Source organism: Rhinopithecus roxellana, chromosome 12 (genome assembly GCF_007565055.1).
Source record: "Rhinopithecus roxellana isolate Shanxi Qingling chromosome 12, ASM756505v1, whole genome shotgun sequence".
NCBI lineage: Eukaryota > Metazoa > Chordata > Mammalia > Primates > Cercopithecidae > Rhinopithecus > Rhinopithecus roxellana.
In genome coordinates this window covers 66,035,784-66,281,435 of record NC_044560.1, presented here as the reverse complement: position 1 = coordinate 66,281,435, position 245,652 = coordinate 66,035,784, and the positions used below count along the sequence as shown (strand labels likewise).

General features: G+C 36.1%; 1 protein-coding gene, 1 non-coding gene and 2 pseudogenes across 5 annotated transcripts; 1 reads left to right on the top strand and 3 right to left on the bottom strand.

The window, feature by feature from the left end:
- Positions 1-15,794: 15,794 nt before the first annotated feature.
- On the bottom strand, positions 15,795-15,927 carry LOC115892559. Its single transcript, XR_004052428.1, has one exon. It is a non-coding gene; the product is annotated as a small nucleolar RNA SNORA2/SNORA34 family (small nucleolar RNA).
- Positions 15,928-55,080: 39,153 nt separating this feature from the next.
- PRKACB (protein kinase cAMP-activated catalytic subunit beta) lies at positions 55,081-223,758 on the bottom strand. 4 transcript variants are annotated; one of them, XM_010382525.2, is made up of 13 exons: positions 123,283-123,399; positions 114,940-114,963; positions 113,201-113,224; positions 112,444-112,452; positions 108,997-109,058; positions 105,958-106,086; positions 104,158-104,256; positions 103,092-103,174; positions 91,582-91,708; positions 90,502-90,597; positions 85,579-85,701; positions 73,595-73,759; positions 55,081-58,401 (listed from the first exon to the last, which is right to left on the bottom strand). In XM_010382525.2, exons 1-13 carry the CDS (start codon positions 123,287-123,289, stop codon positions 58,276-58,278), a joined length of 1,074 nt encoding a protein of 357 aa, XP_010380827.1. In that variant the 5' UTR covers positions 123,290-123,399; the 3' UTR covers positions 55,081-58,275. The 4 variants fall into 4 exon arrangements, with proteins under 4 accessions (XP_010380827.1, XP_010380828.1, XP_010380825.1 ...); XM_010382529.2 differs by lacking the exons at positions 55,081-58,401; positions 73,595-73,759 and adding an exon at positions 83,076-83,895 and having other exon boundaries at positions 123,283-123,602; XM_010382526.2 differs by lacking the exons at positions 112,444-112,452; positions 113,201-113,224; positions 114,940-114,963; positions 123,283-123,399 and adding an exon at positions 223,352-223,758.
- On the top strand, positions 154,567-156,103 carry LOC104677511 (annotated as a pseudogene).
- LOC104677510 lies at positions 215,465-215,965 on the bottom strand (annotated as a pseudogene).
- Positions 223,759-245,652: the final 21,894 nt, after the last annotated feature.

The window sequence follows — 245,652 nt, the reverse complement described above, 5'->3', positions numbered from 1 at the left end:
ATTGACAATGCACCTGTTCAGCCAAGAACTTTGATGGAGATGTACAAGAAGATGAATGTTGTTTTCATGCCAGCTAGTAAAACATCCTTTCTGCAGCCTATGGATCAAGCAGCAAATCTGACTCTCAATTCTTATTATTTAAGAAATCCTTTTTATAAGGCTGTGGCTGCCACAGATAGTGATTCCTCTGATAGAGCTGGGCATCATAATTGAAAGCCTTCTGGAAAGGATTCATCATTTTATATGCCATTAATAACATTCATGATTCATGAGAGGAGGTCAAAATATAATGTTAACATGAGTTTGGAAGAAGCTGATTCCAAGCCTCATGGGTAACTTTAAGGGGTTCAAGACTTCAATGGATGAAGTCACTGCAGATGTGATAGAAATAACAAGAGAAATAGAATTGGAAGTGGTGCATGAAGATATGACTGAATTGCTGCAATCTCGTGATCAAACTTGAATGGATGAGGAGGTGCTTCTTATGATTGAGCAAATAAAGTGGTTTCTTGAGATGGAAACTATTCCTGGTGAACATGCTATGAACATTGTTCAAATGACAACAAAGAATTTAGAATATTTCATAAACATAGCAGATAAAGCAGCATCAGAGTTTTAGAGGATTGACTCCAATTCTGAAAGAAGTTTTGCTGTGGTTAAAATGCTGTTCAATAGCATCACATGCTACAGGGAAATCTTTCATTAAGGGAAGAGTCAATTGATGTGGCAAACTTTATTGTTGTCTTAAGAAATTGCCACAGCCATGCCAACCATCAGCAACTGACTACCCTGATCAGTCACCAGCCATCAACAATGAAGCAAGACCCTCCACCAGCAAACAGATTACAGCTTGCTAAAGACTTTAAGATCATTAGCATTTTTAAGCAATAAAGTATTTTTAAATTAAGATTTGCACTTTTTAGAAGATCTAATGCTAATGCATACTGAATATACTACAATATAGTGTAAACATAGCATTTATATGCACTGGGAAACAAAAAAATGTGTGTGACTTACTTTATTGTGATATTTGTTTTATTGTGGTGGTCTGGAACTGAGCCCACAATGTTCCTGAGGGGCCTGCAGTTTGATTTTGGACATGCATAACTTAAGGATTCATCTGAGTGAATGACCAAGTGGAAGTCGGAAATGTGGATTTGGATTTTTCATGTAGAAATGGGACTTTGAGAGTCAATTACTTAGGAGAGAAAGTTGAAGAGCATGTGGAGAAGAAAAAGAAAGGACAGCAGGCGTGAGCATGGGGAGGTGAGAAGTCAGATATTAACAGCAGGCAGGAATTGGTTAAGGAGGAAAGGAAAGCTTCAGGGGTGTAGTGACGTGGGATGCAAGGGAGGATGGAGAGATGAGGAGTAGCTTCTCAACAGGTCAAACGCTCTAGAGAGGTAGCCAATGACAACAGAAAAGAGGCCTCTGGATTTACAGACCAAGAAACTATTGGGATTGAACTGCTTCCAGGGGTTCTTTTGGAAATTTACCAGAGTGATTTTGCTTGTCCCAGTGATTGGGGAGTGTATTAGTGTATTTTCACACTGCTATAAAGAAATACCCAAGGCTGAGTAATTTATAAAAAGATTTAATTGACTCACAGTTCCACATGGCTGGGGAGGCCTCAGGAAACTTACAATCATGGAGGTAGGGGAAGCAGGCACCTTCTTCACAAGGTTGCAGGAAAGAGAGAAGTGCTGTGAAGGAGGAACTTCCAGTTATAAAACCATCAGATCTGGTGAGAACTCACTCACTGTCATGAGAACAGTGTGGGGGAAACTGCCTGCATGATCCAATCACCTGCCTCCCTTGACACATGGAGATTATAATTTGAGATGAGATTTGGGTGGAGACACAGAGCCAAACCATATGAGAGAGCAGGGCACTACTGGAATATAGTTGGTGGGGTCAAAGATTCTAGACATCCTTCATTGACCAGGACAGTCACGCAGAGCAAAGAATTGTCCTGCATCTTGTGTGACTTAGTTGTCCCGCTGCTCAGCTCATTTATGTAGATGAAAAATCTGTTTATAATTATCTGAGCCTAGAATCTATTTTATATATAAACATAAACTGTTTTCCACACAGTTTTAAGTTATATCAAATTTTCCTGGAATGAAGTAAATTGAATGGCAATATCATTTATGGAATTTGTATCACCAATACAGTTCATTTTGTGGCTGTATCTTTCATGGTGATTGTGATTCTGCATGTGGAACAAGTATCTGACTACTTTTTTGTGTCTTTTAGCTTAGGGATGCTTGAGCAGTTGCATGTTGGATCATGCAGGGGTTTTTTTGTTTTGTTATGGTTTGGTTTGGTTTTTTTTGAGACGAAATCTTGCTCTTGTTGTCCAGGCTAGAGTGCAATAGTGCTATCTCAGCTCACTGCAACCTCTGCCTCCCGGGTACAAGCAGTTCTGCCCCAGCCTCCCGAGTAGCTGGATTACGGGTGTCTGCCACCACGCCCTCCTAATTTTTGTATTTTGAGTAGAGAGGGGTTTTACCATGTTGGCCAGGCTGGTCTTGAACTCCTGACCTCAGGCAAACCTCCTGCCTCAGCCTCCCAAAGTGCTGGGATTACAGGCATGAGCCATTGCACCAGGCGGATCATGCAGTATTTTATGGTAAATTACTTTATTTTGTACTTTATATTATAGTTAAGGTATTGCTTTAATTTTAGAAAATTGCATACGCAGGTAGCTTATGTCTTCTGCTTCACAATAGTAAAAAGCAGATTGTTTCATATTCGTTATGAAAAGGGATCGTTAAGATTGAAAAGATGGAGAACTATTTATTCCTTCAGTAAATAAATATCTCTGGAGTCCCTACTCATTCTGGGTACTTGAGATACATCAATATATGAAACAGAAAAAGTTTATTGCCCTTATGGAGTTAATATTGTAATGTAGGAGAGGCAGATGATAAATAATAGACATAAACAAAATGAGTAAATTCTCTACTATATTAGAAAGTGATAAATGCTGTGAAAAATAAAAGGAGGATAAAGGCAGTTGGGAGTGTAGGAGAGGGTGTGGGTGGAAATGTTAAATACTAGTGATCAGGGTAAACTTCATTGAGAAGGTGATAATCAAGGAAAGAGCTGGAGTTGGTAAGAGAATGTCCTTGTGGATTTCTGAGAAAAGAAACAGCAAGGATGCCAGTGTGGTTGGATATGGACAGGGGTTGAGTAGAAGGAGGACAGGAAAACCCCTGGGCTGAAAATAGATGATGTAGGGCTTGTGGGCATTGCAAGAAATTTCAGCTTTCACTCTGAATGAAATGGGCAGCTGTTGGAGAGTTTGGAGTGGAAGAGTGACATGGTCAGGCATAGATTTAAAGGATTATTCTGGCTGCTCTATCAAGGATAAATCTTAAGAGGCAACGGTGGAAGCAGACTAGGCAAGATGCTATTGTAGTAATCCAGGAAAGAAATACTAGTGGCTTGAGCTAGAGCAGTAGCAGTGAAAAGTGATGGTGTGGATGTGGAAAAGAAATCAAGAATTCTATAGTGCATGTTGGAAGAGTTTCAGTGGTTGGGGAGGGATGGGAGATGGAGATACATTAAAGTATGTTCAGGGCCTTATAGGAATGTGACTTGGGGGATGACCTAGTTAGTAGCCTGGGAATTCTTGTGGTGACTCACATAAACAGAGATAAAGGGTATAATGAAATCAGTCCAAGAGGAGGCAAGAAGTAAAATGGTGAAGAGGTTGTGAGTGTTGGGGATAGGGGGTATTGATGCATGTTTGAGTTCCCTGACTCTGTGGATGGAAGTGAAGAGGTCTGAGAATCAGGCGGACTCTTGATCCATGTTGATGGAATGTTGAAGGCCTGGGGAGAGGAAGACTCAGTCCCTAGGCCAATGCTTATTCATTACTCCTGCCAGGGAGGAGGCTGACTTGTTCAGAGTGTGCAGTCCTCTCTACCTCTGCTCTTGACCTTTTTGATGGACTTAGCCCTTTTGATGCAGTTGAGGATTGAGGCAAGCTGGTAATTACTCTAAGCACAAAGGCCCAGAAACAATGATGATTCAATAAAGTGTATTCTAGAACATAGACTCAGGTAGATTTAAAATTCTAGAAATGGAAAAATTTTGAGAAATTTGGCAAATGGGGAATTCTGGCAAAGAAGGACAGGAGAAAGTTTGGTCCTTAATGTGAAAGGATGCTCTAGGATTGGGGATAGGAAACAACTATATTTGTACAGCGAAGTGAAGAAGCCACTAGATGCAGAAATGTGAAAGTTCAGAACAGAGGGTGTAACTGATGTAATATTTTCCTAGAGAAGAAGGAACTATTGATTCTTGATCTTTGGAAGAAAAGTGGTACAGTTTCTTCCTATAAGTAAAGAAAGAGGCCAGGTGCGGTGGCTCATGCCTGTAATCTCAGCATTTTGGGAGACTGAGGCGGGCAGATCACTTGAGGCCAGAAGTTCGAGAACAACCTGGCCAACATACTGAAACCCTGTCTATACTAAAATACAAAAATTAGCTGGGCGTGGTGGTGGGCACCTGTATTCCTAGCTACTCAGGAGGCTGAGGCAGGAGAATCACTTGAACCAGGGAGGTGGAGGTTGCAGTGAGCCGAGATTGCACCATTACACTCCATCCTGGGTGAGAGAGTGAGACTCCATCTCAAAAAAATAAAAAAAGAAAAGAAAGAAAGCAAATGGAATGATTTAGTAATATTGAGGGAAATTCTAAGGAGAAAAGGGGGTATAACATTGTTTAAAGGTATTTTATTTATTGTGAAAACACATTGTATAATAAAAAAAATTGAAACAATCAGAAACTTAAAGTAGAAAGTGAAAATTCCCAATAAACCCATTCCTAAAATAATCCCTGTTAAATGGTATATATTGTCTAAATTTTTATCCTGTGCTTATGACTTCTTTTTGTAAATGTTACATGAGGTATTAATCCATTCTTTCATTGCTGTAAAGAAATACCTGAGACTGGGTAATTTATGAAGGAAAGAGTTGAATTGGTCCATGGTTCTGCAGGCTTTGTAGGAAGCAAAGCATGATGCTGGCATCTGCTTGGCTTCTGGGATTCCTCTGTAAGTAAAATCATAGTGGAAGACGAAGGGACAGCAGGCACCTCACGTGGCCAGAGCAGAAGAGAGTGGGTGCCACACTTTTAAACAGCCAGATCTCAACAGGACTCATTTGCTATTGTGAGGACAGTGGGATTATGTGAAACCATTAATGAGAAATCCACTCCTGTGATTCAATCACTTCTCACCAGGCCCCACCTCCAACACTGAGGATTACAATTCGACATGAGATTTGGGCAGGGAAACACATCCAAACTATATCACGTGAGTACCTAAAATATTAGTATTTTTTCTTTGCAGGCTCTCAGGTTAAAAAATAAAAATTTGTTGAGCATCTATTACATAATAGATATTATCGTATCAATCTTTTTGATAATTGTTATTCACATCTTCCATATAATATGTATTTTTCTTGATTGTTCAAGAATAAAAAGAAATTTGTTAAAGTCTCCTAACATTTATCTTGTTGTTTTCTCTTATTTCTTGAAGTTTTGATTTATGTATTTTAATGCTGTGTTGTTTGATACATAGGCATTTATACGAGTATTTTCTTCATTGTGAGCTGTGTCATTTGCCATTATAAGGTGACTTTCTTTGTTCCATGTAATGCTTTTTAATAGTTTCTTCTATCCCACTTGAAATTATTTGAATTAGATGTGTTTAACCTTATCTCGATCATGTGTTTATTTTTTGAATTCACATTGTTCTTTTTTTCTCCTTTTTTTTTTTTTTTTTTTGAGGCGGAGTCTTGCTCTGTCTCCCAGGCTGGAGTGCAGTGGCCGGATCTCAGCTCACTGCAAGCTCCGCCTCCTGGGTTCCCGCCATTCTCCTGCCTCAGCCTCCCAAGTAGCTGGGACTACAGGCGCCCGCCACCTCGCCCGGCTAGATTTTTGTATTTTTAGTAGAGACGGGGTTTCACTGTGTTCGCCAGGATGGTCTCGATCTCCTGACCTTGTGATCCGCCCGTCTCGGCCTCCCAAAGTGCTGGGATTACAGGCTTGAGCCACCGCGCCCGGCCTTTTTTTCTCCTTTACTTTACAATCTGTGCTTTCTTTGTTTTTGTTTTGTCTTGGTTTTATTTTTATCTTCTTCTACATTTTAGTGTCAAGGATTAACAAAGCTGAACTCTAAAGTGGTAAGGACAGACTTTAATCAGTAAGTAATAGAGACAATCTACAATAGAGTAATCAGAGAATAGAGATAAGCATCCAGCATGAACTGAACTCTGATTTATATAGAGATGACCAACTAAAATAGGAGTAGGACAGGGAGTGAGTGAGGGCTCAGGAGAGTCAGAGAAGTGAAACTTTACAAAGGGTTGCACATCACAAAGTGGTAAGGCCAGCTGTTTTTGGTAGGTGATAGTTACAAACATTAGGATTCTATCTTCCTACAGACTGGGAGACAGAGGCCCTATTCTTCTTGATGATTATATTTCAAATAAATGGCTTTTGGGTCAGTGAGAAAGACACTCCTGAGTTGTAGGAGATACATGTACATCTCAAAGAGACAGAGGAAGGAGTCACAATTGCAAGCCCTTTTTAGTAAATGGTCTGAGAAAGGGTGATCAGGGGTGTACTGCCAGGTGTCGGCTCAAACAAATAGTAAATTTTTTGGCATTCTTGAGCTTTCTCAGTGAGGCACTTTAAGAGGAGCTAATGTCAACCTAGGGATGTGGCCTTGAATTGTTAGAAAGTACGTTAGTTTTTGTAGAAGTCTTTATAGGCCAAGATTGATACCTTACCAACAAGAGGGCTTAGAGGAGAAGGGCTAGAGTCTGGTCAAGGAAAATATTTGTTATTAGTTATTTATTGCTGTGTAACAAACTACCCCAAAACTTAGCAGCTTATAACAACACACAGTTATTATCTCAGACTTCCTGTGGGTCAGGAGTCCTGGTGTGGCTTAGTTGAATCCTCTGCTTCAGGGTCTCTCACACGGCTGCAATCAAGGTAATGGACAGGGCTCTTCTCTCCTGAAGGCTAGATTTGGGGAGGATCTACTTTCAGGCTCACCTATATGGTTGGAGGCAGGATTTGGTTCCTTTTGAGCTGTTCACCTGAAGGCCTCAGTTTTTGCCACATGCGCTTCTCCACAGGGTAGCTCACAACATGGCAGCTGACTTTATCAAAGCAAGTGGTATGCGGGAAGAGTCAGAGTAAGAGTGTAAGCAAGACAGAAGTCCTGGCCTTCTATAGCCCAACTTCAGAAGGGAAATCCTATCACTTTTGCCACATTCTTTTTGGTAAGGGCAACACAAGGGCATGAATGCCAGAAGTGGGGCCAATTGGGAGCTATTTAAGAAGGCTACCTACCACACTCTGGCAACTGGGGAGTTGTAAAGTCTGTTTTAGATAATATGCTTACATTTTTATTTTTCAATTAACTTTAGAAATGCAATGAGGATAAAATGATGAAATCAGTCTACTTAAATTCTCTCTTTTCTCTTCCCACCTCTTAGTTTGGAGAGCAAATATGATTCTTGTTCCAGTCTATTGTCATCAAAATATTATGATTTATGTTATGTAATTTTCCTTTTAAGGAAGAGAATAAATTTCTGTTGTTTTAAACCACCCGGTTTGTGGTACTTTATTACAGCAGGCTTACGAAACTAATACAGATAAACTGCATTTCAGTCAACAATGTTTTATAAATGTTAGCTCTCTCAATCAAGATTTGGTATGTGTTGGACAGTAGAAAGTTTGATAAGTGACTGAAGTAGGTTTTATGTGCTGATATTGAGGATAGATCCATATGCTTTAAATTTTAAACCTGCAAATACTGGGGAGGTTGACATCCTTGAGAACATTGGGACACCTGAGGTTCACACTTGGGCTGTTAGTCATCACACTAGATGTGGGGAAGGGCCAAGTGTATATTTTAAAACAAGTCCAGGGTTATTGGTTCTTCTTCTGCTGCTGCTTCTGCTGCTTCTTCTCTTCTTCTCCTTCTTCTCCTTCCCGTCCTTCCCCTCTTTCCTCTCCTCCCCCTCCTCCCCCTCCTTCTTCTCCTTCTTCTTCTTCTTCCTCTTCTTCTTCTTCTTCTCCCTCTTCTTATTCTTCCTCTTCTTATTCTTCCTTTTCTTCTTCCACAGTGTGGGATTTGTTTTATCATATGTAGTAAATGAACATTACTGAGATGATTTAATCTAGAAAGTTTACACACGGGTGATACCTATACTTACTATAAGAATTGGAGTGACATATATTATTAGCTATAAATCAGTTAGAAATGCATGATAATTTTAGGTAGTTGATATGCCAAGACTTATAGCAGCGTATGGATAAGGAAACCAAATTTTCTGTGGAAACCACCTCTAGTCATTGAAAAGTCATTACTGGAATACGGGATCTCTGCCCCTCATGTCCTCTTAGTGGGAAGGATGCATTTACAGATTTTTCCAAAAATTGTCTTCATTTCTTCCTTCCTTTATTTTTCCTGTCTAGAGGTTTTTATTCCCAGGCAGATGGCATTAAGAGGCAAAAGTTTGTACAGCCTCATCCCTTTATCCAAAGGTCAAACTTTTGGACATTCTCCAAAACACAGTAGCAGTCTAGAAATATGGAAAGAGGGATAGGTCTCTAAGCATTAGAAAGAATCATAAACATTCTGAATTAAAATAATGAAGTTTTTTGTAGAAGGATGACCAATTGAAGACAAGCTCACTGACAAGAGAAATATATATTAAACAGCAAATATAAGGTGATGTTGGTTTACTTACAATAGTGAGTATTCTAAAGGGAACCAGTATCAGACATCTAGGGACAGGGAAGGACCCAGGGATATTTTCCTTATATCCCAAGTATAAACAATCTGAAATAATAAAAATACAAGTAAAAATATAGAGAGCAGACTTCTACTCTAAAGAACTTAACATGAGTAATAAAATATATAAATCTTTTAAATGCAAGGATAAATTTAAAACTAAAATATATAATGGAAATATAAATGCAAGGAAGAAGAGAAAGACCATAAAAATGTCTATCATATCTGAAAAATAACAAAATAGAACTTATATAAATAAAAACGTAAACAGATTGGAATTAAAAAGTCAGTGGAAGAATTAACAGTAGACAAGACCACAGCCAAAGAGAGAATTAATGAGTGGGAATTATAGACCCGAAGACCTTACACAGAATGCAGAGAGATGGGCTGGCAAATATGACTGAGAGGCTGAGGGACTTGGAGGACTGAGTGACACGCTTCAACGTCTGTAACCAGAGTTTTTAAGAGGCGATAACAGAGGAGAGGATGAGGCAATAACTGAAGAGACAATGAATGAGACATTTTTAGAATTGATGAAAGATAACCTCAGATTCCAAAACCCCGAAAGATCCCTAGTAAGACAGATAAATTGAGACACACACACACACACACACACACACACACACACACTCACACACCCCTAAACACATTGTTAGAAAACTTCAGAATGCCAAAGACAAAGAGATGACATTAAAATTAGATGAAGAGAAAATAAAATTACCAATAAAGGAATGGCAATTAGATAGCTGACTTCTCAGCAACAAAAACCATAAAACAGAAGATTGTGGGAAAATATTTTTAATGTACTGAGAGGGTAACTCTCAAATAGAATTATTTACCCATTAAAATTATTGGTCAGAATATGTTACATTATGCTTTGGTAAAAAATTAACTCTGAAACCTCTGTGGCCTCTCATGTTAGTCAAAAATTAACTCTGAAACCTCTCACGTTACACATCCAGTATGGGTTGTGTGGAGCTCTGCCTACACCATTAGTAGGGACAGGCTGAGAGAGTACTGCCCTCTGTAGCTGCAGCATCCAGTACTGTAGGGACATATGAGATCACTGCAGAAGGGAAAGGGGATGCGCAGGAGCACAGGTCCCAGCTGCCTTTGTCTAGTAGTCAAAAGTATCACTTCTAGTCATAGTTCATTGACCAGAATAAGTCACAAGGTCCCAAACTAACTGCAAGGGAGAGTGGGAAATATAGAGAGTCACATGGATATTCACTGACTTTCTCTGCCAGGACTATTTTTCAACATGGGGATGAAATAGAGGCTGTTTAGATAAACACTTAAAAAGTTTAACATCAAAAAGCTCTTAATAATGGAACTTCTTAGCATGTCTTCAAAAAGAAGGAAAGTGATCTGAAAAAGAAAGTCTGAGATACAAAAAACACAGTAAAGTAAAAGACAAACTGTTGGGTAAATCTGAACACATACTGCTGGTGAAAACCATACAAATAAATAACGAAGTGTAACTTGTGAAGTTCAAAAATAATAGCTGGTAAAGTGGAAGTGCTGATAGGCGTTAAAACATTCTTAGCTCTTTGCATATTTGGGAAGGTTATAAAGATAGTAAATGTAGAGTTTGTTAGGTTTAAGTATTCATGTTCTGATTTCAAAGGAACTACTCAACAGAAGAGAAGTAAAGCCTATACCTTCAGAACTAGAGAGGGGAAAGTTGGGACTTAAGAAATTTAATCTGCCAGGCAGGTTGGCTCACACCTGTAGTCCCAGCACTTTGGGAGGCCAAGGCGGGCGGATCACCTGAGGTCAAGAGTTCAAGAGCAGCCTGGCCAATATTGTGAAACCGCATCTCTACTAAAAATACAAAAAAGTTAGCTGGGTATGGTGGCGGGCATGCCTCTAGTCCCAGTTACTCAGGAGGCTGAAACAGTAGAATCGCTTGAACCTGGGAGGTGGAGGTTGCAGTGAGTTGAGATCATGCCATTGAACCCTAGCCTAGGTGATAAGAGGGAAACTCCATCTCAAAAAAAAAAAAAAAAAAAAAAAAAGGTAATTTAATCAATTGAAAAGAGAGAGGCAAGAAAGAGAAAAAAGAAACAGAAAAGCCAGAAAAAATAGAAAGTTAAAAAACTGATGACAGGAGTAAATTTAAATATATCAATGAAATAAACCCAGTTGAAAGGGAAGTTGTGAGACTGAATTTAAAAAACCAAAATCTACTGGATAAAAGAAACAAAATCTATGTTTGTGCTTTTTATAAGAGACATACCTAAGACATTAAGAAAGAATAGTTGAAAGTAAAAGAATAGAAAAATATATTTTAAGCAAATATTAAGCAAAAAGAGTTGGAATATCTCTCTATATAAAATGTAAAATAGATTTGAGGGCAAAAAAACCTTATGATAGACAAAAGAGATCATTTAATAATGATAAGAGGTTTAACTCCCCAGGTGGAAAAAATTCTAAAGTTTAAAACTTGATAACATAGCTTCAATAAGATAAAAGGGAATTTGACATACTTACAAAGAGATACTGTCGAATTCTCCACTATTGTGAGTCGTTAAATATATATATCTCAATAATTGATAGATAAAATGGACCAAAAGCATTAAAGATATGATTAATTTAAGCAAACAGAAAGCTGATCTACTGAACATATAGATTTCTACATTCCAAATTAAGGTATACAAATTAGTTTTGGTTATGCAAGAAACACTACAATAATTTATCATGAATTAGGCCATAAATCAAGTCTCAACCAATTTTAAGAAACTGATCTTAAACACATTATATATTTTTTTTTTTTTTTTTTTTTTTTTTTTTTTTTTTTTTTTTTTTTTTGAGACGGAGTCTTGCTCTGCCGCCCAGGCTGGAGTGCTGTGGCCAGATCTCAGCTCACTGCAAGCTCCGCCTCCCGGGTTCACGCCATTCTCCTGCCTCAGCCTCCCGAGTAGCTGGGACTACAGGCGACCGCCACCTCGCCCGGCTAATTTTTTTTTTTTTAATTTTTTTAGTAGAGACGGGGTTTCACCGTGTTAGCCAGGATGGTCTCGATCTCCTGACCTTGTGATCCGCCCGTCTCGGCCTCCCAAAGTGCTGGGATTACAGGCTTGAGCCACCGCGCCCGGCCAACACATTATATTTTTGACCACAATTCAATTAATAAAGATATCTTTAGCTAAAAGGTAATGTTTTAAAAATTTACAAAATCCAGAAACACTTTTGAATAACTCATCAATCAAGGTGAAAATCATAATGCAAAACAGAAAATGTTTAGGATCAAGCAATAATAAAATCCACTTTACCAACTTCACTAAAACAAACGGTTAAAAGAGGCTTAGAGGGAATTTGAAGTCATAAATGCTTAAATTAGAAACTGAGAAAGGCTGAATATTGCTGAGCTAAGCAATCATGAGAAATTATTTAAAAATAGAATTAATTTAAAGAGAGCAGAAGAAACAAAATAATAAGAATAAGCCTGGAAATTAATGTAATAGAAAACACAAATAAAATAAAAAAGATCAGCAACGCCAAAATTAAGATTTTCAAAGAAGTGAGTTAAAATTGATAAATTGATCTGGCCTGGTTGAACTAAAAGAAAGAAGAAAGAGGAAGGAGGATGAGGAAGAAGAAGAGAAAGATGACAACAAAAATGTTAAGAATTAAAAAAATTCAGAGATATAAAAAAATAGTAAACTAGTACAAAAAAGTTGGTGTCACATTTGAAGATTTAGACAAAATGGTCAAATTATTAGAAAAAAAAAGGAACTTACCAAAACAAACTGAGGAAGAAATAGAAATTCAGTCATTGTAAAGCCCTTAAAGAAATTAGTTCACCAACTTTAAAATCTTACACAAAGACCTGACCCAGGTGACTTTATAGGTGAATATTAATAAACACCTAAAAAACATAATTCCAGTGTAAGGCACACTTTCAAAAACTTGAAACAAAGAAAAACACACCCCCCAAAAAATTTGATGGCCTCATTCCATGGAAAAAATATGTATTTTATATAGCAAACTATATAAGGATGATACAAGAGATAAAAAATGAAAAAAAAAACTTCACTCATGAATGTAGAAGCAAAACTCTGCAAAAAAGTATAAAAATGTAATCCAGCAATGCACAGAATATAACATATTATGATTAAATACATTTAAATAATGTATTAAATAATGTATTATTTATTACTATTATTTATTTTATTATTAATTATTATTATTTATCATTATTTTATTATTTATAATAATAAATAAATAAATAATAATGTATTGCATTATTATTATTTGAATAATGTATTATTTAAACAAACTCAATTTGTTTAAATAATGTATTTTTTTTAAATAATGTATTATTTAAACAAATTGAGTTTACTCTCAGAACACAGGATGGTCTAACTTTAGAAAATCAAATGAATACAATTCACTAAATTACAGATTAATAGAGAGTAAACACACGCTAATATGAATGGTTGCAGATAAATTATTCTATACAACTTATTTTTTATACTTGTTAAAACAAGCAAACGAACAAAAATTCTTAGGCAACTATGCAAATTAAAGCAAAGGAACGATAACCACGTAATTTAGCAGGGTGGCTTGCCCAAGGAGGCAGGCTATACAGATTGGTGTGGGGCATACATAGGAAGCTTCTGTGCCACTGGCATTTGCTTACCACACAAGGCTCTTCATGTTCTGGCCCCTCACCATCCCTCTAGTGTCACATCCACCCAAACCTTTAAACCTATTCTTTATTTCCATCTATATGGATCTTCCAAAACCACACATAATGGCACTTCATGCCTCCATGCCTTAGTACACATTGCTTTCTCTTGGCCGGAAATGCTCTTCCTCCCTTCTCCATTTAGCCAACTCCTACTCATCCTTCAAATTCTGGCCCTATAATTATAATGGCAGCATTATACTCGCATCTGGTTCTATAATGTCTTATTGACTGTCTCTCCACCACCAGGCCCAGTGCCTGAGACTTTCCTGGTTAGATGGATGTGGATGGATGCATGGCCTGGGTTGAAATAAATCCTAGGTTAGAAGACAAAAAAAAAAAAGGGCCAAATTTGAAGTCAGGTTAAGAAGACTTGTGCTCAAGTTTTGCCTCTACCTCTAGCTGCTAGGATAGGAGAGTTTCCAAACAGCTGAGCATGTCCAGATGTGATTAGTATGGCAAGCGGGCTTCCTGGGTTGGGGACGACTTTGGCACTGCAGTCTGCAGATCAACAGAGAGGATGGAAAGACAGTCTGAACTCAGAGGCAAGGTGTCTGTTGGTAGAAGTTTTCTTTGCGGAAGAGCTATGTTGCCATGCAATATTTATCTTAGATCCTTAGATGGTAAGATAACGATTTGCTATCTGTGTGCAGCTGTTACCAGAGAGAGTGATGTGGGACTTGGTCTCAGTGCTGATTGCATACACATTGCCTGCCCTTTGGTTTGTATCCAAGGCTGCAGTTTTCTGAAAATAGTACCTGATTCTGCCTCTGACTCAGTCCGTTTCTCCTCATATTCTCTCTGGTACATTAGTTCTAAGAAAATCAACTGATCTCTGATTGTTTGCTACATGCCTTTTTTGTGTGTGAAATTTGTGAGTCATTACCAAGATATTTAAACTTTCTTTGATTAATTCCTGGAAGTTGGTGTCATGTGAATCAGTGGAAAGATACACACTTTCTTGTTGCCTCTCTAATGATTTACAAAGTCCTGGGGCATCCTTTACTCTGAATCTTTAAATAATGTAACAGAACGGAATTCATCAAAACCATCCCCTTGGAATCCATTGCATTGCCATTTGGGGTGGGCTTCTGCCTTTTTTTTTTTTTTTTTTTTGAGATGGAGTTTCACTCTTGTTGCCCAGGCTGGAGCGCAATGGCATGATTTCAGCTCACTGCAACCTCTGGCCCCTGGGTTCAAATGATTCTCCTGCCTCAGCCTCCCAAGTAGCTGAGATTACAAGCACCTGCCACCACACCCAGCTAATTTTTTGTATTTTTCGTAGAGATGGGGTTTCACCATGTTGGCCAGGCTGGTCTCAAACTCCAGACCTCAGGTGATCCACCCGCCTTGGCTTCCCAAAGTGCTGGGATTACAGGCGTGAGCCACTGTGCTTGGCCTGGATTAGGCTTCTTGACTTGTGTTAACTTGCTGACACCCTCTTTGCTCCCTCTCCAGGCACTCCTCTCCTTTAATATCTCCCTTTTAAGTGACTGTTTAATGGAGCTTTTCTGCAGCCCACATAACTAGAAATGGTGATGCTGCATGTTCTGAGCACCTGCTAAGCCTCCCTCTAAATTCTAGCCAGTTGATCCCAAGTCTCCATTCAGTACCTTGAGTAGGATTCTGCACTCCCTCCAGACCCCCGCCCCTAGACAGTGGGGATTCAGCATGAATGACTGCTCTTTTTTTTTTTTTTTAAACCCTTTTTGTATTTTTATTGACTGGTTAGACTCTGGCCATTTAATTCCCTGTGATGCAAACTCTCTCAGTTGTACATACTTAAGTCTGTTCATGTCTCACTGACTTACTGTCTCAGTCAATATAGTGTTGGCTGGCTTAACCATAGAACCTATTCTGTTTGCTACCTCTAACTTTATTTTCTCCCTAACAAGGACACCAGGAAGTTGGGGGCAGGCAAATATCAGTACATTCAGTGACTAACTTTCTTCTCTTTTCTTTTTTCAATTTAGTGTTTTATTATGAAAGTAATACATGCTCATCATCAGTAAACGGTTCAGAATTGGGGGATTTCCTAATCCCATCTCCTGCTAACAGTGTGTTAAGTATTCTTCCAGTTGTTCTGTAGTCATTTACTAAAAATGAAATAAGATGAAATAAAATAAGGTAACATAAAAATCACACAAAACACACTATATACACAAACAGAATACTACCAAAAAACAAGATTGTGTAATTTGACCTTTTTCATTTAATAATTATTGTGATTATTTTCTATGTCAGTATATTTGTCCATTGTTTTTTTTTTTTTCCAGATGTTTCTTTCTAATGAATTGGCCATTACATTTCCAAAGTTATAAGATGGCCAACAGACCATAGAAAGACAATTAGTCTCCTGCTTGAAACCAACAGCTTCAGCAAACTGCTGGCCTTGAATCAGGACCAACCATTCTTTTTAATACCTATGGAATACTTTTACTAGAACATTCCGCCTTCAAGGTATAGCAACCCAACTCATATACTACTTTAAGCAAAAAAGATAATTTATTGATTCACAAGAGTAGGAGGAAGAGATGTGGGGTTGGCCTTGGAAGGTATTAGTCCAGGGACCCAGTGGTGTCATGGGGACGCCCTTTCTTTCCATTTCCAGATCGGTACTAATGATTTGTTTGGTTTCCTTCTTTTCTACAGCAAACCATACTTATTTCATGCAGTAGGAACAGAGGGTCACTCCTGCAGGTATCTTCTTGTGCATCATCTCACATCTACCTACCTACTGGTTGGATGATCCCGAGCTAATTACCTCACTCCTCTAAACTGCAGCTGTCATGTAAGCAGGTATTGTTGGGCTCTCTCTTCAGCTCTTTCTTGTGGTCCAGCCAGAGTCATACCAGGTGTGGAAACTGGAAGTCTAGAAAGCAAAGTTTCCCACTGCTCTGATGCACGTCCTCCTCCTGGGTGAGGAAAACAACCACATCCTTGAACCTAGGGCAGCACCTTGGTGTCCATCTCCTCTTGCTTGTGCCTGGTCTTGGGATATTGGTGCTAGGCCTTCATTTTATTGTGTGCACCTTTGAGAGTAGATGAAGAGCTAACCAAACTATAAATCCCTGATTGGGTGTCTCTCTCAATAATGAACAGCTTAGGAACCATTCTACCTTGTTTCTGGGGCCAAGGTTACTCTTCTCAAAGGAGTTTCCAGAGTTATGTTTCATTCTTATAAAATTATGCTTCAGAAGCCATAATACATGGGTGCCCATTGGTGAGGATTTCTTAAGATAAAGATCCTGGGCTCTACCCCTTGAAACTGAATCAGTAGGTCTGGGGTAAGGCCCATAATTTACACTTTAAAAAAGTAACACACCAACTTCCAGTTCCAGTCTGGCCAGTAAGAAGCTTGGAAGTTGTCACTCAGCCCAAACAACAAGTAAAAAGCTGAATAAGCCAGGTGTGGTTGACTCTCATCTGTAGTCCCAGCACTTTGGGAGGTTGAGGCGGTTCCAATCACTTGAGCCCAGGAGTCCAAGACAAGCCTGGGAAACATGGTGAAACCCCATCTCTGCAAAAAATACAAAAATTAGCCGGATATGGTGGCACACACCTATAGTCACAGCATCTTGGGAGGCTGAAGTGGGAGGATCACTTGAGCCTAGGAGTTGGAAGTTACAGTGAGCCACGATAGTGCCACTGCACTCCAGTCTGGGTGAGAGGGTAAGACTCTGCAACAACTCTTTTTAGATCTCTAAGAGAGATTAGATTACAGGGCAAACTCCTGTCCCCAAATTAAAGAGACCAACAGGGGAATACAGAGAATCACAACTCTGTGAGCAGGAAACCATGAGTAGTAACCTCTGCAGCAACCGGTGCCCATGTAGGAAAACCTTAACTGTAATTGATGAATTGCTGGAGGCTGAGTGTGGACAAGTCAAAAACTCCAGCGAGACCCAGTCATTAGGAGATCCCCACATTTTTGTGTTTTACCTTTAGAAGCTCTACCACACCGCCACAGTGAATATTGGAGAAAAATCCCATCATGCTTCTGCCAGGGGAAGGGGAAAAGAACTATTTAAAAATACCCCAGAACACTCTGTTCTTCTCAACGTGGTCTGCCCTTTGGAGGAACTACTTAGCCAGAGCCTAACCTTCAGGGGTTTTACCAATGCCTAACTGACCTAGAAGAAGGGAAACACCCAACTCTAAGTAAACTAGGAATAGAAGGAAATTTCCTCGACTTGATAAAGAATATCTGGAAAAAAAAAAAAAAAAAAACCCAGACACCCTAGTTAACATCATACTTAATGATGAGAAACTTGACGCTTTCCCATAAGATCAGGAGCAAGGCAAAATGTTTCCTTTCTCCACTACTTCTGAACAGCAGATGAAAAATTCTAGATAATATAGCAAGAAACAAAAAGAAATAAAAGGCACAGATTGGGAGGGAAATAATAATGTCTTTGTTTGCATATGACGTGATTGTCTATGAAGAAAATCTGAAAAAAATAGGCAGAAAAGTCTCCTGGAACTAGTAAGTAATTATGGGAAGGTTGAGGAATACTAGGTTAATATACAAAAGTCAGTTGTTTTCCAGTATACAAGTGTGTTAGTCTGTTTCATGCTTCTACAACAGAATACCCAAGACTAGGTAATTTATAAAGAACAGAAATTTATTTCTTACAGTTCTGGAGGCTGAGAAGTCCAAGGTTGAGGGGCTTACATCTGGTGAGGTCCTTCCTGTTGTGTCATCCCATGGTTGAAGGCAAAGGGGCAAGCAAGACAGCATGTATATAGAAGGAAAAGGAAGGGAAGGTGAGGGGGGAGGGAAGGAGAAGAGAGGGGGAGGGAAAGGGAGAGGGGAAGGGGAGGGGAGGGGAGCCAAACTCATCCTTTTATTAGGAACCCTTTCCCACAATAAGCCTGAATCCATTCATTAGAACAGAGCCCCTCGTGACCTAATCCCCTCGTACAGGTCCCACCTCTCAGCACTGTTGCATTGGGGATTAAATTTCTCTCCATGATGTATTCAATCCATGACAACCAGCAATGAACAAATGAAATTCAAAATTTAAAAAAAAGTACTTCCCCAAAATAAAATAGGTATAAATCTACGAAAATATATACAAGATCCGTGTGAGAAACATTGAAAAACTTTAATGAAAGATATCAAAGAGGCACTAAACAAATGGAAAAATACTACATATTCCTGGATGGGAAGATTCAATATTGTCAAGATGTCAGCTCTTGCCAACTTGATCTATAGATTCAATGTAATCAAAATTAAAATCCCAGCAAGCCACTTTGTGGAGATTAACAGGTTGATTCTAAAGTTCATCTGCAGAGACAAAAGACCCAGAAGTGCCAGCAAAACATTGAAGAAGATTAAAGTTGGAGGACTGACACTATATGACTTCAAGACTTAATATAAAGCTACAGTCACCTAGACAGTGTAGTATTGGTAAAAGAATAGACAAATAGATCAGTGGAACAGAATAGAGAGCTCAGAGATAAACCCTGCAGATAGTGTATGTCAAAGGAGCAAAGGCAATATAATGGAACAAAGAGTCTTCAACAAATGATCCCAGAACAGCTGGATATCACATACAAAAAAAAAAAAAAAAAAAAAAAAATGAGTAAGACACAGCCCTTACTTTCTTCACAGAAATTAACTCCAAATGGATCACAGACCTAAATGTAAAATGTAAAACTGTAACACTCCTAGAATGTAATAACACAGGGGAAAATCTAGATGAGTATAGGTATAGTGATGACTCTTTAGATACAACACCAAAGACATATCCATGAAAGAAATAATTGATAAGCCAGACTTCCAGGCGTCACTAAAATTAAAAACTTCTGCTTTACAAAAGACAGTGTCAAGATAATGAGAAGATAATCCAAAGACTGGGAGAAAATATTTGCAAAAGACACTTCTGATAATGGATTGTTCAAAAAAAAAAAAAAAAAAAAAAAAAAAAAAAAAAAAAACTCTTAAAACTCAGCAATAAGAAAACAAACAACCCAAAATGGGCCAAAGACCTTCACAGACACCTTACCAAAGAAGATATGCAGGGGGCAAATAAGCATATGAAGAGATGTTCCATATCATATGTCATCAGGGAAATGCAAATTAAAGCAACAATGAAGTACCACTACATATATATTAGAGTGGTCCAAATCTGGAACAGTGACAACACCAAATGGTGGCGAGGATGTGGAGCAACAGGAACTCTCATTCATTGCTGGTGGGAATGCAAATTATACAGCCACTTTAGAAGACAATTTGGTAGTTTCTTACAAAATAAAACATTCTCTTACTATATAATCCAGCAGTCGTGCTCTTTTGGTATTTGTCCACACATAAACATGCATATGGATGTTTATGGCAGCTTTATTCAAAATTGCCAACGCTTGGAAGCAACTGAGATGTCCTTCGGTAGGTGAATGGATAAATAAACTGTGGAACATCCAGACAAGGGAATATTATTCAGCACTAAAAAGAAATGAGCTATCACATCATGAAAAGACATGGAGGAAACTTACATGTATATTATTAAGTGAAAGAAGCCAGTCTGAAAAGGCTACATACTGTAGGATTCCAACTATCTGAGATCCTGAGAAAGGTAGAACTACTGAGACAGTAAAATGATCAGGGGTTGCCAGGGCTTAAGAGGAAAAGGGAGATGAATAGGTGGAGCACAGAAGATTTTTAGAGCAGTAAAACTGTTCTATATGATACTATAATGGTGGATACAGGTCATTATGAATTTGTTCAAACTCAAAGAATGTACAACACAGAGTGAACCCTAATGCAAACTATGGACTTTGGATGATAATACTACGTCAATATAGTTTCGTCAGTTGTAACAAATGTACCACTATGGTGAAGATGTTAAAAATGGGGGATGTTGAAAATGCCTGTGTCAGCACTGGGAATATATGAGAAATCTCTACCTTCTGCTCAGTTTTGTTGCAAACCTAAAACTGCTCTAAAAAAATAAAATCTACTTTTTTAAAAAAAAGCAGCACACCTAATTTTATAACTAACCAGGTTGGGAAGGGCAAACATATAAATCTTCTGGATAATCCTCTTTGTTTAACTTCACCTTTCTAAAGAGCAGCAGCTGGGTAGGTGTTGGCTGCTTTTCCTGCTATGTAAATGACAGGCCCTGGCCAAGAATGCTTAACAGACAGGTGTGTCTCAGCCTCTCCCCTACTTTTACCCAAGTCAGTTTTTTCATTCCTAGGCTAAGTCTAAGGTGGAAAGCTTTTCCTAAGTAGGGGGTTGTGTTGGTCTTAAGGCTTATGTAACTTGGACATAGCCTCTTTAAGGAAAAAAAAAAATCAATGTATGAATATAAAACTAAGTACAAAGGCCCTCAGAAGAGGTCTGTAATTATGAAGAATTCTAAAGCTTAAACTTCGTTACCTTCACAGCAGATTTACCTTTGCACAACTTTCTCATTTTGGAGCAAATCAAAAGAACTCTGTTTTACAAATGTCTACGTTTTCAATATATATTAGTTAAATTGAATTTTTAGAAATACAAAGAAGAAAAAACTCCACAGAAATGGATCATTTTGGCTGAGAACTGCAAAAACTCTGGGCACAAACATGTTATTCACCCTCTCTTGAGAGACTTAGCCATTCCCAGGCTTTTAGCAGCCTGAGTCTTGTCTCTGGGAAGACTCAAACACCTTTTGAGTTCCTGTCTGGAAGAGTTCAGTCCCTAACCTCCCTTTCTTACAGCTTTTACTAAAAAGGGCTTGCAATTGTGAATCTTTCCTCTGTCCCTTCCAGATGTGTATGCATCTCCTGCAACTCAGGAGTGTCTTTCTCAAGGACTTGAAAGCCATTCCTTTGAAATGTAATCCTCAGGAAGGAAAGGGCCTCTGTCTCAGTCTCTGTGGGAGGATAGAAGCCTAACTTCAATAATTGCCAGCAAGCATTCACAGTTGGCTTAATTGCATTTGCATTGACCAACCTTTTGTAATTTTTCACTTCCCTGATTCCACTGAGCCTTCGCTCACGCCTCTCCTACTCTCTCATTCTCCTTTAAAAACACCCAGTCACCTCTGTGCAAGTCGGAATGGAGCTCAGCCCTTTCCCTTGTTGTCAGTAGCTACTGAACAAAATCAGTTTTCACTGTTTTGACTAACATCCGACTTTGTTTATCTTTTACACGCCCCGGAAGAGTCTGAGTGAGTTCTTAACCACAGCCCAGTGGTACAGGCTTCGTTGGTGGGTGAGTTTACTCATTATCCCCTGTATACTCTGAAATTGTAGAAAGAGCAACATAATCCCTTTATAAACACCTTCCCATCACCTTTCTGACCCTATCTCCTAACACCCCTCCTTGCTTTCTCCTCTGCAACTATGCTGGCTTCCTTGTCCGTCCTGGAACAGACCTGGCACGTTCTTGCCTCAGGGCTTCTGTACTTGGGAATCCTCTTCCTGAAACACTGTTGTCTGTATTTTGCAGGGAAGGACATTTGGGATCGGAAAATTTAAGTGTTGTGACTAAGTGATTAAAACTTGAGAAACGCTCCTTAATGTTTTTCCCACTGGCTTCATTCTCAACACCCCACTTCCTCTCATAATCTATTCCATCGGTCAGGAGACCCTGTTGGCTCCACCTTTGAAATGTGTTCTGGGTTCCGCCAGTTGTCCTACCTCCACTGTTGCCATGAAGGTGGGACGACTACCACTTCTTGCCTTCATGACTACTGGAGCCTCCCATCTTGTCTCCTTGATTCTTGCCTTGTCCCTGTAGTCTATCTCAACACAGCAACCAACGTGGTCCTTTTAAAATACAAGTTAGATCATGTTGCTCTTCTGCTCAAAACCCTCTGATTGCTTTGTATTTCCTGCAAGGTAAAAAACTTTGAAAGGCCTTACAAAAGCCTATCAAGCTCTACAGTAATGCTGTCCAAGGCAGTCACAACAGGCCACATGAGGCTATAGAGCACATGAGATGGGGCCAGTTAGAATTGAGATGCAAAATACACACTGGACTTTGAAAACTTAGTTTGAGGCCGGGCGCGGTGGCTCAAGCCTGTAATCTCAGCACTTTGGGAGGCCGAGACGGGCGGATCACGAGGTCAGGAGATCGAGACCTTCCTGGCTAACACGGTGAAACCCCGTCTCTACTAAAAATACAAAAAAAAAAAAAAAAAAAAACTAGCCGGGCGAGGTGGCGGGCGCCTGTAGTCCCAGCTACTCGGGAGACTGAGGCAGGAGAATGGCGTAAACCCGGGAGGCGGAGCTTGCAGTGAGCTGAGATCCGGCCACTGCACTCCAGCCTGGGCGACAGAGTGAGACTCCGCCTCAAAAAAAAAAAAAAAAGAAAAAAAGAAAACTTAGTTTGAAATAATGTAAAATAAGAATGTAAAATATCTCATTAATAATTTGCATAGTAATTATATATGAATATTATAACATTTTTGATATATTGGATAAATAAAATATATTATTAAAATCAATTTTACTTTTTTTTTTTTTTTTTTTTTTTTTTGAGACGAAGTCTCGCTCTGTCGCCCAGGTTGGAGTGCAGTGGCCGGATCTCAGCTCACTGCAAGCTCCGCCTCCCGGGTTTACGCCATTCTCCTGCCTCAGCCTCCGAGTAGCTGGGACTACAGGCGCCCGCCACGTCGCCCGGCTAGTTTTTTGTATTTTTTAGTAGAGACGGGGTTTCACTGTGTTAACCAGGATGGTCTCGATCTCCTGACCTCGTGATCCGCCCGTCTCGGCCTCCCAAAGTGCTGGGATTACAGGCTTGAGCCACCGCGCCCGGCCTAATTTTACTTATTTCTTTTTACTTTTTTACTATGGCTACTAGAAAATTAAAAATTACATATCTGGTTCATGTTTGTGGCTTGAATTATATTTCCATTGGACAGAGCTGGTCTATAGTAACTGATCCCTCCCGAAAACCTCTTCTGATCTTACCTCCTGCTCACTTCTGTTCTTGCCACATTGGCCTCCTTGCCATTCCTTGAGCATCCAAGCACACGAGACACGCTCTTACCTCAGGGCCCTCGCACTTGCTGTTTCCACTCCTAGAAAACCTTCCCCCTATCATCTGGATGTTTCTTCATCTTCCCTAGACTTGATTCAAACTTTACCTTCTCAATGATACCTTCCTGATAGCCTACTGAAAACTGAATTCCTCACCCACCTCCACTCTCATATCCACTATCCCTTTCCCTGTTTTACTTTTCTCCATAGCATTGTCACCATGTAACATACTGTACATCTTTCTTATTTATTTTATTTATTGTCTAACTTCCCGTGTAGAATCCCCCAGGCGGGGAGTTTTGTTTAAAGTCGTGCTCCCAAAATCTAGAACTGTACCCGGTATGTAGTAGATGTTCAATAACTTAGTGGAATGAAACACTGAATGAATCTTGATCAACCACTTCATTATACAGGTGAAGGAACTGAGTAGCTTTCCCAGGGTCTCGCAGCTTGTTTAGGGGCACAGTGGATGTACCCTCAGTAAGATCAGATGCCACCATCTAGAACCCAGCCCTTTACCTATATTTGAATTTCTTCACTGGACTCTGTGCACCTTTTTATGCCTCTTTTAAACTTTGCACTTAAGGAAGACTTACTCTAGAAATAATCTACTCAGTCACACCCAGGGGATGACCTCCAACTTTCTTTCTTGCTCCAAGGATATGCTTTTGATATTTTTTTTCCCTAGGCAGGAATTCTGGGTCTGTCTGGATCACAGGAAACTAATTATTTCACCGGGGAAAAAAATCTGCTTGAAGGAAGCCATTACATTTGATTGTATAATACATAAAATATTTAAACTATAGCCTGAGGATTTAAATAGTTCATTTATTTGACAAAAAGATACATTTTTATTGAGCACTTTGGCATATTGATATATGCCAGGCATTGTTTTAGGTGCTGGGAATAAACAGAGAGATGTGACAGTCTCCGAGGAATGAACAGTCTAGTGTGTATGTGTGGGGAAGGAGGGTAAGCAAACAATTGCAGGGTGCATTAGTTTCCTATTGTTGCTGTGACAGATTACCACAAGCTTAGTGGCTTAAAACAATGCATATTTATTCTCTTACAGTTCTGGAAGTTAGAAGTCCAAAATGGATCTTATTCAGCTAAAAATCAAGGTGTCAGGAGTCTGTCCCTTATGGAAGCATTATGGGAGCATCTGTTTCCTTGTCCTTTTCAGCTTCTAGAGGCCGCCTGTATTCTTGACTTGCAGCCCTTCCTCTATCATTAAAGGACATCTCTTCAATCTCTGCTTCCATCCTCACTGGCCTTCCCCTCTCACTCTGACTCCTCCTGGGTCACTCAAGATCTTTGACTTAAATATATATAGCTATATATATTTTACTATAGTTATTTATATTTAATATATTTTGATGATATATATTTTAATTGACAGATAATAATTGTCTATATTTCTGAGGTACAATGTGATATTTTGATATATTTATACATTGTGGAATGATTGTATCAAGCTAATTAACATATCCATCATTTCACACCTAATCATGCATTGCTTAAAAAGTGGGATACATTCTGCGAAATGGTATGGCCTATTGCTCCTGGGCTACAAAGCTGTTCAGCTGGTTACTGTACTGAATAGTGCAGGCAGTTGTAACACAAGCTAGGTATTTATATGTCTAAACATATTTAAACATAGAAAAGGTATAGTAAAAATACAGTATTCTAATCTTATGGGACCACAGTCATCCATCGTTGGCTGAAACATTGTGTGTGTGGATGACTGTGTAATGAGAACTTTAAAATCTATTCTTTTAGCAATTTTGAAATACACAATTTATGATGATTAACTATAGCCACATTGCTGTGCAATAAATTCAAGATCCTTAATCACATCTACAAATTCCCTTTTGTCACTTAAAGGAACTTACCATTCACAAGTGTGGGGATTAGGATGTGGACATTTCGATGGAGGGGTGGGTGGGTGGCATTACTCCATCATAGGACAATGTGACAAGCGCTACAGTTGAGGTGAATATTAGATGCTATGTAAACAAAAATGACAGCTCAGAGAGGACACTGAGGAGAAGCAAGGTAGTTTTATAGAGCAAGTGGCTGCTTAGCTGAGGCTTGCATGGTGCAGTGAATGGTACCATTCTTAAAGGAATACACAAGAAAAATGAAGTATAAATGAAGATGAGACTTGTATTCATTACCTATTGCTGGGTCACAAATTACCTCCCAAACTTAGCAGCTTAAAACAATAAATGTCTAAGAGTTCGTCATTTCTGAGGGTCATCAGTCTTAACCATCTGATCCTGCCCTATGGTCAATCATGAGATTGCAGCCAAGTTGTCTGAAGTCATGGGGCTGCAGTCATCTGAAGGGGCTGAAGAAGCAATATCTAAGCTCACTCATGTGACTGCTGCAGGAGGCTTCAGTGCCTCACCACATGGGCCTTTCCATAGAGTTGCTTATAGGACACAGCATGGCGTTTGGCTTCCCAGAGAGTGATTAATCGAAGAGAAAGAATCAAAGACAGAAGCCATAGTTATTTGTAACCTAATCTCAGAACTGACATATCCTCACTTCTCCCATGCTGTTGGTCATAGAGACCAACCCTGGTGCAATATGGACAGGGGAGAGGACCACAAAAAGGGTGAACTCCGGGAGCAGGGATCACTAGGGCCATCTTGGAGTCTGGCTACCACAGTATTGTTGGGATTACAAACAGTTTCCCATTGTTGACATGAAGGCAGTCTGGAAAGATTGGTGGGGGTGAGGTTGGTGGGGCTGAGGTTGACATGGGAAGGAAGGACTAGAGCATGTGGAGCCTATACACTTGCCCAAGAGTTTGTAGATAATTATTTTCTTGATAGGGAGGGATTGCAGGGGCTTAGTCATGGGAGTGACCAAGTTGCTTTTTAGAATGATCACTGCAGTAAGAGTGCATGGAAGGAGGTGGCGCAGAAGGCAAAGAGATTAGAGAGAAAGAACTGCGAAGAAGCTATTGCAATAGCACAGGAGAGAGAGGAAGAGGCCTGATATAAGGCAGTAGTGGTCAAGGAGTGGTGAGGATGATGGGTTCAGGGCACATTCAGGAGGTGGAATGGTTCATGGCTCGGGAGGGAGAGTTAGGGAAGCCATAGGGCCGCTCTTAAGTTGCTCATTTGCAGGAGGAATTGGTAACATTAAATGAATATAGAAAGAAGGGCAAGGTCCACATGAGGTGAACAAAAGTTAAGATGCCTCATATGGAATACATTGTGCCTATGGGGCATTCAGGTGTAGAGATAACTAACGAGTAGTTTGAGTGGAATAAATGTAGTTTAGACTAACTACAGCAAGAGCTTCTTAGCATTTGTCAAGAGATTCTGTGCACTTGGACCAGAGAAGAGTTCTTCTCACTGCGTTAGTGTGATGTCCAAACCTAAGCTGAACAGCATTTTCTAGACACCATCTTTATGTTTTCATCATCCTTGTAACTACCATTGATTAAGTGTCTGCTGCATAGCACACTCTGTGCTTCACACCTTGCATGCCCTTTCATTTCATTTCATCTTCCCACTAACCCAGTGAGTCATGTAATGTTATTTCTTTTTTATGGGGGAAGAAACTGAAGAAGGTTCTACTGCTAGCCACATTTTACAGATGAGGAAGCAGGCTTACTTCATGTCAATAACATTGCTCAGGGCTATACACGGAATCAGTATGCAGCTCTCAGGTCTAGATCTTCCTACTCTAGACCAAGCTTGTCCAACCTGCAGCCTGTGGGTCACATGCAACCCAGGACAGCTTTGAACGTGGCCCAACACACATTTGTAAACTTTCTTAAAATGTTATGAGATATTTTTTGCAATTTGTTTTCTTAGCTCATCAGCTATCATTAGTGTTAGTGTATTTTATGTGTGGCCCAAGACATTTCTTCCACTGTGGCCCAAGGAAGTCAAAAGACTGGACATCCCTGCCTAGACCCTATTCCTTTAATTGAACAGCCATCTATCGTACACTTTATAGAATTAGAGACACTTTCCAGCATGGTTTGGGTGGAGTGATGGTTTATGATCTGATGTGTGAGAGATAGCAAATAGAAAGCAGGAACAAGGTCATGAATCCACATATGCAATGGTGTGAAAAAAGGGTCAAATGCCCTCTTCCTGGTAAATACAGATGTCTACATATTGGCAATGTTTTCAATCTTTTTCCTAAAACTCTCTTCTTGTTTTTGCTATTTCTGAAAAAATGTGAGGCACTGCTTTCATTCACTTAAAAAAATAGCAAATTGTTCATTTTCTTGTCACAGAAAAATGCCAGCATCTTGCATTAGCAAGATGGCTTTTGAAGCTTAAGATTGATGCAAATGGAGTTTTACCACAGCAGCATTTTTCATTAGAAGGGAGAAAAGGGAGGGGAGAGATGAAAGATGTCAGACAGATCCTGTCTCTTTTTTTTAGGGAAGGTTTCCACAACAGCAGATAGACTGGTCTAGAAATAGCTACCCGTCATTACTATATATATATATATATATATATATATATATATATATATATGTATATATATCCCTCCATTTCTTTAAAAAGTTCCCATATCCGAGGTTATACTGTGGAATTTAAGAGGCGATAAAGGGAATAATAGTCATGCATGCTTCATGAATGGCTCCCAGATTATTCACTGTCCTAAAGAAGATGCAAGCTCTGGACTGCAGACTTCCTGTAGGTCAGAGTATGAAAGCACAGGGTCCTACTGAGGCAAGAGCAGCTTCACAGCTTCTCTGCAGTTGTCTAGAATTTCCCAGAGAAAGCAAAAGATGAGGCTAAATGTAGACTTTCACCTTGAAAAGCTGTAAAGGTAATAAAAACAGGGCATAGTGGGTTGGTTTGCAAGACTCCCACTTCACATTTTATGTGCGTTTCCAAGCAACAGAGCTTCCTAAAACTAGGGAAGTGGGGACGTGAGTGACGAGCACAGTAGGCTCAGCCACTGGCTGCACCAGATAACTTTGGACACAAGAGAACTGCTTGCTTCATCTCTGTCCATTGTGGAGTCAGCTCCATCCCTGACTCACTCCTCCTGCCCACCATCCTTCCTCCTCGTCCCCACCCCACTATCCTCAGAGCCTTGGGAATCCCTGCACATATTAGCTGTCTAATCAGTACTCATTTTCTTTCTTTCTTTTATTTTTTTTAGACAGTCTCACTCTGTCGCCCAGGCTGGAGTGCAGTGGCGTGACCTCGGCTCACTTGAATCCAGGTTCAAGCGATTCTCCTCCCAAGTAGCTGGGATTACAAGCACGCACCACCATGCCCAACTATTTTTGTATTTTTAGTAGAGGCAGAGTTTCACCATGTTGGCCAGGCTGGTCTCGAACTCCTGACCTCGAGTGATCCACCCACCTCAGTCTCCCAAACTGCTTTACAGGTGTGAGCCACCGCACCTGGCCCAATCAGTACTCATTTTCTGGCTTTCACTGATACAATCGTATCTTCTATATTGATTTATCTGCGAACCATCTAATGTTTCCTTAGATATTTACCGGTGAGGTAAATGAAGCAGCTCAGTACTGGGGGGAGTCCTAAGTTTGGGATGAGGCATTATTCAACTGTTGGGACACAACTCTTCCTATTGCATGTAGGCTTTGGGCCATAACAGAATTTCTGGTTCTGGCTTTGGGTTTCAAGGCATTAGCACTTCATCAAAGTTAACTTAAAAAATGCATCAACTGAGTTTTCTTTCTCAGCTAATTTTAACACATAATGTTTTTTATTTCTTTCACTTTTCCATTCAGTGAAATGCATATTAAATGAAAGAAAGAAAATTATGAAACTTCTGTAGTCTAGGCTCACAATTAATAAGATGCTTAGGTGCCTATCAATATACTTGTTGGTAGTAACATCACAAAAACATATTATACAACTTCCCGCAAATGGGCTAAGGATAGCAAAGACTGTGGAAAAACTGTCTAACTGGAAATTAATCTTCCTCCCAGGAGGCCCACAATAATAAAGTCAAATGCTGAATATATGCAGGTTTATGTGACATGCTAGCACATTATTACCACATATTCTATTAATTACTAGTCAGCCAGAGGAAATCAGCTCAGGGGTAGAAGGAAGTCAGTTCGTGGACAAATTCAGCCTTCAGTTTGAAATTCTTCCACTGCCATAATCACTGAAACCTTTCAGGTTCTGAATGGCCACATTCACAAATTCCGCCACTGCCACGATCACTGACACCTTTCAGGTTCACCTACTGAACATTGGGATTAGCTCCTTAGCAAATAGCGGTTTGACAAGACCTTCGGAATAATTTTCTAACTTGCGCAACTTGTCCAACTTTGCCATAGTTGTCTTTTTTAAGACAACTATTTTTAACTTTGCTTGTTAAGAAATCATTTTATGATATTAGTGAAATGGATATTGTCTGAGAGGTTTTCGGATAACTGAATTTCCTAAGTGTATTCCAGAGTGGAATCTGTGATGCGTCTGGAATTCTCCCCCTTCTTAGGGACATCTCTGGCCCAGGGAGAGGAAGCACCCCACACCCACAGATGGCAGGATACTCAGGCTGGTGCTCTGTGACTCTGAGGTCCACATAGAAACAGCCATAGGAACCCCAGCACCTCATTCAGACTCTACTTCCTCTAGGTTAACTCTTATCTTCTCCCTCCAATGTATCATTTCATTAGCTCTTCCCATTTAGTAACTCTATTCCAACTAGTAGACTTCCTCCTTCTTCCTTATCCTTTTACCTTCTTCCATATCCCCTGCCTGTTTGTCTCCTACTTTTTTATTTGATGCTTCTTTCAGACACCGTTCTTGGTAACTGACGTGTCCTGCTTAGTCCAAGTCCACTCCTGCAATATGCCCCTGGGAGCACTGCTGTGGTGGGTGGGCTCCTGGCCCTGTTGCTCTGAGGCCCACCCCTGTGTTTCAGGGAGATCTCAGCCCGTTCCTGGGTTTCTTGCTCTGGTTGGAGGAATTTCTGGCTCTCCAGGTGACCTGGGTCCCAAGTGAGACATAGCATATATGATAAGTGGAGTTCCACCTGAGCAGCAAGGCCCAAGCAAAGCACCCCCATGGAGGAGGATGTTCCCTGCTCAAAAAATATGAGGTCTCACCTGTCTATATCTATGTGCTATACCTGTGAGCCAGATGTTATGATGTACCACATGGATGCAAGGATATACAGTGTGGTCCAGATGTGCACCTGGCCAGTCACTAGTCCTCTGAGCCTTGGTGCGGAGCTCACACCCCCAGAAATAACACTGAAGTCTCAAGCTTTGTCGTGTGTATCCCTCTTTACTGCACAGGTCCTTTCTTTCTTTTCTTTTCTCTCTCTCTCTCTCTCTCTCTCTCTCTCTCTCTCTCTCTCTCTCTCTCTCTCTTTCTTTTGGCAGAATCTCACTCTGTCACCCAGGCTGGAGTGCAATGGCATGATCTCAGCTTACTGCAACCTCTGCCTCCCAGGTTCAAGCGATTCTCCTGCCTCAGCCTCTGGAGTAGCTGGGATTACAGGTGTGCACCACCACACCCAGCTAATTTTTGTATTTTAGTAGAGACGGGGTTCTCCATGTTGAACTCCTGAGCTCAGGCGATCCATCCACCTCGGCCTCCCAAAGTGCTGGGATTAAAGGCATGAGCCACTGTCCTTGGCCTGCACAGGTCCTTTTAATCCTTCTGGGATTTGACTGCTTGTGGACGGAATTGTAATCTATTCTTGGGTAACACAGTAATCTACTACTTAGATGTGGGCTCATGTGAGCCCTTGTTCAGATGCCTCCTTCGTTTTCATGGGCACAACATTGTCAAACCCAATGCCACTGCATAGTCCTATTCTATCTTTTTCAAGAAAAAAAGGAAATTCAATTATTTATTTATTATAAAATATACGTCACATAAAATTTACCATTTTCACCATTTTTAAGTATACGTTTCATATTATTGTGCAACCATCACCACCATCCACCTCCAGAACTTTTTCATCTTCCCAAACTGAAACTCCATGCCTACTAAACAATAACTCTTCATTCTCCCCTCCTGCCCCACGGCAAACACCATTCCACTTTCTGTCTCTATGATTTTCCCTTCATATAAGTGGAATCACATAAGATTTGCCTCTTATAATTGGCTCATTTCACTTGGTATAATGTCTTTAAGGTTCATCCATGTTGTAACATGTATCAGAATTTTCTTCTTTTTTAAGGCTGCATAATATTCCATTGGATGCATGTATCACATTTTGTCTATCCATTTATCTGTCAATGGACACTTGTGTTGCTTACATCTTTTGGCTATTATGAATAATGCTGCTATGAGCCTGCATGTATAAATACCTGTTTCATTTCCTGCTTTCAATTATTTTGAGTATATACTCAGAAGTGAAATTGTTGTTCCATATATAATTATATTTTAAATTTTTTTGATGGAAATATCATGCTGTTTTTCACAAGGGCTGTACCATTTTACATTCTCACCAGCAATGTACAAGGGTTCTAGTTTCTCCAGGTCCTCAGCAATACTTGTTATTTTCTGTTTGGTTTGTTTATTTTATATAGTAGCCATTTTCATGGGTGTAAAGTGGTATCTCATTGTGGTTTTGATTAATATTTCCCTAATGATTAGTGATGTTGAGCATCTTTTCATGTGCTTGTCGGCATATCTTCTTTGGAGAAATGTCTATTCATGTCCTTTGCCCATTTTTTAAATCAGGTTGTTGTTTTGTTTGTACGTTGGGTAGAAAATCTGTTTTTTTTAATGATCTTTCCCAGATGTTAAATATTGACATTAAGATTTTCAAGTGTTAAATGTTGGAAAAACAACAACAACAACAACAACAACTATGGAGATCAAACAAATCATATCAGCCGGATGACTCTGGCCTAAGGGCTGCTGGTTCACCACCTTTCTCAGAGAGGCACTGAGGAGTGTTGTCCAGAAAACAAAGTGTGGTGGGAAGGACTGAATGATGGGCACCTGCATTGTGGGCCTTCTGCTGAACACATTTAGTGCTTTCCAAAGTCCCATTTTCCCTCTTTTGTTGCAAAAGGCAAAATCCATATGCCTGACCTGTGTTTACCTCAGCAATGAAAGCAAATGACATATTGGCCTTACTTAAGGGAGGGCCTAACCTGGTGGTGGGGCGGTCAGAGAAAATTTCCCATCATCTGAATGAGAGACATTGAGCCATTTGCCCCACTCTACAACTTTTCACCAGCAAATATTCTTTTGTAAGGCATCTGTTGACTCACTCTGTTTACAGAGGGGAAAAATGGCACGTTGATATGGAAGTATATTCACTAGATAACTCAAGGAGACAGCACTGATCTCTCCAGTTCTGCTGGGAAATGTGCTTTGAGTGGGCTCAGTGATAATGTCCTGAACTGGGAGGTCCTAAGATTGATTTCTGTGCCTGCTACTATATTGCTGTGGAAACTTACTGCTCTGAGCTCAGTTTCTGCCCCCATAAAATAGGCTTAATAATACCTTTCCGGAGGGGCTTTTGCTAAGAGAAAATAAGATTTTTTAAAAGTATAAGTTGTTTTTCAATGTAATATTTTTCTCAACCCTGGTTAATTCTCATGTTTCCAGGTAGTCCTAGTCCTGGGGACAAGCAGAGGAGTGGGTGATGCTTGTAGTGGTGTTTGGTCTGAGCCTCTTGAGTGTTATACTGAAATTCTAAGACCTCTCAATCTTGCCTTTTGAGGGCCAATGATGGTTTTTTTTTTTTCTGCCGTAACCATGATTGTCCTTGACATTCTCCACTTGGCAGCCTGCGTGCTCCTCCTGGCTCCCCAGCCCGCCCCTGGCAACGGTAATGCTGCCATTAGTCAGGGTGGCCCCTGTCCTCTGTGATCCACACCACAGCAAGCTCAACACTCACGCCTGAAGCTCCTGTGCATACCTGCTCAGGGCTGAGTGTGGGCATCTCCCCAAAGGCGAACACTGTTCTCCAGGCTAAGGTCTCTGGAACTCAACTGCAGGCTCTTATTCTCACAAACCTTGAAGATGTTTTTGAGGACCTCCAGGAATATTTGGATTGCAATTTAGGGAACGCTGTTCATCCTAGAACACCGTTCTAGGATGTGCCAGTGATGGGAAACAGGAGGGCAAGTGACAGACAAAGGCCTGTCTTTACACACACCTCAGTCCCTCTCCTTGCTAGCTGTGTCACCTTGGGCAAGTTTATCAACATCGTGGACTTCAATGTCCTCTTCTGCAAAATTAGGCTAATAAGACCCATCTTATCAATGTGATGAGAGGGCTAAAAGAGAATGTCAAATTTAATGTGCTCTATATTCAGCAGGAGCATCACAAAAGACAGTTGACAGCTAGCAGGGAGAAAAGCACAAGGGACAGGGCCTTGAAGCATTTGCCAGTCGCCAGCCAAAGGTGCAGCTTGCACAATCGTCATCTCTAATGTGCCAGGGACCAGAATAGTCCCAGCACTGGGCACTGTGAGGCCACTCAGTGAGTTTCCTGTCTATATTGGGGGGTTTCCTGAGATGTGGTGGGTCATGTCACCTCAACCCTGTGTCACAGAGCTCACCTGCTGTTTCTCTTCATCCTTTCTCTTGGGAGGCTTGAGAGCCCTTGTACAAATATAACTCCTGTGGATCTGCCTGATAGCCTAATTGCTCCAGAATGGGTAGGAAGATTGGGCTCCTCGCTGTGCCCTTTCTACACAAATGGCCATAGCTATCAGCATTCAGGACTGAGCCTGTGGAGAAAATTGTACAATTGTGCAGATTAGAGCTATGACAAATTCATGGTTTTCAAAATCAGTTAACTCTTAACAGTCTTTTTGTCACTATCAGCTCCTTCGCCTATTCCCTCTGTGGCTCTTCTAAACCTTAACCCTTTCCCACCAGTCTCCCAACTGGCCTCCACTCCCACCCTCTCTGCACATGCACCGGCCTCCACTTCTGTAGGGAAACCCAGTGTGCTAGGGCTCATTGTCATGCCTGCATCTTCAAAGTTGTCTACTCCGGCACCAGCCCTTCCCTCCTCCCCTCCAGCCTGAGGAGATAAGAGGCACTTCTTTCAGTTCAAGAGCAATCCTTCTGTAGTAGACTCATATTCTTTCTGCCTCCCTGGTGTCCCTTGTCTGGCCAAGAAGCCCAAACTGCCTTTTGGAACCACCCTCTTCTGTTCTCAGCCCATGTGGTTGAGTTGGCATAGACCCCACTCCTCCTCCTGCCCCAGAGGTGGACGTGTGACCATTCAGGGCTAATCAAGACACTCTTTAGCCCTGGGCAGAGTTTTTGGATCAGAGGAGATGCCTACATAAGCCCGGGTCAACCAGAGTCCACCCAGTCTTGACAGAGCCATTGAAAGGCAGGCTACTTATTTTACTGAAACAGTGGGCCCTAAGGACCATATAATGATGGACATAGCACCATTTTTCTACTACATGGATGCAGACTGCCTGAGAATAAAGTCAATAGAGAGGAAAGTGAAGCCGCGAGAGAGGAAAGAAGCACGAAGAGGAGGGAGAGGATGTGAAGAGAGAGAGGGACGGGGAGACAGAGGGAGAGAGATAGTCCTGAAGACATTTTGCCGAGTCTTCAGAGGCAGCCCTTCCTGAATTTTTTCAGTTACATGGGTTGGTCAGTTCTCTTTTTCTCTTAAGTTGGTAGAGTTTCTTTTACTTGCAGCTAAAGAGGACTGGAAATATACTTTATCTGGACTATAAATGTCACTAGGAAAGGACTATGTCTGTCTGTGTTGTTTATGCCCAGACTTAGGACTGTGTCTGGCACACGGTAAGTGCTCAATAACTAGTTATTGACTAATCCCATGTGTGACTCATTTTGATCCCATCTCATCACCTTACCTTCATCTTTGTTGCTTTCATTTTATTTCCTATGTTTTAAGACTCTCCCTTCCTCAGATAATGTATTTGCTCAAGTCTCTAATCCTAAAAATAAAACTGAGTATTCAACCAAACAAACAAACAGAAATCTTCCTTCATTATGGCATTGCTTCCTAGCATGCTGACCTACTTTCCCATCTTGTCTGAGACTTTCTGAAGCATATTCTTAACTCACTGCCACCTGGTTTCTGTCCCGACTCTTCCACCGTTGTTACAGTTTTCTCTGACATCACTTAAATGAAAGTACGTAGCTCTCCCTTTCACCCACTCATTCAATCCACACAGTCGTTGAGACCCCCTTCCTCATAGAAGGCAGGATGTCCCTCATTCTTCCAGACTGTACCCTCTGGATCTCAGTTCATGGGGCTTCCTTTTGGTAAACGTGTGGCTTGGAATTCTAGCCTTCTATTCACAGACTATTTGGAATTCTTCTCTTGCAGTGGGACTGTGGCAGCACAGCACAGATTCTCCTTAGCCTTGGCAACTTGTCCCATGTGGCAAAGTAGATCAGGCTTTCATCATCCAGCATGTCCAGGGCCCGAATGATGCCATGTTTTAACCTTTATAAATATGCCAAGCCTCCAAGGAGGATGGCTATTGTGCCTCAGCCTTCTCCCCTTGATCACAAGACTGCTTCTTTTAGCTCAGCAAGTATCAGAGGCCAGTCTCTAAGGTTAGCTCTTTAAGTGTTGAACTGGGAATATGCTCTGCAACATCCAGGATTGGGATATAGATGGATTTCATTTTGTATGGGCTAGCGTATTATTATTAAAGCCCATTTCAGCAGTGGGACTGTGAAAGGAGGTGCTCTGTCACCTGGTCCAAGAGCTCCTCTGGGAATTAATCCTGGCTGGTTCTGATGAGCTGGTAAGGAGCAGAGGATTGCAGTCTTTAAGTAGAAAATTAGAACCCCACCCATATAACTAGTGAATGTGCATTAAATAACTTGAATTATTTAATTTATAGGAGCTTACGAGAGAAATGATCTCTGGTCATTCTGCTAGCTTTAGAAAACAATAGAGTTCTCGAATGGTTACATTCATTTATCTATTCAACAAATGTTTAACAAGCAGCTACAACCTGCAAGGAATTTATTATCTACATAAGGACAAAAAAAATTCAGATAAATGGCTTTAATAGAATGTGCTATTACATTTTAAATGGGTTTTCTTCTGTTAAAAGGCCACAAGGAGCCTTAACATTGGGCATTAAGTCAACAGTACGAAGTGCTCATTTAGCTAATAAAACACCAGCCCATCTCACTGGCTGTATATCAGAGTCTAGAGCAGCAGCCTGCAGGGAACCTGGGAATTGGTCTTTCTGACAATGTCCTTGGGTAATTCTGATGGCCCTTAGGTTTGATCTTGATACAGTTCATCATTTGCCTTCATAACTGGAATTGACATCTCAATGTCATTTGAAATATCTCATTCTTGAAAATGGACCATGTCTTGATTCTCTGACTGCATTCCTGGTTCTCTCCTCTCTCTCTGGTTTTTTGTCAATCTCTTTCCCTGGCTTCTCCTTTCCCACCAGTCATGTATTCGGTTGCTAAACTACCTCAAACTTAGTGGTTTGAAGTAACACAAAGTTGCTATCTTATAATTTGGTAGGTTAGAAGTTTCACCCAGGGCAGACTGGGCTGAAATCCAGGTGTTGACTGGCCTGCATTCCTTCTAGAACATCTGGGGGAGAATGTTTCCTTCCCTTTTCTGGCTTCTAGAAGCTGCCCACACTCCTCGGCTCATGGTAATGCCGAGTCTTCCATCTTCAAAACCCATAATGGCTGACCGAGTCTTTCTTGCATCGCACTGCTCTGACTGTGCCTCCATACTCACATCTCTTTCTTTACCTGCTCTTCTTCCTCCTTCTTTCATCTTTAAGGTTCTTCTATTGTTCCATCTTCAAAGCCATCAATACTGGGGCCAAGTCCTCCTTAAAAATTTTTGTGATAATATTAGGCCTACCTGGGGAAGCCAGAGTACTCTCCCTGTTTTCAGGTCAGCTGATGAGCAATCTCAATCTCATCTGCTGTCTTCTTCCCTTTGCCATATCACAGATTCTGAGGATTTGGCCGTGGACATTTTTGTGGGGGGCCTTCTGTTACTAAAGCCTCTTTATTATTGTTGTTCTCTAGCCCTCTCTTTGCAAATTTAGACCTACAGGGGCCAACAGGCAGTGTTAAGTGAGTGAAGCTGGATAGGGAAACACAAGCGTTGAACTGGATGCTCATTTTTGCTATGTGAGAATGTGGGCCCAGCATTGCCGGATCCGATTTTTTTTTGGAAAAGCTAAAACTTTGGATTCTCTTAAACATGTCCCCCAACTTTCAAAGGTTGACAATGAATTTAAATATTTCAAGGCATTATGCAAGCCAAACCAAACATGTCTGCTGCTTTGTATTTGGCCTTGGGTTGTCCATTTGTAACCTTTGCTCTTTATGTTCCCCTTGGAAATGATCACATTATGTCTAAGGATTATGTTGTCTGTACAATGACTTGTAAGCCTATTCAACTAGCCAGACCTCTATGATAAGCTGAGAACAACATCTCCAACTACATGCTGGACAGCCACACTGACTTATTATCTCCCTGTACAAACCAGCTGCTCAAGCCTAAAACCTGGGAGTCTCTTGCTTGCTAATCCAATGGTCTCCAAGTCCTGCAATCCATTCCCTCCTTTGCACTTTACCTAGGGCCTTGATTACCCCTTTACTGGGTTATAAAAACTCTCTTTTGATTCATCTGTTAGGATCCATTCTTCTTTCTGATTCCAGCCTGCCTTAGCCAGTCGGCTTCAGCTGCTATAATAAGACACTAGACTGGGTGGCTTATAAACAAGACATTTATTTCTCACAGTTCTAGAGGCTGGAAGTCTGAGATCAGAGTGTCCTCACTGTCAGATTCTAGTGAGGGGTCTCTTCCAGGTTACAGACTTGAAGACATGACTATTCTCACGTGGCAGAAGGAAAGCCAGTTAGCTCTCAGGCCCCTTATTATAAGGGCAGTGATCCCATTTATGAGGGCTCCACTCTCATGACCTAATCACCTCCCAAAGGTGATTCACCTCCAAATACCATCACTTTGGGGATTCAATTTCAACATATGAATTTCTCGGGAGAAATTCAGTTCACAGCACAGCCTAATCTCTAAAAGGCAGCTCAGATCACATCATGCCTCTCCTCTACTTAACATCCTTCAGTGGTTTCCAACAATGTGTAGGATGAAGTTCAAAGTCCTTAGTATGGCATTCCACGCCTCTTATCATATGACTCTGCATTACCCTCCAACCTAATTTCTTATTTCTCATTGCTATCTGGTGTTCCAGTATTACAGAACATTAGTTGCAGCTCCCTATCCACTCAAGTGTATAAGAGAACACTTGTTGTTCTCTCTGACTGGTATGCCCTTCCCCACCGATACACATGGAGACCTACTCATCCTTAAACCAAAGGCCAGGTCTTACTTTGTGAACCGTTCCCCGTCTCTTTCCTTGACGCAACTTCCACAGCCCTTTCTTCAGGCTAGCGTTGTGTTTTGATTATGCATTTTTGTTGCACCTATCTCATGTGACTTTAATTTTTTGTTCACATGCTTGTCTCCCAACTTTGTATTATGAGTACTCCCATCTTTGTGTCTCCCGTCTTTGTATTATGAGTACTTAGCACAAGGCCCTCACAATGGACATGCCTAGTAATGTTTCTGAATGAACAAGTGAATGAATGGAGTATACTAGACAGATGGCATCTGTCCAGTTTATGATCAAAATTACCCCCAAGGAGGTGTAATTCTTTGATGAGTTTCTCGTTCCTCTCTTTGAACAAGTTGCTATCTTCCACCAGCTGCAGAAGTGCTTTGAATGATTTCAAATGCAGAATTCAAAATTGGCTGCCAAGAAATGCCACTTCATTTCCTTTCTAGAATAACATGATTTTCCCCATAACCCAGACAAAATAACAATCCTTGGCTAATGTTTCATATAAAGGGATTTTTCAGAAAGGATAAAAGGGTTAACAGGAATGGAATTTGGCTTTGCTTTTTTCCTCCATGTTTCCTCGGTGTTCCCAGGTGTTCCTGTCCAGGTATGAAGCCTCCTGTTTAGAGTGCACAGGGAAGGCCACTCCAGGTCAGGCTTTTGATCCCATGGTGATGCCATCTCAGGAAGTGCCAGCACCCTGTGAACCTTGCAGGATTCTGCAATACAGTCATAGATCCGGGCAAGGACCACAATTTACACAGCATTGCTCTCAGACACAGAAAGGATTAGTCATCTGTCTAAAAATGGAAGGAATAGGCACAAAGGGGCACTTGTCTTCACAGGGAGCCCAGCCAGCAAAGCCTGTAGACTGACTAGAAGAACTGGGCTGAAGATCAGCCTCAAGGGTGCTCCCCTAGTCACTCAGTCTATCCAACTGTAGCGCAGATGCCAGGTGCAGAAAAGAAAAACCAGCTCCTGGACGTACATAGTTACTAGATGCCACCTTTTTGATGTTTGAAGTTTTATTTTCCCTGTGTCCCTGAGCATATTATCTACCTGTCCTCCTTGAGGGAAAGAGAAAAGAATGAACGTCCATTGGATACCTACTATGAACCAAGATGTGTTTTAGATGATTTTCCTTTCTAAATGTATTTTAATTGTATCAGCATTTTTAATCTCCATTTTACAAATAAAGAGAATGGGGATCAGAGAGGCTAAGTCACTAGCTCAATTTTACACAACCAGCAAATGATAGGGCCAAGATATGGTTCTAGGGAGATGCTATCTTAAAGTCCATGCTTGTTCCATTTTTGCCACTGCTGATATAGTTGTAAAAACCAAATTTTGGGGTTTGTGTACCAGAATCAACAGCTTATATTACCCACTCACTTATAATCTTATTGGGCCAACGGGTTCAGCACAACAGTTGGGCAATCAGTCAACATATATTATGTGAAGAAACTGCAGGTTGATCCAAAGAAGCCTAAGACCCAGCCCCTGCCCGCCAGGTTCACACTACCTGGTGTGATGCAGACAGTAAGGAAAAGGCAGTGTGATAATACAGGAGCTGTCTCAAAGAAGCATGTCAGCAATTCCACACATATCTACCATCACGCACACAATGATGGTGATTTCATGTGTGATGCACTCCCCTGGGTATTTGTGGGGCCATAGCTATCACTCTTTTTTTGCCCATGCAGGAAACTGTGTTATAATAGAATGCAAGTAACTAGGAAAATGCTGTTAAAGTGATTACTTAAATCTGTTCTAATGTTAAATCACAATAAATCAATGAGGATCTTCGGTGTTTTAGTTATTAGTAACCAAATACCAACTGCTATCTCACAGTAGATGACAGTACATTCATGTGTTCAGAGCCATTGTGCCTGAGAATCACCGCAGGGGTCAGCCAAATGTCTAGTGTGGACAAAACATGCTGTAAGCTGAGAGGAAGGGGAACTTAAGGGGCCTGAAGCAGACTGGGATAACTTACGGGAAAGAGTGATGACTTAGACCAGTGCCTAGCATAGTGCCTGGCATGTGGAGGAGCTTAACAAAGGGACTGAAAAACGCAGGGCATACATGGGCCTTATGCCAAAGAGCTGCAGATGCTGGCCAGTCATTTCCAAAGTCCAGCACAAGGCAAGGCCCCCTTTCCCCAATGCAATGAGAATACACAGATAAACCCTGCCCTCTCCCTACCTGCAAGCATGTCATCTCAGTTGAAGAGTCAGGTGGAAGAGGTGCTCTCTGAGAGAATATTTTCTAAGGAAATGCTTGATTTATCAGACTGGATTATGCTTGAAAATGAATAGTATAAACACTAATTATTTCCTCTCTTAGCCAGATGGTGGGGGCTTGGGAGAAAAGCCAGATTGATAAGGGATAAAGTAAAGGAGCTACATTTTCTCTGCCCTACATTTCTCTGAGTGAAATGTGAAATAAATTTTGTGGCTCAATTACATTTATATTGCTATTTGCTGATTTTTAAATTCTAGATATTATCTTATATCCCCATGTCCCCCTCTCCTTCTTCATCCTAATTATTTTTAATAGTTAACACCTATATCTTTATATCTTTTGTGGATACCTTTATGTAACTTCATACCTACTTAAATATCTCTTCTTGTTCTATTAATGTTCAGTGATGTCGCTGAGTTCTCATTTTGTAAGACAGAGGCACTCTTCCATCTGCTACCCCTTCCACCTTCTAATTTCTGTCATTTGGATCATTAATGTTTATCTTATGTTCTGTAACCATATTTTAGTCTTATTTTACATTACATGTAGGTTGAGTCTAAAAGGTTGAGAACCAAAAATAAATTTATGCAATTTGTGCAAATATTTTTTCACAGCAGGGCCACATGTCAATATCATGACTCCTGCTTCTCTCAGACTTCAGCTAGTACACAGCTGCTACTATAAGAACTACTACAGACTTAGTGGCCTAAAACAACACAGATCTACTACAGTTTTTAAAGTCATAAATCTGCCATGGGTCTCATTATGGGTCTCATTGGGCTAAAAGCAAGGTGTCAGTAGGACTGGTTCTTTTTGGAGGCTCTAGGGAGGAATTCGTTTATTTGCCCTTTCCAGCTATTAAAGGCCACCTGCACTCTTTGTTTTATGGTCCCCTTCCTCCTTCTTCAAAACCAACAAACACCGAATTTCTCTGTATCTTCTTCCAGCATCATATCTCTCTCTGACCATAGCCTGGAAAGGTTTTCTGTTATTAAGAACTCATAGGATTCAATTGGGCCTACCTGGAAAATCCAGGATAATCTCTCCATCTAAAATTTCATAATCAGGCTATTATCCTAAGTGAATTAAGACAGGAGAAGGACACCAAATATGGCATGTTCACACTTATAAGTGGGAGCTAAGCACTGGGTCAACATGACATAAATATGGGAACAATAGACACTGGGGACTACTAGAAGGAAGAGAAGAGAAGAGCAAGGGATGAAAAACTACCTATTGGGTACTGTGCTCACTACCTGAGTGATGGGATCATTCACACCCCAAACCTCAGCATTACACAATATAGCCATGTGAAAAACCTACATACATATTCCCTAATCCAAAATAAAAGTGGAAATTATAAAATAAAATTCCCTAACTTTAATCACATACGAAAATTCCTTTATGCCATGTAAAGCAATGTATTCACAGATTTCAAGGATTTAGGACATGGGCATATTTGAGGAACCATTATTCTGCTTATAATACAAAACAAAATGTTTCTAGTGTTGAGAAAAAAATGAATTCTCCTTCTTATATATCATCAATTCAACCCAAGGAAGAGTTCAGTAAGACATGTTATAATCAAACTATCAAAATTCAAAGACAAAGAATTCTGAATGCAGCAAGAGAAAAGAAACATATTACATACAAGGGATCCCTAGTACAACTGTCATAGGATTCTTCAGCAGAAATCTTGCAGGCCAGGAGAGAATAAGATGATGTATTCAAAATGTTGAGGTAAAAACCTTGCCAACCAAGAATTCTTTACCTGACAAACTGTTCTTCAGAAATGAGGGAAAAATAAAGGCTTTTGCAGATAAAAGCTAAAAGAATTCATCACCACTAGACCTGCCTTAAACCATAAATTTATAATTTATGAAGCAAAATGCTCCACCAACAAATTTTAAAAATAAATAATATTCTGGAAAAAATGTTGCAATATGTACTAAAAGAGTTAATCTCCAGTATACATAAAATAGCTCTTGCAAAAGATGACCCAAACACAAATTAGAACAAAGAACATCAACCATTAGTAGAAAAAATGTAAATGGCAAATAAAATCTTATTAGGAATCTGAATCAAGGAAAGGTGAGTGAATAGAAGGTGAAACAGTGTAAAAAATGAGAGAGGTAATTTTTCATACAGTTGCTTGGAGATTGGAGGAAAACAACCAATATAAATATGTGAAAGATGTAGAATGTAAGAAATAGTGGGTTTGAACCAGGAGTTCGAGGACAAGAAATTCAGGTGAAAACAACAGAAGGCCTAGAAAGTATTTTATCCTACAAGTCTCTTAAACTATTATGTTTTACACACATTTAATCTCTCTGTGCTGCATTTGAGTTGTTTATTCATTTCTTTCCAGTTTCCAAGGTCTGTCTTCATGTGTATAGGTAGCTATGCAAGTCTTCTATTTTACCTCCCAATAGTTATATGTTTTGTCTCTAGAATTTCCATTTGGCTCTTTTCCCAGTCTTTCCATCCTTTAAAAATTTAGTAAGATAAATTACTTTGTTTTTTTGTTTTATTACCTCAAATTGTTGGAGTGCTGATTTCCTGTTTTGTTATATTTGCCAGCTTTCCTTTATGAGAGTTGATTTCTTTATGTGATTTGCAATTTTTTTAACATCAGTTTTTAGGTTTATTTTTTCACTGGATTGTGAAAGCACGACCATCGTAAGAATTTGCATTTGTATCTGACAAAGGGGTTTAACTAGCCAGACAGGTGTCTATATCAATGGCTCTGCTTGAAGTCTCACATTGTACATTTGATTAAAAGAAGTGCGTGGAAATGATAAACACCAAATGCAGGGTAATGGTTACCTATAGGTGGAGAAAAGAAATGGATATACATTAATGCATATCCTTAAATATTATAGTAATAATAGTGTTATTTTATAAGAAATTAAACTTTATATAAACTGTATAATATTTAGAAAAATTTCTGCAATTAAATACATATATTTGTGTAAGTTCCAGACTTGGAGATGTGATTTCTCAAATTTTTTTTTTTCCCTACCTTTACCACCAAATGACAAACTTCTTTCCTGCCATTGGCCAAGGATACAGGTTGGATATTTCTAGTACCCTTTTCAGTGATACTGAGTGTTTAGACTACAAGTTTAATGCACAAGTATTCATTACCATTACTCTTTTTGTGTGTGCCTAATGTAACATCTTTTGACCCTAGTGGGCAATAAAACTCCAGTGGCCAGTTCCTAGAGCTTTTATTTTTTATATATATATTTTTATTTTTATTTTATTTTATTTTATTTTTTTGAGACGGAGTCTCGCTCTGTCGCCCAGGCTGGAGTGCAGTGGCCGGATCTCAGCTCACTGCAAGCTCCGCCTCCCAGGTTCACGCCATTCTCCTGCCTCAGCCTCCGAAGTAGCTGGGATTATAGGCGCCCGCCAGCCTCGCCCGGCTAGTTTTTTGTATTTTTTTAGTAGAGACAGGGTTTCATCGTGTTCGCCAGGATGGTCTCGATCTTCTGACCTCGTGATCCGCCCATCTCGGCTTCCCAAAGTGCTGGGATTACAGGCTTGAGCCACCGCGCCTGGCCGTTCCTAGAGCTTTTAGCTAGCCCACTCTTTCCATGAACCACAAGAGGATCAGCTTTGGCTTGCACCATGGCTTTGAGCACCCTTTTCACTTATAGCACCAGGGAATTTTCTTTTGAAAATTTCTGAGCATTTGAGCTATTGTTCTGTTTTGCCCAGCATTTCTATGTGTTTATTTATTGGTAGAAGCATTTCCACATTGTCTCAGTCCAGAAGTGTCATTTTTTAGATTTAATACATACATTTGGTTAAGATTTCCCCAGAAATCTCATAGTCCTTATTTTCACTAATTATTATGAAACATTTGAGACACACAGAAAATGTACACAAATACAATTAACATCCATATACATGTCATCTGGGTTAAGAAAGGAAGCACTAATAATACAATAAGATAGAATAATACACAGGATAATTCTTGCGCCCCCAGCTTCTGAGTTTCATCTCCATTTCTTTTCTCCACCCTATAGGTAACCACTACCCTGCATTGGGTGTTTATCATTTCCACGCACTTCTTTTAATTTTTCAATTTACAATATTAGCCAAAGGAGCACTTTAATGTTCCAGGCACTCTTGTAAGGGCTTTAAAAATGCTAAATTCTCATATCCTCTATGAGATAGGTATTATTATTATTCCTTTTTTTTTTTTTTTTGAGATGGAGTTCACTCTCGTCTCCCAGGCTGGAGTGCAATGGCACGATCTCAGCTTACTGCAACCTCCGCCTCCCGGGTTCAAGTGATTCTCCTCTCTCAGCCTCCTGAGTAGCTGGGATTACAGGAGTCCACCCCAGCTGATTTTTGTAGTTTTAGTAGAGATGGAGTTTCACCATGTTGGTCAGGCTGGGCCATTTTCCTGGTGAGAAGAGTCCATAGAGATTAAGTAGCTCTTCCACAGACACACAGTTGGTGTTTGTGTACAGTTTGAACCCAGCTAGTTTGGCTTCATAATCTTTGCAATTAATTAACCACTATGCTGCTACATATATGTTTATACTTAAATATTATAGTAAGTAATAATAGTCTTATTTTATAAGAAATTAAACTTTATATAAACTGTATAATATTTAGAAAATTTTTTGCAATTATCTTTTTTCTACTCAGCATTATACTTCTGAGGTTTATCCATGTTGATGTTTGTAGGTCTAATTCATTTGTTTTCTAACCTGTATAGAATTCAGTCATGTAAATTTACCTCTACTTATTTATTCATTTTCATTTTCATGGCTACTTAGATTGCTTCCAATTTTTTGCTACTACAAATAATTTTTCAAAGAACATTTTAAATACATATCTCCTAGTAGACAAATGAGTTTTCCTAGGCTATATTCCTATGAGTGAAACCTGAGGTCATGTGCTTAGGCAATGTTATTAATACTAGATTTTGCCAAGTTTTCCTTTTAAAATGGTTGACCAATTTACATTTCCAGTGCAGCGTATGAGAGCTTTTTTTTGATTGCTCCACATCTTTGTTATAGTTATATCATTAGGCTGTTCAGTTTTTGCCCAGCTGATGTCTACACAACAGAATTTTACTGTCATTTTACCCATTAAGTGCTTAACAGTTGGGTATATCTGTTCCATTTATCTATTGCTGCCTAGCAAATTACTCCAAAATTTGGCCTCTTAAAACAATCAATTTTTGATGTTTAGAAATTTAATGGATCACACATTTAAACAGGTAACAACAGAAATGGCTTATCTCTGCCCCAGGATGCCTGAGGTCTCAGCTGGGATCACTGACCACTGGGGGTGACTCAATGGATGGGGCTGGTATCATCTGGAGGAATCTTTACATATGCTGGCTATTGGTTCAGATTTCACATGAAGATACTGCTGTGAATACTATGTTTCTGTGTTTGGCCTGGGCTTTCTCACAGCATTGTACTTCATGAGAGTTGAACTTCTTCCAGTTTTAGTATATGTGCTGCTGACGTAAGCACGATAGTTGAACTTCTTATATAGTGACTCAGATCTCTGAATTAGAGTAGCTCAGTAAACAAGGTTGAAGCTGTATGGTTCTTTTATGACACAGCTTTAGAAGTCACACACTATTGCTTCTCCTGCACTATATGGGTTAGAAGTAAGTCAACAAGGTAAGGACACATTCAAAGGGAGGGAAAATAGGAGGAATGTCCCCACTTCTCAATAGGAGGAATGTCAAAGAATCTGCAAACAAGTTTAGAACTGCCATAATGTCCCACAAGTGTTTAGTCATTTTTCCCTAAAACAACATTCACTGAACAAACTATAGTTTGCTTTGAATAACATTTCACATTAATTACATGTTATTGTTAAATGTCTTATTGTTGAAGTCTTCAAAATTTTTGTTAAAAGATAAAAGTGGTGATGAATATAACAAAATTAATACTTTAACTCATAAAAATTTTAAAATCCTGAATTGTGAAGCTGATTCTATTGAGAATATTAATTTTGCATTTATGTATTAGGAGAAACAAATTGAGTTTCATGATTTCTCACAAGTGGCAGAAAAATAAAAGTGGGAGGAGGAGGAAAAAACCATAAATCTTTGAGAGCAAGATTTTGTAGGACTGGGCAATCATTTGCTTCTTATCCATGATGTTGTTTATTAGGATAATTTTTTAACAAGTGCTATGGTATCAGTGAAATGTTACATCTATCACTCTCATCAACCCATAAAGTTTTCCCAAAACAACAGGAAATAATTATTTTATGTTAAAGTAATTATTTTCTATACAAAATTGTTGGGTTTTATTTTTAAAGATGAAGAAGAGATTTTAGTGAACATCGGCTATTTTCTTGTCTGACCAGCATATCTTTCTTTGCAGGACTACCCCTCTCCCAGTGCACATAATTCTGATGAGGCTGTCAATCATGTATTTCTCCTTCTCCAGCCACAGAAGCAGGCTCTGACCCAGGCTGGACAATCAGAGTCCCTTTTGGGGCTTGATATTGTGCAGGAGACTTGCCTTCTCCTTTAACTGGGACCAAAACTCTTTTGAAAGTGTGAGTCTGGAGTGGCTGGTGGTTTCATTTTCTGCCCCATGGAGAGTGCTTATTGAGGATGAAGTCAGTTCTGAGGAAAGCATGGCCTAGAGGTGGAAAGAGAAAGGCAGAGTTCTGATTATTATCTTCTGATCTTTTAGATCTTATTGGACAGAAGTCCACCCTCAGCCTTCCTGGTTATGACAGTCAGCTGCTGTTCTGTTTTTGCAAAAATGACTTTTCATTGTGTGGTCTGCCACTTGCTAGGGAGAGGGTGTTGATCACTATCAATTCCAGAAGTACAAATGCAAGATTCAAAGTCGAACTCCTTAGCAAAAATTAGTACTGGACACACTATTATTAGGAAATCTGTAAAACCAGTCTCAAATAACTGACAAGTGATATCTACGGAGGGAAAGCAAAATTAGAAAAAACTTATCAGTGGCATATGATCTAGAGCAATGTATTTTTACCTTAAACCTGGGTAAGATGGCTGATGATTAGATTCTGAATTGGATTTTAGGAGTTGGTGATACATGAAGGAAAAACACTCAGCAGCTTTTTCTTTATCATATGGAAGAAAACTTCTGTTTGGTTAGTGATTATTTTCTGAACCACAATATAAACAGGAATAAGGTTATCAACAGATAAGTGACAAAGAAGGACACTGCTACTTGAATAAAAGAGGCTTTTTTTTGGATGTTCAATTAACCACATGATTTATTGACAGCAAACAGTCCAACTCAGTCATGTGCTTCCTGACTTTGACTCAGTATTTAAAAAATAGTAAAAACTTTAAAAACAAGTTGGTTGTGTTGATTATGTGTTTTTAGCATATTGCGGTGAAGAAATTGGCAGTGAAGATAAGAGGGTTTTTTTTCCCCCTCGCATGACAGTAGTCTGGCTGTTAAAAGAAAGGGTTCTCATGAGTTTGAGATATGAAGAATGAGAGGCAAGCTTTCTTCATGGCAATAATAATGCTAGAGAAGCCATTTTAGTGACATCTGGTGGCTTGCACAAAAGCATATTGATGATATCGTATCACATTTTCCATCTTGAAATTAAAGGATCACGCTGGGTGTGGTGGCTCACACTTGCAATCTTAGCATTTAGGGAGGCCGAGGAGGATGGATCACCTGAGGTCAGGAGTTTGAAACCAGCCTGGCCAATATGGTGAAACCCCACCTCTATTAAAAATACAAAAAAATTAGCCAGGCGTGGTGGCGGGTGCCTGTAATCCCAGCTACTTGGGAGGCTGAGGCAGGAGAATCACTTGATCCTGGGAGGACGACGTTGCAGCGAGCTGAGATTGTACCATTGCACTCCAGCCTGGGTGATAGAGCGAGACTCTGTCTCAAAAACAACAACAACAACAACAAACAAATTAAAGAATCAAGGTTTCTTAAAACTGAACTCTGGTGAAAATGGCTTAATTGTTAAGAGTAGGACTCTTGCAAGACTGAGGATTTTAAAAAAATGAATAAAGAAATCAATGCGCTGTATTGGGCATGTTTATTTTTATCTTTGATTAATTACTTTATCATTACAAAGAATGCAAACAATTCAACAAAGTATAAGGGAAAAATTAGGAAATAACCTCAAATCTCATACCATTGATAACATTATTACACTATTCTCTGTGCACATATTGAGACAGAAGGGTAGAGAGATAGAGAGGTACGTAACTAGATAGCACTAATTTTATAAAATTGTATTATACTGTTTTTTTTTTTTTTTTTTTGAGACAGAGTCTCACACTGTCACCCCAGCTGGAGTGCAGTGGTGTGATCTCAGCTCACTGCAACCTCCGCCTCCCAGGTTCAAGTGATTCTCCTGCCTCAGCCTCCCAAGTAGCTGGGACTACAGGTGCACACCACCACGCCCAGCTAATTTTTGCATTTTTAGTAGAGACGGGTTTCACAATGTTGACCAGGATGGTCTCGATTTCTTGGCCTTGTGATCCACCCGCCTCAGCCTCCCAAAGTGCTAGGATTACAGGCGTGAGCCACTGGCGCCTGACCTACACTTTTTAATATAAAGTATTCAGTTTAATTTTGTCTATATTACAAAATCTAATTCACTAGAAGAAACTGAAATGAAAGTAAATGTAATTACATTTCACACAAGAAAAAGAAATTGAAGGGAAAATGAAAACTGCTTATATATGTTCCTTCCTCACAAAAAATTTACAAAACCATAAAGAAAAAATTGAGAGGTTAGAATCATTATCTTGTTTAACCAACTTAATGTGCTAATTTTAGATTCCATTAATTGACATCCTGCTATAAAATGTATGGAAGTTAGAAGTTTCCTATCTTCTCTCACTTTTTTCTTTCTTTACCTTCCAACTTTGTTAGTTATATTATTCTAAGTTTGCCAAGGTTTAAAACATTCAGTTCTACGATTGTAATCATCGTATTTGCTTATAATTACAACTACATTAAGACAGATTCAGTGTTTACCACGAGCTTTACATCACTGCTTCTATATTACTAGGTTCTTCATTTGGTTTTCTATTATTTTTCTTTTTGATATTTAAAGGTGCCTGCTTTGCGCCTTTAAATTAAATGCCACTTGGCTGGGCATAATACACTTGGCTCATACTTTCTTTTCCCTAGAACTTTATAGCCATTATGTAATCATCTTTTGGCATGGAATATTATTGTGAAGACTTCTGAGGCCAGCCTGGTTCCCTCCCCACCTCACCCCCAGCCTTGGGGGTTGCTTGATTTTTATGCATAATATTTTAATTGTTAAAATTCAAAACCTTCACCAGAACATGGCTTGGTGTTGAAAGCTGTATTTCAATTTTTCCTGAAAAACAGGTGTTCTTTCAGCATGTAAGTTTAGTTCTTCCTTCATTTTGGAGATAAACTTTCTGTATATTTGAACAATTTTTCTATTTTATTTATTAGCTTCTTATACTAACTGTGGATCATCTTTGTTCTCAATATCCATTACCATCTGTGCATTTTCTTTAATCTCTTTATCTTTTTCTTTTGCATTTGCTATGATTATCTCACTATAACAAAAGCCTTTTCTGTATATTAGTGTCTGTGGCTTCAGCCACCACTTAACACCATTTCCATTCTGCGTCTGGTGTCTGGAGACATTTATCTTGTTCTGAGTGCAATGTATGTCATTAAAGACATTTTAAAACATGCTCTATCATTGTATCAGCGTGTTTGGGGAAGGACAGTGGAGGGAGGAAAGGATGGGTTTGTGTCTTTAAAGTTTTAACCTGACCAGAATTCTCTTCTAAGTTTTACAAGCTATTCTGTAGCTAACTTCTTATTCCTAATAATGTTTATTTGGGGGCTTTCTCTCTTTTTATTTCTTTCCTTCAGATTTCCCTGAGGCTGTTTCTTCTTTGCGGGACCATTTTCTGTTTTCCTAAAGTAGAATTTTGGAATTCCTTAATGAGAATCTATTGGTAGAAAATGTTCTCTTTTATTTGGAATGGTCTTCATTTTACCATTGTTGTTCCTTCTCATAGAGTGATGGCTAGGATTATTCAGTACAATGTAGAAGGGACTGGTAATAATGGAAATGACAATTCATTGTCCAGTCAGGAAAATAAAAACCATTCTTGGTATTTCAACTGAGAAAATGTATTAATAGAATAACTTTGTTACAGAGGTAATGATGAATAGAGAGCCAAACAAATATGCTTCAGATAAAAAAATAAGTACCAGTCATATTATTATTAAGAAGTTTATAAAACCAGTACCAACATGGTAATGGTATAAAAATAAGCACATAGACCGATGGAAGAGAATAGAGTACCCAGAGATAAAGTCAAGCATTTGCACCCAACTGATCTTCGACAAAGCAAAGAAAAACAAAGTGAAAGAAAGGACACCCTATTTAACAAATGGTGCTGGGATAATTGGCAAGCCACATGTAGAAAAATGAAACTGGATCCTCATCTCTCACCTTATACAAAAATCAACTCAAGATGGAATAAAGACTTAAATCTGAGACTTGAAACTATAAAGACTCCAGAAGATAACATCGGTAAAACTCTTCCAGACATTGGCTTAGGCAAAGACTTCATGACCAAGAACCCAAAGGCAAATGTAACAAAAATGAAGATAAATAGATGGGACTTAATTAAACTAAGAAGCTTCTGCACAGCAAAGGAAACAATCAGCAGAGTTAACAGGCAACCCACAGAGTGGGAGAAAATCTTCACAATCTATACATCCGACAAAGGACTAATATCCAGAATCTACAAAGAACTCAAATCAGCAAGTGAAAAACAAACAATCCCAGCCAGGCATGGTGGCTCACACCTGTAATCGCAGCACTTTGGGAGGCTGAGGCGGGTGGATCACTTGACGTCAGGAGTTCAAGACCAGCTTGGTCAATATGGTGAAACCCCGTCTCTACTAAAATTACAAAAAATTAGCCAGGCATGCTTGTGCGTGCCTGTAATCCCAGCTACTTGGGAGGCTGAGGCAGAAAAATCACTTGAACCTAGAAGGTGGAGGTTGCCGTGAGCCGAGATCACGCCACTGCACTCCAGCCTGGGAGAGAGAGCGAGACTCTGTCTCAAGACAAAACAAAACAAAACAAAACAAAATCCCACCAAAAAGTAGGCTAAGGGCAAGAATAGACAATTCTCAAAAGAATATGTACAAATGGCCAACAAGCATATGGAAAAAATTCTCAACATCATTAATTATCAGGGAAATCAAATCAAAACCACAAAGCAATACCACCTCACTCCTGCAAGAATGGTCATAATCAAAAAAACACAAAAAACCAAAAACGAAAACAGACATTAGCGTGGATGTGGTGAAAGCGGAACACTTTTACACTCTTAGTGGGAATGTAAACTAGTACAACCACTATGAAAAACAGTGTGGCGATTCCTTAAAGAACTGAAAGTAGATCTACCATTTGATCCAGCAATCCCATTCCTGGGTATCTACCTAGAGGAAAAGAAGTCATATGAAAAAGATGCTTGCACATGCACGTTTATAGCAGTATAATTCACAATTGCAAAAATATAGAATCAGTCCAAAGGCCCACCAATGAATTGGTAAAGAAAATGTGGTTTATATATACCATGGAATACTGCTCAGCCATAAAAAAGAATGAATTAATGGCATTCCCAGCAACCTGGATGGGATTGGAGACTATTTTCTAAGTGAAGTAACTCAGGAATAGAAAACCAAACATCATATGTTCTCATTCATAATTGGGAGCTAAGCAATGAGGACACAAAGGCATAAGAGTGATACAATAGATTTTGGGGACTCAGGGGAAAGGGTGGGAGGGGGTGAGGGACAAAAGATTACACACTGGGTACAGTGTACACTGCTTGGGTGATGGGGCACCAAAATCTCAGAAATCACCACTGAAGAACTTAATCATGTTACCAAACACCACCTGTTCTCCAAAAACCTATTGAAATAAAAATAAATTTTAAAAAATAATAAATAAATAAAATAGGCAGATTAACTTGGATTACTGAGGTGGGCCTAATATAATCACAAGGGTCTTTAAAGTGAAACACTTTAAAGGTTTCAGAAGAGGCAGAAGAGAAAGTGATAGTGATGTGGCATGAGAAGGACTTGGCCCAATGTTTCTGGCTTTGAAGATGGAGGAATGGCATCATGAGTCAAGGAAAGCAGGTGGCCTCTAAAAGGTGGAAGAGACGTGGAAATGGCTTCTTCCCTAGAGCCTCCAGAAATGCATGCTTACCAACACCCTGATTTTAACCCAGTGTGGCTCATTTTGGTTGTCAGACCTCCTGAACTGTAAGAAAAGAAATTTATGTTGTTTTAAGCTACTAAGTTTGTGGAGACTTCTTAGAGCAGCAGTAGAAAACTAATATATTAAGGTCATCATTTGCTGTGAGCATTACTAACCCCTGAATAATCAGGAGAGGAAGAACCAGCTGGGGTATTCTCATTAACAATTTATTTGCACTCCCACTTTCCTCTTGGTCATTTCAATGTTAGCATCACCACTAAAAGATGAACAGAGACTGTAAACTCAATGAATCTGGTGTGCTTAATTTTATGTTACATTAGCACTGCTTCAAGAGGAAGGCTATCCTTCCATGGGTAAGTCTGACCAGGAGTTAGTAGTGGTTTGAGTTACTGATGCTTTCCCTTACTCTCAGTATCTCAGTGGCTACTGTTTTCTATTTCCTGCTTGTATTCCAGGAAGAATAGAAATAAGATAGCAGGTGCAGAGGGTTGTGACCACACTGACTTTTTTTTTGTTTTTTTTGCCTGCGGTAAATTCAGTTTTGCCCACGTGTTAGGCATACAAAGGGAAATCAATGCAAGTCTTTCACCACGAAAATACTTAGCTCAGTGGGTGTATTATTAACAGTTTGTTATGGCTGCCATGATGAAGTATCACAGACTGGGCAGCTTAAACAACTGAAATTTATTTTTCACAATTCTGGAGTTTAGAAATCCCAAGTCAAGATGTTGGTAGAGTCAGCTTCTGAGGCCTCTGTCCTTGTCCTAATAGATGGTCATCTTCTTCCTATGTCTTTATGTGGTCCTCCCTTTGTCTGTGTGCTTCTTATGAGGACATCAATCATCTTGGATGAAGTCCCACCCATATGACCTAATTTTACTTTAATTACCTCTTTAAAGGCCTTACCTCCTAAAAAAATCACATGTGGAGGTACTAGTGGTTAGAATTTCAATATGAATTTTGTTCAAAGTTCACAATCCAGGCCATTACACCAGGCATAAAGGCTGTTAAATAAGCATATGGAAAATCTTCAGAAAAGCTTAAATGAAAATAAGTACTTAACTTCATATCCAGTATTTGTGCACAAGAGAAAATTTACAGCTAAATAGATTTCAAATGATGGTAGTTCTTCAGTAAAGACAGACCTAGATTTTTGTAATTAGTTTTACAAGGAAATGAGAAAACTGCATTTATATTAAGCCCTGATAATGATAAAATGAAGCAAGCACTGGCATAAAAATAGTAAGCTCCACGTTATAAAATGCATAAATAGAAATGTTTGCAAGAACAATCATACAAAATGGCAAGCCATTAAAATAATTATCTAAAGAAATGATTATTTCTTGAGGTAAAAGACAACTATGGAAATACACACTAATTAACCTGTCTAAAATGAAAAGAGGTAATGTGAAGCTCAAAAACACTCCTGAAGAAAAAATTAGAAATTAATAGTTCATTGTTACAATAGAAGGATGAGCACTCTTGAGATATCAAATCCTTTAAATATGAATATTTAGAACATTATGTTAGGGATAATCTGAACCAATACGAGAAATGAGAAGGAAGTAGAAACACTTTTGAGATACTATTAAATGAATCTAGCAGTTTCTTAGTAAACATCCAGTGTGAGTAGACTGGTGGATATATTCCTCCCCAATTTGCTCTGCTCCCACCCCCCAGAAACCAACCCAAACACATAAAAACTAGGAATCTATAAGCATGTCTTGTATCAGCAGAAAATAAATCAGGAGATGAGGGCACCAAGTGGAATTCAAGACTCAATCAATCGTCTTATCCATTGAAGGTACTTTAATTTTGCAGTTATTGATTAATTAAAAAACACAGTTGTTGTCAGCATTTCCTAGCTACAGTAGTGCATAGGAAATTCCATTCTAAACAAAGAAGTAATTAATGAAATAACAACACACCTTAACATTTTACATTGATAGGTTACAGTTTACAAGGTGCTTTCACATACATTATTTCATTTGATTCTTACAACAAGCAGAAAAAACAGTGGGAAAGAAATTTTTTTTTCAGGCTTACAATGAGTATTTTCAGGCCAATGGGCAGTTAACACAAGAATATACCAAGAATGAGACAGCAATACCCATAAGCCACAGTATCTTTTTGGTAGGTTGACAGTTTGATTCAACTGGGTGTTCAGCATCAGTGAGTGAGAAAGGAATTAGGACAGACACCAAGTTCTTATGATATTCAAATAATTTTAAGAACACTGTCAGAGATAAGAAGAAAGATGCCCTAAAATATATTGCCTTACTAAGACTTACTTCAAAGCAACATACCCTTCAAAATTTCAGATGAAAAGACAATCTTGTCATCAACTGTGAAAGTTAGGAGGAATTTTACAAACTGCCTAATCCAGTTCTTCCATTTTACAGACAAGAGAACTGAGGCTGAGATCATACTGACAGTTTTCCAGCCTGAAATTCAGATGTCTTGACTTTCAGTCTAGGGCTCCGTCTTATACAATGCTATCTCTTAATTATTTACTGAGCATAACATAGTATCTTCTGTTTCAAATAATGTAATTTGAGGTTAAATACTGATTTATGCTACTTACTTCTTATTCAAGTTTATATCTTGTTCTTGGCTAAATTGTGGCTGAAACTGGGAATTTTACATACCTTAAAAATATTCTAATTTAGTGTACTTGATTGGTCAGAAATTGACTCCCTTGATGTATTCGCTCATGACAAGCTTGCTCACGGCCTTTAAATAGAGAGTAAAATGGAATGGCTAAATAGCCCTCAAAACCAGTGTATGTCTAGGGGTGATCTACCTAAGGTAGATTCTACAGCTGGGCACTAGTAATTTCATAGAAAAAAATATTTTTTTTAGAATTCATAGAAATCTTTTTGATTACTGAAAACTAAATTGTAATAATCAAATTGTCATCCCCATGACTTATTAAAATAATTTTACAATAATATACAACAAAGCTACCATAGAATTTGTAGTTTACATATAGAATACATTGGTCAGCATGTTCTTGGGTCTACATGAAATACAAGAAAATTAAAATATTTTATACAAATGATGTTTTAAATGTATTAACATGACGATATGCCTTTGTCACATGAAACTTGCTAGAGCAGAGTATTTTAATTTTTTTCTTGCACGTTTTAAATATAGATGGACCAGTGAAATCAATATCAGCATTTACGTGACATTACCATGCAGGAACACTTGATAACCGAAAGACATATAGATTGGTAGAAAGAACATCTCAGACAGGATTTTTTTATGTCTTCAAAGCTTTTACAAGGGTGTGGTACAGATGAAAAGAAGTGGTGTGAGTGACCTACCTGCACCGATAATAAAGCAAATAGAATGATTATATACATTAAGATCAGCTTGATTAAAAACAACAAATTTTATATGCATGTAAATTGATCACTAAAATGAACCCAGTTTAACTCTTCTCATGTGTTGTTTTAAGGTAGGTCACTGAAACGCAGAGATAAAATCAGATGGGGAAAATTTAAAGAAAAAAACAGAAAAACAACTGGGTTAAGCCATGGATTCTCAACAAACACTGAACTAAATGTGCAAAAGTGCTTGAAATTTCCACCTGACAGCAATGTTGTTAAGTCAGTTGGCAAAAAAAAAGTGTAGAAAAAAACTAACCTCTCAAATACCAAAATTGTGTCTGCGTGATTGATCAGACATTCTGTTTACTGACAGAAAAGAGGTTAGAAATTATGAAATATCTGAAAATATCATACCTGAAAATTAAAATACAATTGTGGCAGTTTTACACACTTTGTTCCCTTTCCTCATTGATGAGGCACGGGATGAAAACAGAAGTTGCAGCAGTGCCCCTACCCTAGGCTCACAAATATAGTATACCAGAATAATTAGCTGGAAACAACTTCTTTTTAAGGGTTACAAAACAAAACAAACGTAAACCCTCATTTAAATATGAATACCTCTATAATGTTTTCAATAACCAAGTCATTTTTTGACTTTGCAAAGTGTAAGTATTTATCCAAACCAATGTTCTTTTTAGTTTGCTTATTTTCATTTAAAAAGTTTATGATGAGAACTATTAGAGAAACTGTAAAATTTGTCACTTTCATTAACCATGTTCTATTAAAATACTGGCTAAAATCCTTAAGGAACAGTTAAGGTTTAGAAAACTTAGAACTCTTCTCTAATACCTACAGAAATGCTGGTACCAAGTGACAGAATGTGGGTGATGATCCATATCATTAGTTTTTCCTGCTGAAAGTGACACATTTGTCACACTACACAGGCTGGTCACTTCATTACTCAAGGGGAGGAGGATATGAAAGGAGGGAAAGGGAACTAGAACCTCTGATCTACAGCCATCCAAATTTCTGGGTCTAGCTGTACTGTATTAGTCTACCAAAATTTACTGCCGGAATAGTGAATTCCAAGAAAGTTAGTCTTAATTTGTATAAATTTCCTTGATGATAAGACAGTCTATCTTCAAAAATTACCAAGAGTTTTGGCAAAACTGAGTCTGAGTTACTCAAAGTAAAAATAATTATTAGAAAGTTTATCTTCAAGCCATTGACCAACAACAATATTGGCAAGAACTACTAAAAGCAACACTTATCCTTCCCTTCAAATATCACGTAGCCATAACACTGCCCATCTGAAACACCAACAAAATAAAATGGAGCACTGTTTAGAGAAAACCAATGAAACTGGAAAAGGAAGAAATGGATGTAGGAGAGGAGAAAGACAACCCAAAGAGAAGTAAGAAAGTGGTCTAGTACTGTGTTATGGCACAGACAATGCTTGCTTAGCGGTGCCTTGTTACATAGGTGGATGCAGAGTGCACACACGGGATGATGGCAATAAAGACCTCACTCAGTCGTTGGAATGAAGGAACTAGGTAACTGCTTCAACAAGGACGGTCTCAGCTCTACCTTATCTCTCAACAGAGTGCAAACACTGAGTGTGAGCTTGGATGTCATCTTGTTCCTCTTTAAAATTCACCAAATTCTTTTGCACATTTTTCTGTTATAGAGACACGGATATCTTCTTCTTCATAGTCATCAAAGTTGCTGGTATCTCCAGAGCCTCTAAACTTTGGTATGAATGGAGCTTCAACCTATAATTGAGAGAGAGAGAAAAATAAGAAAAAGGAAAAAAAAATTCCTGAGAGTTTCCAAACACCAAGAAAAATAAATTCCCACTGTTATTACATGGTGGAATCCTTAGATGCCATTAGGTTCCTAAAATGTAATAGGGCTAGAAGAAGCAGCAAACAGTAGGTTAGCTATTAACCTCAACATTTTGATTCAAGGAAGTATGCAGGTCAACAAAATACTTAAGAAATTTCTGGGATAATTAACTGTTGGCATCAAAATCCTGGCTCCTAAGGTTACAAAACTTAAGTCTTAATTTTTAGTTCCTTGTTTTTAAGACCTTATCTTTTCCTATTCCTTTTGTAAAAATTCTTTTCTCCTGAAGTTACAGACAAATCTCAGACTTACTTTTAATTGCTTTCCTTTTTTAATTCCCAAGTTTGTTTTGTTTAAAATATCTGGCCATCAAAACTTTCTGAGAGGTTGGAAAGAAACGTATCTCTTTTAGAATTAGAGAATTGTTAAACCTTAAACATTTTTCTCCTTTGATCCTAAAAGTAAAATGTCTTCCCACTACTTCGAATATGGTCTTCTATAAAGATTAAATGTGGGTACTGAATATGTTTGAGGAAAAGATTTTAAAAGTTAAAAAAAATCATAATCTGCACAGCCTTTATAGAATTTACAAACAATTACAGTCGCTTTATTTTGTTCTCAATACAACACTGTGAGGAAGGAAGGACAGGTGTTCTTACTCCCATTTTACAGATTATAAAAGAGTCGACCAAATTCACATGATGGATAAGCGGCTAAAGCAGCTTTCAAATTCATGATTCTCCACTTCTGGCCCAGAGCTCTCCAAGGGTTTTTAATTTATATCCCTTTCAGTAAAACATTTTCTAGTATACATAATCAATATATATATAGTTATTTACTTACAAATTATTTAGATGCATGACTACACTAAGATATACACACAAATAAGGTATTGAAAAAGAATAAGGTAAAAATAAGCAGGAATGGGACTTCTAAAATTATCTTTTTGTTTGAGAGCTGGTTGCCTTGCATGCCCTGCTTTGGGGATTGCTGTTTTGCACTATCCAGAAGAATGAGCTAAGCAGACAGTTGCTTCATGTCTAGCCAGCCAGCAATTTAGAGTAACAAACCTACTGGGGCAATCACATGTAGAAAATGATTGTACAGTTTGAGTTGTTCAGGCCACTTCTTTCTTCTGCCTTTTTTCTTCCTTGATGCATTTGCAGATGCATCAGAGAATAAAGAAGACAATGAAAACTATTCATATTTACTATGATTTTGCAGTACTGTGCATAGTTATAATAGTTGAGAAGATAATATAACAAATGGTTAAAGTACTCTATTATTTTTATTTGTAAATTATCCAGGGATCCTTACATCTGTTTCATTGATAATCAAGATTTGGCTGTCAATCAATTTGTCCATTACTACAACCTGTACGTTACAGTGTGTCACTTGTTGGTAGGTTAGCTGTTTATTACCTGGGATAAATCAAGCCCTTTGAAAAGCACATAAACTCTAAATGAGTAGTGGCAGTCCAGTTCTACTCCATTTTAGGAATAATTATTAAAAATTAAATACATAATATGAATAGATTAGTAAATGATTGCTATTTGGCAGAAGATTTTATTTGTAAATATAAATATGAAAAGATGCAAATACATCATAAATCTTTAGGATACTAATAAAGCTGACAAGCCTCAAGGCAATCTAAAAAATATACCTCGAAATAGCATTAATTAACAATAAATACAACAATAAAGATAATATAAGCAATGATAATTAGAAAGGGAAATGGATGATTTTATTGGAAATATAAATTTCTTAAATTGACTCAAAAAGTAAAAACTCAAAGAGACCAATATCCAAGAATTAGTTTGTTAAAATTTATAAGGAATAGATATAAGATAACTCTATGTTCCTAAATTTTCTGCAGAATAAAAGGATGGAAACTTTCTAAACTCATTTTACGAATCCCATATAATCCCAACTTCAGAAAAACAGAAACTATAGATTAATAAAACTTATGACTATGGAAGTAAAAACACTTAATAAGATTTGGCAAATAGATTTCAGGCAAATATTAAAATGTTAATACCCCATGATTAAATGATATTCATTCCAGGAAAGTGAGGATGTCTCCCTGATCTAATTCATCACACTAACATGTCAAAAAAGACAAAATACAGTGTATTAGAAATCAATAATATTTTGTTAATCTGATAAAGAATACCTATCTCAGCCAAATGGCCAACTTTATATTTGGTGGCAAAACACAAAAGGCAACAAACTATAGACATGATTCCTGAAAGTATATTCTTGGGCATTTCCATTCAAAGCAGGGACAAGACAAGAAAGCTTAAGAGCCCTACTGCATTAAAATATTGTTTTAGACATTCTAATATATATAACAAAACAAAAATGGAAATGAGATGTAAATACTGAAAAGGAACAGACAAAATGATTACCAATCTCCTGTGATTGTCAATAAAAATCCAAAGGAATCACTGAAAAATGTGGAAATCAATAACGGAATTTAGTAACATGGTCAATTATAACATAAAAATAGAAACAATATGTTTTGCCCATATCCTACTATAATGGGAAAGCAAACACATTAATAATAGCAACCAAAATAAAAATTTAAGCAATAACTTTAAGACATAAATTCCTTCGTATATGGAGGAGGGGGGGGTCTCTAAAACTTTACTAAATGACAAAAGATGTTTGAGTAAATGCAGAAGCAACATGCTCATAATGGCAACTTCTCAAGATTCAGGTTCTCTCCTAATTAATATGCAACTTTACTGTTAATTCCCAAATTCAATCAATCTTTAGAGAGACCAAACAAACAAACAAACAACAAAAAAAAATCCCATAAACCATTGGCAAATCTAATCAAAAAAGAAAGAGAAAACATACAGGAGATAAGGATGATTTTCTAGGAAATATAAATTACCTAACTTGACTCTAAAATAATGCATATGGGGCAAGAGAACAGAAAATTTGGAAAGGGCAAACAAAGGTGAAGAAACTGGACCCATCTAATATTAAAATATTTTAAAGCTACATAAAGCAGAGACATATACAGCACAAAAACAGACAAAAAGAACTAAAACATAAAGGTCAGGGCTTCAAGATGGCTGACCCAGAACTCTCCTCCACAAAGAAGGACATGTTGAATAAAGCCTCTAAGAGAGAACACTGAAATTTAGCAGGGAAGTGACAGGGAACATCTGGAGCAGGGAAGCAAAAGGAAGTGAAGCAGCTGGCCTGGCTGTGACCAGCTGGGAGCCAGAAGAGGTTCTCCAGTGTGGGGAAAGGGTACTGAGAGATCCCCAGTGGTCCACGTTTCCACCACAGACTTGCAATCCTAGCCATGTAAGATCCCCACAACCCTTGTGAATTCTGAGACAAGTATAGGGACCTGCCTGGAGTTCACACAACAGCCTTGTTCCAGAGAGGGAGTTTGTTCCAGGTCCCACACCCATTCCCAGGACCCAAGAAGCTGAAGCACAGTGCCACTTTGAGAAGTCAATTACCATTAGATGGTATGCATCTCTATACAACCTGGAGCCCAACTGACAGCACCCCATGTCCACCAAGGGGGCTCCAGTGGTACAGTGCTGGCTGGACCCAATGGTGCGGCTGGGTCCCCAGCACTCTAGCTCACACAGTGTCCTATACTCCAAAGAACAGGCAGGGCAGCACACTAGGGAAGGCTGTTTCTGGGGCAAAGGAAGCCAAAGCATACACTCCCCAGAGCCTGAGAGCCACCCGCCTGGGGCCACTGCCACTGATAGCAATGCCCAGCCCCCATAACAGGGCTGCCATGTACTTGCAGCACCTTCAGTGGACCTGGGAACTGGCCCATCTGGATTCTATTTGGGGGCATGAGGACAGACTCATTCTGCCTACCACCTCTCAAGTATTTTATCCAGGGGCCTAGGAATAGTCCTTCCCTGCCTACCAGAGTCTGTATCTGTGTACACCAATGGGAGTCTGAGGACAGGCCTGTCCCTTTAAGTGCCACCCCTCCCAGTGCCCGAGCACACCACCTGAGGGGCCTGGGAAGTGGCCCCCTCTGTCTATCACTCTGGGTACACATACATATGATCAGGAAGCATGACAAAAGACTCAGGTCATCAGCCACTGGCATCAAAACATGCTGTCCAGTGGCCCAAAGACAGACCTATTCACCACAGCCTGCACCCACAGGTACAACAGAGGAGCCTGGGGACAGGCCTTCCCTGCCTGATGGCACCTCCCACAGTGACTGAGTGCACTGTCTGGAGGCTTGGGGATCCCTCCACCCTGCTTGCTGCTTCTGGCATGCACATGCACCATCAGGGGGTCTAAGAACAGAACCAAACCACCGACTGCCTGCACTCAAACACATTGTTTGAGGGCCTGGGGATTGCCTCACTTGGTCCAACACAGCCTGTGCCCATGTGCACCATTGAGGGGCTTGAGTATATGCCTGCACTGCCTGGCACTGCAACCCCAGCGCTCAAGTATGCCATCTGAGGGCCTGGGGATTGCCCTGCCCCACCCACTACTGGCCTGAGGCTGGGCCTGCCCAGTCTGCCACCACTACCACTGCTGGCACTTACCTACATATGCCACCTGAGGGTTTAGGGCCTGGCTTGCCCAGTCTGTTGCTACCATCACTAGCAGCAGTGTGGACTGCCTGGGAGCCTGAGGGTTGGCCTGTCATCACTGCTATGACTGCTTATGCCACACATGCTGCACGGGAGACTAAGGTCTCATCCATCTGCCCAGCCTACCACTGCCACTACTGGTACCTGAGCAAGCCACATGGAGGCCTAAGAATTGGCCCTTGTGGACCTGCTAAAATTGATGCCAGTCTATGGCCACCAGGGGACCAAAGGCGGATATGCTTGGCCTGCTGCTACCACCACTGGGGCCTGAGGATCAGGATGTCTGGTGTCCCTGTCCCCCGCAAAGCCTCACCACGGGCTCCACTAACAATGCTGCCTAAGCCACTGAGGAAATCACAGACACCCACTGATGCTAATTACAGCTGAAGAAATCATAGAGACTATACTACTGCATGCACCCAGAATAAAAGCTAAACTGCCCAACAAACCAACATGATGATACATCTACAGAACAAAGTCTTACCCTACTAAAGCCAATCCTAAAAACTGGAGGAAATGACTGTTACGCCAGATGTGGAGATGTCAATGTAAGTATACAGGAAAATGAAAAAGCAAGAAACATGACACCTCCAAAAGAACATAATTCTCCAGCAACAGATTCCAATTAAACAAAAAATGATGAAATGTCTGAAAAAGAATTCAAAATAATGGTATTAAAGAAGCTCAGTGAGATATAAGAGAACACAGACAAACAATACAAAGAAATCAGGAAAACAATTCAGGATATGAATGAGAAATTCAACAAAGAGATAGATAGCATAAAAAAGAACCAAACAGGCCAGGCGCAGTGGCTCATGCTTGTAATCCCAGCACTTTGGGAGGCCGAAGCGGGTGGATCACGAGGTCAGGAGATGGGGACAATCCTGGCTAACACAGTGAAACCCCGTCTCTACTAAAAATACAAAAAATTAGCCAGGCATGGTGGCGGGCACCTGTAGTCCCAGCTACTTGGGAGACTGAGGCAGGAGAATGGTGTGAACCCGGGAGGTGGAGTTTGCAGTGAGTCAAGATCACACCACTGCACTCCAGCCTGGGTGACAGAGCGAGACTCCATTTCAAACAAAACAAAAAACAAAACAAAACAAAAAAAGAACCAAACAGATCCATCCCAGAACTGAAGAATTCAATGAATGAAATAAAAATTACAACTGAGAGCTTTGACAACAGACTAGATCAAGGAGAAGAACTGAGGACAGGTCTTTTGAAATAATTCAGACAGACCCGCCAAAAAAGAATAAAAAATAAAAATGAATGAACAAAGCATACATGATATAGGGGACACCTTAAAGCAACGAAATATTCAAATTTGGGGTTTTCCAGAAGGTAAAGTGATGGATAAAGACAGAAAAACTCGTTTAATTTAATAATAGCTGAAAACTTCCCAGTTCTTTTAAGAGATTTAGAAAGCCAGATACAGGAAACTCAAAGATCAAATAGATAGAATCCAACAAGGTCTTTTCCAAGACACACTGTACTGAAACTGTCAAAAGTCAAAGACAAGACAGAAATCTAAAAACAGCAAGAGGAAAACATCAAGTCACATATAAGGGAATCTCCATCAGACTAATGTGGATTTCTCAGGGGAAACCCTGCAGGCCAGGAGAGAAAGGGATGATATATTCAAAGTGCTAAAAGAAAAAACAAACCCTGCCACCAAAGATAAACTGCTAGACTAACCAAGAAACTTTTCTTCAAAAATGAAGGAGAAAAAATGTCTTTCCCAGATAAGCAAAAACTGAGGGAATTATCCCTACTACACAAGCTCTACAGGAAATGCTTAAGGTACTCCTACATCTGAAAGTGAAACAATGATATTCACCATCATGAAAACAAGAAAGTATAAAAGTCACTGGTAGGGCAGACACATAAACGAGAAAGAGAAAGGACTCAAATATTACCATTACAGAAAATCACCAAACTATAATGATAAACAATAAGAGGGAAAGAAAGGAATGACAGATATACAAAGCAACTAGAAAACATTTTTTTAAATGACAGGAATAAGTCCTCACCTATAAATAATAACTGTAAATGTAAATAAATCAGATTATCCACTTAAAAGATATGGACTGTCTGAATATATAAACATAACATGATCTAACTATATGCTGCTTACAAAAAAACTCACTTCACCTGTAAACACACAGATAGATTGAAAGTGAAGAGATGGAAAAAGATTTCATACAATGGGAAAACAAAAAACAAGCAGGAGTATCTAAATTTATATCAGATAAAGGAAACTTTAAGTCAAAACAGTAAAACGAGACAAAGAAGGTCATTACATAATGATAAAGGGATCAATTCAGCAAAAGGATATGACAATTCCAAATATATATGCATCCAATACTAGAGCACACAGATATATAAAGCAAATATTATTAGATCTAAAGAGAGACAGACTCCAATGCAATAATAGTTGAGGACTTCAATGCTCCATTCTCAGCATTGTACAGATTATCGAGACAGAGAATCAACCAAAAAAAATGGACATAAACTGCACTGTAAACAAAATGTACCTAGGAGACATTTACACAACATTTTATCCAATAGTTGCAGAATACACATTCTTCTAATAAGCACATGGAACATTCTCCAGGATAGACCATTTATGTTAGGACACAAAACAAGTCTCAACAAATTTTAAAAACTTGAAATCATATCAAGTATTTTCTCAGATCCTGATGGAAAAAACTAGAAATCAGTAACAAGAAGCACTTTGGAAACTGTACAAATTGATGGAAATGAAACAATATGCTCCTGAATGACTATTGGGCTAATGAAGAAATTAGGAAAGAAATAAAAAAAATTAAAGCAAAGACAAATGAAAACACAATATACCAAAACCTATGGAACATAACAAAAGCAGTGCTAAGGGGAGGTTTATAGCAATAAACACCAAAAAGTATAAAGATTTCAAATAAGCAATCTAATAATGTACCTTAAGGAACTAGAAAAGCAAGAACAAACCAAACAAAATTAGTAGAAGGAAAGAAATAATAAAGATCAGAGCACAACTAAATGAAATATAGAAAAAACATACAAAGGATCATCAAAATGAAAGGGTTTTTTTTGAAAAAATAACCAAAATTGATAAACTGCTAGCTAGACTAACCAAGAAAAAAAGAGAGAAGATCCAAGTTAACAAAATCAGAAACGAAAAATATGTTACAACTGACACCACAGAAATACAGGAGATCATTGAAGACTATCATGAGCAACTATATGCTAACTAACTGGAAAACCTAGAGGAAATAGATACATTCTTGGACACATACAACCTACAAGAAATAGAAATAGAATGAACCAGAAAGAAATAGAAAATCTGAACAGACCAATAATGAGGAACAGATTGAATATGTAATAAAAAGATTCCCATCAAACATTAAAGAAAAGCCCAGGGCTGCATGGCTTTACTGTTCAATTTTATCAACTTTATAAAGAAGAACTAGCATCAATTCATATCAAATTATTCCAAAAAATTAAAGAAGAGAGAATTCTTCTTAACTTATTCTATGAGGCCAGCAGTATTGAGATACAAAACCAGACAAGCGAACAACAAAAAAAAGAACACTACAGACCAACACCTCTGACAAATATAGACACAAAAATTTTTAACAAAATACTAGCTAACAAAAATCCAATAACACAACAAATATATAATATAACATGATCAAGTGGGATTTATCCCAGGGATGCAAGGATGGATCAATATATGCAAATCAATTAACATGATACATCACTTTAGTAGAATGAACAACAAAAATCATATGATTATCTTAATAGATGCAGAAAAAAGCATTAGATGAAAGCCAACATCCCCTCCTGACAAAAACTCTCAACAAATTAGGCATAGAAGAGGCATTCCTCAACATAATAAAGATCATATGTGACAAATTCACAGCTAACATATTGAATGAGGAAAAGTTGAAAGACTTTCCTCTAAGAATTGGACCAAGACAACGAAGTCCACTTTCACCACTCCTAATCAACATAGTAATGGAAGTCCTAGCCAGATCAATCAGGGAAGAGAAAGAAATACAAGGCATCTAAATAGAAAACGAAAAAGCCAAACTGCCCCTCCTTTCAGATGACATAATCTTACATACAGAGAAACCTAAAGACTCCACCAGAATATTCTTAGAACTGATAAACAAATTAAGTAAAGGTGCAGAATACAAAATGAACATACAAAATCAGTGACATTTCCATACACCAATAATGATCTAGCTAAGAAAGAAATCAGGAATATAATTCCATTTATAATAGCTACAAAAAAAAAAAAAAAAAACAAAATAAAATAAAATAGATAGGAATAAATTTAACCAAGAAGTTGAAAGACCATTACAAGAAAAACTACAAAACACTGATGAAAGAAATTAAAAAGGACAGAAATAAATGGAAAGACATTCCATGGTCATGAATCAGAAAAATAAATATATTAAAATGATCAACTATGCAAAGCAATTTACAGATTCAATGCAATTCCTATCAAAATACCAATGATAGTCTTCACAGAAATAGAAAAAAAAATCCTAAAATTTGTATGGAACCACACAAGAGCCTGAATAGCCAAAGGAATCCAGAGCAAAAAGAGCAACACTGGAGGCATCACACTACCTGACTTCAAAATAGACTACAAAGCTACAGTAACTAAAACAGCATGGTAGTGATATAAAAACAGACACAGAGACCCATGGAACAGAATAGAGAACCCAGAAATAAACCCATGTATTACAATTAACTGATTTTTGACAAAGGCATCAAGAACATACAGTGGGGAAAGGACACTCTCTTCAATACATGGTGCTGGAAAAACTGGATATCTATATGCAGAAGACTGAAACCATATCCCCAAATCAACTGAAAATGAATTAAGTACTAAAAATAAAGCCCCAAACCATAACAATACTAGAAGAAAACACAGAGGAAATGCTCTAGAACATTGGTCTAGTTAAAGATTTTATGGGTGGGGCATGGTGGCTCACACCTGTAATCCCAGCACTTTGGGAAGCTGAGGCAGGTCAGGAGTTTGAGACCAGCCTGACCAACATGGTGAAACCCTGTCTCTACTAAAAATACAAAAATTAGCTGGACATGGTTGTGGGCACCTGTAATCCCAGCTACTCGGGAGGCTGAGGCAGGAGAATCACTTGAACCCAGGAGGTAGAGGGTGCAGTGAGCCGAGATCGTGCCATTGCACTCTAGCCTGGGCAACAAGAGTGAAACTCCAACTCATAAATAAATAAATAAAACAAAAAACCTAACGAACAAAAAAGATTTTATGGCTAAGTCCTGAAAAGCACAAGCAACAAAAACAAAAATAGGCACATGGGGCTATATTAAATTAAAAGTTTTTGCAGAGCAAAGGAGACAATCAAAAGAGTAAAGAGACAACCTGTTGAATGAAAGAAACTATTTGCAAACTATTCATCCAAGAAGGGACTAATATCCAGAATATACAAGGAACTCCAATAATTCAATAGCCAAAAATAAATAATCTAATTAAAATGGGTAAAGGATATGTGTACACATTTCTCAAAACCAGACTTACAATGGCTAACCACTACATGAAAAAACACTCAACACCATTAATCATCAGGGAAATGCAAATCAAAACCACAGTGAGATATCATCGTACCAGGAGGAATGGCTATTATCAAAAAGACAAAAAATACCAAGTGCTGGAGGGGATGTAGAGAAAAGGGAATTCTTATACACTGTTGGTAGAAAGGTAAGTTAGTACAGCCACTATGGAAAACAGTATAGAGATTTTTCAAAAACCTAAAAATAGAACTATCATACAATTCAGCAATTCCACTAATCCAAAGGAAATCAGTATATCAAAGCAGTACCTGAATCCTCATGTTTATTGCAGCACTATGCATTAACAGCAAAGATATGGAATCAACCTAAGTGTCCTTCAACAGATGAATGGGTAAAGAAAATGTAATATATATAGGAATACTATTTGGCTGTAAAAAAAGAATGAAATCTTGTCATTTGTAGCGACATGGATGGAAACAGATCATTCTGTAAAGTGAAATCAGCCAGGCACGGAAAGACAATATCACATGTTCTTACTTATATGTGGAACCTAAAAAAGTTGATCTCTTAGAGGCAAAGTATAGAAAGACAGCTACCAGAGGCTGGGAAGGATGTGTGCTGGGGGAAGGGATGAAGAGAACTAAGGTACTGAGAACAAACATACAGTTAGACAGATGGAATAAGTTCTAGCATTTGATAGCACAGCAGGGTGGTTATATTGTATATTTCACAACAATATATTGTATATTTCAAAGTAACTGGAACAGAAAATTTGAAATATTCCCGACAAAAAGAAATAATAAACGATCAAGGTACTGGATATGCTAATACCCAGCTTTGGTCACTACACATACTATGCATCTATTAAAATATAACATGTACTTCATGAATATATAAAAATAGTATGCATCAATAAAAATAAAAAAGTACAGAAATAGACAGATGTATATATTAATTTAATACTAGTAAAGGTAGAATTTCAGATAAGAGGCCAAATAAGAATTATTCAATAAATATGGAGGGGAAAACTGGTTAATTATTGTACAAGAACAAAAAATAAGTTAGAGTTCAGAAAGCACTGAAAGAAAATACAAGTTCAATAGACACACTTATTGTGGAGTAGGATTTTTTTTCTTCTTTTAGAGACAGGGTCTCAGCTCTGTAGCCCAGTCTGGAGTGCAGTGGCATGATCATGGCTCACTGCAGCCTTGACCTCTTGGGCTTAAGTGATCCTCCTGCCTCAGCCTCCAGAGTAGCTGGGACCAAGTGTGTGCCACCACACCTGGCTAATTCTTTTTTATTTTCTGAAGAGATGACGTCTCACTATGTTGCCCACCTGGTTTTGAACTCCTGGCTCAAGTGATCCTCCCACTGTGGCTTCCTAAACTGATGGGATTACAGGTGTGAGCCACTGCACCTGGCCTGTTTTAAAACGATTGTAAAATATGGCAGTAAGTCACTCAGATGTAATTATGTAGTATGTAGCAACTGTGACATAAGAGACTGAAGGAAAGGGTAAAGTGCAGGGTTGGAGGAGGTAGATCTTCACTGGCTACTGAGCTCATAGGACCAGACTGCAGTGATGAAGAGCATAGGAAAAAAAAAGTAAAAAGACGTATGCCAAATACTAGGTTCTATTTGGATGGTGGAATTACGATAATTTCAAATTCATTTGCTTAATAAATTACCTGGTTATAAGTACATGAAACGTATCTCAACCAGAAAGGAAAATGGAGCCTGGGCCAATCTATCTAATCTTTCTCACCAAACTACTCTTCCTTTTGTATTCTCTATCCAAATTCAAATTTTAAGGGTGATAAAACTGATGCTTTAGAGAGGTTAAATCATTTGTTCATGATCATACTGCTAATGACTGGTTGATCAGGGATTCAGATCAACGTCTGCCTAACCCCACAGTTCCTTCTCTTTTTTTGCTGCCTTCTGAGACAGAGTCTTCCTACTCCCAAAATGCTCAAAGCATAAAAGTTAAGAAGATGATACATGTAAAATTCATGAAAATCTTGTGAAACAATTTATTGTTTAGTGGTTTGGAGTTTGATTTTAAGAATCATACCAAAAGGACTTTAAAGGGATAATGTGACCTGGAATTGAGAATCTGAAGAACCTGGGATCAAATATAGGTATTACTTAGCAGCTGCATGATTATGTTTAAATTAATTAACCTCTCTGAGCTGATTTCCACATCAGTAAAATGGGGAAATGGTATCACTTATTTCACAGGATTATTTAGAAGACTGAAAGCAGAAGTTATAGGGAGGTGCTTTTGTTAATTATACAGTATTGCATTGATGCTAGCAAATTTAGAAAAAATATAAAAAACAAACAGCTTTTATGAGATCTAAATCTATTTTAAAGTGCTATGAATCTTGTTATTGACTATATAACACATCTATTTGCGATAATAATGCTAACAGCCATGATTCATGAACTTTGAACAGAGAGTTTCTGGATCCCTCTTGTGAGATAGGCTGTATTGCATTCACATTGTTTTGGTCTGGCTATATTTTCTTTTTGCTGCATTTTAAAATTCTTTAATTGTTTTGTTTTTGTAATCTTTATTTATTTATTTATTTGAGACAGGGTCTTGTTCTGTTGCCCAGGCTGGAGTACAGTGGCATAATCACAGCTCACTGTAGCCCCAATCTCCCAGGCTCGAGCAATCCTCCTGCCTCAGTCTCCCAAGTAGCTGGGACTACAGGGATGAGCCATCACACCCAGCTACTTTTTGTATTTTTTGTGGAGACGGGGTTTTGCCATGTTGCCCAGGCTGGTCTCAAACTCTTGAGTGAGACTCAAGCAACCCACCCACCTTGGCCTCCCAAAGTGTTAGGATTTCAGGTGTGAGCCAGGGCACCCAGCTTGTTACTGTAATTGTTTGTAAAATATGTAACTTAGAAAAACTGTGCTTTTAATACTTAATTAGAGCATTAATTTTTTTCTCCTTAAGGAAACTCAATCATGTAGTTGCACAGCATTATTAAAGATGACATTATTAGAAGTTTTGGTTTTATGAAAAAAAGAAGAAAAAAATAATTCAAAATGAAAACACTTTATTCATGCAAATTATCTTTAATTATTTAAGAAGAAAAATGAGAGATAAAGGTAATTCAGTGCAGCAAAATCTTTTCTTAAATGTCTCAAATTATTACAATAGTGAAATGATAACTACTATCAATTAATATATTACTGTTACCACAACTGTTATACTGGCAACTTGTGTAGCCACACAAAACAAAACAAAACAAAAACAATACTACTTTCTTTTAAATATGCTACTGTTTAGCTGGGGTTTGTTCTCTATTTTATTATGGTGGTATAATAATGTCAGCGATTAACTTGATCTATACTTATATTCAAGTCTTCAAGTTGCCTGAATTTCTAACACTAAGAATCCCTTTAGCAAGCAAAGAATCAAACAAAAGACCAAACAAAACAAATCTCAAAAAACTCAGGTGCAAAGTTATCCTGAATTTCCACATTTCTCAAAGTATAGTACCTCTATATTTATTTATATGACCATCTGACTAATCTCCCTGTCCCCTGGAAGGATTAAGCTTCATATGGGCAGGAATAAAGGTTGGTTTTACTCATCATTGTATTCTCAGCACCTTGCAGAATACCTAACACACAAGCAGGGACCTGATAACTATTTGGAAAAAATCTTATGTGAATAAATAATTGTTAAAAGGAAAAAAGTAGTAACTTTGGATAATTTGTTTTGACCTTCCAAAAAAGCATGAATTAAAACCCCTATTTGTATGAATTATATTCAGATTAGCTTTCAAATGGATAAAAGAAAGTTGCATCCCTACAGGGAGACCAATGCTCATTTAAGTCAGCGAGCAAACATTTAGTGAGCATATACCAAGCATAAAGGTCTTTCCAGATGATAGCAATATGAAAAAAAAGTAAGATATGGTACCTGTTCTCAATGAAATGTTTTAAAACAACAGTGACCATGTAAGATATTAATAAAGAATACCCATCAGAGAAAAATATCAGAGGTGATATTTAAGCTAAATCTTAAAAGATAAATAAGAGTATGGCAGATGCACAAATGGGAAAAGTCATTCTGAGTAAAGGAAAAAAAAATTTACACAGGCACAAGTGTAAAAAAGCATGGTCTGTTTGGGAAACACTAGATAAAAAAATGTGTAATCCTGATAAATGCCACAGGGAGGTCAAAATGAAGACTAAAAAGGGATGAAACTAGCAATTAAATGTTGTTATATATCTGGCACATGCCAATTCTGGATTGGCAACTACATTTATTTATATATCTTCCTAATGTGGCTTCACATCAGTTTTGAAAACCCTTAGGACATTGTCTAATATATAATTTCCACAGTTTTGTGAAGTGTAACAGGCATAGATAGGAAAAATTTAACAAAGGAAACATTTCAGGTTGATGGTCAAAATAGCATATATGCTTTCTTTTAAAGCTAGGTAGGGCCTGGCGTGGTGGCTTATGCCTGTAATCCCAGCTCGTTGGGAGGCCGAGGCGGGCAGATCACTTGAGGTTAGGAGTTCAAGACCAGCCTGGCCAACATAGTGAAACCCTGTCTCTACTAAAAATACAAAAAAATTAGCTAGGTGTGATGGCATGCACCCGTAGTCCCAGCTACTCGAGAGGCTGAAGCAGGAGAATCACTTGAACCCAGGAGGCGGAGGTTGCAGTGAGCCGAGATTGTGCCACTGCACTCCAGCGTGGACTACAGAGTGAGACTCCACCTCAAAAAAAAAAAAAAAAAAAAAAAATTCTAGGGGGAAACTCACTTTTAAGTTATGGGCTGTAAAGTACTTTAGATCCTGCACAAGATTAATTCAAAAGGTAAAAATATTAAAACTATGTGTTAAGTTGAAAATATCTCCACCACATATAATTTAAACACCAACTTTAAAAAAGCTTTTAAATTAAAAAAGAAAATCTCACCTTCCTCTGGTAAATAGCAATCCAATCTGTCGTGGCAAACCACTTGTGAGTTTTTATATCACTGACACCATTCTTTAGATTTCCATATCTCTTGGTCAAATCCACCTGCAGCAGGTTCCGTAGAAGGTCCTTGAGATCTGAACTGAAGTGGGATGGGAATCGGACCTACACAAACACACCATTTGGTAAAACACACATTCTAAGACACATGATATTTCTGTTTTGATTTCATAAAGTCTTTTTTTTAAGGCAACAAGGCATTATATAAACAAAAATATGGAGCGATGACCTTCACATACTTTTAACTACACGTTACAGTCCCCACAGTGGTCATAAAGGAGAGAATTACTTGGGTGAATGAACTAACCCTGTTCTCTTAGGGCCTTGCTTTGGTCATGATGTCTTTAAGAACATGGAGTAGTCTCCAGAAAAATGTGCATACCTACAGAACTTTTGCAAAATATCAGAAGGTTCACCTACCTTTAAGAGCAATCTCTTTGGATCGTACATTACAAATCTGTGTCTCAAAGATATACAAATTTAACTTTGTAATATAAATAGAAGAACCAGCATATGAAGGAAATCAGTATGTACATTTTGAAAAGAGATCTATCAAAAAGGAAGTCTAAAAATGGTTGTAAAAACCCACACTGCCTTTCACAGCATAGGAAAAATTTTTCATTTATCAGAGGTTGGCTTTTAAAAATAATTCTCCTATTATGCAACAGTTTAAAAATGATTTAGACTGGTTTAAAAGCATTTTTCTACCTACTAACTTGTGAAGACTTTACAATTACTAGACTGACCTCTAGCCTTAAAAACAACTGGAAACCCCCAAATAAGTGAAGATTTTTGGCAATCAATAAGGTTAAAGTAACATTTATAGGAAACCTAAGTCTATTTTTCATTTTGTTTTGTTTAAACACATTCTTCTCTTCTATACCAACCTAACTTCTGGTTCTTACTGTTTCATTGATATGGGTACTAAAAAAATTTAAATGGGTGCTACCAAAGGATGAGAGAATAGCTGCATCTATGCCTCCTTATTCTTTTTTGTCATCACTACCACCTCCCCACTATCCTTTCCAACCTGTGTTCAATCCCTTCCACCACCCTTTTCCCTGTCATACACACATATGTATGCACACATGTATGTGTATACATATCTGGATTATTACAGCCTCAGCTACAAATTGATCATAGCACCTTTGTAGAAAACACTTTAAAGGGTTAAGACACCCATTCCTGAACTCTCTGCATTCTTTATTTTGTTTCTCTACAAGTGCTACCACTACAAGTGCTACCACTTCATAATTTACATAGTGCATCATTACATTACCTCAGTTGCTCTTTATAATACATTTACTTATTCAACTATTCTGTAGTATTTGTGCATATTTCTGTCTCCCCCAGGCTCTGAGCTTCTGAGGGAAGGTACTATGCCATTTTTATTCTCAGTATTTATTAGACTATTTCAAATACTGTAGTTCATCCATTTTACAATTATTTATTGAGTACCTACTATACACCAGGCACTATTCTAGGTGCTGGATATATAGCAGTGAGCAAAACCAGGCAAGTCTCTGATTTCATGGAACTTACATTCCAGTTGGATAGGAAAAATTCAGTGAACATGGTATTAACTCCATTTTAAAGATGGAGAAACTAAGATTCAGCGATGTTACTGGGTATAGCTTCCCCAGTCATCAGGCCATAAAGTGGCACAATTGAGACTAGAAATCTAGTCATGATTTGTATCTTCATGAATTTTGCTCTTTATTACACTGTCTTCAAATATATAGATTCCTTAATTTATATTCTGACTTTCTAAAAGCTCAACATACTTGACAAACATTCTCATGTTCTTAAAGTAGAAGTTAAATAATCAGCATGCAAAGATAGGTTTTATAGTAAAGTTAAATTCAAAACCATAGCTTTTGACTGCCACTTTTGTGCTATTCTATAAGTAAATTCTCTCAAAATCTGGTCCTAGGACCCATGCACATCAGAATAAACTGGGAGACAAAAGGATAAAAATGTGGATTCCTGTGGCTTGCCTCAGATGATGGGGGCACTGGTCCTGAAAATCTGAGCTTTTATCACCATGGGATTCATATGTACATAAAAGCTTGAAAAGCACTATTCTCAACTCTGTTCACTACTTTATGCAGAGGTTTTATTTTCTATGCTAGTAAAAGATCACAGCATCATAAATGTAAATAATAACAATACAGTAAATTGAAATCATTATCATACCAGAGGAAAACTAACATTGTATCAAGCAACCAAAGACTATTTAAAGGGTTAATAGTTAATAAATGACCAGGATTTGGGCTCAACTCATACAAATTAGCAACTCAAACTCTCAGTTTTTTGCAAGGCCCTTTATTATCCTAGATTATGAGCAGTTTTATGTTCTAAAACAGTAAGGTATGTGAACTTCTACCTTCTCTAGTTTTATTCTTGACACAAGTGGTTTACTAGAAGCTAGGCATTATGCTAAACACTTTGTGTACTGGCTCATAAAATCCAAAACATAGGTATGATTATTATCCAAATGTTATAGGTAGGGGTGAAGCAATTGAGACCTACAGAAATTATTTTGCCTAAGATTACAGAGCTAATAAATAGTAAAGGTGTAATTCCAAACTGGGTACACTGACTGCAGGGTATATATTTTTAATTATCTATTCTCCTTCCATGATTCAATAACTTAAAAATAGTCATTATCAGGAACCTTCTAAAAGACTGAAATTTTCATCTTAAAAATATTTTGCTGCACATTTCCTCATTTACCTAGATGAAGTAAGAACTAGAGAATAAGGGGTATTCAAAAGGCACACTGTCTACTTTAAAAATAACATGACATTTTTCCAGTGGGTATGTTAGCTCAGATTTTCCAGTGATAAATCTAAACTTTATTTAGATTCCAAAGAAATAATTTATTTGAAGTACATCTATATTTGTTTAGGATTAAATTTGTGTGAACTGTTCAATGGTAATGTACCATTTGAACATAATGAACCATTTCATTATGTTCAAACGGCAGACAGTAATATACTACATATAAATTATCTTTGGAATTCAGGTAATATGCAATGGAATGCATGAAAAATAAAAGCATCTAAATAATGTAGTTCTTTATTTTGGAATGCAAATAAAGTGATGGTCTTGACTGTGTGTGTGTGTGTGTGTGTGTGTGTGTGTGTGTGTGTGTCTTTAATCTTCAGAACAGTGATTCTCAAATGGGGAGTGATGGGAGGTCATGACCGCAGATATCAGAATGATTTGGGAACCTTTTCAAATTATAGACATATCCTCCTCACCTTCATATCACACCCTCTTCTCCAGAGATTCTCTGGAGAAGAAGAAGGTAGCCCACACTCTCATAGTAGTCCATGTTAATAATGGGAATCTGTCACATATTTAAAGTATTTTGGGGGAGAAATAATGAAAGTCATTGTGAAAGTATTTTTTCCCATGATTATTCTGAAATTTAACCTGAAATGTAATTTCCTTGTTGACTGAACTTTCCAAAGAGCCATGTTGATTTATCAAACTGGAATTAGTGAAGAACAGAAAATAACTTCAACAAAGTTGTTTTAAATGCACAACTTTTATTTGTAATACATCAACCTCGAGACACTAAAGATTTCTATGATGGGAAGAGTGACTATCTAATTTTTCCTTTAAAACTATATCAAAAGGGTATTACTTTTATCATTATTATCAATTATAACTACTATAGAAAGTGAAATCAGAATCTTCTAATATTGGAGCTAGAGGGTGCTTAGTTTAAGTCTAAACTCTCATTTTAAAGATAAGGAATCTGAGCTCCAGTGAGACTACCAACTCAGTTAGTGGAATTATTGGGAAAATAACTTAATCTTCCTGTCATATACCTATGAGCTTTTAGCCAGTCCAAGGTAGGGCAAATAATGTGAAAGTAAATGTAAAGAGCCAGATGTTGAAAAGAGAAAGACAGTCTAAAATCATTTAGCCATTAGGTCTGAGAGATAAGGTTATGGGAAACTGGCATCATTTAACATGGAAGTGTTTGTATAACATAAAATAGGTGTTTATGATATGTATACCTCCCAAGGTGTTTTCTTCAATATTTTTTCTTCAATATTATTTATTGTTTAGGAATATTTTCCAACCATTAGAGACTATATTACTTCTGATTCTTCTAATTAAATTTTCTGGAGAATAAATCTAATTCCCCAGTGAGGTACAGACACACAAAACAAGCTCTCAACACATGGTGTTTATCAAAATCACTTGTGATACTTAAAAAAAATGTTTTGAATCCACAGAAGACCTCTTGAGTCAGTAACTCTCAGGAAAGACACCAAAGATAGAGTACATTTCATGAAAGCTTCATGAAGGCAGAGACCACAACTGACTTGCTGTATCCAGCATGTAGAACTGGTCTGGCACATACTATGAGCTTCATAAATACTTAATGAATGCATGAATTGAAATCTGACAAATATTCATTGAACCTCTACTATGTGTTATGCTTGTACTAAGCAAGTACTATGTGCTTACTAATATATCTCAGGAATTTGTGCTTGGATTATGTAAGTAAACAAAATAAAATGAAGATTTCTGCCTTCATGGAGTTTACATTCTAGTGAGGAAGACAATTAAAACTTAGCAACCGAGGGATCCTTTAACAATGTTATCCTATCTTCTTCATAAAACTTTGCATTGTAAGGTATTTGACTTTTACTCTGAAGAAAATGGGGAATCCTTGCAAGGTTTTGAAAAGAATAATAGGATAGGCTTTAACATTTTTAAGGAACCACTCTAGTGACTCACTTAAGAGCAACAGCAGTGGATGTGGTTAAGAAGTGGCTGAATTCTGTAAATTCTAAAGACAAAGTAAGAACGGTTTCCCTGTGCATTAGATATGAAGTGAGCACTCCAATGTGTCTTGGCCTGACTAACTGAAAGGGTGGAGTTGCCATCAGTTTAGATGGGGAAGGCTTCGTGAAGGGAGGTGGGTGGAGTGTAGGAAAGAGGACAAAAACTTGTCAGTTTTAGATAGGTTGAATTTGAGGTATCTATTAGATATCCAAGTGAAGATTTCAAGTTAGAAACTAGATACAAGAGTATGGAATTTGGGAAACATGTATGGACTGGAAAAATGAGTTTGAGAATTGTCCTGAGCATTTAAGTCATGAGACTGGATGAAACCACCCATTGAGGAAGTGCAGAGAAAGAAGAGAAGAGGATCAAGCCAAGGAGATTGAGAGGAATGATTAGTGATACAAAGTCACTGAAGTCAAGTGAAGGAATAACAAATGAATCACTGAACTAGATTCTTCTATTTCTTGTTTTGCCACAAACTACCTTTTGTCTTCGGGTAATTCTGAGTTTTGATTTACCTACATACATGACTAGAGAGTTAAACAAAATAAAAGTGAACATCTTTGCCATCTAAAAATTCTACCAAGCTATTTCTTTAGTAGAAAGAATTCCTGGGTTCCAATCCCAACTCCACTACATACATGCTCTGCAATCTAGGGAAAACTCTTAACTTTCTGAGTCTCAGTTTCCTCATTTATAAAACAATGAGAGTATATCTCATCTGGCAGGTATGAAAAGAAATTATGTAACTTACATGAAACTGCCTTGTATTATGCCTAGTATTTTGCAGACATTAATTCAGCACTAGTTTTCATTTTTTAAGCCTTCCCATTAGAATACTACTTTAATGATCTGAAACTGAATTTTTGAATTAAAGAAAGAACTTGGAAGACAGCCATATCTATCATTATTTTTACAGACACGCCAAGGACAGTCTGTGCTAGAAAAGTCATTGGGAAAGTGTAGGAAGTTCCTCCTTTCTTCTTGTCTCAGGCTTCACCTGTTAATTTATAGAACAAATACTTTCCTCTTTTCTTAAGGTCCTAAGTTTGATAAAGTGAGGGAGAAAATGTCTTACTATAACTTTGTTATATAAAGACACCATTGTCAATATGGCTGATATCCTAAACTACCATCAAATTACATTATATAATATGTTAAACGAACTATAAAACTCACTCTGAATTGAGCAAACTCAACAGAATATTTTTTCTGCTTTCAGCACTGATTATAAAGTCTTGCACATTTGAGTTTTAGGAATAACTATTATTTTCTAAAAGTTCAAGAGGAAGTTACAACCAAAAAGTAAATCCATTCATGTTGTTCATGGTATCCATACTGAGTGATTTAAAATCACTATCTGGTTTACTGACTTTTTTTTCTTTTAGAAATAAAATAAGGCCGACTGGGTTCTATGGCTCATGCCTGTAATCCCAGTAATTTGAGAGGCCAACACAGGTGGATCACTTGAGGTCAGGATTTCAAAACCAGCCTGGCCAACATAGTGAAACCCTGTCCCTACTAAAAACACAAAAATTAGCCGGGTGTGGTGGCACATGGCTGTAGTCCTAGCTACTTAGGAGGCTGAGGCAGGAGAATCACTTGAACACGGGAGGCAGAGGCTGCAGGGGGCCAAGACTTTGCCACTACAGTTCAGCCTGGGCAACAGAGCAAGATTCCATTTCAAAAAAGTAAAAAAATAAAAATAATAATAAGAAAAAGAAATAAAAGGAGGCCAAATCAAATTGGTTTACACTAAGCTTAATCACAGAAATGACAAAGTTGTTCTTTGAAAGAAGAGAAAAATCTTAGTGCTATTCTGCAGTTATTGGCAGGAGAAAGGATCATTTAACTAGTAACATTATCTTTTATGAATTGGGATAAAATTTATTATAGGCTTACATGACTCAAAAGAGTTTGTACACAGCCAAGAAGCAATAATCTATTAACTACTGGCTATGAGCATGTTGAGATAAATTTTAACAAATTATTTCTAAATTAGGCACAGTAAGTTCTCAAAATATCTGCAATCCCAGTAAAGAATTGATTGATCAAAAATGAACATATACATTAGACAATTTTTCTTTTTTTTCTTTTTTTTTTTTTTTTTTTTTTTGAGACGGAGTCTTGCTCTGCCGCCCAGGCTGGAGTGCAGTGGCCGGCTCTCAGCTCACTGCAAGCTCCGCCTCCCGGGTTGACGCCATTCTCCTGTCGCAGCCTCCCGAGTAGCTGGGACTACAGGTGCCCGCCTCGTCGCCCGGCTGGTTTTTTGTATTTTTTTAGTAGAGACGGGGTTTCACCGTATTAGCCAGGATGGTCTCGATCTCCTGACCTCGTGATCCGCCCGTCTCGGCCTCCCAAAGTGCTGGGATTACAGGCTTGAGCCACCGCGCCCGGCCTAGACAATTTTTCAACAGGCATAATAACTTTTCATATACTAGGCATGTTATAGATATGGTGCCGAGTTCCACACTATCTCATAAGACCTGGGCATCTTTAATCAGCCTGGATTCTACATGTGAAAAGAAAGAGCTAAGACATTAAAAATATTTATAAATATTGGTATTGCATCTGTGGGCTCTCTAATCTGTTCCCTTACCTATGCAGAAACAGTGGTAGATATGAGTCTACAAGGTTGCAGAGGATTATGATCTACCCCATTCTCCCTCCCCCTGCTCTCACATAAGAAGCCAGTTTTGCGATTATTTGCTCATAGGACCAAAAGAGCTGTCACCAAAGAAGGTATTAATAAGAATTTTAAATAACCACAGTGAAGTTTTTAAAACTGGCCCTGGGTTTTACGAAAAGAGTAAAACTGCTTTTGTGTTTTATGAAAATGATTTTTGAGTACTTCTAAGTCTCTTTAACTATGGCCATAGCAAAGTAGTAAATGATATTGTAATTTCCCCAAAAGCATTAACAATAGTATCTTAGAAAAAGTATAGTGGAATATCTGCATATGTGTATGTTATTTAGGAAACAGAATGTGTGTAGAAAACAGTTAACATAGCAGGCCTGAGACTGCTACCCTCAGAAAGAACCGCTTACAAGTTTGGCCCTTGGGAGATGTATGACAATTTGAATAGTACCAGTGCCCTTATACCAATATGAAACTTTCCCTAAAGGATTAGAGTGGCTCACTGTGCCTAGACTGTTGGTACAAACAACATAGTTTATTCTGAACATCTACTTTTGTTCTGGGAGCCTGGGATTTTGGCATGTGCTAGGCAGAGGGTGCATATGTGACCAACCCCCAGTGAAAATCTTGGGCATTGAGTATTTAAATGAGTATTGCTGGTAGATAAATTTTCACGCTTGTCAGAGTTTGTTGCTGAAGGAATTATGTGCACCTCTTGTGACTGCCCTGGGAGAGGACTCTTGAAAGCTTGTGCCCGGTGTCTTCTGGACTTTTGCTATCTTCACTTTGTACCCTTTTGTTGAAATAAATCTTAGCCTCAAGTACCACTGTATGCTGAATCTTGTTGAGTCCTCCTGGTGAATCACCAAACCTGGAGATGGTCTTAGGGACCCCTGAGACAGAAAGGAATAGCAATAGGGCTGATAATCAATTACTCTTCATGTAAATATTGAATTTCCCTTCAGGAAAAATTAACCAATTCTTTGATCATTCAGTATATGCTTATGTTTATGCTTCTATATTTTGCATAATGTCTCCTTATATAGTGTTACTCATTAAGCGTGGAACAATATTTATATTAGATATGTTGAAGCTAAGAATTTTTTTTTAATCACATAAGCCAAGGGCTCTAAAGTTATGGTTTCCATAGTAGCTGTTACTTGAGTACCTTACATGCAAGTATAATTTTTGACTGCAATATAAACTTTCTGTATTTACATAGGTAATGCAGCCAGATAGAGGTGCTATAGAGACCATAACTGATTCTTGGCATGGAGTAAATGACAATGAGGCATGAAATTTAAAGACTACATACAGCAACTCAGCATATGTATTGCTAGGATGAGGCATAGTTAATGCAGGAATCATAAGTCTTTTCTTTCAACTATGAATTTGTAGACTCAAACCCTAACATTGCATGAATAATTTGACATTTAAATACCACCTCCTCTGTTTTTTTAAAGGCAAAATATGTGTAGGAGAGAATCTAACAAGTTGATTGATCATCTTTGTGTGCATTTAAAATTACCAGCTTGAGTTAAAATATTGTAATAGAGAAAGTATTTTACAATCTAATGTTCATATATACGTACTTCAGTGAATTTATCACTTAATTAATAAATTTAACTTTAACTTTGATAGGTCATTGATACCTATAATCTTTATAACATGACTTCAGAATGGAGGATATAATCAATATAAGATGTGGTTGCATAAAATAATATGCTTCTAAAATCAACAAAAACAATTCTGAATGAAAACCACATTCTTAAATGATATACCATTAAAACCATTAAAAGTTCAAATGCAAATATAAATATGAGGATCCACAAATATAAGACCAAATTGGATTTTTAATAATTTGCAAAATTTAAAAAACTAGTTAGTTTCCAATTTGGCTTTTAGCTACTAACCAGAGAGACAATAATATTTTTGCAATGGGAATAGAGACACATTCTAGTTTGAATCTGAGTGTTGAAACAGATCATTTATTGGGAAATGGTTAATACAATCTAACTTCACATAATACAGCACCTTTTAATGGCAAAAATTCCGCTTTCATGAATTCTACTTTAGATGAGTAAAGGGAGTAAGAGATAGGGATAATTTTATGTCCCATATGGGGAAAGATAATCTGGTACTTTTAGCTAAAAAACAGAAGTACACCAAATATCCTGTCACATTTCTAAATAAATGATGGGGAAAACAGAATATTGTGATATAATACAGTTTTATGTTGTTATTCTTATAAGGTGGCTACGATTTAGACTGTTATGATTTTAGAATATATGCTGATTATTAGATACAAAATTTTAAAGTTTGATATAAAATGAATATATATTCATGAACAGCTGAATATAAATTTTAACTAATAGAGAATGATTGGCAAATTGAGGCCAATGCATAAAGATGAAGATACATTAATTTTAACTAAAGCAGCTTTTCTTAATAAATGTAAATTTAGTTATGACAGTATCCTTGTTAGAAAACTGCATTTCTTATATGAAGTTAAGCATAAATAAAAGCAATATACTAAAGATTCAAGAACTTTATAATTACTGTCAGTTAAATTATTTGAAACAATTATTATATTTACATTCTTAGTTTTTGTATTAGTAAAATATTCTTCTTCCATTTGTGATTTTAATGTATTTTGGTTCTCTCATCATTCTTCATATGACCTTTAGTCCTCTTGAGAGTCTACACTTCTCAAATTCTTCAAAAATAAATCACTGCCTTGTCTGTTAATTTTCCTCAAAGTTTTGTTTTGTTCATATCAAAAGTTCTGCTGGGGGAAAACAATTACAAAGATAAGAAATCTGAAGCCAGAGATCTACAAATGTAACAAAAACAGCAGTGATATTAATACTTGTTTAAATAAGTACTGCATTCTGCTTTTCTGTATTGCCTTTATCAGTGCACAGTGTTCAACATCTAGCCTGGTTTATTTATCTGTAAGAGGTATTTATTTTTTTACCTTTGACATAGTTGGGGTATAAATTCTTTAGTCAGTCACCTAATTTGTGAATACTGATAATACATAAAACTTTCTACATAAAACGTGGCAAAATACAAGGGAAAATCTTGTGATCCAGGCAGACTGCATATGTACTCTGAGATAGGGAACAATACTGTGCTGAAATGTATATTCTAGGTGATTGGATAGACTAATTCTATTGGCAAGTGTCTTGTTCCTACAGCCCAGCTGTGCAGCATCTATGATTTAAATTTGAGTGTTGGCAAAAAAGATAAATTACCACATTATTGACATTCAGGGTACCTTGAGAATAGTTAACAATGGAAACTGTAAGTTGATAGATGTCAAGGGTAAGCTTTCACACTAAATGTAGAGCTTGAATATGGCTGAGATACAAAGAAATAAAGACTTTCCCTCGATCTCTTCCAGATTCTTCAGATTGATTAGGCTTATCTCTGCCTAAGAAGGTCACAAAATACAAAACAAACAAATAAAAAATAAAACAAAAAAACCTCAACTATATAACACCTCAGGCTAACGTGGTATCAAGATTGATGCTCTATTTCCTGATCATATTCTAAACGGGACTATGTGGGAAAGAAAAGACAAAGTAGTACGACATGTAGAAATAGAAAGAAGGGAAAATAAGCAAAATACCCCTTCCCATATATTTTGTCATTAATGTATAGAAGGTCTCCTCTGGGAATGTTTAAAAGCCTATTCTTTTGCTGCATGATAGGAAATCCAAGCTCATTTCTATTGAATTGAATATGGTCTTTTTTAAAAAAGATCTGAGGTCTCAGTTAAGGCAAGCACAAATGATTGACCCTAAACAAAATACTCTTGAAAGCAAAATTAGAGGTTATAAGTGCAAAAGAAGGAAGGTTTAGAAAGAAATTTACAAAATGTAAAATACTACAACATAGTAAGTCTACTCATGTTCATGAAAAATTAATGTTATTTCCGTGTTTGCTAAAAACCAATGACAATTATAATCACAATCTATATGAACAATTCTGTTAAAGTCAGTTCTATAAATTTCCATCTTAAAAAGGCTTATTCATTTTGTATTTACTTTTACATCCACTTTTATAGTATTGTACATAATTAAAACAAGAAGTCTCTCCTGAAAATGGAAGGGCATATAAAACAGCCCCAAAAACTTTTCTCCATGAAGATAGACATATGAAATAATAAACCATTTTTATTTATTTGAAGGAATATTGAGAATTATGGCTATGATCCTGTTCTTTGTGATAAAAATACTAAATACAGACATTGCTTTACTGTTTTGTTAATTTCTTTATAAAACTGCCCTTTTATTCTTAAGAAACTGAAATGATTCATTTCTTATGCTGTTAAGAGCAGCAACTGTAGATTTTTCTGTATTTTTCTCAATGTAGAATAGTAATTATGACACAATATAGTTTCAATGCATGAAGCTTAAAATTCATGTACAGTAATAAGAGAGGAATAATAAAATATTTTACTTACCTTTCCAGAAACAATCTTTTCATAAATCTGAATTGGTTGGTCTGCAAAGAATGGGGGATAGCCAGCTGCCATTTCATAGATTAGCACTCCTAATGCCCACCAATCCACTGCCTTATTGTAGCCCTGAGATAAACCAACACCAATGTCAACTGTTATTTAAGTTACTCAGAAGAGAATGAAATCAAAGATAATTTCAAAATGATCTGGAAGCATATAAAAAATTTTTTAAAGCAATTGCTGAGCAGCTCTTCAGGACAGAATTTAAAAATGAACCAAATGTATCAGGTCAGATTTAAATTAAACAAAGGAGAGGATTTCCAGATATTGAAATTGGATATTAGGAAAGATTATTAAATCTTCTTCCTAAAATGATTAAGAATATTATAGACAATGAAATTTTCTTTATTTCACTGGTATAAGTTAGTTCTTCCTCAATAACAGGAAGGCAGTTAGACCACATTACTTCTTAAGGCCCATTCTAGGTCCATAATCTTATGAATCAGATTTTCCACAGCATGCCCAGAAAGATTGAAAGTTTTCAAAGAAAATAATGGAAACTGGACTACATAGTAAATAGTGAAGTTGACTTCAAAATACTCTATATTTTTGGAGTTAGGAGGGTGAATGTGCTAGGGATAATCCCATCTGCTTCATAGGATTTTGTGAAAGCAAAAAGTTTAATGTAGAATTCAATTAATGTAAATATTTAAGTATACTTTACTTCTGCTATCTACTGTTTTGCTTCCTATCTCTAAAAGGTATGTTTTGTGAGGACTGTATCAAATGAAAGGGAGTAATGTATATAAAAAGTGCTTTGCAAACCAAATGTAAAAATCTAAGGTTATGTTTGTGTTTTTTTTCTTATTAAGCTTACTAAAATTAAAATCTGGAAGTATTTATAAGAAAATAAATAAGAATAACAGGATAATATAGTTTATTAACTATGATCAGTATCAACTGGCACAAGAGATTTTTTAACAACCCCAACAACCTGGTCATGAAGAGAAATAAGCTGATTTCTACCCAGATCTATTGTTCCGCCCTCAGAGGTACCCTCTACCATCACGACTCTCCACATTCCACCCTTCTGTCAAAATTTTAGCTTTACAAACTACTTAGTTTTCAAAATTCTAGCAAAAATATAATACTATAATGCTATAGAGATTTTCTTTATCTCTTTTTTCTTTCCTGATACTGTATATATCTTTTTAAGGGAAGGAGTGGTATAATAGGAATAGCACTTTGTTTTCTAATAGAAATAGGCATTAACTCGCTTTAACTTTTTGATTTATATGTTTAAATTGTGTGCTAATGTTTATAGTAAATGTGTCAGACACAAGTTAATACCCAAGGTATAGAAATCAAAACACATCAATAAGAAAAATGTTAAATTACAATAGACAAATGGGCAAAGGAAATGAACTAATAATTTACAGACACACAAAGAAATACCAAATGGCTATTAACCATTTGAAAAACAAATCAAAAACATGAGAATTAAAACAATGAGATACAATTTATTACCTATTAAATTAGTCAATATTTTAAAAATGGGTATACCCAGTGATAGTGTTATGAAATAGGCACTATAATACACTAATGGTAGAAGTGTAAAATGGCATAATAACTTTGGAAAGCAATTTGGCAATATATATCAAAAGCCTTAAAAATGTCCCTACTCCTTGACCTAGTAGTTTTACTTCTGGGAATATATGCTAAGGAAATAATGTAAAATACAGAAAAAGCTTTATGTATAAGGATGTTTATCATAGTTACTTATAATAATAAAAAACAAAAACCAAAAATAAAACCTGAACACCCAACAATAGAAGAGTGGCTAAATACTCTATGGTACATTTGCAAACAAGCCATTAGAATGATGTTTGTGTGCTTGTTATAACAAAAGTGAAAAAAGTCAGAGACAAGACTATATACATTTACTATGATTTCAACTATGACAACCCAGAAGTAAGGCCACACAGCTATGACCACCTGATCTTTGACAAAGCTGACAAAACCAAGCAATGGGGAAAAGATTCCCTATTCAATAAATGGTGCTGGGATAAGTGGCTAGCCATATGCAGAAGACTGAAGATAGACCCCTTCCTTATACCATATACAAAAATCAGCTCAAGATTGATTAAAGACTTAAATGCAAAACCCCAAAGTATAAAAACCTTGGAAGATAATCTAGGCAATGCCATTCTGGACATAGGAATGGACAAAGGTTTCATGACAAAGACACCAAAAGCAATTCCAACAACAGCAAACACTGTCAAGTGGGATCTAATTAAACTGAAGAGATTCTGCACAGCAAAAGAAACTATCAACGGTAAACAGAGAACCTACAGAATGGGAGAAAATATTTGCAAACGATGCACCTGCCAAAGGTCTAATATCCACCATCTATGAGGATCTTAAACAAATTTACAAGAAACAAACCACCACATTAGGCCGGGCGCAGTGGCTCAAGCCTGTAATCCCAGCACTTTGGGAGGCCGAGATGGGCGGATCACGAGGTCAGGAGATCGAGACCATCCTGGCTAACACGGTGAAACCCTGTCTCTACTAAAAATACAAAAAACTAGCCGGGCGAGGTGGCAGGCGCCTGTAGTCCCAGCTACTCGGGAGGCTGAGGCAGGAGAATGGCGTAAACCCGGGAGGCGGAGCTTGCAGTGAGCTGAGATTCGGCCACTGCACTCCAGCCTGGGCGACAGAGCGAGACTCCTTCTCAAAAAAAAAAAAAAAAAAAAAAAAAAGAAAAGGTGGGCAAAGGACATGAATTGACACTTTTCAAAAGAAGACATACATGTGGCCAACAAAGATATGAAAAAATGCTCAATATCACTGATCATTAGAGAAATGCAAGCAAGTCAAAACCATAATGAGATACCATTCCACACCAGTCAGAATGGCTATTACTAAAAAGTCAAAAAATGGTAGGGTGCAGTGGCTCACGCCTGTAATCCCAGCACTATGGGAGGCCGAGGAGGGTGGATCACTTGAGGTCGGGAGTTCAAGACCAGCCTGGCCAATATGGTGAAACCCCGTGTCTACCAAAAAATACAAAAATTAGCTGGATGTGGTGGTGCATGCCTGTAGTCCCACCTACTTGGGGCCTGAGGCAGGAGAATCGCTTGAACTCAGGAGGCAGAGGTTGCAGTGAGCCGAGATCATGCCACTGCACTATAGCCTGGGCGACAGAGCGAGACTCCATCTTCAAAATAAATAAATAAATAAATAAATAGTCAAAAAATAACAGATGCTGGCAAGGTTGCAGAGAAAAGTGAACCCTTAGACACTGTTGGTAGGAGTGTAAATTAGTTCAACCATTGTGGAAAGCAGTATGGAGATTCCTCAAAGAGTTAAAAGCAGAACTACCATTCAACCCAGCAATCCCACTACTGGGTATGTACCCAGAGGATTATAAATCATTCCATCATAAAGACACATGCATTTGTTTATGCATTGTGGCACTATTCACAATAGCAAAGACATGGAATCAACCTACATGTCTATCAATTGTAGACTAGATAAAGAAAATGTGGTACATATACACTATGGAATACTATAAAGCTATAAAAAGGAATGAGATCATGTCTTTTGCATGAACATGGATGGAGCTGGAGGCTATCATCCTCAGCAAACTAATGCAGGAACAGAAAACTAAATACCACATGTTTTCACTTATAAGTGGGAGCTAAATGATGAGAATTTATGAAGACAAAGAAGGAAAAAACAGACGTTGGATTCTACTTGAGAGTGGAGGTAGGGAGGAGGTAGAGGATAAGAAAGGTAACTATGGGTATTGGGCTTAATTTCTGAGTGATGAAATAATCTGTACAACAAACCCCCATGACATGAGTTTACCTATGTAACAAACCTTCACATGTAACTCCAAACCTAAAATAAAAGCTAAAATGTACATATATATATGAAAGTTTTTAAAAAGGCTGCCTCTAGGTTGGTGGGATTACATATAGGTTTTTTTTGGTTGTTTCTTTATGTTTTTCTGCATTTTCTAAATTTTGTATAATGAGTATTACTTTTACAATAAATACACATTTGTAAAAGTTTTAGTGCTCATTTTGTTGTCACATTATTTGTTAACTGTATTTAAAGAAATGTGTTAACTGCAATGATATTTAGATAATAAAATATCAAGAAGTTATACATTATTTAAATTACGAAAGATAATGAGAGAAAACTTGAAAGAAATATTTTATTTTAACCCTTCTATAGGTTAGCCATATTTCAATGATCCCATTTGGGAACCACTGAAGCATGTGTCTTATTCCCTTCCTTTTCCTCTCTCCTATTTGTGCCTGGTTATTGTTAGGTTCTCCTTTCTAGACTTCTCCACCAAGAGATGGCAGAGGAAAAGTTAACCGTTCTTTTAGATATAGGTATAGTTTCTCTCACCACATTTCACTATTTAGAAAAGTAGAGCTGCCTTCAATACAACTAAAACTATTCAATTGCTGTTAATAGTCCTATTTAAAATTTAAAAACACTTCTCACACATTCCTTTTATTTAACTGGTAAATTTGAAAAGAAAGAATGGACAACGAGTACATATCATCTCTAGATTTACCTCTTGGTATAATCCAGAGCAAGTCTTCTCTACCCTCCTGTTACCAGGAATAATTAAGAAAAGACTATGTTTTTGGTTGCAAAACATGGATCTAGAGGTCATATTTATTCATATTATTTCTCTAAGACCCAGAGTTAAAATTGACAGAGGTTTAGGATTAGTGGTAGATGCTAAATAGTAATTCTTTAGTAATCATGCACAAATAGATTTAAATTCATAACTCATCAAATTAAAAATGTAAAATTAGATCAATAAACCATTTTTACAAAAGTCCATAGGGATGCATGACTCATATTTCTACCTCTTACATATTGATATTATGAATATACCTTGCTGAGAATTATTTCTGGAGCCAAATACTCTGGAGTTCCACATAATGTCCAAGTTCTGCCTTTAACTCTTTTGGCAAACCCAAAGTCTGTGACCTATAAAAGAAAAAAAGAATATTAGTGAAAATGTATTACCTCACAATAAATGTATTTATTGAATCTAAATTGAAAGTTTAAAATTCAAATCAAAACTATGAAAGAAACGGAAAAAAAAATTAAGTCCATGTAATTGAAATTCATTAATGAATAGTTAGTGAATGAAGGTTTAAACACTCCAAGTTGGAAATCCTTCCTCAACACAAAGAAAAGGAACAAATTAATAACAACAAAACACTTTTCAGTCATTATTATAAGATCCTAGACCCAAGGAATAAAAAAGTGAAAATAAAAGGTAAAAATAAATAGCATTAATAAAAATGAAACAATGCTAAATGTCTGCCTTACCCCAATATGTCCTCTGCCATTAATTGCACCATCAGAAGTGTAAAAATGTCAATGGGAGAATCTATTGATAATTGTGTAAAAAGAAATGCTCCCACTTTATTAGTAGTAGAAGTGAAAAGAAAATGTTGCTACGAGTTCAGTATTGGTAGTCAGGGATCCCTTGGCAGTTACACTGTAGTCATAAAGGGCATGGACTCTGGGATCAGACTGCCTAGGTTCAAATTCTGACTACCATTTACTGGCTAAATGACCTTGCCATGCCTTAGTTTTGTTAATCTTAAAATGAAGATAACAGTGGTATTTCCACTTCATAGGTTTATCAGGATTAAAGAAATAATACATGTAAAATACTTGGAATATGCCTGGCAGTAATAACTGCTCACAGATTTAGCTATTAATATCTCCTTATGCAAGAGGCTATACTCAGTTCACAGCTATAGATTAAGGGAGATATAAACAGGTTCCTTTCATAAAAGGATTTTTGCTTCTCTGTAATAGCAGCGAAACTCTGAGCTCTACTTAAACTATTAGGAATAATTGTCTTCTTCAAAAAAAAATCCAGGTTGGGGTTACATACATACAATATCTTCCTAGTATTTTCTCAAATACATTATACATAATGTGTTAAAGTCATACCTGGATATAGCCTTGATGGTCAATTAAGAGATTTTCAGGTTTTAGATCTCTGTAGATGAGGTCTAGTGAATGGAGGTACTCGAATGTTAGCACTATCTGAGCTGCATAGAACCGTGCATGGGGTTCACTGCAAAGAAATAAAAACATTGATTTTCTGTAAAAATGAGTTAATACATTCTAATTAGTAGATTATACATAAAAACTAATATGAAGTAGAGGTATTTTGGGAACAAAAAGTATTTTTAAAAATGTATGTAAAGAATCTTGTTACCTTTCAAATATTTATTAAATCTCTATATTGTGTTCAAATAACACTCTGATAAATTTATGGGGAAGCACACGTTGAGGAAAAATATAAACCTAAAATAGTTATCTCACTGTGAATCATTATAGCCCATATTTGAATATATTGATGTCTTTCTAATTATGTCTGATCTTGAGAATGACTGGAAAGCAAATGTGCCAACTGAAGTGTCTATCGGGACCACTGCTATAGTTAACAGGCTCCATCTATTTTCTCACAAATTTCAAGTGTTCATAGAATTTCCCTACATAGAAGTTCTTTAGCTGCATTTATCTGCAGATTAATGCCATTTTACCCATTTTGTAATAGTTCCTGTTACAAAAATGACATATGCTCATTATGGAAAAATATCATAAAATATTGATGAAGGAGAATGAATACTCATAATCCCATTCAGAAACCATAGAAATGATCTTGGCATCAGGATTTCCAAATCTTCTACTATGCTTGTTTACACAGATAGACATAAGAATAATCTCTATGTTAGTGTAAATATGTACAGTTCTTTAATGTATATATTAGATTAATAGATCAGTGTAATTTTGATGTCACAATCTGAAAAATCCAAAAGGATATACCAATTTTCTGAGTTTCTAATTTATCTTCTTCTTCCTTTTTTTTTTTTTTTTTGAGACAGAGTCTTGCTCTGTCGTCCAGGCTGGAGTGCAGTGGCCGGATCTTGGCTCACTGCAAGCTCCACCTCCTGGGTTTATGCCATTCTCCTGCCTCAGCCTCCCCAGTAGCTGGGACTACAGGCGCCCGCCACCTCGCCCGGCTAGTTTTTTTGTATTTTTTTGGTAGAGATGGGGTTTCACCGGGTTAGCCAGGATGGTCTCGATCTCCTGACCTCATGATCCGCCCATCTCAGCCTCCCAAAGTGCTGGGATTACAGGCTTGAGCCACCGCACCCGGCCCTCCTCTAATTTATCTTCTAACGCATTACTTGAATTCTACTAATCTGCCTGATAAATTGCAATGCCTTTCAGATTTGTTTCCCCAGTGAACAACCTTAACTATGAATAGAATTTCCCTCAAGATGGTTGGTATGAATTTGATCTGGTAGTAACAGAAATACAAATTCCAACAAAAGATTATATGTGCTGCTGCCTTTTTTGCTTGTCACTGTATTTCCCAAGTGCTCAGTAAATATTTGTTGAAAGAATGCATATGTAAAGAAAAATGCTTTTGGGGAGCAAAATTCTATAATACCCTTCCAGTTTCTGCTTCATCCCAACACTGTCAATCTACACTGTATGACAAATGACAAGGAATGAGGAGAACACTGTAAGCAGAGATTAAAATAATCATTCTGGTCATTGCAACATTTGTGCTTAAACTGGGAAACATTTGACCTGTGAGGTCCCCTCTTATTTTCTCCATGCACCTGTAAACATAAAATGTCATTAATATTATTACTTTTTACTTGTAAAATATTAATTTCCATATGCTGGTGTTTAATTGGAGGAATACATACATTACATAGATCTATAATAAAATTCTTTTTTTTCTTGCTCTGTTGCCAGGCTGGAGTGCTGTAGCATGATCACTGCAGCCTCAAACTCCTGGGCTCATGCAATCTTCCCACCTCAGTCTACCAAGTAGCTGGGACTACAGTTGCACACCACCATACCCAGCTAATGTTTTGTATTTTGTGTGTGTGTGGGTGTGTGTGTGTGTGCGCGTGGGGTGGTATGCCATGTTGCCCAGGCTGGTTTTGAACTCCTGAGCTCAAGTGATCGACCTGCCTGAGCCTCCCAAAGTGCTGCGATTACAGGCTTACATGAGCCACTGTGCTCAGCCTATAATTACATTCTTGAAAGGTGAAAGTAAAATATTCCAAGTGCAAAGTGTTATTGGGTATTTCTACTTAATATTGAATGTAGGAAGACAATGGTAAGGGCTAATGCTGTAGCAGTTTTAAGTACAGACAGCTTTAAGTAGAGAATTAAAATGACTCATTTGATTCTGATTAAAGCCAAGCTAAACAATAACTTATATACCTACTGCCTCAAAACTTCTAAGATGGACATTGGCAATCATTCAAGTGTATATGTAGTACTTGTGAAAGATGAGAAAAGACAAGTGTCTCAGTGTGAATTCCTTCAACCAACTTGCTGTTCTTTTAGTACCAAGTATTAAAGACTCAATATCAAAGAGTACTAAGACAGTGAGGAGTTGCAAAGAAAATAAGTTACCAATTATATAAAGTTAACACAAACTTTTTTGAGAACAGGTTCAGGTGTGGTACTTTAGTGTAAAACTTTAAATAACCATAAGGCAATATGAGGATTCTGCTTGAACAAGGGGCAGTAGGAGAGACAGGACGATAGGAGAGGAAAGAAAATTCTCAAAGATAAGAAGAAGCTACTTTGCACAGTGCCTGACACTATATTAATTATATTAGTTGCCCTGTACATATTAAGTCAATAAATGAATCTTGGCTTAGGCCTCAGGTAATTAAAATGACTCCAATGTTTGCTCATTACTTGATATCATCTTGCGATATTCTGAGTCTGCCACCATCATTTTATGAATCAAATTACCATCATCAGTCCTGTTTCAGTTCATACTTGTGGTTTAGTTATGCCAATCTTTAATTATGAAAGTTAACTGTATAAGTTGGGTCGTTTTTGTCATACCCAACTAAATCAGAGTTGAGGGGCTGGGACAATAAAGCACTCAGAGCACACAGCACCTGCTCCAAGAATTAAATTTTCCATATGCCTAGCTGCTAAAGCTTCCTGCTGTAACCTGAAGCCAGTTTTATTTAATAGCTACTGAAACAACCTGCTGTGACTCTAAGACTAGTTTGAACCCACCACCATCACTCACCAATCACAGCTTGCCAGCTCCCCAAAACTTTGCTAGTGCCAATGAACTTTGTTCCAAAATGTAGTATCTCTCCTTTTTATAAAACTTCCAACCTTCTTATTGTTCTTCAGTCACACCAAAGACGACCTGGTCTGTGTGGATGCCTTGCATTGCAATTCTTGCTTCCCAATAAAATATCAAATCTAGAGATTCACCTCTATATTTTAATTTTGACTTTGATATACTTGGTGTCAGAAGTGGGATCCTAAAGCTGACTTACTTCAGGGAGAATCACTGGCCCTGGGAACTACAGCATGAAGTACCCCCACTGGAGCCTTTTCAGTCCCACTGCTTCTGGGGAGTCCCCTCTTTTCCCCTTAGTGAGTCTCTTTTGGACTAAACTCTTAATTTTGGTTGAGTTCTGTTTTATTTGGGATTTGGCTGGGAAGGGGTCTTTCTCTTTCCCCTCCTGTCTAAGAGGGGTCTTTTGCCTCCTGGTTGACTGATGTCCTCTTGGGGAGGGTTATTTTCCCCCTGTTGACTTCAGCGGTAAGGATTAGACCTCAGTTTTGAGGTTTGGATGAGGGTACTTTCCCCTTTATTTGGAGAAGGCTTATTGTTCTTCCTGGTAAGGACATACTTTATTTTCTGTTGGTGCTTGTGTTTATTTGGCCTTGTGTTTAATTGGCTCTTATGTATTTGGCATTAAACAGAATCACCGAAATACATTTAGTTAAAAATAGGCTCTCAAAGTTTAAAGGCATGCCCAGATATTTTCTGAGACTCCAACTGGTAACATGTTCAAACATTATAGGAATCATTCAAACAGTCTGTTGTTCTTACAACAAAACTAAAAGACCATGGTGATAAAATCATATACTCCAAATAAGACTCATATCTCAACTGATATCTTAAGGCTAATGAAAATTTCAGGACTCAGACATTGCCTTGCTACAAAATACTGTCTCAAAGCTAGTGGAGACAAGTTCCTTTCTGGAGCTTTTCCCTCCACTTTTACAATTCCTCTTCTTCATCCTAATATAGACTAAATTCTTTTTTCCTAAAACTACTCAGCTATTTTGGCATACTATTTAAGTAAAAACACTTGAAAATCATCAGATAAAAAAGATAATCATCTTGATTTTCATGCTGTTTTGGTTTTAAGATAAAATTCCAATGTAAAGGACACTGTCTCTATACTAAAAGAAATGGCAACAATCTTATCTTCAGGGACAAAGCATTGAGACAAGAAAATATTGTACAGACCTAGTTCGAATAACTATCATTTGGGTGTCCTCACATAATTCATTCACATTTTCTCAGTTAACAATTCTTTGCCTAATCCAGCATATTGCCAATTGACTCAAACTACTCTACCTATAATTTAGTTCACAGACTTCATAATATTACCTATTTAAAAAAAGCTTAATGTTTAGCCTCATCCCATTTTGTTAGAAAAATAATTGGATCTAATTCTCTTTTTATAAACTGATGGGTTTATTGTTTTACTATCTCATGACTAAAGTTCTAAAATAAAAGCTGTAATAGTTTTATTTATACATTTGTATAGGTGTTTAGATGTTTTTATGCATATGTATATATATTGTATACTGTGTCTATATAATAAAATCTGACATAGTTGTCTAGAAATCCTTTAAAGAATTCTATTTGGATAAATGGGTGCTAATATACAATATTTTAGTTCACATGACTTAAGTATACCTTTGATAAATTAATTGGTTTTCAAATTATTTATTTTTTAAAGTTTATATTTTAGATTCAGAGGGTACATGTGCAGGTTTGTTACATGGGCATATTGGATGATCCTGAGGTTTGGGGTATGAATGTCTCCATCATCCGGGTAGTGAGCACAGCACCCACTGTGTAATTTTTCAGCCTATGTTCTCCTCCCTCCATCTCCTCTCTAGCAGTCCCCAGTGTCTACTGTTTCCATCTTTATGTACATGTACACTCAATGTTTAGCTCCCACTTAAAAGTGAAAACATGAAGTATTTGGATTTTTGTTCTTGTGTTAATTCACTTAGGATAATGACCTCTAGCAGCTTCTGTATTGCTGCAAAGGACATGATTTCATTCTTTTTATGGATGCATACTATTCCATGGTGTATATATACCACATTTAACTTGAAGGCAGCTGCAGAGAAATGTCAGGTCACTTACAGAGGGAATTCCATCAGGTGCATCAGCAGTGGACCTCTCAGCTTATACCTTACAATCCGAAAGAGATTGGGGCCTATTTTCAGCATCCTCAAAGAAAAAGAATTTCATCTAAGAATTTAATATCCCACTAAATTAAGCTGCATAAGTGAAGGAGAAATAAAATCTTTCTCAGACAAGCAAACACTAAGGGAATTCATTACCACCAGATCAGCCTTACAAGTGGTCCTTAAGGGAGTCCTAAACATGGAAATGAAAGATGAATACCTGCTACCACAAAAACACACTTAAGCTCATAGCCCACAGATAATAAAAAGCAACTACACAATCAAGTCTGCAAAGCAGTCAGCTGGTAATATAATGACAGGATCAAAATCTCACATATCACTACTAACACTGAATGTAAATGGTCTAAATGATCCACTTAAAAGGCAGAGAGAGGCAAGCTGGATAAAAAGAAAAGTCCCAACTGTCTGCTCTCTTCAAGAGGCCCATCTCACCTGTAGACACTCACAAGCTCTAAGGAAAGGGATGGAGAAAGAACTACCATGGAAACGGAAAACAGAAAAGAACAGGAGTCTATTCTTACATACAATAAAATGGAACTTAAATGATCAGGAAAGACAAAGAAGGGCATTACATAAAGATCAAGGATTCAATTCAACAAGACTTAACTATACTAAAAAATTATTAATAAAATAAAATTAGAAATGTCTTCAAAATTGTCAACATAGATTTTTGCCTAGATTTCCTGGTCAGACAGTTTTATAGTGGCCTCTAATAAATTTCCTAAGGTCATGAAGATACAAACCCAGACTAAAACAAAAGGATCTTTGTATAATAAATAAGATTAATTTAATATTATTGATTTAATAAACATCTGTATCTTCTGAGTTATTGATAGAAAAGTCATGTATCTAACTTTAAGTTCTTATTTAGGTAAACATTTGATATTAACAGGCTATAAAATTGGCTAATAAAAATAACTTAAAATAATGACTCTGCCTAATATCTCAATTTTCATAGGTAATCCAGGCATAATTAATAAAAATGAATAAATTAGATGTAAATTAAATAAACATTTATAAATAAACTATTCATGTAAATTTAAAGTCTTACAGTTATGTTATATTAAACTAAATAATAAGATACTTTTTAGATGTCTGGGCCATATCAAAATAAGATTAAAAACTAAAACAAATTACTAAATAAATACAAATCCCTTGTTGGGTTTTTAAATTTTATAAAAAGTTTAAGTATATTGAGGTATAGTAGGCAAAATATGAATGTAAGAAAAAATTATGTTGTATGAAAAGTATATTAGGTGGCAAATATTTTTCCTAAAGTGAAATGATTGTCTGTTCCAAAAACAGAGGAAGAAGAAAAGGAAAATTATAAGATTAATACTGGGGGATTGGAAAAATGAAAGGATGGACCATATGAAAGAAGTTTTATGTGTAAATCGTTAGGGAAAGAAATCGGAAAGGAAAATTGTTTACATGTTTTTCTAAAAATTAATGATTGGTGTCAAGGACCAGAGTCTGGCTCTCTATATTTAAAACAACAAAGCTTTCTTGAAGTATTGATCTACTCTCAATAATACTGAAAAAGGTTGTGATTTTTAATTATAAAATCGTTTCTTTGACAGCCATCTTCCCAAGTGCAGTTTCTATTTCTGCCACATTTCTTCCTGAGATCTAATTAATTTCCCTAGTTTTAGGTTTGAAATGCTGTCCTCTTCATTGAAAATAGTAATTCCATTTCTTGAGGTAAAGTTTTCCTTTTGAAATTTATATTTCAGAAGTTCGACTTTTGCTGTATCACACTACATAGGATTTGAAGGTCATACATCCCCTTCTTTTTCTTGAAAAGGTATATCTTTTTGCTTGGCTGGGGTGATAACTCTCTCCTTCAACCTTTTTCCTTAACTCCTAGAACTTTTATTTTTTTTTTTTTTTCCAGTTTGAACTCTGTTATGGCCTGATGCTGAAATGTTTATCTGAAAGGCCTAGAAAAGCAATGTTTTCTTCCAGTATAATTTGAATCTATATTCTTGGCTCTTCTTGATATGTTTGTATTATTTCATGTAACCAGGAAATTTCTCATGCTGTTACTGACAACCATGTATTTCTCTGCTCAAGATAGTCTTCTTCTTGTTCATATTTTTCTATAATACAATGTACACTCTTAACCCTGGACACGTTCTTCCTGTGTCTGATTAAATTAAAGTACTCAATCAACTTTCAGGTGATTGATAATTTCTTTAATGGAAAGCTCTAAATGGGAAAAAGAAATACGAAAAAATGAGCATACTGCAGAAGATTTTTCTTTACCATTTTGGTAATTTGTCTAAAAAACTAGATTTTATATTTTATCAAGATAATATCCTATGTTGTCTTTATCAGCTTTTTCATTACTCAGAAAAACTGAGCTTTAAAATAATAAAAGTTTTTACGTTCATATAACTTTCTGTATTATATCTGATGTCTTTTGATTATCACTCTAAATAAATGAATGACTAAATTAAATTAAATAAATGACTATTATTTTACAGTGACCTGTTACTCTGTTTTGACCAAGTGTTTTGAGTCTTTAAAGATGTTTAACAAACTTCCCAAAAATCAAATCCTAAATTAAGTGTTCTTAATCTAGAATTAGCTTTGGGATTTTCCAGCTGGGCCCTTGGAAAACATTAGAAGACATAGAGCTCATCTTGCAGACATATTAAACAATTAGATTTATTTTTAAATTATATGAGACATTGTATAAATGATGTGATACTAGATCTTTTAGTTGCATTTATGGCTATGTTGTTCATATGAATGTTTTAAAAATTATATAAATTCATAGAAATTAATGTTATTCATAATTCTGGTTATTGCCTTAAAATGCTAGATATAATAGAAATAACTAAGTTTACTTGTTAATTGTAAACTTTCATCAGAATTTTACCCATGGCTATTCTAGATTGTTGTCATCCAGAGTTATTATTTTGAATTCTCAAAATTATTTACAATTAGATTCATAGAAAAGACCCCAACAAGTACTCTTAAATACAGGTTTTTAATAGCTTTAAGATCACCAGACTAAATAAAAATTTCCAGAACCCTAATAAAAAAAGATGAGTACATGAAAATACTAATAAAGATCAAGCAGAACAAAAACTACATGAACTTAAATAATTGATGAAAAATAATGTTTTCATAACTTTCATTTAAAACATTGTTAGTTCTTAAATATTTTGGTTTCCAGGTTTAAAAAAATTTATCTCTTAAGCTATTTATAATTTACAGCAATTTGGTAAAGTATATTTTTGTAAAAAAAAAGATAAAAGCATTTTTTTCCTCCTTATTAATTCAAAAATTGGTTGTAAGTACTTTTATGGGAATATGACTATTTGCATAAGTCTGTAAAAATCTGCTCTCTCTTTATAGCAGAATACAATGGAAAACACTGATTATATTACTAAGGCTCTAACTGAACTGTCATATTTTAAAAGTGCATAAAAGGCCTGACTTCAAGGATTTCTCAGCATTACAATAAGTAAATAAAAACTGTTACTTCCTGGCAGGACCAGGAACCTTAAGACTGTAAGTAAAATCTAAGACTGCCTTGGTTCGGCTTCCTTGCCTCAAGAGGTTTTTAAATCCAAGATTCCTATGTAATCAATGTAGAGAAAAAAGTTGTTTCTAAAGAATAACTTAATATACCTGTTATTAGACTTTAAGTCTGTACATTACTTTTGAGTCTTGTTATCTACTTATGGACTAGACAAGGTCCTCAATTCTTCTAGGTTACTCCAATCGAACTTTCTTCCATAAAATTGTTAAAATGAGAACCACTCTGTTCCTGAAGCCCTGTAAGCTGAAACTATATAAATTTTAAGAAACAAGTCTCATGCCTGATGTATGGGCCACAAAGTAAGTTCATCAAACTGCCCAAAGTCATAGTCAGAGACGTTTAAACTGTAAACAAGGCCAAAAAAATTGATGTGTTCCATGGTGTGAACAGCTTTTCTCAAGACATTGGACCAAGACTCCATATTGTAGTGAAACTCTTACCCCTCTTAATGCCTGTCTTTTTCACTTAAACAAATAATATTGTAATTTAAAAATCACAATCAGTAACTGTTATAGGTACTGGTGAGACCTGCTATAGCCATTGACAAAACCTGACTTAAGAAATTATTTCAGTTCATCTAGTCCACAACATTGACAATATCCTTAACACAATTTTTTGTTTAATTTTGCTGGTGGTCCCTCTTGCAAAGTCTGGCATTCTCCGCTTTAGTTCAACTCAGTCATAAAATGTTAGTCAATGGCTATAGTAGGTCTTAACAGTTTCCCCTGGTCCTTTGATTTGTTTAGTTTTTTGCCCTTAGGCCCGGGCTTTAGTTCAAAAGCACTGCACAAATAAATTTTACTATACTGTTAATTTTTTTGTACTATCATTTGTAAGCTTTGTTCTTAGTGCCTATCTAATCTTTGTAAAGGCAGCCATCCCAACAGAATAACATTAACCCAACACTTAAAGATGATTGCTAATACCTATGGAAGTGATAAGAAGGAATTTGATGCTGGACTCCAGACAAAAATCTACTTTGAGAAAAATTTTCCTTCTGGCCTCTTGATTACTTGAATGTGGCCCAGGTCCCTACATAGAACCCCACAATACCTTCTCTCGTATGTGTGACAGAGACAACTAGAACAAGTTCATCCCAGCACCAAGGAATAATTAAGCCTAACTTCAAGATGGTTGATAAGCAATGCTTTCAGAGAAAGATCTTGATCAAAAGGGGAAAATGTGAAAGCTTATTACACAAATTAGTCATTCTCATCATACCCAAATAAATCAGAGTTGAGAGGCCAGGGGAATAAAGCACTCAGGGCACACAGCACCTGCTCCAAGAATTAAGGCCAGGTGTGGTAGCTCACACCTGTAATCCCAGCACTTTGGGAGGTCAAGGAGGGTGGATCACTTGAGATCAGGAGTTCAAGACCAGCCTGGCCAACATGGTGAAACCCTGTCTCTAACAAAAATATGAAAATTAGCTGGATGTGGTGGCGGGCACCTCTAGTTCCAGCTACTCGGGTGACTGCGGCAAGAGAATCACTGGAACCCAGGAGGCAGAGGTTGCAGTAAGTCAAAATGGCACGGCTGTACTCCAGCCTGGGCAACAGAGGGAGACTGTCTCAGAAAAAAAAAAAAAAAAAAAAGAATTAAATTTTCCACAAGCCTAGAGGCTGAAACTGCCCATTGTAACCTGAAACCAGTTTTCTCTAACAGCTACTGAGACAATCTACTGCAATTCTTAGCGGAGTTGGACCCCCCACCGTCACTCACCAATCAGAGCTTGCCAGCTCCCCAAAACTTAACTAGTGCTAGTAAACTTTGTTTCAAAACAAATAAATATAAAATTTATTTTTATAAAACCTCCAACCTTTTCTTTGTTTTGTAGACACATCAGACCACCTAGTCTGTGTATATGCCTCAAACTGCAATTCTTGCTTCCTCAATAAAATGTTGAATTTAGAGATTTGTCTCTACATTTTTTATTTCAACATACTATATTGAATGAAGCTGTATCTGTTTTTTATTTTAGCTTTATTCTATTAGTGATTATTAATGAACAGTAGAAGCTTACAAACTATTACGTACAGGTAAAACTATCAGATTCTACAACCTATTTTAATAACTGTGAGATCTTATTAGTCATAACCTGATGAGGTACAAACTCCTGTTAAATTATGTGTGTGTTTTAAAAACTAAACTTCGCAAGAACTTTAAGGAGAATTAAATTTGTGAAAAACAAACTTTTATAATCTTATTACCATAATACCATTATTATTATTTCTCTATATATTTATTTTCCATCTTCATTCTTAAAACAATCCTCTGTCCTGGAGTTGTATTATTAATATTTGTTTAATAAATGTTGATATTTTTAAATTCAATTAATTTTTGCATTTTCTGAAAACTCTTCAAGTAGTGGACCCTCACAATATCTACCAATAGTATAACATTTAAATTGGCTTTGAAGTCCTTTTATTTGAATTTTAAAACTTGTGTATGATGTGGCCTCTTTGTTTTCACCTAATGCTTCATATGGCCAAAATATTAATCGAACAAAATAAGTTTTTGATATTGGCATCAACTTAAAAATCTGCTTAAACAACACAAGCCTATAAAGAATTGAAGAAGACAAAAAGATTGTTACCTGAACCTTCCAATTCTTCTTAGATGTGAAAACATTTCACCCCCAGGGACATATTCCATAACCATGTATAAATTAGAATTATCCTATGAACAAATAAAAAGGAAATACAATTATTCAACTTAGGTCAAAATTATTTCAATATTATACCATGTTGAATTAGAAAAATTTAAAATCTTTCTGACAGATTAATAACTTTGAGAAATAAAGAATAAATGGAACATGCTCTAGTTTTTCTATACAGAGACACTGATATTTTTCCCCTCCTAGTTATTTTTGCCACAAATTAGTCTGGGACTTTTGCTCTTCCTTTTCTTTCAGAGAACATCTAGTTCTTGAACAATTAAACACTCAGGCAAAGAAATAATGCTATAATATATGCAAAGGAATAACAAAGTTAAAAAACAATTTGAAAAAGTTAATAAGAATATTTACACTTTATGTATAAAAGATTAATGGTTTTAATATTTTAAATACATAGGTCTTCATTTAATTTAAAGAATAAAGGAGAAAAAAGATTAAAATGTTTCATATGATTAAATATTGCAGAAAGATGCCAGTATCATTCCGAAGAGCTGAAAAGTGGCCAATTTAAATAATAACTCTTATACAATTTTTCAGACACTTAAATAATAGAATAAAAATTATTCAGCTTTGTATAAGTGAAAAGACTAGAACTCAAATTACTAAGTAAAAGAAGATGAGATAGTGGCAAAAAGGGCTTAATAAAAGTAGAAAATGTGTTGGGTATATGAATTTGCATAAGAATTGTTTAATAAGATATCCCTATGGTTTTTGATAAATGGGAGTAATTCTTTTTGTAATACCATCTCATGAAGAATTGCATGTATCACCTTTGAACAATTTCTCCAGGGAGAATCAAAACCTTTTCAAATGTTACCTAAGTTATAAGCACAATAGGATTTAATTACACAAACTCGAGAGGTATTTGTTTTGTTTATTTATATTCTTTAGGCTTATCATCTGGTTTAGAATCCTATTTATAGTTTCATCTTAAAAAAAGCATATTAGGTTGAAAGTATCTTATTTAGATATTACTAAAATTTACCTTAAAAGCATACTCCAGTCGAACAAGGAAAGGAAAATTCACTGCCTGTAATATTCTTTTCTCATTCAAAGTATGCTCTATTTGCTTCAGTTTAACAACCTGTAATTGAGAGATAAATATTTCTTAATGTATTTAAGTAAAATTAAAAAGTTATCATTTAAAAAATGTAATAAACTTGGATAAGCAAAATTGTTAGAATTGGATACGGAAGAGAATAACAATTACCAACTATTAGGTTGGTGCTTAAGTAATTGTGGTTTTTGCCATTACTTTTAATAACAGGATTCAAATAAAAACCTAATAGAGGATTTAAAACTTGGTCTTAGTAAGATCAACTACAGTTTCAATTAAGAAGTGAGAGCTAAGTAGGAATAAGAAACAAACCCATAAGAAATTACTTTAAAAATCAGTTATGTCAATTATACTTAAATAAACATATATATATATATATAATTACTTAAAGTAATTTAAAAATTAATGTGAAAATACTAATGTCCTAATCACTCAAAGTCCTCTGTAAAAGCTGGCTCAAGTCTCTGCAATAACTAGATACTGACTTTAAATACTTCAGAAGATGAATAAGAAAATTAAGAATGAAGAGAAAGCCCATAATTGAAAAATAGTGAGTAAAAATGAACAATTTTCATTTTATAATATCTAAATAAATATAGGTATAAATTCTAAAAATTTATTTTATATCGCTATAGAAGAGGATGCACAAAATATTGGGAAAAAAACTACCTTTTTAACAAAAACTATCTTCGTATCTTAGGTCATTCAGACTTAGGCTTCCTCTAGATTTTTTATTCAATGGAAGGGGAAAGTAATTTATCTTGACTTCACGAAGACTGTAATTCTATTCCATATGTGATTCTATTTTGAATTTTAAAAGTGGTGACCTTAGCAAGACATATAAATAATTTTCTTGTATACGTGTAAATCATTAGAAGGTGGCATACTTTCTTGCTAGAGTCTAATGGCCAATGTGAGGACAGTCACAGAAGTCAAGAAGTTAAACATAAATAAGAAAAGTAATTAAAGATAGCAGCCAGGTATTAATATATAAAATTAGGAGTATACTGATAATATTGAGCAAAAAAATTGAGTAGGAGTCAATCTGTGTTTTAATCTAGGCCTTCTATTTAACTAACTTTCTGACTCTGGAGATGCTTTCAAATCTTTGGGCCTCAGGTTTTCAAAATCTGTAACATGAAGTGGTTGGGTCACTACTGTACACATTTCAACTTCTGCAATAGCTAGAAAACAAATTAGTCCATAATTGTCACAATAAATTACAGTTGTCCATCAGTATCCCTGGGGGTTGGTTCCAGAACCTACAGCAGAAACCAAAATGCCCAGGTGCTCAAGTCCCTTATATAAAATGACAGAGCCTTTGCACAAAACCTATACACACTCTCCAGATACTTTAAATCATCTCTAGATTACTTATAATACCTGATATATTTTAAATTCTATGTAAAGGGTTGTTACACTGTATTGTTTAGGGAATAATAATAAGAAACAAAAGTCTGTACATGTTAGGTATAGATGTAATTTTTTCCCCAAATATCTTCAATCTGTGATTGGTTAAATCCATGGATGTGGAACCCATGGATATGGAACGGCTGAATATATATTAACTATGCATCATATAGTTACAAAAAATAAGAACAAAAATTAAATTTAATAATAGAATTATTTGAAGGTGTCAGTGGTAAGTCATTATACTGAATCTGTTTAATAGTCTGGCTGATAAAACTAAAGTTTACCCTGAAAGTAAATAACAACAAATACACTCACCTTCTGCTTATCTAAGATCTTCATGGCATAATACTGTTCAGTGGCTTTGTGTTTTACCAACATGACTCTTCCAAATGAACCTGTTCCAAGGGTTTTTTTCCTTTCAAAATCTTCAAGTCCGGCATTATTCTATATGTAAATACATAAATAAAACTTAAAATTCTCATAAAAACACTATGGGAATTATAAATGCTTTAATCATACATAATCATAATGGATAATCCCATTTATAACTATCCATTTAAAAGCAATACAAAAAGGCTGTTGAGATTCCAGTTTATCGATTCTATTTTTCCCTTTGAATAAGAAGGGATTTAATATCTGAGGACAGAATGTATTGGAAAACAGAGCATAATAGTAATAGGAGGAAATAAGAGCCTCAGCTGAAATATTAAAGATTATATTCTAATATGCATTCCTAGCATTGGACTTTAATCTTAGTACTGAACTTCCGATAAATGAGTTTCATATTTTAATAATTACAAACTGACCAGAGGCATAATGACAAAGAGTCATAGAAGCCATACAGACTTAATGCACTTGCAAATAACTGTAATGAATAGATAAACTGAGGGATCAGAGCTCTTTCACTAAAGTTACCTGTGAAGAAATCAGTCTTGCTTCATTTCTGTCTTTATATAAGCTTATAGAACAAGACAATAGCAGCATGAGAGAGCCTAGTGGCTTTCTCTCTTTATGTTATAAAACCACAGTATTATCTAAACCAAAAACAATAAGGAAAGAAGAATTCCTCATTCTACAAAGAACCAAAAGCCAGCATCCCAGAACAACAATCAGACTCTTTTTTTTCTTGAATAGATGTTTTGTTATAAGGAAACATCTTTGTTTGGCTTTGACTACAGCACAGAAGCAAATAATTGGAGGCATCAATCTATTAAATTTGTTCCTGCCACAACAAAATGAAAATTATTAGGAACAAATTATGTGTTAAACAGCAACAAGTAGTAATTGCTGACCCATTTGTTTAATAGGTTTCATTGCAAAGAACTCCATGAAAATATCAGAAAAATATTCTGAAGGCCCAGTATATAGTGTTTAGCTTGAGAAAAATGTGATGCAATATGATTCTTTATCCAGTGAGGAATCTGTATAGGTATTACAGTTCACTGTAGTTGGATTTTATCTGTATTTCAAATCAAACCTTGCCTTTTGAGACCCATTTTAGCTTCCTGTTGGATCATTACAGAGAGCAGGCAATTCTGTTTTACTTATAACTTGTTTTCATCACATTTTGATTTCGCAGCTTAAAATTTAAAATAATTTAAAGTAGTTATAAGATTTTTTTATCAACACAAAAAGCCCTTATAATTCTGACTGAATTAATATTTAAGTTTAGGTTTTATCAACATAGGTGGATTAAAATGTTCACCATAGTCCCAACCAAATAATGAAAACAAATTTTATTAACAGACAACAGAATATGTGTTTCTGCTCTTTATGCTTTTTTCATTGCTTTTCTTTGTATTATAAAAATACGTTATCTTCCTTACCTCTCTTATTGTTTCATGTTACACAATGTCTAATATTTTGTAATCACAATGTTTAATCTTTGTGGCTATGTTTTAACTTATAGGTCATACTCTAAATCTTGGTAGTAATGGCATGTTTAAGAAACATTTACTTAGAATTCTTCAGTGAGAATATACTTGAAATAAAAACTTTTGAGCTAGGAAGAAAAGACTTTCAAAATTTAATTTTTTTGGTTATAATATTTTTTGTTTTTCCATAAGTTATTGGGGTACAGATGGTATTTGGTTACATGAGTAAGTTCTTTAATGATGATCTGTGAAATTTTGGTGCATCCATCACTTGAGCATTATACATTGCACCATATTTGTAGTCTTTTATCCCTTACCTCCCTCCCATTCTCCCCGAACCAAGTGCCAAAAGTCCATTATATCATTCTTATGCCTTTGTGTCCTCATGGCTTAGCTCCCACATAACAGTGAGAACATATGATGTTTGGTTTTCCATTCCTGAGTTACTTCACTTAGAATAATAGTCTCCAATCTCATCTAGGTCACTGCAAATGTGTTAATTCATTCTTTTTTATGGCTGCATAGTATTCCATCATAGTTTCTTTATCCATTCGTTGATTGATGGGCATTTGGGTTGGTTCCACAATTTTGCAATTGTGAATTGTGCTACTATAAGCATGCGTGTGCAAATATTTTTTTCAAATAATGACTTCTTTTTTTTCTTTTTTTTGGTCTTTATGTTCTCACTCATAAGTGGGAGTTGAACAATGAGAACACATGGACATGGAGGGGAACATCACACACTGGGGCCTGTTGTGGGGTGGGGGGTTAGGGGAGGGATAACATTAGGAGAAATACCTAATGTAGATGATGGGTTGAAGGATGCAGCAACCACCACAGCACGTTTATACCTATGTAACAAACCTGCATGTTCTGCACATGCATCCCAGAACTTGAAGTATAACAAAATTTAATTTACTATTAAAATTCATTCATTGTTTGTAACTCTAAAAATGTTATTTTTATAAAGTATAGATGGCTTTTTATATACAGTTTTTAGATCCTAGTTAAGATCTAAAATGCTTAAATAATATAGAACATACCCCATCAAAATGATGATAAAAAAGATGATAAAAAAGATGCAGGGATGTTGTTGATAGCCAAACTCTATGATTGAGAATTTTAAACTGTACATAAGGACTCTTATTTTTTTAATTAATAAAAATTGTAAGTATGCTATCAAAGGCACAATTCAAAATTAATATATTTGAAAATATTAAGATTTTATAGCAACTTGGAATCAGTATCAAATTTATAATTAGGTATTATACTGGAAATTAGTTCCTTCTGTAATTTAGGTATACATTAAGATATTAATTAATACATCAAAGTATAACTATGGCAAAATTCCCATTTTAAGCTTCTGTTTACTAATACCACATGAAAATTAAAATTTCTGAAGTAATACATTTCTTAGGCAAGAATCATGATTGTATTACCACAAGGTTTTTAATTGTAGAAAAATCTAAATATTCCTTACCTGAGTTGGATTCTCCCATTTTTTCAAAAAGTCTTCTTTGGCTTTGGCTAGAAACTCTTTCACTGAAAATATACATATAAAAACAAATTTATCTTGTAAGAATATTTACATTATGTATAAGAATATATTGCATATATTTTCTTGCTTAAAAAAGACATGTCATCTATTGTGATAAAATGTATATTTATCACCATGATACATTAAAGAGCTATTTAGTATCTCTAAGAACCTTCTCAAATCTCTAAGATTCTCTAATATTGCTCTATAAGGAAACCGCTTTGATAATTTCAAATGTCATAACAAAAATTCTGTTCCTGAAAACATAGCAGAAAGTAATGTAACAATGTCAGAAATTAATTTACGACAAAATAGTGACTGTAAAAAGGCCATCAGTGATATTAACAGAGCCTTTAGATACAAGAATTTAAAACATCTGGAGAACATTAATCTACTGATTTGTGGAATTTCAAAAATAGTTGATTTTGATAAAGAGTTGTTTCCAGGTGTAAGGATTTATGTTATGTATTAGATTTGTATTCTCTTTACTAATGGCAAAGGGAAAAAATAAAAGCACAGACTAGGACATAAAGGACACCAACAAAGACTTAAAAACAGAACAAAACATCAACAACAAAAAATCCAGTTTAACAATCTTATTCTAAATTTGCAGCATAAACTAAATGTCTGAATACTCAATTTAAAATGTAAACTAAAGTAAAGCAATTCAAAACCAAATGTTTATATATTGATTAATAATGTACGTATAAAACAGCCACATTATTTTATAGAGCTATGGTTTGAAGTTTTAAATTTGTAAATTAAAGGATGAACCAGTTAAAAGTTTCCCCATTTTCAAAAGCTATCTTAGAAAACAACTTCAGGTGTTTAAAAACAAATAGGAAAAATATTCCAAAGAGATAAAAGAGCATTAACAAAATGTATTGTTGTTCATATCTTTAGGTATAAGAATAAAACCTGACTATACTAGTGAAGGGCTCACAGATTCTTTAAGATTCCCAGTGATACAGTAGTATTGAAGTGAGATAGGTACCTATTTTAAAACATACTTTATTTTTCCTCCTTTATAAATGTCATACCAATGTCATACCTTTGGGAAAACACCGTTACTAACCAAAAAGGCTTTTGGCATTTTAAATGTTTTGAGATTTCAAAATGATGACAGGCACTAAGAGCAGACATTAGTTTTTAAGTAACATTAGAGTATGGATCTCTGAAGACATTATTTTAGTACTTTCTATAAACTATCCTTTGTATTTTACTGTAAAATACTCTCAGAATGCCTATTTTAGAAAAACTGAGAAAAATAATTTTTAAACTTAGAACTTTCCCATTGTAGGAAAATCTCATGCACTTAAACAATGAATCAAAGAATTTCACCTAATCATCCAAATATAATGTAATTCTTCCTGAGGGGTGGATTAAGGGTGGCAAATTTTTCTCTTTTCTTTTTATTACTTAAGACTGGATCTTGCTCTGTCACTCAGGCTGGAGTACAGTGGCATGATCACAGTCCACTAGAGCCTAGACTACTAGGCTCAAGCAATCCTTCTGCCTCAGCCTCCCGAGAAGCTGGGACTACAGATGTGCATCACCATGCCTGGTTAATTTTCTTATTTTTTGTAGAGACGAGGGTCTCACTGTGCTGCTCAGGCTTGTAATGAACTTTTGAGCTCAAGTGAACTTTCTGGCTCAGCCTCCCAAAGTGCTAGGATTACAGGTGTGAGTCACTGTGCCTGGCCAAATTGTTATTTTTTCTTGGAATTTAGGATGGTTCAAGTCATCCTTGCTTCTAAAAATTAAAGTGCTAGTTACAAAAGAAAAAGAGTAGTTTTATAGGTAAGATTTTCTTTTTTTCACATGGAGCAGACATATCTGCACATGGCATTCACTTGGACATGATGGCTATAAATTAAATTAAAAACAATTTATTGCAACATGCACTGTGGCATTTAAGAAAAAACAACTTGTGATTCCCAAAATATACCTCTTGTTTCTTCTGAAAAATATTTTTAGTTATCTTTTATTTATAGAACTTGCACATCAAGTTGCAATATAAACTCTCCAGATGCCTACACTGAGTATAAATAATTTAGAGACAAAGAAAAGAGTCAGGGAAGGTAAAAAACACAACCTTAACATCCTGTTTCAGCTTCTCCTGTCACTTTATGTTAAGTGGATCTGGAGTTAAGAAAAAAGTAACTGATCAAAGGAAGGACTGACAGTATTTGTCAAAGATGGTAAGTTGAAAAAAATTTCTTTTCCCTGCCTGGTGATAAGCTAAAAGAAAAATTTCAGGTATTATTTAATTTTATTCACTAATAGAATATGCAAGAAATTCTTTAAAATATTCTCTGTACTCATCAATGTTCCTGAGTTTACTGTCAAATAATACTGTAGAGAGTAAGTAAACATTTTTATAAAGGTCTTATGTGAAAATTATCAGAAATGAGTATTAATCAAATATATTACATTTTGTGAATTACTTCAACATATAAAGGGATTGTCTTTTTGAGTACATTAAAGGATGGGCACTAAGTATGATGTTATTAAATAGTTCCATGAGGAAAACCTGTTCCTGAAACATTTTTTCTCATATAACAATATCTACACATACGAAATCTCTAGTTTTTATGTGTACTATGTAGGTGCAAAGATGAACATAGTTAATCTTTGTAAAAATATAAGTTAATCAAAATACATATCTTTTAATAACAAATCTACCAAAAATAAAATATTTCACAATATATTGGATTATGTGTAACCCTAAAACAATAAGCAATCTAAAATCACATGTATTTGCTTTGAATTTTATTACATTTAGATATTGGTGGATGTAGCTTCTAAATGCTTTTCTCTTCTCTGGTAATTTAAATAATTTCTATCCACTGAAATAAAGGGTTGGCAGCTAATTAATAAAATAAGATGTGAGAGAGACAGCCAGATTCAAATACTGCTCTACATTCAACTCAGAATTCCCTATCAAGCATATAGTTTGAAGTTCTCAATTTTTTATTATTTTCTCAATATATTTTTCTCAATATATAATTTCTCAATTATTTATTGTGTTCTAATATATAAGCCATATCTACATTTAACCATTAAAACTATTATGATGGTTTTGGAGCTTGGCACATCTGAGTTAGAATATTCGCTCTAATACTTCCTAACTGTGTGATCATAGGTACCTATCTCCAAAGCATCTAACAGTGATTAGTAACTCTTCTTAAGAAAAAAATACTTCGAAGAATGATTTTTCTGAAATACATTTTATTCTCTATTGGTAAATAATTGAACAAACTAGATGTTACAAAAAAGAGGATGCACAAAAAATTTATTCCCAAAAGTATACATTTTCAATTATATATCTTTTCTGTTTGTATGATTTAAAGAGTCTATCACATTGCATTCTAAAGGAAATGAGCATACCAAAGGAATCTATATGTTCACCCAAGATTTGTTTGCAGGAACATTCACCCACATTCAAGAGATGAAAAAAAAAGAGAGACAATTTTTATGCATTTTCACAAGTTCATAAAACCACAACTTAGTTCTTATCCCCCCTCAAATTTTTGAATGTATTTAGACATAGAATACAGTTTAAAAATCAGATTTTAAAGTTTATTTTAAACATTAGGAAAACTGACTGAAAATTCACGCACAGCATAACTTCATCCCATATAATTCAGATAATTCTACTATAAGAATGTTTCATTATTAACATTTAACAAATGTATTTATTAGTTTTTTTGGCTGCTGTGTAAGATAAACTAGGTTACTGCATATGATAAAAAGAGTATGTTATTAGTCATAGTATACCATTATCCAATTCTTGAGTATCATTCATATTTTGTATTAAGAGTTTATAAATCTTTCTTCTACTATTTATCTTTCTTTTACTTTATTACTCTTTATTAATCTTTCTTCTACTACCTTGTACATCTTTTACTGTTTCATGGTGCTATAATTATTCTTTCTAAAATAATCACACAAGAAATTGCAATATAAATCATTTATATAGATAAAACCCAACAAAACTAAACAAACTATTTCCTTCATCAATGAAAATATTTTATTAACTTGATATACTTAAAATGTATAACTTTATAAGGAAAATAAAAACTTGCAAACAATAAATAAAAAATTTTAAAGATAATATTTGTTTTATTAAAAAGTAATTGCCTACCAGATATTTCTGAAGAGGAGCAAGCTTGTGTCCAAAAAATAAATTAGACAATGATTAAATTATATGAATAACATATTAGCATGAAGTCACCAATACGCTTTTTTTCAGAATATCATATACAGAAATAAAATGTTAATGTAGAAATACAATTATTTGATTATCTGTATTCAAATAAGTTATCTTAAAGAGTAAAGAAATAAAAATAAGTAACTACTGTTTAGTGCCAAAATCAATAATCTTCTTATTTTCCTTAAAACAACTAACAAAAACTTTAAGTTCTCACAACAATAGTCCTCATAACAACAATATTAAAAAGCAAGTATTGACATACATATCCTGTAACTATTGCAATACCATCTCTGGAGTTCTGTTATTCAGTCAAAATATACTGTAGGAAAGGCATTATGCATTATAACACCTGGTTTCTCCCTTTTGAAAGACTTTAGTATTTTTCAGTCATTCCACTTCCTCAGTGCTGGTTTAACAATCCTTTCAACAATATTTATTGAGCACCATTTAGTGGTGTCAGATTCTGAGCTAGACTCTGAATACTACAAAGAATAAACATATTTCCACTGTTAAGGAAATGAGAAGCTTACATGAATCATCATAATGGAATGTGACAAAGACTACAACAAAGGCAATTATAAGGTGCTGTGAGAGCTGGGAGGGGAAAATTCTTGGACAGTAAGGTAAGGCATAATAGATGACATAGCATTTGTGCTGAATCTTGAAAGATAAAGAACTCCTCTGGCAGATAAAGTTGGGGAAAAAGATCTCCTAGGCTGAGGTGATCTTATATAAATGGCATGGAAGAAAAGCATGGTTTATTCAGGAAACAGCAACTGACTTGTAATAACTGTAGCATTGGGTACATGTAAAACATCAGTGGGAGATGAAGTGCACAGGCACGCAGGTGCCGAATCAGGGAGATATTTTTTGGCATAGTGATGTGCTTTTCAATGCATGGGTAAAACCAGGAGTAAACTGAGTTAGTTCACAGTTGCTAGAGTCTATTTCTCCCTGGAAATAGAAGGCAAGATCTTTTGCTAAGGAAGAGGGGAATCAGATAAAATAATGAGGGATGATGAGAATTAGAGGTCTCAATATGTTAGACCTCGATGGCTATTTTTGTAGGGAATAAGGAACAGGGCTATTAAAAATTTTCTATTAGAGAAAGATAAAATATTAGGAACCACAAACAATAATGTGTTTTTAATAGTGTCATTTTTGTAATAACAGTTTAAAAATTTGTTACTGAGAAGATAATAATTCATGTTCCTTCTACTGTCTTTGTCATTATTTTCATCTCTCTCCTTTACCATAATAAAAGCATTATTCTATTTAATAATTATTTAGTGTGTGCCAGAAAGAACAAAACAGGATGGAAACTAAGGTAAGTTACCTATGCAAATACCAAGTTCTATCATTAAATAACAGAAAAGAACAATTTCTTCCAAAATCTTGCCAAAATCTCTGGAAAGTGTAAATCTAGGGGAATGCATTAGTCTGTCTTCTTCCACCCCTATTCAAACATCTACCTCTTTAGAGCTCTATTTGGTATTTCTAAAAATACTCTCCCCCTTCCCACATACGTACACACTAAAAATATTTTCAGTAAACGGAACTATAAAAACTCATACAAAACATTCTAATTGCCACAAAATATCTCATAAAAATTTAGCTTATGATAATAATCAAAGTTAACAGAATTATTCTGTAAAAAAAGGTTTTCCTACCAGATGCATCTGATGATTTGCGTGCTTGATCAAAAAGAATAAACAGAGATTAAATAACATATAAAATAACATACCTACAAGAAATTACCCATCCATACATGTTCGCTACTATACTGCACATAGAAATAGAATGATATAACAATTGAATATATATACCAAAAATGTTTTATATAAGGATTACAAGAAATTCTTTGGATATCCTTTTTTTAAAACCAACCAAAACTTTTCTCTGGAAATGTGTTAATACATTATCATCTTCTATCCTTTGCAACTGAAGAATAATTGTGTTCACTTTGCTGAAGGGGCACTTGCCTCATCATATTAAACATACTGATTCAAACTAAATTCACTACAACCTTAAAAATGATAGTGGGTATAAAAAACAACTTTAATACTCAGTTGTAATTGTACAGTTTATTGGATTGGACTATGTCTACTTTTGATTTCTAAGATGATTAATTAGTCTTTCTATAAAGACTAAAGTCACATATATATGATTATTTGCAAGTTTAATAGGCAATGAAAGTTACACTTATTTATTTTACTCTTCTTTCCTCTCTGTGTTTTATTACTTGTTAATTTTTCATCAAGTCTTAGTACAAGGGAACAGCATAATTGACTGACTCACTAAACTGTGAAAAATAAAAATTTTTATTATAGTTTTATATGGAAAAATATTAACTTTTAATGAGATATATATTTAAATAATCATTCTAATAGAAATACATTAACTTATTTGACTCGCATCTACATGGATAGATGGATACACTATGAATTCACACAGTGTATTCATTCACAACTAATCATATGTACATGATTTCTCTCCCAACAGCTCTCTATCTGGGGATGTTGTGGATTTTGTAGGCCATCCATGCCATGTTTGACTAGTGATGTTTCCTATATAATTCTGTAATGAAAACTCAAAGTAAATTTATAGTCATAAAACTAATGACCCAGGCAACCTCTGAAATGCTCCTTGAAGTATATTTTACTTCCTTAATTGTTCAATAAAGCTGTTTCTTGTAGGAGTATTATATCTACTACAATCATATGTCAAGGATTTTCCAGAAAGGCCTGAATTCAAATATTTTGTCTTGTTGCCCGACAATACAGAATTAAGAATGGATTCCTAGATGATAGGGAATGCACAGTATCAACTTTGGCAGTAACAAATGGCTCAATAAATAGTAGCATCAATTTATTGTTCCACCATATCCTTGATGCCCTATATCCACAACAAAATTTGTTAATGTTGGACTTTCCATTTTTTGCTAATCTAACGAGTATAAAACATCATATCTTATTGTTAAAGATTAGGTAAATATCCCTCAGTAGAATTCTATACTTTTTCCCTTAAAGGTCTTATTACACTTTTATTAGATTTATACTAGGTTATTTAGCACTTTGGTTGCTATTGTAAAAGGGAGATTTTAAAAAATTACCTTTTTTGTTTGTTGCTGATGTATAGAACATAGTTGATGTTTATATATTGATTTTCTTTTTTATGTCTGGCAATCTTGCCAGACTCTTATCAATTCTGAAATCACATTGGTAGATTCACTGGGGTCTTCTATGTAACCAATCACAAATCATTTGTGAATAATGACAATTTGGCTCTGTCTACGTTTTTCTTGTTTTACTGCTTGGGTTATGACTAACAGTGCAATGATGTACAGAAACAATGGCAGTGGGCATCCTTTTCCTATTCCCAACTTCAGAGAAAATGTATCTAACTAATTTTCTTTTCCTATACTTGACTTGTAAAACTATCCTAGAATCAACAAACGAATTTAAGAGTGTTTTCTCTTTTTCAATGCACTGGAAAATTTCATACAGGATTGAAATTCTTGTTCTGTGAATGTTTCCTAAAACTTGTATGTAAAACTCTCCAGTCCTAATTTTGTTAAGTTCTGAATAAAGTTTCTGTGCTTCCATTTTTAAAATAGATATAGTTCTAATTAGTCCTTTAAAATATTTTTCCATAAACTAATCTTTGATTCTCATGTATCTTTATTTTCTATTCTACCCACTGATCTTTGCTCATGTCTTTATTAGTTTCTTTCTTCTTTTGATTAACCATGTGGCTTTTTAAACTTGTTTTCTTATATCATGAATGTCTTTCTTTTTCCTAATTTAAGCACTTAAAATTTAACTCTATATCCACTTTGGCTGCACCCCACAAGTTCTGATACATAGTTATACCTTAAATTTACCAGTTAATTCTTTGTAAGTTATTTAAAATTTTTAAATCTCCAAATGTATATATTTGTGTGATTTTTTAAAGCTTTTTATTACTGATTGAACTTAATTACCTTGTGGTAATTAAGTAATTAAGAATTGATATACTGTAGCCTGTATATCATTATTTGAAACTTGTTGAATACGTTTAGTCATATGATTAATTTTGTAAGTATTCTACATATTCCTGTGTATTCTTTAATTACTGGGTAAGAATTCTCTATCTATATCTATAAAATTTCTCCTACATAGGTCAATTTTGTTTTGTATATTTTAAGGCTCTGTTAGAATTATATACATTTTTCCCTCATATTTATTTTTATGTCACTAATTTAATATAGTAGAGATATGTGATAATTTTACTATGTCTACTGACATTGTTAGCAGGTTCTAATCCTGTTGTATCTAAATATCATTTGCAGTATGTGTGTAAGTGTGTGTGTGTGTGTCTATTTTTGTTTCTGAATTGTGAACACAAAGTTCAGTGGGGCTTTATCTGCAAGAAACCTGCAGGTCTTGGTCTAAGGATGTGTCCCAGTACAGGGTTTTGTATTAGCTTCTGCCTGCTACAGAGTATATGTTACAAGCCTGCAACTCTTCTGGTAATGTATTTTATTGGTGGTTCCTAGACCACATAATTAATACAGATTAAAAACTGAAACGTGCTTGAGAGGAGGCAGTTGATTAAAAATTCTCAGGAGAGGCATCCTACACATGCACACACATCCCTCCCCTGCTCCCAGGAACCCAAGCCAAGAAACACAGGCTTCCTTATTTTCTCCTTTTGTCAGTGGAGAGGTTTTACTTTCTAATCTAAGCTTTCACTGAGGTTATGATCCTTGCAGGATCCCGGCTTTATACAGGGTGCTAAGAAATCCTAAACTGCATACATTAAACAACCTGTCTTCCATCTCTGTGAGGCCATTTTAAACGAAAGCCCCACCAAGGTCTAAAAATGTCCTCAGGGCAGTTGAAGTATGCTCCCCCTTACAGCTCTGGTTTTCATTTACTACTTCAATTTTTGCACTTTGGGAATTTATTTTAATTCTAATTAAATTAGAATTCACTTAAAGAGTAAATTCAGGTATTCATTTAAAAGGGCACTTGTTACAGTTTATTCAGCATTTCAAGGTGCTGTTGATCTTCAATAATTTCTGCCTGAAAAGATTTTTAAGTTATCTAGTCTCCAATTTTGAATTTTTTTCTTTATAGGACAAGCTTCATGTTAAGATTGTAAGATAAAAAGACACCAGAATGTTTATGGATTTCATTTTTTTTATGCTGGAAATTCCAAATACTCACCAGGATATATTTAGGTACTGGCATCTTTGTTAATCTTGTCAAAGCAAAATGAGGTCTTTCAATTTACAGATTCAGGTTTTTCTTCAACTAACAAGTTTTCCTGAATCATATTTTTTATTATTGCTTCTATTCTATAAATCATATCTGTTCTGTTCTATTGGAATGCTATCCATCCAATTTGTAAAATTTCTTTTTATTTTCTTTTTAAATTTTTTGTCCTGCTTTTATTTAACATACTTTTTCATCTTATAATTTTTATCTTGTCCATTTCCTCTACATTCTATTAGGATCTATCTGGATAGATCTTCACATTATTAATTTACTTTTCTGCAGTGATTATTCTGCTTTTTACTACCTCTAATGCAGCTTTATATTCTGAAAATGCCAGGTTTATTTTCTTATAACTTCTCCCTATCACATCATTATGCTTCTTTTCCATTCCTGCCTCTCAGCCAGTAATCTTTTCATTCTAGGTTCTTGTTTTATCTTTGTTTCATGTCTTAGTTCACTAACTCCATACTCACTTAAAATTTTAAGAATTAACATAGATGGAATCTATAACTTTTTGTTATACTCTCCTACACAAATATTTTCTAAATATAAGTTCATTCTCTACCTCTTGAAGACTGTGACTTTATCGTTTTATGGTGTATAACCTCTTTTATAGGTTCTGCATTGTTGCTTTTCTTGTTTATTCATTCATGAACAATTATAAGCTTTTCAAAACTTTACAAATGCCCCAAATAAGGTAAGTGTTTTTTCTTTGGCCCTTCTCACTTCCTATTTAGGTGCTGCTAGACTAAATCTTCACATCATTTAGTGTATACATATTTTACATTATCAGTTAAGTAATCCAGCGACCTTCATAAATGGGAATGTGGCCAGGACTGTAGGATTCCTTGCTGGTAGTGATGCCTTCTACATCAGGAAAGAGCCTTCTATATTTAAAGAGAGGCTACTTTTCAACTTGAAATGGCCTAATACATTCTTGGTTGTCCCACTATAGCTGTTTTAGAATGAAAGTAATGAGCAGTATTGGATCTTCCACTTATTTTCCTCATCCCTCCAAGTTAGTGAGGGTGAAACTACTGTTTATTTCTTTTCCATGAAGAAAAGCTACTCAAATTAAAACTGTTAATTAGACTTTGGAGTCTGATCATCAAAATCTTGTACATATTTGGGCAAATAACCATCTTTAATTTCAGAAATGATGTACTGCTTTCCCATTTTTTTTTTTTTCTTATAGGATTTTCAGTCAGAATCCAGAAAGGGAAATTAATGAAGTGTTGGTATTCAAGTCTGTATGGTGTTGTAATTCATAGCAGATTCATGCCTTCTTTTTCAGAGATTTGCCCTCAACTACAGCTGGGCCAGGGTTCTCACCCAGGATTTTGAAATAATGATGCTAGTTATATCAATAAGCACATAAACTAGGAAAGCACATAAACTTTGAAACTTTCAGATGACTAAGCTCCACTTTGCACAAGCATCAGAGAAACCTATTCACTACACAGTGAGGATAATAAAGCAAATTCAAGGAAAAAAGTAGACATCATGTGATCTCAGAGAGAAAAACCGAGAAAGGTACTATTATGATTCCAGTCAGCTTTTCAAATCAATTCTCCTCTTTGGGACAGCTCAACTCTACTTTTGCCTTTGAGCTCCATGACATACTCTGCATCCCAATACCTGTATCTTCTTCTGCTTAAGCTTATTTGAGTAAGTTGCTACGTCCTCTAAACAAAAGGGTCTTACAATAGTTTGACTGATTTCTAGAGAGGTTCCTTTAGCATTTCTTTATAGACCTTGTTTGCTTAACAAGAGCAAAAACTTCACAAAAAGGGTTATGAGTAAGAAAAACATTTAGAAAGTGAAGGCTCTTTTCACACTTATGAGCAATTTTTTTAAATACTAGAAAGATAAAGGTACTGACTGGTACAACTTGGTTTCTTAAGCATTTTATATGACTTTATCCTACAAAGTTGATGAAGGAACAAGTAAATACTATGGTTACTGTATTTTTTGAACCAAAAAAATCAAAACCCACACTGATATTTTTCATTGGCAATGTAAGGAAAGTGTTCAAGTATGTAAAAATGAATTATATTTAGTTTATCATTAACTCTATAAGTATTTATTGGGTTCTTTGCTGTGTTTGGGGTACTGGGGTGACTACTAGAAACATACAATGAATAAGGCACTATCCTTGACTTGAGTTCAACATTTAGAGATTAGAAAGTGACACACAAATTTATAATTTCAATATAATACAATAATTGTTATAGTTTGTAAGTGTGCTTTGGGAGTACAGAGAAATCACCTAATTCTACAGGGTCAGTGTCGGAGATACTAACTGGTTCTCTGAATTTTTATGATAAAGACTATAAATATGGAAAGGTAGCAAGGAATTATATGTAATATAGTATGGCTAGATCAAAACTTGTGAGAGAGATTTTGTAAATAAAACCAGAAAGGTAAGTCATTGATTGCATATGACCTAATAAGGAGTTTAACTTTTATTTTAAAGGCAATAGGGAATAATTGAAAGTTTTCACGTTAGGTTAAAAAATGGGCATATTTCCTTCCATTTTAAAACTTTCAGTGTGGAAAACGGCCTGGAAGATATAAAACTGGAAGCTGGGAGACCAGTGATGCAGTTATTGTAATAGGATTGAGAAGAGATCTAGAAGCCTTCCCAGAGTCAGTAAGACTGGAGAATATTGAGTGATTTCTGATGTAGAATCAATAGAACTTAATGAATGAGTTCATGTCTGAGGGTAAGAAACAAGCTAGAAATGACCAAGGTTTCTGTTTTCACTTCCTGCATGGGCAGTGAGATCATTAACAGATATCAGAGTCAATGAAAATGGAGCAGATTTAGGGATGATAGAAGAAAATCCACTTTTGAACTGAATGTTCAGGTAATGATTGAAAACGTAGGCATGGATGAGATTTTTTGGAGAGAATGTAGCATCAAAAGAAGGCCAAAGATGGATTCTCAGAGTAAACCAACATTTAATTGGCAAAGGATAAAAGGAATAGCCTTATAACGAGAAAAGTACCACGTACACAAAAATACCACATGTGTAGTTACAGACTTAGATTAAAAGGCCTAGCACTTGCTTATTTTTACAAATAAAACCACACTTCACTTTTAATTTTCCATATTTTGAAATGGCTAGGGCATTTAACCATTTATGACATGATTAAAATCAGTTGAAATTGGGCAATCTCGACAAAGTCAGAATGCCTAGCTGTGATTACTATGATTACTGTGGTATAAAATGGCTAGAAGAGAAGGCCAATATAATCAAATATATCAATTACTATCTATAATGTATAGCTTTTTAAAGAAAAATAAAGCAATAGTGAAGCAACAACATTTTTCTTCAGCTAAATCCAATCCATCCTGTTGTAAAACCACCAGAATACCACAGTGGTTACCTAAAGATTCTAGATTATATGCCAAATTTTCAAAGAGAAAATATACATTGGCCTGATTCAAATAAAAATATGTATGATAACCAGGTATATTCAGTTTGATATCCATAGAAATCCTAAGGAATGCTATGTTGATTTTGTAATATTAGTTCAAATTTAGAACAGCAGATCAGAAAGATCTATTTCAGTAACAGGAAAACAACAATCCAGTTAATTCTTAATATTTTGCATGTTAAAATGTCCCTTTAATACCTAGTATTATTCTATAAACAAATATATAACAACGTTTAAGATATATTGTACTGCAGCAAGATAAAGAATGTTTATTGGTTATAATGAGGTGATCTCCAGTTACGAAAGAAAAGGTTCATCAATCTTGAATTCTATCATTATACAGCAAAAATCCACCTTTCAGTTTCTAAATTCCAATTCCAAATCTTTTAAATGCAAATTATAAGACTGTTATATTATCAGAGAAACCATATTCTACTTCTCCTAAAAATATCTGAATCAAAGGTTAACTTCCAAGCATCTTATTCTTTAGTTAAGCAAAAGATGCTAATGAATTATGCTCTAAGCAAATATTTTTCACTCTAACAACAGGATATCTATTTTTAGCTGCAGGTTTGGCTTGAAGTGACAGCTTTTACCCTGTGATAAACTGCAGTACATACTGTAGTATATTTTCCCAAAAAAACAGTTTTGGAAATATTTAGAAAAAATAAATCACATTACAATAAAAAAGAGACTAGTTGTCACAAGTGTACTTATTCTAAAAAACTATTTCCCCCAAAAACTGTTTATTAAACATTTTAACAAAACCTACAAAACCAAATACTCTAATTATTTCAGCATTAAATCCTTATTTCTCAATAAATTTTAGGTAAAAACAACCAAGACATCAACAAAATTTTGGCAGCATCTTACTTTCAAGATTACTATTTTAAAAATCTAATAAAAACAATCTAACAAAAATTAGCATTAGGACGACAAAGCTAATCAAAGGAGAGTTAAACTAATTATCTTCAGGATCAGATACTAAAAGAAAATCCTCTCTTATGGTTAGTCTATTTACTAATTTATAACACAATTAATAACAGTGCCCAACAAATACAGTAAATCGAACCATAAAGAAAATCAGAAACTGGTTATTGGTATTGATTATTAATAGCGACATTAATTGTTTACAGTTCTTACTGGTTTTTGAAGGTAATTTACTAAAATGCCTAAGTACAAAAGCATCACTGCAAAATATAATCCACAGTAGCTCTGGCTTTATAGCTGTCCCTTTAAAAATAATTTTTCCTCTTATAAATTTTTTTTTTAAATAAACAGCTGCAGAGTCTCAGAGAGCATACTTACCACTCATGATGAAAACCAACCTTTCCAAAACATATTGCTCAAAACAACAATCCAACAGCAAAGGGAGTTATGCTAATCTCTAGAGGGAGAAGAACCGATGGTGTAAACACACACACTGGAGCACGCAGCACACAGAAAATGAAAAGAGCTTTCTTTTGTTTTAAAAAGAGAAGCCCCTAGAAACAAAGCATAACTGCCTAGCATGAGATATCACTAGTAAACATCAGATTAATGCCAAAGATGTCTATAACTAGATTGAATTTCTTTCAAGCTAGTTATCCCAGCCTCCTTCATATACCACTAGAACAACTCAAAATGGCAGGGAGAAAATGTTCAAACCAGGATGTATAAGATGTTCTCAATTATATCAGCATGAGTTGTTACCACGGCAACATTAGACCAGAATTATCGGTTCACTTGTATCCAAGGCGTAGCTTTTCTAAAGCTTTAATCAACCAGATAAATAAAATACCTTTTTATTTTAGAGCCACATGATTTTAAATTACCATATTCCTTACATTTAAGCACTAATCCATGCTTTTTATATCTTTCAAAGATATGAAAAAATTGCTGTTTTCTTCAAATACTCACACAATCCCATGTTGAACCTGGCAAGGAGCAAACAGCAGAATGATTGCACCTAAACGTCTTTCAATTACACCAGCTCTTACTGCTAGCTGTGGACCTCGCTGATATTAAAATGCTGTGTGCTGTTGCTAGTGACTATTGGCGATGAATCTTATTGCCCAGATCGCTGATAGCTTTCATTTTTCATGAGCCAGAAAGCTATACTGCAGCACAAATGTTAACTATTTAAACATTCTGTGTTATGGAAGAGACAGGATATAATGCTATATACATATATGTATATCTGCATTTTTAAAGGAGAATCATAGAATAACTTATTTGTAAACTTCCATTAAATTCAGCATTATAAACAGTGTCAGATGCCATCCATGTGGTATTCAAAAGAAAATACTACACAAAAAAGTTACTGGCAATTATTGCAGAAATGTAAAATTCCTCATATCAAATAGGACTCAGATGACAGATTGTATAGCAAGGTGGGCTGATTGGGTAGCATGGCGAACAGATTGTTCTGATTACCAGAGATCCAAAATTTGTACCAAAATGGTACAAAGGATCTATAGAATGCTTCCTTGATAAGTAGAACTTCAGCATGTGAACTTGCCATTTTAACAGCTGCCATGTGAGGCAGGACTTTTGGTGATGTGGAAGTAAGTCAGGAAATCTCCCCAAGAAACAACTATGAAGCTGGACAGAATTATCAAAAACAATGATTTCATGGCTCTGGAAATTGAGCAGTCATAAACAACAAATTGAGAAACATTTATTTGTGAGGAACCACTGAACTCTGCCTAAAAACAGTGGGAGTCAGAGATGTTCTTGCCTGGGGCTGCTCTCACTCCTTTATAGCTCAGTCAGGACAGTACTTCTACCAGGGTAGGGCTGGTCATGAAAACTAGCAGCTTCACTTCTGTAAGGGGCTGACACGAGAGGGGGCTGATTTGATTTGGAGTGGAGGCCAAAAAACCCATTAGTGATACTGTCAACGAAGAATGCAAACTGAAAGAAATAAATAAGGAAAGTGCCCAGCTCTACAAGTCTAAGGCTATGGCCCTAGTAGGGCTAAGCAGCACATTGGTGGTATAGCAAGAAACATAACAGGGTAAATTAAGATGAGACAGGCAGACAGAGGTTATGTACATTCACCAGGCTACCCAGTGTGCCCACCTTACTGTATACAATCTGACTGAGAGGTAATGACACGCACAAAGGAGATGAAAGAGGGCCCAGTGGAAAGTTAAAGCTGGTACAGACTTCCAAACTGCCTAAATATTGCACGTGCTCCTCAATTCCCACACAGTTCCATCAGCACTGGCTGGGCCCAGTGTTTGAGTGCAACCTCTGATCAATCATTAAACAACAATTAAGCTACAGAGACACAGGGCAATCTCTAGGAAACCAGGTTACAATATAAAAATTAGAATAAGAAAAAAAAAAAACTAAGCAGAGAAATCAGCAGTCACATATCATGAGGGATATAGATTCCATAGATTAAGACAAAGGAAGTTATTAATAAAAAATAAAACCAACCCTCAGGGAAAAAAATAGTCAAAATCCAGAGCTACTATCACATGTTATTTTAAAAAACACATTTTTGACAAAAACTTGTGTGATCCACAATGAGGAAAAAAAGCAGTCAATAAAAAATGTCCCTGAATGGGTCCAGGTGTAGAATTTAGCAGTCAAAGCCTTTAAAGACTTTAAAATAGCTATTATAAATATATGAAAATAATTAAAAGAAAACTGTGTTAAATACCTAAAGGAAAACATGACAGTAATGAACAACATATAGAAACTTTCAATACAGAAAGAAAAACTACTTAAAAATAAAAAGTGCAGATTTGAAAAGTATAATTAACTGAAATTTTAAAACTCAGTATAGTAAGCACAACAGTAGATTTAAAAGAGCAAAAGATCAAATCAGTGAACTGGAAGATAGAGCAATAGAAATCATCCAGTTGGAAGGACACAGAGAGAAAAAGACAGGAGGAAAGTGGACAGAGCCTGAGAAATTTATGGGATGTCAAGGGAACCAACATACTTCTCATGGGAATTAGAAAAAAAGGAGAGAGACAAAGGGTGATGAGAAAACATTTGAAGGAATAATGGCTGAAAATGTCCCAATCTGATGGAAAACAGTACCTTATGGATCCAAGAAGCTCAGCCAATGCCAACTAGAATAAAACCCAAAAGATTCACACTTAGACACATCATAGTCAAATTGTTGAAAGATAAGGAGAAAAGTCATGAAAGCAGGAAGAGAAAAATGACAAATCATGTCCAGGGGAAAAAGAATATGATTAATGACTTCTCATTAGAAATAAGAAGGGCCAGAAGGCAGACAAATGAAGTGCTAAAAGAAACAAGAAAGCAAACCCATCCACCAACATTTCTCTATCCAGGAAAATTATCTCCAAAAATAAAGGTGAAATGAAACATTCCCAGACAAAAAACTAAGGATATTTGTTGTAAGCAGAAATACCTAATGAAGTCCTTAAAGCTGAGAGAAAATAACACTAGATAATAGCTCAAATTGACAGAAACAAATGAAGAGCACTAAAAATGGTAAATATATAAATAAAAGGCTATATAAATACAAAATTTTTCTGTTATCTCTTAATTTCTTTAAGAGACTTAAAGTTGTATGAGGCAATAATTACAACATTACATTGCCGTGTTTATAAAATATCTAAATATATGTGTAAAAACACAAATTTGGAAAAGAAATGAAGCTATATTGGATCAAATCAGTTCTATTCCACTAGAATTAAGTCAGTACTATCCTGAAGTAGACTATGACAAGATAAAATGTGTATTAAAATCCCTAAAGCAGATATTAAGAAAATGCTTTTAAATTTTATTTTTAAAAATCAAAACAGAATAATAAAATGTCACACTACATATATATAATAGAAAAGAAGGTGGTAGAAAGGGAAAAGAGGAACAACAAAAACTATGAGACAGAAAACAGTAAAATGGAGGATACAAATCCAACCATATCAATAATTACATTAACTATGAATGGAAGAAACACAAATCAAAAGGCAGAAATCAGATTGGATAAAAATCAAGGTCAAACTATATAACATCTGTAAGAGACACATTTTAGGTTCATAGATATAAATAGGCTAAAGTAAAAGGAGAAAAACAAGATTCATCATGCAAACAGTAACCATGAGACAGTTGGAATGCCTATATCAATATTAGACAAAATAGACTTTAAGAAAAATTATGAGACAAAAAGGACAGTCATAATGATAAAAGGTCAATACATCTGAAAAATGTGGCAATTAGAAATGCATATGCATTGAACAGAAGAGCACCCACAGTACTAAAATAAAAATGGACAGAATTGAAGGAGAAAAAAATTTAATACTAACAGTTGGGGATTTCCATGCTTCTCTCTCAATAACTGATGGAAAAACTAGAGAGGAAATTGGAAAAGAGACAACCAACTTAAATAACACCATCAAAAAAATCTAGACATTTATAAAATATATCATTTAACATCAGCAGAATACACATTCTTTTCAAGCACACATGGATATTCTACACACTAAGCAAATGCTAGAAAATATAATGTCTCAATTAATTTGAAGGGTTTGCTAACTCTTTCAAAATATATTCTATAATCACAACAGAATTAAGTTAGAAATAAAAACAGAGAGAAATTTTAGAAATCTCCAAATATTTAGATATTAAATCACAAAGACGTTCCAAGAGAAATTAGAAAATATTTTGAGGTAAGTGAAAATAAACTACAGCATATCTACATTTATTGGATGTAGATAAAGCAGGGTTTAGAAAAAAATTCATAGCTTTAACCATTTAGAGTAAAAAAGAATAAAAGTTCCAAATCAGTAACTTAAGCTTCATATATAGAGAGATTATTATATAGTAGTATCATATTATATATAATATATTCAGCAAAATATATAGAAAAACAGTAGATAAAAATGAATCAAACCAAAAGTCTTATTGACAAAACTTTCACTAGACTGACCAAATATCAAAACAAAGTAAATAAAAAGGAAACAGAGAAGATATTAATTATATAAATCAGTAATGAAACTATGAAATCACCACTGATGCTAGATAAATTAAAAGGATTATAAAGGAGTACTATAAACAACCTTATCCCAACCATATAAAACAACAGGTGAAATGGAAAAACTGTTAGGCACAAATTACCAACACTAACTAAAGAAGAAATAGAAAATGTAAATAAACCTGTAACACAAATACTGAATTAGTAACTAAATTTTTTCCCACAAAGAAAAGCTCAAGTCGAGATGGCTTCACTGGTTAATTATATGAAACCTTCAAAGATAATACCAACTCTACACAAACTCTTTCAGAATTCAGAAGTGGCGGGAACACTTCCAACTCATTCTAAGAGGCCTAATATCAAAGTTAGGCAAAGATCAAAAGAAAACCACAGACCAATGTACATTGCAAACATTGATGCAAAAACCTTTGTCAAAATGCTAGCAAACTTAATCTAGCAGTATATACAGTGGATCATACACAATGATCATGTGGGATTTAGTCCATGAAAGGTAAGGTTGGTTCAACATTGAAAATCAATTAATGAACTACATTATATTAATAAAGTATAAAACCAAATAATCATCTCAATATATGCAGAAGAAGCATTCCACAAAATCCAACAGCCATGAGAAAACCTCTCAAAAACCAGGACAAGAAAGGAACTTCCTCAAACTGATAAAGGACATGTGGGGAAGGGGAAACTCTATACTTATGTCATATTTAATGATGAAAGATGGAATGCTTTCCCCTTAAGATAGGGCATAAGGCATTCACCACTTCCCCGCATCTTTGTACTGGGAAATTTAGCCAGTGCAATGAGGCAAGAAAATAGATATTAAAGGATAAAGAAGAAATAAAACTGTCCTTATTTGCAGATGAAATTATTCTATATGTAGAAAATTATAAGAAATCTATAAACTACTAGAACTAAAAACTGAGTTTAGCTACATCATAGGATGATATAAGATCGATATAAAAATCAATAACATTTGTATATACCAGCAACAAACAATCCAAATGTGAAATTAAGACATAGCTCCATTCACATATCAACAGAAATAAAATACTTAGAAATCATTTTTACAAGACTTGAACACTAAAGAAATTAAATAATATGTAAATAAATGGAGAGACATTTCAAGTTCATGGATTCCAAGACTCAATGTTGTTAAAATACCAATTCTCTACAAGTTAATTCATAGACTAAATATATAACCTCTATGAAAATCTAATAAAGCTTTTCTTTAGAAACTGACAAATTGATCCGAAAATTTACATGAAATTGCAAAGGACCCCAAAATAGACAAAATAATTTTGATAAAAGAAGAACAAAGTTGGAGGACTTACATTACTTGATTTTAAAACTTACCTTAAAGTTACAGTAATCAAGACAGTGTAGTATAGGAATAAGGACAGACATGTAGCTCACTGGGACAGAACTGAGAATTCAGAAATGAACCCTTTCATTTATGGTCAACTGATTTTTGAGAAAGATGCCAAGATAATTAAATAGAGAAAGGAAATTATTTTTAACAAGTAGTGCAGTAAAAATGGATATACATACTGAAAAAAGGAACTTCATACTTCACACCATATATAAAAATTAACTCAAAAAACAGACTTTTAGAAGGAAGTACAGATTGAAAATCTTCATTACTTTGGGTTAGATACAAATTTCTTAAGATCTGGTACCAAAAGTACAATCCCAAAAGGAAAAAATGATAAATTTGACTTCACTAAAATTACAAATTTTGCTCTTCAAATATATAATTTTTTAAAAGGACAACATAAGATAGACTAGAAGGAAATATTTGAAATTTATATTTATGGAAAAGAACTTAGTTCAGAATATACAAAGAATTCTTGAGACTTCATAATAAGAAGAAAAACAACTCAATTTTCAAAGTGGAAAGATTTGAAAATACTCCAAGGTACATAAACAAATGGGTTATAAAAACTTGAAAATATTCTCAACATCATAAAGTTATTAGGGAAATACAAAGTGAAACAATTGTGAACAATGGATTCACACCCACGTAATGGCCATAAGCAAAATGATTGATGAGCTGGGTAGAGTGGCTCATGCCTGTAATCTCAGCACTTGGGAGGCTGAGGCGGGCGGATCACTTGAGGTCAGGAGCTCAAGCCCAGCCTGACCAACATAGTGAAACCCCATCTCTACCAAAAACACACACCCGTGATGCCAGCTACTCAGGAGACTAAGACAGGAGAATCGCCACTGCACTCCAGCCTGGGTGACAGAGTGAGACTTTTTTTCAGTTAAAAAAAAAAAAAAAAGAAAGAAAGAAAGACTGATGATACCAAGTGTTGATGAGCATGTGAAAAAACTGGAACCCTTTTACATTACTGGTGAAAACATAAAATGGTACCACCACTTTGAGAAACAATTTGGCAATTTCTTTAAAACATAAATTTACCATATGACCTAGAAATTCTACTTCTAGATATCTACCCAAGAGCAATAAAAATATGTCCACACAGACTTGTTTTCAAATATTTATAGCAACATTATCCAAATAGCCAAAAACAAACTAATTCTGATGTGCATCAATTGCAGAATGGATAAACAAAATGTATTATATCCATACAACATATTATAATTCAACAATAAATTGGAACCAACTATTCATATATTCTATAACATGGATGAACCTCAAAATATTATTCTCGTGAAAGAAGCCAAAAGCAAAAGATTACATATTACATAATTCCATTTATATAAAACATCCAGAAATGAAAATCTATAGAGATAGAAAGCAGATCAGTGTTTATCTGAGCTTGAGGTGAGAGTGGGGATTGACTGGATATGGGTAACAAAAGAACTTTGTGGGTGATGTAAATGTTCTAAAACTGATTTGTGCTGATAGTTGTGCAAATCCTTAAATTTACTAATTAATGCTGAATTATACACATAATGAGGTATTTGTATGGTTATGAAAACATACCTCAATTTAAAAAAAAAGCTGTCAAATGCTTCTCTATCAGGGAAAAAACAATTGGCTTGAAACAGATCTTTGCTGTGGGAAGAATCATTTCAGTGGACAATTTAATTATGCAAATGTAAGGCTGGTAGGCATCCATTACCTTGGGGGAATGATTTAACAAAATCTTTTGAGGCTTCGAAAGGGCCATGCCTTCTCAATACTCTGTGGTAAACAGAGATAATTAAAGGAAAGAAGGTAAATAGAGCTGCATTAAAAAACGAAACACGAATTCTGAAAGGAATTAACTCCTAGACTCCATCCTCTCTGAGGTTCAGAATTACAAAAATCTCTTTCATAGATTTTAGTGATAGGTCTGTGGCTCACGAGTAGGAATATACGCTTAAGGAGGCTTTATCAAAGAGGAAAGGATAATCTGGGTTGGTGATTCAGGCTGAAAAGTAGAGACATTGTAGGCTAAATGCAAGTGGCTACAGAGGCCAGACAGGTAAAGCAACAGAAATAGTGAATGCTGGAGCAAATCAGATAGAGTCTATCTGATTAAACAGGAAAATTACTCAGTGCAATTCATTTTTTCTCATAAGAGAATAAGAGGCCACTGAAATCAGTTTCTCCAATGGTTCAAGCATATGAAAGTCCAGATATTTATATGAATCTCTTGATTTAAAATCATGGTATATTTTTATATAATGATATAAAATTCAACTATTTTTAAAAATATCATGAGAACTAAACAAAACATACCCGCAAATTGCATCTGGCTCACAGACCACTGGTTTGCTATCCCTGGACTAGATTTCAAGAAAGAAAGGCTAATTTTGGTACAGTGTGGGGATGGGCTGAAAGTACCTTCTCACACATCCAATTTGGCAAGGAAGCCAAGATGACTAAGCATATGAGTATAAATCAAGGAAATGAAATCCTTTGACATAACCTTTGAATGAACATAATACTGAAGAATGAATCATCCTGTCATTAAGAACCATTGAGGTCTCGGCAAGGACCAGTGGCATCACATCAACAAGATAAGGTACATAAAATTTGTTGGGGCCACTTTTAAATCATGAAACAACGTAGCAGTGGTAAAATCAACAGCTGCTAAAAATGCTATCACTAGCTTATATGTTCATGCTTGTAATCCCAGCACTTTAGGAGGCCAACACAGGAGACTGCTTGACCCCAGGAGAAAAGAACAGCCTGGACAACACAGCAAGATCTCATTTCTACAAAAAATACACTTAAAAAAAAATTAGCCTAGCACAGTGGCATGCATCTATATTCCCAGCTATTTGGGGGGCTGAGGTGGGAGAATAGCTTGAGCTCAGGAGAACAAAGCTGCAGTGAGCCATGATCGCACCACTACTCTCCAGCCTGGACAACACAGCAAGGCCCTGTCTCCAAATAATAATAAAAATCCGCATCACTTTCTTCAACTAACTTTTGGACAGCAAATTAGTCTCCTTGGAATGAGTAAACTCCTAGGAGTATAGCAATACTTGAAGCAGCTGAATGAAGACTCTAAGAAAGGACCTCCTTGGAATTCTTGCTAATTTGAATAGATAAGTGTGTTGGTGATTAAACTGAATATTTAAAAGATGACAACTTATTTGTCTCTCAACTGAGCCATACTTGTTAAATAACAATAATGAAACACCAGAGCTGAAAGCAACTATGGTTTCAGGACATGAAAGTGATATTCAACCTCTCAGACATATATCATTCTTCCTGTTCAACTTATTACTTCTTTCTGAATGACATTTTATTTTCAAAGTTCTTTGTCTCTCAGATCATCTGTTATTACTCAGTGACCAATTTTTAAAAGCAGAAAAAGTTTTTGTTCAAGATTGCTTAGGCTATTAGGGTCTTTTGTGTTTCTACACAAGTTTTAGGATGGTTTTTCCTATTTTTGTGAAACTTGTCATTGAAACTTTGGAAGAGATGGCAGTTAATCTATAGATCGCTTTGGATACTAGGAGCATTTTAACAATATTAATTCTTCAGATCCACGAACATTAGATATCTCCATTCACTGTGTTTTCTTCACTTTTTCATAAATGTTTTACAGTTTTTAGGGTACAAATCTTTCACTTCTTTGGTTAAATTTATTCCTACGCATTTTTTGTGATATTGTAAAAAGAACTGCTTTCTTGATTTCTTTTTTCCAAAGTTCATTGTTAGTATGCAGAAACACTATTGATTTATGCATTTTAATTTTGTATCCTGCATCTTTATTGAATTTGTTAGTTTTAGCAGTTTTTTTGGTATAGTCTTCAGGGTCTTTAATATATAAGATAATATCATGTGCACATATAAAAGATTTTACTTCTTCCTTTCCAATTTAGATGCTATTTATTTATTTATTTATTTATTGCCTAAATGCTCTGCATAGGACTTCCAGTATTATATTGAGTAGAAGTTATAACAGTGGGCATCCTTTCCCTTGTTCATGATCTTACAGGAAAAGCTTTCATCTTTTCACCACTATTAAGATGGTAGCTGTGGGCTTATCCTATGTAGCCTTTATTATGTGGAAGCACAGAATTTCCTTAACTAAAAAGTTTCCAATCACAAAAGAATGTTAAAGTTTCTCAAATGCTTTCTCTGACTCTACTGATATGATTATATATAACTTTTACCCTTCATTCTGTTAATAGTGTATCACATATGTTGATTTTGCATATGTTGAACCATCCTCGATTGTGGTGTATCATCCTTTAATGTGATGTTGAATTTAATTTGCTAGTATTTTGTTGAGAATTTTTGCATCTATGTTCATCAGGGATATTGGCCTATAATTTTCTTTTGCAGTGTCCTTGTCTGGCTTTGGTATCAGAGCTTCTTCAGTTATTTTGGGAGAGTTTCAGAAGGACTGGCATTAATTGTTTCTTAAATGATAGAAATTCACCAGTGAAGAAATGAAGTACTACTAGGTTTTATTTTGTTGGGTTTTTTTTTTTTTTTTGATTACTGATTCAAAGTCTTCATATTCCTTATTGGTTTGTTCATTGCATCAAACTAAAAGCTTTTGTGCAAAAAGAAAACAATCAACAGAGTGAAGAGACAACCTATACAATGAGAGAAAATACTTGCAAACCACACATCTAATAAGGAGTTAATATTCAAAATATGTAAGCAACTCAAACAATTCAGTAGCAAGAAAACAAATACCCAATTTAAAAAATGGGCAGGTGACTTGAATAGGCACTTCTCAAAAGCAGACATAAAAATGGTCAATGGGTATATGAAAAATACTCAACATCACTAATCATGAGGGTATGAAAATTAAAACCACAATGAGCTATTACCTCACATCTGTTAGAATGGCTATTATAAAAAAGATAAAAGATAATAGGCATTGGTTAAGACGTGGAGAAAAGAGAACGCTTGCACATTGTGGGTGAGAATATACATTAGTACAACCATTATGGAAAATGGTATGAATGATCCTCAAAAAATTAAAAATGAACTATCATATATCCAGCAATCTTCTAAGTATATTATCAAAAGGAAAGGAAGAAATCAGCATGTCTAAGAGATATCTGTACTCCCATGTTCATTACAGCATTATTCACAAGATATGGCATCCACGTATGGTATTCTACACAGTGGAATACACTATCAACCTCAAGAAAGAAGGAAATTCTTTCATTTGTCATAACACGAATGAACCTGGAGGACATTATATTAAGTGAAATAAGGCAGACACAGAAAGACAAATACTGAGTAATCTCACACAAGTGGAATCTAAAAACATCAAAATCACAGAAGTGGAGAATAGAAAGCTGGTTGTCAGGGGCTGAAGGATGGGAGGGTTCAGGGAAGGAAGATTTAGGAGATGTTGGCTAAAGGGTACAAAATTTCAGTTGGACATAATGAATAAGTCCTGGAGATTCATCATATAGCATGGTAACTGCAGTTAATAATAATGCATTAATACAGGCACACCCCTCATTTTATTGCGTGTTGCTTTATTGCACTCAGCAGATAGTGCACTTTTTACAAATTGAGGATTGGGGCAACCTTGTGTCAGGCAAATCTATTGGTGCCACTTTTCTTACAGCGTGTTCTCACTTCATGTCTGTGTGTCACATTTTAATAATTCTCACAAGATTTCCTTTTTCATTATTATTATATCTGTTATGGTAATCTGTGTTCAGATGTTACTATTTTAACTGTTTTAGGGCACCACAAACTGCACCCATATAAAATGGTGAACTTAATTGAAAAGGGTTGTGTGTGCTCTGAAGTCGCTCCACTCACCAGCTGGTCCCCCGTTTCTCTCCCTCTCCTTGGGCCCTCCTATTCCCTGAGACACAGCAATACTGAAATTACGCCGATTAATAACCTTACAATGGTCTCTTAGTGTTCAGATGAAAGGAAGAATTGCACATCTCTCACTTCAAATCAAAAGCTAGAAATGATTAAGCTTAGTAAGGATGGTATGTTGAAAGCTGAGACAGGCCAAAGGCTAGGCCTCTTGCACCAAACAGCCAAGCTAAGAATGCAAAAGAAAAAAGTTCTTGAAAGAAACTAAAAGTGCTGCTGCAGTGAACACACTAATGATAAGAAGGCAAAACAGCCTTATTGTTGATTTAGAGAAAGTTGTGTGGTCTGGAAAGATTAAACCAGTAAGTATTTCCTTAAGTTAAAGCCTAATTAAGAACAAGGTCTTGATGCTCTTCAATTCTATAAAGGCTAAGAGTGGTGAGAAAGTTGCAGAAGTCTGAAGCTAGCAGAGGTTGCTTCATGAGGTTTAAAGGAAAGAAGCCCTTTCTATAACATAAAAGTACAAGGTGAAGCAGCAAGTGCTAATGGAGATGCTGCACCAGGTTATCCACAAGATCTAGTTAAAATAATTGATGAAGGTGGCTAGACTAAACAACAGATTTTCAATGCAGACTTAACAGTGTTCTATTGGAAGAAGTTGCCATCTAGAACTTTCCTATCTAGAGAGAAGGCAATGCCTGGCATCAAAGCTTCAAAGGACAGGCTGTCACTGGCTAGGGGCTAATACATCTGGTGACTTCAAATTGAAGCCAATATTCATTTACCATTCAGAAACTCTTAGTGCCCTCAAGAACTATGCTAAATCTACTATACCTGTACTCTATAAATGGAATGTGAAAGGCTAGATGACAGCATATCTGTTTGCAGCATGGTTTACTATTTTAAGCCCACCATTGGAACCACTCAGAAAAAGATTCCTTTTAAAATATTAGTGCTAACTGACAATGCACCTGATCACCCAAGAGCTCTGATGGAGATGTACAAGGAGATGAAAGTTGTTTTCATGCCCGATAACACAATAACCATTCTGCAGCCATGGATCAAGAAGTAATTGTGACTTTCAGGTCTTACTATTTAAGAAATATATTTTATAAGGCTATAGGTGTCACAGATAGTGATTTCTCTGATGGATCTGGGCAAAGTAAATTGAAAACCTGAAAAGGAGTCACCATTCCAGATGCCATTAAGAACATTGTGATTTATGGGAGGAGGTGAGAATATCAACCTTAACAGGAGTTTGGAAGAAGTTGTTTCCAACTCTCATAGATGAGTTTGAGTGGTTTAAAATTTCAGTGGAGAAAGTCACTGCAGATGTGGTAACAATTATAAGATAACTAGAATTAAAAGTGGAGCCTGGAGATGTGATTGCAATGCTGCAATCTCATGATAAAACTATAACAGGTGAGGAGTTGCTTCTTGCAGATGAGCAAAGAAAGTAGTTTCTTGAAATGGAATCTATTTCTAGTAAAGATGCTGTGAAGATTACTGAAATGACACCTGAGAATTTAGAATATCAACTTCATTGGTAAAGCAGTAACATAGTTTGAGAGAACTGACCCCAATTTTAAAAGAAGTTCTACTGTGGGCAAAATGCTACCAAAAACATCACATGCTACAGATAAATATTTTATGAAAAGAAGAGTCAGTCAAGTGTGTCACTTCATTGTTGTCTTATTTTAAGAAATTGCCACTGCCATCCCAACCTTCAGCGACCAACACCTTCATCAATCAGCAGCCAAACATCAAGGCAAGACCCTCTGCCAGCAAAAAAATTAGGAATCGCTGAAAGCTGAGATGATCTTTAGCATTTTTTCAGCAATAAAGTAATTTCAAATTAAGATATGTACTTTTAAAAAGATATAATGTTATTGCACACTGAATAGACTATAAACATAATTTAAATGCACTGGGAAACCAAAAAGTGTGTGTGACTTGCTTTACTGTGACTTTAGCTGTATTGTGGTGTTCTGGAATTGGACCTGCAGTATCTCTGAGGTATGACTATACATGAAAATTGCTAAGAGATTCAATCTTGAATTTTTTGCCATGAAAAAGTAACTATGTGAGGTGGATATTCATTTGTTTTAGTCATTTCACAATGTATACTTATATTGAATCATCATATTGTACATTATAAATATAAGCAATTTTATTTGTCAAGTATACCTTAATAAAGCTGAGGGGGAGGGAGGAAGAAATAAAACTTTCCAGTGTCAACTTACAAAGAATGGAGCTAAATTCTGAAATTCATATTTTCCACATTCAGATTTTTGTTATGGACTGATCTATTTTGGCATTACTATAAAGAAATACCTGAGGGAGAATAATTTATAGAGATTTATTTTGGCTCATGGTTCTGCAGACTGTAGAAGAAGCATACTGCCAATATCTGCTTCTGATGAGGGCCTCAGGAAGCTTTCAATGATGGCAGAAGGCAAAGAGGGAGCAGGCGTGTCACAGGCCAAGAGAGGGAGCAAGACAGAGGGGGAGGTGCCATGTTTGTTTTAAAAAACAACCAGTTATTGCATGAATTAATAAAGCAAGAATCAGCTCATTACCCATTGGGAGGACACCAAGCCATTCATGAGGAATCCTCCCCCATGACCCAAACACCTCCCATTAGGCCCCGCCTCCATTACTGGGGATCACATTTCAACATGAAATTTGGAGGGGACAAACATAATGTTCTTACCATGACCCTGGTAGTTGTAACAGAAGGAAGTATAATGGGCCATTATATTTTTAATTTTTAAAAATATCAATACATTGTTTTTGAGAATAAATTTTACAATGTTAAATGTGTTTTCTATTCATTTCATTTCATTTCATTTCATTTCATTTCATTTCATTTCATTTCATTTTATTTTATTTTATTTTATTTTTGAGATGGAGTCTCACTGTCACCCAGGCTGGAGTGCAGTGGTGCGATCTTGCCCCACTGCAACCTCTGCTTCCTGGGTTCTAGTGATTCTCCTGCCTCAGTCTCCTAAGTAGCTGGGATTACAGGTGTGCACCACCACCCCTGGCTAATTTTTGCATTTTTAGTAGAGACAGGCTTTCACCATGTTGGCCAGGCTGTTGCTGATCTCCTGACCTCAAGTGATCTGCCCACCTCAGCCTCCCAAAGTGCTGGGATTATAGGCATGAGCCACCACATCCGGCCTTAAATTTGTTTTTAAATATATAATTAAGGATAGTAGCTATATAATTATTTTCATGCATTCTCAAGTGCTATAATCTATGAAAAAATAATTACTATAGGTAATTAACTCCAAAAGGATATGCAGGTTTACCTGGAATTGGATTAATTTAATGCAAAAGCCTTAAAATGGTCATAACTTCTTCAAATTAATCCTATAAAATATAAAAATAATCCTAAATATGTACAAAGATTTAGTTATAAAGATGTTTATCATGGCATTTTTTAATGTAATCACAAAACATTAAAAACAGCCTAGACGGCTAATGATTGGTTAAATAAATTATGGTATATACTTATGATTTAATATAAAATAGTATTGTAGAACAACTCTTTGTAAAGAAAAATGAAAAATGTTACCAAACACTATGTATTGAAAGAGCCAAATTTTGGAGCTGGGTTGGGTGCGGTGGCTCAGGCCTGTATTCCCAGCACTTTGGGAGGCCAAGGCAGGCAGATCACTTGAGCTCAGGAGTTCAAGATCAGCCTGGGCAACATGGTGAAACCCCGTCTCTACCAAAAATACAAAAAGTTAGCCAGGTATGGTGGCACGTGCCTGTAGTCCCAGCTACTCGAGAGACTGAGGTGGGAAGATCGCTTGAGCCTGAAGGCAGAGGCTGCAGTGAATCGAGATCCCACCATTGCACTCCGGCCTGGGTGACACAGTAAGACTCTGTTTTAAAAAAAAAAAAAATGGAGCTGGTAGAAATTTGTGTGTCTATACACAAAATAGAGTATATATACAAAAATGATAACAGTCATTACCTTTTGGCAGAATTTTTTTTTTTTTTTTACCGTTTTCTTTGTTTTTTTCCTATAGTTTCAAAATTTTCTCCAGTGAAGATATACATTTGGAAATCATATGAAAATGTTATTAGGGAAAAAGTGCTTCTCACACCTTAATGTGCATATAAATCAGCCGGAAATCTTTTTAAAATGCTGATTCTGACTAAGTAGGTCTAGGTGGGACCTGGGATTCTTCCTCCTAACAAGCTACCAGGAGATGCTAATAATGCTGGACAGGGACCACACTTTGAGTAGCAAGCTCTCTTCTAACTCTGTCATATGGCTATTTTTGCAAAGCACAGGCAAGTAAAAGCTTCTTGTTATGTTAGTACAGTTGATATAGTACTTGCATTGCTATATGGCCCATGGAATCATTTCCTGATTTCAACATCATTTAATATTCCAACTACTTTAGTTTTAGTATAAAGTCTGCTTGTTATTTATATTTTTATTAAAAATTATGATAAAAATACATAGGTAACACTGAAAATTGGTATTTACTAGAGCCAGGTCAGCACTTCACTGCTTTTGATTAATGGCCACGGGCTTTTAAAATAAATTGCAAAGATCACAATAGAACAAATTAGTAAGAAGCTCATTTCTGTAATACTGCAGTGATGTTTAATGTTAATTTAACAAATAATTCAAGATTTATTGAAAATTATGCTAGTAATACTGAAATAAACTGACAAGTTGTTTGCCTTCAAGGAGTTCAAAATCAAATATAAGAGATAGATACATAAGGATTAATAGTAATACATTTTAAATACTATAAATAAACTACAATAAAAGTTAAGTATAAGATGATACAAGAACATAAGGAAGAGTATAGACTCTAATAAGGATGAAGGATAGATGAATAGGATGCATTGGTGGTTTTGTTACAGAGATGATACCTGAGAGGACGCCTCAAGTATGGGCAAATCTCACCACTGGTAGACGTGAAGAAAGAGAATTCCAGACAGAAGCAGCATCTTGAACAAGCACTGTTGTAAAAGGAATCCATTATCTGACTATTCATTGCCATGTTGACTGTCATGTTAAAAGCATTAATTCTAATTAAATGCCCAGCAAAAACGGAAGATGTACAGTAGCTATACACATTTCCCTGTAGTAAAGTAAGTTAACTTATCCTGTATTATGCTAGTTAAAATCTTTAGGCTCTTTTAACAAATGTTGCATTATATTATTTTCTGCTTTAAAAAACTGCATTGGCTGCCCACTAATTTTGCGTAGTACAACATTCTGGATGTCTAATAGAAAACTTTTAAATATTAAATCCAGAAACTAATTTTCTAGACTATATCTTACTAAACCTTTTAAGTAAGTTCTAAATGTTCATATTTTCACATATTTGTGTATGTTATTTTCTTAAAATAACCTTCTTCTCTAGGTCTCAAAATTCTATTCTTTAATATTTTTGAAGGCCCCCATTTTCTCTTTAGTAACTTTTTTCTTACACTTAGCTTGCACAGTAAGCTTAGACATTTTAAAGCACCTATTTCATTATGCCTTGAATATTATATTATGTTTGCTTTTCCTACTCTTCTTTATGAGGGTAAGAACTAGATCTTATTTTTCCTAGAACCTTGCTTACTTACTATGATATAGTAAATACTCAAAAGAGTTTTACGAAATGAGTAGAAATTGACTATTATCAAGAAGCTTATGGAATAGTTTCAAGTGGAAAAAGCTGATAAAAAGACAAGGTGGAAAGTCTTTTAGCTGAGAAGTTAAAATGATACAGATTCAATGGGCTAACAAATAAGGAGGTAAACTGAGAGACTGTATAAAATCTGCAAAGGTAAAACTGACTAAAGTGGTCTACTGTAATCACTTTATAATTTTGCTTGAGGACATCCATAATCAAAATTGCTCATGTGTTTAATATCATATTTAAATCTAAGATTTACTCATATGGATTTGTTTTACAAGAGAAATAGCCTGTCAATTCACATAGGAAAAGAGAAAGAAAAAGTATTTGATGGTATTGACCTATTTGCTTCTTATAATACTGCAGTTAGACCTTCATTAAGTCAGCATTGTATAACTCTACACATTCATGATCGAAGGAAGATTAAAAAGCTAACCATAATAAATTTGTTAGAAAGACAACTTAATGCATGTCAATGCTTTCATTCATTCTGAGTTGGAACAAAAAGCAGAATTCCTCCATGGTTTTCTTTGTACTTCATGTATTTATATGTGCATGCAATTAGCTCTTATATATTTATTTAATCAAACAGGAATTTCTGTTACTTAGTTTAATAGCAAAAGATGAAACATCTGGAGACCACTATGTGACTTTTGTTCTGTGTTTCTTCCTATATATAATGTCACTGGACAAGAAAGAAACTTGGATTAAAGCTTGTTGCATTTCATGTCTCCTAAATTGGTAACTGATCTTTATATAATGGTTTATGAATTTTTTTGTAAATTGATGTAGTTTCTATGCTTAGTTTATTTCATTATAAAAACACTTTAGGAACAAACATATTCAGTGTTTATCATCAAGAGATATTACATTCCCTTGTCAAACAAGTCATGCAAGTAAACTGCTTTAAGTAGCTTTGAAGAATGTGGTTCATATATAACTTTGTACAGTCAGAACTCCTTCTATAACTCATTCATCAAATAAATAAAAATTGTGTTTTCACCACCAAAATAAACCTTGGAATTCTGAAATGATCGGATTCCTCTATTTCAGCTCTATCAGTGTTTTCTCCTCTACGACAACACATTTCATAATAGGAAATTATAGCTTTATGCTACCATACTCATCCTTACATATAAAATTATTATCTCTATTATGGTATTTGGGGATATAAAAAGGAAAGTCAAGTAGAGGAATACTTAATTAATGAACATTCAGTTACTCTTTAAACTGAATCATCCATATTATTTGCAGCACTACGTGGTTTCTTACATCATGCATATTATCTGCAGCACTACGTGGTTTGTTCCTAATTTTATTTGTGTACAATGATCCTATTTGTTTTGACTTCACACAAAAAAACAAAAAAACAGAAGTTTATCCCATAGAAATCATGGCTCATGATACTATTTTTCATAACTAGATTTTAAAATATGTTTTAGAAAGCATCACAGGCCCCATATATTTAAAAAGTGGTGAAAGTCCAGTTCAAACATAACTTTTAATTATTAAAAACCCCTAACATTCATTTATTTGAGACACTTTTACTAAACACCCAGTATATGAGGAGCACGTATTAATGAAACAGAAATTAATTAAATTGTCTTCATTCCTCATTTAACTTTAAATTAAAAGATATTTGAAACGCATAAAAATAATTTCCAAAAGGATTTAGGAGATTGCAATTTAAAAGAATAGGGAAAGGACAGCAATTAACAAGCTTTTGTTACATAGTAAAGTTTAATAATATACCACTATTTCAATATTCAACAGTTCATTAACTTGAAGATATATATTCATATTCCTCATCCATCAACTTGCTATACAGTAAAGACTATAAATAACCCAAAACCTTTTAAGTGGAAAAAAGGCAGAAATATATGTTTTCCTCAATTTCTCAAAAATAGTTTGAAGAATGTAAAAAAATTTCTGATTCAGTAAAAAATTAATTCAAATAAGCTTCTATAACACTGTCAAGGTGCTGTATAAACCTAGGAGTAAATTCTGTAAGCCATTCTTGATTTTGCTGTTGTTGTTAAACTGAGTTTTCTTCCTTAACTGCTACCAAATACATAAACAGAAAGAGTCAAACCCTAGTGCTATTTGATGATCAAACAAACACACAAAAGAGGGCAAAAGTTTCAAGGGTAATTCTATTGTTCCTCTAATTGGAGTCACAGAAATACCTTGAGGAGGGTCCCAGGTGAGATGTAGAATGGCGGCACTAGTATTGTTTGTATGTGCAATTTATCTTTTAGCGTGTATGGCACCAAAAATGGTTCCACAGCACCATTTTAGCAAAGTTGTAAGTCCAAACATTTTAACATGCCTAGAAAGAATGTGATTCATGCATAACCAAGTTTTCCCTGCATTTGAGTCATATATATAAATAGCATAAAATATAATTATAAAGTTTTTGATATCCATAAATGTTATAAGTGTAAGAATTTAGATAGAATAATTATAGTTTTATTTTAGAAATTCCTGTTTGTAAAACTGAAATAACTTTCACACATACATTTAAAAATAAAAACATAGGAAACACAATAGAAATGTAATTATAAATTCAAGAGTCTTGTTGCCCCTTTCAAAGTTTAAAGCTTATAAATACAAGACATTTTAAGAAGTAAACAGATGGTTGTTTCTAAAACTTATTTCATTTTAATGTAAGAACAACAAAAAAAAAGTACATTAGAAATGATGTAAGAATTTTATAGAAAACTTTGTCACTGATATTGAACTTAAATAGTCAAAAATAAAACCACATAATGATGAAAGCTGAATGATTCAGCTCAACTTATAATCAAGTTTTTATGGAACTCTCTCAACTTCATCTTGCAAAATGTCCTTGTGAAAATCAGAAAACGACAAACAAAAGAGGGTTCTTTACATTTGATTGTAAAACTCCAATTACCATTTTAGTTGCTAGTTATAATGTATCATTTAAAAAACAAAACTTACTTGATCTGTCCCATAAGGCAGTATGTTCAGAGAAATGAAGGTTGTCATTTTCCAGAGCTGTTTTCTGATCATGTGCAGTACCTTTAGAGTGTCTATGAAATAACCGGTTAGCAAAACCTTCCAATTTCTGAAGAGCTGTAGTTGTACCTGTATACTGGTTACAAGGTGGTTCTCTATAAGCTGCCATTCATGTGCACTTTACTTAATGTAACTGCAAATGTTTCCAGAAGGAGCTCACAACTTCTTACACAGAAGCTAAGAGCTATGCATGTGTCAAACTTCCTGTTTGCAGGGTATTCAAACCACTACTGCTGTTCTGTTTCCTGTTAATATAAAACAGCACATTACTGAACTTTTCTTAGCAACACTTTTCAGCTAGAGATGAGGATTTTAAAAACTTGCAATACCTCCTTAAAAGGCTTTATGTTTGGTGTTTTAATACACAGGCTAATGAGAACATTAAATATAAAGCTTTATAAATATAGTAGGCTGAACATTTTTTAAATAAAAGAAAACTAGTTAAACATGTATGACAAGTCTATGCAAACAATTGAAGGCCAAGCCGTCCTCCAAATACAACATGCTAAAGACAGGTTGTATTTTTTCTAGGAAATCAACTAATATACAGATTTTATGAATCCTTATAAGCAGCTAACTTTTCATTAAAAAAAACTAGTATGATATGGGTATGACAAAACTCTTGCAAAACAAATTTATCACACATATAAATAAAACAATCTGAAATAGCACTTTAAAAAAATGGAATGTTTCTAATTCATTGATTTAGGCCTAATACATACAGGAACTACAGACACTTAGTATGTCAGTATTGGTTATCAAACTTATAATCTGATGACATATGTCTATTACCAGGGGTGTATTTTAAAACACTCTAAAATTTGAAAAGAAAGAACAAAATACAAGATTTAAATTATATAAAATCCACCATAGCAAGAAATTTCAATTGAGATAAAAAAGTTCCTTCTAGTTGGCTGAGACATGTTAATTTTAAAATCTTACCACTGAAGACTACTACTTACCTAAACCCCTGATTTAGTGATCTCACTTAGAAACATCTATTTTTTTTTTAACGGAGTTTCACTCTGTCCCCCAGATTGCAGTGCAGTCATGCAACCTCTGCTCACTGTGACCTCCGCTCCTGGGTTCAAGCAATTCTCACCCCTCAGCCACCCGAGTAGCTGGGATTATAGGCGCACACCACCATGCCCAGCTAATTTTTGTGTTTTCAGTAGAGATGGGGTTTCTCCATGTTGGCCAGGCCAGGAGTTGTATGGCCTGTGATACGCCCGCTTTGGCCTCCCAAAGTGCTGTGATTACAAGCATGAGCCACCTGGCCTGGCCAAAACATCTCTTTTGATTAAAATTAAATAAAATTTGCCTTGTCGATTTTCAGGAAAGAAAGTAACCTGTGGCATTTAACAAAAAATTTGAGTACTTGTTTTTTGACCCTAAAGGATAAGAAATTTCTGTGGTTCTCTTTGGAAGCAGAGGGGAGGGGAGGGAAGGGAAGGAAAGAAAAGAAATAAAAAGATCTATCAAAACAATCTATCTAAAAAAATTTTAGTTCAGATTTACTGCCAACTGTTTGACAAACATAAAAAATAGAAACAATAGTGACAAGCAAAATAAATAGGCACAATAATGTAATCAAATTAGGACTACATACAAGGCCAATAAGAAAACACTGACTAATGAATTTTGCCATGTAACAGCTCCTTTGTGTTGTGCAATGGAATTTATATCAATCTAAACAAATATGTAACAGTATCTATAAGATAAACTTCAATTTGTAGCTTTATGTATAAATATTATGTGTGAATAACAGTTAACAAAACACTGACCAATGATTTTTGCCATGTAATAGCTAATTGGTGTATACTTAGTTTAGTGTAATAAAATTTATATCAATCTAAACAAATATGCAACAGCATCTCTATGACAAACTTCTTAAATTTGTAGCTTTATGTATAAATATTATGTGTGCATAACAATAATTTGTTTCTTAACATCTGGTAGTGCCTTACACAAAACAGACACTGATTAAATGTCTGTAGTCTTCAATAAATATCTACAAAGCATGGACTGATTCTGTAAGGGAAGAAGTGGATAAAATTACTGAATTCCCTTGATTTGCTCTACTGAAGGAAATTCTAATCATCTTCAAGGCTCAGTTCAAATGTCACCTCTTCAGTGAAGTCTGCCACATATTTCCTAGGAAAATAAACTTTGCTGCTTTGTTTTCACTGATCTCATAATATTATGTTAAAAGATACTGTTTATGAATGTATATGATTCTAAATTGTGAGTTACTTGAATTCATAAATGCATGTATTACATACTCAATAAACATACGTCAAAAGAAAAAAGTATTCACTCATTTTTAACGATTTAAAGGTTTAAGTAGAATCACTGAATACTTGAAAATGTTTGAATTTTATTTATGATGGAACCATATTTATAGATAATCCAACAAGCACCAAGTTGCTCATATATAGAGACAACAGTAGTAGAACTGTTATCATCGAACTTCTCCTTTTTTCTCTACACTGTTACTAAATTTTATTCATTCTTTGAATTACATTTTTACTCAGTGCCAATGTGGACTTCTTAAAATAACTTGTTTTCCCTGCTTCCAATCACCCTCTTTAATCATTCACTTCTCTGACATATTAACCTCCCCCAAATATTACATTCATGGTATTCCATTGCCAAATACACAAACTAATCCTAACATTTCAGCTCAACCATATTCATTTTAAACACATATCTAGCCAGATTTTTATTTATATTCAATGTTGCTCAAGTACAGAAATTGCAGATTCCTAACTAGAATACTAAGATTACTTTATTTAAAACAATGCATAAGTTTTAAAACAAAATTACTAAAGCAAAAAGAGTAAACTTCACTACATGAGTATCTTGAAAACACTATTTTTTTTTTTTTTTTTTTTTTGAGACGGAGTCTCGCTCTGTGGCCCAGGCTGGAGTGCAGTGGCCGGATCTCAGCTCACTGCAAGCTCCGCCTCCCGGGTTCACGCCATTCTCCTGCCTCAGCCTCCCGAGTAGCTGGGACTACAGGCGCCGCCACCTCGCCTGGCTAGTTTTTTGTATTTTTTTAGTAGAGACGGGGTTTCACCGTGTTAGCCAGGATGATATTGATCTCCTGACCTCGTGATCCGCCCGCCTCGGCCTCCCAAAGTGCTGGGATTACAGGCTTGAGCCACCGCGCCTGGCCGAAAACACTATATTTTAAATCTGCACTGTTTTAAAAATAAAATTGTTTCAATTTGTTATCAAGTCCTTCCAGAAAATAGAATATTTAATGTTTAAAGCAGTGTTTCTATATATGGTAATGTGACCAGGAAGCTACTGCTATGGAAGTGCTTCGTATATTTGATTTTTGACTAAAAAAAAAGAAGAAGAACTCTACTGGCATCTACTGCTAGAAAGAAACAACTGCAGTTTTAACTAAAACTATGAATTCCTTCATAACTGAAATTAATTTTAAGAAGTATATTGCTTGTTATTCTTCCTAGTGGTGTTTCCACAAATTTCATTTGCACTAAATATCTCACCATGCACACAGAATTTACCAGAATAGCTTACCTTGCAGTTAAATAAGATTTTAAAACTAGAGTAATCAACTTCATGAGGTTGATTTTATTCCTCATTCATTCTGCATTAATTTTTAAAATTATAGAAAATTTCAGAGTTGAACCGGCTTCAACTGCCATAAAATGCCACAAAATACTGGTTTCTTCTATTTAATAATACTGATGACACACTTACCAAGCACTTCACAACATATAAAGTGATTTGCTCTGTAAAACCATTGTGAAATTATTGTAAGGCACATGAGATCCTTACAAATAAAGTAAGCAGCACAGGTATTATTATCCTTATTTTAAGATACAAAAAATAAACTTATAAACATTAAGTGACTTGCCCAAAGTCACCTAGGTCCTCAGACTCCTAGATCAGGGTTCCTTGTACTGCAAGACACTGATTACCACAAGAAGTAAACACTTTTTTAAAATGCAGTTATTTTCCAAATAAGGTTGAAGAAGTGGGGCTGAAAGAATAGTGGTGGGTAAGATTGGTTCTTGGATATATTGCCCCAGGTCTGAACAACTGCTATGAGAAGGTTTTCATTAAGATGGTCACCTATAGTCATTCAATTTCATTGTCCATGTTTCTTACAATCATCTTGGAGCCAAGCAGAACTATGTACTTTAGAGTTTAAAGGTTAAATAAAAGAAAAACATGAAAACATATTTAATATGTAAATGATGTATTTGCTCCATGTAGAGGACAAATGACATGACTATAACTCCTGCTATTCAAATAAAGGTTTTAGGGTAATAGTGTTGCTTTTTCCAGAATGTTATATATAAGTGGATTATAGACTACGTAACCTTTTCAGATTGGCTTCTTTCATTTAGTATAGTATGGCAATTGTGATTTATCTATGTTGTGTATCTTAATAGTTCACTCATTTATATGGCTGAATTCTACTGTATGGAATTACCACAATTTATATATTCATTTACTGTTGAATTGCATTTGCACCGTTGTCAAAAATCAATTGACCATATTTGTGAGGGTCTATTGCTGGACCCTCTATTCTCTTTCACTGGTCTATATATGTGTCAATTCTTTCACCAATACTACACTGTCTTGATTACCATAGCTTTCTAGTAAGTCTGAAATCTGATAGTGTAAATCTTCTATTTTTTTTTCTTTTTGTCTTGAGACTGAGTCTCACTCTGTCGTCCAGGCTGGAGTGCAGTGGTGTGATCTCGGTTCACTGCAACCTCCGCCTCCTGGGTTCATGCCATTCTCCTGCCTCAGCCTCCTGAGTAGCTGGGACTACTACGGCACTGGCCACCACGCCCAACTAATTTTTTGTATTTTCAGTAGAGACAAGGTTTCACCATGTTAGCCAGGATAGTCTCGATCTCCTGACCTCATGATCCGCCTGCCTCGGCCTCCCAAAGTGTTGGGATTACAGGCGTGAGTCACAGTGCCCGGCCCTTTTTCCTTTTTTTCTAAGTTGTTTTGGCTATTACTGTTTCTTCACCTTTCCATATAAATTTTAAAATCAGTTTACCTATGTCTACAAATATAATCTTGCTGGGATTTTATGTGGATTCTGTTTATTGGAAGAAATGACGTCTTAACTATATTGAGTTTTTCAATCCATAATCATAGCATGTCTCTTCATTTACTTGGGTCTTCTGATTTCTTTCATCAGTGTTTTATAGTTTTCAACATACAGATCTTGCACATAATTTTGTTAGATTTATACCTAAGTATTTTAAAAATTGGAGCTATTGTAAACAGTTCTTTAAAAATGTTTTGAGGTAAACAAAGCACCTGGAAGCTCAAACTGGGTGGAGCCCACTGCAGCTCAAAGAGGCCTGCCTACCTCTGTAGACTCCACCTCTGGGGGCAGGGCATAGCCAAACAAAAGGCAGCTGAAACCTCTGCAGATTTAAATGTCCCTGTCTGACAGCTTTGAAGAGAGTAGTGGGTCTCCCAGCACGGAGTTTGAGATCTGAAAATGGACAGACTGCCTCCACAAGTGGGTCCCTGACCCCCGAGTAGCCTACTGGGAGGCACCCCCTAGTAGGGGCAGACTGACACCTCACACGGCCTGGTACCCCTCTGAGACGAAGCTTCCAGAGGAATGATCAGGCAACACCATTTGCTGTTCAGCAATATTCACTGTTTTGTAGCCTACGCTGCTGATACCCAGACAAACAGGGTCTGAAGTGGACCTCCAGCAAACCCCAACAGACCTGCAGCTGAGGGTCCTGACTGCTAGAAGGAAAACTAACAGAAAGGACATCCACACCAAAACCCCATCTGTACGTCACCACCATCAAAGACGAAAGGTAGATAAAAACCACAAAGATGGGGATAAAACAGAGCAGAAAAGCTGAAAATTCTAAAACAGAGCGCCTCTCCCCCTTCAAAGGAACGCAGCTCCTCGCCAGCAACGGAACAAAGCTGGACTGTGAATGACTTTGAATAGTTGAGAGAAGAAGGCTTCAGACGATCAAACTTCACTGAGCTAAAGGAGGAAGTTCGAACCCATCGCAAAGAAGCTAAAAATCTTGATAAAAGATTACGTGAAGGCGTAACTAGAATAACTAATGTAGAGAAGTCCTTAAATGACCTGATGGAGCTGAAAATCATGGCACGAGAACTATGTGACAAATGCACGAGCTTCAGTAACCGATTCGATCAACTGGAAGAAAGGGTATCAGTGATTGAAGATCAAATGAATGAAATGAAGTGAGAAAAGAAGTTTCGAGAAAAAAGAGTAAAAAGAAATGAACAAAGCCTCCAAGAAATATGAGACTATGTGAAAAGACCAAATCTACGTCTGATTGGTGTACCTGAAAGTGACGAGGAGAATGGAACCAAGTTGGAAAACACTCTGCAGGATATTATCCAGGAGAACTTCCCCAACCTAGCAAGGCAGGCCAACATTCAAATTCAGGAAATACAGAGAATGTCACAAAGATACTCCTTGAGAAGAGCAACTCCAAGACACGTAATTGTCAGATTCACCAAAGTTGAAATGAAGGAAAAAATGTTAAGGGCAGCCAGAGAGAAAGATTGGGTTACCCACAAAGGGAAGCCCATCAGACTAATAGCAGATCTCTCGGCAGAAATTCTACAGGCCAGGAGAGAGTGGGGGCCAATATTCAACATTCCTAAAGAAAAGAATTTTCGATCCAGAATTTCGAATCCAGCCAAACTAAGCTTCATAAGTGAAGGAGAAATAAAATCCATTACAGACAAGCAAATGCTGAGAGATTTTGTCACCACCAGGCCTGCCCTACAAGAGCTCCTGAAGGAAGCACTAAACCTGGAAAAGAACAACTGGTACCAGCCACTGCAAAAACATGCCAAGTTGTAAAGACCATCGATACTAGGAAGAAATTGCATCAACTAATGAGCAAAATAACCAGCTAACATCATAATGACAGGATCAAATTCACATATAACAATATTAACCTTAAATGTAAACAGGCTAAATGCTCCAATTAAAAGACACAGACTGGCAAATTCGATAAAGAGTCAAGACCCACCAGTTTGCTGGATTCAGGAGACCCATCTCACATGCAGAGACACATATAGGCTCAAAATAAGGGGATGGAGGAAGATCTACCAAGCAAATGGAAAACAAAAAAAGGCAGGGGTTGCAATCCTAGTCTCTGATAAAACAGACTTTAAACCATCAAAGATCAAAAGAGACAAAGAAGGCCATTACATGATGGTAAAGGGATCAATTCAACAAGAAGAGCTAACTATCCTAAATATATATGGACCCAATACAGGAGCACCCAGATTCATAAAGCAAGTCCTTAGAGACTTACAAAGAGACTTAGACTCCCACATAATAATAATGGGTGGCTTCAACACCCCACTGTCAACATCAGACAGATCAACGAGACAGAAAGTTAACAAGGATATCCAGGAATTGAACTCAGCTCTGCACCAAGCAGACCTAATAGACATCTACAGAACTCTCCACTCCAAGTCAACAGAATATACATTCTTCTAGCACCACATCGCACTTATTCCAAAATTGACCACACAGTTGGAAGCAAAGCACTCCTCAGCAAATGTAAAAGAACAGAAATTATAACAAACTGTCTCTCAGACCACAGTGCAATCAAACTAGAACTCAGGATTAAGAAACTCACTCAAAACCACTCAAATACATGGAAACAGAACAACCTGCTCCTGAATGACTACTGGGTACCTAATGAAATGAAGGCAGAAGTAAAGATGTTCTTTGAAACCAATGAGAACAAAGATACAACATACCAGAATCTCTGGGACACATTTAAAGCAGTGTGTAGAGGGAAATTTATAGCACTAAATGCCCACAAGAAAAAGCAGGAAAGATCTAAAATTGATACCCTAACATCACAATTAAAAGAACTAGAGAAGCAAGAGCAAACACATTCAAAAGCTAGCAGAAGGCAAGAAATAACTAACATCAGAGGAGAACTGAAGGAGATACAGACATAAAAAACCCTTCAAAAAAATCAGTGAATCCAGGAGCTGATTTTTTGAAAAGATCAACAAAATTGACAGACCACTAGCAAGACTAATAAAGAAGAAAAGAGAGAAGAATCAAATAGATGCAATAAAAAATGATAAAGGGGATATCACCACCGACCCCACAGAAATACAAACTACCATCAGAGAATACTATAAACACCTCTATGCAAATAAACTAGAAAACCTAGAAGAAATGGATAATTACCTGGACACTTACACTCTCTCAAGACTAAACCAGGAAGAAGTTGAATCCCTGAATAGACCAATAACAGGCTCTGACATTGAGGCAATAATTAATAGCCTACCAACCAAAAAAGGATTCACAGCCAAATTCTACCTGAGGTACAAGGAAGAGCTGGTACCATTCCTTCTGAAACTATTCCAATCAATAGAAAAAGAGGGAATCCTCCCTAACTCATTTTATGAGGCCAACATCACCCTGATACCAAAGCCTGGCAGGGACACAACAAAAAAGGAGAATTTTAGCCCAATATCCCTGATGAACATCGATGCAAAAATCCTCAGTAAAATACTGGCAAACCAAATCCAGTAGCACATCAAAAAGCTTATCCACCATGAACAAGTGGGCTTCATCCCTGGGATGCAAGGCTGGTTCAACACACACAGATCAATAAACGTAATCCAGCATATAAACAGAACCAAAGACAAGAACCACATGATTATCTCAATAGATGCAGAAAAGGCCTTTGACAAAATTCAACAGCCCTTCATGCTAAAAACTCTCAATTAAATTCGGTATTGATGGGATGTATCTCAAAATAATAAGAGCTATTTATGACAAACCCACAGTCAATATCATACTGAATGGGCAAAAACTGGAAGCATTCCCTTTGAAAACTGGCACAAGACAGGGACGCCCTCTCTCACCACTCCTATTCAACACAGTGTTGGAAGTTCTGGCCAGGGCAATCAAGCAGGAGAAAGAAATAAAGGGTATTCAATTAGGAAAAGAGTAAGTCAAATTGTCCCTGTTTGCAGATGACATGATTGTATATTTAGAAAACCCCATTGTCTCAGCCCAAAATCTCCTTAAGCTGATAAGCAACTTCAGCAAAGTCTTGGGATACAAAATCAGTGTGCAAAAATCACAAGCATTCTTATACACCAATAACAGACAGAGAGCCAAATCATGAGTGAACTCCCATTCACAATTGCTTCAAAGAGAATAAAATACCTAGGAATCCAACTTACAAGGGATGTGAAGGACTTCTTCAAGGAGAACTACAAACCAGTGCCAAACAAAATAAGAGGACACAAACAAAGGGAAGAACATTCCATGCTCATGGATTGGAAGAATCAATATCATGAAAATGGCCATACTGCCCAAGGTAATTTATAGATTCAATGCCATCCCCATTAAGCTACCAATGCCTTTCTTCACAGAATTGGAAAAAAACTACTTTAAAGTTCATATGGAACCAAAAAAGAGCCTGCATTGCGAAGACAATCCTAAGCCAAAAGAACAAAGCTGGAGGCATCACACTACCAGACTTCAAACTATACTACAAGACTACTGTAACCAAAACAGTACAGTACTGGTACCAAAACAGAGATATAGACCAATGGAACAGAACAGAGCCCTCACAAATAATACCACACATCTACAACCATCTGATCTTTGATAAATCTGACAAAAATGAGAAATGGGGAAAGGATTCCCTATTTAAATATGGTGATGGGAAAACTGGCTAGCCTTATGTAGAAAGCTGAAACTGGATCCCTTCCTTATACCTTATACAAAAATTAACTCAAGATGGATTAAACACTTAAATGTTAGACACAAAATCATAAAATCCCTAGAAGAAAACCTAGACAATACCATTCAGGACATAGGCATGGGCAAGGACTTCATGTCTAAAACACCAAAAGCAATGGCAACAAAAGCCAAAATTGACAAATGGGATCTCATTAAACTAAAGAGCTTCTGCACAGCAAAAGAAACTACCACCAGAGTGAACAGGCAACCTACAGAATGGGAGAAAATTTTTGCAATCTACTCATCTGACAAAGGGCTAATATCCAGAATCTACAAAGAACTCAAACAAATTTACAAGAAAAAAACAAACAACCCCATCAAAAAGTGGGCAAAGGATATGAACAGACATTTCTCAAAAGAAGACATTTATGCAGTCAACAGACACATGAAAAAATGCTCATCATCACTGGTCATCAGAGAAATGCAAATCAAAAGCACAATGAGATACCATCTCACACCAGTTAGAATGGCAATCATTAAAAAGTCAGGAAACAACAGGTGTTGGAGAGGATGTGGAGAAACAGGAACACTTTGACACTGTTGGTGGGATTGTAAACTAGTTTGACCACTGTGGAAGACAGTGTGGCGATTCCTCAAGGATCTAGAACTAGAAATACCATTTAACGCAGCCATCCCATTACTGGGTATATACCCAAAGGATTATAAATCATGCTGCTATAAAGACACATGCACACGTATGTTTATTACAGCACTATTCACAATAGCAAAGACTTGGAACCATCCCAAATGTCCATCAATGATAGACTGGATTAAGAAAATGTGGCACATATACCCCATGGAATACTATGCAGCCATAAAAAAGGATGAGTTCATGTCCTTTGTAGGGACATGGATGAAGCTGGAAACCATCATTCTGAGTAAACTACCGCAAGGACAGAAAACAAAACACCTCATGTTCTCACTCATGGATTACACAGAGGACTACATTCAAACAGGTCCTGGACAGCTGTATGCCTACTCAACCCTGGCTGTTCACCATTGATTGCATCAGCATCCCATACACATGGAACCACACCGTTTTCTATGATCAGGCACGGGGAAGAATGCCTTTCTTGGTTGAAACACTTCATGCATCCTCTGTGGAATCTGACTATAACCAGTTAGAAGAGACACTGGGTTTTAAAATTCATGCTTCAATATCCAAAGGAGATCACAGTAATCAGTGCCCCTCTGGGTTTACCTTAGACTCAGTTGGACGTTTTGTGCTGATGAGGATGAATGTGCAGCAGGGAATCCCTGCTCTCATACCTGCCTCAATGCCATGGGGACCTACTACTGCTCCTCCCCTAAAGGCCCCACCATGGCTGTAGATGGAAGAACTTGTCAAGATACTGATGAGTGTGCTTTGGGTAGGCACACCCGCCACGTTGGTCAGGACTGTGACAATACGATTGGATCCTATCGCTGTGTGTCCCATTGTGGAACTGGGTTTCAAAGAACCTCTGATGGGCTGAGTTGTCAAGATACTAATGAATGTCAAGAATCCAGCCCCTGTCAACAGCTCTGTTTCAATGCCACAGGAAGTTTCCACTGTGGATGTGAACCTGGGTATCAGCTCAAAGGCAGAAAATGCATAGACATGAACAAGTGTAGACAGAATGTATGCAGACCAGATCAGCACTGTAAGAACACCCATGGTGGCTTTAAGTGCATTGATCTTTGTCCAAATGGAATGACCAAGGCAGAAAATGAAACCTGTCTTGATACTGATGAATGTAAAGATGGGACCCATCAGTGCAGATATAACCAGATATGTGAGAATACAAGAGGCAGCTATTGTTGTGTATGCCCAAGAGGTTGTTGGTCTCAAGGAGTTGGAAGACCCTGCATGGATACTGATGAATGTGAAAATACAGATGCCTGCCAGCATGCGTGTAAGAATACCTTTAGAAGTTATCAATGCATCTGCCCACCTGGCTATTAACTCACACTCAGTGGAAAGACATGCCAAGATAACGACGAGTGCCTGGAGCAGAATGTACACTGTGGGCCCAATCGCATGTGCTTCAACATGAGAGGAAGTTACCAGTGCATCAATACACCCTGTCCACCCAACTACCAACGTGATCCTGTTTCAGGGTTCTGCCTCAAGAACTGTCCACCCAATGATTTGGAATGTGCCTTGAGTCCATATGCTTTGGAATACAAACTCATCTCCCTCCCATTTGGAATAGCCACCAATCAAGATTTAATCCAGCTGGTTGCATACACACAGGATGGAGTGATGCATCCAAGGACAACTTTCCTCATGGTAGATGAGGAACAGACTGTCCCTTTTGCCTTGAGGGATGAAAAGGAGTGGTGTATACAACACGACCACTATGAGAAGCAGAGACCTACCGCATGAGGGTCTGAGCCTCATCCTACAGTGCCAATGGGATCACTGAGTATTCATAGTTTATACAGCTGTGTCTGCCTATCCATACTAACGAACTCTCCAAAGCCTATTCCACATACTTAAACCACATTAATCATGGCAATCAAGCCCCCTTTCAGTTTACCATCTCTTGAACAGTTGCAATCTTGGCAACTTGAAAATGGTGCTACACTCTGTTTTGTGTGCCTTCCTTGGTACTTCTGAGGTGTTTTCATGATCCCACAATGGTCATATCTTGAAGTATGGTCTAGAAAAGTCCCTTATTATTTTATTTATTACATTGGAGCAGTTACTTCCCAAAGATTATTCTGAACATCTAACAGTATATATCAGGTTTATAGTAGTGTAGTACCTAAGATCATTTTTCTGAAAGCCAAACGAAACAACAAAAAACAAAAACAACTGATTCAAAGTCAAATAGAGTTTTTGAGCATTTGACTATTTTTAGAATCATAAAATTAGTTACTAAGTATTTTGATCAAAGTTTATAAAATAACTTATGGAGATTTTTGTAAGTATTGACACATTTTAATAGGAATTACCTATTTTCATTTTAAGGAGAAAAACACGACTCATTTTTAAAAATATAGTACAGCTACTAGAAGTCTTGTTTGATCAGTGATTTTGTGAGATCAGCTGAACTACTTATGATAAAAATTTTAAAAAATCGCTTTGCCCTCATGACAGTTGTTCATGGCACAGAACTTTAACATTTTAATATAAACTTTCATCCAGTTATGTTCGTAATTTTACATTCCAGAATTTTTTTTTATTTTCCTGTCAATTAAAACAATTTTTAAAGATACCAGTGGGACAGGTTTGTTTTATTAAAAATCTCATATGTTCAAATTAACATAAATGTTAAATGTCAATACACTGTACGTGGTGGTAATGGACTAAGCAATTGCCAAGATGTATTCTGTTTTTATGAAGTGTATATATATTACCTTAGTGTACATTTTCTATACAATATCTTGATGGATTCTTTTACAAATTTATTTTATAAAAAAACAATATTACACTAAAAAATGTTTTATTAGATTGGTGCACAAGTAACTGCAGTTTTCACCATTACTTTCAATGGCAAAAACCTCTATTACTTTTGTACCAACCTAATATATTATGCGTTGCTACTATATATATACATATACATATATATATACATATACATATATACATATACATATACATACATATATACATATACATATATATATACACATATACATATACATATATATATATATATATATATATATTTTTTTTTTTTTTTTTTTTGAGACGGAGTCTCCCTCTGTCCCCCAGGCTGCAGTGCAGTGGCGCGATATCAGCTCACTGCAAGCTCTGCCTCCCGGGTTCATGCCATTCTCCTGCCTCAGCCTCCCGAGTAGCTGGGACTACAGGCGCCCGCCAGAGCGCCCGGCTAGTTTTTTGTATTTTTAGTAGAGACGGGGTTTCACCGTGGTCTCCATCTCCTGACCTTGTGATCCGCCCGCCTCGGCCTCCCAAAGTGCTAGGATTACAGGCGTGAGCCACAGCACCCGGCCGCTACTATATATTATTTTTATATATTACTTTTGCTAAACTCAGTTTTAGGAGACTTTCTTTTTGTAGATTTCTTGGAATTTTCTATGTAGGCAGTCATCTTTCAACAGAAACTTTATTTCTAATCTGTATGCCTTTTATTTATTTGTCTCGTCTTATTGCGTTGGTCAAGAATTACAGTGCAATGTTGAACAAGAGTGGTAAGAGTGAACATCCTTGCCTTATTCCAAGTCTTAGGAAGAAAGCATTCAGTTTTTCATCATTAACTACTACAATGTTAGCTGTAGACACTGTTGTGTAGATGCCCCTTATTGAGATTTTTCTTTTAATTCCTGGGTTAGCGGAGTTATCTTAGAAGGATGCTGAATTTTACCTAATGCGTTTTCAGCATTTGTTGATAAAACCATGTGGTTTTACCTTTTTAGTCTACTAATGTGGTGGGTTGCTATTAATTTTCAAATATTGGACCAACTTTGAATTATCAGAATGAACACCTTTTGATCTTGGTGTAATATTCCTTGTATATATTGCTGGATTCAACTTACTAATATTTTATTGAGGATTTTTCTCTTGGTGTTCATAAAGATATATTGTTTGGTAGTTTTATTTTCATGTGCCATCTTTGCATGATTTTGGTAGCAGGTTAAGATTGGCTTCATAAAATAAGTTGAGAAGTACTCTGTCTTACATTTTTCCAGAAGAAACTGTGAGAATTGGTATTTCTTCCTTAAATGTTTTGTAGTTTTCCCAGAACTATCTGGGACAGTGTTTTTTTTTTTTTTTTTTTTTTTTTTTTTTTTTTTTTTTTTTTTTTTTTGAAGATTACAAATACTAATACAATGTCTTCAATAGACATAGTATTATTGAGTTATCAATTTCATCTCGAATGAATATTGGTAGTTTGTGTCTTTCAAGAAATGGTCTATTTCAACTAAGTTGTCAACTTTGTGTGAATAAAGTTGTTTCTAATATCCCCTTAGTACTCTTTTAATGCCTGTGGCATTTATACAACATTACATTATTTATTTTGTTGGTCAAATTATTCCACTTTGACCATGGGAAGTTCCATCAACTTTCTCCTATGTCCCTTTGATATGCCTCCATCATTGTGTATGTGTGCATGCATACATACATGTGTATGTGTTTGAGAACTTCCTTATTTTCTAGCACTACAAGATGCCCCATGCTCACTTTGTGTATTTCCTGCCCCAGCCCTAGAATCAGGCATTTCTCCAAGGAGCCTTAGTTCCTTTTATTGGAGAATGGTCTTAGAAATCAAGATCTGGGAAGTGGGTACATTCATCCACTGGGGTGTTATTGCTTCTAGGCCCTCTTTTCTGCGAGCAAGGAAATATATGTGTATATTAACATTTGCATATTCCTTTATCTATAAGTATTTCCATATGTAACTGTGTCTATAAGCAAAGCATAAGTTCATTCTGGTTTCCAGCTCTAACACATTACTACACGATTTCTTCTAGCTGCCTCCTCTTGCTTATCTGTAAATCCTACTCCCATAGAGAGAAATCTGGCTCCCACCATCCACCATCAACTTATTTACTTGTTCAATTTCAGTATATACATATAGAAATATCAGAATTCTTAACCTGGTAGGTAGGTTAACAACTTTATTCCCATGGAAAACAACTTTATCAACTAGAGTACAGTACTCTTTTGCCTCCAGTCTTATAGACTCCACTTATTTTCAAGGTAACTTAAGTCAACACATTTTATCTCCATTTGCTTCATTAGGTTGTTTCATACATTTGTACTACAGTTAGATTATTTTTGCATCTCCTGCATGTCATCCTGAGATCCATCAACCTTCTAAATGAGTTTTTTTTTAAGTTTGTATACATTAAGACTTGCTCTTTGTGTTGTAAATGCTGTGGGTTTGGACAAATGCATAATGCCATGTATCCAATAATTTTACAACCCTAATTAATCCCTTGTGTTTCCCTGAACCTTGGCACCCAATGATATTTTTTACCATTGCTGAGTTTTGCCTTTTCCAGAATGTCATATAATTGCAATCATAAAGTATACAGACTTTTCAGTGTTTTTATCACTTAGTAATATGTATTTAAAATTTATCAATGTCTTTTCATGGCTTTATAGCTCTTTGATATAATTCAATAATATTTGATCATATGAATGTATTAGTCTGTTTTCATGCTGCTATAAAGAACTGTTTGAGACTGCATAATTTATAGAGGAAACGGGTTTGACTGACTCAGTTCAGCATGGCTGGGAAGGCCTCAGGAAACTTACAATCACCGCAGAAGGTGAAGAGAAAGCAAGGCACCTTCTTCACAAGGCGGCAGGAAGGAGAAGTGCCAAGCAAACTGGGGAAGAGCCCCTAATAAAAAGATCAGATTTCGCGAGAACTCACTATCATGAGTACAGCATGGGGGAAACCACCTCCATGATTTAACTACCTCCACCTGGTTTCTCCTTTGACACATGGTGATTATGGGGATTACAATTCATGATGAGATTTGAATGGTGAAACAAAGCCTAGCCATATCAATGGATGTATCACAGTTTGTTTATCCATTCACCTACTGAAGGATGTATCACAGTTTGTTTATCCATTCACCTACTGAAGGACATTTTGGTTGCTCCCAGTTTTTGGCAATTATGAATGAAGCCATAATGTGCAGTTTTCATATGCAGGTTTTCGTGTGGATATTGTTTTTAAATTGGTTAAATACCTACAAGTGTGATTGCTGGATTGTGTGGTAAAACTATACTTGATTTTTCAAGAAATTGCCAAACTGTCTTCCAAAGTGGTTGTGCCATTTTTGTTACCACCAGCAATGAAAAAGAGTTTATGTTGCTCTGCATTTTGTCACACTGGCAGTCAGAGTGTGAGAGTGTGCATGTGTGTGTGTGTGTGTGTGTGGTTTTAGCCATTCTAGTAAGTGTACAGTGGTATCTCATTGTTTTTAATTTGCAATTTGACAAATAATATTGAATATATTTTCATATGCTTATTTGACATCTATATCTTTAATAAGATGGCTGTGCAGATTTTTGCCTACTTTTCATTGGGTTGTTTGTTATCTTAGAATTGATATTTATTTCATATATTTCACCAATGACTTCATCTGGTCCTGATTATTAATTATATTAATTATATTAATTAATTATATTATATTAAATTATTAATTATAATTTTTAAATAATTCATTCAATTTATAAAATCTATAGAAGCATTCAGATACATTGACACTTATGTAAGTTTTGATAGTTTGTAGGAATTGGTCCATTTCATTTATCAAATTTTGGGGCATAAAGTTTTTCATAGTATTCCTTTATTATCTTTTTAATGCCCAAGGATGCTTCAGTGAAGATCCAGCTTTCATTTCTGATATTGGTAATGTCTATCTTCTTTTATTCTTCCTTACCCTGGCTAGAATTTTATCAATTTTATTGATTTTTTTCAAATAACTTTTAGTTTTGTTGACTTTATTGATTTCCATTTCAATAATTTCTGCTCTAATTTTTATTATTTATTTTCTTTTGCTTGCATTGGGCTTAAGTTGCTCTTCTTTCTCTAGTTTTCTAAGGTAGAACTTTCTGTTACTGATTTTAGATCTTTCTTCTTTTCTAGAATCTGTATTTAAGGCTATAAATTTTCCCCTAAGCACTGCTTTTACTAAATTGCAAAAAATTTGATAAATTGTACTCTGATTATCATTTACCTTAAAATATTTAAAAATTTCTCTGCAGGCTTCTTTGACCCATGTGTTATTTAGAAATATGTTCTTGGCCGGGCGCGGTGGCTCAAGCCTGTAATCCCAGCACTTTGGGAGGCCGAGACGGGTGGATCGCAAGGTCAGGAGATCGAGACCTTCCTGGCTAACATGGTGAAACCCCGTCTCTACTAAAAATACAAAAAAAAAAAAACTAGTCGGGCTAGATGGCGGGCGCCTGTAGTCCCAGCTACTCGGGAGGCTGAGGCAGGAGAATGGCGTAAACCCGGGAGGCGGAGCTTGCAGTGAGCTGAGATCCGGCCACTGCACTCCAGTCCGGGCAACAGAGCGAGACTCCGCCTCAAAAAAAAAAAAAAAAAAAGAAATATGTTCTTTAACTAATTTCCAGCTTTCTTCTTGTTACTGATTGCTAGTTTAATTCTACTGTGGTCTAAGAACATACTTTGCATGATTACTATCTTAAAAGATTTGTTAAATGTGGTTTACAGCCAAGAATGTGGTCTATCTTGGTAAAAGCTGAAGAAAAAAATGTATATTTTGCTATTGTTAAATGGAGCATTTAATGAATGCTAATCACATCAAATTGATAGTGCTGTTCAGGTCAATTACGTACTTACACTGACATTCTGCCTGCTTAGTCTATATCAATAATTGAAAGAGGAGTGTTGAAGTCTTCAACTATAATAGTGGAGTTGGCTGTTTTTCCTTTCACTTCTGTCAGCTTTTGCTTCATGTATTTTGATACTTTGTTGTTAAGTTCATATATTCAGGATTGATAAGTCTTTTTGGAGAATTGACTGTATGCAGTGCTCCCTCGACCTTTTTAAATCCCTGATTTTTATTGCTCTGAAGTTTGTTTTCTCTGAAATGTATATAGCTACTTTAGCTTCCTTTTGGTTAGTGATTATATGGTATATCTTTCTCCATCTCTCTCCTTTTTACCTTACCTATTCTTTATATTTAAAGTGAGCTTCTTACAGATAATGCATAGCTTGCTTTAAAAAATCATAAAAGAAAAAATGAAGGTAAAATAAGTATTTATTCCCCACTGATCTAAAAGAAACTTTTAAAGTAACAATAGTAACAACATACTGGGTGAAAATTTCAGTATGGACAAGGAAAATGAATAACTGCCATGTCATAAGAGATGGGACAAAGTATTGCTTTTCTAAAATGAGCTTCATTTTTTATCCATTCTGAACTGTCTTTTAATGGATGTTTACAATATTCACATTTAAAGTGACTACTGACATAGTTGTATTAATATCCACCTAGTTTGTAACTGTTTCTAACGGTTGACTTTATTCTTTCTTCCCCATCCTATTTGTCCTCCTCCTCTGGTTTTAAACGAACATTTCATATGATTCTATTTAATCCTGTCTCTTAACATTTCAGTTATACCTCTTTGTAGAATTTTTTTTTAGTGGTTGTCCCACAGTTTGCAGCATTCATTTTTAACTAATCTAAGTCCACCTTCAAATAGAACACTATACTGTTTTCTTCGCAGTACATGTACTTTGTAACAGAGTATTCCCAAATACTTTCTACTATCTCTTATAACATTGCAGTCATTCATTTCCCTTGTCCATATGGTATTATTGGTAAGAACAGGAGGCAGAAAAATTCTAGGCAGAAAAGGGCAGGATCCCTGGCTAAGGCCCCACCTTCAAGCCTGGAAGCATGGCCCAAAGTGAGAACATACATTCCTGTTTTCCCACTTGAATGTTGCCTTTTCCAAAACCACCCATGGCCAGCCCTGCACCAAATCCTGTACCCATAAAATATCCTGACCCAGCTGGCAGAGGAGAAGCAGCCAAATGTGGAGAGGAGAAACAGCAGCTGAAAATTGGAGAGAAGCAGCTTGACTTCAGAGGGATGGCTTGACAGTGGGACTTCAGAGAAGAGTTTGGTCGGAGAGACTTCAAGGGGAGAATACTTTCCACTCCATTCCCATTCCAGCTCCCTTTCCCGCTGAGAGACACTTCCATCAGCAATAAAATTCCCCACACTTACTATCCTTCAATTCATTCATCTAACCTAATCTTTCAAGGCTATCACACTCTCTGACCTTGTGAAAAAGCAGAGGGTACACTGACCTGTTAAACACATAAGCCATCCATGGACGGCAAAGTTAAAAGAGTGCTGACTGTAACACTACTTCTGGGGCTTTGAGGGGTTGCAGGTACTCCCTCACTAGATGTTGCCATGGCCCGCATGGAGTTTGGCTCCTGCCAGTGCCCAGAAGCACTCGTCTTGGCTCCTGCACTGGCTCAGCTGTGCTCCCCCTCCTGCAAGGGGTAGAGTGCAGCAGATCTGAGCGAGTGATGCCAAGTGAAGCTGCCCAAAGCAGCCAACTAGCTCCAGCGCCAGCACTCCAGTTACCCCCGCCCCCCACCATGAAGGTGTCAGGGAAAACTTCCTGTTTCATTATCACCCAGTACATTGCTCCTACTGTTACTTTAAACAGTTTCTTTTAGATTAATGAGGTATAAGAAAAATAAAAGATCCTTATTTTACCTTCATTTTTTTTCTTTTAGTAGATATGAGTTTCAGGTCTGTTGGCAATGAACAACCTTAGTATTTGTTTGAGAAGGTATTTATTTTATTTTTCCTTCAGTTTTGAAGGTTAACTTCACAGATACATAATTATAGGTCAGTGGGTATTTTTTTTCTTTCAACTTTTAAAAAATTTTGCTCCACTCTCTTCTTGCTTGTATGGTGATGAGAAGTCTGCATAATTATTATTCTGTTCTTCTATAGGTAAGTTTTTATTTTCCCCTCCATGCTCTTGCTTCTTCCAAGATTTTTTCTTAGTTTTTGGTTTTCTGCAGTTTGAATATAATGTGCATAGTTTAGTTACTTTATCATTCATTCTGCTTGATATTTTTTGAGGTTCCTGGATCTATATTTTAAAGTCTGTCATTGATTTTGTAACATTCTTGGCCATTATTACTTCACATATTTCTTCTTTCTTCTTCTTCTGGTATTCCAATGACAGATAAATTATATACCTTTTAAAAATGTCCCACCATTCTTGGATGCTCTGTTTTTGTTTTCTCATTATTTTTTCTCTTTATATTTCACTTTAGGGAGCTCCCACTGACCTATCTTCAGTCTCACTGATTCTCTCCCCAGCAGTGCCCATTCTATTGATAAGTCTATCAATGGCATTCATTTCTGTTATAGTGTTTTTTATGCCTAGCATTTCCTTTTGATCTTTTCTTAGTGTCTCTCTGCTTTATGTATCTCATGTGCTCTTACATGATGTCTACTTTTTCCATTAGGGCCATTAACATATTTATCATGGTTATTTTATATTCCTTAGCTGATAATTTGCATATCTGTAATATCTGAGTCTAGTTCTGATTCTTGCTTTATCTCTATAGACTGTTTTTTCTTGCCTTTAGGTGTGCCTTCTAATTTTTTTTGTTGTTGTTGAAAGTTCACCCTGTTGCACTGAGTAATAAGAACAAAGGTAAACCTATGATGTGGATTCATTAATCTGGCCAGGAGGTAAGCTGTGTTTAATGTCTGCTATAGATGTCAGAAACTTCAAGTTCCTCTAGTATCCTTATGTTTGTCTCATCCATTGACTTTGAGCTTGTCTCAGTAATTGTCCTCAGAAGAGTCCATCCTTGCAGCTCTTCCAGCTGAAATGCACTGTTATTATACCAGAGCTCTGTTGGTATGGTAGTCAGGTATAGGGAATGAAAAACAGTTTATAATTTTAGGATTAAACCTTCATTTTTTACTTTGCCTATTTTCTCTGAGCTGTGCCCTTCATGGGCATTTCTCCAGTGGTATACATTCTCCCCCAGTGAGAGTGACACAGGAAGGCTAGAGGGAGCTGAAGTGGGAGAAATGCCCTCCCCAAACCAGGACAGGGGTCTAATAATATATTTTCCCCTAAAGAGTAGACCTTTGTTGGAGACCACTCTGGGTATATTTCATAATGATTACCCTTCCTCCCTCTGCAAAAACTACAAGGAGACCTTTTCCAGGATCTTCATGAGAATATGAAGTACCTGATTGTTGCAGGAAGTCAGGGACCCCAAATGGAGGGACCTGCTGAGGCCATGGCAGAAGAACATAAATTGTGAAAATTTCAGGGACATTTATTAGTTCCCCAAATTAATACTTTTATAATTTCTTACCCTGTCTTTACTACAATCTCTGAACATAAATTGTGAAAATTTCATGAACATTTATCACTTCCCCAATCAATACTCTTGTGATTTCCTATGCCTGTCTTTAATTTCTTAATCCCATCATCTTCATAAGCTGAGGCTGGATGTCACCTCAGGACCCTGTGATGATTGCATTAACTGCACAAAGTGTTCGTAAAGCATGTGTGTTTAAACAATATGAAATCTGGGCACCTCGAAAAAAGAACAAGATAACAGCAATGTTCAGGGAACAAGGGAGATAACCATTGGGCCTGACTGCCTGAGGGGCCGGGCAGAACAGAGTCATATTTCTCTTCTTACAAAAGCAAATAGGAGAAATATCACTGAATTCTTTTTCTCAGCAAGGAACAGCCCTGAGAAAGAGAATGCATTCCTAGGGGGAGGTCTCTAAAATGGCCACTCTAGGAATGTCTGTCTTACACGGTTGCAGATAAGGGATGAAATAAGCCCCAGTCTCCTGTAGTGCCCCCAGGCCTATTAGGATGAGGAAATTCCTGCCTAGTAAATTTTAGTCAGACCAGTCAGTTGTCTGGTCTCAAACCCTGTCTCCTGATAAGATGGTATCAATGACAATGCATGCCCAGTGGGACATGAAACTTCATCAGCAATTCTAATTTCACCCTGGTCCTGTGATCTCACTCTGCCCCCATTTGCCTTGTGATATTTTATTGCCCTGTGAAGCATGTGATCTCTGTGACCCATACCCTATTTGTACACTCCCTCCATTCTGAAATCCATAATAAAAACTTGCTGGTTTTGCGGCTTGGGGGACATCACAGAACCTGCTGACATATGATGTCTCCCCCAGACACCCAGCTTTAAAATTTCTCTCTTTTGTACTCTTTCCCTTTATTTCTCAGACCGGCCGACACTTAGGGAAAACAGAAAAGAACCTACGTTGAAATATCGGGGGCTGGTTCCCCCAATACCTGATAAAATACCTGGAAGCAAAATCCATGAAAGTGTGGGGGCCTCCCTAAGACTGCTGCTCCCAGAGGTGTCACACTCCCACGTTAGTCCACACTCAGCCTCCAGCAATTTGTCAAAACTATCATTTAAATGTTCCCACCAATTTATGGCTCCAGTGGCTTTGGCTCTAAGTAAGCAGATCTCTGCCATGAGTCTCTGGATTTGCTTTTCTCTCCAGATTTTAGGCTAGTGTTTGCCCTGCAATCTCAGTTCTCTGATGGGGGGGAAAAATAAGAAAACACTGATTCTCAGTTTTTTAGCTTTATCTTGTAAGAATGCTAGTGGTAAATTCTAGATTCTTTATATGTCAGTGCTGAAAATGAAGTCTCTTCTCTCTGTTTTTCATTCCCATTTCTCATTCTCTGCCTTCTTTTGAATTACTTGAACATCTGCATATTTGCATAGTTGCTTTCTTTCCCTTTTTTTGATGTTGTTCTAGAGATTTCAATATATGTACTTCATTTTCAAAGTCTACTTAGAATTATTATTATTATTATTTTTATTTTTTATTTTTTAATTTTTGAGACGGAGTCTCGCTCTGTCGCCCAGGCTGGAGTGCAGTGGCCGGATCTCAGCTCACTGCAAGCTCCGCCTCCCGGGTTTATGCCATTCTCCTGCCTCAGCCTCCCGAGTAGCTGGGACTACAAGCGCCCACCACCTCGCCCGGCTAGTTTTTTGTATTTTTTAGTAGAGACGGGGTTTCACTGTGTTCGCCAGGATGGTCTCAATCTCCTGACCTCGTGATCCACCCATCTCGGCCTCCCAAAGTGCTGGGATTACAGGCTTGAGCCACCGTGCCGAGCCTATTATTTTTTTTTGAGATAGAGTCTTGCTCTTGTTGCCCAGGCTGGAGTGCAGTGGCGCCATCTTGGCTCACTGCAACCTCTGCCTCCCGGGTTCAACCAATTCTCCTGCCTCAGCTCCTGAGTAGCTGGGATTTCAGGCATGCACCACCGATGCCCAGCTAATTTTGTATTTTTAGTAAACAGGGGGTTTCTCCATGTTGGTCAGTCTGGTCTCAAACTCCCGACCTCAGGTGATCCGCCTGCCTCGGTCCTCCAAAAGTGCTGGGATTACAGGCATGAGCCACCACACATGGCTAGAATTAAAATTTTATCACTTCAAGGGTAATTTATAAACCTTACAGACATTTGGTTCTTTAAATTTGTCCTTCATATTATTAGTTGTTTTCTCCTTCATATTATTAGTTGTTTCCAACCTACATACATTGGAAACCCCAACAGACAATATTGTAACTTTTTATTTCTACCATTATACATATCTTAATGAACTTAAGAGGAGAAAAAACAATCTATTATATTTATCCAGATATGTATTATTTTTGTTGCTTTTCTTTCCTTCATGAAGTTCCAAGTTTCTCTTTGGTATCACTTCTTTTCTGTTTAAATATCTTTCCTTAGCATTTCTTTTAAAGCAGCACTGCTGCTGATGAATTATCTCCTCGGTTTCCAGTAATTTGGTTATATCTTTGGATGTGGTTTTCGTGGCATTCACTAAGCTTCTTCAATCTGTAAATTTATGTCAGTTGCCAAATTTGAGAAGTTTTCAGCCATTACATATTCAATTTTTTAAAAATTTCTGCAGCAATCTCTTTCCTCTCCTACTGATTTCAAAGACCTGTAGGGTTAGACATTTTTATATTGTTCTACAGATTCTTAAGGCTCTTTTCTCTTTATTAAACAAATGTTTTCCTGTTGTTTACAATAGACAATTTCTTCTGATCTTCTGTTCTAATTCACTGACTCTTTTCTGGGTCGTTTCCATTCTTTCTCATAATTTGAGGTACTCGTTTGGTCACTGTTGCTATTGCCACTGACACAGGAGAGCAGTTTTAGGAGTGTATCTTGTCTCAAAGCAGGACCAGAAAACAAATAAACAAACGGAATTTCATTCATTTTTTTTCTTGTCACCGGGGATTTCCTTACAGGGTCTCTCATTAGAGAAAGAGTTTCTCTTGGAGCATTTTCTGTCTGAATCCACTGTACAGTTCTGGAATTTGGACTGCCTTGAGTCTAAGCTGGAGGATGTAGGAAGAAATTCTTAAAAGTAGGAAATTCATTACTGTATTTGTCTCCTTTCAAGTTTTGGTTTTCCTTTCCAATCTTCCTGCTATATTTACTTTTCAAAGTCTTTCCACAGCTACTTTATGTATTCTGTTCAGAATCTTTTTTTTTTTTTTTTTGGCATAATCAGTGGTAGGAATATAGTGATGTGCATTTACTTACTCCATCTTAACTGGAACTAGAATCTAATCTCATCACTTCTGATTTTAATAATTAAATAGTAGATTTAGAAAAAAAAATGTAAAAGATAAAGTTTGACTTTCAACATGCTTCACCTTAATCTCAGTATAAAATTAACATACATTTCTCTAAGTAAATCCACAGTAAAGTTGTAGTACTTTTGTCACAGTACTTTATGAGACAAAAAGTTACATGCACACATTTCTTTTAAAAATGTAATTTTATACAAAATTTCATGATTACTACTATCAAGTATGGTGCCATTATTAATATGAAATTGATTCACACTTGGCAAATGGATATATTTTCAATTATATAAACAAATTTTCACAATCACACCATATTTTTTATCCTTGGACCCACCAGAATACCTAAAATTATAATAGTAATATATATCTCAAAGTAAACTAAAAAAGTTTATAATTGTGCTGAATATTAAGCATTAAATTAACACAATATGTGAAAACAATGATATTATTATTCAATTTAAAAGAAAAGGAAATTTATTTAATTTCACAATTCTAATGTAAGAATATTCAATTGCTCAAAACATATGTTGTACTTGAAAGGTAAGTATTCTCTAATTTTTCTTACAGGAATTCAAATTGCTTTTATTCATATGTTTGAGTCTATAGTACACTGTCCAATATTATAGTCACTAGTGACACATGGTTATGCAAATTAAAACTAAATCAAATTAAAAATTTAGTTCCTCAGTCACATGAGCCATGATTTCAAGTGCTCAACAGCCACATGTAGCTAAATGGCCACCTTTTAGACAGTGCCACCATCAAACATTTCCATAATCACAGAAAATTACATGGGCAAAACTGGGCAACAGGAACACACATAATGCTGACAGATATACCACTTTTTAAACTAATCAGTTACCTCTATAATCTCTGGTTTCCTCTTCTGCTGAACAAGATCATCAATAACTTCCCTGACTATATCACTAGTTTTGTGTGTGGCTCAACTAAGAGAATATACATGAAACTGCTTTGTAAACTGTATTACATTAATACATCTGATTAATAACTATATGACTATTATTTATTTAAAGACTATTATTTATTTAAACAACCAAACTGTTCAAACAAGATTTTAAAAAACTATTCTGTTGTAATATTTGAGCATGAAAGTGGTGGGTATGCCATAGCAATCAATTTCTGCAATTTGGACAGAATGCTCTAGACCCAAATGAACAATTCCAGTGAAATCAAGACAATATTATTCTTCAACATGAAAGCTGTCAGTTCTATGTGTCCTATATTGTCTAAAAACCTTGCATGCTAAAACATCTTTTTTTTAAAATTGTGCTTTTTTGCAGCTAAGGTGCATACATTACAGAAATAATTCTAACCAACATGGTGGAACCCAGTATCTACTAAAAATACAAAAATTAGCTGGGCATGGTGGTGGGCGCCCGTAATCCCAGCTACTCAGGAGGCTGAGGCAGGAGAATCGCTTGAACCTGGGAGGTGAAGGTTACAGTGAGCCGAGATTGCGCCATTGCACTCCAGCCTGGGTGACAACAGTGAAACTCCATCTCAAAAAAAAAAAAAAAAAAGAAAAGAAAATTTTTTTTTAGACTGGAATAGACTGGAATCTGAGCAATCCTGAGCAAAGCCTCTTTATTTTTCACAAAATGTAAAATGTGGCTAATTGGCTTTCTTTAAATAAAAAATTCCCACTAAGTACATATTTATCCTTAAAATAATTTTATGATTTAAATATAGGAAATATTATATTTTCTTCAAAACACAAAATACATTCACTGGAAGTACTTAGAAAATAAAGTAGTAAATATCAAGTTAGGAAAACAGTAAATATAGTCAATTGAATGTGTTAGCAAAATAACTTTTCAAAAGTCAGAGTCCAACAGAAAATAAGAACTATATGTATTGTCTATAGCTATCAAATATAAGAAAAAGAAAAAACCGACAAAATTCATATTTATCTCACAGACACAGTAAAATAGCTCAGTAATGTGCCAGGAATAATTAGACTTTTATGGCAGATGATTAATTGTTTTGAACTCATGCTGTTTATCTAATTAAACTATTAGTAATACCAGCAGGTAAATTAACTTCATACTTCTTTTCTGGAAAGATAGATTTTTAATACTGATACAGTTGAGCAACCCTCCTGCAGAGCTGAATACACAAGCATTTTTGTTTTCAATTTTTGTTCTTCTTTCCAACAAAGAAATGCTTTAGCTTAATGTCGTATAGGTAATTTTAAGGAGCAGGGGAAAAGTAGGATACTTATTAATGATAAGCTTAAATCACATACAGCTATTTTAAGATTTTATTTGATAGATTACTATCTTGTGATTGTTCAATTTAGCAGATAATTCTACTCTTTGGTCTTCCTCCCTATTTATCTTCATCTTATGTACAAATGTACATTTTCTATAATGTATTTCAGGTAACATACACAGCTGTCAAGACCTGAAGTATAAAGAAAATAGGAACTTATAGAAAGATGGAAGAAGAGTATATCAAGCAGATGGAACTGGGAATTAAAGACACAGATACAGGAATAAGGCAAAAACAGTATGACTACTAGAAAGAGAATGGATTCAGAAATTTTCTGTGTAGGTGGAAGGTAAGAATGGAAACACAAAAAATAGTTAAGGACTACTGTAAAAGCCCAGGCAAGAGATGATGGACACCTGAACTGAGGTTGTGGTGGGAAAGAAAAATAGACAGATTTCATATATATTTTTGAAAAACAGGGAGATTTGATGATTCATTGAACCTAAAAATAAAAGTAATCAAAGATAATTCCTGTGTTTTTTTGGCTTGAGCATGTGGGTAAGTAGTGATGCCAGTTATTATTAAGTTGAGGAAGGGTGAGGAAGTGATATAGACAGGAGGCAGGGAAATACTGGGTAGAAGAGGGCAGACCCCAAAGAGGGCCACATTCTCAAGCCTGGACCTGCAGCCCAAAGTGAGAACATGTATTCCTGTTTTCCTGCCCAAATTTGCCTTTTCCAAAACCATGCTGGCTGGCCCCACCTCCCCATCCTGTACCCATAAAAACCCCAAGCTCCACCAGCAGAGTGGTAGAGTGGCAGAGGAGAGAAGAGAAGCAGCAGAAGGATATAAAAGAGAAGCAGCTTGACTTCAGAGGAACAGCTTGACAGCAGGACTTCACAGAAGAGTTCATCAGGGGACGCCAGAACTCCAGGGGAAGATCACCTTCCCACTCCATCCCCTTTCCAGCTCCCCATCCTGCTGAGAGCCACTTCTACTGCTCAATAAAATCCTCCACATTCACCACCCTTCAATTCATTCATGTGACCTTATTCTTTCTGGATGCCAGACAAGTACTCGGGTACCAAGAGGGCGGGTGCAAAATGCTGTCACCCTGATCCTCCATTGATCTGTTAAACACTTAAGTTGTCTGTGGGTGGCAAAGCTAAATGAGCACATTGTAACACATGCCCTCTAGGACTCCAGAGGTCACAGGTTCCCCGCCCCTCCCTGCTTCCCACCACCCACTGGGAAGCTGCCATGGGACTGCCCAGGATTCTACTCCTGCGGATGCCCAGAAGAACTTGTCTCAGTCCCTGCACCCACTCACCTGCATGCTCCCCTTCCCATAAGAGGTTGAGAGCTGCAAGCTGAGTAAACAAATCAATACCTTTGTGAGTCCCATGAAGGGGTCAAGGGAACTATCCCATTTGGAAGGAAGGGGCTGGAGGGGTGTTGTAATAAAACATTCTATTGGACATATTAAATTTGAGATGCTTACTAGACATTCAAATGGAGATTTCAAAAAGATAGCTGAATATGAGCCTGAAACACATCACTGCCTTCTAAATTTTATTTTAATCATACGCATATCTGTTAACAACTAGTTTATATTTCTGGTTGTATTAGGGAAGAAAGATGGTTTAAATTTTCTTTAACTATTAAGTAGATCCTCCTCTTAATTGTGACTGAGTCTTGAAATGCATACCAAAGGTCATAGGCTGTCTGTCCTTCCTCTTCTTTCTAAACTCCCAGTGAATTTCTGATAAGCAGAATGCTCCCCCTATTAATTCCATCTACTACCTAGAAACTGTGGATATGTTTCAATATATGCCTAACCGGACTTTGTGAATGTAATTAAGGCTACTAATTAGTGACTAAATAGATTCTCCTGGATTACTTAGGTGGGCCCAATCTAAAAACATTTGCTCTTGAAAGCAGAGAACCTTGTCCAGTTAGGAGCAGAAGAGAGCCATGGCAAGATGTCATGAGATTCCACGTGTGAAAAGGATCAACACACCATTACTGGCTCTGAGATAAAGTAGAAGCACCAGAGAGAGGGCTCTAAGAGCTAAGGGAGCCCCCTAGATGACAGTCAACAAAGAAACAGAGACCTTAGTCCTATAACCATAAGGTGCTGGATTCTGCCAGAAATATGGATCAGCTCGGAAGTAAATTCTTCCTCAGAAACTCCAGATAAGAGCCTGTCAGAATTCTGACCTACAGAACAGTGAGATAATAAATGGGTGTTATTTTAAGCCACTACATTTATAGTATTTTGTTATAGCAATAACAGAAAATTAACATAAGACTTAAATGTAATAAGGTGATGGGGATGAGGAAAGTGGGATTGTATTTCCAGAGTACTAAAATGTATGAAATATGGACATGTGAAACTCCTAGTCATGGTTGATGCGGGCACTGTCTCCCTTTAACACTTAGGGCCTTTTGTGTTGATGAGAAAATTTCATTGATCTATTAACGCCCTAGCCAAGACTATGGCCAGGTAGTCCCATAACTAAATCTCCATAGATGGGCTTCCTAAATACCTGAAATGTGAAGATGAAACTTCTCCCCTCAACCACCACTACCACCACAGAAATGGTGCAGGGCATGGGATAGTCACTCTTTTCACTCGCATGAGAACCTCAAGAGCATTGATAAGGGCAAACTTCGAACCTCAGACATTTACTGGACTGCCAGTGTAGTTGCCCTGACTGCACAGCATAAGGAGGTGAAGGTAGGGGGCTATAGACAGCAACATTACAAATGTCCAGTTTTAAAAAACACATATTTCCCCTTCACCCATAATTACTACCATAGAAACCCAATTTTCACCATTCAAATAATAACCTGACAACCTCACTCTTCAGGTAATGTGTAAAAAAGCATTCTGGATACGAAAGGCTGTAAAGCTGTACTAATACAAAATGAAAAAAACTTCAGGTAAACCAGTAGTCAAAAATCATGCACAGAAGTTTCATTTACACAAGATGACTTTCTCCTAGCTAACTCCTACTTGTTAACCAAAGTTTAGTTCAATGTTATTTCTTCTCTTCTAGTTCCTAAAATATATTAACACCCACATTATTGTACTGACCACATTGTAGTAATTGCATGCTTATACTTCCAACTCTGTGAGCTTCTCAAATCATTTCTTACCAGAATCTAACACAATGATGATCACACAGTATGCATTCAATACATGTTTTTGAATCGATTAATTTCAAGATACCATAGCTCTTTTATGAGACAGCTTTAGGTATCTAAAAGATGAGTCACAGACAGACAGAAATAGAGGCCCTTCATTAGGACCCAGTATATCACATGTATTTCTACACTACTTTCGGGAGCTATGCATTTCCAGTCGTCAATTTCTCTCTTTCAATTTAATATTATTGAGTGTAAAAATGTTAAGAAAATACAAAGCTTACTGCCTAGAACATTTTGGAATTCATTTATATTAGACTATGTAATATATTCTAAATGTTGTAAGATTGACTATAACAATGCTAACTTATTATATGTCAGGTATCATTCTAAGTGTTTTACATGAAGTAAATAAGGCATTTATTCCTCACAACTATCTACCTCTACATTGGATATTATTATCCCATTTTCCAGAGGGACAAAGAGGTTAAGTGTGTTGCAAAAGGTCACAAATTGCAACATTCTATAGAGTTCTACTTTATTTTCTCTATCCCTCTCCAAGAAGTTTATCAAACCAATTTTAAATGAATTACATTCCCAAAAGTTTTAAGCCTTCCCAATTTTTTAAATAAATGGCAATATATAGAAGTGTCATGAAACTAGAGGTTTAAAATTACTAAGATTTTGTTAGTACTCTGCTGTTGTACATATGGTTTCTCCTTTTTCTTTAGAACTCTGGTAAGTGATTATTGAACCCAACATTAGCTTCTCTATAAGGAACTGGTGCTGATTTCAGTAACTTTCATTTCTATATCACTCTTCAAGTAACTTTCTTATGGTGATTCTGATAAATAGCTAACAAAGTTGATATAGTTTTAATATCAAGTAATATCTGAAGAAACTTTAATATTGCAGAAAAGTCAAAATTAACTACAACTCCATCCTCTGGGAGAAACAATCTCATACATCACTATGTGGTATCCTATTCCAATAAATTCTAACACATTTTAGAACTATGAAATAAATGTGAGCCTGAGGCACTAGAACTACATTATAGCTTAAACTGACACTGTTTGAAATCACCCAGGCCCCAAATGTATGGTCTGCTGCCAACCACGGCAGAACAGTTACATGACACTTATCTCACAGTATTATAAGCTATGAAGTCAGCCAGAAGGTGGCAGAATGGGGCCATTTAGGCTTCACATACATACCAGAAAAATCTTTTATTGTCATTACCTTAAATTTTGGCAATATAAGATAAACACAATTTTAGGTTCTTATACAAATAAAAGTGTAATGTACTAGAAATATGCAATAACATCATTTTATTTATACAAATCAAACTATAAAATTCTCACATAAACTGCCATATCAGAAACTAATACCCATTTTCCCTCTCTCATAAATCTATTTATACGACCCATGAAAAAACTAAGTCTTCGAAAGTTCCCCCATATAATTCCAAAACGTCCTTTTAATTCACTAACAATTTAATGGAAAAATACTAGTAAACATTACATTACATTATATTTAATTTGGTAAGTTCAATCATAATTATATAATGGCAAGGTAAAATCTTTTATAACATCTCATGTAACTTTTAAGAAAACAATTGTTCTTATATTGGATTTAATGGAGTTTACACACTATGACTTAATATATGGCAGATTAGCCATATTATTCTTCTATTACATTTGACTGCTTACAATGGATCTGTTTATTTCTGCATTCCTGGTACCTATCACAGGACTTAGAACACATAAACCCTCAATTGAGAAACACTTGCTTAATTGACTGTAAGATTTCAAACAGAAAACTGAAGGCCAAAAGCAATTAAGCAGACAGCTAAAACACCAACTTGTATTAACATGGTTATTTTTATTTTTCCATCAAGTGACCAGCCTTCCCAAATGAAAAACAAAACGACCTACAGAAACGAGATTTTAAAGCCAGATCTGCCAACATTAGCCTATTTACATCAGAGGGAGAGGTTGAAGAGTGCTGGAGAGAATTGTTTTGGAGGAGTTACGAGGTATGCAACACATTTAGGGAAGGAGGTCACCCTTACCTCAAATCAACTGAGAGGCTTCAAGGGAACCACTCAGAGACTTAACATGTACCACTAGGGTTTATAAGAGTTAGGGGCTGTTTTGGGGGACTCACCAAATGTACAAAATGTAAAGGTACTAAATGGTAGATAAAAACCACCTCTGCACAGTGGCAGAGTGAAAAGAGTTGTGTTGTCAGGGGGCTCAACTTGGAATAGCAGGGAAAATACATTTATGTCCCATAGACCCCAGAAAAGACAGTGTGGGCAAGGGAATCATAAGTGGCCAGCCAGAGGAGAGGCCTTCTCTCACAAAGGGAACTGAAATCTGAGGGCCACAGTAGGTTTACTGTGAAGCTAACAGAGATTAAATTTCAGGACCTCTCAAGTGCAGGCGACCCTTCTAATACCCTGGGAGAGATTCTAGCATTGTGTTCGCAAGAACACATGCTTTTGTAAGATTTGCAAAAGTAAGATATTTTAATAGCAATTGGTTGAGATTGCTGTCTCTTTTCTCTCCAACTTCCCCTTCTTCACACTTTCCATTATGTCAGGTGCTAATGGAATGGAGCTAGGCATTTTAGAGATCTGGATAAGGGAAAGTTGAGGTGGTAATGTACAGTTTTAGCTACAACTGGCAAGAAGTTTGGGGATTTTTCAATTAAAAAGTAAAAAATGACAGACTGATGATTTGAATGTGTTACATATATAATGTATATGAGTATATATGTATAATATATGAATGTATATGAGGAGTACCTCCTTTTTCATCTTCAAATTTATGTATTAAAAAACCAAGATAAATTTAGAAGAAACATAATGAAATATGAAACAGATTATAAAGATGAGACATAAAAATGTTCCTATATAGAAAAGTGAATTCAAGTTATTTTGTATAACAAATACACTAAATTATGAAAAAAGGAAAAATTACAAATAGAAATAATGAATAGGCATGTTGTTTCATAATGTAATTAATGAAGATAATTATGAGCATGTTAGAAAAGATGCTTAAGTCTCTTGGCAATTGACACAAAATAGTAACAATAACAAAGATACATAAAATTAGTGATAGCTAGTACAAGAACATTAAAGATAAACTATTAGTGAATATTGTTACTTCAAAAATTACCTAAGATCAAGATTTGAAAAGTCCTGAAATCTTGTAGCTCATATACAAAAGAAACTTCTCAGGAACCATTACATGGTGTTTCTTCAACCATAAAAAACAAGTATCTGGGAACCAGAAGGTGGATGTGGGAGTGGTAGATATCACCACCCTATTTCACTGAATCTATGACTATCAATTATAAAAATCATCATTATATCATGTACCACTAATAAAAAAAGAAAAAACTGCAGTAATTAAACTATGAGATACTTTGTCAGTTATAAATTTTCCGTATTAAGAGAGAACTATTTTTGATTTATTTAGATACAACTTTTTCATTTCTTTTTCTTTTCTTTTTTTTTTTTTTTGAGACGGAGTCTCGCTCTGTCGCCCAGGCTGGAGTGCAGTGGCCGGATCTCAGCTCACTGCAAGCTCCGCCTCCTGGGTTTACGCCATTCTCCTGCCTCAGCCTCCCGAGTAGCTGGGACTACAGGCGCCCACCACCTCGCCCGGCTAGTTTTTTGTATTTTTTTAGTAGAGACGGGGTTTCACCATGTTAGCCAGGATGGTCTTGATCTCCTGACCTCGTGATCCGCCCGTCTCGGCCTCCCAAACTGCTGGGATTACAGGCTTGAGCCACCGCGCCCGGCCAAGATACAACTTTTTAATATCACTCTTATACACATACAAAGTGAAAAAAATTTTAATTTGTTAAGAAATGCCTAAAATGCTTTCATATTCATAGTCTGACTCTTCCAGACTATTTTTTGATGCACAGTCATTACTGTGTGTTTTTACACAATTATCGTTCTTTATGATATCAAAAATATTGGTACAGTATTTCTTGAGGTACTCTACTACCATCTCCTATATTTCCTTCCAACCTGCTGATACTCATTTTCATGTTTGTGCATGCACAGACAATAACAAGCACATCACAAGAATTGCCTGACTGATGTCATCATTTTAGGAAGCATCCTAATTTCGAATACATGAAAATGTGAGACAAAAGTATGTATGTTAAAAGTAATGAACTATAGTATCATAAGTTAACCATTTGAAAATTTTCTACTTCTTGTCTCTGTAACTTTGGACTCTAATAGTTGAGAAACTTTAATACCCTTGGAAGTACTCTTCAAGAAATATGAATTTAGAAGTACTCTTCAAGTATGGGAAGTACCTGTAACAATTAATCCCTTGAACCAGAAGTTTAGAGTGCCAGATGGGTATTCTGGTCACATTTCACTGAAAAATACAGGCCAGAAAGGAAAGTTATTTCTGTTTGGGTGATTAATCCTGGTTATTACTGAGACATAAAGTTGTGTTATAGACAGAGGCGGAGTACCTTCTTGTAATTTGCATATTGAGTGTAAAAACAGAGAAGACTTCAGTATTCCAATATAGGAAAAACTACCACGGTCTCAATTATTCAAGAATGATGGTCTAAACTACTACCCTGAAAAAGAACTCCTTCTACACTTACATGCTGGCAGTGGGAAATTTACAGCAACTTCCAAACAGAACAAGGACTATAGCAGCTACCCATAAATGCCACCTTGCTATGCTATATATGTTCCTTTCTGTTTCGATCAGTTTGAATAGGGTCTCTGCTTCTTGCAACTGAAAGAAACTCGTTAAATACATATTCCAAAAATAAGAATATTTCTTAGATTATCCTACTTTTGATACATATGTCAACTTTATATACTTTTGGTATATAAACTCACCTCTAGGAGCTGCTAGGTAACAACAGAAGTGACTTCCCACCTTCCTCAACTGAAGAAGTAAATATTATAATAAGTGATCCTTAAGTTCCCTCTGTTACCAAGCAGAGTCCTAGGTTTTTCTACCACAGTCACTGATGCTGTGTTTCAAAGGTCAGTGTCCTTGGTGAGGAGCTGTTGTTTCACTCTTTCTGCTGTGCTCAGGTTTGCAATGCCATTTCCCAGGCTTTCTTCTTCACTTTAAGCTTTATATCAGGTAACCAAAGAGAATTATGGCTGTTTTATATTTGTTTCTTAGATTTTTTTCTTTTGTCACTCTTATTCCCAGCACCCAGAAATACTATTATTGATATTTTGGAATATTTGCTTCAAGTCCATATTTCTGTCTATAATATTAAAATGTATATATTTTGAATATATTATCTATTTGAAAGTTAGAAAATTACAAATAATGGGATTTTGGTACAAGATGGCTGAGTAGAGATGTGAGACACCTGCTCTCTCCAGAAAGAAGAACCACAATTATGAATAGATAATCATACCATGAATAGAACATCTAGGAAAGAACACTAGAGTACAATGGAGAACACACAGGGAACATTTGAGGCACAGAAGGAAAAGGAAGCAAGTTGCCAAGTTGGTCAAGATTGGCTGGGAGCCTAGAAGGGCTCCATATTACAGGGACAGCATAAGTGACAGAACTGTAGCAGTTCACATCTCTGCCACGGACTGCTGTGAACTAAACCTCAGTAGAACTCCTCTACCAACAGGAACACTGAAACTAGCATGACTGGTGGATTGGAGATTATGTGAAGGCATTACAACAGACAAGGAATTCATGCTGGCTCACTCACTCCCACCTAGGCATGAACAGCTGCAGCAAGGTGCCATTTTGAGAGCAGAGCCATCACGGGAAGTTTTGCAGCAATAAATGTCTATTATCAAAAAAGTAGAAAGATTACAAATTAACATATAACAAGATACTTCAAGAAAACAGAAAAGCAAGAACAAATTAAACTCCAAATTAGCTGAAGAAAAGAAACAAAGTCAGAGCAGAAGTAAATGAAATAGAGGCTTTATAAACAACATAAAGGATCAACAAAAGTTTAGTTCTTTGAAAAGGTAAACAAAATTGATAAACTGCTAGCCACAGTAACCAAGAAAAGAGAAGATACAAACAAACAAAATCAGAAATGAAAAAGCAGACATTACAACTGATACCACAAAAATACTAAAGATCATCAGAGACTATTATGAACAACTAAATGCTGACACACTGGAAAACCTAGAGAAAATGGATAAATTCCTGGAAACAAACAACTTACTAACATTAAATCAGGAAGAAATAGAAAATCTGAGTAGTTCAATAACAAGTAGAGAGATTGAATCAGCAATAAAAAGTATCTCAATAAAGAAACGACAAAGACTGGATGGATTTACAGCTGAATTCTACCCAATGTACAAAGGATAACTAATACCAATCTTCCTGAAGCTATTCCAAAAGATCAAAGAGGAAGAAACACTCCCTAACTCATTCTACAAGGTCAGCACCAATCTGATACCAAAACCTGACAAAGAACAAAAAAAAGAAAACTACAGGTCAACATCTCTGCTGAACAGACACAAAAATCCTCAACAAAATACTATTAAACCAAATCCAATAGCACATCAAAAAGATAATACGCTATAATCAAGTGGGATTCATTCTGGGAATGCAAGAATGGTTCAACATATGCAAATCAATAAATGGGATGTACCACATCATCAGAAAAAATCATATTATCTCAATGGATGCAGAAAAGACATCTGAAAAAAAAACCCTCAACATCCCTTCATAGTAAAACTCAACAAACTAGGCATAGAAGAAACATATCTCAAAATAATAAAGGCCATACATGCCAAACCCACAGCTAACATCATAATAAACGGCGAAAAGCTGAAAATCTTTCCTCTAAGAACTAGATCAAGAGCAGGATGCCCACTTTAACTACTATTATTCGACATACTGCAGGAAGTCCTAGCCAGAGGAAACAGGCAAGAGTAAGAAATAAAAAGGCATCCAAATTGGAGAAGAGGAAGTCAAATTGTCCCTCTTAGCTGATGATATGATTTTATAGCTAGAAAAACCAAAGACTTCACCAAAAACTCCCTGATTTGATGGATGAATTCAATAGAGTTGCAGGAGACAAAATCAACATTCAGAAATCAATAGCATTTCTATACACCAATAATGATCTAGCTGAGAAAGAAATAAAACCAATCCTATTTACAATAGCTACAAAAAGAATTCCTAAAAATAAATTTATCCAAGAAGGTGAGAGAGCTCTACATTTAAAACTGTAAAACACAAATAAAAGAAATTGAAGATGAAAAAACATCCATGCTCATGAATTAGAAGAATTAGTACTGTTAAAAATGACCATACTTCCCAAAGCAATCTACAGACTCAAGGTAATCCATATCAAAATACCAACATCATTTTTCACAGAATTAGAAAAAAGTAATTCTAAAATTCATATGCAACCTAAAAGGAGCCAAAATAGCCAAAGCAACTCTGAGCAAAAAGAACGAAGCTGGAGCATCACATTACCTGATTTCAAAGTATATTAGAAGGCTATAGTAACCCAAACAGCACAGTATTGGTATAAAAAAAGACACATAATGGAACTAAATAGAGAACCCAGAAATAAAGCCACATATTTACAGTCAATTGATCTTCGACAAACCTGACAAGAGCTTCCACTGGGGAAAAGACACTCTCTTCAACAAATGGCCCTGGGAAAACGGAATAGCCACATGCAGAAGAATGAAACTAGAACCCTATTTCTCTCCACACAGAAACATCAACTCAAAATGGACTACAGACTACATAAGACCGAATTATAAAAATACTAGAAGAAAACCTAGGAGAAACTCTCCTGGACATTGCTCTAGGCAAAGAATTTTTTTTTTTTTAATGTTTTTTTATTTTTGAGACGGAGTTTCTCTCTTGTTGCTCAGGCTGGAGTGCAATGGCATGATCTCCGCTCACCGCAACTTCCGCCTCCTGGGTTCAAGCGATTGTCCTGCCTCAGCTTCCCAAGTAGCTGGGATTACAGACATGCACCACCACGCCCAGCTAATTTTGTATTTTTAGTAGAGATGGGGTTTCACCATATTGGTCAGGCTGGTCTTGACTTCCCAACCTCAGGTGATCTGCCCGCCTCGGCCTCCCAAAGTGCTGAGATTATAGGCGTGAGCCACCGCGCCCAGCCTAGGCAAAGAATTTACAACTAAAACCTCAAAAATACAGGCAACAAAAACACCAACAGACAAACAAAACTTAATTAAACTAAAAAGCTTCTGCACAGAAAAAAAAAATAATCAGCAGGGTGAAGAGACAACCTGTTGAATGGGAGAAAATACCTGCATGCTACTCATATGCAACAGGGGACCAACATCCAGAATATAAGTGAAACTCAAATAACTTAATAGGAAAAACATAATCCCATTAAAAAGCAGGTAAATGACATGAGTAGACATTTTGCAAAAGAAGACAAACAGCCAACAGGTTTATGAAAAATGCTCAACATCACTAATCATCAGAGACATTCAAATTGAAACTTTAACTAGATATCACTTTACTCCAATCAGAATGGCTATTATTTAAAAAAAAAAAAAGTAGCAGCTATTGGAAGGATGTGGAGAAAAGGGAATTCTTACACATTTTTGTAAGAATGTAAATTAGTACTGCCACTATGGAAAATGGTGTGGAGATTTCTCAAAAGCCTAAAATCAGAACTATCATATGATCCAGTAATCCCACTACTGGGTATCTACCCAAAGGAAAAGAAGACAGTGTATCAAAGAGTATCTGCACTTGTGTGTTTATTGCAGCACTATTCACAATAGCAAAGCTATGGAATCAACCTAAATGTTCACCAATGTCTAAATGGATAAAAAAATGTGGTATATATGCAGAATGCAATATTACTTGGCCATAAAAAAATGAAATCTTCTCATTTGCAGCAATATGGCTGGAACTGGAGGTCATTATTTAAAGTGAAATAAAATATTTGATCATATGGAGGAAGAGAATGGAAAGAAACAGCAGAGACTGGGAAGGGTGACTAGGACGGAAGGGGGAGGAGAGCAGTGAGGCTGAAGAGAAGTGAATTAAAGGGTACAACCGTATAGTAAGATAGAAGGAATATATTCATTGTTTGATAGCAGAGTAGGGTAAGTAAGCAAAAATACATTGTACTTGGGTGATTGACACTCTAAATACCCTGACTTAATCACTATAATTTACATACATGTAACAAAATTCACGCTACCCCATAAATTCATAAAAGCAAAAAAAAAAAAAAGACACTACAAATAACGCTAAAGACCCTCCTGATTACTATCCACCTCTTAATTCTCCTTCTCTGCCCTTAGAAACAACCACTATTCTGAATTTGCTTATAACTTTCAAATGTCTTTTTTATACTTTTATATACATGTTTACGTGTAAAACATATACTGCTTTACTTTTCTAATTTGCCTGGATGGTATCATGCTCTACATATTTTGCAAACTACTTTTTTCAAATGTACTATATTTTACCTGCTTCTTTATTGATGGGCTTTTAGATTATTTCTAGTTTCCAGTATCACAAGTAATTAAATAATGGACATCGTGTTCATGTCTCTTTCTTTCTGTTTCCATTTTGTTTCTCCTAACATGACATACCTGTACCCTGATTTCTTCCAGCTCTCCTTCCTACAAGTGTTGGTCTACCATCCCAGGTTACAGTAATGTTTATAAAGTCCCTAGCTATTAATCATTTTAACAGTTTTATTGAGATAACTTATGTACCACAAATTTCACCAGTTTTAAATGGAAAATTTGGTGATTTTTAATAAGTTGTGAAATGGTTGCCATAATTTAATACTGCATCATTTTTCTCATCATCCCAGAAAAGGAGCCTCATTCCCATTTGTGGTAATTTTCCATTCTCACCCCTAGCCCTGAGCAAGCACCAGTCTACTTTCTGTATCTACAGATTTGTCTTTTCTTTTCATATAAATGAAATCACACAATGTGTGGTATTTTGTGTCTTACCTCTTTCATTAGCGTGTTTTTGACGTTTATCATGTTGCAGCATGTATTGATTCCTTGTTCCTTTTTATTGTTGAATAGTATTGAATTACACGGATAAGCCATATTCTCCTTATTCACCAATTGTTGCCACTGTATGGTAACTAAGAATAATGATGCTATGAATATTCAAGTACAAATTATTGTGTGGAGGAGTGTTTTTAGTTCTCTTGGTTATTTTTCAAGAAGTGCACATTGCTGGGTATGGCAATCTGATACTTAACATTTTAAGAAACTGCAAAACTGTTTCCAAAGCAGCTGTATCATTTTATATTTCCACCAGCAATGTCTGAGGGTTCCCATCTCTTTGCATCCTCACCAATATGTCTTTTTTGGATACATACTTCATTTTGAACATGTATAAGTGTTTCTACTCAGAAGATACCTAACAGTAGAATTCCTGGGTCACAGTTTATATCCATTTTCATTTTAACTAATATAACCAAATTGTCTCAGGAATGGCTATCCCAATTTACATTTGACATACTTGTCATATGTGATACTATGTGACTTGTTCATCTTTGCTAATCTGGTGAATAAAAAAAGGTACCTCATTTTAAATCATATTTCACTGATCACTAGTGAAATAAAATATTTTCATATGTTAATTGATCATCTAAATTTCATATTTAGTAATTTATCCATTTATATCCTTTGCTATGTTTTTCTATTTCAGTTTTAGTCTCTTTATGTTGACTTATAAAATGTTCCTTATTCTGGGTATTAATCCTCTGTCAGTTTTACTCTTGGAAAATATTTCCTACTAACCTCCTTAAGGAATTTCGAACACTGTATCTCAGAGTTCTCCCATGTAAAAACATTCCTCTGTCACTCAGTCACTTAGGTTTCTTGATTCCTGTGCCTAAGACTTTGTCAATCCTAAGAGTACCTTCCACTGGTTTCTTGGGAGCCCTATCAGGCACATACAAATAAGATACCTTGCTACTTGCCTTTCTTGGTAGGACATGTGAATTAGACTCCCCTTTAAGACCTGTACTAGTCTGGATCGTTAGTTGCAAAAATGTAAAATAAAAACTGACGCTAGTCAATTTAAGCAGAAAATGAATTTATTAGATTGAGTACATATGGAATGGATGAGAAGACTAAAAAATCAGATTTAGCCAGGAACCAAATGAGGCAAGACATAGTTAAAAAGTATGGCCAGGCATGTTGGCTTATGCCTGTAATCCTAGCACTTTGGGAGGCCGAGGCAGGTGGATCACTTGTGGTCAGGATTCGAGACCAGACTGGCCAACATGGTGAAATCCCATCTCTACTTTAAAAATTACAAAAATCAGCCAGGCACTGTGGCGCATGCCTATAATCCTAGCTACTTGGGAGGCTGAGGTAGGAGAATCGCTTGAACCTGAGAGGTAGAGGATGCAGTCAGCACCACTGCACTCTGGCCTGAGAGACAGAGTGAGATTCCGTCTCAAAAAAAGGAAAAAAAAAAAAAAGCTGTCCAACTTAGGACACCATCTACTGTGAAATGAACACCTGCCTCCAATGCTGATGGCAATGTCACCAATGGATATACATTACTGCATCACTATATTCTCATTCTGTAAAACTCATCATTTAATCTTTTGTCTTTGAGTTAGGCTCACAAGACTCACTTGCAATATTGGTTTCTTATTAATGTAACAAGTAAACTCTGGCCTGAAGGTGAAGTACACAGTTGTAATTATTTCCAGGGACATAGTCTTCTTGACTACTAAGTAGCTGTATTTTGATGCTATTTTCCCAATCTTATATTAGAAATAAACACTAAATAAAAATTGTAAGCAATAGTTGCCACATCATTCTCTGGGGTCAGTAGAGATGTTTTTGCAGTCGTTTTTAGATATATGTATGTAAGTTGTTATGACTAAAGACACAAATCACTCTGAAAAATATCTCGGATCTATGCTTTTACCTTCCAAGTAATTGTATTCATTTATTCATCAAGTACTTGTTGAGTGACTACCATGTACCAGGCAGCATACTATATGCTAGATTTCTGTGATGAGCAAAAACAGACATAGATCAGTGAAGAGAATGAACTGTAAAAAAAGTAATATAACTGTATAAGTGTATGAAAACATATGAGACCCTACTGTAGTGTGGTAAGATCAAAAAAGGCTTTCCAGAAGGCATAATGATTGAAACAAAATGTGAAGAATGTGAAGAACAGTTAATCTAGCAAAGAGGAAGGAAGTAAAGAGTCTTCCAGGAAGGAAAGACTATGGGTCAAGGCCTTAAGAAAGCCAAGTACAGGGGTAAATTTTGGAAATGATAGTTTTATTTTGAAGTTTTAAAATTTTACTTTTTATATGAAAGATATTTCAAACCTACAGAAAAAGTTACAAAAGTAAAAATAATATGAAGAATGCCATTTTTCCTTTGTCCATATTCACCTATTATCAACATTTGACCCCATGTGCTTTATTCTTCAGTTGCCTGCTCGCTCTCCTGCCCTCCCTCTTTCTCTGTCATCCCTTTCCCCAATTTTTCAACCACTGAGGTAAGTTACATACATCATGGCTCTAGATCTCTTAAAAATATTTTTGTATTTTTTTCGAAGAGTAAAGATATTTTCTCATACAACCACAGTGCAATTATAAACTGGTAAATTTAATGTTGGCACAATACTTTTATCTAGCCTATCACTCATATTCTTTTTCAAATTTTTTTTTTTTTTTTTTTTTTTTTTTTTTTTTTTTTTTTTTTTGGAGACGGAATCTCACTCTGTCGCCCACGCTGGAGTGCAGTGGCACAGTCTCTGCTCACTGCAAGCTCCGCCTCCCGGGTTCACGCCATTCTCCTGCCTCAGTCTCCCAAGTAGCTGGGACTACAGGTGCCCGCCACTACACCCGGCTAATTTTTTGTATTTTTAGTAGACACGAGGTTTCACCGTGTTAGCCAGGATGGTCTCATTCTCCTGACCTCGTGATCCACCCGCCTCGGCCTCCCAAAGTGCTGGGATTACAGACGTGAGTCACAGCACCCGGCCTATTTGTATTTTTTTAAATCACTCACATTCCAATTTGTCATTTGACCCAATAATATACTATATAGTATTTCTTCCCTTTGAGTATACGAACCACTTGAGGATCAGGCCTTGCATTTAGTTGTTATGTCTTTTACTCTGCCTTTAATCTAGAAAATTTCTACAGCGTTTCTTTGTCTTCTATGGCATGGACATATGCTTTTAAGTTCAGGGGTACATGTGCAGGTCTGTAATATACATAAACTTGTGTCATGGGGGTTTATTGCACAGATTATAGAAATTATAGTTTAAAAAATATATATACTTACCCAGTAGAATCTGATCAAAATGTTGGAAATTATATATGGGTTCTATTTTACCCTTGGGTTAATTCCTTTGAGATGTTTCTATAAAATCAAATAATGGAAGGATTATGTACAGTAAATCTTTAATAATCAATACTAATGTAAGATATTACTATAGATTATCTTAAGCAGAAAACAGACAAAACAATTTTGATTTAGCATTGAACTAACCCCGTATTTTTTCTAAACTAATAAAAGAAGTAATTTGTAGTATCTTAGTAAACATTAGCTAGCAGTACAGAAAGGCTCATTTTGTGTTTGGGGCACATTTCTGCATACATTTTGGGTGTTAAAGTCAGTAGTAATGCCGGTGCTATCACAGTAATAACAAAGTCTTATTGTGCCTTAAAAGTACTTTAAGAAGTGATAGGGGAAAAAATCAAACAAGATAAAGGGGCCAAATCATGACAGTTCTTATATGTCAGGCTAAGAATAGATTTTATCTTATATGCAATGGAGCACCATAAAGATAATTTTAAGCAGGGAGTTAGATTAGATTTGGAAGATCGACTAGGAAAATTGAAGGCAGGGAGAATGGCTAAGAAACTGTTGTAGATATCTTCAAAAGGGTTGATAAAGACTGAACTAAGCTAGAATCAGTGAAATTAGAAATAAAGGGACAAATCTCTAAGAGTCAGTCACCAAGGAGAGGTAGAGGACAAGGAAAATTAAAGAATCTAAGATCTGACACCCAAAATTCTGGCTTATATGACTAAAGAGGTGCATCATTTTCATCAAAATAGGAAGTATATATTCAGGGAAAGATAATTTCCCCAACTTGACTTTGCAGGGTTCACATCCAGCAAAAATTAGATACACTCAGAGCACAGAAGAGATATATGTTGTCACAAAGATAGAAAGTAATTGGAAGTGGCAGAACATGAAGTAATTAGTGAATAAGTCACTTGGGGGAACACTATAGATTAGGGAAACTCTACTACAGAGTAAGGGAAAAAACTCACAACAAATTATTGATATTTGCCATGGCAGGAAGGAATGATATCAACCTCAGATGATTTGAGGCGTAAACAGAAAGAAAGAAAATGGAACCAGTGTATTACCCTACTAAAAAAAAAGTAAGAAAATGGAACCAGTATATTACCCTACTTAAAAAGTTTGGTTTTGAAGGGAAATTGAAAATAAGATGATGATACAGCATAGAGGTAGCAAGTTTACATTTTCTTTCCAGAGGAAATTGAGCATTATGGGAAAAACTAAAGTGTGTGTATATGTGTGTGTGTGTGTGTGTGTGTGTATATATATACTTATATATATGTAAACATACATACACTCTCACACATATAGCCTATGCACATCTTCCCATATACTTTAAATCATCTCTAGATTATTTATAGTACCTAATACACTGTAAATGCTATGTAAATAGCTGTTACACAGTATTGTTTTTTATTTGTATTATTTTGTATTGTTGTATTGTTATCTTTTACTGTTTTGTTGTTTTAGTATTTTTGATACATGGCTGGTTGAATTATCTTGGTTGGTTGAATCCAAGGATATGGAGGGCTATCTGTATCATGTTTTTGTGGGAAAATTTGAATAGACATATATGTATATATGTACACACACACATGCACTCTGGGGAAGAACAGAGCAGAATGAAAAAGCTGAAAGTATGAATAGGACTTTTAAAGCATGATACCAAAGGTAAAAGCCATAAAACATACACTTGACTATATAAAAAGTTAACTTATTATAAAATGTGAAAGATAAATCAGAAAAGTTTATAACATATATAACCAGAAAAGGGTTAATAAAAGGGCTTAAGATATTCACATATACTTCAATAGAAGTATGAGCATAAGAAAGATGAGACTAGGTGATTTATTAAGTATATACAAATTATCAATATAAAAATTAGCAATAAATATAATGCTCAGTTTTCTCTGGAAATAAAAAGAAATTTAAATTAAAAATATGAGAGGCTATCTTGTGCTTAGTAACTGGATTAAATTGTAAAAATTATAAATAATTTTCATAATGTTTCAGGGAAACACCCTTGTTATTTTTCAATCATGTGTATGAGAAACATGTATCACAAGACTTAAAGTATGTCTACAAAAGTATTAGTGTAAGTACTGTTTGTATTTTTTCAAAGAAAGATTGGAAACAATCTAAATGCACAACAATAGGGACTCCTGTCTATAAAAGAAAGTACATATCCATACAATGGAACACTATATAGTCATAAAAATGCTACTGTAACATCCATCAGAATGGCTAAAGCAAAAATGAAAGGAAAAACCAAAAGTCGATGAGAATGTGAAACAATGAGAACCCTCATGCAATGCTAGTAGTAGTGCAAATTCATACAACCATTTTGGAAACATATTTGACAGTATCTACTAAAGCTGAATGCCCATTCCTAGATATATATACTCAGTAGAAATGCATACATGTTTGCCAAAATACATATACTAGAAAGTTCATAGTAGCACCATTTATAGTAGGCCCCAAAAGGAAACATCACATCCCGTCAATAGTAGAACATTTAAACTGTGACATATTCACAAAATAGAACATTATACAGCAAAGAAAATGAACAATTTCCAACTATACCTAACAAGAGGAATGAATCCCACAAACAAATTGTCAGGCAGAAAGAAACCAGGGACAAAAGAGTACATACTGAGTACATGCTGTGTGATTACCTTTATAAGAGAGGCAAATGTAATCAATCCTGTCAAGGTAGAGAGAATGGTTACCCTTGAATTGGGGGGATAAAAAATTAGTTCCATACACTTATTTCTTAATACATTTAACATACTGACTATACAACAGATTCCTTGCAGATTATCCAAATGCAAAGAAAAAATCAAAAATGAAAAAAGCAAATTTTGTCAGAATATATAATAGGGATGGTAGATTAGAATAATGGTTACTAGGGCAGGTTCTTAAATCAAGACTATCTGGATGTGAATCCCAGTTATGTGATCTTGGGCACATTATTTAACAACTGTGGGCATCAGTTTCTCATCTGCAAATGAGGTTAATAAAAGTACACTCTTTATGGGAGGGTCTTCAGGTGGATTAAATAAACAGATTTAAGCACTTATAATGGTGTCTGGTATATAATAAGCACTGTATTATTATCATTATAATCTGAATTTGTTAAAACTCATTTTTTTTAGTATTTTAATTTTAGGTTCAGGGGTACATGTGCAAGTTTGTTATATAGGAGCTTGGCATACAGATTTTTTCATTATCCAGGTATAGCCAATAGTTTTTCTTTTTCTTTTCTTCTTTTTCTTCTAAACCTGTCCCTCCTCCCGCCATTCACCCTCAAGTATATCCTAGTGTCTATTGCTCCCATCTTTCTGTCCATGTGTTCTCATTATTTAGCTCCCACTTATAAGTGAGAACATGTGATATTTGGTTTTCTGCTCCTTTGTTAGTTTACTAAAGATAACGGCCTCCAGTTCCACCCATGTTCCCGCAAAGGACAGGAACTCCTTCTTTTTCATGACTGCATAGTATTCCATGGTGTATATGTACATTTTCTTTACCCAGTCTACCATTGATGGACATTTAGGTTGACACTATGTCTGTGCTATTGTGAATAGTGCTGCAATGAATAAACAAGTGCATGTGTCTTTATGGTAGAATGATTTCTATTCCTCAGGATATATACTTGGTGGGATTGCTGGGTCCAATGGTAGGTCTGATTTTAGATCTTTGAGGAATTTTCATGCTGCTTTCCACAATGGTTGAACTAATTTACACTCCACCAGCTGTGTAAGTGTTCCCTTTTCTCTGCAAGCTTGTCAGCATGTTTTTTACTTTTTAATAATAGCTGTTCTGACTAGTATGAGATGGTATCTTGTGGTTTTGATTTGCATTTCTCTAATGATTAGTGATATTGAGCATTTTTTCATGTTTGTTGGCCACATGTATGTCTTCTTTTGAAAAGCGTCTGTTCATGTCCATTGTCCACATTTTAATAGGGTTGTTTGCTTTTTGTTTGTACATTTGTTTAAGTTCCCTGTAGATTCTGGATATTAGACCCAGACTAATTATACATTAGTCAGATGCATAGTTTGCAAATATTTTTGTAGGTTGCTTGTTTATTCTGTTGATAGTTTCTTTTGCTGTGCAAAAGCTCTTTAAATAGGTCCCATTTGTCAACTTTTGCTATTATTGAAATTGCTTGTGCCGTTTTCATTCTGAAATTTTTGCCCATTCTTATGTCCAAAATGGTATTTCCTAGGTTATCTTCTAGGGGTTTTATAGTTTTAGGTTTTACATTTAGGTCTTTAATCCATTTTGAGTTGATTTTTGTATATGGTATAAGGAAGGGGTCCAGTTTCAGTCTTCTGCATATAGCTAGCCAATTATCCCAGAATCATTTATTGAATACGGAGTCCTCTCCCCATTGCTTGTCTAATCAGGTTGGTTAAATATCAGTTTGTTAAAACTGACACATATATCCATTTTATATATGTTTCAAAATATATTTTTCTTTTAGGTTCAGGGGCATATCTGTATGTTTGTTTTATATGTAAACTCATGACTCGGGGGTTTGGTGTATGGATTATTTTGTCACCTAGGTACTAAGCATTCTACTCAATAGGTTTGTTGTTGTTGTTTCCTTTTTTTCTTTCTCTTCTGAACCTCTCCCTCCTCCTGGGTGTGTGGCTTTATTTCTGGACTCTCTAGTCTGTTCCATCGGTCTATGTGTCTGTTTTTGTACCAGTACCATGCTGTTTTGGTTACCATAGCCTTAGAGTACAGTTTGAAGTCAGGCAATGTGAGTGCTCCAGCTTTGTTCTTTTTGCTTAGGATTCCCTTGGCTATTTGGGCTCTTTTTTGGTTCCATATGAATGTTAGAATAGTTTTTTTCCAGTTCTGTGAAGAATGTAATTGGTAGTTTGATAGAAATAGCATTGAATTTGTTGTAAATTGCTTTGGGCAGTATGGCCATTTTAACCATGTTGATTCTTCCTATCAAAGAGCATGAAGTGCTCTTCCATTTGTCTGTGTCATCTCTGATTTCTTTGAGCAGTGTTTTGTAATTTTCATTGCAGAGATCTTTCACCTTGGTTAGCTGTATTCCTAGCTATTTTATCCTTTTTGTAGGAACTGGGAATGAGATTCTATTCTGATTTGGCTCTCAGCTTGGGTGCTGTTAGTGTAAAGCAATGCTACTGACTTTTGTATATTTATTTATATCCTGAAACTTCATTGAAGTTATGTATCAGATCAGGGAGCTTCTGGGCAGATTATGGAATTTTCTAGATATAGAATCATGTCATCTGCAAACACGGATAATGTGACTTCCTGTCTTCCTATCTGAATGCCTTTTATTTCTTTCTCTTGCCTGATTGTTCTGGCCAGGACTTCCAATAGTATGTTGACTAGGAGGAAACTCACCCATATACTTTTAAACAGGATATACAATCATCCCTTGGTATCCATGGGAGATTTGTTCCAAGGCCCCTGTGGATATCAAAATACATGAATGCTCAAGTCCCTTATGTCAAATGGCATAGTATTTGCATATAGCCTACGCACATCTTCCTGTATACTTTAAATAATCTCTAGCTTACTTATAATACCAATTATACTGTAATGTAAATAGTTATTGTTATTATTTCTACTACTTTGTATTGTTTTATTATTGTTTTGTTGTTTCAATATTTTTGATTCATGGCTGGCTGAATCCTTGATTGTTTGAATCTGTAGATACAGAAAGTCAATAGTATTCAAAAAATGCTAACAGGCTGGGTGTGGTGGCTTACACCTGTAATCCCAGCACTCTGGGAGGCCGAGGCAAGCAGATCTCCTGAGGTCAGGAGTTCGAGACCAGCCTGACCAATATGTTAAAATCCCGTCTCTATTAAAAATGACAAAAATTAGCTGGGCTGTGGTGGCTTGCACCTATAATCCCAGCTACTCAAGAGGCTGAGGCAGGAGAATCACTTGAACCTGGGTGGTGGAGGTTGCAGTGATCGTGCCACTGCACTCCAGCCTGGGCGACAGAGGGAGACCCTGTCTCAATAAATCAATAAATAAATTAAATAAATAAATAAATAAATAAATAAATAAATAAATAAATAAAATGCTAACAGTGGTTATCTGTAAATGCTGGATTCTGGTAGAGATTTTTCTTCTGTTTTTTTTTTTCCTACATGTACATAATGATGAATGGAAATTTTCACCTTCTTAATATTTTTTTCTGAAAATTATTTTGTTGAGAAAAATAGTTTGATATGCTTACTCTAGGTTAAAAGCAAGTCGTGCTACCTTGATGTTAGAATGACTTTTCCATGAAAGAGGAAAGTTTCTCTGCATAATAAGGGGGTGAAAATGAATTGGATGATCCAGAAAGAAACATCCAGAAGACAGGAGTGACCGCAGTTGTATTCTGTTCTAAAGAATGGTCAAGAAAGAAGACTTCCAGTTAATAGTGCAGTCAGAGGGACAATTGAAAAAAAACTTTAATGTCTCATGAGGACTACATTGTTTATTTACCTTTTGGTATTTATACAAACTATCCTGAATTTTATTTAAGAAATTTTCAGTCAGCTGTACTCTGCTAACTAAATGCCTTTAAGAGAACGATTTTTTTTTTTTTTTTTTTTTTTTTTTTTTTTAGAGAATACACCAAGGAGAGTCCCACTTGAGACTTTTTAACTAAAGAATGGTTCCCAGCTGTATCTCAGGTTATATCATTACTCTAGAATTAAGTCAAAAAGATATGCTCACCTTAACTGCTCAACTAGCAGATGCAAGGTACTAAGGAATAAACTTCCATTCCATGGAAAACCTGTAGTTGTAAATACATTTATCTACAATGGAAAAAGGGTGTAAATACATTTATCTACAATGGAAAAAGGGTTCCAGAGGGCTCTCTGGAAACGACTGGGACATAGGCAGTTTGACATGTGATTAAAAGCATTAGTTCTACATACATATGGCCAACAGGTATATGAAAAAATGCTCAACATCACTAATCATGAGGGAAATGCAAATGTAAGCCACAATATCATCTCACCTCAGTTTGAATGACTATTGTTAAAAAGACAATAGTCTTTTTGGATGCAGAGAAAGGGAACTCTCATATACTTTTGGTGGGAATGTAAATTAGTACAGCCATTATGGAAGAGTATGGAAGTTTCCTCAAAAAACTAAAAATAGAACATATCATCCAGCAATCCCAATGCTGGGTATTAATGCAAAGGGAAGGAAATCAGTATACTGAAGAGATATCTACGCCCCATGTTTATTGCAGCACTATTCACAATAATCAAGATATGGAATCAACCTAAATGTCTATCAACAGATTAATAGAAAAAGAAAGTGTGTATATATAAACAATGACCTACTATTTAGACATAACAAAGAATGAAATCCTGTCTATTTGTGGCAACATGAGTGAGCCTAGAGGACGTTATGTTAAGTGAAATAAGTCAGGTATAGAAAGATAAATACCATATGCTCTCACCCATATGAGGGAGCTTTTAAAAGTTGAGCTCATACAAGTAGATAGGAGAATTGTGGTTATTAAAAGTTGGGAAGGGAGAATTAGATAATTGTGGGTTACTACAGATTAGAGAGAGGTTAACTGATAAAAAATCACAGCTAGATAGGAAAAGGAAGGTCTAGTGTTCTATAGCACTGGATAATTTACTGTACATTTTAGGCTACAAGAGAGGATTTGAATGTTCCTAATGCAAATGAATAAATGTTTATAGTAAGGATATACTAATTACCCTGATTTGATCATTACACATTATATATGTATCAAAATATCACTCTGTATCCTATAAATATATACAATTATTATGTGTCAACTAAAAATAAAAGGGAAGGGGAGAACACTTGTTCTTACTGGCTCTGTGAGGTTGGGCAGGTGATAAAATTTTTCTATATTTAAGTTCTCCCATTTGTGTTTCAGTTGTCTGTGTTATGTAACAAACTTAGTTTTAAAACAATCACCATATTTTGCTCACAATTTTCTGGGTCAAGAATTTGGGCAACACACGGTAGGAATTGTTCATCTCTACATCACAATGTCTGGCGTCTAAGCTGGGTGGCTCAACAGCTGTGAGAAGCTGGAACAGCCCAAGTGAGGTCATAGGTCTGCTGGCTGATTTCACACAGTTTGCTGAGTCACTCTCTCATCTGTCTTCAGCTAAAGGCTGGGCTGACTAAAAGGCCCACGAAATAATTCACCTTATCTAGTGCTACCAATCTCTCCTTCTCTTTCTCTATCCCCAACCCCCACACTCCATCTCTCTGTCTCTTTCTCTCCAAGCGGCTAGTTGGGTTTTGAACAGCATGTTGGTCTCAGAATAGTCAGACTTCTTGCATAGCAGTTCGCTTAAAAGAGTACAGAGGCTCAACCCTGTAACCGATCTAGCATCACATCCACCATATTATACTGGTTAAAGCAACGCGAAGGCCAGCCCAGATTCAGTGGAATGAAAAAATAAGCTATGCTTCTAGATGAAAACGGTGGTTAAGAATTTGCAGTCATCTTCACTTTGTCACAGAATATTCCTCCATTTTCAAAATATACTTAACTCCTTCCAAGACCCCCAGAAGCCTTATCCTAAGGACCAGAATGTAATCTAAATCAAATGCAGGTATAGATGAAGCCCCTCAGATCCAGTTTCCTGAGTGCAACTCCTCATACTTAATTTCTCTTAATCTGAAGACTTGTGAACTAAAGAGACAAGTTATCTGCTCAATACACACCCAATATACGATGGTGAGATAGGAATAGAAATTGTAATGGATACTCCCACTCAAAAAGACGGAAAACAACAGGTATAAACACTCCCTCATCAATAGCAATTCTAAAGTCCAGTTGGGCACATGTCCCTAATTCCTTGATTAGTCCTGAGAGTGGTTCTCCTGGTCTCTTAGCTGAACTCTCTGGCTTCTTAGCTGCCTTCTCTGAATCATCCTTCTTACACATGAAATGGCCTATGTGAAGAGGTGAGTAGCTTTTCAGCCTGCTTCCTTTCCATAGTAGGTGAGGGCCCGTACACTTTTTTTCCTTATTATCTCTGACCCTCTCAATCAACATTAATACAATTTCTTTTAAAACTCTGTGGGTTTCTCGTGTTATCAAATTCTAATATATTCCAATAGATAAAAGCCACATCCACATTTCCTTTGGAGAGACCCTTCTCTACCTTGGGCCTCACATAAGACTGCTATGGGACAAGTCCTTAAGATTTCTAAAAACCCCAACTGTCTAATTGAGAGTTATGTGAGCCACACACAAGATTTTTTTTTTTTGAGATGGAGTCTTTCTCTGTTGCCTAGGCTGGAGTGCAGTGGCACAATCTAGGCTCACTGCAACCTCCACCTCCCAGGTTCAAGCGATTCTCCTGCCTTAGCCTCCCAAGTAGCTGGGACTACAGGTGCCTGTCACGCCTGGCTAATTTTTGTTATTTTTGTTTTATTTTTTTATTTTTTTAGTAGAGACGGGATTTCACCACATTGGCCAGGCTGGTCTCGAACTCCTGACCTTGTAATCCGCCCACCTCGGCCTCCCAAAGTGCTGGGATTACGGCCAAACACAAGATTTTTATAAGCCTTTCAGTCTAAATAAAGGTCTGTCATCACTTTAAATTATCTGAGGTAATAGCAAAGGATCTTTCAGTATTTTTTAAACGGTAGTTATTTTATTTAAGAGAATTTTTGGCCGGGCGCGGCGGCTCAAGCCTGTAACCCCAGCACTTTGTGAGGCCGTGACGGGCGGATCACGAGGTCAGGAGATGGAGACCATCCTGGCTAATACGGTGAAACCCTGTCTCTACTAAAAAATACAAAAACAAAAACTAGCCGGGTGAGGTGGCGGGCGCCTGTAGTCCCAGCTACTCGGGAGGCTGAGGCAGGTGAATGGCGTAAACTCGGGAGGCGGAGCTTGCAGTGTGAGCTGAGATCCAGCCACTGCACTCCAGCCTGGGCGACAGAGCGAGACTCTGTCTAAAAAAAAAGAGAATTCTTAAGTCATGAAATATTAATAAATAATTACCATAAAAATATAACTGCAGGCAGCTTTGAGGTCCTCCTTCTTGAACACAGGAATCTAGAGAGTTCTCCAAATCTTTATTAAATAGCAATTACCTCATTTATTATGTATTTATTATGTAAATCACTGCTGCCTGTATTTAGATAGATTAGATTCCTGTTACAATTTGGCACTAGGAAAGTGGCTTTATACTGTACCCTCTCCATGTAAAAAGTGCTAAATTTTATGCTCAAATACAGTAACTAGCTTCAACATAGGTTTGTTGGTTCAACCATCTTTTTGCCTTTGATTTCGAGGCTCTTGTATTTATAATTTTGCTTTAAAGGTTATATGTGCCTTCTATCGAAAAACACCTGAAATCTTTTTTGGCTGTGGTAATGGGAGGTAAGGAGATGACAAGAATGAGTAATAAATATAAGTTACAAAGAAAGTAGAAAGTGCCATTTCTGGCTTGGGAAAATGAACCACCAACCCCGGGTTTTCCTTAAACCCGAACCTGTCAGGGTTTAAGGAAAAAATATGCCTACAGGACATTTTTATGTGTCAACTGGGCTAGGGTATAGTCGTAAGTTATTCAACACTGATCTAGGTGTTGCTGTGAAGGTTTTCTGTAGATGCGACTGAAGTCCACAGTCAGTTTACTTCAAGTAAAGAAGATTATCATAGATAATTTGGGTGGGTCTGATTTAATCAGTTGAAAGCCCTTAAGAGCAGAACTGAAGTTTCCCAGAAGAAACTCAGCCTGTAAAGTACAGCTTCAGCCTGTGATTGAGAGGTCCAGCTTGCCCTTTGTTGCAGATTGCCCTATAGATTTTAGACTTACCTAGCTAGCCACCACAATCAGTAAGTCAGTTTCCTGCAATATATCTCTTCAGATATATCCTACTGGTTCTGTTTTTCTGGTGTAACTCTGACTGGCAGACAGTCTTACAGAGTAATGAGTTTCTTATTATTGAAAAGATGGAGATAATAAGGAGATAATAAAAGATAATAAGGAGAAAACTAAATGAAGTAAAAACTTTACAAATTTTTAGAAAGGTAGTCAATATGGCATGGGAGTTAATAACACTCTAGAGTCAGACTGTTTGGGTTCAAGTCCTAGCTTGCCTACTTTTTAACTGTGTGGCTTTGGACAAGTTACTTAATGTATGCCCCAATTACCTCTTGTATAAAATAAGAACAATCATGGTTCCCACTTCAAAGAGTTGTAAAGATCAAATTAGTTGTTACAGGGTTGATAACAGTGCCTGACACATAGAAAAAGCTATGTAATACTCTAAAAACTTGATAGGTAGGTAGATAGATCTTCTAAGGTCATTCAGATATGATGAGTTTTAAGTGCATAATTTTTAAAAGAAAATTTTCATTACTGTGTTAGGGAAATGGTATAATACGGTGCTTATGAGCAGAGCGCCTGGAATCAGACTGATGGAGTCTGCATCATTCAAAATTCTGCCATTAAATGTGTGATCTCATCTTCTCTAAGCCTCAGTATTCTTACTACATAGGATTATTCTGATATATAAGTCACTTTTTGTAATTATTAAAGTTTTGGTGAATAACTTTCTAAAATGTCCCCATTCACTTTTATATCTTTTTATTCTTGATGATCCTGAGGAGATGAATATAAATATATTTGACATGGCTTGGCTGTGTCCCCACTCAAATCTTCTCTTGAATTGTATTCCCATAATCCCCACATGTTGAGGGAGGGACCCGTGGGAAGTGACTGGATCATGGGAGAGGTTTCCCTCATGCTGTTCTCGTAACAGTGACTGAGTTCTCACAAGATCCGACAGTTTTGTAAGTGTTTGACAGTTCTTTCATGTGCTTACACTCTCTCCTGCCACCTTGTGAAGAAGATGCCTACTTTCCCTTCCACTACGAATGTAAGTTTCCTGAGGCCTCTCTGGCCATGTGGAACTGTGAGTCAATTAAACCTCTTTCCTTATTATTTACCCAGTCTCGTATCTTTATAGCAGTGTGAAAATGGACAAATACAAAGTTCTCTACAATCTAATATAAAATTACTCCCAGTGGATGAATTTGTTCTTTCTAGTTGTCGACAGACTGACAATTCAAATAACTTGTTAAAATGAGCCTAATCTATGTAGACCATGCTTAAGAATTTCCCTTAAAAACAATAGTTTCTATTTATTGAGCATCTTCTGGGTACCAAGAGTAACACATTACATAAGATTTCTAAACCTCACAACTAGAAACTATTTCTATTTTGCAAATGAGAAAAATCTGAAAGTAACTGCGTGAATTATTATACAAATCCTCTGTGATATCTATTATTGCTTCTTTGAGAATATTTTTTACTTTCTGGATGTCAATGTGATCCATATATCAGGTTAATAATATTAAGTGCCCAAGTAAGTAGCCTCTGATCCCCTAAGTAGCTAGCTCCTAAATTCTCAAAGGATATTCATTTAATTAAAAAAGCGGGGGGTGGGGAACAATTCAATTACTTTTTCAATTAGATACATTTATACTTGCTGTTAATAAAAGCTATATTTCCACAGAAATAAGAAAACATTCTCATTTAACTATTCAAGCATGAATATTTTAAATTGAAAAATAGACACATATTTAAACTGAAATGTTATTCTAGAAAATATATGAACTAACATGATACTACTATGTCTTTGACTATACAACATTAATTAAAAACTCATGCCATTAAAATGCACTGAATATATTATCCTTTTACCTGAAAATTACATTAAGTTAAAAATTAAATTTTTAAAAAGTACTTTGCTAAAATATTTTGTAGAATTTTTAAACAGGCATTGCACCTATATTTCTTGCTATACATAACACTACAAATAAAATTGGACTATTTTTAGTTAATTGAAGATATATATATTCATTGAATATGTATATCCTCTAACCTTTCTAATATAATATCTAAATTCATTTTTATCTCAATAGATGCAGAAAAGGCCTTTGACAAAATTCAACAGCCCTTCATGCTAAAAACTCTCCATAAATTCGGTATTGATGGAATGTATCTCAAAATAATAAGAGCTATTTACGACAAACCCACAGCCAATATCATACTGAATGGGCAAAAACTGGAAGCATTGCCTTTGAAAACTGGCACAAGACAGGGATGCCCTCTCTCACCACTCCTATTCAACATAGTGTTGGAAGTTTTGGCTAGGGCAATCAGGCAAGAGAAAGAAATAAAGGGTATTCAGTTAGGAAAAGAAGAAGTCAAATTGTGCCTGTTGGCAGATGACATGATTGTATATTTAGAAAACCCCACCATCTTGGCCCAAAATCTCCTTAAGCTGATAAGCAACTTCAGCAAAGTCTCAGGATACAAAATTAATGTGCAAAACTCACAAGCATTCTTATACACCAGTAACAGACTTCCATTCACAATTGCTTCAAAGAGAATAAAATACCTAGGAATCCAACTTACAAGGAATGTAAAGGACCTCTTCAAGGAGAACTACAAACCACTGCTCAGTGAAATCAAAGAGGACACAAACAAATGGAAGAACATACCATGCTCATGGATAGGAAGAATCAATATCGTGAAAATGGCCATACTGCCCAAAGTCATTTATAGATTCAATGCCATCACCATCAAGCTACCAATGACTTTCTTCACAGAATTGGACAAAACTGCTTTAAAGTTCACATGGAACCAAAAAAGAGCCTGCATTGCCAAGACAATCCTAAGTCAAAAGAACAAAGCTGGAGGGATCACGCTACCTGACTTCAAACTATACTACAAGGCTACAGTAACCAAAACAGCATGGTACTGGTACCAAAACAGAGAAATAGACCAATAGAACAGAACAGAGTCCTCAGAAATAATAACACACATCTACAGCCATCTGATCTTTGACAAACCTGACAAAAACAAGAAATGGGGAAAGGATTCCCTATTTAATAAATGGTGCTGGGAAAATTGGCTAGCCATAAGTAGAAAGCTGAAACTGGATCCCTTCCTTACTCCTTATACGAAAATTAATTCAAGATGGATTACAGACTTAAATGTTAGACCTAATACCATAAAAACCCTAGAAGAAAACCTAGGTAATACCATTCAGGACATAGGCATGGGCAAGGACTTCATGTCTAAAACACCAAAAGCAATGGAAACAAAAGCCAAAATTGACAAATGGGATCTCATTAAACTAAAGAGCTTCTGCACAGCAAAAGAAACTACCATCAGAGTGAACAGGCAACCTACAGAATGGGAGAAAATTTTTGCAATCTACTCATCTGACAAAGGGCTAATATCCAGAACCTACAAAGAACTCAAACAAATGTACAAGAAAAAAACAAACAACCCCATCAAAAAGTGGGCAAAGGATATGAACAGACATTTCTCAAAAGAAGACATGCATACAGCCAACAGACACATGAAAAAATGCTCATCATCATTCGCCATCAGAGAAATGCAGATCAAAACCACAATGAGATACCATCTCACACCAATTAGAATGGTAATCATTAAAAAGTCAGGAAACAACAGGTGCTGGAGAGGATGTGGAGAAATAGGAACACTTTGACACTGTTTGTGGGATTGTAAACTAGTTCAACCATTGTGGAAAACAGTATGGCAATTCCTCAAGGATCTAGAACTAGAAATACCATTTGACCCAGCCATCCCATTACTGGGTATATACCCAAAGGATTATAAATCATGCTGTTATAAAGACACATGCACACGTATGTTTATTGCAGCACTATTCACAATAGCAGAGACTTGAAATCAACCCAAATGTCCATCTGTGACAGACTGGATTAAGAAAATGTGGCACATATACACCATGGAATACTATGCAGCCATAAAAAAGGATGAGTTTGTGTCCTTTGTAGGGACATGGATGCAGCTGGAAACCATCATTCTCAGCAAACTATCGCAAGAACAGAAAACCAAACATCACATGTTCTCACTCATAGGTGGGAATTGAACAATGAGATTACTTGGACTCGGGAAGGGGAACATCACACACTGGGGCCTATTATGGGGAGGGGGGAGGGGGGAGAGATGGCATTGGGAGTTATACCTGATGTAAATGATGAGTTGATGGGTGCTGACGAGTTGATGGGTGCAGCACACCAACATGGCACAAGTATACATATGTAACAAACCTGCACATTGTGCACATGTACCCTAGAACTTAAAGTATAATACAAAAAAAAAAAATGTACATTCCCACCCTACCCTATCTTAGCCATTGACTCCAAAGATCATACCCTTAGCCCATTTCATTCTACTCTTTCTCTCTAACCATATTCTATCTTTTTAGCTCACTCCCGTTTAAGATCTCAACTTCAACAATCTTTAAACCTTACCAGGATCTCTAATCCTTTTCAGGATCCTTGATACCCCAATATTATCTTTTTTCCTCCTTAAAAAGCACAAATTCCAAAGCCAAGCATAAATAATCACTTCCTGCATACATTTACAGCCACTTGCCCCTCTCTCATTTTGTCTATACTTGCTTGGCAAAACCATAACCCTGGTGAAATCTCTATACCTACACTGTGCCTGCGCTTGTGTAGCTGGGTAAGGCTGGAGAAAAACAAACTACTCTAACGTTTTATGATTTGAAGTTCAGAACCAGAAACCTCAAGAGTATATTTACTGGTGTCTGGCAATCATATTGTACTTCCCTAGTCCAACCAATCTCCCACTCTTCTAGATGACTTTTATACCTTCTCCTCTTTACCAAACCTCCAACACTTTTCCCATAATTCTTCCTCACAACTGATAATATTGCTTTCTACTGCTCTGAGACATGCAAGCAGACCTAAATGTGACAAAGATAATAAGTCTTTTAGAAGAACAAAAGAAACTATCTTCATGAACTTGGAGAAGGCAAAGATTTGTTAAAAGGGAAACAAAATGGGCTAAGCAAATAGTTAGTACTCTCAGTATATTGAGATTAAAGCTGTGTTCAAGATACACAATTAAGAGAATAAAATACAACCCATAGACTTGGAGAAAATATTTTTATTTATATTCACAAGCTATGTGAATGTATAACGTTTCTCCAAAATAATAACTCCTATTTTATTTTCCCAGTAGACAAATAGGCAAAAGATTTAATTTAATGTAATAGGCATTATATCTAACAAAGGATATCTGAATAACCCAATAAGCATATAAAAAGGTGTTCAACATGATTAATCATCAGAGAAACAAAAATAAAAAGCATAATTATATCCTGATATACACCCACTATGGTGGTTAATTTTATGTGTCAACTTGACTAGACTAAGAGATGCCCAGATAGCTGGTAAACATTATTTCTGGGTGTGTTTGTGAGGATGTTTCCGTAAGAGATCAGCATTTGAATCAGTGGGCTGCATAAAGAAGACCGACCTTACTAATGTGGATGAGCATTATCCAGTGTGCTGAGGGCCTGAATAGAACAAAAAGGTGGAGAAAGGGCAAATTCGCTCATTTTTTTTTTCTTTTCTTTTCTGTTAAGACTGGAATGTCTACCTTCTCCTGCTATTGGACATCAGTGCTCCTAGTTCTTGGGTCTTCAGACTCAGCCCAGGACTTACATCATTTCCTCTTCCCTTTCCTCAGGTCTTTGAACTAGACTAAGTTACAGCACCAGGTTTCCTGGTTCCCCAATTTGATCATATGACTTATCAGCCTCCATAATCATGAGTCAATTTCCATAATAAGTATATATGTATGTAAGAGGAGATTTATTATAGAAATAATCTCCCCCCCCACACACACACACCTCCTATTAGTTCTGTTTCTCTGGAGAACCCTTAATAATATACAAACCAAAATGGCTAAAACAAAACAATACCTGTCAATACCAAGGATGGTGAAGATGTGGGGCAATGGAAACTCTCCTACTCTGCTGCTGTGAGTGCAAATTGGTACTCTTTGGAAAACAGTTTGATAGTATCTACTAAAACAGATACATATACTTTATGACAGTATTCCATTTATAGGTATATACCTAACAGAAATGAGTATAGATGTGTATGAAAAGGCACAAAAATGGTCAACAATGTTCACAGAAGTTCTGTTCATAATAGTCCCAAACTGGAAAACAACCCAAGTACCATCAAATGTAGAAAGAAAAAATAAATTGTGTATTCATACTATGGAACACTATACATTAACAAAAAGTAAAGAACCTAACATTCAGCAACAGGACTAAATTTTACAAACAATGTTGTAATTAAAATCCCAGATACAAAACAGTATAACTGTTATTCTACTTATGTAAAGCTGAAAAACAAGCGAAACTAATCTATGGTGACAGAAATGAAAATAGTGGTTACGTTTGAGGGAATGATGCTTATTGACTGTGGAGGGACAAAGGAAGCTTCTAGAATGCTGTTAATTTGCATATATTGATCTAGTCATGATTATATGAGGAATTCATTTGCAAAACCTCTTCAATCCATAAGCTTAAAAATATGCACACTTTATACTATGATTCATTACACAGATTTACAAAAGGAGAAAAATACTATCAAGGGATTTCTGCTTCAATAAAGTGACATATAAAAAAAAGCTCTTGCTAAAAATAATATAAATACTGGCAGGAATGGGGGTAAGAGTTGTTTGAAAGTATTAGCAAAGGAGGCAGCAGGTTTTGAGGAACACCAAGGTCCTGAAAATGATTAAAGAGAGATCTATACTGCTTTTGCCCTCAGGGCATTTTCCCAGTTGGTAGAAAGGACATGCAAAAAGCTAAGGCTCAGATATGCAACATTACACTTTGCTGACAAGGGGAAAAAAATGGAATCCAGAGACTTTAGGGGCCAAGAAACCAGAAATAAAAATCCCAACATTCTGTACTACTTTTTCTTCTTGAAGCATTCAGATGTTTAAGATACCTAAGGCATGACACTAAAGAACAGATACCGAGAAACACCTTTTTAGGAGATTAGAAAACTAAGCAAATATTTCAGTAATCTCACAATGAGGAAACAAAAATTGAAGTTCAGGGCTAGCATGAAGTAGGGTCTTGATAAACACTGCCAGGCTTTCAGTCAAAACCACTGAAAGGCTCCATCGATAGGAGTAAGGATAAATAGGAAATAGACCAAGCCTCACAAAGACCGAGAACAGCCAACAATCTAGTCTCAATTGTTGACTAGATCAACACAATCTGCCCAACTCTAACCATCAGCCAAAATAAGTCCTCTCTTAAGAAATATAACATGATACAAAATTCCTTGAATTCTCCACATTGCCAACATTCAGTTAAAGATTCCCAGGCATGCCAAAAGATAAGACCAAATAACCAAAAATAAGAGAACAAACATACTATAGAAAAACACATTGGTAATAAAAACTGTAAATTCAGACATGAACTTTAATATACGTATGATTAATTTGTACAAGAATATAAATAAGTAGACAATTTTATAAGTAGAAACTGAAAAATCAACTGGAAAGTGTAGAGATTAAAAATATAATAATTGAAATTATATATCAGAAATTTTACATATACATGTAATTGGTATCCCAGAACAAGAGGAAAGAAAAGATGCGATAGAGGCAATATATTAAGATATGCTTATTGAAAACTGTCTTAAATAAATGAAACATTTTGAGCCATGGTTCTAAAAAGTTGCAAACACAAAGTAGGGGAAATAAAATCACCTAGGCATATTGTGAAACTGCTGAAAACCAAAGGCAAAAGGAAAATCTCAAAGCAACCAAAGAAAAAAAAAGATATACTACCTTTGAAAAGCAACACTGAGACTAACAGTTGATTTCTCAACAAAACAATGGAAAACAAAACATGATGAAACATCTTCAAAGTGTTCAAAGAAAGTAATTCTCAACCTAAAATTCTATACTTATAAAACATATCCTTAAAAAGTGAAGGTAAAAAATACACAAATCCAGATAAATAAAAACTGACATAATTCATCACTAGGACACCTTTACATAAGACTTACTTATGGCACAAGTAACTTAGACCAGAGAATGCATGAAGGAGTAAGTGCAAAAAAAAAAGATAGGATAAATATAAATATTGAGGGCCCTGAACAATAATAATAATGCATGATGGAGTGTTAAAAACAGTCATGTGTCACTTAATGCCAGGGATACATTCTGAGAAATGTGTCATTAGGCAATCTTGTCATTGTACGAACATCAAAGAGTGTACTTACACAAACCTAGATGGTATAGCTTACTACATATCTAAGCTATATGGATAGCCTATTGCTCCTAGGCTACAACCCTATACAGCATGTTACTGTACTGAATTCTGTAGGCAGTTGTAATACAATGGTATTTGTGTATCTAAACATATAAAAAGTACATTAAAATAAAGTAGTATAATTTTTGGAACCATGATTGTATATTTAGTATGTTTTTGACTGAATGTTATGTATCACATGACTGTAATTAGTAAAAATAATGCTGAATCACATCAGAAGTAAAATAAGTCCTCTCTAAAGAAATATAACATGAAACAGAATACCTTGAATTCAGTGTGAATTAAACTTGTCTTTGTGTGTGTGTGTGTGTGTGTGTGTGTGTGAGAGAGAGACAGAGAGAGAGAGTACATGTAGGCAACAAAAGCAGAATAGACAGTCTCTTCAAAAGTCATTGGAACATTTACAAATGACTACTGTATATGGCTATACGGTGACCCATAAAGCAAGTATCAACAGACTTCAAAGAACTGAAATCAGTCCAAACATGTTCTCTAAACACAGTGAAACTAAGCCCCAAACCCCCAAATATTTGAAAACTAACCAATGTAGCCATTAGTCAAAGAAAAAACAATGGAATAATGATAAAAGAAAACATTCTGAGACATTTTAGCAAACCAAATTCACTATTACATTAAAAAAGGATATGAATTGGATAATATATTGCAACCAGACTGGGTTTATTCCAGGTATGCAATCTTAATTTAACATTCAAAACTCATAGATGCAGAAATAACATCTGATAAAATTAAATACCCATTCTCAAAGGAAAAATAATTAGCAAACCAGGAATAGAAGAAACTGTCCTTAAACTTAAGATAATAGGTTATCTTAAAATTTTTCTGCCTGGTTCTAAAATATTGAAAGCTTTTCAGTGACACCAGGAATATGACAAGGGTGGCTGTTATCATGATTTCTATGTACTATTGTATTGCAAGTCCTAATCAGTGCAATAAGGCAAGAAAAAAAGTATAAGAACTAAAAGGAAAAAGTTTACACTGTCAAAATTAAGCAAAAAAGTGATTTGTGTATATATAAAATCTAAATGTATCTATAAATAACTTACAGTTAATAAAATTAGCAAGATCATTAGATAGGTCAGCATAGAATTTCTAACCCTATGCTTATATACTCTCAATGAAAAATTAGAAGATAAAACTTTGACACTGATACCCTTTATAGTAACATTAAAAAGCATGTAAAACTAAGAATAAATGTAATTTTTAAATTACATTTAAAATTTAAACAGCATATTACAAAGCACTACTGAAAGAAGATACAGAATATTACAAAGATACTAAAAGAAGTTAAAGTAGATCTAAATAAATGGAGAAATACTTTTCATGGACTTAAAAATTCAATATCATAAAGATGAAAATTCTTCTCAAACTACTATATATTCAATGCAATCTCAATTAATATTCCTAAAAGATTCATGTATATAATTATGTATGTGAAAATTGACAAGCTGATTTAAAATTTTTAAAGGAAAATAAAAAAGAAAGAATATTCAAAATTATTGTGAAGGATGAAGTTTTAGCATTTATACTACTAATTATAACTTCTATTATAAAGTTATATGAATTCATGCAGTTTTGTACTGACACTAAAATAGACAAAACCAATGGAACAGGAAAGAAGTGAATCAGATGTATTCAGCCTTTGATAACAAAGATGTCATTACAGTGCTTTGGGGAAGGGACGATTTCTTTTTCCTTTTAAACGATGATGTGTCAAATAAATACTGATATTAAAAAATGACTCCTACCTTACCACACACACACACAAGCGCACACATAGAGAGAGAGAGAGAGACAGAGAGACAGGGAGAAACAGAGAGAGAGATGCATACACTTGATTCAAGATAGACTGTATTTCTAAATATGAAAGGTAAAAGAGAACTTTTAAACCTAACATAGGAAAATATCTATGACCCTAGGGTAGTGAGAACTTCTTAAAGACCAAAGAAGGCCAAACAAAACAAAAATCATACAGGAAATGATTTGTAAATTATTTGTAAGTTTGAAAATTATTAAACAGTATGAAGGAGACATTGTTAAGGAAGTGAAAAGGCAAGCTATGAAACAGAAGAAGATATTTGAAGTACATATGTCTGGGGGGGAAAAACCTGTACCCATGTTAAATAACGATACAAATCAATTTTTTTTGAAAAAGACAACAGAATGCCGCAAAAAAGGGATGGGGAAATACTTGAAAAAAATGTTTTATAAAAAGAGGATATCCAAATGACCAATACCAACATGAAAAAGTAATCAACACTATCAGTCATAAGGGATGTACAAATTATAACCAGGAAATGTTTACCAGAGTAGGTATAATTAGAAATATGAAAAACATCAAGTTTGGGAAGGATGTGGAGTGACTAAAACCCTAAGCACTGCTGGTTAGAAACAGGTTCAACCAATCTGAAAATTTATTTGGTGGTATTTACCAGAACCACATGATCTGTGACCCAGAAATCCAGCAATTAATTCAACAGCATTCTCTCTCACGCACACACAAAGACACACATGCATGTATATATGCTGTATGTATATGAGTGTATCCATAACACATATTTATCAAATACATATTCACCAAAACATACATATATTTACAAAAAGTCATGTACAAGTGTGTTCAAAGCATTATTCATAAGAGCTCCAAACTGGAAACAACCCAAATTTACATCAACCATAGAAAAAATATGTTATGCTACACTTACACAATGATATATATTATGAAAATTAATAAATCACTGCTATGACAAAAACATGGATAAGTGTCACAAATACGTAAGTGAAAGAAGGCAGTCACAAAGGAAAACATGATGTAGTATTCCACATTTTAAATCTAGTAATGATTGGGTACAGGCAGGAGGGAAGCTTCTGGGGTTTCAATAATATTCTATTTCTTGATATGGGTGAAAATTCACATGAGTGTTCACTTTATCAAATTCATTGGCCTATAAATTAGGATTTGAATACTTTTAAAATGTATGGTATACTTCAATTAAATTTTTTCTTGAAAATAGTACTACTTTAACATAGTTTCTCAATTCTGCACAGAATATTATAAAGTAAATTACAACAAAAAACAATCATAACCAAAACCAAAAAAGTTTCCTTCTGCCAACTCTACCTCCACTATGGCTCTCACTGTTATTGTCACAGAAATCACTGGGAAAAAACATTTGAAGATTTTTGGGTCACTGATGCCTTTGAGTACAATAAAGATTAAAGATAAGAAGTCAGTAACATGTTTATTTCTCATGCTAAACTTGTGTGAGTAATAGAACAAGAAGGTTATGGTGGCTTATACCTGTAATCCCAGCACTTTGGAAGGCTGAGGTGGGTGGATTGCTTAAACCCAGGAGTTCAAGACCAGCCCAGGCAACATGGCAAAACCCCGTCTCTACCAAAAATACGAAAATTAGCCAGGCAGGGCGGCACACACCTGTAGTCCCAGCTACTCAGGAGGCTAAGTTGGGAGGATCACCTGAGTCCAGGAGGCAGAAGTTGCAGGGAGTCATGATCGTACCACCGCACCCCAGCCTGGGCAACAGAGCGAGACCCTGTCTCAAAACAACAACAACAACAAAAACCGAAAAAAAAGAAAGTTAAATCTAATTATAAAGAACCAAGAAATTGTTGGGTCAAAGATTCTAAAGGTATTTAAAGAATAGGTTCTTACATATTAAACCGGGTTGTGCATGTAACCCAGTTTGACATTTTTTATGTTGTCACATACTTCATATAACTTCATGTTAATACTTAAATATTAATATGCAGACCATAACATTCAAACATGTTGTATTCCAAAAGCTGAACTACATTAAATTTAAGTTTTCTGTATCTTGATTGTAAGTAACTATAATATAGTAAGAACAGAAAAAGAACATTTTCTCTTTTTTCCTTCTTCTCGTCTCAGGTTTTACCCAAGACACATTAAAATTACCTGCTTGGGCACCAAAGTCAACTGATTTGACCACACATACTGTAAATCACAGGCCAGTTCACTTTAGTAGGTGAGCGATGAGAAAGGGAAAGAGAAAGTAGGGTCAAAGAGAAAACTGAAAATGAAGGGAAAAGGGGTACACGTTTTTTAAATAAATGAGAAGACATATTATTATACATATAAAAGATAAGAATACAAAGACTCCTGGGAAAGCAGGAGGGATTGGGATCCAAAGTAATAGTGGAGGGATTGGCCTTGCAGAGAAAGATGTACAATGTGGTATCTACAACATGTACCAACATTTTTCTAACTCCTTCCATCAAAGGGCGAAATCTAATTCAACTTCCCTAGATATAGACTCATTAAAGTGACTCATTTAATGAACAGAATACAGCTGAAGTGATACTGCTTGACTTTGGAGGCTAAGTCATAAAAGGTGATACAGCTTATACCTGGCTCTCTCCCTCCTTCTTGGAACTTAGCCGCATGATATGAAGGCCCAAGCCACATGTAGAGGTCATGTGTAGGTGCTCCAGCTGACAGTCCCAAGTAAGGTACAAATTACCTGTACAGCCAGCATCAACAGGGAAATATGTAAATGAGCAAGGCTTTATGTGTTTCTAGTCCCCAGCTTTTGAGCTAAGATAGCTGATGATAGAGCGCATAGCTGAGCTCTGCCCAAATTACTTACTTTCAGAAGTAAAATAAATGTTGTCACTCTTTAAGTTGCTAAATTTAGGAGTCCTGTGTGATGTAACAATAGATAAATATAACAGATAACTCCTCTATTATAATAGAATAAGACGGTCAAGTTAAAATACAGTAGGTGTGAATATTTAATAGGAAGAAGTTAAAGGGGTTCCTGTCTGATAGCTTTTCTTTTCCTCGTAAAATATGATGTAATATCATGACTTAGAAACAGATAATGGAGAAGTCAGAGGTATAAAGAGAGAAATGAAATAGAACTTGTGAAGAAAGAGAGACAGAATTGATCAGAGAAATGTGATAAAACTGTCAAGTCATGTTGACAGTCCATTTGAGGTTGACGATAGTAAATTTCTAGTGTTCTGTGTGGCTTTCTCTAGCAGTGCTTGGCTCTTGGCTGAAAGCACTGAGAAAGCACATAGCTGAGTTTATCATGAGTTACTTTTTTGTTAGAGAGATTTGATAAAGAGGCAGACGTGCAAAGGAATTTTAGGACCAAGTAATCTAAAATGGTTAAGAAGAAAAAATGAAAGTGAGAAGACTGATGGATAAATGGATGAGAAGTTCTGATGAAGAATGATCATAATAGGAATATTTAAAAAGCAAGCAAAAAGGAGAGGAAATTTTGATCAAAGAATCACACAACTACATTGGTGATTCTTGAGTGTCAAAGAACAGAGGTGCAGTGATGTTAAATGAGTCATTAACATAGAATTCGAAACCATCCAGAATGAATGCAGAGCTGAGAGTGTAGAGGAACATTGTGGGCCAGATGCCAAAGTATTTGATGAATAAGAAGTAAGCAAGAGACTGATAAATGACAGCAACAAGGATGAGAAACACATCGGCACAGTTGAATGATATATGCCTTGAATAACAAATTTTTCAAAAGGTTGGGAGCATAATACTCTAGTTTTTCCTAGTCCAGTGTCTTCTTCCTACCTGCCTGAGACCAATCTCCCCATACCAACTGTGATATAATTTTGATATATAAATGTCAAAGAAGCTACTACGTAATTTAAAAAAGGGGGGGAAAGAGGTACCCTCTTACCACATTAATCAACTATTATCCCCAAACAGTCAATACATTACTGATACAGTTCCTGCCAATGAAGGAAAGGGAGGAGGATGTACGCTTCTACAAGAGGTTTGATTTTTTGATCCACTTAACTATCCATGATTTTGGCTCCCACCATGACATGAGCCAAGAACTGTACCACATTCCAGAGATTAAAAAACTAAACAACATAGACATGCTTTGCCAGATCACACTGTAGTGGGGATAGGAGTTGAAAAAGCAATGTAGTACAAGTGCTACAATTACAGATGTAAATATCTCCAAAATGGACTCAAAGCAAGTTCCCATTTCAGTCAGTTTCAGTCTATTTCCCAAGATGATCTCAGAAATTCTATAGCACTCCTATATAAATTCCTATGCTGCATTTTCACCCTAGTATTAATCTCAGGTACCTATGTATCACTGTATGCCTTACTATAAATATCTGTATCTGCCTACCAGTTTAAGGACAGGAACCAAGTCTTATTTTTATTTGCATCTACAGACTAGCATAGTGCCTGGTTTGAAGTAGGTGTTCAGTAAGTACTGATTAAGAATGAATGAAAGACAAACAAGTGAATGTTTTGCCTGTCATTCTATGAATTGAACTATGGCTTATTCATGACCTCAAGACTACAGCCTAAAGTGAGGCTCATATTCTTCCACAGTTTAACCTGTCATGGCTCCTACTCAGAGGGAGCTGAGCTAAGATTGAAAGAGCTAAGTTACCAGTACAGCTAGCCCCTTTAAAAGAAGTAATTAATATCTATACCAACATGTTCTCTGAAGTTTGTGGCTCACATACAACAATGGCCTGCTGATGCTATCTGGTCATCTACTTAAGAATACAGTATAGAAATGGAATATTCATTTTACTAAACAGGACTCAAAACTAATAAGATCACAAGTACAGTCTCTTTAATTTTCTAAGGACAAGTCCAGATTGAGAAAACAAGCTTGTCACAGACCTAAAGGTTTGGATTGCACAGCTGTCTTACAACAAAACAAGTTTCAGATGTCCCTGAAAAATTAACCTATGAATAGAAGACAACAGTGAATATAACATTAAACTATGGCCAGAGAGCCTGGGACTTTATACCTTGTTACACCAGGCCAGATCAAAAAATATGGCATCTACATTAGATTTTCTAAGGCAGAACTAATTTCAATTATGCTAGTGTATCAATTTAACTAGTGCATTTCTCTTTTATAAGAATCTCAAATTTGATTCAGAAAATTTTCTGCATAGATACATAGCATTACTGAATCTAATTCACATTACAAAAAAACACGTCCTATAATCCACTTCCTACAACATTCTCATAATTGTGCTTTTATTTGTCTAAATCTTTTACCAGACTATGAGCTACATGAAGACAACTCTTTACTCCCTATTTCACTGGTTAGGGAATAAAAATAAATTAATGAATAAATTAATTATAGCAGATTAAAATAAAGAAATCCACTAAAAGCATTTTAAGTTATACCACCATATCAGGGGAAACAATTTATCTGCATAATAGTAGTAAACTGATGATTCTTTTGGAAAGTGCTGAGGGCTAGAGAGATTATAAAACCTATAAAGAGTAAAAAACCAAGCCTTGGTGGTACACACCTGCAGTCCCAGCTACGCAGGAGGACTGCCTGAGCCCAGGAGTTTGAGTCCAGCCTGGGCAACACAGTAAAACTCTGTTTCAAAATAAATAAATAAAAATTTAAGAATGTTTTAAAGAGTAAAAAAGCATTAAAATTTTCTTGCTTTTGAAATTGCTAAAAATACTACCTAAATTTGTAAACACATATGTTTCACCTTTAAACATAAATGATTAATCAGTTAAATACATTTATTGTCTAAGCCCAGTTTATATCAAGGTTTCACGACAATTCATTTTACTTATTCTACAACTAGCTTTTATAAGTTTGGAAGAATAGTCCATGGGTTCTAGGGTTTCAAGTTTAGGTGAGCAATCTCAGATTTTCTGTCTATGCTACTTGATTTTACACACTTTAATCATGTAACTAATTTTCCCAGATTAAATGAAATACATATATATAGTTTATTCACACACAATAGACTTCCCATGCTCTTACTCCTGTTTGCTGCCCCGATCTAAAGTTTATCTGGTTCTGCTATACACAGAACACCACATCTACACATAGTACGCTAATGATTTCACATAAGAGTAGAATGTTTCATGTTTTATTTCCAAGACTCTGCCCTGATGGTGAACATTTTGATGGTTCCTTTACTTGTAGTAGGACATGAAAATATCTTCAAAGATAGTACAGTGATTCATAAATTTGTCTTTTTAGGGGCAGACCCTTGCTTTATTGGTCTGATTTGTTCACAGTTAAGCCCCCTGCTCAGAGGACCAACAGGCCAGCTAAGGAGCGAAGGAGGTGCCTCGAGCCTTCCAGAGTCAAGGCTCTACAGGGTTCCCCAGCCCATCGCTCATGTTCTGGCCCCCTGCCTGGGAGGCTAGCTGGGAGGGGGTTCCCTGGGGGATGGGGATGGGCAACTACACAGGATTTCAGTGTGGGACCCAGGGTCTGCTCTTCACAGTAGGAGGTGGAAGGGATGACTAAGTTCTTTATTACAGACCTACAAAAAATGAGAGAATTATGTATTATTCTCACTAGTTTGGGCTTCTTTTTTTTCTTTTTACAGAACAGCAGCAAGAAAGAGAAATGCAGGTGGCAGATGAGCCAGGCACGAGGCTTCAGATTGGAAGGGACCAGAGATGAGGACCAAGGTGTGGCTGCCTGAACAGAAGTGCTGTGGGCTGGCCTGGGCTCTCTCTATGCATCCTGAGAGAACTGCCATAGGCCCTAGAAGGAGGGGATGAAAGGCATGTGGGAGGGAAGAAGGCAGTCCCTGGATCAGCAGCAGCACCATCCTCTGATGCTGTCTGCCATCAGCTTGGGCAGTCTGCCAGCTCGGAAGCACTCACGGCTGGAGCCTAGGCTCTAAGCATGGATCCCAGAGGCCAGACAGGAGAGAGGTGGCAGGAAGAGTTCTACTGGTGTCACACGGGGGCAAGGGAACCAGGACTCGCCCTTGCTTGTCAGTCCATCAGCTTCTTCAGGCAGGCCTCCAGCCGATCCTCATCTTTGATGCCCACAAACTTGTCCACCACATCCCCATTCTTCATGGCCAGCACAGTGGGCACCGCCAACACCTCATACTCAGTGGTGAGGTCTGTGTGGTCATCAATATCCACCTTGGCCATAAGTACTTTCCTATGCTGCTTGGCCACCATCTTCTCTAACCTCGGCCCCAGTATCTTGCAGCGTCCACACCACTGTGTGTGGAAATCCACAACCACAGGCGTCTCACTGTTGACCAATTGGTCTTGAAAGTCATGTCCATCCTGGATATTAACGGTCATCGAGGAGATCCTGGTGGTGTATATTGTCCGATCTGAGTTGGGTGTTACAGCCAGGCCACCAGGACTGCATTGTGGGGTCTGCAGGACTCTGTAAGTGAGAGGTGGCCACCGATCCTGAGAGGGCTTCCTGGAGACGACTGAGACCAGGAAACTCCTCAGGAAAAGTCGCTGAGACATTTCCCTGCAATGCAAGCAGAGGGATGCACAGCCCAGCCCTCCCTGCCTGTCAAGGGCACTCCTGTCCATTACTATCATTCCTTAAATGTAGATCAAAAGTTTTCACAAATACATTACCATATATTTAATTGCTCAATTGAGGATCATTTGCCACTTCTCTGTCTACACATTTTGTGAGCACTTTTTATGATTTATTCCCTAATCTTGTTGCTTCCTAAGTGTATATTTTTTTCTTTAAGTAAATATAATAGAAGCATTGGATTATAAAGCTGGAAGAAGAGATCACAGTGTCATTAGGCCATCCCTCTCAATTTTATACCGTAACTTGGAGATATTAAAACATGTGTCCAAAGTGAGATATTAGAATGTATTAGGAAAAAAAATTAGGTTTTTCTTACTCTCAAGTTTATGATTTTACTATTAAATTACATCTGAACTTTTAAACATCTATGTTAAAGGACTCTAGGGGAATAAAACTGACATTGACTTAGTACATAATAGATGTTGGTGCTATATTTTACATGTTCTTTCCACTACCCTGTATAACTACAAAACTGAATAGCTTAGAGGATGCACACTTAAATTATAAAAGTAATATTTTATGATTTTAAATTACTTTGTTTCTTTAAAAGTTACACTGTTCTCAGTACTTTGGCTTTCCTCTTTTTAAAACAGAAAGGTTAAACTTTTAGTATATAAAATTCTTAATTTATGTAAGTTATGCCAGATGTTATAGTTTCTATAGTTTCTAAACAGTTGTCTTTGAAAAGAGTAAAATGAGGATAAAATGTGGAAAAGGTCCCTTGACCATCCAAGGTCATTTTCCCCCATGGCTGGGAGATAAAAGACAATTCACACATAGAATAACCAATCAGCTATCATTTATCAGAAATGACATGGGTATCCCAAATTCAATATGTCCCAACCCCAACCCCCAATGTACTCCTGCCCTCTGTATTCATTTCCTGACTCTATTATCGCCGTTACAACCCATCTACCACGACAGTGAAGCTAAAAATGTAATGTTTCATCCCCAATCCTCCTTTTCCTCATTTCCCACATGCAATCAGTAAAATACATTCTGCTCAGTTTTTCAGATTTCTCCCATTTCAGATCCTTTTCTCCATCCCTACTTTTACCACCTTGGTTCAGACCCTCAATAGCCCTCACCCAAATTATCATAGGAGTCTTATAACTGATCTTGCCTCTATTCCACTTGCTCCATAATGATTTATCTTCACATCACCACCAAAGTAACCTATTTTAAACCCAAATTGTATCATGTTTCTCTCTTATTTCCAAGTGCACAATGGCTCCCTATTGTCTGAAAGATAAAATTCAAACTCTGTCCATTATGTGGTCCTCTGTCCATTTCTTCAGTTTCATCTATCATTACACAATGTCCCCTCTTCCTGTCACCAACCCCACATTCCATCATTTAATCATAATGGGCAACTTACTTCCTTCTCCTGAATACGTTACATGGCTTTACTTCTCTGCATCTTCACTTGTCAATGCTCTGTCTACTCAGAACACCCTTCCTCGTATAATCCATGTGATGAACATTTATCATTTTCAATGCTCAACTCAGGGCTCAACTCCTCTTTGAAGTCCTTTTTGAACCTCTTCCTCCCCATCCCAGTGGAAATGACCTTTCTTTTCCTTGGTTCCTCAGCTGAATTTTAATGAAAGGATTTGTGACAGGTTTCATGTGTTTGTTGACATGTCTATCTTTCCCCCTCTGGAATATGGGCACCCTAAGCAGGTACTGCGGCCTATTCAATCTTCATTCCCACAGTCTTGTGTAGAGTCTGTCACATTTTAGGAGCTCGATTATGTGTACTGAATAAAGGAATGAATGAAGCAATGAACAAAGAACTATATAGGACATTCTTGAAGGAATACATTTAAAAGTAAGATTAAATACTCAAAATAATGAGATACTGACCTAAGTACATTTACCTTTTATAAATTTCACACTTTTCTATTTAACACAATGTTTTTCACTAAAAATTTAGGATTTATTAATCTGAGGGAATTTGATCACCCATGTATACAAACATTTATCACCAAGATATATAACTTCATAAGTTGTACTAATTTTTAAAAATTAATTTAATGGAATGTCAAAATGAATTATGGTCAACTATTAATTATCTGACAGGATCTTAATAGCTATCCTGGCTTACCTAGCACCTTCTCACGTGCTGCTTCTGTCACTCAGCCATGGCTTACTTTTCTAAGCTGGCTTTCATGCCTCTAATTATCCTGCTGCTGGCAATGAAAAAGCAACAATCTGTCTACAGTCTAAGTGAAGGACACTGAGGAGGAGAATAGGAAAAATGGTTCCTGAACATGAGATAATTTGATACAGCAGACAATCCGCACAAACAGAATCACAAAATCATGGAACTGGATGAGATCATATGTATTTATCATCAAAATCGCATAACTGATTGTTTTGACTTCTTTTGTCTTACACCCAAGAAAGATTTCCCAGGTACCTCTGCATTCTACTGAATTGGAACAAATATCTGCTACTGATTTTCCTTTGATAATTGAAAGGTGCAAAGACCTAAGTAAGATATAAGAAATCACTACATTGCTCATCAACATTTAAATCTACAAAAATTTTTCAATAAAAGAATATTCGCTGAGATTGAGTATTAAAAATCACAAAATTTTAATTCTAATACAGCCCCAAAAAGAATTTAACTTTGTAGTTAATAAATTATACACAAATTATTGAACTATAATAATTTGTTCACTAAGTTTATAAATATTTATTCTGAGGAAATGCTGAGGAAATAAGTTAATTCTTAAATGAGAAAAAATAAATTCATCATTCCATTCATCTACACACACTTGTAAGGATCCACAAATAACCAAGATGACAGAAAAATGGGTTGGCGTTTTTATTAAATGCAAAAACAGCTATGTCCAATTGCAAAAACAACAGTGTTGTCCAATTTACCAAACACTAATTAGCCACATATAAGTTAAAGATTCAGTTTCTCAGTGGTACTATTCACATTTCTAGTGCTCAATAGACATGTGGCTAGTAGCTACTATGGTGGATAGCATAGGTGGAGATCACTTCCATTATCACAGAAAGTTTGACTGGACAGTGCTACTCTGAAATGAGAATTTGCCAATACTTTTAAAATGGTAATACAAGTTCAAATAATAATTTTTTGATTGACTATTCGGCAAGAAGGGAAAAGTATACATTTACACATGGGAAAAAAATAAATATAAGTACTGCAGTAATGAAGCCTTTAAGTAAATAAAATTAGTTTTATGTGGTTTAATTTGAAATTCTACTATTCGGAATCTGAAAAGATGATGATAAAACTGAATCCAGAGGATGGTACAAGAAAAAAATAATCTTTTTCACTTAAGATTTTAATACACCAAATGAAAGCCATGTTTGAAAAGTGAAACGTGCTATAATTGTCCAAGCTATTCTATGTGTCTTAGCATAGGCTATTCTACTGGATATAGAGGCTGTTCAGCAAAGTGGTTAGAATTTCAGGTTCTGGGGTTACAGTTGCCTCAATTTAAATGTTGATTCTTGACTTACTAGCTATGCAACCTTAAGCAAGTCACTTAGGCTCTCGGAGCCTTTGTTTCCTCATCCATAAATGAAGGACTAACTCAAGTACTTTACAGTTAAAAAGATTAAGTAAAAGTTTATACATGGAAAGCATTAGATAACCTGGCACATAATAGTCCTCAAAAAATTTTTGTTGAACCTAGTCTACTGGTGGCTTTCTATGATTAATTCCTATTGACTTTCAAATCCATAGGACAGAGAGATACTCTGGAAAACATTCAAAGATCATATGTGAACACTAGGTCACACGGTAACTTAACGACTTGCAGTCATGAAAGAATCTACATTCAAATCTCTACCAACACTTTTCACCCATGGGCCTCAATATTTTTGCAATGAATGTATAACACAAAGCCCAATAGGCAACCTGGAGGTATAGTATTTTTTTTAAATGAAATAAATAAAAACCCCTCCCAGGTTAAAAGAAGTAGCGTGCTTTTTTGGTGTGTTAGTGACTGGGGCTGGTGCAAAAGGTAAAAGACTGGATAAGTAAAACAAACTTAACTGACAAGAGTTTAAAACTTCTCTGAGAATTTTATCATATTTCTAAAATTTATGTTTCTCTGTATTAGCTGATGTTTAAATAACTATGTCCAAATTTTAAAAGGGATATATCTTCAAGAGTAACTTTAAAAACACACACTATTATACACTATTATGTATATAATAGCACCAGTTATCCTTTCATTAAGTTTTGAGATACATCAATACAATTTCCTAATTCACTACAGCAGAACAACAGGTACCTAAGTTAATGTTATCTCCAAAACCTGTGGAGATGAAGATGGAATCTCACTTAGCCTTTAGGTCTTACCCCAGAAAATGTTAATTCTAATAGAGTGACCAGTTTCAGTAGAGTATAATACAGGCACCAGATAGTCAAAGCTAACTAAGACCCTTCTAAATTATCTTTATGCCTAACTTCATTCTCCTGGAATATTTTTAGAACTAAGCTCTGGAATCACCTGCCTTTCTGAAGCTTAGTGCTAACTGAACCTGAAATCTTAACTGACTTGATATTTTTAATCAACTTTTCAAATCAAACATTTTCATACAGCAATTTTCAGAGTTCTAATTCCACTTTCCATAATGTTAGCACTTGTATTTTTGCCTTTCAGGTAACTCTTATATATATGAGTTACCCATTAGACAGTAACATGTTTTAGCTTTTACTTACAGTCTCTAATTGAAACTAAAACATTTGGTGAATATTTTGAAAATAAATGTATTAATTGATTATTTAGTGATGCTGAATGAAGTGCAGGCATCAGACTCTATTCCTTACTTGGTTATTACTAACAGTATGATCTCAACTCCAGCTTCTTCAGAGGTCAGGATCTTTGAAAAGGAATGATTGTACAGGCTGATCTGTAACATCATATATTTCTAAAAGTTTTGAAAAACAAATTTTCAAGAATAATTCTTTAAAAAAATACACAGAACAGTTAGGTATGTAATGATAAGAGTTCTTTCATTAAGTTTAAAATACAATTTCTTTGTTTACTACAGAACAGCAACATATACCTGATAACATTGCTCCAAATGAAATTACAAACATTAATCAACACATGACATTTCAAATAATTTTCCCTATGACACATAACATGCTATTATTTTTGGTCACTTCAGAACAGTTTTTAAACTATTATAATGACCTTGTTTCCATAAACAAAGTTACACAAAAAGCTGACTAATATACTTAAGTGGGAGACTGTCATTAACACTTAAAACATAGGAAAGAATTTATTCATGGATATAATTTAAATATGTTCAGATAAACATTTGAAGTTTCCATTCTGTTTTCAGTAAATATTCCGAGGTTATTTCACAGCTATGAGTTGAAAATTAATACTGTCTAAGGGAGAATTGTTTTGGTAACTTAATAAAAAATATACAGGTCACAGGAGAGTCTACTATCATTATCCAAAATATAAACATCATACAGGTCAGCACTTGCTAATGAAAACTACTAATAGGATCATTCTCCAAACACTCTTTTGTAACACAATTAGCACGTTTTAAGTTAATACAGTTTTAAATTAACACGAAAAATGACAACATATAAGGTACAAATAATTCTTTACACTTTTTGCATTCTTTATACTTCCTGTACAGTTAGTTACAGTATTTCCGCAATTTTAAAATGATAACAAAGGCCGGGCATGGTGGCTCACGCCTGTAATCCCAGCACTTTGGGAGGCCGAGGTGGGCGGATTACCTGAGGTCAGGAGTTTGAGACCAGCCTAGCCAACATGGTGAAACCCTGTCTCTACTAAAAATACAAAAATTAGCCGGGTGTGGTGGTGGACGCCTGTAATCCCAACTACTCAGGAGGCTGAGGCAGGAGAATCACTTGAACCCAGGAAGCGGAGGTTGCAGTGAGCCAAGATTGCACCATTGCACTCCAGCCTGGGCGACAAGAACGAAACTCCATCTCAAAAATAAATAAATAAAATAAAATAACATACATTCTACCTCTACACTGGTTTCTTTAGATCTCTGTATGACATACTGTGTGTTCTTAAATAGTTTATATAATAGCTCATCGAACTTTTCTGGAGCTCCTGAAAATTGATACCAAAACCTTACTGATGAAACATAAACCATATAATCTGATCTATTTATGTTAAGCCAAATGAATGACTAAATCCTTCTAAATGAATTCTACTTTATTAATACAGAAAAAAAGCTATTTTCTTCATGCTAAATTATAAAATTAGCCTAATTCTTATGTTACGACCATGAAAACATTACAAGTAACACACAAACTAAAATCATCAGGCCCACTTTAAGTGCTAACATGTCATTCACTCCTGGTGATATAACAAATACCATCTGTTATTTGGCCATTCTGAATTATAAAAATATATGAACTTTACAAAGGCAAACCAAGTTTTATTTCACGACCATTCTGATTGACACATATATACACACATATATATGCATGTGTATACATGCATACACAAACACAGAGACACACACACACCTCACAGCCATACAGAAATTCCATTTTCATGATTTTTTACTGCTTGATGTAAAGTGTGGAGTACCCGCACCTTCAGCTCTCAGAAGAAATTAACCGTGTTCTGGAAGCACTTCCACTCCGAATGACCTTTAAGTTTTACAGGCATTGTAGGCATTGCAGCAGATCCTAGAATGTCTAGAGAAAAGGCAAACCTGCCTGGCTTTTTTCTCTAACGGATAAAGTTGCTGTTTGGTCTCATTATGTTTTCCACTCCTAATCTGAAGAGATGAAGGATCTCTAAGGCAGGGTTGTTCACTCAGGATTAGCCTCACTTGCGTAGAGCCAGACTAGCAGCCCCCGCCTCGTGATAAGGTTGGGTTGGACCCAAGTGATGGAGGGAGAAGAGCCAACCTTACCCACAGCACCACTACCTGTAGCTCCCAAAGAGTCGGCGAGGGGGGAAAGCAGGGGTGGGATGGCACTGGGGACTTCTTTCCTCGGACCATATTTGGGTAAGTGTTCCAGAATGTGTGCAAGTCCTCCTCGCTAGAGTGAAAAAGGGAATCCCAGGGAATGCTCTTCCCAGGATCCCCACATCCGGCCCTTCGCACTCAGCCCTCAACGCGGAGCTGGGGGTTCGGAAAGGAGGAGGAAGGCAGCTGGTCCCCCGGCCCCCCAGAACGACTCCCGGCGGCCGCTGCTAGGCCTGGCCCGTGCCCGCGGCCTCAGGAGCTGCGACCCGGAGGGGCCTCGGTGCCCCGCGCCGGCCCGCCCAGCGGATACCCAGACCCGGCCTTCAACTCACCGCTCTCCACCTCGCTGCCTTTCTTGGCGGTCGCCGCGTTCCCCATGTCTGGGGCGATGGCAAGAAGGGGTCAGGGAGGGGAAGGGGGGCTGGGGCCGTGCCCGCCACTCCACAGTCTGGGGCAACCCCCGCTTCTGCACCCGTCAAAGCGGTGAGTGCGCCTAGCGCTGGCGCCCGGAGTCAGGGCGGGAAGACCGAGCCGGGACTGAGGAAAGGGTTCCAGCGAACTCCTCAGCACCGGTAGCGGCAGCAGCGGCGGCGGCGGCGGCGGCGGCGGCAGCGGCAGCGGCGGCGGTAGCGGCAGCAGTAGCGGCAGCGGGCAGACACTCCCCCTTCGCGCGGCCCGCCCTCCCTGCGCGCCCCCGGGCAGCCGCGCGCCCGGGCTAGGCCCTGGCCCGACTGTGTCTTCGCAGGCGGGCGCGCACGCCGGAAGTGACGTGAAGGCCCGGGACCCCGGGGGCGGGCGGTGGACCCCTAGCTGGCCGAGCCCAGGATTGGGGCCTGAGGTTGCGCTGACTGCCTCCTCCGCCGCGGTATCCCGGTCTAGCGCTCGGATGCCCATCGCTGAGATAGTGGGAGGTGGAGTGGGAACCGCTAGCTTTGCAGAAGGCAGAGTCCCTCCTCAGCCTGGCGTTCCCGGTGCCCTGGAGTGGAGTCGCGGGATACTGTTCAGCGGCTCGGGTGGTTTTCTTTGTGTCCCGCCACGCAGCGGCTCCTCACTCAAAGACTGCCTTTTCCTCACAGCGCCAGGTCCGAAAAAGAGTCGGGTTGGAGATCGCGCGCAAGGGTGGTCTCTGGGTCTGCATCTGCCCGGCATCGGCAGCAGGAAAAGCCTGGTCCCTAGGCACGGTCGTAGTTCGAGCCTTTCATTCCCTCGCACATTGAGGTATTCGCTGAGCCCACCACGTTGTCCTCGGGGTTAGTAGGCTCCAGTCACAAGCCCTATGTTTTCAGACTTCCCAGGTGGAGATAAAGGAAAATTTTACTATTTCTGCACAACTTCTGTTGATGTACAGCATTGTATTTAGCAACTTCTGTGTAGATCTGAAAATAAATACATTCCCAATTGTTAGTTGCGTTTTTATTAATATAAATCTTAGAATACTTGATTTTGCTGACAAAATCTTTTGTCAGCAAAAGAACATGTTAGCACTTAAAAATTTTGCTGACAAAAAATGGAGTGATAAGATTATTAGTAAACTTCCTATTATCGCCAATTCTGTTAAAGTATACTGCATTACAACTTCTATACGAATAGTAACTCATTTGCTCCTCATAAGAACCTATGAGAGATGTGGTTTTACTGTCATCATTTTAGTTACGAGCAAATTAAGGCACAAAGAAGTGACTTACCAAGATTACACAGCTATTATCTGGTGGAAGCAGGATTTGAACCCAGGCAATTGGGCTCCAAAATCTGATCCTTTGTCTCTAATGTTGACCAAAAACTTGTGGATGTTGTGGAAAATTGCTTTCTCTCCATTTGAAATCCCATTGACTTGAAGAGATAGATGCATAGTGAGTATACGTCTCGAGGAAATGTATTATATTGTTTTCTGGGTTTCAATTCAAATAAAATAAAAATAGTGAAGCAAGGATTTGGACTAGGTGATGTGAGGTTTTGTGTCGGCATACAACAGTGTCACAACAATGTCATCTCCAATCCCATTTGGTTTTGTGTTGTGGATGTTATTTTGCCCTGCATACATAGAAAGTTCAATAAAAAGCACTGAACCACATGTATATCAATTAAAGACAACTTTTGATATTCTGTATTCTATAGGGAATCTTTCTAGTATCATAGAATATTCATACTACTGTCACTGGGGTGAGTTTTAAATGTATACCTTTTTAAATAAATCCGCTTTAATGATAAAAGAGTGGTCGTGTGCATAATTTGGCACTTTAACATAATTTTGAATTCTAGGTCTCTAATAAGAGGGCTGCCATCTACATAGTAAATCATTAATTTACAAAGGAAACATTTGAGAGCTATTACAAAAATGGATACAATATAACTATACCTGAAAAATCAATAAGTAAAGCAAAAAATTCAGCTTTACAAATTGTCTCCCCTTCTTTCTCAATGTAACTTTATTATTGGTTAAGGAAATAAGTTGTTAATGATAGAGAAAAAGTGATCAGGAATTTAAAATTTCTTGCTATTTTTCTTTTTTGTTTATACCACTTTTTTCTCCTTCTTATATTAGCTTACTGCTGCTCTGGTTTAAGGAAGATAATACTTTAAAATTATAGTTTGGTAAATAGTTTTTAATTAGTTAACATCCATAGTCATTTATTTGTAATTACAAACAAGTTGTTTTTCATTATTAGAAGAGTTTTCTATAGAAATTTGTTATTTATGTAGCATCTAAAAGAGTATGTTTTATGAACTGGTTTTTTAACATTCTGGAGGGGGCAGAAATTTCAACTGTCCAGTTATTTGTGAATAATTGGAGGTTCCATGAGGCAATTTCTATCCTTTGCCACCAATGACTGCTGTACCCTAGACAAAAAGAGATGGAACTATGTAATTTTGTTTCCCTAGGAAAGCAGATGCAATAAGAAGGGACTCATTCAGAGAAAATACTTTTGAGTTCCCTTCCATATAGTATTTTTGCAATCTGAGAACATACAGCATTGTGTAAAAGGGAAAATTATACTAGTGGTAGTTGCAAACCTACATAAGCCAAATAACTATCTTAGCCCCATTTTACAAATGAGTGGAACAAGAGTTCAAAGAAGTGAAGTAAGTTGGCCAAGGTCACTCAAGTGGTAAGAGGCAGAGCTCTAGATTATATGCTGTCACTCTGAAACACATAATCTAATCCTCATTAAGATTAGGTTTTTAAATCCGTATTTTGCAGATGAGAAAACTAAGGTTTATGAACAAAGAACCTTGGCGCTCTTCTTTCTAGACCACCTCTTAACTCATGAGTGAGAAAAGGGGAGAAAATTAGTAAATATTTTTTCAAATTTATTTTGTAGTTTCTACTTACATTGCCAACTTGATTTCCAAGTCCTTTTAAAGTAAAGCACCCTCAAACACAATGTATGTCGGAAGTACTTGTTTTTCTTAAGAGTGAACAATAATGAAAAACAACTTGTTTGTAATTACAAATAAATTATTGTGGATGTTAACTAATTAAAAACTATTTAGCAAACATACTTTTAAAGTATAATCTTCCTTAAACCAGAGCAGGGGTAAGCTAATTTTGTTTTTGTATAATATTTTACATGAAATAAATGCAAGTGAGAATTTAACCACCATAGAATTACAATTTTTTGAATGATGATCATCATCCACGTTGTCTAATATTTTATTATTGTATAGTATATACCAAATCAAAAGATACCACATGAAATACCAGGCAAAGGGCAAAGTAATATTTCCAAAATGAGGAAGTAATTTTATGGCCAATAAATTACAAGTACGATAAGTGTTTTAAATCATTCTAATACAGTACAAAGTTTTCTTGTTGGGCATAATTCTAATCCTTTTGTTCAATGATGATTTTTTTTATCTGAGTTTCAGTATTCATCTTTTTGGATATTCCTTTACTGATAGGAAAACTAAAACAATTGACTCGTTGAGTAACCAGAATATTAACAAAAATGACCTAGTGCCAAAGTGGAATTATAGCTTCTCTCTTTCACAGAGGGACTGGGATACAAACTGAAAGCTTTAAGGAAAAAAAAAATATATATATATAGGAATGTGAGGGGCCACAAAACCAACCTTTTTTCTTAACATGAAATTATCTCTCTCAGAAAAGTTTATGTTTGTTTGGGATATTCTAATTGTACTAGTGTATTTATCAAAACTATGCCTAAATCTCTGATATTTCAGTGTTGTGTTCTGCATTTTTTGACATGTACCTGTAAGACAAAAATAACACCCAAATTTACAAAATATTTGCTGGAAATCAAACACGGCACAATAGCTTTCACAGAGTCTCAGCCTTTATAATCAGATTATCTGTGATCAAGATGAAAAGGGGAGAATCTGGTCGACAAAATTAAAATTATTAATACATTTATATGATTGATAGTGACAAAATAGAATGTTACGTAGTGAGGTAGAAAAGCTTTCTGCATTTTAGTCAGAAATACCTGGGTTCATGTTCTGGTTTGGCCACTATCTACGACAAAATATCTACAAAATATCTAAATTATTTTATTTCCCTTGACTTAGTTTCCTGTAGTGTGAAGTTATATGTATTAAATCATATAGTCTATGAAAAACACCTAGGATAACTTTTGTTATATGATAGGCACTCAGTAACTGTAAGTCTGTCCCCCAATCCTCAATAACATTCTATCTTCTCATGTTTATGTTTCAACGACAATCATTCAACAAATTTGATTACAACAAATAGAATAATAAGGAGTTTGTACTATATGCAAAGTATTATGAAAGGGACAAAAATGAACAAAATCAGTTTCCTGTCCTCAGGAAGTTTTTGTGTAAGCAAGATGAATATATAAATCAGTGATTGTACAAGATAAATTTGTACTATAGCATAAATGTAAACAATTAGGAAACATAAAGGTAATTGCCATTAAATCATAGATATTTTAGCATTGAATTTTGATATTTAACAGGTGGGGAAGATCATTGAGAACTAAGAACAGCTTGAGCAGAGGCTTCCATGGAAATTATCCCCAGGCCATGCTAGACCAGATGTTATGGAAAGATGTAGTAAGAGTTGCAACTTTCCCACTGGAATGTAAGCTATATGTGGAAGAATTTTGATTTTGTCATCACTACATCTACTATATCCAGCATTATGCCTCATATATAGTAAGTACTCAATAAATATTTGCTGAATGAGTGAATAAATGAATAAACAGGTTCAGATCAGATTGTATTTATTTGGGGAAACCTTAAATGCCAATTAAGAAATATAGGCTTTGTTTATTATGCAATAGAGAGCTTGAAGATATTTAAAGACAAAAGTAATATAATCCCACATTTTATTAATAAGATAATTTTAATAGTAATGTGATGGATATGTTGGAGAAACAATAGATTGGCAGCAAGATGACTATTGTAGTAGAAGAATGACAGGAAGTCATTCGGTGGTATATCAGCAGTGGGAGAAAAAAGAAAGGATGCATGTCAGATACTTGAATGTTAAGATCTATAGAATTTGATAAGTGTTAAGACTCTTTAGCATAATACAAGTGATAGAAGCCCAATTCAAACTAGCATAAGAAGAAATAAGTGGAACTGACTAGGTCACAGAACTAGAAAATTTAGGTTGGACATGGTTTTAGGATTAGATAGATCCAAGGATGGATATCTCTACATATTGATCCTTATTCTGTTCATATATTTGACTGTATTCTGCCAAACAGTCTCTCTCCACATGACAAGTTTACATCCTCCCAGCTTAACAATCTAAACAATAATGCCTTTTCTTTCCCAGCAGCCATATAGTATAAAGTTAGGTGAATATCCTTTATCCAAAATGCTTAGGACCAAAAATGTTTTCAGATTTTGGATTCTGGATTATTTGCATATACATAATGAGACATCTTGAGGATGGGATCCAAGTGCAAACACAAAATTCATTTACATTTCATATATTCCTTATACAAAGCCTGAAAATAATTTTACACAATATTTTAAATAATTTTTGTGCATGAAACAAAGTTTTTACTGCATTTTGACTTCAACCTGTCACATGAGGTCAGGTATGGGATTTTCCACTAATGGCATCACGTTGGTGCTCAAAAAGTTTGACTTTTGGAGCATTTTTAATTTTTGGATTAGGGATCCAACCTGTATATTATACATATTGGTTCTGTATGGGTAACATTCACATTCCTATGAAGAGAGGACCCCATAGTTGACATGAAATAAGTATAATTTTCTAGAAGAAACCATCATATGGAGTAGACAAAAACAACAGATGCCCAATATAGTGAAAACAAAGACTTAGAGCTCTCGATCAATTTTCTATCCTGAGTGAATGGATAATGAGATCAGGAATAAAGGGGAAAAACTGGTTTTTAAATTAGTGAGACGTGTAACTTGGGTCATACTGAGTTTGAGTTGGTAGTGGGACTTCTATACAGGGATGATGAACAGCAGGAAAATATAAAGTTAGATCAATACATGAATTGTGGGGCACATGTTCTCAGGGCCTCCCAAGGGCTGTGTCATGGGCCATGGTCACTCATATTTGACTCAGAATAAATCTCTTCAAAATATTTTACAGTTTGACTATTTTTGTCAACAATATTTTGGCACCCAAACATGTTGGGCCTCAGAGAAGACTCAGGACCCCACAGGAGTTGCCCAAACTCAGTGCTAAGGTACCAGCAGGGGCCCATTGAAGCCTCCCTGACTTTGAGCTTCTCCTCTGGTGGAACTCGTGTGTCCTCCTGAGCCCTGCACCTCCCTTTGGTTGAGGGTCCTTGGTTTATTCTGAGCTGGTTTTTTTTCTCTTAGGAAATTGTTGTTTAAGGATCTGAATTCTAGTTCAGATCCTAATTTAATTCTAGCATTCAAAGGGTCTTCTCCACTGCTTTTCTCCCAAAATTAATCTCAATTTGGCACATTTGAGTGAGGAACTGAATTGTTGTTTTCATAGGTAAATGAGAGACTGCATTTCTTCAGCTCCTAAGAGAAAGGGCATTTGCTCCTCCCACCTGAAAGGCACCCTTGGGCGGCCAGGGGCCTCATGGGAGTGTCTGGGGTGCGGCAGCCCTACAGGGAACCCCCAACAAAATTAGTTTTAAAAAGGCTTGTCCAGGAAGTGCATACAGGAGCTGGTCTCTCCATACTTCGAGCCCATCTGGAAGGGCTCAGATCTCCCGAGAGAAAAACGGAGACACATAAGACAGTGGCAACGACTCAGTGGTGACACACTGTGGAGTCCTGCCCACAAGCAGCAAACACTTTGAACCACTTGACAAAAGCCCTAGGCCACAGCTCAATTCCTCCTTTAAAAAAAAAAAAAAAAAAAGTGTGGGAAACAAATGATCTAAGAATGAGGAGAAAACAAGGAGAATAACTCCCCTTCAAGCACTCTAGGTTTTATGGTGCCTCTGCTTGCCAGAGTTTGTGTAAAATGGAAGTAATATGGTCTTTGTGCACATTTACATTAAGGAAAAAGAGCCCTAAGGTTGACCTGCAAATGACAGAGTCCCTAAGTTCTCTTTTTTTCTATTTTCTTTTTTTCCTACTTTAAATCTGCTGTTACTTTTCCACTGATATAAAAACCACTGTTTGGATCTAACAGGTGTTTTTTTTTTTTTTTTTTTTTTTTGCAACCCAGGGAATTTGTATTTATCTCACAGCTAAAGTTCTGAAGTAAAAGCTATAGGGTCTTTGTGTGTGTGTGTATATATACATATATACATATGTGTGCGTGTATTTAAAAGGTCTTTATAATTTCTATGATTTTTGTTTAATTGGCAATTAAATCTGTTATAATTTCCCACTAGTACACCAGACTTTCAGTACCTTGAGATGTAAATTTTGCTATCTAATTTTCACCTAAGAGTTGTTTCCTCTAATATGCAAATTTAAGGCTACTTAGCTGACAACTGCCTGAATAGTGAAACAGGTTATCAAGAATTTAAAAGTCTAAGACAGGAAACAAGCAGAAAAAAAGGTCTTATGAATCTATAAGATGTATTTCTTTTGGCATGCACAAATATGTCTATGTATTTATGTGTTGTGTACACAGTGTTTCAGTACTAAAAATATATAAAAGTGCTCTAGCTAATTGGCTAAAATATAAGAGCACTTAAATCAGATAATCAAAAGAAAAGACTAGTCAAATGCTTTTTCAAGTTAATGTGATTTAAGTAAAATCTTTAATAAAATAATCTGGCTTTAAAATTATTGGTAAAATAATATTAGAGATGTCTAAAAAATTGTTAGCATTTTTGATCAACTGGTTTTGTGCTTACTCCTGCAGAATACTAGAAGCCATAAGGGTTATAAAACTATAACATTTTTGATCAAGTGGTTTTGTGCTTACTTCTGCAGAATACTATAAGCCATAAGGGTTATAAAACTATAAAACCCAGCTCAAGACAAAATGATCTTTGCTTGTATAATTTTTGACAAGTAAGACATGGAATATTCTTTGTTTAATGAAAACTGCTAAATCCCAAGTTATCGGTAGAAATACCCTTATATTTAACCTTAAGTTTCTTACTTAAGTAAACACCTACAATTCACAGCTATAAAAATAGTTAACGGAAATAAAGAATGACTATCACAGTTTTTGTAAATAATCTAGGTAAATTGTTTAATAAATCAATCAGGTAAATGTAATGGAATAAATGCCTATAAACAAACATGTTATATAATTTAGGATCTAATGTTATTAATACATATTAAGTATCTGGGTAATTTCCAATTAAAAATTATAGGAAAAAAATTTTAATGTTCTTATTAAAAGGTAAATATATTTGTCTAACTGAAAGCTTATTTAAGGGTTATGTATAAAACAAAGTAAAAGGAACCAAAAAATAAGAAATGTAAAAATGTTAAAAATATAAAGAGTACTTTTGATAGAAAAAGTAAAACAGAAAGTAATTTTATCCAAGGAAGAATCTTGTTTGGTAAATTTTTGTCCTACGATAAAATGGGTTGTTCAAGAAAAAGGGATTATTTAGGACAAAACAGAAAGTCTGAGCATGTTTAAATGTTCTATGTAAGTCATAATAAGGTTAGTAAAAAGGATTTTTTAAAAAGGGGTTGTATAATTCAGTTGGCTCAGCAAAAGAAACAGACAACCCAAACTGTGGGAAAAAGTCTTCACAATCTATACATCTGACAAAGGACTAATACCCAGAATCTATGAAGAACTCAAATGAGCAAGAAAAAACAACCCCATCAAAAACTGGGCTAAGGACGTGAAAAGACAATTCTCAAAAGAATAGATACAAATGGCCAAAAAGCATATGTAAAAATGCTCAACATCACTAATTATCAGGGAAATGCAAATCAAAACCACAATGCAATACCACCTTACCCCTCCTGCAAGAATGGCCATAATCAAAAAATCAAAAAATAATAGATGTTGGCATGGATATGGTGAAAAAGGAACACTTTTACATTATTGGTGGGAATGTAAACTAAAACAACCACTATGGAAAACAGTGTGGAGATTCCTTCAAGAACTAAAAGTAGATACTATTTGATCCAGCAATTCCACTATTAGGTATCTACCCAGAGGAAAAGAACTCATTATATGAAGAAGATACTTGCACACGCATGTTTATAGCAGCACAATTTACAATTACAAAAATATGGAATCAGCCCAGATGCCCATCAATAAACTAGTGGATAAAGAAAATGTGGGATATATACACCATGGAATACTACTCAGCCATAAAATGCAATGAAATAATGGCATTTGCAGCAACCTGGATGGAATTGGAGACTATTATTCTAAGTGAAGTAACTCAGGAGTAGAAAACCAAACATCATTTGTTCTCACTCATAAGTGGGAGCTAAGCCATGAGGACACAAATGCATAAGAATGATACATTGGAGTTTGGGGAGTAGGGGGAAAGGTTGGGAGGGGGTGAGGTATAAAAGACTACACACTGGGGGGCGGGCACAGTGACTCATGCCTGTTATCCCAGCACTTTGAGAGGCCAAGGCAGGCGGATCACAAGGTCAGGAGATCAAGACCATCCTGGCCAACATAGTGAAACTCCGTCTCTACTAAAAATACAAAAATTAGCTGGGCATGGTGGCATGTGCCTGTAATCCCAGCTACTCAGGAGGCTGAGGCAGGAGAATAGCTTGAACCAGGGAGTCGGAGGTTCCAGTGAGCCGAGATCACGCCACAGCATTCCAGCCTGGCAACAGAGTGAGACTCCATATCAAAAAAAAACAAAACAAAACAAAAAAAAAAACAACTACACATTTCATACAGTGTACACTGCTTGGGTGATGGATGCACCAAAATCTTGGAAATCCCCACTAAAGAACTTATTCATGCAACCAAATACCACCTGCTCCCTGCAAACCTATTGAAATAAAAAATAAATTAAAAAGATATATGAGTTGTGAATTTAGTATAAATATAAGAGTCAAAGCCACAACTGTGAATGAAATAGAAAATACAGAGAAAAAAGGCAGCTAACAATAGATAGCTACAGAACAGAGAAGAAATGGAGTCTGGTGTAGTAGGAGCCTGTAGTGGTCAGACAAGTTTGGAGAGAACAAGGAAACGCAGTCATAAAAGTCAAGAAAGAAAGAGGAATATCAATTTGATTGACTGCATGCTAGAAATGGACTCTAACTAATGTAAGCAAAACAAATTTATTGGAAGAATATGTAGCTGCATATAGGAGGGAATGCAAAACTAAAGAACCAGGCTTGGCACACTCAGGAACCAGGCAGCTCCAAAGAGTTGAAATAGCAGTTGCTGCCTGACATTTTCCCCTAATGCAACCAATGAAATGAAAACAAAAACAAAGGCTATTCAGTTTTGTTTCTTTTCCTACAATTCACTTTCTAAGGAAACGGTTCAATTGGCCTACCTTGGTTTACATTTCTGCTTCTTACCCAGAGCAAGGCAAATGATTAGCAGTCCCATGAGACTCATCAGTGGTAGAGCAGAAATTTTCCACTACCAAAGAAGATGGAATAGAAGTTGAACACTTTAGGGAAAAAAAAAACATAAACATAAACAAAAAACACACACAACAATGTCCACTACTACAGGGGATTTATTTAACAATGTTAGTAAAGACAAATATTTCTTGTCAGTAGAGCTGTTGGAAGTATCCCTTTCCCCCTAAAAAAATGTGGTGAACTTTATTATAAAGTCATAGACATTTTGGATTAAATATACTAGAAATATTCTGTCAACCTGATGTGGTAGGCAAAATAATGCCTCTCCCAAAGATGTCCATGTCCTAATTCCTACAATTTGTGTATATGGTACCTTGCATGAAAAAGGAAAATTAAATTTTTTTCTAATTAGTTCATGTGAAAATAGGGAGAATATCCCGGACTATCCCTGTGGGCCCACTGTAATCACAAGGGTCCTTAAAAGTGGAAGAGAGAGGCTAAAGAGAAGGTCAGAATGATGAGACATAAGAAGGACTCAGCGCTATTGCTGGCTTTGAAGATGGAGGAAGGGGGCCAAGAATTGTGGAATATGGGCAGCCTCTAGGAGCTAGAAAGAGCAGGGAAACCAATTCTCCTCTAGTCTCCAGAAAGGAACACAACCCTTCTCACATCTTGATTTTAGCCCAGTGTGACCTGTGTTAGGCTTCCAAGCTTCTGAACTACAAGATAATTTTGTGTTGTTTCAAGCCACAAACTTTAAAAATGCAGATTTCCTTGACTCTAACCAATCCTATTAAATCAAAATAATTCATGTGGACTCAAAATAATCTGCCTTTTTATTATAGTTATTAATAATTTAATATATTTCAAAATAGCTAGAAAATAAGATTTGGAATGTTTTCAACACAAAGAAATGATAAATTTTTGAGGTGATGGTTATCCCAATTACCCTGAATTGATCATTATACATTGTAAGCATGCATTAAAATATCACATGTGCTCCATAAACATATACAATTATTATGTATCAATTAAAAATCTGCCTTTTAACAAAGTGTGTTCCTGTGTACGTGTGTGTTTAATTCTTATATGTTTAAGGGTGATCCTTATGCACACTTAAGTTTAAGAGCCACTGCACTATTCTCTTACATCCAAAGTCTCAACTGCTCTGGATCAACAGTCCCAACACACGGTTGGTCAGACATCACTTAAGAGTACTTAGGATAGTACTAGACTTCTTGAATTAGTGTTGACAATTTATCTGGTATATTTTCCCCATACATTTACAGTATGGGACTCAGTGAGAAAAGGGTTGAAGAAGGAAAACTCACAACTATTGAGTCTTACTTTGGGTCATACACCATGCAGAGCACTGTTATTAACTCATTTAAACCAAAATAGTGATCCATGCTGACCCCCATCCCACTTCCAGATAATATATAGCTCCAGGTCTTCAGATAGCTTTTGTGTGAGTAATTGCATTAACCTTCTAATTAGTCTCTATCCCCTAGTTCCTATCTTTCTCCCATTCTTTGTAGGAAATATTCTTAAATTGTGAAGTAGAGAATATCTAAAAAAGAGTACATAGATATAAATGAATATAAATGCACAAATTTAATAATAAAATTCTTGTACCCATATCCAAGCCAGAAATAGAACATTACCATACCTCAGATGCACCATATGTGATGCTCCCTGATTCATTTTCTCCATCCAAAGATAAATAATACCCTGATTTGATTAATCATCCTTTTAATTTATAGTTGCTGTGGGTTTGTTTTTTGGGTTGTTTTTGTCATTGTTATTGTTTTGCTACCTAAGCATGTAGCTCTAAAAAATATACTCTTCAGTTTGTCTATTTTTGAAATTTATAAGAATTTGTAAGAATTAGGTAATTTGCTTCTTTTACTCAGATTTTTGAGGTATAATCATGTTGAGTGTGGTACTGTAGTTCATTTATTTTTACGTCTATAATATGATGAATATACAATTGTATGACTATACCATAAATTGTGTATCTATTAGACTGCTAATGGATATTTAGACTATTTCTAGAATATTTTTTGTTTGAACAATGTTTCCATAAGCATTCTTGCTTATAAGCCTACACACTCAATAATTTATTTAGATGCACAGCTAATAGTGAAACCGAGAGTGTGTAGAGTTTGAGCATGTTTAATTTTCCTAGGTAATAGCAAACTATTTTCAAAAGTAGTTGTATCAATTTATATACACACCAGTAATGGCTAATAATAAATTCCTACTGTTCTACATCCTCACATATACCTTCTTGTTTACTTTTTCCAATGTAACCAATCTGAAAAGTGGTTTTAATTTGCATGCTGAAAAAAAATTTGTATAACATTTCATATGTTTGAGAGCCACTTATGTGACATTTCTTTCCATTACTTTTATCCACTTCTGTATTGAGTTGTTAACATTTTTCTTATTGATTCCTAGGGGCTCTGCATATTTGCTAAATCCTAACTTTTTCTAGCCTATATATGTGGCAATTATCTTCTCCTCATTCATGGTGTATTAATCAGTGTTCTCTAAGAGAAACAGAACCAGTATGATATATGGAAGGAGATTTATTAGGGGAAATTGGCTCACGGTATCACCAAGGTGAAGAGAATCCAGTGGTGGCTCAGTTCATGTTCAGGAACCTCAGAACCAGAGAAGCTGACAGTACAGCTTCTCAGTCAGGCACTGGAGCCCTGGAAACATCTGGTGCAAGTTGCTGAGTCCAAAAGCTGAAAAACTTGGAGTCTCGTATCTAAAGGCAGAAGGAGAACAAGTATCCTACTCCAGGAAAGGAGTGTCGGTGGAGGAGAAAGGGACGGAAAGAAAGAGAGAACAGGGAGGGAGACAGAGAGAATCACCAATCACCTCTTTTTTCCCCTGTTTCTTCTCATCCCTAGGCCCCAACTGATTGTATGGTGCCTGCCCACATTGAGAGTGGGTCTTCTTCTCCCAGTCCACTAACTCACAGGTTAATCTCTTCTGGAAACACCCTCACAGACACATCCAGAAGCATCCCTCAATTCAGTCCAGTTGACACCCGAAATTAACCATCATACATGGTTAGACTTTTTATTTCCTTTCTAGTATTTCTGATGTATTTAATATTTTATCAGCTTTATTAAATACAACTGACATATTTAAGTGTGCAGTAATTTTTAAAATTTATGTACACAGAAAGCCATCAGTGCAATTACAATAATGAACATAGTCATCACCTTAAAAAGTTTCCTCTTGCTCCTTTGTAATCTTTTCCTCATGCCCCTCCTTGCCCACAAAGTCCTAGTCAATGATGTGTCTGCTTTCTGTCACTATAGTTTAGTTTGCATTTCATTGAATTTAAATGATGGGCACAAGCAATACGTATTCTTATTTGGTATGGCTTCTTTCACTCTGCATAATTATTTTCAGATTAATCCATGTTGTTTCACGTATCAAGAGTTCACTGGTTTTTATCGTTGAGTAGAATTTCATTGTATGGCTATGTGTATACATTCACCTGTTGATCAATATTTACAATATTTCCAATTTTGGCTATTACAGTAAAGTTACTATGAATATTCATGTGCAAGTCTTTGTATGATTTTATGCTTTCATTTAACTTGGGTGAATCCTAGGATTAGAATGGCTGGATCATGTGAGACATATATGTTTAATTTTTAAAGAAATTGTCAAGCTGTTTTCCTAAGATATTCTAACATTTTACATTCCAAACAGTATGAGGGTTCCAATTGTTCCACACTCTCACCAGTACTTTAATATAATCAATCTTTTTAATTTTTAATTTTAGATATTCTAACAAATGCATAATAGTATTCTATTATGGTAATAATTTACACTTAGCTAATGATGGGTAATATTGAGCATCTTTTTCTGTGCCTACTTGCCATCTATGTATCTTTTTTTGGTGAAATATCTGTTCAAACATTTTGCCCACTTGTATTGGGTTCTCTATATTTTTATTATTGCATTTTGAGAGTTCTTTATTCTGAATACAGTTCTTTTATCAGATATGTTATTTGCAAATATATTCCTTCAATCTGTGGTTTGTCTTTCATTCTACTAATACTGTGTCAAAGAACAGAAGTTCTTAATTTTAACGATATTCAATTTATCAATTTTTTTTCTTTTTTGGATCATGATTTTGCTGTCGTATCTAACACATTTTTTGCTTAGCACTGGGGCACAAACTCCAAGTACAGATGGCTTCACTAGTGAATTCTACCAAATATTTAAGAAAAAAAATACCAATTCTACACAAAATCTTCCCGAAAATTAAAGATGGGATATACATCTTAACTTACTCTATGGGACCAGCATTACTCTGTTACCAACACCAGACAAAGATGTTACAAGAAAGAAATCTACAGGCTGGGCATGGTGGCTCACGCCTGTAATCCCAGCACTTTGGGTGGATCACCTGAGGTCAGGAGTTCAAGATCAGCCTGGCCAACATGGCAAAACCCCATCTCTACTAAAACACACACACACACACACACACACACACACACACACACACAATAGCCAGGCATGGTGGCAGGCGCCTATAATCCCAACTACTCGGGAGGCTGAGGCAAAAGAATCGTTTGAACTCGGGAGGCAGAGGTTGCAGTGAGCTAAGATCACACCACTGGACTCCAGCCTGGGAGACAAGAGCGAGACTCAGTCGCAAAAAGAAAAAGAAAAAAAAAAGAAATCTACAAACCAGTATCAATTACTAGCATACATGCAAAAATTCTAAATGAAATGGTAACACATCAAATCCAATAACATATAAAAGGGATAATACATCATTGCCAAGTGAGGCTATATCAGAAATGGGAGATTATCTTAACATTTGAAAAGCAATCAGTATTTTATAATTTACCATATTAACAGAGTAAAATATTGAAATCATAACCATCCCAATAGATGCAGAAAATCATTTCACAAAATCCAATTTCATTTCTGATTTTAAAATAACTTTCATCTAGGAATAGAAGGGAACTTCTTCATCCAAATGTATGACATCCACCTAAATCCTTAGGCTAACAAGTGTTGAAACATCAAATTCTTTCTTCTTGAGATCAGAAACATGATAAGAATGATTGCTTTCACCACTTCTATTTAATATTTTACTGAAAGTTCTAGTCTGTGCATTAAAACTTTTAAAGCACAACTTACAGTAGCATCAAGTATATTAAATACTTAGGAATAAATGTGACAAAAGAGGTTCAAGATATATAAACATAAAACTATAAAATATTGCTGTGAAAAGTTAACACAGTGGCGTGGTGGCTCACGCCTCTAATCCCAGAACTTTGGGAGGCCAAGGCGGGTGGATCACCTGAGGTCAGGAGTTCAAGGCCAGCCTGGCCAACATGGTGAAACTCCATCTTTACTAAAAAAACAAAAATTAGTTGAGCATGGTGGCGCATGCCTGTAGTCCCAGCTACTCGGGAGGCTGAGGCAGGAGAATTGCTTGAACCCTGGAGGGGGAGGTTGCAGTGAGCCGAGATTGCGCCATTGCACTCCAGCCTGGTGACAGAGTAAGACTCCAACTCAAAAAAAAAAAAAAAAAAAAAAAAAGAAAAGAAAAAAATAAAAGAGAAAAATAGAAGTTAAGGAAGAGCTAAGTTAATGTTAATGAAGTGATAAGCCATATTGAGGCATCAGAAGACTCAATTTTGTTATGATGTCACTTCTTCCTAAAATTTTTCTACAGATTCAATGGATTCCCAAGCAAAATTACATTATCATTTTTTCTTTTTAACATTGACAAGCTAATTCTAAAATTTGCATGGAAATGCAAAGGATTTAGAAAGAATAGCTAACACAACTTTGAAAAAGAAAATGCAAGTTATAACATATACACTGCCTGATTTAAAGACTTATGTTAAAGCTTCACTAATTAAGACAGTATGCTTTTGGTGCAAAGACAGACACGTAGCCAGAAATAGACCCATACATATATTTTCAGTTGATTCTTGACAAAGGTGCAAAACATTCAAAGGTACATTTTGAGTAAAGAAAGGAAAATCTTTTAAACAAACTACTGTAACAGTGGATATCCATCTTTTAAAAAGAACTTTGATCCATGCCTCATGCAAGATACAAAAGTTAGCTCAAAATGTATCGTATTCCTAAATGAAAACCCACAGCTGTAAGACATATTTTAGATTGTGTTATTAATTTTTACTATTGTTGCATTGTTGTCAGAGTACCTTTCCTGTGTTATCTCATTCTTGGAATTTGTTTAGACATGCTCTATGACCAGTTAAATGGTCAGATCTTACACTTGTCACAAGTCAGCATGAAAATAATGTGTGTTCTGCAGTTATTTTATTGTGTTTCATATATGTCTATCAAGTTAACTTGGGTAATCATGTTCAAGTGTTGTACAAGCTTACCGATTTTTGGATATTTAATCTAGCAAATACTGATGGAGGGTAATAAAATCTCCCACTACAGGATGATGGATTTGTTGATTTTTCTTTGTAATTTTCCCAATATTTGCTTCCATATTTTAAGATGTTATTAGAAGCATCATGTGATAGACTTGACCTCATTCATTCATTTAGCAAACATTTCCTGAGCTTGTATGATCTGCCTTGTATGATGAGCTTGTGTGATCAGCTCAGTCTAAGAGAAGAGGCAGATAAGCAAACTCTATCTAATGCAGTGTGTGTTTCTAATGCACAGTGTTATAAGTACACAATGGTTTTTGTGAAATCACTGAGAGAGAGGGTATTTAACTATGACTTTGGGAAAAACTACTCAGAGAAAGCGTTGTTACACTTGAACATTGAAGTGGAAGTGGAAGTTGGCCAGAGGGCTTGAGAGATGGGGACAAGCATGTGAAGCAGAACATGCATTTGAGCCTATACAGAGGCAATGAGATGTGACTGTGATCACATCAATCAGGGAAATGTAAATACTCCAATATGGAAGGATCGTTATGGGGAAATGGGAAAAGATATAGATGGTGAAGTAGAAAATAACTGGATTAAAGGGGACTTGTAACCTATCCTAATGTGTTTTTATTTTATCCTGACAGTGAAAGGGAGCTATTGAAGGACTGTACAGAGGAATGTGTGATTTGTGTTCTAAAAATAACTCAGTACCAGGGCAAACAATGAATTTTAAAAGCTCAAGTCTAAAGACACTGCCAGTGCCTTCCCAAAGTCCATTTTGTCTCTTCCTCCTTACCAACATAAGCACAATTTCGTTTGGGTTTATATTGTTTTTTAAAAGTGTTGCTTCTGTGGCTTCCTTACAGCTCAGGGTGAGCATGTGATCAATTTGAGCAAGAAGATGTAAGCTAAGGATTTATTTAAAAGTTTTCAATTTTCTGATGTAGGTACTTCTCCTTCCTACCTATCTTTCCACCTTTTTTCTGCCTGGATACAAGGACAAAAGCGACTTTCTCCACATAGGAGATCAGAAAGATAGAGAAGCCTAGTTTTTGATGACATTGTTGAATCTCTGAAATACATAATCCCCTTTTAAGTTTCTATTGATTAGGTTTCCTGTTATTTTCAGCTGCTGAACACAATCCTAAACAATACACAGTAAACATTTGTCTTCCATATTTCAAATTTCTACATTGATGATAGCGCAGAATCTCATACCCTTTCTTAGAAAATCACCCTTCCTTAGATATCCTTAGATATTTTCTCCCATGTTGCTCTTTCCATCATCCTGTCTTATCAATCCTGTCTCCTTAACAATAGTGTGTATTCCTTGTGGACAACATAGAGTCTTACATGTTTTATAACACAAAGTAGGTACTCTAAATGTGAACTGTACTATTGCTCCTTTCCGCTCTATTTGTATAACACATTTGGATAACAATTTGGCAACCTATATAAAGCAATTGTTTTTTCTTCCTATAAATAAGAAAATAAGTATGTGATAAAATTGAAAGAAAAAAATTCAACTGGAAAAACTGAAAATAGATCAGCTAACTCAAAAAATTTGGTATTCTTTTCTTTAATTTTTAAGTAAATCATCAGTTTTTCTGAGATTAAGGGTTCATCTCTGAGAGCTTTCTTGTTTCCAAAACAAGTCTGCTTCACTATACAGCCAAAAGAATAAAAAAGCAGCTATAGTCTCCCTGTTGATTAGACTATTAGATTTAACTAGTCTTGTTACTAATATTCATAAGGCCTGTGAAATACATATTATACTAGCTAACCAGTAAGAAAAAAACTGGATGAATATTTCATTTCTTATACCAAAATTAATTCCAAGTGTATTACAGATATACATGCAATAAGTAAAATCCTAGAAGTATTTTTTTTTTTTTTTTTTTTTGAGACGGAGTCTCGCTCTGTCGCCCAGGCTGGAGTGCAGTGGCACGATCTCGGCTCACTGCAAGCTCTGCTTCCTGTGTTTACGCCATTCTCCTGCCTCAGCCTCCCGAGTAGCTGGGACTACAGGCGCCCGCTACCTCGCCCGGCTAGTTTTTTGTATTTTTTAGTAGAGACGGGGTTTCACCGTGTCAGCCAGGATGGTCTCGATTTCCTGACCTTGTGATCCGCCCGCCTCGGCCTCCCAAAGTGCTGGGATTACAGGCTTGAGCCACCGCGCCCGGCCAATCCTAGAAGTATTGTAAAAAAAAAAAATAAGTAAATTTTTTTATAATGGTGGAGTAGAGACAAATTTTCTATAAGTGTAACAGAAAACTGGAAACCATAAAATAAAAAAGCATATATATGCCTATGTGGCAAAAAGAAAAACAAAAGAAAGGAAAAAAGAGAAGCCAGCAAAAAAAAATTACAAAAGATTAGTCAAAGATTTAATGTTATTTAAATATAAATAACACCTACAAATCTTATTTACATGTGAGATGAAGAATGGTAAAGAAAATTAGCAGTCAACCCCAAAACAGCCAAAAAATACTTGAAAAGAAATTCAGATTTATGCATGCAAAATTAAATAATAATCAAATAAGATTCTCTACATATCTGATTCATAATTGTCATAAAGAACAATAACACTTTATCTAAGATTTGTTAATATATGTGTTAAAAGATATTTTTGTATTGTATGGAAGAGAGGATTAATTTGTATGATTCACTTGGAGAACAATTTGGCATCCTAGAAGCAATTTTTATCAATGTATTATAAAAAGTTGGAAAGCAAAAATTATGAATTAATAAAGATAACATAGAAAAACAAATAAGAAGAAAAATTGAATATATAAACAAATCCAACCCCTGTAGCTTCAAAATGAGATACACAATAATTTAGGCAAAGACCTTACCAGCCTAGTCATGATCCAAAAGAGGATGAAACTATCACTAGATCCCTAAAAATGTCAAAATGTTAAGGTCCCAATGAACTGCATTTTGTCAGAATAGAAAAATTCACATAGTTTTGGGTTGCTATGGTTTGAATATTTGTATTTCTTTAAAAATTCATGTTGATATTTAATCCCCAGTGTAACAGTATTAAGAAACAGGGCCTTCAGGAGGAGATCTAGTGCCTTATAACAGGGCTGGAGGGAACTAGCTAGGTCCTTTTTTGTCCTTCCCCCTTTCATCATGTGAGGACACAGCAACAAGGTGCCATTTAAAAGCAGAGAGTGGTTTTCACCAGCCACAGAACCTGCCAGTACCTTGACCTTGGACTTCCTACCCTCTGAAATTGTAAAAACTAAATTTCTATTATTTATAAATTACCCAGTCTGTAGTATTTTATTATACTGAATGGGGATATAATGAAAAGTACCACCTCTGTGCCCTGTATCCTTTAAATCTCTGATGGTGGTACTATTCTCTGCAATTCCTCCTGGGATATAGTTGCTCTGATTTAATATCTTGAATGGGATATGCAAGCAAAGACATTTTTAAGGGCTTCTGCCTAGTCTTTCCTATTACAACAGCTTTTACTGCACAAATTAGAGAACCCATGTGAAGCTTCTGCCTCCTATTGAGTGTATCTATCCCAGTATACACTTGAGGAATAGAGAACTAACCACAAGGAAAGTCATTGACCCAGTGAAACACAATTTAGGCCAGACTTGGGCCAGAACTCCATTTAATACCTAGTTTTTATAAGCCCACCATTCTAAAGAGGACTATACTGTAATTTCTGGTTCTCTGAACTAGAAATCAACTCATATCCCATATCTAAGGGTTCTAAAAAAAAATCTGGGTATTACCTCTTTCTTATTGCAAAGTTGCCTTTATAAATGGCTGGACTCTGTGAGGAACAATCAAGGGAATGTTTATCATACATACTTGTGGTTTTGTTGCAGGATATTTCCTTAAGGGGGCTTAGCTTCTCTTCAGTCAATGGGCTCGGTGCGTGAACTGACATAGATATAAAATAGCTGAAGGACTACTATTTTGCATTGCAGCCACTAATTATTAACTGCCAATATTTGTTGGATATAGTCCCAGTCAAGTAACAACTTTAGTTGGCTATTATTGATCTGCCTCACTTCTTGGGACACAGTAATCTACTAGCCATTAGAAATGGTCCCCATGAGTTAGAGCACCCCTACTGTTATTCTGGCCTTGCTATCCACTATTTACATCCACATTGTCTCTGATGTATAAGTGCCACCACCTGGCCTCTGGCATTCAGAAACTCTTCTACTAACAAGTAGTAAAATTAGTTCCATGGCAGCATCTCCACCATCAACTGTAAACTATTGAGTTCCCTCACTCATAGATTCCTCATTACCTTAGTAAAGAAAATGTCTTCTGGCCCTCCCAGGAAATAGAATCAGGTGATGGGTTCTCCAGTCTCACATTAAAAATCTAGCAAAATTTCCACAGGCAGAGCCTTCTGACTCCTTAATACTATTCCAAAGCAGTTCTAGTATTCCCATCTCATTTATGTAGACATCATCATGTCTAAGCTTCAAGATGTTATCTTAAAAATATAGTAGGACTGGCTTTGACAGTATTAAATGCTAGAGTATTAAATCATAAGGCATAGGAGGACGTTCCTACATCAATAAAATTTCCCCTCTTGGTCCCCTTCCCACTTCCACCACCAATCTACTTCCACAAGTGTTCCTTAGTTCCTACAAGCACTTCATAGTCAGCTCCTAAAATTCCTTTTAAGTAGAAGGTGCATTTGACTTATTATTTGCAGTAGTTATATTCTATAAAGTCATTAAATTAATACATTTATTTATTATTTAGGGTATTTATTTATACCCTAGGACCATTGCTTCTAGGGTAAATAACAGTGCTAGGTTTCTGTGAGCCTCTGGTCACAACATTTTTCTCAACTGATCAACATATAACAGTGTTTTATGTATCTTTTTGTTTAAAGACACTTTATTTAATATATATTATGGATGCATTAACATCGAATTCACAGCCAATAGTACTATATCATATGGCTGAAAGAAGTTTACCTAACACATATGATGCTTTTCTCCATAAGGCACATCACATCCTTCTTGTACTTAGCAGCATTAGACAACATTTCATCAGTTTGTTTGCGGGCAATTTTAAAAGGCAAAAAAAATAAGTTTTAAAAACTTATTTTTTTAAAAAGCAAAATCGCCGACAAAAGGCAGAAAAATGAGAAAAATATGGCATTAAATTGACCAGAAAAAAATACATGTTTACAGTATGAGGGTTGAAACAAGTAGGCAGAGTGTAGTCTTGTTCAGCCTCAGCTGGAAATGTGCATGATGGAGATTTGAGTTTTTTGAAGCTCTATGTATAACCTTGAATGACCACAAAAGTGCTGTGAATATTGATTTTGGGGGTAC

Excerpts from the sequence above, each read along its gene's own strand:
- PRKACB (XM_010382523.2), bottom strand. The coding sequence starts at position 143,957 with ATGGCAGCTTATAGAGAACCACCTTGTAACCAGTATACAGGTACAACT. Across the intron at positions 103,175-104,157 it reads GACTGGAGTATGCTTTTAAG|GATAATTCTAATTTATACAT; the intron begins GTAAATTTTAGT and ends ATTTGTTCATAG. Across the intron at positions 90,598-91,581 it reads ACCATCAAGGCTATATCCAG|GTCACAGACTTTGGGTTTGC; the intron begins GTATGACTTTAA and ends TTTCTTTTATAG.